The sequence below is a fragment of the Tursiops truncatus genome, chromosome 3, assembly GCF_011762595.2.
Source record: "Tursiops truncatus isolate mTurTru1 chromosome 3, mTurTru1.mat.Y, whole genome shotgun sequence".
Classification (NCBI taxonomy): domain Eukaryota; kingdom Metazoa; phylum Chordata; class Mammalia; order Artiodactyla; family Delphinidae; genus Tursiops; species Tursiops truncatus.
Window position 1 is genome coordinate 25533686 of NC_047036.1, and position 288358 is coordinate 25822043.

Genomic DNA, 288358 nt, shown 5'->3' on the forward strand with positions numbered 1-288358 from the left:
TACACTAACTCTTTGTCTCCTTCAATACTATTGTGTTTATCTCATCATTGTTAATTCTCTCGGATTTCTTCCCTATGGACTATCAACTTTTTGGATGCTGTTTGGGATTGAATCATATTTTTATATTCATTTAGCAAAGACAGACATCTTTAATTTAATTCTTCCCATCCAGGGAAAATTCTTCTAGACTTCATTTTATATAGGACAAAAATGGTAAAAACTATTCTAATGGGTCCCAAAGGACAAGCATTGATGAGAGTACATTTTAAGTCAACTCTCTAACACAGTAGGATACAACTACAAAGAAACTATGAAGTTAATTCCATGAATCTTTTAAGTCTGGACTTTGCTCTAAATGAGCAGAACATCTGTCATTTTAAAGACTATTTTTCTTTTCTAACACTGTTTTTGCTTTTGTTTTTGCTTTTGTTTTGTTGAACTAAATTTAGTATGTATAAGGATTTTGTCACAGAGATAGTCGAGAATTGAAGACATGTCGTTTAACGGAGGCTCAGTTTAACTCAGGTTGTGACAATGAATGGTTTCCTCCTCTCTGCCTGGCCAATGGGATGCCTGGGTGCAGTGAGCTCGGTAAATGAGCGATGGTGTGAAAAGACAGAGCATTTTGTCACCCTTCCTTATGACCTCTTTAGCCCTGTTTCTGAAACCATCAACCAGGGAGACAATTAGTACCGGTTACATTCTAGTCTTGTGACATGGACAGCTATTCACTAAGAAAGAGACCAATTCATTTCATCCAGGTCGCTAAGCAATTGCTGGATCATAAAGCCTTTTAGTCACTGCCAAAGTGAACTACATTTGAACCACCAGACCCAGTTATGTGAGCCCATCTATCATTGCCATGCCAACTGGTCACCCATAAAGACATTGCATTAAATGCAATGGCCTCCAAGATGATTTATAAGTTCTCCTTTAAATACAAGTCTATGTCTTAGATATGGAAAAAATCACACAGAAGGGATGCATAGATACTTTTTATGTCTGTTGCCTTCCCACTCTAATCTGTTTTATTGAATACAACATGATTTAATATATGCAGTTATAAAACTCAAATCACAGATAATCCTTACTTTTCTGTCTCAGTTTCTCCTGGACCTTACACTGCTTAATTCACATAAATAGGACACAGCGAAAAAAAAAAAAAAAAGGATCCAGAGTTAAAAATCTTACCATGACTGTCTTACAAAAGACAGAAGGCTGTAATACCCAAAGCTCCAAGTTACAAAAGCTTTTATAACTGGCCTTTTTTCTCTTCTTCAGACCTAGATGAAAGTTCAGTTAATTGTCCATCCAGAGTGGACAGTAAAAGATGGTGGTTGTATAAAATAATAGAAGCCTTGAAGAATCTCAGACATTGTGTGGCACTGGCAGAATACATATTTTAGGGCTTCCCTGGGGGTGCAGTGGTTGAGAGTCCACTTGCCGATGCAAGGGTTCGTGCCCCGGTCCGGGAGGATCCCGCATGCCGCGGAGCGGCTGGGCCCGTGAGCCATGGCCGCTGAGCCTGCACGTCCGGAGCCTGCGCTCCACAACGGGAGAGGCCACGACAGTGAGAGGCCCGCATACCGCAAAAAAAAAAAAAAAAAAAAAAAAAAAGAATACATATTTTAGATATTGGCTGTGCTTCTAAATAACATATGAAGTCGGAATGGAATAAATTTTCTGAACCATTCCTGAGGAATATCTACCAGTGTTTGATCTCTCTGGGCATTGGGTTCTACTGCCAACCAACACAAATGAAGATAAGCCAGTCTTCTAGATAAAAGAAAAGAACAAAATCTTCTGGGGCTTTTTGGATTTTTTTTTTTTTTGGTAGCCAGATTTAATCTTTAATCTTGAACTTTAATCTTGAATGGAGAGCAAGTTCTGAAGTAGAGAGGACATATTTACCATCTATCTTCTTCAGTACTTCTTCAGATTATTTATATTTTTAAACTCTGAATTAATTTCATTTGCTGGTGAAATTAAAAGAGATTGTTCCATTTGGTACAAGTTCTAAATGAAATCATAAGTAGTAGTTTTCTTGTATCCCCAGTAGATGTTATAATAGAAATGGCCAAAGCACCTGTGTATCAGTTGTCACCATACCATCCAAAGCAGGCAGGTGGATACACTGAGAGAATCAGAACTAGTTAAGTCCAGGATGCAGAGAGAAGTGGCCCTCAACCTCCACCAGCCAGGAGCACCCTGATGAAATTCAATGTGCAGTCAGGCCTTAGCACCAGAAACTTCCAGGGAGTAGATGGCATTTTCTCCATTATGGTCATAGTCTTATAACAAATTTTAAAATGTAGAACCATGTTCATTATTTCCTTAGTTCATCTCAAAAGAGCCCTCTGAGATGACTGATACGACGCAGTTAACCTTTCAAGAGAAAAAGAACAATCTGGGACTTCCCTGGTGGCGCAGCAGTTAAGAATCAACCTGCGAATGCAGGGGACATGGGTTTGAGCCCTGGTCCGGGAAGATTCCACATGCCACGGAGCAACTAACCACGTGTGCCACAACTACTGAGCCTGCACTCTAGAGCCTGCTTGCCACAACTACTGAGCCCACGTGCCACAGCTACTGAAGCCTGCGGGCCTAGAGCCCGTGCTCCGCAACAAGAGAAGCCAACGCAATGAGAAGCCCGTGCACCACAACGAAGAGTAGCCCCCGCTCGCCGCAACTAGAGAAAGCCTGCGTGCAGAAACGAAGACCCAACGCAGCCAAAAATGAAATAAAAAGAAAGAAAAATATTTTAAAAATCTGCCAGCGACAAGAAAGCCCAAATTTGAGAAATTATGAAAATCCAACTCAGCTGTGCCATATTTTTATAAAATTAAGTTCAAATAAACAAAAGTTACTTTGTGCAAGAAGAATATGCTTAGAGACTATACAAATAAACAATACCATGTATAAACCTGAGGTTTTCAAGGTCCTAAAATACTGCTCCATGTTGCTGTCGTGAAAGGAGTGAGGAAGTTAACTGAAAGAAAGCTTCTGGTTGTATATCAGGAGCACGTTACATGGGGCCGTGAAAAATAGTCTTTAGTAACCATTGCTCAGTATTTACTGAAAAGCACATAGAATTTATACTATAAATAAAATACAAAGTTATGAAAATAGGGAAATAATTTTACCTGCTTAATGGGAAGTATATTTGGGACATTTATTGTTTTTACTCCTGCTCCACAGAATATACTACTCATGCCTGTGTTCCTGTCCCACAAGAGAGAGAGCCCTCATCCTAGTGCTTTACATTTTCGTTTCCATCTTCCACAAAATAAGAACAAATGCATAAAATGGAAATGAACTTGAATATGCTACATGATGGAAAAGAATGATTTAGAACTGCAAGGCAGAAGAACAAAAAATGTATTAATAAGTTGAATTAACTTTCATTGATCACTCCTTAGGCCCTAGACACTGTAACAGGCACCTTACAGAGATGACCTCAATTTAAATTTTAAAAAAAAGGTTTAAAAAATTAACAACTGAATCAAGGTAATGCATATAGTGCTTAAGCAAGAATTTCAGGTACAGAAGGGTATGTAAGGACAGGACAAATCACAAAAGCACAGAAAACAAAGTCTTTTCTTTTTTCAGGCAAGAATAAACTGGGGAATGATTAATTTACAATGTTTATTAGAAACCTACAGCACTGCAAAGGGAGCCAAAGCATCTAAACGTTAGGTGTTGTGTTACCACAATGGTGAATTAAGTAAGAAAGGAAGGGCTACGCTACCAGAACACATGAAGAATAGCTCGAGACATTTTTTTACAAACTATAATGGCAATGACACCCAGCAGCTTAGTATCGAGAGCACACTAATGTTTTATTTCTCAACTAGATCAGACATTCTTTGAAAGCGGGGATCATGTCTTCTAAGACTAGTACTCCTAACACAGTCACAGATACACGCAACAAAGGCCAGTTTATTAAGCACTGATATCAGAGACTCGGAGACTCTTGTACACTTGGATAATCGATGCTCAAGATGTTTTACATTTAAGAAAATAACCAAATGGGATTTTTAGACACCCCAGTTATAGGGCATGATTTATCCTTGACTGTAAAGGGGTAAAACACTCTTCCTGGAGCTAAACGCCATCTCTAAGGACACAGTTACAGTGTGGCAAAGAGAATAAGGGGAGGGGAGGTACATGCTTTTTTTCTAGCACTTACCATCAAAGGGAGAGCACTGTTTTAGGGCCAATTGATAATCCCTAAGGGATACCTAGACTTTAGGTCATAATTGTCCCAGTATATGTGGTAATCGTCCAACACTCTTGTCTTCTTTGGCCCAGAGGGGAATTGTGAATTCAAGCCAATCAGCTGAGAGTCCACACCGTGCTGCCAACAAATAACCCCGGTGTTCACATGGCTCTGTCGCTGCCGGTCCTGTTAGCTAAGTCCTTCCTGGCTCAGCAGTGTTCGGTTACACTATACACAGCTGCAGGGAGAGGGCCGTGCCGTAGACCAATAGCCTGGGCGTTCTTAGACAGCTAACACTTACCGAGCTCTCATAACATGCCCACGACTTTCCTAAGCTCTTTACACGGATTGATTCATGCAACCCTCAGGTCAGCCCTGTTAGACGGATACTGCAGGATCCATCCCCAGTTTAAGATGAAGGAACTGAAGCAGAGAGACATTGAGAAACTTGCTAAAAGTCACACAGCTATTAGAGAGAGATGCTGGAATTTAGATACAGGGTTGTATACTATATCATTCCTCAGTGCTCCTGGCCACCACGTCACTTCTGCTGAGGGTTCATGCTCCCCTCTTGCTTATCGAATATCTGGAATACCAGCTAACCCACTGTCCTCTTCATGCCTACCTCACAGTACTGTGGATCCTAAGGACTGCATCCCTTCACTCCACTGTCTTATCACAAGTTCTTCCTTTTCACTTCCCCCCATGTTTCATGTCCTCCCTGCACCTGTCCTACTTCTCCTAGCTACCTGTATGAAGCCCTGTGTAATCCTACTGTTTGATCCTCAAACTCTTCCTCAACAGTGGCTCCATGGCAAAGACAAAAAAAAGAAAGCATAGATAAAGAAGATATTGGACAGACGCCAAAACACAAAAAGACCTGGTTTGATTAGGTGACTACAATACTCAGAAACTTCTTAATTGCCGGACACCAACATATTCCAAGAGCCAGTGATAAAAGAATACTATTATTACATAAGAGAGTGAAAATAAAGTTAGTAAGTAAAGATTTTTAACACCAGAAAAACCCTAAAAGCAACTCTGTGTGACTGTTGAGAGATGTGCTGTTCTTGTTTATAAGGATATGTCCCTGATATAGAATACTGGCCGCAAAAGTCACTTTGAAAAATTCTGAAACTGCTTTCCAGATCCATTCATAAAGAGTGTAAAAACTTTACTGTCCACTGCAGTCAGTGTTAATGATGACCAAAGGATAATAAATTCATTCTAATAACCACCCTGGCTAGCAATGTGGGGTGGACTGCCCAGGGAGGAACAGTACTCAGGCCAGATACAGCAGGCTGAAAGTCTGGGAATATTTTTCTCTGGACATAACCTTAGGACTTCACTTCTCCCACTCCAGTTCCCAGCTGATACACTATTGGATATAAACTCAGAAGTGCAGCACTGTTTATTTCTCATCCGAAATGTTCATCTTTGCCTAGTTATTATCAACTTCACAGTGAATATAGGTGGCTCCATAAAACATAAAGGTGGTAGGAAGAGAAAGCTGAAGTTGCTGTAGGGTTTAGTGTCATTTCTTTACTAGGTAGGAAACTAGACTTATGACTGTCAGGTTTGTTTTTATTATTTCGCTTGTAAGGAAATAGGAGATTGTAAGAGAGGTTTTAAAATAGGCTCTGTATTTTCTCCTCTGTTTCACTCAAAATTAAGTATAGTGATCATGCAATTATTTAATGTCAAAGCTAGAACACTTTTGATAGTAAAATAATGCAATATCAATAATTAAACCAGTATAGAGAAGACCTTCAAGATGGCAGAGGAGGAAGATGTGGAGATCACCTTCCTCCCCACAAATGCATCAGAAATACGTCTACACGTGAAACAACTCCTACAGAACACCTACTGAACGCTGACAGAAGGCCTCAGACTTCCCAAAAGGCAAGAAACTCCCCATGTACCTGGGTAGGGCAAAATAAAAATGTAAAAAGAGAGGCAAAAGAATAGCGATGAGACCTGCACCTCTAGGAGGGAGCTGTGAAGGAGGAAAAGTTTCCACACACTAGGAAGTCCCTTCACTGGCAGAGACGGGGGATGGGCAGGGGGGGAAGCTTTGGAGCCACGGAGGAGAGCACAGCAATAGGGGTGCAGAGGGCAAAGCGGAAGATTCCCGCACAGAGAATCGGTGCCAACCAGCACTCACCAGCCTGAGAGGCTAGTCTGCTCACCCGCCAGGGCGGGTGGGGGCTGGGAGCTGAGGCTCAGGCTTCGGAGGTCAGATCCCAGGAAGAGGACTGGGGTTGGCGGCGTGAACACAGCCTGAAGGGGCTAGTGCGCCACAGCTAGCCAGGAGGGAGTCCGGGAAAAAGTCTGGAACTGCCTAAGAGGCAAGAGACCATTGTTTTGGGGTGCGTGAGGAGAAGGGAATCATAGCACCACCTAAACGAGCTCCAGAGACGGGCACAAGCTGCGTCTAACAGTGCAGACACCAGGGAGGGGCATGAAACACTAAGGCTGCTGCTGCCGCCACCAAGAAGCCTGTGTGCAAGCACAGGTCACTATCCACACCTCCCCTCCCGGAAGCCTGTGCAGCCTGCCACTGCCAGGGTCCCATGATCCAGGGACAACTTCACCGGAAGAACACACGGCATGCCCCAGGCTATTGCAACATCACTCTGGCCTTTGCTGCTGCAGGCTCGCCCCGCATTCCGTACCCCTCACTCCCCATGGACTGAGTAAGCCAGAGCCCCCTAATCAGCTGCTCCTTTAACCCCATCCTGTCTGAGCAAAGAACAGACGCCCTCAGGTGACCTACACACAAGAAGTGGGGCCAAATCCGAAGCTGAACCCCAGGAGCTGTGCGAACAAAGAAGAGAAAGGGAAATCTCTCCCAGCAGCCTCAGGAGCAGAGGATTAAATCTCCACAATCAACTTGATGTACCTGCATCTCTGGAATACATGAATAGACAACGAATATCCCAAAATTAAGGCAGTGGACTTTGGGAGCAACTGTAGACTTGGGGTTTGCTTTCTGCATCTGATTTGTTTCTGGTTTTACGTTTATCTTAGTTTACTATTTAGAGTTTATTATCATTGGTAGATTTGTTTACTGATTTCATTGCTCTCTTCCTATTATTTTTTTATATATAGATATATTTTTTTCCTTTTTCTCTTTTTGTGAGTGTGTATGTGTATGCTTCTTTGTGGGATTTTGTCTGTATAGCTTTGCTCTTACCATTTGTCCTAGGGTTCTGTCTGTCCTTTTTTTTGTTTTCTGTTTTTTGGTTTTTTAGTATAACTTTAGCACTTGTTATCATTGGTGGATCTGTTTATTGGTTTGATAGCTCTCTTCTTTCTTTCTCCTTTTTTATGACTTTTTAATTTTTTTATTTTTAACAATTTTTTTTTATTTTAATAACTTTATTTTATTATTTTCTCCTTCTTTCTTTTCTTTCCCCTCCCTTTTCTTCTGAGCCATGTGGCTGACAGGGTCTTGGTGCTCCGGCCGGGCGTCAGGGCTGTGCCTCTGAGGTGGGAGAGTCGACTTCAGGACACTGGTCCACCAAAGACCTCCCGACTCCACGTACTATCAAACGGTGAAAGCTCTCCCAGAAATCTCCATCTCAACGCTAATACCCAGCTCCACTCAACGACCAGCAAGCTACAGTGCTGGGCACTCCAGGCCAAACAACTAGCAAGACAGGAACAGAACCCCACCCATTAGCAGAGAGGCTGGCTAAAATCATAATAAGGTCACAGACACCCCAAAACACACCACTGGACGTGGTCCTGCCCACCAGAAAGACAAGATCCACTCTCACCCACCAGGACACAGGCACCAGTCCCCTCCACCAAGAAGCCTACACAAACCACTGAACCAACATTACCCAGTGGGGGCAGACACCAAAAACAGTGGGAACTAAGAACCTGCAGCCTGCGAAAAGGAGACCCCAAACACGGTAAGTTAAGCAAAATGAGAAGACACAGAAAACACAGCAGATGAAGGAGAAAGGTAAAAACCCACCAGACCAAGCAAATGAAGAGGAAATAGGCAGTCTACCTGAAAAAGAATTCAGAGTAATGATAGTAAAGATGATCCAAAATCTTGGAAATACAAAGGAGAAAATACAAGAAGCTTTTAACACGGACTTAGAAGAACTAAAGAGCAAACAAACAATGATGAACAACACAATAAATGAAATTAAAAATTCTCTAGAAAGAATCAATAGCAGAATAACTGAGGCAGAAGAACAGATAAAGTGACCTGGAAGATAAAATAGTGGAAATAACTACCTCAGAGCAGAATAAAGAAAAAAGAATGAAAAGAATTGAGGACAGTCTCAGAGACAACTGGGAAAACATTAAATGTAGCAATATTCAAAATACAGGGGTCCCAGAAGAATAACAGAAAAAGAAAGGCACTGAGAAAATATTTGAAGAGATTATACTTGAAAACTTCCCTAAAATGGGAAAGGAAACAGTCAATCAAGTCCGGGAAGCGCAGAGTCCCATACAGGATAAATCCAAGGAGAAACACAACAAGACACATGTTAATCAAACTATCAAAAATTAAATACAAAGAAAAAATATTAAAAGCAGCAAGGGAAAAGGAACAAATAACATACAAGGGAATCCCCATAAGGTTAGCAGCTGATCTTTCAGTAGAAACTCTGCAAGCCAGAAGGGAGCGGCAGGACATATTTAAAGTGATGAAAGGGAAAAACCTACAACCATTACTCTACCCAGCAAGGACCTCATTCAGATTCAACGGAGAAATTAAAACCTTTACAGACAAGCAAAAGCTGAGAGAATTCAGTACCACCAAACCAGCTGTACAACAAATGCTAAAGGAACTTCTCTAGGCAGGAAACACAAGAGAAGGAAAAGACCTACAATAACAAACCCAAAACAATTAAGAAAATAGTAATAGGAACATACATATCGATAATTACCTTAAATGTAAATGGATTAAATGCTCCAACCAAAAGACACAGACTGGCTGAATGTATACAAAAACAAGACCTGTATATACGCTGTCTACAAGAGACTCACTTCAGACCTAGGGACATATACAGACTGAAAGCAACGGGATGGAAAAAGACATTCCATGCAAATGGAAATGAAGGAAAGCTGGAGTAGCAATTCTCATATCAGACAAAATAGACTTTAAAATAAGACTATTAGAAGAGACAAAGGACCACTACATAATGACCAGGGGATCAGTTCAAGAAGAAGATACAACAATTGTAAATATTTATGCACCCAACATAGCAGCACCTCAATACATAAGGCAAATGCTAACAGCCATGAAAGGGGAAATCGACAGTAACACAATCATAGTAGGGGACTTTAACACTCCACTTTCACCAATGGACAGATCATCCAAACTGAAGATAAATAAGGAAACACAAGCTTTAAATGATACATTACACAAGATGGAATTAATTGATATTTATAGGACATTCCATCCACAAACAACAGAATACACTTTCTACACAAGTGGTCACGAACATTCTCCAGGATAGATCATATCTTGGGTCACAAATCAAGCCTTGGTAAGTTTAAGAAAATTGAAATTGTATCAAGTATCTTTTCCGACCTATGAGACTAGATATCAATTAGAGGAAAATAATCTGTAAAAAATACAAACACATGGAGGCTAAACAATACACTACTAAATAACCAAGAGATCACTAAGGAAGTCAAAGAGGAAATCAAAATATACCTAGAAACAAATGACAATGAAAACACAATGACCCAAAACCTATGGGATGCAGCAAGAGCAGTTCTAAGCAGGAAGTTTATAAGAATATAATCCTACCTCAAGAAACAAGAAACATCTCAAATAAACAACCTAACCTTACACCTAAAGCAATTAGAGAAAGAAGAACAAAAAACCCCCAAAGTCAGCAGAAAGAAAGAAATCATAAAGATCAGATCAGAAATAAATGAAAAAGAAATGAAGGAAATGATAGCAAAGATCAATAAAACTAAAAGCTGTTTCTTTGAGAAGACAAACAAAATTGATAAACCCTTAGCCAGACTCATCAAGAAAAAAAGGGAGAAGACTCAAATCAATCAAATTAGAAATGAAAAAGGAGAAGCAAAAACTGACACTGCAGAAATACAAAGGATCATGAGAGATTACTACAAGCAACTCTATGCCAATAAAATGGACAACCTGGAAGAAATGGACAAATTTTTAGAAAAGCACAAGCTTCTGAGACTGAACCAGGAAGAAATAGAAAATATAAACAGACCAATCACAAGCACTCAAATTGAGACTGTGATTAAAAATCTTCCAACAAACAAAAGCCCAGGACCAGATGGCTTCACAGGAGAATTCTATCAAACATTTAGAGAAGAGCTAGCACCTATCTTTCTCAAACTCTTCCAAAATATAGCAGAGGGAGGAACACTCCCAAACTCATTCTACGAGGCCACCATCACCCTGATACCAAAACCAGACAAAGATGTCACAAAGAAAGAAAACTATAGGCCAATATCACTGATGAACATAGATGTAAAATTCCTCAACAAAATACTAGCAAACAGAATCCAACATAACATTAAAAGGATCATACACCATGATCAAGTGGGGTTTATCCCAGGAATACAAGGATTCTTCAATATATGCAAATCAATCAATGTGATAAACCATATTAACAAATTGAAGGAGAAAAACCATATGATCATCTCAATAGATGCAGAAAAAGCTTTCGACAAAATTCAACACCCATTTACAATAAAAATCCTCCAGAAAGCAGGCATAGGGGACTTATTACCTCAACATAATAAAGGTCATATATGACAAAACTATAGGCAACATTGTTCTCAATGGTGAAAAACTGAAACCATTTCCTCTAAGATCAGGAACAAGACAAGGTTATTCACTCTCACCACTATTATTCAACATAATTTTGGAAGTTTTAGCCACAGCAGTCAAAGAAGAAAATAAAAGGAATCCAAATCGGAAAAGAAGAAGTAAAGCTGTCACTGTTTGCAGATGGCATAATACTATACATAGAGAATCCTAAAGATGCCACCAGAAAACTACTAGAGCTAATCAATGAATTTGATAAAGTAGCAGGATACAAAATTAACGCACAGAAATCTCTTGCATTCCTATACTAATGATGAAAAATCTGAAAGAGAAATTAAGGAAACACTCCCATTTGCCATTGCAACAAAAAGAATAAAATACCTAGGAATAAGCCTACCTAAGGAGACAAAAGACCTGTATGCGAAAACTATAAGACACTGTTGAATGAAATTAAAGGTGATACAAACAGATGGAGAGATATACCATGTTCTTGGACTGGAAGAAGCAACATTGTGAAAATGACTATACTACCCAAAGGAATCTACAGATTCAATGCAGTCCCTATCAAACTATGAATGGCATTTTTCATAGAACTAGAATAAAAAATTTCACAATTTGTATGGAAACACAAAAGACCCCGAATAGCCAAAGCAATCTTGAGAAAGAAAAACGGAGCCGGAGGAATCAGGCTCCCGGACTGCAGACTATACTACAAAGCTACAGTAATCAAGACAGTACGGTACTGGCACAAAAAGAGAAATGTAGATCAGTGGAACAGGATACAAAGCCCAGAGATAAACCCACGCATAGATGGTCACCTAATTTATGACAAAGGAGGCAAGAACGTACAATGGAGAAAAGACAGCCTCTTCAATAAGTGGTGTTGGGAAAACTGGACAGCTACATGTAAAAGAATGAAATTAGAACACTCCCTAACACCATACATAAAAATAAACTTAAAATGGATTAAAGACCTAAGTGTAAGGCCAGACACTATCAAATTCTTAGAAGAAAATATAGGCAGAACACTCTATGACATAAATCACAGCAAGACCCTTTTTGACCCACCTCCTAGAGAAATGGAAATAAAACCAAAAATAAACAACTGGGACCTAATGAAACTTAAAAGCTTTTGCACAGCAAAGAAAAACATAAACAAGATGAAAAGACAACCCTCAGAATGGGAGAAAAGTATTTGCAAATGAAGCAACTGACAAAGGATTAATCTCCAAAATTTCAAGCAGTTCATGCAGCTCAATATCAAAAAAACATACAACCCAATCCAAAAGTGGCCAGAAGACCTAAATACACATTTCTCCACAGAAGATATACAGATTGCCAACAAACACATGAAAGGATGCTCAACATCCCTATCATTAGAGAAATGCAAATCAAAACTACAATGAGGTATCACCTCACACCAGTCAGAATGGCCATCATCAAAAAAATATACAAATAATAAATGCTGGAGAGGGTGTGGAGGAGAAAAAGGAACCCTCTTGCCCTATTGGTTGGAATGTAAACTGATACAGCCACTATGGAGAACAGTAAGGAGGTTCCCTAGAAAACTAAAAATAGAACTACCATACAACCCAGCAATCCCACTACTGGGCATATACCCTGAGAAAACCATAATTCAAAAAGAGTCATGTACCACAATGTTCATTGCAGCTCTATTAGCCAGGACATGGAAGCAACCTAAGTGTCCATCGACAGATGAATGGATAAAGAAGCTGTGGCACATATATGCAATGGAATATTACTCAGTCTTAAAAAGAAACCAAATTGAGTTCTTTGTAGTGAGGAGGATGGACCTAGAGGCTGTCATACGGAGTGAAGTAAGTCAGAAAGAGAAAAACAAATACCGTATGCTAACACATATATATGGAATCTAAAAAAAAAAAAAAAAAAAAAAATGGTTCTCAAGAACCTAGAGGCAGGACAGGAATAAAGATGCAGATGTAGAGAATGGACTTGAGGACATGGGGAGGGGGAAGGGTAAGCTGGGAAAAAGTGAGAGAGTGGCATGGATATATATACACTACCAAATGTAAAATAGATAGCTAATGCTAGTGGGAAGCAGCCGCATAGCACAGGGAGATCAGCTCAGTGCTTTGTGACCAAGTAGAGGGGTGGGATAAGGAGGGTGGGAGGGAGATGCAAGTGGGAGAAGATATGGGGATATATGTATATATACAGATGACTCACTTTGTTAGAAAGCAGAAACTAGCACACCTTTGTAAAGCAATTATACTCCAATAAAGATGTTAAAAAAATAATAATAATTCAACCAGTACAACAGGTACACACTGGACGTGTCGCAGGCAATCCAGGATGGATGATTACTCTAAAAGTAAGCAATCCTCCTACAAACTGTTTTTCAACTTGGAACTGAGATTGGTAGAGCTCACCACTGGTGCTCTCCCCAAACAAGGTGGGCCACCTGGCCAACAGTTTGCTTTATTTCCACATTTGTTCCAGTCACAGCTTCTCCTTCACCCCTTCTGCAGTCTCCATCTCTTCTCTCTTGTTACTAATAACCAGAAGTATGGTTGCCCATATAATTATGTACTCATTGGAATTGCATACATTTATTATTTCCCTTACTAACTTATATAACATTGCCAATCATCTTTGAGTTATCCTTGCATATAACTAAATGCCATTTAATTGCACAGTTTATTTTGCAATTGTAGTATCATTTACCCAGCAAGCTTGTCATATAGTCAAAAAGAGTGAACAAACAATTTATCAGCTACAGCTAGCACCATGGATGGAATTTTCCAGTGCCTCAAGCTTAGAAGATTCCTATTTCCTGGGAAGGTGAAAATGAAAGCTGGGTAACTGTTTTACAGAACTGAAATATGCTGTTTGCTTTCCAAGTCTTTTCCTCAGTATCCAGAGTATGGAGATAGTTTGAGCTCAAGAAATGAATAAGTGCTTATCCTACATAAAATTCTCACAGTATCTAATAATGTAACATCCATAGATTACCAGAGTACAGTTTATGACCTATAGGTATTTTAAGTTTAACAGGAGGTTTGTGAAAATAAAATGCCTTCCAGGCCTAAAGGAATGAATCTCCAAGTGAGTAATACCAGATATTTGACCCACACCAGTATTTCTTGAATCATACTACCCAGGGATCTGTTTGATTTGACATGACCCAACTCAAATGCAAAGACACCTAATGAACTGCATCACTGGGAATCCACTATTCCACATAAATGATTTTTCCAAATTATGGATGCACACCTACTCATTTGCCTTACTGCACTGTCATTCATCATCTTCTTAAAGAAATCATTACTAACTTTCTAAGGGAAAGTGGCTACAATTTAACTTTTCTTGAACTGTAGAGTCATCTTTGTGAGGATTCATCACTGTATTTCCATTGTATTGCCGTCAATGTCTGCTCTGTGGTGGTGGTTGTTCTCTTGCCGCTCAAGGTTAGCTGTCAGGTCTACTGTCATTAAACTTCCATCTAATCATGTCACCTCCTATCCTAATTTATTGCTGCAAAACTGCTAAGTGGTCAAAAACTACATGTCGAATATAATTAAGGATAGTTTGTTAAGAAACAGTCACTTGGATACTGAGTAAGCCTTTTCTTTTCTTGTTTTGGATTTGGAACTAAACTACCAAGAGTTCAAAACAGACCTTGTACGTGGAATATGAGTATCATTCCTTACTAGTCTTCTTTCCAACCCTTTCCATGAAAAGATGTGATTTTCTTCTTTTATTCATTAGCCATTGCCTATCGTTTTATGATTTTATGTCCTCTCTTATTAGTTTACTAGATCCAAAAAGCAGTTAGTTCTTTTCCCTTTCTTTTTTATATTATGTTTTAAAGACTTCACAAAAATAAGAAAGTCAAAGCACCAAGCAGGTCAAAAACCATGTCCAAACATCTGCTCTATTCAAAACAACTGCACACAATGAATCGTGTTTGCCTATGCTAGGCTTCAAGATGGTTTGAGAGATGAACAGAAAACTTGCATACCACTGCCAAGTACTCCATTTCACTCTCGTGTTCCAAATTTTAAAATTCTTGTGCTTGAGGCAAAGCCATGCTAAATTCCCTCATGTCCTAATATTAGGCATTCCTGAGTTACTTTTGTTAGTAAGTTATCCTGAAAATAGCATTATAGAAGGTCCAGAACACTAATCAAAATAAAATAATGATTGGCACCCCATGGCTAAATTACACAGATCACAGGACAGCCATTCCATCACATGAGCTTAATTGTCACCACCATCTCTCCCAATACACTCAAACCAGAATGTCATCAGCAACACAAAGCAGAGTGCATAAGTGATTACCTGACTAATTCAAACAGAAGTAAATTTCTTTTGTTTCAGCTATGTTATTGGGAATCCAGGCAGAAGTGTCTCTGCTACCTGGATTATCTAAGCAATTACCTCAAACCTCTATTCATTCCGAATCCTGTCAAAGAACATCCACTCTTCACATTTATAAACAATGGTATCTCTAAGCAAATTACAGAGGTAACATTTAAATCCAGCTGTTGATCCCTCCAAGGTAAAATGCAGAGCATTTTATTCTACAGCTAGCTATGCAGAGAAAGGAAATGGCTGAGAGAAATGCTAAAATCCCAAGCACAAATTTGCTATAGAATTAATATCACAATTTGTCACTGATAATGAAAGCATATAAAACAGGTCCTGACAGCATGTTATTTCTGTTGCAGATCATTCTTTATAAAATCCAAACGAGGTTTTCCTTTGCAACTGTGAAATGAGCTTTTCCCTAAATGTACAAAGCAAAATAATATTAATATTGTGGTTAGTAGCCATCTGCTTCATGAGAATTCTGTGCAATCATTAGTCTAAACTGATGGCATCATGGCAAACTGCCATGTCCCAAGAGGCCAGCCTCTAAAACCCATCAACATCTCTGCATCACTCTCAACTCTGAGAGGGTGAACCACAAACCAGGAAATTTGCTCTATGGGAAGATCCAGATCACTAAGCTCTGTTTAGATCTTGCACCCCAAAATATTTTCCCATCCCAGTGTATATTCAGAGGCATGCATCAGAAGGGCGATCAAATGGAGCCACTAGTCAGTAAGGAATAAACATGAGGCATTTGGGTCAAATGCCAGATCCAACAGAGCAACTAGCAACCTGTGCTCCACTCAACAACAGTGGTTTTCAATACAAAGTCAGGGAAGGATCAACCTGTGAGGAGTTCAGTTTACCACATAATCTCACTGAAGTCACTGTAACTTTTTAGTAAAATGCTGCAGAGGCAGCAACATGCAGAAGGATTCAAAGGAGGTGTGAACTAAGTAATATTTCTCGCATGGTTTCCACCATAAAAACTTGCACCAGAAAAATCTGAATTTAAATGTTTCATCCACTAAGCTATGTACTCTCTTGCCATTTTTAATAGCCTGGGCTAATGATTTCATTTAGAAATGCAAAAGGATGCTGTATTTTTAATGTTTCATCAATCTTCAAGAACTCTGTATGTTTGTAATCACGGGCCATTTGAATGTTAACAGAATAAGATATGTGCCCCAAAATGATTTAGTAAGACACACCATAACTACTTTTCTCTGGCATCATAATCACATAATCATTTTCTTTTTGGAGAGCCTAGATGCTCCAAGCAGAGGGTGGAAAAAGGGAGGAAGAGGTAGTATGAAATGAAGGAGTCAAACTAGAATGTTAAATGCTATCTTGCGATACTTATGCAGGTAATTCAAGTTCCCCTTGTATATTGCCTCATTTTATGGGAAGTCCTTAGTGCAGGAGCAGAGAAGTGACATATGATGGGGTTGAAGTCTGACTACACATATGCATGAAACAAGTCACCCTTCAAGAATCTACCAGTTTTCAGTGCAAAAATGTTGTTTCAAGAAAGTCTCAATGAAAACTTAGATGAAGGCTTGCAAACATTTGCAAATAAATGCACAAATAAAAATAACAAATGAAATTACTATCTTTAAGCACACAATATAACTTGTATGCACTTATCCAAAACCCTCATGGATGAACTGTCACAGATGAAAAATGTCAACAAGAAAAAAAAAATACAAGAGCATATAACATTGTACTATTTCTTGGTCTAATTGTATGTGTGTCATCACTTATTTAAAATGAAACCCTCTGAGGAAAGATAATCAATTTAATCTTGAACAGCTATATAATTTTATAAGATCTGCCCCCTTTTCTAGCAGCATCTCCAAGGGGCTGAGGGGACTAAGGATAGGCAGGCTTTGTGCTTCCTTCTCCTTCCACTTCAAACAAGCATCATATTCAAATGAGCAAAATGTGAAATGAATCTTGAAAAATAAAGGACTGAGCTGTGAGGATCAGGCAAAAGACAGGAAGATTCCACCAGCAAGTACTGGGGGTAGTAGAAACATTAAGAGACAAACTGGATATTATCATATCAGTAGAAAGAGCTTGCGTTCCAACTCCTCTGATTCACTGCTCAGAGCTAGTCACTCCAGGACAGGGGCTCCAAATATGTCTTAAGACACGATGGCTCTGCCTTATGCTTCACCAAAAAAATGATCCGATTTTGCAAAATAAAGAAGACCAGCAGAAACCTTACCCTCCTCTTCTATTGCATGTACTTATTCTCATCCACATAAAGCCACAGTCTTGCTGCCTCACCAACTGCAACTTGGGGCACATTTATACCCAAGAATAGAAAGTGTCACCACAACTATTTCACACAAATGTGATACATTGAACCTCATTAAGTATATTGAGTTCAAGTCACACGCAGGATCTGGGTTCAGATCCAACCGTTTGTTGGCTGTGTTACCTAGAATAAGTTATTTAATCTGTCTAGGTTTCTGTTCCCCATCTGTAAAATGAGGTGAATACTGACCTTAGAAGGTTGTCATAAGGAATCAAAAAAGGCAACTCATAAAGCACTGACTGTAATTCCTGGCACCTAATAGGCACTTGATAAATGGAGTGACTACTGATGTTCAAAAATGGGAAATTTCAAGCTTCTGAGAATTTTAGGGTCTCGTTTTTGAGTTAGAGACAACTAGATTATAAGCATACACTTTTCAAAACCAAAAGCTCAGAAAGTAGACAATTTCATCCCATCCCCATATTCTGGTTCTAATAGCTGAAGATAAAATACTCTTGTTTCTAATGCATTCTCTCAAAGTCAAACTGTAGATTCCTGTTCAGGACTCTGAACCTTTCTGAGTCTTCCTGCCCTGCCTGAAAACACAAAGGCTAATAATATCCGCACCGTCTACTGAAGAGAACTGTAGTAAACACACAGAGCAGCAATGAATGTGAAGCACTTTATAATCCGGAAGAGCAATACAGCACAGGCTGTTACCAATATAGCTGTGGATGAGTATCTGCCACTCCGATGTTTGAGTGCCTGGATTCAAAGCTCCACTCTGCTACAGGCCAGCAGTGTGGCAGGCATGTTAATGAATCTCTCTAAATGTTCATTTACTCATGGACCTGACAAAGTAACTACTTCACAGAGTTGTTGAGAGAATCAAAAGAATACGAACAAAAGCTTTTAACACATTGCCTGGCATATAGTAAGTGTTCAGTAAATCTTAGCTACTAAAATTGCTTTTAAAGATTACTGTGTATACATGGACCTTTTTCAGTTACAAAACATTCAGCTCCCTTTCAAATTTGCAATTAGAAACTCCTTATTTGTGTTGCTTTAGTTTCTGAAAATATTAACTAATTATTATCAACTTTGATAACGACTAAAAAGTTTCAAAATATCCTTTAAATGCCTTTATCTGCATTCTTAAAATATTTTGGCTTGTGATACTTCTCAAAAAGGCTCACGGCCTTTTTGAACACGGTAATGTTCACGGAGATACGTGATTATAATGATAAAGACTTTAGTGGTCATAGAAATAGTAATAATCATTTTCCTCAAATTCTCAAATATTACAAAGAAGTACTAGTTCGTATCACAGTTTAATACCAATTAATAAAAAGGCATTTTAAAATATTCACTGTCTCATTAAGAAAAATCGGCTTTCCCTGTGGTTGTTCTTCACATTATTCCAAATTAGTGATGGGAAGCAAGTTTCAATAGAAAGGTCTTTCCTTTGTCCCCCTAGTGGCCATACACAGAATAGCAACATGTAAAGAAAAGACAGAATAATGACTGGAGTAAAAAACTACTTCAACACCTTCATTTTACAGATAAATAAACCAAGGCCAAGAGACAAGGGATTGGTCAAGACTACACAATTTTTCAGTAAACTACCTGCATATGAAAATATTTTTTGATATTTTTAACATTATGATGTCTGGAAAAGTACCCCCCAAATCGGACTTAACTAAGGTTCTTTTAAAATTTTTCTTATCAATTGACACCCAGCAGCTTTTTTTTCCAGTTTTCTTTTTCCTTCTAAGAGAGATAATAAGTATAGTTTCCAAGGAGGAAAGAGAGGACCTCAGCTGTGAACAAGAATTCTGCCTGCATCCGCTGTGAAGGATTCCTTTCTTAGGAATAAAGACTGCCCCCTGAGGGTTCAGAAGTGCACAAAGATAGCTCTCCTCAGGAAAAAAAAACAGTAAGAATCAATGCATCTTTACGGATGGCCAAGGGCCCACAATGAATAAAAAACAAAGGTCAGGAAATAAGTTAAATACTGATTTTTCTCAACTTGGGGGTACCTCTAGGTAGGAAAAGAGTAGGAGTAGGATGGGTTAGGTACATACACAGCAGAGGATAAAACTGAATTTTCTTGATTTGAGAAGTAAATTTACTTTATCAGTTTATCGATAAGCTTTCTGCTGGCCCTAAAATTTAACAAAAGCACTTAAGGTTTTGTTTGAACATAAATGCAGTGGAGAGCTGAAACCATTATCCAGATATCTTGAGGCAAATAATTTAAAAAAGTAATGGAACACCCAAAAGCATGTTTATCTTAAAATCAGAAATTTCATACTATGGCAGATTTTGATTTTCACACCACTCCATATAGATTCTGCAGTAAATTCTGTGCCCCTATTTAGTGATTTAGAGTACAGGACTCACTTCAAAGTTTGTGTTTGAATCTTAGCTCTGACTCATACTAACTGTGTGACTTTGAACAAATTACTTTACCTCCCATTCTTTAGCTTCCCCATCTGCAAACAAGAATGATAATACCTAGCCCATGAGCCATCACATGGATTAAATGTGATAACACATGTAAAGAACAAGTAAATGACATATCGTATATAGGCGGAAAATGTTAGTTATTGCTCTTATCAAAATATTGTATGTACCCATTTTCTATACTGCAAGCTTGAAGAGAAAACAAGGATAAGCAGTAAATGAAAGTAGCTTCATATTGGAGTATAGTTGATTAGCAATGTTGTGTTAGTTTCGGGTGTACAAAATGGGAAGCATGGACAGACCAGTCTTGGTCTCAAATGAGATGTGTGACTTTGGACAAAGCACTTAACCTGTATTATCCTTGTTTTCTCATCTACAAAAGTAAGAGGCTGAGAATTCAAGAATCTCAAGTTTGACAAAGATGTGAAAGATCATTCAATCAGAAAGTTGGTAAGTTCATTTATAACAAGTGTTTGTCCAGTCTGTGATTGAATGCCTTCAGGAATGGGACCCATTGCTATGCTGAAGCTGCCAGTACCTTTCATCTCGAAAAGCACTAAGAGTTTGAAAATTCTTCCATATGTTGAGCTGAAATCTACCATCTGCATGTCATCAGATCAAAGATGCCAATGGTAGTAAGTCACACAATTATTTTATGTCATTAAGAAAGAAGAGACACTGTCAATTATACCATGACATGATCCTTTATTATCACATCAATTTTAAGAGGCATCATAATTTCAGAGATGTTAAAATGGGAAAATACAGGTATCTTAGAATTAACAAAATGCAGTACCTTCCAGTGGCTTCTCCAATAGATACTAACTGAAGCTTCTGTCACATTAAAAGCCAGTCTAATTTTCTTCCATATGACAGTTCATCAAGTATTTGAAAGTGCCCATGGCCAACTTGAACCTTCTCTCTTCCAGCCTTGTCACCTTTAGCTCATAAACATGATCTTAAGTCTATGAATCGTCTCCACATTCTGTCTACTATATCAATTCTAGTTTATCTAGATCTCTACTTACTTATACATGCAAGCACCAAGCATTTTTTTCAAGCACCAGGAGCTAAAATGATAACCAAAACAGGCAAACGCTCTACCTTCAGTAATCCAGTGGATATACAGTCTGGCAGACGAACAAGAATACGTAAACAATGAGGTCTAGCTAAAGTACTACACGTATTTTAGAAAGTACAGTGAAAATACAGAGAAGGGGCAAAAAAGAAAAAGGTATTTAAGTGTGGTACCTAAAGAGGAACAGTAGGTTCTAAGGTGAGGTCTGGTCTATTCTAAAGAGAACACTTATGCCTACACAAAGGATAATCTTCTTGTCTTTGTCTTCTTTTGACAAAATCTGTGAAATTTTAATACTCTATGTATATATTCCCAAAATATTTCTGAACATGTGTTATTATACTGTCTTTCCCACACCAGCCTGCCATTATTCCCATCAAGTGCTTCTATAATTGGGAGAGGGATTAGTGGGAGAAAGGAATTATTTTTCCCTCTGGATCCAAGTGTAGGATTTTCTGTTTATTCTCATCTATACCAGTTATTTAAGAGAGTATGCTGACACCTTGCATATCCTCCTAATGGGCTGTTTCTTCTAAACCACGGCATGCTCCTTCACTAACACAGTACAGTCTACCAAACTTGAATTGTAGGTATCTGATCAGACAAGTTTAGATTCTACCACTAAGCAGTGAATAAAATATGAAAGAATTTGGCAAAAATTGAAGTCCACTCTACCAACCTGGAAATGCCCAGAGTACTAAAATGTCCTGTGTATGTCAATAGCATTTTGCTGCTGCGCATTTATCTCATCTGGAAATCTCCTGGCTATTGTAATCTACCTATAGTGATGAGTCAAATATAATGATCAAGAGGGAAATGTCTTAATGCATCCTGGGATCCAACCCATTTTAAATACAGTATTGGAAACTCTCCCAGGATTAGAAAACCTGGATAAGCACACAAAGTTTGTGTGAATTTATTTTAGCTTGTATTGAGATGTCTATTCCTCTATGGCTCTCACAAAAGAGGAATTCCATCGAGGTTTCCTGTCTCCTTTGTTTCAGTTCAATAATACCCAGAGTGGTTAAATCTTTTTCCCCCTTAAACACTGGTGTGTGTGTGCATACGTGTGTGTATGCATGTGCACACACGTGCATACACACATAGGGCAGAGGTGGGAAATAAACACTCATTCCTCAGTGAAATCTGTTCACATGTGCACATCGTGATGATTAAGTAATAAGCATTGTAACGTGTGTAATTTTTCTGGTAGCAACACATTTAAGGTAAATTTTAGACGGAAGATTTGGATGAAGCAAAACTATCCATGCCAAGATTCTTAATTAGGCACATGGTTTTAAAAGTGAACTCTTTTCTTCTAATCAGGAATAATTGTTGATGATCATGAAAATGTTTTTATCAGATAATCATTGCATAGAGATGCATATTATTGAAAAGTCAGAGAATTTGTAATTATTTATTTATATGTATCCCCATTATAAGGATAATATGGCCTCTTAATCATCTGAAGAGAGATTTAGAAGTTGAAAAATCCCTCATCAAAATTAATATCCCTAGTAATGGTCTATGGAGGAGTATTTTTTAAAAACTGAAACTTTGCAAGTTGTAAAAGGCAAGAAGTACAAGTAATTTTGACTGAAGCATATAAAATAATGAAGTAGTCTAAAAACTGATGAGATACTTCAGCTGCACCAAATTACTAAACAAAACAAGAGAATGTATGGAATGGGACACTTTTTGGAATGTATTCCCAGTTCACAAGGGCATTCCCTAGCTGCTGCCCCTCTTTGGGGTCCTGGGGCACGGGGGGCTGGGGGGCGGGTAGTCGACTGGTCCAGGAGAACACCCAACCAATCAGAGCTGCTTTGCAAGAAATTAGAAATGGAGCAGAAGGAGAAACTACTCTCTCCAACAAGTAAGCTCTGGAACTATCAGTGGTACTGCTCTGAAGGTCTGATTGAATGACAGAGGAAGCAAGTGTGAAGGGAGACAAAACAGAAGCAGAAGCACAGTGAGGACAGGAAAGTAGTACCACAGGTGGAGTATTGGTGGCTTCTCAGTGTCTGCTTCCAAGTCTTTCCAGAAGCCCTGCAGAATTTCCACTCTTGAGTTTCGTGAGAAGACCCTACATGATGATGGCAAAGACCCTCTCATCTGTTTACCTCTAATCAACTTCTGTTACTTGGCAGCATGTTTTGGTGTGCCAGAGGATGAACTGGAAACAGTACTCATATGACACTGGATAATCATTTAACCTTAGTAACTCTTGTTTTTTTAATCTCTGAAATGAGAATGAAATAATTCTGGATATTTATATCACTTCTGTAATTGAAAAGTAATAATGATTGTAGTAAATATTGCTAGAAATCCTCAAAAATCACCCAAAAATCTTTTTTAGTATTAAAAAGTGCTATCCTTTATGTAATTTAATGTTGCCACTTGAATTGTTCCAAAGCAAATTGATTGTTTATCCATTCTTAATAAAAAGTAGTTGTTTTAACCACCTTTGATATGTAGCTTAGAGGGGTTGGAAGAATAGTATATTGCAAACAATTAGAGATTTCCTTTGTGAGATACAAACTTGTTCAACAGGGGGAACATCAACTTCACTATTATCCCACTTTTACCACAAAAATCAGTTATTCTGCATATCTTTCTGCAAAAGGCAGTCTTAAAATGTGGCTTATTTTTATAGGCATATATATATATATATATATATATATATATATATATATATACACACACATATACACACATATACACACACATATAGCCACAGTTTTACCAGTAATATTTCTGACTCTTCTGCTTACCAGTTTTTATTGCCTTGGACATGTTAACCTATGCAATCTCATCACCAATCTGCTTCTTTTGTCCTAATGGGGAAAAATCGGACCACTTGTTGAAAGAAGATTTCAATAAAATAGTCTGTGAAAGTACTCTGTAACCAGTAAATGACTATACAAACATAAGGAGCTAGTATTTCCAATTAAATGTATAAGAATTCATAATCTGAGGAATGGAAGCAGCTTTCTTCTCGCCTATCCTTCCTCCACAAGAGTCTGAATAGCTGTATGAAGACAAAATGTTCAGCCTCTTTTTGTAAGTTGGTGGCAATTCTTCATTAAAGGAAGATCTTTTCAAGAAAGAAATTCAGTCTTTCCATCTTCCATGTGTGGAACATCTGTGCTAAAACCATTCCATGCACACATCTTTGAAGCAGTGACTGCCTAGAGGAAATACTTTGATTTTGGCTTTATTTAAATGCCTGAACTTCTACTGGAGAAACAAAAGATTTTCTAGTAAGAGCTCAGTTGGGAAGGAGACCAACCTCCAACCTGTTTAACCACTCAGAAGCCAAAGCAGCCTGGATTTTTTTTTAGTGCACCATGCAATGAAATCTCCCCACAACTTACAGCATACACTAACAGCTGGTTTGGGATGCTACTGACCCGGGGTGCAATCACTGTGGTAATTAGATTTAATTTTCCTAATCTAATAGTGCCTGGCTCCATCATGTCTGTATCTTCTATATAAAAAACCATTACTCTCACTTAATACTTGGACATGCTTAAGATTTTGCAGCTTAGTTCCCTAATATTAGAAATTATTTTTTGGTCACTGTAAATATAGCTATGCAAACTGCTATGTGTACCAAACAGTTTAATTTGGAGATTATCCTACTTCAGGAACTTTCATCTTAAACTGTTAAGCAGACCTGAATATCATTATACACCTTCTGCAAGTCTTTTGCGTTCTTGTATTAACTCATTCAGAAAGATGGAATCAGCCATAAGTCAGTGGTGAGCCTGAAGGGTTTGGGATTTGAATGTTTCTGCAAGCCCAGGGAAGCATGGCTTCATTTTCCAACATCCTGGGGTTACTCACTCCGAAAGAGTAACAGAGATCATAGGACTATGCGAAAAACCTGTCTCCCTGGAAGGAGAGAAGGAAAGACGCGTCTGATTCTATGCCTACTCGCGTCTGGAAAACGCCTGTTTATGTTGTAAAGAAAAGCCGTCAGTATTGTTATCTCCGGAGACCGGGTTTGTTTTATGTGTGTGCATGTTATGCGTGCTATAACACGAAGCTGACCAACTGATAGCGCGACGAGGTACTGGTGTCCCTGGGAATTGTAATTGTTCGGTCAGTTAAAAAAAAAAAAAAAAAAGAATATCCAACCGTTGCTGATAATAGCACAAGGTGCATTTTGATAGTATAAAGGAGGGAACAGACGAAGTCATGCAAGTTCTGAGTATGTCTTAACCCTCCAAAAAATAAGAAAGGAAAAGAAAGGAAAGCCTGGGGCAGAGGGAGTGTTACAAGGAGCGAATTGCTCAGGACTTCAAACACAGGGAGTCATTCTGTCAAGGGGAGGGGGCGGGCGGGGGCAGGCACTGGGCCTCTCTAACAAAGTCCTCCTCTCTTTGCTCCCTCCCACTTCATTCACTTGCAAATCAGTGTGTGCCCACAAGAGCCAGCTCTCCGGAGCCCGTAACCTTCCCGTCCCGAGAGCTGCAGTTTCAGCCACGACAGCAAGAACCGCTGAGTGGGCGACCGCAGCGCCGGCGGAGGCAGGAGCAGCCTGGGCGGGTCGCAGTGTCTCCCCGGGCGCAGGAAGGCGAGCAGAGGTGGGTTCGGTCTCAGTTAGCGATGGTGCATGCCTTTTCTTTTTTTAATTCTGTAGCGTTGATGGAAGCCAATCAGAAAGAGAGCCATCTCCGCCCGTTGGGTGCCGCACGCTGGAGTTGGGAGGGATGTTCAGCCTGCGAGCCCGGGTCGGGGCAGGCGCTCGGGTCCGGCTGCACGGGCGGCGCTGCTGCCGCTGCCCAGAACGGACGCCGGTTCCCAGGGAGCTTCGGCGCCACTCCTCCGCCTTCTGGTAAGACCGCGGCGGGGCTTGGTGGGGGCATATGTGACGGGGCCGCCGGGAAGCACCCACTGTCTTTCTCTCCGCCGGCAGAGGCTGCCAAGGGAGCTCCGGCATTTGCAAAGTTGGCTGGTCAATTACCAAGGGCGCTGGTGCGTGCAGGACCCGCGGAGCCGTTTGGGGCTTGATTTATTCCCACCTGCCCACATTACAAGGGTCTGTGCAGGGACTGCTTTGGCCGAGTTACATTTCTTGGTTTGTGGGCTAAAGCAGAAAATTAGGTAGCTTGAGAACTCCCGAATGCTCCCAATAAGGAAAACTTAGGCTAACGAGATGATTTGTCTCGGAGAAGAAGCTTTAAAAAAAACTATTAGCTTGCACGTTGGGGGCAACGCCTGCCGGCTCACATAGGGCAGAAATGCTTAGGTTGCAAGGAAAGTCAAACGTTGGACTCTGAAAATGGAGCACACCGTCCAGGGAAAAGTCATACGGAAGACGGAGCTCGCTCGTGCTTTCCAAGGCTGGCCAGGCACAAATCTGGGGGATAACGCCTCCCCCGGACTGGCTGGAGAACAAACCAAGTGCGCCTGGTTTTAGGTGTCCGATGCAGGAGAAGTGGAGCCCCCAATGCGTTAATTACGGAATTTAATAAGAGGGAACGTTGCTATGGTGTGTATTGCAGAGCTGGGATTACTTCTGTAGTTATTCTTATGCCCAGAGTTATCGGGGATCTCGAGATGGGAGATGCTGGAAAGGTCAGCGTCGTACTGAGAAGTGTTGTCACTGCTGCAATAAAATCTGTATTTTATGGGAAGTTATATGCAGGTCCTTGTTAGTGCAAGGGGCTGTTCACCTGAGTGAACTACAGAGAACATCCAAGTACCAAGAAGTTTAATCATCTGGAATAGCCACACATTTCTCTCTCGCTCTCATTTTTTTTTTTTGTAAAGACATTTTAATTATGATATTCACACTATGGAGGTGTATCATTCCGTGTGTCTCAGCCAATATTCATTTTCACTTACTGAAGCACATAATGTAGGAAAGAAGAGGTTTTTTCCTGCAAAAAATGTTGCTGGAGTGGCTAATGTGTACATGTCTGACTGCTTTGGAGGGGTGCACATGCAAAATATGGGCTTTCGAAGTGGTTATAATCCAGGGGGTGCAAAATCCTCCCTGTGTGGGAAAAGGAACACAGGGATATACCTTGCTAATGCACAACTCTTCTAAGAATGAAGAACAAATAAGCTTATACAAACGGTGACCAAGGATTGCTTATTACCTTTCTTTTCTTGCTGATGCCTGTCCCTGAAAAGGAAAACCTTTGGTATTTTACTTTAGGAGAAAAAAATCTCTTCCAGTTTGGCTTGAGCATCATCCTTTGTGTATCAGCACTTGCATGGCTCTGTGCTGGCTGTTTTTTTAGAGAGCCAGAAAACAAGTTGTGTGAAGAAAGGGGATATGATCAAGCAGGAGGAGGGCAAAGTTTATGCCAGAGACCAAATATTCAATGCAGAGCTCAGAAACTTAAAAGAAATCTAACAATTTACTAGAAAATGCAATCACACAGGATTGTATCTCACCCCCTTTTGCTCTTTGCTGTGCTCAAATTAAAAAGGTATTGGGGGAAATAAAAGGCGGATCTTTTTCTACCTGTTTTGATGGTTCATGGCGTACTTTAGAAGCAGAGGAAGTAACCCATGTCTTCAGAAAAACATAAGAAGCAGCAATACATTTCTGAAGGATAATAGCAATGGTTAGTTCTTCTGTACTTGTCGACAATTATCTTTTGCTACCATTATAAGTGACAGACTGGTGTCTCTATAGGGACTTTTAGTCCCTTTACTATCTGGCTTTTACATCAATTTATTGCAATTACATTTCTTAATGCTAACTCTGCAAAGATAATATATAGAAACATAATCATTTTCTACCAAGTTGCCCGCTATCAGAAAATGTGTATAATACCTCCTCCACCCACCACTTCCATCAGCTTTGCAAGTAAAAACTTAATCTGAGGCACTCTTCCTTTTTAAGCAAAAATCTATCTTGCAAAATATTGCTCTAAGATACTTCAAACGGCTAATATCTCTAGAAAGCACAACTACAGTACCAGGACATCAAATGACACTTCCTTTTTACAAATGTATCAGTAACTTGGAACAACAGGTTCTGAATATCTAACTAGAGCTAATTGAGTGATTGTGCCACATAAGGATAAAAAAAGAGATAAAATATGACAGATAATCTGAATGAAACCATGTTTCTCCCTAAGGAAGTAAAATGTGCAGTCCCCCCTTCTGGCCCTTACTCGCTTTTCAGTCGTGAATGCCAATTTACAGAGGCTAAATCTTTTGAACTAAGTAAACTTTTTTAGTTGGAAGGGACCTCTAGTGGGTCACACCATGCATTTCTCCCTGCAGTTCAGCTGCATCATGGATTTTGTTCTCCCTGCAGTTCAGTTGCATCATGGATTTTGTTATTTAAAATAATACGCACATAACAGCTTCCCCTTCACTATCAATATAAGATATTCCTTATTTTTAACCTTGCCAAGACTGTACTTCTTTCACTCAAATTTACCCTATAATAATAATGGCTCCAAAAGCTCCACATGAAGAACCTCCACCAGGGGGGTTCATGCAAATATATGAAGCAATATTTGCAGAAAAAAATTAATTAACCCTTCAGAGATCCATGAACATCCACAAGTTATACTGAACTAGAGGCTTCTATTTTAAAGAAGTCCACATTCAAATAAGCATATATTAAAAGTCCAAAAGATGCATAGATGCATGTGTCACTCTTATTCCAGGAAGTGTTTTTTATTTCTCTCTTTGATGTATCACAACACATTTTAGGTAACCTAGTCCTTAAAAAAACTCTGCCTGGAACTCATAGTAAGATAAGTTCTACAGTGGTGAATCAGCCTTTTCTGCTGACAGTCTGCAGGTTTCAACTTCCAATTTAAAAATCTGTTCTAAAGTTTGAAATGTGTTCCAAATGAGATAACATCCGGCAGAAGCCAGTTGCTTCTGCTGCTAGCTTAGTCACAGCAGCCCATTCTTTGGGGTCGATGAGAATTAGGGTCTCGCTTATAAAAATAACGAGCAGTAACTCAGTCTGAATTGCATTTTTTAATAGTGTTTCAGCCTAGCTAGCGTCTACTGAGCTTACCTTATTTGCTTCACAAAAAGGTGAAAACGTAGATAATCAAACCTTCTCTGGTTTAAATTTTTTTCTGAATAATGATTCTAAATACAAAGACTCAAGAACATCATGCTAACAGTGAAATTGCTGAAAGAAGAAAATTAAAATTCACCTACACACAGAGCACCCAGTTGTGACACTGTTTAGAGAAGAAATAAAGAAATGTAGGGTTTGGGTTGGTTTTTGTTTTCTCTTCATTCTTTTCTTTTTTTCTCTCCATTAGGACTTTTTGTTTTATTTTGAACACAGTTGAGAGTTTGAGAGAGTTTCCTAGATCTAAACAATATTTTTGTTTGAGCTTTCCTCTTATGAAGATTAAACCGGCCTACATTTTTAAAAGTTCCTATTCCTAAGGAATGCCCCCCTTTTCAAAGCAATCAGATGAGAAACCTCAAGTTCTCCCTAATTAAGGTATACAGCCAAAAGTAGATAGCCTTTATAACCCCATCACTCACAAAGTAGAGAGAGAAGGTAAGAGGGGAAAAGTGTAAATAATTCTTCAAAAAGGTGGTGCACTTTCATTTACTACAGATGTAAATGGAGTAAAGCTCTTTAAGCCAAAATGATTGGGTCAGAGGGGACCAGATACAGTCTATATTCTAGCTGTTCAAGACTGAACTATCCAGGAAATTTTTAACTCTTCCAACAAAGAAAACTAACTGAAGAATGAATGCTGTGAGCCCACATGCAGTGGACGCATATGCAGAGGGTTCTGTGTCCCCCATCCTCACAGATTATTAGATTATTTTACCTTGTTTCATCTGTTTAATATCGTTACACTAAAACTGTTGGGTGCTCATTTCCTCTATTAATCAGATCACCTTGCTGAAATTTATAAGAGAAAGAGTTTAATTAAAGCCAGAATGTTACTATTAAATTTGATGTGCAGTATAAATGGGCAACATGGGTCCCAAGCTTTTCCTACCATATTCAGTGCTATCCTGTGGAAGAGAACAACTCAGGTAGAAGATGAGGAACATAAAGCTAGCCACACCACAGGGTATAATTTATCTTCATATTTCATCACTTGAAAAAGCACTGTGTTTTTCTCCTTCTATAATCCCCTAATTTGGTAGATCTGCCCAAAAGATGTTCAGGAGACCTAATAAATGATAGGAATGGAAAACAGCAAGAAAAAAAATTAAATTGAGGGGGTGTTCCAGTTGAGTAAAATGAAAGGAGATGAGGAGGTAAATTTTTACATAAGAGGAAAACATACGAATATAGAAATAGAATTAAAATTGCCATTTTTATACAGGGTGCATTTTCCACTTTACAGATATTGCTACTATTAAATACAACTTTATAAACATGATTACATCATTAACATGTTTATAAATACTATGCTTCTCTACCATGGAATGCAAATTTGAAAGTTATCCTTTAAAAAATCACCATCTAGGGCTTCCCTGGTGGCGAAGTGGTTGAGAGTCCGCCTGCCGATGCAGGGGACACGGGTTCGTGCCCCGGTCCGGGAAGATCCCACATGCCGCGGAGCGGCTAGGCCCGTGAGCCATGGCCGCTGAACCTGCGCGTCCAGACCCTGTGCTCCGCAACGGGAGAGGCCACGACAGTGAGGGGCCCGCGTACCGCAAAAAAAAAAAAAAAAAAAAAAAAATCACCATCTAAAGGAAATGATCCTGCATGGATCATAAAATAAGCAGAGGAGTACATTTTTAAAAAGTGGTCTGAAATCCCAGCAGAATCAAAGAAAGGTTTTCTTAGTGCTTTGAAGAATATCGACTCCTTTCCTTCTATTATCTTTATTGTCCTGTGAGCTAAATAGATATACTGTGTGTCCTTCTGACACCTGCAACCCAAAGTATACAAAAGTGATAAAGACCAAATTTAAGTCATTCATTTGGATTCTATATGTAGTACAGTGTGAAGAAAAGACTGAACTAGCAGGGCAGCACACCCCTACCCCATACATGACTGATAACAAATATGGCAAATATATTTTAAAATGTGTATGTGAATATATATTTTTTTTTCAGCCAAGATTAAAAAAATACCAGTAAGCTCAGAATTTTTATACATCCAAATAATGCCAATGATAATTATAAAGTAAATGATAATAAACCTTTACTGAGCTTTTCTACATGTCACACACTGTTCTAAGTATTTTACATGCATTCTGTATGCTAATAATTATACAGTAAGTCAAAAGGAAAATGTTATACTTGTATCCTTTTAAGCCCTTTTTTGGTTTGAATTTCTAGGAAATTTGTTTGAGCCAAGCACTTAATGAATGTCCTGTTAACAAACACTTGTGGTATCTTAGAAGTAAAAGTGTGACTCTCTGAGAAATACAAAGCAGCAGAGAGCCTGGGAATGATTTGATTATTCTGAGCAGAGCAAAGCAGATTTTTAAGGCTGAGGAAAATGTCTGTAGGTTATTCATTTTTTAAAAACCACTTGGAAGCATGGATTAGAGTTTATAATTGTAGTAAAAAGGATTGTGTGGGCCATTTTTATGAGCATAATAATGGTACTTTTTATAAGAGAATAAATTATCTTCTCTTGCCTTCAGAGAGGGCCTCAAGTTGGAGGGGATACTTCAGGAAGGTAGCTAAACATGACAACTATTTATTTCATTGACAGGGGGCTTTGCAACCTCACTGCACCCCCTGAGGGCCTCAGTCCTTTCTTAGTGCATTGACAAACTCACTATATGCATAGCTCTGGGGACTGTAGGTAGAGTTGAATAAGACTGTATTTATTTCCTTCCTTTTTTGGTGGGTAAAAATAGTTATTTTCTTCTTTTATGACCACAGTTTTGTTATTTCATTCCCACCACAGTTCAGTGTTTGTTCTGAATCATGTCTTTACCAAGTAAAATTTTACAAGAAAAGGGAGGGGGCGGGGGGGAGCAGGAAGGAGAAAGGAAGAAAGACATCCTCTTAACAATACAATAATATTATATATGGTTGACAGTGATAAGCCATTTTCATTAAACTCTGTTCTTTCTATTACCACCATTCAAAAAGTCATATAGTTAATCCAGCCTTCATGGACAGTTTGACAATTAGAAATATAATCAGAGAATGTGAGACACAGAAAGGAGCTTAGAGATGACTTTACCCAATGCCCCTCATTTACATTTGAGATACCTGATGACCAGAGAGATGAAGTGGATAAACTAAATTCATTTTGTTCTTTATCTCTTCTGTAACTTGACTTCTAGTTTGGAGTACTATGACTTTTTATCATCTCCACTCAATTCTGGCATTAAAAATTGAAAGAGGAAATTTAAATCTATAATATTGTTATTTACAAATATGCTATGAAGGAGCAGGCATGGAAACTTATGGAGAAAAGAAGGATTTAGACATCCTTAGGAATTTTATGTGTTCGTACCCTTTTGTAAAGCTCCTATTGCAAAGAAGAACTAAAATTTGCCTTCAAAATTTTGACCAATACTTGGGGCACATGATAAAAATGTAGTTTTTTGTTTTATTTGTAATGGCTTGATGATAATTTTGAGTGAACTTTATCTAAATCAGTAATTCCTCAGGCTATCCAAAGTCAAGTGTGCATCTTTGCCCAAAAAAGAAAAAGTTTATTCGTCAGTCATCAGATATGAAACATGATGACAACCTATTTATTATGTTTTTCATAACTCTCAATTTATTCAATTTAAAGACTCAGTGACCTTCCCACTTCTTTGGAGTTACAATGGCAGTTTTTTCATGAAAGTGTATGGATAAATTATATTGTTTTTTTCCCTTGACAAAATTAAAATCTGCAAGCAACCCAATGTCAACCCTCCCCCCCTTAAAAAAATAACTGTTAATGTTCCGTGAAATCCAAAAGTCTGAGGACCACTGGGTTAGATAATGAATAACATAATGTTGTAAAATGACTGACTTAGTCTTTTACTTGTTTGGATGAATAAAAACTAAAGGGGAATTACAATGATAAGCCAAATAGATGGCCCAAAATATAAAGTCGTTCAAACAAAAGTTATCTTTTGATCCCTTAATTAAGCTTTATAGAGATTAATAATAACATTTGGAATACTAATACAACCTTTGACTATATTAATAGGTCCTCCAAAATTGTGCTTTGCCAAGATCATGGCCAGAATGTGTCATCAGCAATGAATTCGCCTACTTGATTACATAGTGGATTATTCAGTAGAAAACAAGAACTTTTAAATTTATATCTAATTTTTTTAAAAACCCAGCTCAATTTAACTGTACACATTATTAAAGGGGTATCTTTTTTTCCTAAAAGTGAACTACATATAACTGTGAACAAACACAGATTTTCTAAGGTGTCAATTTGTATTTTAAGGTATGCGTTGTTACATCAAAAAGCAATTGCCTTCTAGCTTATAGTACAGATTTCAGTCATGAAAATGAGCTTATCATATTTTGAGCTGCAAAGCTTAAACCGCCTTCGCAGGATTAAAAAAAAGAGTTTTATTAATCTACTATCATCCATTTTATAAAATGTTTGGCACTGCTCAATTTCACATTCAACTAAAATATTCTAATCTCTTCTTAGCAACAGGTTCCGATTTAACACTGATCAAAACCATGTGGTCAGACTAAGTAATCACCAATGTAAAATGATAAAATTCACCAAGACTGGTATATTACTGCTGATCCTAATTTGAATCAAGTAGAGCTACTATATCTTCCAGCAATTATTCGCTAGTAAATTACTTGCACAAAAGTATCTAGTTGGGGTTTTGTCAGTGTTTCATAAAGAATTAAATTCTATGAGGAAGGCCTTGTGATAAAGATCAGTGCCACAGTTTTACTCTTTCTGACTCATATCCCTTTTTATCAAAAGAGAGATGTTTGGGGCAGGTCCTAATTAAGACAGCGGAATGAAGGGGTCATTTACTGGTAACTGTCGTCAAGAAGGGGTGGTCCCAAACCTCCAGATCCGGAAGGTACCAGCTCTGCAATAATTTTTGCATGCAAGGAACATGTATTTACCTGCAGGTAAACTGCCTTTGAAATAAGTGCAGGCATGCCAAATACAGGTCCCATATTTTAAAATTTTGTGTCGCGATACTTCCTTTTCTTCCTCAATGTGCTTTTAATTCTCAGATGCCACATTCCAAAATAGCTTTACAAATAGCACCATGGTTTATGTTTTAACTTCCCCCCTTGAATTTAAACGTGTGTGTACTTTGTGTTCTAAAAAAACAATGCAATTAAGTTTAAGAGATGACCCAATAGAGGGAAAGATAGTGCTAGATATCTAGTAATCGTGTGAATGACCACTTTTTCACCAAATAGAATGCTAAATAGGACAGTTACTTTACTTAAAATATGAAGTTGAAAGCTACATAAGAGTAAAATGCTCTCAAGCGACTGAGTTTAATGTGATGTAATGAAAGATTTTTATATAGTGGAGAGAGAGGGGAGAAATTATTGAAACCCTATGCTGGGTTAATTGTGCACCAAAGAACAAGAAGTTTGCTTTACACCCTGGATGTGTTGAACATTAATAGAGCATATGTCTGCCTCCCAATTTGTCACTAAATTAAAATAGATTTTTAAATTGCTTATTTTTTCTTCTTTCTCCTTATGATAATCATGGCTGTTTAGAGAAACCAATCACGAAAACAAGAGCCAAACCTGCCCTGCTTTGTAATTAAGAAATAGGCAATAATATCCATGATGTTATCAAGAAAGACTTTAAAGCAAGTGAAATTTGGGCTCAACAATCCAAAGAAGCAGCCACAAGGTTCTGACTCCTCAGAAGATACTACACTTGTCAAATACTTTCCAATTTAGTTTTCACCTGATTGACAAGTGCTCCTAAAAACAATGCCAAGACTTCAGGAAATTTTCTTGATTCCCTGTACAGCGAGAGCCCACATGATACAAATATAAGATGCCTTGCGGAATGAATAAATACAGGCTGGGAAGAAAGGAGAAAATGGTTTTAAAATATCACTTCTTCATCTCAAGATCACAGTTTTACGATGAAGGCATTACTAGCAAATGTAAGCATATAGTGAAGGCTCAATAAATGCTTACTGTGAAATTCTTCTCATACAAGCTGCAAAAGAGTCTCTTAAATAAATATTTCTCCAATTTATTTCCTTTTCAAGTTTATTCACACCAGTGAAAAAATATAAATTTTCTATCCTGTGCTATAGTTTTTAATAGTTCTGACTCCTTTAAAAGGAGTCAGGTTGAAGGGAAACCCTATCAATGGTGTCCTGAGAGCTAGAGGGACTAGGCATGTAAACAGAGCTACTCAGCTTTCAGAATTGGCCACCAGACCTCTTCTTCCTCCAGACAGATTTTTATTAAACTTGGTATAAACAATGTTGCCTTGAGCCTGATTAACAATTTATGCCTTCCTAAAGAGATTAGCAGAAGTCTGCCATCTTGATTTTTTAATTCTTAATTTGTGTTTGGTAACAGGATGTTACCTCTGAGTTTATACTTTCAATTTATGTATTTTATTTTTCAGAATTCAAATCTAAACTAAACATTGTTCTTTCTGAATTTTTTTTCTTTTACAGTTTTAGTATCCACGTGTGCTACTGTATATTTTCTATGATAAAGCAGTTGCATTTTTTGCTAAGTGACTTTTTTTTTTAACCTCTCATTCAAATAATCCTAAATGTTCTTTTTAAAATATGTTGAATCTGTTACTTGAGAAAAAATAAGAAAGATTATTGGGAAAAATGAGTAGAATAATAATAAAAGGTAACACTTGGCACTTACAATACTGCAGGCTGTATTCTAAATGGTTACATGAATTTAACAACAATGTTCTGAAGTAAATACTGTCAATCTTCCAATTTTAAAGACAAAACTGGGAGACAGAGCACTTAGGCAACTTGCCCAGTGTCATACAGGTAGTACTTGTCAGAGCTAAAATTAAATCCTGGCAGGCTTGATAGCCCATACTCTTAAATATTAAATTCTAGTGCCTCTTATGCTTAATATATATGTATGTATATATACCCAAATAGATGGTAGATAGACGGATAGATTCAAATGTTTGTATCTCAAATCCAAAAGTAATGTCAAAGGTGTAGAGATTTATATATATATATACACACACACCCACACATATATATATATATCCACATACATATATATGCAATATATATAACGTGTACATTTTTCTCAGGACTCAAAAAATATAATTAACATCTTTCTCTTTCATGCCTCAATGAATTCATCAGTATACTCCCACAACAAGTTAGATCAATTAATTATAGCCCAAAGCAGCAGATATCAGCCTCACAAAAGCCTTTTAGCTTTAGGCCAGGCTTTTCACTTTAATTTGAGTCAGTCTTACAATCACTTACTGTTGATCCCAAGGGAAACCTGGCAAGAGTTTTTGGAAGGTTCAGACTCAGCATTCATTAATTTATTCATTCTCTAATATTTATTGAGACCCTCCTGTGCCCAGTGCTGGAGAGACACTGGGTGATAAGACAACATACACTAGCACTTTGAGGGAAATAGTTAGATTCTTTCCTCATATTCTATACAAGATAAATCCCATAAGAACTAAAGATTAAGAGTGCAAAACAGAACTGTAACTTTACTGACAATTAGGTGAATATATATTTATAATCTTGGGATAGTAATGGACTTCCTAAGCATGAAGCCAGAACTTGAAAACAAAGTGAAGGAAGACAGCAAAGGGAAGGAATGCTTGCTCTAGTAATAAGAGGCCAATCAATAGTGCCAGCTTTGTATAAAATGAATAGGATATTCAGAGTTGATTATATTTGTCTTCTCCCCATACCTGCATCTTACATGAACATGGAAATTAGCCTTTAGTTTCAGTATATTATGATTTATAGGGTCTCTATTCATTTTAGGATTTGGTTTTTGACCTCCTGCCCCAGTTTAGAAAGAACCACCACATCCCTCTTCGCTACCAAAAGCTTAGTACGGTTTTATTTTTAATAGCATGCCTCAGAATACTTTCATGTTGTTTCTTTCACTAATCCCTACAATTCCCCCAATGAGTTTGTGGAATATAAAGAGAAATACTTTTCAGCAAGAAATCATTTTACACAAGAAATTTAAGATTTAGGGGATGGCATTTCAATTTAATTCAATAGCCATTTAATTAACACTTAAGTATAAGACATTGCGTGGGGTGCCATAGATAACACCATGACATCCAGTTGGTTACAATATGTATTTAATACAGGCATACCTTGCATATTGTAGGTTTGGTTCCAGACAACTGCAATAAAGCAAGCCACATGAATTTTCTGGTTTCCCAGTTCACGTAAAAAGTATGCTTTCACTATACTGTATTCTATTAAGTGTGAGATAGTATTATGTCTTTTAAAATGTACATATCTTAATTTAAAAATACTTTATTGGGCTTCCCTGGTGGCGCAGTGGTTGAGAGTCCGCCTGCCGATGCAGGGGACGTGGGTTCATGCCCCGGTCCGGGAAGATCCCACATGCCGCGGAGCGGCTGGGCCCGTGAGTCATGGCCGCTGAGCCTGCGCGTCCGGAGCCTGTGTTCCACAACGGGAGAGGCCACAACAGGGAGAGGCCCGCGTACCACAAAAAAAAAAAAAAAAAAAAAAAAAACTTTATCGCTAAAAAATGCTAACCATCACCCGAGCCTTCAATAAGTCGTAATCTTTTTGCTGGTGAAGGGTTTGAAATATTGCGAGAATTACCAAAACGTGACAAAGAGACACAAAGTGAGCAAATGCTGTTGGAAAAATGCACCAACAGACTTGCCCAATGCACGGTTGCCCCAAACCTTCAATTTGCCAAAAACAGTAACTGGGAAGTATAATAAAGCGAGGTGCAATAAAAGGAAGTATGCCTGTATTAAATAATACTGCTAGAAACTGCCATTTTAGAAACTTATTCAATGAATAGGTAGATACTCTGTCGGGATTGAGTCTTTCAGTCATGAAATAGATTAAGGTCTACCATTGCTAAATCGAGACTTTAATGTGCTGACACCCAAGCTCAGTACCAATATTAATATTCAGCTGGTATACACTGGAACAGCTGTCCAGGCTGCTTACCTCCAGTGTCCCCACTCATCTTCACTGACCAAATGGCACTGGATCTTCAAGGAAAAGGGCAAGAATCTGTTTGTCTAGGAAGCTTTCCCGGACTTCCACTCACCTGTCCTGGACTCAGCTTAGATTTTTCACTGCATGATCTTATAATAGCCTTTACTTAGCCTCAGTGCAACTGTAAACATGTTGTTTCAAAAGTATCTACAAGATTGTTCGGGTCTCACCTATCACACTGTAAGCACCTAGAGAACAAGGCCTCTGGGTCTTACATTTATCACTAAGGCCTAGCACTGTTTTTGACAAATGATGTTTGTTGCAAGAAGAAATGGAGAGTATTCATTATAAAATTCTGGACTACCTTTATATGCTTTTACATTATTCATGTTGAATGCTAGTTTTTGTTTCTTGTAACCTGATTTTCTTTGAACATATTGCAGGAATACACTTAGCAAGCAAGAAAGGTCAGTGCCAGCCTCCTAGACAGCCCAGAACAGAGGGGTATACCCAACAGAAGGGTGATGTCCCCAGGATGACCTCGGTGCCTGTGGCCAAATGTCTGAAATAGGGTTACAGACCACATCACTGATGGGTCTCCTAATACAATACTTCAGTTTTTTATTTGGGATGTTTTCTTATCTAAAAGTTGCAATTTCTTTGGTCACTCCACCCCAAGGCATAGAATTGTTTAGAGCTTTTATTAATGTGTTCAGGTTGAAAACTAGAGCTGTGTATATTTTCTCTCTTTGGTGCGAAGGCAAGCAAGATAAACCTTGGTTATCTTTTGGTTTATTATCCACCCATAATAGTACATCAAATGGAATCTACAAAACAATCTTATGTACATGTTTTATGAGCAAAATCATTTTTCCCCTAAATTCCTACCCTGGACATGTTTCTTGAGGTTCTATAGGAAGTCTAATACCAGATTCTACATACCTTGTTATAACCTTGAACACGACTGCACAAAATAGATTGAATTAAATTCAACTGATTATGTAGTCCTGTTTCATTCCTTAAGTGGCAGTCAGTGCATGGAATGGGATCTTCGTGAATATTATTTGGCAATGAAATATGCAGTTCAGCCCAGCTCCCTGACATGCAAAATGTTTTGTAAGGTTTGAGATGAAGTGGGAGAGGTTTGGATGTTCTTTATACTTCCTCTATTTAGTGTGATATCCATCAGCCTGAAGTCAAAGGTACATGGAGAATTTTAAACTTAGCAATCAATAGAAGTTAGTTTGTTTTACGGAAGTGGATTTCCTAGAGCAGAATAGGTACCATGGTACATTCTTGACAGTTTGTCTCTTATATCTCACCACTATGGGAAATTGTAACTTCCAAGGAAAGGGAGTAGAACTATGGGTTCAGAAAAGTTAGGAAAGTGAGTCCCAACATTGCTTCTCTGCCTCTACACCATTCCTTTGGTTAACACTTTCAATCAGTAACATCTTGCGTTAACACAAGTAACCTAAACATTGTAGATGCAGCCTCTCCCACACTTCACATCCCCAACTTTAGAATGATAAGTAGAGAATTAAGGATTTTCCGGAGTGATTAAGCTATTGGGGGTAAAGGGGAAGCCAATAAGTACGCCCACTAACAGAGGAAAGGCAATCAAAAGTAAGCTATAGTAATTCATGTTCAGCATCCTGAATATCTGAGTACTTCTTGCTCTTTCTCACCAAGTATTTTCAGCTTGTGTATTAGGATGCTTTGGGCTATGGGTGAGAAAAAAATCCCATTTCAAACTGGAAAGAAATAAATACAATTATATTTTACAAAAGAGACATCCCATAGAAACACAAGTTCCAAGTGATCCACAGATGACTGGAATGATCAAAAACTCTAGATTTTTCTGTTTATCCCTCCTGCCATCTTCAGCATCAATGACATTCAATCAATGATTTCCCTCAAACATTAAGATGATTGCCAGTGGCTACTGGGACTACATCCTTCCTTATTTTTGTCTAGCAGAAGAGAGAGAAAAACCTCTCTCACAATCAAGGATTAAGTCAGACTGAGCCAGTTCAGGACATATGACCACTCCATATATTATTAACTGCTGGGAAATCCCATGTGCTAATTGGCTTTTTTAGACTAAAGATCTATTCTGGGGATCAGCTTCCCTTGATTTATTTGTGTGTATGTGTGAGGGTGTGTGTGTATGTGTTTGGGGGAGGAAAGATACCTAGACAAAACTGGGATTCTATCAGGAAGAAAGAAGATGAGAAATGGACGTTGGGTAGTTAACAAACCCTGTCTACTACAATTTAGCCCGAGAATCAGTATTACTCTAAGTGAAAATCTAAGTGTTACATAGGTGCGGGATTCAATGGAATTCAGTTTCATAAACCATAGCTTTAGAGGTAACAGATATTAAGACCAAAACCCCCCTATTCCATCAAGCGAGGGGTACCTGCAAAATGGCAACTAGAGTGATACTAAACCATTTTAATGACCTCTGTTCCTATCTTTTATTTTACTCTGTGCCTGAAGTGGGTTTTTGGTGTATTTGTTTGGGGAATTTACTGACTAGAAATACATCACTGTCCAAAAAGAAAACATTTTTTTTCATCTAGGGAATTGAGGATTAACTAGCTGGAAGGGAAATATAATTTCATTTTGTTCTCATAGTCTCATTTAGAAAATAACCTTAAGAGATTCAAAGGACATCATGCCATGTGAGCACTCTCCTTACTCTCAAGGGACTTGGTCTGGGCTTTAACTTTTCTAGCATTTTCTGAAGTGTTTTCTTAAGCAACATTTTTGCCTTTAGCACTGTCCTAACCACTGGAGCTTTAAGAAATCTTTAAAAAGTGTTGTTTAAAAATAGCATCACAAAACAATTTTCTTTTCTCTGCCTTACTAAAAATATCCCAAATCTTTCTTTAAGAATGTTTTTTTTTTCCTTTTAGGTTTCATTTGAAAGGCAACTAAGCTGAAATGCACATGTTTATCTAAATCCAAGTCAAAACGGTACGAGAAATAATTACAAAATGTAAAAATGAAAGCTCAACAGAGTGCTGCCCCTGCTATTTGGATAATTTAAGGCAAAAGTGAGGTTCTGGGGTTGCTTTTTTACAAATGCGTTTATGTGGATGTGCTGTATGCCACACAACAGGATGTTCTGAAACATCCTGTAATAAAGTCTAAAATCTTACATTTTTTTCCTCATCTTATTTGTGTTCCCTTAGAACTGACCTTGCCACAGTGAGTTCACTCACCTCTGCAATTGTTTAACTATGATAAAAATGTCTTTTTTTTTTGCCAAGGAATTTAGGGGCAGAATTAAGGAGCCATGACCATAAAAGCTTCAAATTTAAGCAGGAGATGAGTTACATGTGAAATTTTGAGGAAAGGGGGCATTGAGCTCTTAAACTGTCCTACTTTGCATGACAAAGGGAGTCCCAGGTTGACTGTGTAGGTACAAATACTTCCCAGCTGGGCAGATGACCCTGTTGGATGTTTCTCTTAGGGCATTTTTCTCCTATAAATGCGGATAATGGTAGTTCCAACTTCAGAAGGGTGTTGTGAGGAGTAACTAAGATAATGCTAAGCATGTAGGAAGCACCCCCCAAAATATTAGGTGTTTCTGTTGCTGCTGTTATTTTTGTGACTTATTCCAAATAATCAATTTGAGGGTCCTGAGTATTTTTAACATGCTACAAATTTTGTTTTTTTGTGTTTTTTTTTAATTTCACTAATTGAAATGATGCACATTTTTTATGTCACCAACGTAATGTGCCACTGAGGGCAACATGCCCATAATTCTATTCACTGAAACGGGTTTTGGCTGACACAGTGAATGTGCCAAATGTGGCTTGAATTCAGAATTTCCTCAAAGCCTCTTCAGCACCGTTCCCCAGAAAATCTGCAACCCGAGCTGGGCTCCTCATTTGAGTTTGCAAAGGTGTGAGCTAACTGCAGCCAAAATGAAGTAAAAATTGTAGATATGAATTCTGTTCAGCACATCGTTGTCTTGGGGATCTTATTCTAACCTGACGGCCAGCTGCCCTTGCCCATGTGGCAACGAGTGGAGGAAAAAAGCAAGAGACCACAACTCTGGCCTCAGAAACACATGGCGCTGGCATAAGAAGGCACACATGCACGTACACAACAGACACACAACACCAGCTCCACCACCAAAAACACCTCAATCAGGGCAATGAGAAGGTTCTCATTCAAAATGGCGACGTCAGACGGTCCCGACCGCACTCCTCCCACGAACACAGGGAACCTACCACCACAGACGGAACTACTTCCTCTGAGAAAAATCCAAAACCTGGCTGAGCAGCTCCTACCAGAGAAGACCCGCATGCAAACAGGAAGGAGACGTCAGGGCATCATCCCGCCCTACACCGCAGCCCCCCTGGCGCGGCAAATCGGGAGGGAACTCACAACTGCAGCTTCTCCCTGAGGAGCGAAGGGTTTGAACCCCACCGCCCGCACCTGACGGATCAGAGAATCGGCTCTTACGGGGCTCGCAGGGGCAGGACTCACCTGCCGCAGGCCCAGCGCGGCTGGAGACGAGGGGCGCCGGCATCCGTGTGGGAGTCCTTCACTTGCTTGACTTGCGGCTTAGCTTCTGCCTGAAGGGCAGGCCTCTGACTTGACACATACGTTGAGGGCAGCTGTGGAGCTCCTGAGAGGGAGGCTGGCAGGCTCCACCTCTAAGCTCTCTCAGCCCGCGCCCCAGCCGTGGCGCCATCTTCGCACCTTCGCGCTCGCGCCCCCCTCCCCCCCGTTCCTCGCACCTCCTCCCCGGTTCCTCGTGCCCCCTCCCCTTTCCTCGCTCTCCCCTCCCCCCCTCCTCACGCCTGTCTCCAGGTGGGAGGTTTCACGCACGCCTGGTGCCCGGGCTTTCAAAGCTACCGCCCAAGGACACCTCTTAATTGCCCGCCTCTGGTGACAGGGGCTTACGTTCCTGGATCTCGGGGACAGTTCTTGGGAGGCTGCCACCCTGGGCACTGTGGGGACAGCACAGGGAAACCCCCTACCCGTTCGTTTGTCTTGGAACTTGGGCTGAGGGGCAGGCTTCGGATTTGGCCCAGAACTGGGGGCCCAGGGCCCTGCTCTCAGGGAACAAAGGCCAGTGCCTGCCATCATCTCTGCACTTGATCTTCGCCTCTTTACAGTCGGCAGTATCTCCCAGACAGGGCCTTATACCCTCACCTGGAGCCCAGATTTCTGGCTGCCACCCAGGGGACACCTCTGGATGGCCTGGCACTGAGGCCAGCAGGGTTTATGCTTGCAGTCCCATAGGGCTAGATCTATGAGAATTAGCCTTTATCATATAAAGTTTACTTTTATGTTTATAAATATAATTATATAACTATAAAAATTTGCAGTGTAAGTTGCTTTGTGTCATAATAGTAAAGTCTAGTCAGAATAAAATTAGTATTACTTAGAGACTTGCAGAAAAAAATGTTATTTCAAATTTCAATTCATGTATATAATTTTTGCAAAGTGTATGTGATCAATATAAGACATTCAAGCATAAAAATTACATTAGATTAAAATATGTGGGGGAATTTGAATGGAAAGGAGCTCATAACAGAAGGAATGGTATAAAATTTCAGACTGTTAAAATGATCTCATGCACATATTTTTAGATGAGGCATTGTAGCTGTTGAACTGCTATTAAGATTCCACTGGAAAATTTTTAGAGTGATTTGATAGTTTGTTTTACTGTTAATATTTACAATTGGCCAGAAATTACATTATTTTCAACAACTTAAACTTACAGTGAAATATTTTTAACTGTTAACAAAGTGGAAGAAATACGTAGATTTTTTTCAGTATTATTTTGATTAACATGAAAGCAAAAAGTTTGAGGTCCCCTGTGGTAGGCTGTGGAAAACTAATGTGTACATATACCACTCATATTGGTAGAACTTTAACTGACATGCTTTTGCTCTGAGGCTCTGGTTCATCCCTAAATTCCTCAGTTGGGGCACTTTTGTAGCTGGCATTAGATTTCCCAGAAATCTAGTCCAGGTAGCTCTGCACCAAGCCCAGGCTGATTCCTTTGCACAGTCCTTCCCCTAACATGAGCGGAGAAAACGTCAGACCAGCAGGTCTCTCCTGGCAGGTTTCCAGTTTTAAAGTCTCCTAAAAACAATATATTCATCAAAAATAAGACATACAGACGCAGACCCAGCTGCGTCTAATTCTCTATTTCTCTAACTCTATAATATGGTTTTACTAACGATACACTTGATACATTATTAAACATAATACTTATTCTAATAGTTTTCAAATTATTAATTTAGATTTAAGGCGTTTTACCTTTTTTTTCTAAAAACAGTGAGTGGCTGCGTGTGTTATATTAGTACTTGGGGTCTGCATCGGATACCGCACATGCACCATTTCAGATCTCCTAACTTCGCCTGTGTCTCATTCCAGCCACTGCCATGACAACCAGTTGTACGCATATTCTGACCCACTTTTTGCAAGTGCACACCTTGCTTTCTGCCCTGGGGCTTCTCTGTTGATACCACAGAGTGAGACACTACAGGAACCTGTTCCATGCTAACCCCTGTACAACCCAGAAGTGCAGGTGATTTGTTTCAGGAGGTGAATCTTTGACAAATCAAGGCTTGGAGCCTATGGATAAGTGTTTCTCCCTTTCTTCCCCAGGAGAGATGGTCCTGAGACGCATTTCATAGGATATCTAGGATGATCCCATGAAGTGGTGGCCGACTTGATAACACTTTCTTGTAATCAGTTCTCCTTTCTCTCTTTCCTGCCCCAAAATTCTGTTCTCAGGAAAAACAGCGCCCCCCCAAGAAAAAATTTGCATATAAAAAATGGGGCAAATGAGTTACAGTTCTAAAAATCAAGGCTACCAGCTTATCTTTCTAGCCCAACTACGTGCCCCTGAACACCTCCCTTTGCTATTCCCATCTCCTGTTCTTCTGATAGCCATCATTCATTCATATTCACTCATTCATTTATTCATTCTTATTTTCAGCAAGTATTGAAGGCTTGCCTACTGTATGCTAATGACAGCAGATACAATGATAAATATAACCCCTGTTTCCTTCACTGAGGACTCTACATCTCCAGGCAAACTCTCAAAAAGGACTTGTAGGGGACTCTCGGAATGCATTTTTCTCAAATCTGAAAGCACAGATGCAAGCTACTTCACTGGCTGGATGATGATGGGAAAGAACATTAGAACCCAAACAATGAAGGCACAGAAGGAAGGCTACAATATACCCGCTGGAAAGCCTCTCAAGCAATACAAGTCTCAGATGTTCAGAGGTGAAGCAGTGTATAGTTTACAGCAAGGATGAAAGGGCTAAAATGAAAACTACATCTCCAGACCACACACTAGATGTTGGCGTCTCCATCCTGTATGGAGCTCAGCCAGAAAACAGAGGTGCTGCTGAGCACCTCTGTTGGGTGAAGGGCTCTGGAGAGTGGGTGGTGCGGTGGTCATATTGGAAAACAGCAGACTGTTAAGTGGAAGAAGCCCAGCCTGAGCAGTAAACTGCTGCTGAAACAGGTTTATGGAGGATGTGATTGTATGTCTTTTTAACAGCCTCTAAAAGTATTTTTTTAAAGGCTTTTCGGAAGTAGTCTCTTTTCCTGTTGTACTGTCAGTTGGCAGATGCCTCTAGGAAAGGGGGATCTGCTTTCTAAAAGCCTCTTAAATAATGTTGGTTAAAAATTACTTTTAAAGCTGGATAGCACCTTGCCCTCTTCCTCTCACCCGCCCCAGTGCCTTTCTTTTTCTCCAGCCCTATCTGATTTGCCAATTACTTTCTTCAGAATCCTCTCTCGTTCCCTTGACACCTGTGCTGACAGAACATCCCGTCCTGGCAGGCAACTGCCAATTCTCATCGGAAAATGATTGCTAAACATTTCAGCACCAGCTCACAAGAAGAGTTCCCCCCTCTGCCCACTGGCACCATAGAAACCACCATTATTCTTCATAATTGTGAGTCCCAGCCCTTCTCTTTGTAACTCTCTACCCATGTGGCCTTCCTCCGTTCTGCAACAGCATGACAGGGGAGGGCCTGTCTTCAAAAGACGATGGTTTACCAGAGGGTGCCATGAGGGCCAGAAAGGTGCACAGAAGGAATCTGTGCCTCAACAAAAAAAGCAGAACAACAACAATAACTGGACAGCACAGCAGGCTGGGAAAAAGCCAAACACACTGGGCAGTGCTGGTGATTTCAGGAAGAGGTCACGGGGCATATCAAACAACTAAACCATTCTTGTTTTGAACGTTTTTCAGGATTAAATCCTGCAGGCCATTTTCATACATCTTACGGGAATAAAATATCATCCATGTATTTTTTAAAGTTATTAATTAAGTTTAGCTCTGACACCCAAGAGTAATGGTCCCTGACCTGAGCCCTGACCTCCAACTAGGGATTTCGGGTGAGGCTAATGGTTGTTGCACAATCAGCTCTGTGTCACATATTGAAAAGAGGTCAAAGCGTGACTGCTCCCTGCAAAAAAATAAAATAAAATAACCTTTCTTAAGACACCATTTCATATTAGCATAGGCCCATATGCTCAGGATCAGAAAGAAATTGTGTTCTATCTAAAAGAAATCACTTTGGGAGAAAATCACATTTGAAGCTAAGGCATTTGGCAATGGAACTACATTTCTGTAAACGTTTATTTACTGATTGCAGATAAATCTTGACCTGAAATTAATGAAAAATGTGAGCATGTCCTAGTAAAGTTTTTGAAACTCATATGCACTGACAACTTTGAATGATTTTGTACTATGATTTTCCTCTTGCTACTTTCAAAATGTATAGCATCAAAAAGCTTAAAACTGGGGCTTCCCTGGTGGCGCAGTGGTTGAGAGTCCGCCTGCCGATGCAGGGGACCACGGGTTCGTGCCCTGGTCCAGGAAGATCCCACATGCCGCGGAGTGGCTAGGCCCCGTGAGCCATGGCCGCTGAGCCTGCGCGTCTGGAGCCTGTGCTCCGCAACGGGAGAGGCCACAACAGTGAGAGGCCCGCGTACCGCAAAAATAAAAAAAAGCTTAAAACTTTGATGTAAAAAGCGTTACAGTTCATATTAGCTCATTTGTGAAATCCAGTGGAAATGGATCAAGTCACACGTGGGAATGATTAGATTTAATTGTTTTTATCTGTTGTGACAATTGAAATTATAGTCCTGCTGCTGAGGAGATATTTTACCCAATTTGGGATAAATTAGCAAAACTTAGAGCTATAAACTCCTTTCTACTATAATTCTTTCTGAATATTCTCTAGAATAATGTCTGTCTTTACTATATTTTAACTATAATTACTAGAATAGTTCTTTGTTAAGCAGCAATCAACTAGTTAGTGATGGTTTACATGATACTTTACTTTTTTATTGAAAATATTTAATGAATTTTTAAATCCTTTAAATACAGTATCACATAGAATTAGATATTACATTTATTGAGCCATAATAAACTGCTGCAGGTATGAATATTGTTCAACCCATTCTTCAATATAGTTTCTACACTGGATCCCTAAAATAATTTGAAACATTTAACTTTATTAGTAAAAACATGCCGTTAAGAATGCAGTGAAAGTGATAGGTTTGGGGGAACCATCAATAGTTAGGCAATAGAAAATGTAAAACCAAATAGCTTGGGGCCAATTCAGTTCCTCCATGTAAAATAACGCTGATTAGAGCAAATCAATGTTTTGAAGATGTAGCCTAATCAAATATAATGCTAATAAAGTTAGGTAAATTGAGAATTCCACGTATGGTGTGCAGAAGACTGATTACTCATTCCAAAACAAGGATTTTAATGTTTCCAGGTCTAAAATAAAGAGTGTTGCCACATATAAGCAGATTCAGGGAATGATTAAGGTTAGGAGTCAGTCATGTGGATTCCCACTATCCATGTGACCTTGAGTAAATCATTCAACCACTATCCTTTTCCCTCAATGTCCTACTTTAAATTATTGTGAGGATTAAATGAGATGTATTATAAGGCAGTCACACAGTTCTTGGCTCACAGTAGTTACTCAGTAAATCTTGACCATTTTGATTTGTAATATTATTTGATAATGATAATGATGATGATATTTGACTATTACTTTATACAAGTAAAAACATGACCCCTGAATCCTCCCAGTCACACACACACACACACACACACACACACACACACACACACACACACACACAGAGAGAAACCAGCCAGCTCTCTTCGTAAAATCAAACCTGTATCTTCAAATTTGACAGTCAAGGAAGAAGCTCCACATGGGAACCAGGAGACAAATGACCTAAAACCTGTTTTTCCTGATAATGACTGTAATGTAAAACACAGTTACTATTGTAAAGTGAGAGATAGGCTTTTTGATTTTTTTCAAAATCTGTTCCCTCCTACACCAGAAGTATAAAGAGGTTTTACATGTTTGCAAATTCTACCAGATAGCCTACCATATTATTTAAATAATTCATTTATGCAAACTCTCAGTACATTTTAAAACTTATATCTGACTTTATTTTTTGAAAACTTGAGGTTTAAAAAAAAATGAGACAGTTTCTGGGCTTAAGAACTTTGTTTGCAATCTAATGTTTATTTTGTTGATTTGGCTGCACAAAACCATTACAGTAAATCTCTTGGGGAAAAAATATTTTGTTGCTTTTAATATAGGAGTCAGCAGTCTAAGGCTCTCAGGCAAAACCCACTGCCTAGTTTTGTACAGCCTGCAAGCTAAAAATGGTTTTCACATCTTTAAATGGTTTTAAAAAATCAAAAGAATAGTATTTCATGATAATTATATAAAATTCAAATTTCAGTACCCATAAATAAAATTTCACTGCAACAAATCATTTGCATATTATCTATGGCTGCTTTCACACTACAATAACAGAGTTGAGTAGCTGCAACAGAGACTGTATATAGGCCACAAAGCCTAAAATCTTTACTGTCTGGCTCCTTAGAGAAAAAGTCTGCCAACTGCTGCTCTAATATAGCAAGCCCTGCTACCAAAAAAAAATTTTTTTTGCATAAGCATCCTCCAACCTAGGAACAGGTTTTATACTAAAAATTCATTTGGAAGTCAGTTGGCCATGAGAACCAAATAATAAATGACAGTTTGATTCCTAGGCTAACCCACAAATGCTGATTAACGTATAATTTGTTTTAACTGTTGTACTAAGAGCCTGAGTTATGAAGTTTGGAAATAGGTGGCCATAAATTGCAGGAAAGAGGAGGAAAAAATTTCCATAACCTTTTCCTGATTGCAAGGCTATAGCTGGATACATAGAGTTCTTGCTGGGTGCTCCCATGCTCTTTGAGCAGAGGAACTTTATATTATTTTTGTATTTTTGTATTCCTCATAGTACTTAAACAAGAGCATTTGTAAGTGGACAATATATACTTGTTAAATGAAATGGGATCTATTTATTTCTACGTTATGTGTGCTGAATAGTCGACACAGCCTCAACTTCTCCCATTTTCTCTGTCTCTTATTATTAGGCATAATTTTCATAAATTTGGATCCTTTTGAAAAAAAATAGCCTTTTTGACTTCAAAACCTAGACCAACTTTTCAACTTTTTCTACTGCAAAACCATATACAGTGAGAAATATATTTTACATCACAACCAAATGCACACATTCACATATATTTATAACCTTAAAGTTTCATCAAAAAAAGAGAAACTTTTTACATGCAAAGCTCTCTTTTCTATTATATTCTATTCCCTTAATTATTTGTAAATTCTCATCAGACTTACTAAATTGGTTTCATGACCAAATAATGGGTCACCATCCACGGTATGAAAACCTGAGTCCATGATATTCAGAATAAAAAGTTGAATACTCACAAACGAATTGAGTTCTTTCAGGACTATTAATTGAACACCTTGATAAATCCTTGGTCCAGACACCATGCCAGACACGGAGATGTTGGGATCAGTAAGTCATTCTCCCTCACCTCAAAGGACTGGATGTTTAGGTGGGAAGGTAGCAAGAGTGAAAGATGTGGAAGCCGAACAAAGCTCAGCTCAGCCAGGGGTACACACAGGTTACAGTACCAATTTCCCAGCAGCAATTAAAGAATTCCCAGTGGAGGCACAGCTTTGCCTCTATTAAGTTAATATTTTAATTAACTTTGGACTTAGGACATGGCTTCCTGTTCTGCTATTTAGATAGATCTAATCACTCCCCAAAAATTTAAATCAGTTTTTTTAAGTAGAAAAAACTCTAAGATATATTTAGCTTAAATACAGACACAAATTGAGTATAAGTATAGATGATATGGAATTAGGCATTTAGAAGTTTCTTTGCTTAAGTAGAGAAGGCATTTGTTTTTTCCATTGTCATTAAAGTCCTTTAAGCTCATTTGAATTCATTTTTATAACCAAATTACTGAATATCATTATTATAATACATTTGAAATTGCAGAGCATTTATAATTGTGGAAATGCTAACTTAAAATATACTTGCAATATCTTTTTGTAACCATTACTATTTTAAGCTTAATTATATTATCCAGTGATGCAATTAGACATTTTAGAAGCAGAGAAATTCACAAAAACAAAAAAATGTACACAATACCCAATTGTTGTATTTAAAATTATAGCTAAAAGAACACTGTACCTGAAAGAGGTTTATCTCACATGTCTCAAAGATTTATAGTTAATTAAAGTAAAACATGGGTAGGTAATTCCAAATGTACTGCAATTTCATCCATTTAACAAAGAACCTATTTTACTGGTATAAATTACAGATAGGAGAAAACACACGGTGTTCTGGGTTTTCAAGATATTATACCCACTCCCATTTATTTTGAGAGAAAATTCCGAAATGTGTGCCTCCCCCTCTTTCCCATCTTACTGGGCCCCCTTTGAGTTAGCCACACATTCAGTCCATCAGTATCCAGTCACCTCTGCTTCCCAGATATGCCCAGAATCCTTCTCCTTTCCTCTCTCTCCACTTGCAGCGCCTAAGTCCAAACCACCATTTCCTTTTGCCTAAACTACCACAGAAGCCACCAAACTTGTCTCCCTAATTTCTCTCTCTTGCTCCTGTGAAATCCAGGCTCTACACAAAGAAAGAGTCATCTGTAAAATTTCAACCAGAACGTGTTACTCACACGGCTTCAAAAGCTTCAGTGCTCATTGACATATACACACTAATATGTATAAAATAGATAACTAATAAGAACCTGCTGTTAAAAAAATAAAACAAAATTTAAAACAAAATAAGCTTCAGTGCTTCCCACTGCACTTGGCTGCCCTCATGTCCAGCACCCCTTTCCTTGTACACTGTGCTTCAGTTACATTTAACTTCTTTTTCTTTCCCAGCTGTAATGGTTAATTTTATGTGTCAACTTGGCTGGGCCACCATGCCCAGAGTGTTAGTCAAACATTACTCTGGATGTTTCTGTGAAGGTGATTTTTGGATGAGACTAACTTTTTTTTAAATTTATTTACTTTATTTATTTTTGGCTGCATTGGGTCTTCATTGCTGCGTGCGGGCTTTCTCTAGTTGCAGCGAGCGGGGGCTACTCTTCGTTGCGGTGTGTGGGCTTCTCATTGTGGTGGCTTCTCTTGTTGCGGAGCACAGGCTCTAGGTGTGCAGGCTCAGTAGTTGTGGCACGCGGGCTCAGTAGTTGTGGCTTGTGGGCTCTAGAGCGCAGGCTCTGTAGTTGTGGCGCACGGGCTTAGTTGCTCTGCGGCATGTGGGATCTTCCTGGACCTGGGATCGAACCCATTTCCCCTGCATTGAGAGGTAGATTCTTAACTACTGTGCCACCAGGGAAGCCCCAGGATGAGACTAACTTTTAAATTGGTGGACTTTGAGTAAAGCTGATTACTCTTTGTAATGTGGGTGGGCCTAATCTAATAATTGAAGGCCTTAAGAGAACAAAGATTAATACCTCCTACCTTCCCCCCGCTCAACGCCCCAGCAAAAAGGAATTCTGCCAGCACATGGCCTTTGGACTTGAACTGCTATTCTTCCCTGAGTCTCCTGCCTGCTAGCCTACTCATCAGACTTTAGGCTTACCAAGCCTTCACAATTGCATGAGCCAATTCCTTAAAATAAATCCAGATAGAGAGGTAGGCAAGTATCCTGTTTGGTCTGTTCCTTTTGAGAACCCTGACTAATACACCAAACCTTTTCTCACTATAACACTTTCGACACCTATAGCACTAGAACACCTTTGCTCTTTCTGTTCTCTGTCTCTGGAACTCCTTCCCCAGGCTCACCGTATAACTGCCTCCTTCATGTCATTCATGTCTCAGCTTGGAATAGCTCACTCAGATACTCCATCACATCACCTCATTTCATTCCCTTTATGGAACTTCTCGTCCTAAAATGATCTTTACTCATTTGTTTGCTTGTCTATTTTCTGTTTCCCTCTGACTGATTCTATGAGTGAAAATACCTGTTTCTAAGAGGGAAAATACCTATCTTGTTCCCTGTTGAGTCTCTAGCAGTTAGAACAATGCCTGGGACACAGTAAGCATTCAGTAAGTATTTACTGAGTAAATGAATGAACAAATTAATAAAGAAAGCATTTTTGTTGAAGTTCAAATTACTTCCTAAGCACCGTCTGTCAAGCCTCAATCTGTTTAGTCTAGGAGGTCATTCTCCACCTAGAATCCATGAATGAAATAGAAAGCTGGTTAAATATCTCATGAAAAAGTAGCAGTTCCCCTGTTAGTTTCCACACATAATCATGGTATTTAAGCCTTAAATAGGAAACCTCAGATATATGCTAAAATTGCCTAGATCTATCTTTCTTTTTTTTATAGTGTAGTCTAATAAATCTAATTAAATCAGAGTGAGAACATTATTATTCCTTTGTAAACTTCCATGATTAAAAGGAGTTCTTTATATTTCCTATGACAAGCATCCCTATTGGAAAGCACCAGAGGGTCTTGTCAGGGTGTAGACCTAGTATCAAAGGTTCTACCTACTAACTAGTTTCTTTATTCTTTTTTGAATTAATGAGACAAAATTGTCCATATTGCCAAAATTAAATACTGATTTTTTTAATGTGAGAACTCAGGAAGCAGGACCAACTCCAACAGGTATGCTAAATCCATTTAAAAGTGTTTAGAATATTTTAACCTCATAAACACATTCCAGCACAATCCTTGGGTCTCATATTATCACAAAGAGTTAATGTAGTTGATTAAAGTGAGGGTGGCCAAATTCTCTCTTTATTTATCTTCTCATCTGTTCGTTCATTTCATTGTGAAGCATTGCTAAGCACCAGGTACTGAGCTAGGTAAGTATACCCTGGTGAATAAAAGACATAGTCCCTGTCCTTGAGAACCTTACAGTGTAGAGGAAGCAAAAATGGGTAAGCAAATATATAATTCAATATATAGACATGTTATTTAAAAACTATAATGTGTGGTATGAAGGAAACAGACCTGAGTGGAATGCCAGAGAATAACCAAGGGAACATACACTCTGATAGGGAAGTCATGAAAGACCTCTTGAACTAGTGATATTTTATTCCCCAACCTGAAGGATGAAAAGGAGGAAGCCCAGAGAAAACAGGGTGGGGAGATGGAGATGGACAGAGGGTACCAGGAAGATGGCAGTATGTGTAAGGACTGAAGGGAGGAACGTGCTTGATCCAGTTTAAGAACTGAAGGGATCTTTTTCCAGGAAACATCATCCTTAAAATCTGGATTTTTTTCTTTGCTTTAGCCTCTGGCTAAGATATACTGCCTTGCCTGAATTTTCACCCTATCCTGGATAGGCAGTGGGCAGAGGGAAAACATTTAAATTGAAGCCATGTAGTTTGTCATGCAAATTGCATCTCTTGAGCAGAATTTGATTTAATAGTTGTCCTGGTTGTTCATTATGCAAGCACAGCTTGGCTGCACTTTGATGAAGTCCTTTGTCCTTTGCAACTCAGTTTGTCCCCAGTCACTCCTCCCTCACTAGTCAAGCTCTCCAGCTCACTGCCAGAACCCTTTAGAAAGTAAACACTTCTGATTGGATGAATTGAATCAATAGTCTTTTCCTTACATACCAACAGTATTGAATATGTAGGCCAAAGTCAGAAACCCATTGTTGGTCTTGCACTCAGCCCACATACATTTAGGTCATCTGAAATCAACTTTAATTCTGTTGCAGGAAGGGGGACCCCTTCCAGGGCCCAAGAGTGGGCTCTTGTGTAACACTCAGAAATGAATTGTCCGAGGAGACACACGTGCTGACAAAGCAAGAGACTTTATTGGGAAGGGGTGCCGGGTGGAGAGCAGCAGGGTAAGGGAACCCAGGAGAACTGCTCTGCCACATGGCTCGCAGTCTCGGGTTTTATGGTAATGGGGTTAGTTTCTGGGTTGTTTCTGGCCAATCAGTTTAACTCAGGGTCCTTCCTGGTGGTGTACGCATCACTCAGCCAAGATGGATTCCAGCGAGAAGGATTCTAGGAGGTTGGTAGGACATGTGGAGTGGAATCTCCTCTTTCCCTTTGACCTTTCCCAAATTCTTCCAGTTGGTGGTAGCTTGTTAGTTCTGCGCTCCTTACGAAGACCTTCTGTTGGAAGATAACTCATGCAAGTGGTTACTATGGTGCCTGGACAGTGCGGGAGGTCTCAGGCAGAGGTTCCCCTAACAATTCTATTCCAAAAGAATGAATCCAGAATATCTCCAGGGCATAGAATCTTGTAATTAAGTGGGAATAGTCCTCTAGATCTTTAGAAAATTCAACTTATTGATGAAGACTTTACCTTTTTGAATATACTTTTATTGACCTTTATTAATGATTTTATTAAACACACTTGAGAGAAGGCAGTCATCAAAGACTGATGACTTGTGGAAGGAAGTGGGAGGAATCAGAAGGCTAGAATGGGTCACGATAGGATTTGATGACTATGTGGCGTCTTGCACTTGGTTTTATTCATCATTTGTTCATCTGTAAAATAGAATAAATGCCATCTCTCTGATGAACAGCATGAGTTAACAGATTCAGGAACGTTAGTCAATCAATATGAATATTTGTTGTCTGAGGTGTTGGGTGAAGGGCTGTTAAGGAAAGGCAGCATGATGTGGTAGGAAAAGCTTGAGTTGTAGAGTATTATACAACTGTTAAGCTTCCAACTTGGCCAGTACTAGTTGAGTCTTTGAGACAGGTGGTTCCTCAAGTTCTTTAAACTTAGTTTTTTCATCCATAAAAATAGAGATCACAACTGCTAGATTTTTTTGTGCAGATTACATGTAAAACCGTATACAAAACCATCAAGGATGCTTTCTCTCAGATAGTAAGCTTTCAGTATATGTAATTGCCTTTCTTTTACAGATTAGCATTTTCAAAAAAACTATGAAATACCTTTTCCTGTTGTATTTTTAGGAATAGAAAAGACTTTCCAAACCAGATTTTTAAAATAAAACTCCTTACAAGAGAAATAAATCTTAAAATGACCCAAATAACTTTTTTTTTGGATAGGAATATTCACTACTTCTAGGGATGTTTTAATATTTGAAATATATAGCTTTTAATATATACAGTGACCAAACTCTGACATCAAGCGAACATTCTTTAAAACCAATTTTTCCTTACTCTAAGAATGTAATCCTGCCATCTTGTAAAAGTGATTGATATAAACATAAAAGTTAGCCCTGCACATAAATCAGAGAGTGCAAATTAGATATAAGTCCCTTATTTTTCCATTGTTATTCACGTCAAACCTTATGCAGTCTTACTTTGCCTGGGATAATGCTACAGAAAGTTTCTAATTAAAAAAAATTCCAAAAGAGTACTTTAAATTGGGCTTAACATGAAAGTGTTTTCTTTTGATGACTCAGATAATGGTATAATAAGAATCACCTCCTGGGTGCCAGGTTCAATGCTAAGACTTTGGTACACTTTATCTCACTTAATCCTCTCAATATTTATAAGATATAAATATATAAATATTTAGATTCATTTATACAATTATATAAAATTGATATACAAAGAAGTTAAGAAACTTACTTAAGGTAGGACAATTAGTTGATGATGGTTTTATAACCTAACTCAAAGTCTGTCTAATTCCACATGGCCTCTATTCATTCACTGCACGTAGCAAAAATTAAAATTAAGTCAATCTAATATAAATTTTAGGTCATTTTCTGTTTTTCTTATTTTGTTCATTATCCTGATTAATGCCATGATCATTAGATATTCAAGAGACTATATTCTCTTGCAAAGTCCTGATTTTTTGAGATGGTGAAGTCCTTTGTTCTGCAACACCTTCCTCTCCCTCTCTCTCTCTTTCATGCGTGCGCGCACGCGCACACACACACACACACACACACACACACACACACACACACACAGCTTTCTTTCTAGAATCTCTTCATTCCATTAACTGTACAGTATCTTTCAGCACCTGAAAAAAAAATCCCTCCCATTTCCTTTCCAGTTGACTTTCTGCAAGCTCATTGAGACCATCTTTATCTTTTGAGTAGTAGAGATTTGTTTAGAAGCCCTTTTGAAAATGAACCAGATTTTAAGGACATAGTTCATAGTGGGGGATAAAAATGGCTCTTAAGGCTTCCTTGATGTATTTTCATCTCCTTTTCTTTAACTGCTTTGCTCACATGAATCTGGCTTAGTATTTATTTCTCCTTGAAGAATTTGTTGTCACAAAAATTAATTACTTTGCTGCTAATAAAATTAGGATTTCGGAAAAACAGAAGCTTTGTAACATTATCATTCCTTCTGGGAAACATACTTGTGCTCTCTAATGTGGAACTTAGGAGTTTTATAAATCCAGTACTTTGTTTAAATAATTTAATGAGATTCTTATTTTATTCTTTTTTGTAATTATTTGTAGAATATGCAGCTCTCGGTGATTTAATTCTTAAAATTAGTGTGCTATGGAATGATTTGTCTTTCGTTAATTTCCATTAACATTACATTTTGGCTTTGGTGGTGTATGTTACATTGGGTTCCCTGTGGGCATCTCTGGATGAAATGCATATTTAACTGTGTCCAATATAATGATTACTAATGAATGAATGAGTCCAAAGGAAAAAAAGGTTGGATATTTTGATGAGGCTTTCACTTAGAAGACTGAAGTTTGAAATCCTATAAAGAAATTAAAATGTATTTTCTCAAATAATTCTTTTTTTAAAGCTATACTCAATTGTTGAGAAATACTGCAGTGCTGCATAGAAAAAGATCAACGATGATGGGAATGATTGTGGTGGCAGTAGCGGTGATAAATAATAATGAAAGAACAATTACCAACATTTACTAAGTGCTTTCGTGGGCCTAACATCTTGACATTATCTCATTTAATCCTCACAATAACCTGTTATACATGTATGATTATTATCCCCATTTCACAAGTGAAAGAACTTGAACTTTGAGAGGTTAAATAAATTATCTAAAGTCACGTGGAGAGCTAGAGGTAGAGTGAAATTCCAAGTTTCCAGAGATAAGCTTTTAACTATTCTCACTAGCATGTTTAGTCTTTATGAAAGTAACAAGTAATCTCACAGCATGTATATTTTAGTCTAGTTCTCTATATTGTTTAGCTCATCATTTTAAGGCAGTAAAGGTTATCAACCTGCAGTGATTCCCTCTCCCCACCCAAGGGAACACTTGGCAGTGTCTGGAGGCATTTTTAGCTGTCACAACTGGGATGCGAGTGGTACTGGTCTAGTTGGGGAGAAGCCAGGGAAGCTGCTAAACGTCCTACTGTTCACAGGACGGCCCCACAGCAGAGATTATCTGGCCCAAACTCAGTAGTGCTGAGGCTGTGAAACCCTGTTTTAAGGAGCTGTCCAGTGAAGGACTTTCTGGTAATCATGTCTTTATATGGCTTGATTTCTGTCCTAACTGCTCTATCTTGATGAATAAATGACTCTGGGCCTTGTGTTTATAGGAGAGACCGCATAAAACAAATGCAAAAGGCTTACATCATCTCTTAGCCTCTCTGAGGGTACTAAGTAATGTACACTTTGGGCTTGATGATATTATTACTGCTATAGACACAACATGAGAGCCCATTCTAGACATACAATACACCGACTCTGTTACATATTCAGATGCTCACAATGATGATGCGTAGTAGGCGTGACTTTCTCCATGTTGTGCATAAGAATCTGAAGAGTACGGAGATTCAATAACTTTCCTAAAGTGGAGGAGCTCATAAGTAGAAGGACCAACATTCATATCCCAAATATGGACTGTGTTCGTATACCCCAGATATAATTAATTAGTAAGAGAAATGTACAGTCCTGAGTTCTGTGCTAACCCTTTACTGTACACAAGTAGGGTTTTTCCTCAAATAAAATCTAAAACTTTTCAGCTTAGATATAATTGAGTTTGAAAAGAAATATTCTCATTTCACAGAAAAATATACTCTGGTATCTCATAAACAGGGTATAAAAATAGATTATTTCTTTTTTTATTCTATTTGCTTTATTTTATTTTTTAATACATCTTTATTACAGTATAATTGCTTCACCATGCTGTGCTAGTTTATGTTGTACAACAAAGTGAATCAGCCATATGCATACATGTATCCCCATACCCCCTCCCTCTTGAGCCTCCCTGCCACCCTCCCTATCCCACCCCTCTAAGTCGTGGCAAAGCACCGAGCTGATCTCCCTGTGCTTTGCTGCTGCTTCCCACTAGCTATCTATTTTACATTTGGTAGTGTATATATGTCAATGCTACTCTCACTTCGCCCCAGCTTCCCCTTCCCCCAGCCCCCGTGTCCTCCAGTCCATTCTCTATGTCTGCGTCTTTATTCCTGCCCCGACACTAGGCTCATCAGTACCATTTTTTTTTAGATTCCATATGTATGCATTAGCATACGGTATTTGTTTTTCTCTCTCTGCCTTACTTAAGAATGGGATGTGAATGATCATCTCTTCTAATGAGGTGTTTCCCTTCTTAAAAAAAGGAAGCAGGGAAGAGATATGGGGACATATGTGTATGTGTAACTGATTCACTTTGTTATAAAGCAGAAACTAACACACCATTGTAAAGCAATTGTACCCCAATAAAGATGTTAAAAAAAAAAAAAGGAAGCAAGGCACAGAGAGCTTGTGTGACTTAACTGTGTTTACATAGCAAGTAGGGAGCGGGGGGTGTCTGTGACCAGGGCCCCGTTCTCTTCGAGTCCCCTTTTGCTTCTCCCCACAATGCACCCACCTCCTTGACCTGCTTCTCTCTTCAGGGGGCTGATGGTAGGAAAGCTGTAGGTTCATCCTCCTCCTGAACTAGTGAAATGCTTTTATAAACTAGGGACACAAACTCATTATCCTTGTCACTTTCAGAAATTGTTTAGGACCGCAAATATGTTGTGGGAAATTAGTCCTTTGAAGAAGAAAGATGAGAATGGTAAAATCCCACAATTCTCATTATTATGCAGTCAAATCACTCTGTAAAACTAATTAATGATTTTGCAGTATTTTATGCTCCTCAGTATCAAATGTGAATAAATATGATCTCATGACTTTCATAAGAAAATGGTAAGTCTGTTCATAATCTCGAAACCTGAAAATCGCTCCTCCCTGGAAACTGTGCCCCTTCCCCCAGCACAGTATGCTATGTGCAGACACGCTTCCCTTAAGCACAGTTTCTCAACCATCCAAGGTCACAATCTCTCTACCTAGGTCATGTGCTAATTCAGAGGAGTGCAGGTTTCATCTCACCCTTTCCCACTTTACCCCCTTTCTTAAACTAAATTGGGTAAGAGACAAGGAAAGGAAATATGAAGGGAGGCACTCTCTGCCCATCAAATCATGTCTTCCCACACCTCTTCCATGCTCTACACCACTCCATGGTGACTGTGGAAGATAATCTATTAGAGTTTGGGAAGAAATGTTTGAACTTCTAAATTAATTTTTTGTCACATATACTTTCAATTTTTTTTTTTTTTGCTCAATACCATATACTGTATGTTAGTACAGAAGTACATGGATATAACTAATAAATAAATATACATATTTGGGGGTTACAACCTTTGGAATTTGGGGAGGTCACTGTTCCTTATGTTCTGGAACAGAAACATTTCTGACTCTTTCCTAGAATTCTAGAGTATATTCCTCCTCTCCTCCCTGGCAGTGTATCAGAGGTGAACACCCTAATTCCTTCACCTCCTTCTGAGCCTCACAGGCCAAGGCTTCCTCCAGAATTTACACCTCTATGGCCTCCAACCCCAACAATAAATATTTCTCTTAGAAAGCAAGTATAGATCCCATCCCAGCCACAAGATGTGGTTGTGCTTCTCAGACACTTCCTGCCTATCAACTGCCCAGCTTCCAAGATCCATCCACCTCCTTCCTCTGCCTGAACCACCTCCATCCAGACAAGCAAAGCTTGAGAGCCCTGGAAAAGGCAAGGCTCCTGTATTAGTTGCCTATTGCTGCTATAACAAATTACAACAATTTAGTAGCTTAACACAATACAAATTTATTATCTTACAGTTTCATAGGTCAAAAGTTGCTCTGGGCTAAAGTCATCTTGTCAGTTAGGCGTGTGTCCTTTGGGGACCCTAGGGGAGGATCCGTTTCCTTGCCTTTTTCAACTTTTGATCACCAGCATTCCTTAGCTCAGATGGAGGCCTTCCTCCATCTGAGGCCCCTTCCTCCATCTTCAAAGGCAGCAGTGTAGCATCCTCAAACCTCTTTCTCTCTGACTTGTGCCCCACAATCACATCCCTTTTTTTTAATCCTCCTGCCTCCCTCTTATAACCCCCTGTGATTACATTGGACCCACCCAGATAATCCAGGATAATCTCCCTATCTCAAGATTTTTAACTTAATCACATCTGCAAAGTGCCTTTGCCATGTGAGGTAACATATTCCCTGCTTCTGGGGATTGGAACATGGACATCTTTAGGGGGCCATTATTCTGCCAGCCACACATCTCCTGTGCCAGAACTCAGGAGCTGAATCAGCTGAAGGAGGAAACTGCATTCACCTTGATTCCAAACTTGGAGAAATGGAAAAAAGTGTGTTTCCAGGGCTAGACATACCTAGATTCCCATCCCAACTTTGCCAGTAACAAAGCTGTACGATCTTAGGCATGTTAACCTCTTCGTGAGTGTTTCCTTACCTGAAACATGGAGAAAATCATGCCTCACATAGGGCATAAAAATGCAAAAGTACCTAGCATAATGACAGACCCTTAGTAGGTGTTCAATTAAGGTTAATTCTTTGATGCTATAGCTCCAATCTCATGTAATACTAAATAACAATTTTGTATGGCATTTCCAAGGTTACCAACCCTCCCAACCATGTTATCTTTCTTAATCTACATGGCCACCTGTGAGCGCCATCCAATCTCCAAAAATTGAGTCTAATGAAGAAGGTTAAAGGACTTAGTGATAAAGAAAGAAGGGGCAAAGCAAGGACTGCAAACAAAGTATTTTGACTCCAAGTCCTCTGTTTTTCTATTCTATGTTACAGACCTCTTGTTCTCTACTTCTGGTCACCATACTGGTTAGAAATTAAATGTCTGGCCAAAATAGATGGGTGCATAGGAAATGAGGCATATTGTCCGTTATCTGTGTGAAGTTTGCAGAACAGCAAAACAGATGAGGAACTGTAGGCTCAGGAAAATATTTTCTCTCTGGAGCTGTTAGGCATTTGTAACAAGTTGTTGAGGCAGCTTGGCTCTTATGACTACGGATGGTGCCAATTTGAAAACGTTTATAGGTCTCTAGTTCCCCTGATATTATTGGCTAAACCAATAAATATGGTTAATTTTTTGTGTAAAAGGAATTGTAACTCTGAAAATGCTTGTGAGAATTAAAGAAACTCCAGAGTTACACCTAAGGGTTTCTTAGTGAAAGTATTAACTACAGGAAAGGAAATCTAATCGCCTACAATCATAGTAACTGAATAAATATTTCCCAGTACTTAATGTTACAGAACATAAAAGGAAGTTTCTATTTGTTTCTGCTCTTGTTGTTCCTAATTGAGATTATGACGTTTCAATGTAATTGTGGTCTGATGCTTTTTGTCTTTGGTGACATGAGGTGCTTTGCTATCCATTCTCCTGGCTGGTGATTAACGGCCCCTCGACTTGGATCCTGGTATGACAATTAGGATTGAGCAGTGTCATCTGTTTCATAATTAAATCTGTCTTCCCTACCCTTTGAATGCTGTATTGCAGTTTAATTGTCTGATGCTATCTCTGCTGCCACTGTGGCTTGTCTCCACAACAAAGTCAAGATAACAATGGTCCCACTCATCGCAGTATACCCCAGCTAAAGAGAATTCGCTTTCTCTTTTGCACAGAAAGTCCTAAAGTCCCAGTTTAGAAGCAGTAGTTAAGAAACCGAGGGCCTGTGTGTTCCTCCAAGTACTTATTCATGGTAATCTTTAGGGTCTACCATGGCAAATCAAAAGATGAACTCAATATACAGAAGAGGAAAGTCCTCTCTGTCCAATTGATAACTTCTCCTAAAAGATACAGAGAATGCACTAAGGGATGATGGATATTGTATAAACAGACTGTGCACAGGCTTGTCTGTGTAGCCGTCACAAGCAGAGAAAATCTCCAAAGAGCCTGGCTCATTTCCACCTGCTAGAGAAACAGCCTCTCTGAATATGTATTAAACTGTTTATGTTAAACACCATTAAAATATGCTTCCAATTTATTATTTTATTTATTTATTTATTTATTTTTTTTTTGTGGTACGTGGGCCTCTCACTGTTGTGACCTCTCCCGTTGCGGAGCACAGGCTCCGGACACGCAGGCTCAGCGGCCATGGTTCACGGGCCCAGCCGCTCCACGGCATGTGGGATCTTCCCAGACCGGGGCACGAACCCGTGTCCCCTGCATCGGCAGGCGGACTCTCAACCACTGCGCCACCGGGGAAGCCCCCAATTTATTTTTTAAGAGAGAATACAGAAGCATTAGCCTTCCTCATCAGGCATATCATCTTGGTTAAGAAAGCAGCAGAAGGTGTTTAAGACCATGAGGTAATGTAGTAATGAAAAATGAGAAAAGAAACCTACAGCCAAAGCAAAAAGAAACAAATGCTCTATGAAAAATGGAAATGACCAAAACAAAACAAAACACAACAAAAATGATTTTAAAAAACCATCTGCAGGATAATCCTGATTCTGTTCTCAGGTAGCACAACAAATCCGTTCAATTTAGTCAAAATCAAGATAACGCTGAGGGGAAATTTGAGATGCATACAAAAGTAGCTTAACAATACAGTAGACCACCCAGGTAAAAATACTGTGTGTTAATTAATAAAGAAACAATTGTAAGAGATTTCACAAAGTGTGAATGAAAAGATTGACATGAATCTTTGTGCAAAATGCTTAAAGCTGTGTTAACATAAACTCTTTAAAATTTAAGATCTAAGCATATGAAGAATATGCTGGAAGCCTTATGTGCTCTTTTTAATTTCTAATCACATGATTATATTTTAATTATAGTTTTCATTTGTTGGAAGTATATTCTAATACAATATTTTCCTTTTCTACTGGGCGGCAATCTCTATTGCCTTATTTTCATCTCAGCCTGTAGTGATTTAGGGGCCAAACGTTCAAATTCTTTTTAACAGTTCGCTCATGATGCAATTAAAATTAAAATATGTGCATAAAATTGATATATTAAGCAAATCATCGTGTCTCTGAATAGTGGTTTAGAAATAAGGAGAATGAGAGTGGCCTGGAGGCCCCAGGATTGTGTCTTCACTGGGCTTTGGAAATTTCTTTCTTTTTTGATATCCTTAATGCATGGCTGTTCTCTGGGCCAGAATTCCCATGAATAGTATTTAAAGTGATCCCAGTTCATTTTGGATGTTGTGTGTATACTTCCTTTGTAGCTGAACGACTAACAGAGAGAGACAAAGGGGCATTATCATGTCCAGTTTTAGAACTCTGACCTAAGAGGAAAAATATTCATTTAGGAAGGAATGGTAGTAAGCCTATCATAATTATATTTCTTTTTAAATCACCCTGATTTGTTCCTCTTGTTCCATGGGAATTCTTTTGTATCTTCCCATTCTTGACCATTATGTCAAATGACTTTTTCACACTTCACAACATAGACATTCCCATTTAGCTCCTACTTCTGGTCTCATACTACTTTTTTCCAACTCTTTAATTAGAAATGGTTAATTTGACTTCTTGTCTTAAGGCAAGGAGAAAATGAGTCTTAAACAGTGTTAAGCTCCCATAAATATTTCACTTTATGCTAATTCCCATGCTTCCAGCTGAGCTGTTTGAAGTTCTCCAAAAAGTGTTTCTGTTCCCCTCAATTAAATACATAACTGGAAAACAGTAAAATAATTATCAGTTTTACTACCCAGTACTTTTTTCCTAAACTTTAATTCTGGACATTTAAATTTTGCCTTCCACAATGTTTGTAACCCAAGCCCAGTGTCGTAGCACCCAGTCCCAGGGCTGAGAAGACCAGGGTTTTGGAGAAATCTTGGAGCTCCCTCAAGTGGACACATATTTAATGCACCCTTAACCTCTAGAAATCATTTTTGGAGGCACATTCTTTCCAGGACAGAAGCACTTACTCTTCCCAATTTAGAAACAGAAGTGTCCTCATTAAGCTTGAAATATTCCAAAAACAAATGAGAGTTCAAACTAGTTTTCCAAGTAAATGAATATGAGTAGCCAATGAAAAAATATCAAGTCAACTTTTTGATTATTGGTTTTGCTTGTAGGAGTGTAAATTGAAAGTAAAAATTGTAACATAGTCTAATCATTTGGATAGAGTGCTACTTGTTGAGAAAATTATAAAAGTAACAGTTACATAGCACTTATACTATTTGCCACATATACTATATGCCAGCCACTGTTCTAAGAGCTTTATATATATTAATTCATTTAATCCTCACAACATCCCTCCAAAGTAGGTACTGTACTAATCCCCATTGTACAGATGGGGAAACTGAGGCACACAGGGGTTTAATAACCTTTCAAAGGTCAGAGCTGGAACATGGAAGAGCCAGTATTCATACCTAAGCAATCCGAAGTCCACCATGTCATACTTTTAACATGCAATGAACAGTTGAATAGACACATACATACACATGCATGCACATATATACACAAATACATATATGCATGTTACACATCCATACATATCCACACATACAAACACAGACATGCAGAGAGAAGGATATAAGGAGGATATTTTATACCAAAAAAGTAATATTTTAAAGTATAAAAGCTAAGAGAGGAGAACTATGTTACAAACATTTAAATTACCAAACTTCGCTTATTGTATTTCCTAATTCTCACTGATTTCAGTCTCCAGTCATCTCACCTCCTACTTCAGTTACTCTGGCCTTTGCTCTATTAAGACGGTTGAAAGTTTGCTTCCTCCGTGGCCATGGCACTTGCTGTTTCCTTTACTAGAAATTCTACCAGTTCTTCCCATGACTGGCTCGTCGTGATGCCAGTTTTTTCACAGAGGGGTCTTCCTTGACCTTCCTTCCTTCCTTGACATATAAAATAGCTGCCCCGGGCTTCCGTGGTGGCGCAGTGGTTGGGAGTTTGCCTGCCGATGCGGGGGACGCGGGTTCGTGCCCCGGTCCGGGAGGATCCCATGTGCCGTGGAGCGGCTGGGCCCGTGAGCCATGGCCACTGAGCCTGCACGTCCGGAGCCTGTGCTCCGCAACGGGAGAGGCCACAGCAGTGAGAGGCCCGCGTACCGCAAAAAAAAAAAAAAGGGAAAAAAAAAAATATATATATATATTACTTACCTATCCATGCACTTATTCCTATAGTCCATCTCTTCCACTAGAATGCAATCTCCACAAGGCAGGACTTTGTGTCTGGGGCATATTAGAATCTCAAAAATAATTCTCAATGAATTACTGAATTATTAATTTTCAATTCTGATGGCTTTTAAGTGAATAGAAAGTTATGATAGTCAATATCTCAAAATTTCTTTTATCATAATGCCATTCTGTTTAATGTGTGTTCTTAATAAATATTTTGATAAAATATCATATATTAAGGTCTGGAAATTTATAAACATCCAGCCTAATAATAATGGTATTTAGGGTATATTTTTATTCTTTATTAATATGTTACTCTTGTCCAATGTTGTAACAAAAACTGATGAAACATTAGGTTTTTAAATACATGAAAAGTTTATGCTAAAATAATACCAGTAAAGAAAATATGTAAATTTTTAAATTTCATACACTGGTATAAAATTTTTTAAAAACTGTTTCTGTATTTTATAATGGATTGTGGATTGTGTTGTGACTTCAGAGTCTTGTCACATGTATTGAGTGTATGTGTGTCTGCTAATTAAGTTATATCTTTAAATTTAGCAAAACTATCACGGAATGAGAATGGGAAAGTATCCACAGAGTAATGACACCAAGAGAAAGTTACTAATAGCTAAGATGCTATTTTCCTAATGTCTGCCATTCAGAATCCGATACAGCTAGAAGGGAAGGGAAGTTGGATGGGGACTCACATATCCAGTCCACACTGGGTTCCCTGTCAGCTCGGGGATCTCACTGTAAATCACTGAATATCAGCATTCGTTCCTTCCCACTGTTTGTTTCACTTATTTTGTGACACCTTCCCTTGCCCCCATCCATCTGTTTAGTCAGAGTTTATAAAACATGTCCTCTTTTCTAAGCTCCAGGCCTTTTTACTTAGGCTTCTATTATTATAATGATGATTAACCCAAGTTACATATACATTTAAGCCAAATTACATTTGTAAACAAGTCTGTATATATATACATACATACACACAAATATACATACATGTATATACATACATGTGTATATCGATTTGCACACATAGAAGTATATACTCTTTATGTAAATTTATAACCATACATATAGTTATATATATTCCTTATGGTTTTGCAGCTACATAAGGATCATTTTCTTGTTCTATTAGTCTAAGTAACCCAAAGCATCCTGTACCCAAGCACTCCATTATCCACAGGTGTGCAATACCAAGGCACTCAGTATCACTGGGGGGTGAGGGGGCTTGCCACACTGAAGTCAATGACCCATTGGTTGACTGCTTGCTCGCTTCAATCTATTTAGACTTCAGACACTGAGTGAGCTGACGTATCAAAACCAGTTGAGGGAACCAAACAGTGGAAGAAAATGTTCCAACCACCTAGTCAATCCAAGGTGTTACTCCTTGGTAATCTCTTTCATAAGGTTTAAAGATATTTTTATATTACTCTATGCCCTCATTTTTTTTTACTTTGTGTGTGCCATTGTTTTCAAGCCCAAAGTTAAAAATTTTCCACTTTTTCAGTCAATACATTATATCAGAGCCAACAACAACAGCGAAAGGATAGGTCTGTGATTTCAGTGGCTCCTCTGTGCCCATATATTTGTAAGGAAATATTGTCCTGTGATTTCATTTCAAAGTGGACAGTTTTATTGCTGTCCACCATCCTGGTACATACAGAGTTTTCCTCTATTTGATTTCTACGATTCTCCCTTATTCTTCTGACTCCAGTTTGCAGTAATGACAGTGAAAACTAACGACTCATACAATTTCTCTGCGAGCAGCTACTGGACAAAGTGGAGGAAAATAACAAATTTTATGCATGACTGATGGAGTAACCCTTCATTTTAGAGAAACAAGCCTCAAATGAGTAATTATTTATAGCAATGAAAACCAAATAAATAATTTCTTATATTCAAGGAGCAAATGAAAGACAATCTCATTTCCAAACGTATTTTCTTTTTTTAACCCAAAATGAAAGGCCAAGAACTAAATATACTGTAACACATGTAAGAAGCTATACGTTAGTCACAATTGAGGATATTAATTAAGAAAATTATTTAATTTATACTTATTATAAAATACCTGTTTTACAGTTTTTGGTATTATTTGATCAGAAGAAGGGAATTGTGGACATTAATTCACCTTATTTGTGTTACTTTGTGCCTGTTGTTTGCACTAGCAGAATTGATATTTGCATGTTTCTTGCTTTTAATTGCTAAAAACTTATTCTTTTTGCCGTTCATGTTTTGAACTATAGAAAACATTTTTCAGGTGTTTTAGTAAGAAGCAGATGTCTAAAAATATGTAACAATTTATTATGAAGTATAAAGTTTATTAATGCTTTAAGTATAAATAGCAATTTTATACTTTGACAAACCTCTTTTCTATATTCAACTGGCTAAATGTAAGTAATTTTCTTTAATCACAGGAAAATTAGTGGGAAAATTTGAAGACACCACTAAATAATGATAGCACTCTTACCAATTATCCTCATCATACTTTATAGTTTACTAATAACCACCTCAATCAAGGTGTCTTTCGCCAAAAAATCACTCAACTTTATTTCAGTTATAGTTTGTAATGACCCACTGAGGTATCCTAATATACTCCCCTAATTAAGAAGTTATGTAAACACAATATGAATGAAGGTGATGGGAAGCAGGGGGGAAAAAGCCGCAAATCTCCATCTGATCTACTTGGTTCTCAGGGATACACAACCCTTCCTGGGCGCAGCCATGTGGTGGACTCTGGCAGGGTTCACATTGCCATGTGCTCTATCCCACCACAAACACCATTAAATCCCCTCCAACTTCTCTGGCTAGCTTTGTTGCTTTTAGTCTACTGGAGCACTTTGGGGGATAAAGAGGAAGGCCTTGCTTGGAAGGGAGTCCCCTCCCCTCTCCCCCGTCTCCTAGTTTCATTTTGTCCTCTATCTGAACTTGAGTGCACTGGCTGTGAACCTGTCTCAATCAGCAGAACTTGCCAGTCTGGCCCCTCATGCTGAGATTTCATGTCAATATTTGTGTCCAACCTCTGAATGGAGAAGAGGGTCCCGATGCACCGTTTTCTCCCCTGTCTTTCATCACAGTTAGTGCCTTATTCAATGTGATTTCTGATGCTTGGGGAGTACTGTGGAATCATGCTGATAAGATGGTAAAGAGCAAAATTTATCTCATTTTGGGAGGAAATCCACATAGATTTGTATATTTAAGACTACATGGCCATTTAGCCATCTTATATTTTTAAACATGCAGAAAAATAGCTGTTTGACAAAATAGCATGTTTAAGAATGAATGAACCCAGTTTGTTTATTTAAATCTTGTCTGTTACAGAGCAGATTTAAGGCAGCTGAACAAGGTAGGTAAGCAGAAGGAATAACGTTTAATAAATGGTTAGCAATCGCAGACATGTCATTTGGAAAAGAATGAATCAGACACAGGATTTAGAGTCTCTGTTATCGCAAGGCAAAAAGGAGCCCTTTGTAGGCTTCTAAGAATGTTACATGACCTGAGCAAATTTGTGCCCCCAAAAGGATAGAGGTGTCAGCAGATGGTGGTAGCCCCATGATCTCCCCCACACGACCAGCATCCCAGAATTTATGGCATACACTACGGGCCATGCTATCCACTAGCTCTTCATTTATTGTCCCAAAGGATCAGACTTCACACTGTTCGTCTCAAGGTCAAGGGCAGGCTGGAGGCAGAGATTCCAGTCTCTTGTTTCTGTATGGACGTTTATTCCTCCCAAATAGTAATAAACTGAGCCTCTCTCCATATTTAATCTCCAACCCTGAACTCAGCATTTTTGATAGGTTAGCCCCCGGTCAACCTTACACGTATAATTAAAAATTGACTTTTCAGTCCTGAGACAGAGGTAAAAGAATGGATTTGACCTTTTTTTTTCCCCGGTATTTCTTTGGGTGTGAAATATGTTTCACACCCGCAATTCTCTTACAGGCGATGTTCTTCCTCTCATATTTTCTCTGGGAAACAAAGCAAGAGAAGCAGCAAGTTTAAATGGGCTTTTAAGTCACAAGATACCGAATCCATTTCTGACCTCGTATTGCTCACCATGCAAATGTGAACAGCTGATGCAACTTCTTGGAAACCTCTGAATATGTTTCCACATCAGTCAGTGGAGACGATCATGTCCACCCCCACAGGGTTGTTGCAAGAGTTAAAATTCCATAGATATTAATTCCTTTCTTTCTTTTTTTTTTTTTTTTTGGCTCTTCCCCTCATGAAAACCTGAAACCAAAGTATACTCTGAAATTAGGACCACGTAAATCTTTATTCAGATAAATAAATTTATTCCTGTATTTGATTTTTTTTAAATAGGTAACAGATTGATTTTTTTAATGGAGGCTTTAGAACATAGGCATGATTGATTCAAATGTTGGTCACTGGAGATGTTTTAAATTACCTTCAACTTAACATTTAAGGATTTTTTCAGTCTGGGATACAGCTGTCAGGTGGTGGCAGCTGGCTTTAAGGTAGTCAGGTTCTGTTGTACATTTTAGGTATCCTAAAAGACAATCAAATGAGGAAATTTTATTTCTACCGTAGAACGCTGTGCTCTCAGGCTGCGGACAGAAATGTACCCACTGAGAAGTACTATTTCAAAGAAAGGAAGACCATGCATAGAAATGGCCTTCACTCCCTCTCTGTCCCCACACCCTCCCACCCAAAAGCTGTCCCCTAACCCCAAAGCAAGCTCTCTTGGTTCACTTGCCTCCTTGAAAGTAGAAGGAAGAAGTTTTTCTCAATTCTTCCTCTCGTTCCCTTTTGTTTTCACTGTTGTAGCTCAAAACAATTACTGTAATCCTGGCAATAAGGAAGAAGGTAGTGAAAGAATCACATATGCCTTAAACAGAATGAAAACCCTAAGTCTGAAGTGTTATTAAACATAAAAAATTTAAATCTTTGAAAATGTGTTGAAGTCCTCTGAAGGGCCATGTTGAAGGTTTCCAACTCCTTATATTTCTTCTTTGGTTGAGCAGAATTAACTCAAGTATAAATAATTAGAACAAACAAACAAGAAGATTTATTCTTTTATTTTATTTTGTGAAATTACTATTCTTTCAATAGTACTGTATTCTACTATTTTCATTGCTTATACACAATATTTAAGCTTTAAAGGTTAAATAAGCTTTAGAGCTGACCTGGGAAAGTAACCAGCCTTTCATTATATTGTTTTGATGTTAAAAAAAATTGAGAGAGAAGTGACACAAAAATTTAGAACCGAGCCTTCTTAAAAGTTTAGAGCTACTTATCTTGATTAATCTTCCTATGGGAATAAAATAGAATTCAGTGTTGCCATCTAAAGTGTTCATTATCATGACAGAATCCCTTAGAACAGTGCTGTCCACTAGAAAGATAATGAGTCACATATGTAATTTTAGATTTTCTAATAGCCATACTTTAAAAAGTAAGAAGGAACAAGATCAATTTTAATAATACATTTTATGTAACCTAATATACCCAAAATATTATCATTTCAAAAAGTAATCAATATATTAAAAATACCCAATGATATATTTTACTCTTTTTTTTTGCACCGTCTTCAAAATCTGTTATGTATTTTACCCACATCTCAGTTCAGACTAGCACCATCTCAAGTGCTCAATAGACACGCAGAGCTGGTGGCTCTGTATTGGATAGCACAGCTGCAGAAATTTTTGCCTCTTCTCTGTGCTATGAGCATATCAACTTTTTCTGAATTTTGTACTTGATCGTGTTGTAGGATATTCAGAAGTTAAAAGTTAATCTGAATTTGGGGTCATACATTTATTTCTCTATACACATTTAGGGAAAAAAGACACACTTAAGTAGCCAAATGCCCAAACACAATTTTGACTGACGGCTAGAAGAATGATGATGGTTCATTCATCTTCTATAAAATAATGGGGATGATATTCCAGTCAGGTCATCTATTTCAGTGTATCATGGACGTGTGGCTCTAGAAATCATAACTGTTCCTCTGCAGGGCATCACAATGACAGATACATATTAAAATGTGCTAAATGTGGAAATTTAGGAAAAATAACAGTATGAGAATCATTGAATTTTATAGCTTCAAAGGTCCCTAGAGGATATCATCTCCAGCCCTTTCATTTTACAGTTGAAGAAACTGAGGCCTAAAAGAAGTAAAGAAACTTGCCAACAGCCACAGAACTTATTAGAAACACAGAAGAAACAGAAACTAGGTTTCCTGCCTCCAAGTTCATACTTTTTTATTTTATGAGTAATGAGAATTGATTTAGTTATTGCTCGCATACTTTAGATGACTACCAAATCCATATTTCTAATCCACACTATTTCAGTGGAAGATTATTTCTCCATTTGTGTAATGAATTTTTTAAAAATAAAATTTAGCTCATTAGAAATCAATGATATAAAGATGTGAAATGGTAAAAAGGAGAATTCCTGGAAGTATATAGAAACAAATGTTTATAAATGAATGGTTAATAAACCCAACTTTAGAAGCAAGATGAGTTTAGGGTCTGCCTTGATTAGACCAAAATGTGTGGCTTGCAAGTACTGCTTCTCTTATCCACATGGGCCGTTTAAAAGTGATGCATGTGATGAAAAGTGGAAAATCTGACAAGGCAAAAGCATAGTATTCATTTTAAAACTCACACGAAAATTATGTATTAGAAGAGGAATTCATCACTCTCTGGCGCTGGGATTAAACATGCATTCCTGTTTCACTGGCCTTCACTTCATCAAGGGATAGTCTGCCCTCTCTCTAGTCCAGGAAAAAAGCACGTAATCTTAACACAGACAATTCTTCAAATGGTCTTTTAGATAAATGAATAGGATTTCACTAACTTTCTCTTTTTATTCACATCCATTCATTACTTGTGAATTTTTGTGCACAAGGGGAAATGAATTGGACCAGCAGGTCTCAAAGTATGGGCTGATGAACACTCAGTCCTCCAAAACAATCTGGAGTTAAAAGAGGGTCCATGGACTTAGAAGTCTGTGAAATTCTACTCTCTGCGTCTCTGCCATGAGCTCCACCACAAACGTTAGCGTAATCAAGGCTGTGAGAACTTCTGTGGTAAAGAAAAAAACTCTTCCCCTTTGTTTAATCCAGCTTTACCCAAGTTATTTGATCAAAGAGATTTTTTTTCCTCTTTAGCATCTATAAATATCCCATGGAACTAGATTCCTGTGGAACACACTTTAGGAAATGCTAATTTTGTGTATTTCTTTCTTCAATTTGGGTGAAAGAGGTAGAAGCAACTGCAGTGTGCCAGACCAGAAGCAGTGGTTCACAGAGAGCAGTGAGGGAATATCTCCACTACCATCAACACCTGAGGTATTCTGACCTTCACTTAGAGACAAGGCGTGGTCGGACACAGCCAGATCACTTAGGTCATCCTTGGAGCAGAAAATATGATGCTGAATAAATCACTTCATCACCTTAATCCCATGGGCAGCAGTCCCATCAGGAACTCCTCCATTCCTCCCTTATGAAAACCTCCATCTTCCCAGATAGCCCACCAACTGCCAAGAAGAAATATAGCAATTTTTATTTATTAATATGAATTGGTTTCTCCCACAATTAGGAAGCATAATGGTAGGATTCATTCTGACTGTTCTCCGTGCTCATCTAGCAACACAGAGTGAAAAGTAGAGGGTGTATGATGACTATAGTGTCACTCTAAGTTGTGTTTAACAGTCAAATGGCATGAAATGGTTTTCCTTTTCTTCAATTGCCACATTCTTTCATGCTCTCTTGAATCTCTCTTTCCCTCCCTATTTATCTTGGGCAGATTCCATAACTTTCTGGTTACCTTGTTATTTTTAGAGTCCACTCTGGTCCTGTCCAATTACAAGTTCCAATGTCAGATCTGACCTAATCCTGTTTCACTTCCTCAACCTCAGTGAGGCTACAGCAGCAGAAACTTGTTTTGGAGACAGGTTGTTTCCCTCCTGCTCTTTCCCACCAGCCTTCAAGTTATTGATCCTCACCACTGGGTGCATATAAGAGAAAGCTAGACAAAGCAAGTGTCTCTTGTCTTACTGGTCATGGTGTCCCTTGGACATCAACACTGTATGGCAGGCATTCAAAATAAAGTTCTCATGTATGAACCAAGTATGAGTTTTTCAGGCATCTAACAAGGGCACCTCAACTGCATGGTTTCCTAAGGTGAGAGAACTACTTCAGACCAACCTCTTCCAACTTGTGTGCTTGAATCTCCTTGTGGTCTCTTGCTGTTTGGTTCCCCTCATCCAGAAAGCAACCCTCTTGGATAGAATACAGACATAAAGCCCTGTGGGCAGGCTCTCTTCTGAAGTGTGCCATTGACTCAAGGGAAAATTGTGCTTTTAAGGGGTTTGTAATTAATTAGTTAGGGTAATGCCAGTTGCTAGAACAGATAAACCTGAAATTTTCAGTGGTCTAACCCAGGAGATGTTTATTCCTCTTTCAAGTAAAGCCCCAAGAGGGTATCTTTGGTCAGATGATGGTGGCCTTCTAATACCCTAGCTCCTTTTATCTTATATGCTAGGCCTGCAAGTAGCATAGAATGCTCCCCTCACAGTCCATTGACAGACCACAGTCACATGCTCACATCTAGCTGCAAGGCAGGCTGGGAATTACAGTCTAGCCATTGTGCCTACACGGAAAAGGGAAATGTATTTTGGTGACTATATCACAGTCTCTGCCATAGAGTTGTTCCACTCTTCCCTTTTACCACCTTACATGGCAGTACTAGGTGTCATTCAAGAGGGTCCCTGGGCTCCTCTTAATTCCTATTATAAAGCACCAACTTTATTTCCCCCTTGATAAACAGGATAAATCCTAAAATACAGTGACATCCTTTTTCCCTGTTGGCCCAGTGGCATGCGGAGCCCAGTAACCAGGTGGCAATCTCAACATTCAACTAAATGGACCCATCGTTACGTCCCCTAGTGGAGGCAGTTTTCTGTTGCATCATGAGAACTTTAAACCAGCAAAGCCCTAATCCGTGGAATTGAGAAATAAAATATTTACAAGTGAAATTTAGATGTAATAATGAGAGCTGCCATTCTACCCCAGGAATTCTGTTTATGAAGAAACTGCACCATATGTTATTAACTAGATCAGAGCATCGTGGGGGACAGTAACCCAGTCTCACAATGTTGTCTTCCAACTGTTGCTGTAACTGAGTTTTCAACAGGCCAATCCACTCTTTTTTTTTTTTTTTTTTTTTTTTTTGCGGTGTGCGGGCCTCTCACTGTTGTGGCCTCTCCCGTTGCGGAGCACAGGCTCCAGACGCGCAGGCTCAGCGGCCATGGCTCACGGGCGCAGCCGCTCCGCGGCATGTGGGATCTTCCCGGAGCGGGGCACGAACCCGTGTCCCCTGCATCGGCAGGCGGACTCTCAACCACTGCGCCACCAGGGAAGCCCTCCACTCTTCTTTAAGGTCAGCTGCTTCAGGGTAATAAGGTACATGGTAAAAAAAAAAAAAAAAAAAAAAATCGGATAATCCCATAGGCATTCACCCACTGCTTTGCTTTTTTTTTTTTTTTTCTGGAAAAGTTTCTTGTTCAGAGCAATGTTGGTTGGCTTGTTACGACAGTGAATATGGCAAAGTAAGTCTATGGAAGGGAGTAGTGGCAGAATCATGGCATTCAGGGAAATCAAATCTATATCAAGGATAAGTGTCTATTCCAAGAGAGAAGAAACCTGATAGAACTGACCTGCAACCAAGTTGCTGCCTGGTCCTCCGTAAAGAATAGTAAGAATATCTTTGGATTTTTTAGACAACATATACCATATTTGAACATGATGCTACAGTTACCTGCTTAAGCTGTAAAGCTCTGAAGAAGTCCCAGGCAAGCCAAGTCCCCCTAATCCTAGGCAGTTTGCAGGGCAACTCAATTTAACCACCCCCACTGAGAAAATAACCACACTGTGTTCCCACTGGGCCCACCGAGAGGCGGGCTTGACCCCAAATTCCATTTTCCCCTTCATTTCCGAAAATTCCCATTGTGACCAGTGTACCACAGTGGTGTCTGGACCCCAGGATTATTCTCAGCTCAGAGCCACTGTCCATGTGCCCACTCCAACTCAGGTACTGAGTAAGTAGTTGGAATAGATAAACCCGGGAACTGAATTTCTACATTAGCTCCCTGATTCCTGAAACGTGAGCATTGTAATAGAAAGAGTCAAGGGGAAGTTAATGAAGATGCTTCTGTCTAATAAAGTAAACCAGAAGCAAGACCATACCGGTAGAGTTTCAGAGATATTCCACCATCAAAACTGTGAAGAATTTGGTGTCTCTCTTTCCTTGTACATAGTAACTCTGATAAATAGCTACAAGTCCCTTGGGGAAGGCTGGGGTCTCTAAAGATCTGCTCTCAAAGATTCCATACTTCTTCTTCATTTACAGTTGCTAGGTCTAGGAATTGCCTCAAGTCTTAGAATTTGATTAGTGGCTTGGTCTCTATATGGGGCGGCTCTGCTTGCCAAATCTGGAGTTCTGCAGCTCTACAGATCAAAGAGGACCTTAGTAGACTATCTATTTCAGTCCTAAGATCTCCATGATCCATTAGCCACCACCAAAGGTTTCTGCAGATCATCCCTCTTTGATCACCATTCTGGCTGGGGTGTCTGTTATAACACAGCGCCCATCTTGCCTCTTAAGGTCCCAGGCTGCACATTGCCTCTGCCACCCTGGCAGCATGTAGTCACTATGGCAACTGAGGAGCCCATTTCAATGGTAGCATCACCATATTCATCACCAGCCTACAGAAAACAACTCTTTGGCACTTTGCAAGGATGCTGGTGTATTTTCTCAATATGTTAATGAAGGGAGTGTTCTCTGGAGGCACCTGGATGTGGTCAGGAGACTATCTAGTTAAGGTGCATGAACAGCAACAAAAGATAAATCCACTTCAACTTCCTGTCTCCCTCAGCCTTTAGATTCCTTCTACTGTGCTATACCAATGAATCTCTGGCCTCTCAACTTCATTCAACATGGGCCACTGCTGAGGCAAGTTTTGAGTCAACCAACCAAATAAACAGAACCAAGAATATCTGATAAATACATACATGCTCAGTCTAAAATTGTATTCCTCCCTACCTGGTATAACACCCTTAGAATCCATTTGAATATGTATTCCTCAAAATCTTGCAGTTCTTTTCATGTTAGAGCCTTCTTCTCCTGGGCCTGATTTTGTAATTGGCCCCGTGGAGCCTGCTGAGGTATGCTGCTGGATACAAGTCTAGCGGAAGTGAAGGGGTGGGTAATGTGGAGACATGAGTAGAATTGGCATCCCCTTGCAAGGTAACTATCCCAATTTGGCATTACTAGGCTGTCTTCAAGCAAGACCCTATCAGTCTCAACAGACAAAGCAGGAGCTGCTTCTTTCAGCCAGGAAGGCTAAGGGAGCAGTTGGGGTTGGGGGATATTTAGGTCATCTGAATCTTCAGCATCCCAGAAGACTTTAGTGAAAATAGCTCTTTCGGTTTCTACTTGCAGCCCTCTCCTCCCTAGGACTCAGACCAGAGTCCCTAAAAGGACATATCCAAATGGCAGCATCATACTATGCTCAGAACTGTCCTTCCCATGTGATGGCTGAGGCTTCATTACAGGTTTAAGTTTGTCTGCTTGACACTTCCCTCCCTGAGGACAATTTCTCTCCTGGGAGGCATCATGGTATCTCATGCTCACAGACTCTGGGCAGGCTGACCCCAAGAGTCTGCCAGGCACATCGAGACCCGCTAGAATCCTAGAGGTAGACACAGCTCATGCCCAAACCTGGAAACTTGCTTCATAGCTTTAAAACAAACCAGTATCTTATCCACTCTCTGGTCAACATATTCAAAGGCATCGCATGAAAATGTGCAAAGGCAATGTTCGCTTCAGATTTTACTTACAAGGTTGGCACCAAGCCTATAAATATCACTTTTAAAGGAAAAGTTCTTGATGTGAATTTGATACAGTTTTAAAGTTTGCTTCTTTTTATGACCATTTCAGACTGATTTTGTGTAGACTTGTTCTTATAGTCAAATCAGACTCTAAGTGCTGGATTACCTGCCAGAGAAGTTAAATGCATTTCAGTGACTTAATTTTGGCACCATGTTCATATAAATAATTTTAATTTTAGTTATCATGAGAGTTTGCTTGTTCTTCCCAAGTGAATTAAGCCAGATTTGTATGTAACAAGGATGAAGACTCTTCCTAACTCTGTGGAAACTGCGTTGCCAAAATAATGTGGGCAACAAGGATGTGGATTCACCTCCTACCATGTGCAGAATTTGTAAATGGTATGAAGGACAACCTCACCAGATGGAGAAGGTGCAAGGGATTTGCAGATGACATTACTGAAGGGCTCTGTCATTGTCCAGTCCCCACCCTCTTTTTTTTTTTTTTTATGGTACGCGGGCCTCTCACTGCTGTGGCCTCTCCCGTTGCGGAGCACAGGCTCTGGACGCGCAGGCTCAGCGTCCATGGCTCATGGGCCCAGCCGCTCCGCGGCATGAGGGATCTTCCCAGACTGGGCCACGAACCCGTGTCCCCTGCATCGGCAGGCGGACTCTCAACCACTGTGCCACCAGGGAAGCGCCCCCTCCACCCTCTTTTATAAGAAGGGCTGCTACCTTCCAATCCTAAAACTAATCAAGGGAGATTTCGGTATTAAGGGAGACATCAATGGGGCCACCCAAACAGCTGAGAGATGTTTTTCCCTGTGGTTGGGAGACACAGAGGGGGACTATTTCCTGACTCACACTGGAGGGAGGGAAAGCAGGCTGTGAACTGGGGTGTGACAGAGGGGCTGATCACTCTTTAGGCAATAGAACCAGGGGCAGTCTGCCTCACTAGGATGGGCTGTAGTTTGTCACAACATGGATGTATGAGTGTTTCTTGAGAACACAAGCGGGCCAAATGGGAAAGAACTGGCAGGGGATCATCTTGGGCTCTGTCCAATAGGGAGGGCCTGGAGGAGCATGGTAACTTCAGCAGAGAGTCTAAAATTGTCCAGGTGCTGCAGAACGTGTCCTCTTAGGCCATCTTGAGTAGAATCATATATGCCTGGAGCAAGGGAATTGTAGAAGAGGTGCCAGAAGTAGGGAAGCTTTGAAGAGTCCATCAAAGTGCCCCCAGAGGGGAAAGTTCATTTTAATCATATAACTGAGCTATCCAGAAACATCAGCTTGAACAATCTGACTGGCACAGAAAGCAGAAAGAACTGTCCCGTCACTTGTCCCTTCCTCCCTACTGACAGCTTCAGCATTGACAGCGGGCAGGGACTGAAGGTAATGAATGACCTGGGGGCTAGGGGCTGAGAGAGGGGGAGCAGAAGAAGCGTATCCCTTTCCAGCAGGAAGCAAGCCCGAGCTAAGTAGGGAAGATGCACACTCAGTCAAGTTTGGTTTGATCATTGTATGTGTATGACAGTCTCATCACCAAAATGAGATAACAGCCCATCTATGAAGTAAGAAAGGGCCCCAGGAACAAGTAAATATTACTTCCAGTGAATGAAATGTAAACAGACAGTGGGAGATAAATTTACATTTTTGCCCTTATTATTCCTGTCTTTCCCCCTCTCTTTTCCTCCCTCTCTGCCATCTACCTTATTGGCCTTTGTCCAGGATGAAATGGTAACAAGTGCCGTCCTACCCCTACAATGTTCACCTGTGTGTCCCAGCTCATGGGGTTAGAGGGCTGCTGGTGAACAGGAGATATTATGAGGTTTTATTTTTAAGTTGAATAGTTGGGTAACCTATCGGAGTGACAGAAGGTTGAGGACAGATAGAAACAATGATTTTATTATTTATACCATGTTTTATTTATTTATTTATTTAGCAATGATTTACTATCTCATGGATTTTTACTTACAAGAAATGTTATTGAGCCTAAAGCAAAGAACCCAGTTGTCTGCATAGCAGGCCACCCAAAGCATGTTTGTAATCTTCCTTCCCACTTAACCTGCAAAGTTACCTACAAGTTTCCCATGATTCATAGGATGAGATTCAATCTCTACTGAGCATATGCCATTATTTCTAAAACAACCGACTATAAGTCTCTCTTAGCATTTTCTTAATGGACTCCAAAATAGGGACGTGTGAGGGGCAACGTAGAATGGCATTTGTTTTACCATTTATTATCTTACTTAATTTTTTTCACTAAAGGATAAAATTTGTTCTCTTCACCCTCTATCTCCACCCCATTGCACCCTGTTTCTCAGCCAAATCAGCTAAAAATTTAAATTAAAAATGGTGAGGGGATGATCCATACAGGAGAACCTACACTGCCTATGTTTCATTTTGGAATGAGAGGGGTGGTCAGAGAGAGGGAGCCCCCCAACCCCTCATCACCTGTACGAAGTCACTAAAAAGCAAAGTTTAGGGAAGTCTGTTTCCCAGTCTTTCTCCAATGTGCACCAGACTGGCCGTTCTTGTTCCCAGCATGGTGCCAGAGGTCAGGCAATGCCACAGTATGAAGGTAACACCAGAGCATCAGATTTATAAGAAGATGTAAGAGGCAAAAATGATTTTGCTAATAAAACAATTTAGATCTATTATTGAGTAGAACACAAAATATGCATAAGTGTTTAGGATAAAACTGAAGAGTTCAATAAATTTCACACATTGGGTCCTGCCTTTAGACCTCCCAGGGATCTTTACTCAGGACATCTCTGCAGTAAAGATTCAGGGTCGGCTAGCTACCATATCTGAAAAGCCATTATGACAAAGAAGAACATCTCAAAAGTCATCAATTCATCAGACCTTCACCCCCAAAATGACCTAATAACAGCTACTAAGTATCTGCTCTTTCTGTACACCCTGTCATTCAATCTCCACATTAATAACCTGGGACCTGAATATAATCATCCTCAGTTTAAGGTGAAAAGGCTAAAACTTTGAAAGGTTATATAACATGTCCAAAGTCACACAAGTAAATAAATCTTTCACCCTATAATCTGACTGATTCCAAAGCCCATTCTCTTAGCCAGAATGCTCCAGCTACTTCTGTCTGGTGGCATACTGGTTTCCTATCCCCACTCTGACTGGGAAGGATTGCCTTGGACAAAAGGAAAAAAAACCAAAACAAAACAGCCAGGGATGCTGTGGCAGGTGGCTTGATGTCTCATAGGCAATTGCAGTAACAATTTCTCTTCAAATAGATAAAGTGCCAAAGTCATTTCTCTTTAGTTATAAGCAGTGAGAAATGCCGTGCATGTAGACAGCAATCTGTTGAGCTCTGAAAAGTAGTGATGCATTCAATTTTTTTTAACTTTTCATGAAAACAAATATTTTTCAGTTGTTTGGAGCATTTCAAGATGTGGAAAATACCAAAGCAATTACCTTATGGAATTTATGACCAAAGTTTCATGATGATTCCTATCTTGTTCTTAGGAGTTTTCCGGATTGATACTTACTCTAATTGTATGAACAAGATTAAGGACCCTGTAAAACAGACCTGCAACCTAAACAGATATAATCAGAGAAAGATCTGTGAGAGGTTATTTGCTAAAATCTTATTCTAGAGATTTTTCCATATGGTTCAATGTAGTTTAGTTTTTTGAAAACTAAAAGTCTATCTTATATAAACAAAAATGCCTAGCCAACATAAGGAAATTGTTTTAAAGGTTTTTATTAAATATGCATGCCATATATTTCTTCTTTTAAGCAATTACAATATTCACTCTGTCCTGGGAGGCTTTCTTCCTAATGACATTAACACAAGAAAAAAGATTCATTGGCATGAATACGATATTTAACTGTTCAAATTAAAAGCAGACCTCAAAGCAGCCTTTCAAAGAGAGTATTTGAAATAACTTTTCTGTGAACTGAAGCTGGTAATGACTTGGGGGGGAAAAAACACCTCTCTGTCCTTTCTCCACTCATATCCATCTACTCTGAGCCAAGGTATTCCCTGCTAATCATACATATTTTATTTTCATCCAACTTTCTAGGCACCTTAATTTAAAAAAGAATCCCATAGTAAAGTACTTAGTCAACACGATGAAAGTTCCCTTGCTTGTGCAATTTCTGTTTCATGACAGCCCTCCCTTTATATAGTTCTTTTCATCTCTTTACTTTAAGGACTTGTTTTAGACTATAATTATTCTTGAGACCTGCATTAACACAACCATTAAATCTTGTATAGGTGGATGATAAATTGGGAAGCTAACAAGTTGCACGATCTTTTTCTCAGAATTCTTCTTGTTTGAACTCAACCACCATAAAGCAATATGAAGAAATATCTACATTTCAGAAAGCAAAACGTACACACACAAACACACACACAAAAGTTTACTGCCAGAAAATCTAGATATTATGAAAGATTATGGATAGTACCTTGACAATAATTCATTTCTATTAGCCTCTTGGCAAGTGATTTGGGGAAAACTTCTAAAAAAGGTATGTCATAGTTTACAAATTTTACTTTCGGTAGCTTTAACCATTTTAAAAGATATTAGTATTCCCCCTCCATCTCTCCAATGGGAAACCATTGAATTGGCGTTTCCCTTAAAATAGAGGTAACGTGGAATTCAAAGGGTTTTTTTATTCTATAAATAAAAACCCTGAAGTGAAAATAATCTTATTTTCATTTTCAAAAATGACACTTCAGAACTTTATCAAAAATCCCAGAGCAAGCAAAATAAAGATTGTACCCAATACCCTCTTTTCCCACATAACTGGAGCTGCATTTTATAGATATTTCAGCCCATACCTATCAAAAAGAAAAAGAAATTCTGGGACAAAAATCTGTATTTGGGGCCTCTAATGCTGATCCTTTGCATCTTAATTAATGGTTGCCCATGACCTGGAGCACCAAGTATTGCACTTCTGGCATTATTTGTAGTTGGCTAAGATTCAATTAATTGAAATTTTTTGCTGTTGCTGAAGAAAGTGTGAAATGGAGTATTTATAATCATGGATACCTGATTTTTATTTACAGTCATCTGAAAGAAATTTTACATTGGTGACTGAGCTGCAACATCTAAAGTTCAGGATGTCAGAAACACTTGACTCTCAGATGCTTTTAAAATGTTTTTAAAAACATATATATAATATGTACTTTTTTTCTTCCTCTGGAGAAAAATGCTCATTTTACAAAAACTTTCTACTGTGGAAACTTCCTACTGTGTCTTGGAAAAAAATAAAGTTACATTAAAGTCCACTCATCAATTGCTAATTAAATAATTCCTGATTCTCCAAGTGGACCTATAGCTGAGTTTGACAGTATTTTATAGGACTAAGTTATATTTTGGCTTAGTTTTAATATCCAAGGAAACTCATTTCATAATTGGTAGGTGTGTAAATATGCTGGAATTTCAGGTTCTTCATTTTGTTAGGAAAAATATAGGAGGAACTTCTCTTTCCCCTGCCAACTGAAATTACAGAGCAAGTCAGCATGCTTAGGTACCAAACACACCTTTTTCTAGGGATAAAGAAAAATAATATATAGAAGGAAAGGTTTTTTGTTTTGTTTTTGAAGCAGGTTGCATTTTATGATATTTCAACTTCATGTTTTTTACTAATATTAAGTGGCTCAATGATTGCAGAATGTTTTATGTACTGTTGTTGCACTGCATAAGATCAGCTCTTGGTAAGCAATGGTATCAAAAGCAATACTGGCTACTATTTATTCTCTGCTTAGGTGGCAATGCAGTAAGTGTTTTACATACTGTATCATATTTAATTTTTATAACAAATCAGTGAGGCTTAACTCAGCTGTCTGAACTGGCCTGGCCAGGCCCATCAGTGGAAGTTCAAAAAGGACATTTAAGGGGGGCCTGCTCCTAAGTCAATGTCATTTCCCAGGTTTGCACAGGTTGTGGCTTTTTAGAGGATCTGAGAAATTACCAAATTATCAGCTTCAGCAATACAGGAACAAACTGTAATAGGACTGATGTGGGACATGCTGATTAAGAGAATAATTTCCTTAATAATGGTAGTTACCGTTAATGGGATATGTACATTTTCTTTCTCCAAAAGATTTCAAAATTATTTTGAATACTTTTTCTTCTGAAGCTACTTTTGAATACTTTTTCATAAAGCTACTGAGATAACAGGGCATATCCCAGAAAGACTGATTTCATTTTGTTTTTCTAGTAGATTATCAGCTGTTTTCCAATATCTATCTTTACTAGCACAAGCAGTATGGTTTACATTAATAGATGAGGAAAATGGGGATTTTGAAAAGATAAAGCTGAAAAGTTGGTGGCATATTAAAATTAGAACTAAAAACTCTATCATCAAAGTTTTCTTTTTCTACATATTACGCTCTTTCTATTAAAAAGTATTTTTCTGTAGCTTTAAATAAGTAAAAGGCCATATTACTGACCTATTAAAAAAGTAACGTGAACATTCTGATTTTCTACCATGGAATAATTAATAGGTGAATGAAATTGAAAAGTGCTTGATTTGATGACTGCCGAACATCAAATAACAATGCACAGTTAATTTGAACAACTTCCAGTGAGAATTAGCTTTCTGCTGGCCTTCATTGTGTTCTGGTGCCCCATTGTTTATAATTACACATGTACACTGCGATAGTGCAGTCGTTAAATTAGAAATTGAACTTCTTTGACAACTGCAGTGAAACTTGACAAAAGATGAATGTGATTTTTTTTTGTTTGTTTCCCTTCTTCTTTCACTTATTTAAACATGTATTAATTAACTTGTTCTGGCAAGTGTTTAGTAAACACTGAGCAAGGGCATTTCTTTAGTGGTATAATTAAAATTCCCTTTTAAAATGTTTTGCATGATATTTTATGCACAATTTGACTCCAGTAAACAGAGGTTCTAATTAAAGTTTGTAAGTGAAGGCCATCAGAATTGATAAAACATCCAGCAACCCATTCAAGCACATTGTCTTCCTGTCTAGTTCAAGTCTAGTGTGATGGTCAGTTAACATTAGCCTGAATGAGTTAAGATGTCCCCAACTTCACAGGCCCCCTTCTACTTTAGTTAATCTCAGGGAATAAACCTTTAAATGTTGCAGTACCTCTTGAAGTTGTTATACAATATTTATTCAATTAAATTTCTTCAAAGATACTACACCAGGATATTATGAGAAGGATCTAATTTAGGTTATGGATACTCTGAAAATAAAGTGTTGCATAAAACACACTGAATGAATGAAGCCATCCAAATAGCAAGTAGGGCTTCAATTATTTTTTCCCATTAACAACTTGGTGTAAAAGGTTACACCTCTGTAAACAGTACTGTCCTTCTGGGTGAGAATAGCCACTGTAGCTTTTCAATGTTAACAGGTAAATGTCCAAAGCACATCCTCCCTTTTTTGCCATATTTCTCTGTGTGTGTCCGGGGAGTGGGGTTGGTGAGGAAGGTGAAGAGAAATGGAAAAGAATTCATTTTGCCTGTAACGCAATAATTGACCTGAAGTGAGAGATATTTTAAGAGAAGCTTTAAACTCCCAGTCTTTAAATTATTCATACTCTTTTTTCCTTTTAGTGATGCTGTAAACAACTCCAGAAAGCAAAGCTTTAAGTGCAAGAATTGTTGGTAATTAATAAGTGATTTACTGGCTCTCAGGATCACTCATGTCTCTAATGATCTGTTTTTAATTCATGGGGGTTAAAACAGATTCTGCCCGATCACTTCCTTCAGACCTCCGGGTACTGTACCTGAGCCAGCTAGGGGTGAGAGCAGAAAGTTATTCCCTCTGGCTCTGAACTGCAGAATTGGAGCTTGCTCTCCAGAGGTAACAACCACTTCTGCTTTTGTAAAAGAAAAGCAAAATAGAATGTAACCCTGACTCCAGCGAGGAATGCTGGGTTTACTTAGCAAGCCCACTAAGCTTTCAAACTAAGCTACCTTTTGAGCCTGGCTTTTTTTTTTTTTTTTTTTTTTTTGGTGATAAAAGTGAGATTTTGGTGTCTAACACTCCTTCGTTATTGTTGTTGTTTTCTTAATTTCTTTGAAGTTTGAAAGAGAAAGAGAAATGCTATTTATCAGGTGCTGCCCCTTAAGACCCTAAAACTGTACTATTCCCAATTTGAAGATGAGGAAATTGAAGCACAGAATATCAAGCCACTTGCCCACTTCTCAAGACTAATAAGTATTGATGCTGGGATACATGTGGGTGAACTGGCTCAGAGTGTGCTTCTAACCACAGAGCTGTTCTATCCGTGGATATCAGCACACCAGCCCCAATGTCACACATGAGAAACAAAAGCTCAGAGAGGTGGAAGAGCTTGCCTGAGATAAGTAACACGGGGAGTAAGAGAGAGAAGGACAGTGAGGACTAACACCCAGCAGCGCTTCTAAATACCACTGTTGTGGGAATTCCCTGGCGGTCCAGTGGTTAGAACTCTGCATTCTCACTGCCAAGGGCCTGGGTTCAATCCCTGGTCGGGGAACTAAGATCCTGCATGCTGCACAGCACGGCCAAACAGATATCACTGTGGTAACTTTTGACAGTCGTATTGCTTGTGTTTATCCTACATATCCATGCCTTCTCAAACCAAACATTCAAGATGACTTGGAACTCTTCTTAATGATTCAGAATCATTATCATGACTATTCATGTGCTGGATTTCCTCAAGTGCTGTGAGGTTTTTGTATGTCCACGCTTACAGTCATTAGTCCTATCATCAATTCAGGCGTTGAGTCATTCTTACATTCAGTCGCTCATGCATTCATCCACGCATCCACTTATTTTACAAATGTTTATCTGGTGTCACTATGTGCAGACTGTTCTCAGCATAGGAGCACAGAGTGTCGCCTATCCACCAGGGCCAGCTCCTTACCTGTCCACTCTGTCTTTAGTTTTCTGTCTGTCTTTTGAAGCCTTTCTCTGGGCTTTTCAGCCACCCTCTCCTACTAATGGGACTCCAGCCTCCAGCACTCCTTACACTGTCTCTTTAATTTGCTGGGGATTTAGAAACCTGATGATAAATTTGTTCAAATTTTGTCTGAAATGAGAGTAAATAAAACCTAGATGCTGTTTCCATGAGCGAAATACAAATGAGATAGTGAATGTTATGGTTAAGAAGGAGGCTCTAGATTAGCTGGGTTTGGTCCAAGTTCTGCCAACCACTAGCTGTGCACCCTTGCGCAAAGCGTCCGGTCCCTCCAAGCCTGTGTTTCTTCTGTCTGGAGTAAAGGATAAGGGTGGTGGTCTCCATTTCAAATAATTGTTGTTTAAGACTACATGTTTACAGAGCATTTATCCCATTGTATGGCACAAAGCAAACTTTGTTTGCTGTTCTTATTTAGCTTATACATTTTGTGACAACTATTTTTACCTCTCAGAGACCTGTGTTGTGGTTATACGTTTAGGGGAGTTGTGAAGATTCAGTTGTAAGGTTGCAGCTATAATGAGCTCTTATCATGGACAGCAGCCTGCCCTGTGACTCCTCAGAGTGAGTTCAGAGCAAGGACTCCAGAGTCTGATGCCAGGGCTGGAGTCTGGCTTCATCATGTACCCATTACCTGACCGTAGACAAGTTACTCGATCTCTGTAAGTTTCAGTTTCTCATCTGCAGAAATTGTAAGAATATTATCCACCACACAGATTGTCATCAGAATTAAATGAAGACGTATTTGTGATGTGCTCAGCACAGTGCCTAGCGCATAGTAAGTTCAGGAATAGAGCACAGCAAATTTAACTATTATTATGAGCTAGACTTCATATAATGGACAAAGGCTTAGATATTATATCAGCAAGAACAAATACAACATCTCCACTCCTCATAGCACTTTCATGAGTATGAGCCTTTAAAAAGCATCTGTGACGTGCCAGTCATTTCACAATGACTTAATGGTAAACCCAACCATGTGACTCCTTTTGCAGTTTAATAAAGTTAAATCTGTTTCGAACTCCTCACCCCCGCTACGGTACCCTTGTAGCTCCCAGCCAATACACTCGGGCTGCCTTTTCATTGAGCTATTGGAAGAAGACCATACTCACTGAAATCATTCACACTAATGTGCAAGTGGGTTTTGACATCTTGCAGTCTTATTCAGGCGTCGTTGTCTTAAATGGCTATGCATCCGAAAGAAGTAAAGCTGCCAGAGAGCCTAATGTACAAGCAGGGAGTAATATGAAACCAAGTCTTTCATAGATTTCTGCAACCTAAACATATAGTTTGCTACAGAGATGTTTAAAACTCATGCCATGAATAGCTAGTTAAAGGCATAAAATGCTTTCTCTTCTCCTTTGTTCACACAAGTCAAAGAGAGCATCCACAAGCCCAATGGCCCTGTGGAGCCAAGCAGTAAGGGAATGAAGCAAGCAGGTTTCATAACTGATAAAGGAATGAAGCAAGCAGGTTTAAGAGAACTGCAGAGAATGTGAGATGGCAAAAGACAACTGAATGGCAATTGAACACACAGTGGGCAGGCATCCATAAGGATCATGGGGGAGCGCTAGCACCGATTCAGGAGGCAGCTCCCTCCACTCCAGAAATGAAGATGTCACCAGAGCTTCTGTGGCTTCAAGTTAATCCAGAAATAGGCATGCATTGATCTTTAAAGATGACTGACTGACTGAAGTTTCTCAATTGTGAAAGGCAAAATAAGAAATGTGCAGGAGGCAAAGTGTATCCTCTGCTAAGATATTCTTTGACAACTTAGGTAGTTGTGACCATCTTACTAGCTAAGACCTCACATAGATTCTCATTCATTTTATCCTCACAACCATCCTACAAGGTAGGCACTATTAATATCATTCCACTTTATAGATAAAAAAAATTGAGACACACATTGGTCCCCTATTTGCCCAGCCAGTGTTGGGTGGGGCTGAGCTTCTACCCTAGACATGTGACGTGCCAGAGTCTGTTCTTAACCATACTCTGATACTTCTTCTCACAATAAAATAGTTTGAACTCCCCCCAAAAAAAAATGTGGAAAAAGAACTGTGTCTTTTTGATTCAAGTTTTGGGGTTTTTTGTTCCCAAGTGAGTATTTCAAGCCAACAAATATTCCTTGAGCCTCAACTATGTATAAAACGCCCTTTTATGTGCTGTAACACATTTGATTTTATCTTCATTAATGCAATGTCTGGAATATGATTTTAGAACAAGGGTAATACTGTTGAAATAGGTTCATCTGGAAACACATCAGTTTGCAAACAGACTGGCATATTATCCACAAATATAAACATTTAGAAAAAATTCGGGCATCATTCGATGACTGTTGCCATAATGATTCATTGGCACAAGAGGAATGCTACGTGATGAAAGATGCCAAGGCTGTTTGACACATTTCAGTGGAGTTCATTACACACACGAAACGGAACCAATTTTACTCAACAGTGACTTTGACATTTACAGAAAAATGAAATGGAGGCTTCGAAATGAAGACTTCATGTGAAATCTCTACCAGAAATTTTAAATTGGTTCTATCCTTATGTCACCACTTCTAGAAGATCAGCCATGTACTATAGACTTACTTTTATTCACAGCAGGCGGCAACCTATTCAAAACAAAGTTCCTTGGGTGATCAGAAAATCAATCGTGAACAAACTTAATTGGCTGTAAAACTCTTCTCTTAGAATAAAGAACGTATATATATTTTTAAAGATTTACTTGTAGGAAGACCTGTCCGTTTGGCTTCACTCTGTTTAATTCATCCTGATATCACAGTCCTGCTTCTTTGATTTGCCGGTTTTAATGGAGTAAATACCATCCTTGTCCCCACTGCACCCAAAGATAGTGTGAGAATGGAGAGGTTTCAGGCTCTCAAGAGTTGGAATACAATAGGGTCAGGAGAAATGTTAAATAGTTGTAAATAACCAGCTCTCTTCTACTTCACTGACCATAGAATGTGAGAAGATGTACCAAAAATTTGGAATGGACTTATGTTACATATGCTAAAAGCATTACTAATGGGTTATGCCAATGGGTTAGGATGACTTATGGGTAGATGAGATTCTGTGAGCAGCATTATGCAAAGTGCTATGCTCCAGTATTTCTGTGCAACACCATTTATTTGAAGAAATAATTTCATAACAGATTTTAAAACATTCTCTTACTAGGGTAAATGGTTCAAGTATATTAATAATGTTGCTTTATTGAATGCTTACTTGCTTTCAATGCCAAAGTTAAGGCTCTGCATGCCAAAGAGTGAATGTACTTGGTTTAATTTGTAAGCCTAGATGGCATTATAGTAATATTGCACTGATTAGAATTAATCAAGAACACCAGAACAAATGTATGCTAAGTCTGAATTCTAAAACTTTAAAGTAATTATATTGCTTTTAAATCTGTCTAATATTTACTTGCTTGTCTGTAAATAGTATAATAAAATCAGTATCTCAAAACCAGATAATATAGTTGAGTCATTCAGACTGTTATCAAACATAAGTCACTGAAGAAGCAATTCAATCAATAGAGAAGTTTTCTAATTAGCATATTAATTATTTGCAAATAAAAGGTGATTCCAAAGTACTCCAAGGAACTTGAAGACATTGTAGTTTGTCTTCTCATTCTATATCTCCTATGAAATATTTTTACATTATTAATTTCCAGTGATCTAGTGGAAAAGATTTTGCTAATCAAAGGAAAACTTCAGCACAGCTTCTGCCATTAATTATCACATATTCTAAATTGGTAGACCCTGAATTAATGAGGCCCAGGCTTCTTCTAACTGGCATGCATTAAAATAAAAGCTGGACTTGATTATGTACTCTTGTGAAGATTGAAGTATATATGCATATTGGCTGCCAGACAAATAAATTTTCAAAGTATGTAATTATCAATGTTATGTGGGCTTTGCCCCACTAACCGTAAACATCTTAATTACCTTCTACACATGACTAAGAAAAGGCTTCTGCAAAGATTCAAACTATTGCCTATAAGAAATAGAAATCCACCCCCCCCCAAAAAAAAAAACAGATTCTAGCAAAAAGAAAATAAAAAGTAGAGACTTGGTCTATTAAGTAATCTTTTAACTTCATTGCTAAACTGTCATTGGGCTGTAATTAGGCAGGTCAAGTTTTATTTTTATAGAGTTTTTGATATCTCTAACTCATTTGCTGTTAATGCCATGAGGGGATGGGGGCAAAAAGATACAATATCCACACTGTTTTGTATTCTTTCCATTCCCACTGTCTAATCTTCTGGTTCTTTCCTTCTTGAATAACCATACCTGCTATTTTAAAATTCATTGTCTATGTAGGCCATCACTTTCTTGTCATTTTAGTTTACTTTCCGAGACCTACAGAACGAGCCAGCACATCCGGTTACTACTTGCCATGTGGTTTTCTTGTATTTTTTTGTTTTTTTTCGGTATGCGGGCCTCTCACTGTTGTGGCCTCTCCCGTTGCAGAGCAGAGGCTCCGGATGCGCAGGCTCAGCGTCCATGGCTCACGGGCCCAGCCGCTCCACGGCATGTGGGATCTTCCCGGACCGGGGCACGAACCCGTGTCCCCTGTATCGGCAGGCGGACTCTCAACCACTGTGCCACCAGGGAAGCGGTTTTCTTGTATTTTGACTGCTCAGAAGTCAGCGACTTTCCCACATTTCTCAAAGTTGTGCTATACCAGGCCCTTTCCTTCCTTTCCTTGAACTTACAGCCATTTATCACCTTAAGAATCCAGTTTTTTGCATCTAAGGTCATGTTTGGAATATGGGGGGTTTTTTGCATTTCATATTTTTAGATTAAAATCTAAAATCTGTATATCATTAATTTCAGCTATATCAAATTCTTACCCGATATAATATCAGCATGTTAAATTACAAGAAGACATGTATGTCCAGTCCCATTTTTGCAAGGACACTATTGCTACATTGAAGCTAGGTCTGATTTTTTTTTCACCTGAATAAAGTAAAGATGATTTTCAAAACTTTAACAAAATGGAAAGGGGAAAAAAACACATAGATTGTATGAATGAGTCTGTCCTCCAGTGAACTTTCCTTTTTGCCCGTATTCTTCTTGAGGCAGGCAGTGGGCATAAAGCTTCTGCCTTCTCTGTTTCTATACTGTTACTGTGAAATACAGAATCGAAGTCTACACAAAGGCAAACAATTGGCAAACGGACTAATTCTGATTTTTAAAGTGCTTCTATTCTTTAATTTTAAGAGAATTTGACTTGCTTGGAGATGCCTCTTGAAACATAAAAAAGTATTTAAAGCCTAAGAGGTAACCAAGCTATCTTTTGCAGACTTTTGCAAGCTGCTGTAGATGGATTCTACACTTGCAATGCAAATAATAGTAACAGTAGTAGTAATAATAATAATAACAGCTAATACTTATTAATACCTTACTGAGTGCTAGGCACTGTTTTAAGTGCATGCAATGACTCATTTAATCCATATATAACACCCTATGAGGTAGTTACTGTAATTACCCCCATTTACAGAAGAAGAAACTAAGGTACAGTGAAATCAAGCATTTTCCCCAATTCTTAGCAATTTAAACTCAGGCAATCTGTCTCCAACACTGATAATCTTAAGCACTATGCAATCCTGACTATTAAGAAGTATTATATGAGAATTGCTAAGTTATATATTCAACAGTGTAGAGTTTGTTGGAGTTTTTTTAACTATAGAATTTCACAGAGAAATCTATCCCTTTAACACCAAATATGAGTGGATCATGGTAATTTTAGTAATTTTGCATATTGAGTTTTAACAAGGATACACCCTACCAAGTTGGTACAAAAAGAGCTGGGTTACAGCAAAACTACATGTTCTACCATACTTGGAAACTCTGCTTAAATTTGTACCACTTTAAAAGCTTATTACCAGCCAAGCAGAAAAAAATATGAAATACTTGACATTTTGGTATCTGCGATATTAAAAAGAACTAGTATTTAATAGTCAAGTGGCAACAGCTTGTAGAGTTTGCATACAACATCCACAGGGATCGATTTTTCTTTAAAATGGCCTTTAGGAGTCTGCCTTTTAAACAGCTGACACCTCCATTCTCTGCATCCCTCTTTCCTGCCAGCACTGTGGGCCACACACTGAGTGCAGCAGCAGATGTGTAATTCTTCACTGCAGGATTTGTCTACACAAATAATGGAGAGTGTGGGAAATTAAGAAAAATGTAATTTCCACTGAATCAACTTCAGTGTAATATCTACTAGATATTCATTTCTAGAAATGAATAGATGTCTTTAGAGGGCTTTTCTCCATATGGTCTCTCAGTCCCCTTTATGTACCATCCACAAGAAGAGAGAAGAACCGTCGTTACCTAATTGATCATCAGTCATTCCACACCTGTACCAAGGCCACATAATGACAAATATAGCTACCTGGCATTTTTCCAGCATGACTAATTGTCACAGTACTAATTCACTCACCTGTGGAAGTTTCAACTTCCCCAGCCTGCTGTCAAGAAGATGCATAATAATGGAATAAAGGTTTAAAAATGCTGAACACTGTGAAATATTACACTTATATTCCAACAGAAAACTTCCACTTAAACATGTGTCAGGTGGCTATAATTATTAATTGCTGAGGTTAAAAAAAAAAAAACTGGTCATATATACATTTACCCAGTAGAAAAATAGGACAAAAGGGAACAAATCTTTTCTGACATAGAGGGAAAAAAAAATACTGATCAGATTACCTACAACCTGTTTCTTTATCTGCACTTATTTATTAACTGTACCAGCTTAATTACTACTCTGTTCTACATTACAAAGCCCTTCACTTTTTTATTAATATTATTTAAGAAAATAGGTTTTCTATATCAAATAGTAAGATGAAGGAGTAATCTATTGGATTTTTTTTCAAGAAACATGGGAAAGTTTAGGAAGGAGATATAGGCATGTATTACTTAATTTACATAAGATATTAAACCAAATTGTGACATCTTTGCCAAGCACTCTGGCCCAAGGATTTGTTTCAAATGCTAGGTTGTGTTTTTGAAAATTAGTATTTGTCATGGAAAATTATTACCGTGATTATAATAGCTGACTTTTCTGAAGATCTTGCTGTCGATTGCCCTCACTGTGGTATTGAGGTATATCTGATGTACCTGTGAAAATTACATAGAAACTGTTGGACCAATTTTAATATATATACTTAGTTGCCTCTGATACAAGTAAAATTTAGAGAGAAAAGCCCACCAGGATTTCCTAAAGAAATTTGAATAGAATTGTCCATTTTATTCTTTATTCTGTTAAATACAAATTCCATAGGTTGTTCATTAACCCATCCTGTAGTGTTAATTGGGTTGTATGAGGAAAAAAGTTTCCTGGTCAAGTTTGGGAAATACTGGACTAAATGCAGGCTTATCATCATTGCTACAAAATTTCACTTCAGAAACATCAATATGTATAAAAAAAATTTTTTAAGACAAAAATCTTCAAAAAAAACAACAGAAAAAGAAACCTCGATATGCTAATGAGCATCCTGAAGGGAAGGCATCAGGTCTTTTCCAAGCTTATCTGACCCAGGCTGTTCCATCACAACACATCTCGGAAGCCAAGAGTCTGCAGAACAGGCTTCTGCATCCACATCACAGGTGCTCGATACACTGTAGCGAAATTTCAACATTATCCACTTTCAATTGAATCAAAACTGTCTGTGATATTCTTTCATGAGGATAAATATGCAAATAGAATCAGAAACACAAACTCATTTCTTCTAACCAGATCTCAACCCACATACTCAGAGGTAAAAGAGTAGTGAAATAATCCACTCTGGCATGTTGACCTACAGCAATGCTATTACTTAAAATAGGGTTTTTAAGTGATAGAAAAGGAGAGAGAAAAACAGCAGCTTCCTACTCGGAACACACCTTCCATTTAGCATATCTGAAAGACTGTTTTCCTCATTTCAAAACTGATAGACAATTTATTTTTTGTTGTTTTGCTATTCAAATTTATGTCCTCTTTTTTTCCCAGAGCTTATTTGCTCTAACGCTGAATTTTAAGCACCTCTAAAAATGCTTAATATGTTATTATTCTTTCCAGATATCCTCTGAGAGCCAAGCCAAGAACATTAAGGAAGAGAGGAGGAATGAGGCTGGATACAGTGCAGTGAAAAAAGACACTTCAAGGAGAAGGGTACCCACTACTCAGAGACTGGACTGTGTCATCAAAATGAGAACTTACCGATACTTCTTGCTTCTCTTTTGGGTTGGCCAGCCCTACCCAACTTTCTCAACTCCATTATCTAAGAGGACTAGTGGTTTCCCCGCAAAGAAAAGGACCCTGGAGCTCTCTGGAAACAGCAAAAATGAGCTGAACCGTTCGAAAAGGAGCTGGATGTGGAATCAGTTCTTTCTGCTGGAGGAATACACAGGATCTGATTATCAGTATGTGGGCAAGGTAGGATTCCACTGGGCTTTTTGACATTCTGGTTTTAAAAGCTTGAAGAAGTTACTTCTCATAAATAGATGGGGAAGATGTGAAATATTCCCCCAGTACAGTAAGAATTGTTGCTTATCTGGTAAGACTTTTTTTTTTCACTTGAGTAGTTTCAGGAAGACTGTAGCGAGAAGCTGAGAAATGTTAGCACTGCAACAAAGAAAGAGAAATGCTTCCGTTGAAAACGAAACACCTACAACCAGCCGCATAGGATTATCATAAATCCTTGAATTTTTACTTTAGCTTGAAAAATGCGGTCCAGCTATTCTATAAAGTAGTATGTATTAAAAATAGGAATAGAGTGATTAAGCTGTAAGGAAAAGAAGTTTCCTTTTTCTCATTGTGAAAGGAAACATTCTGAGCTTTAGTCCTTTGGCCACGTTCAAATTAACTATTTTTTAACTCTGCTACCTACAGTGCCATCCATTCTCTGACCAAATGGAGCCCTTTGTCCTCAAAACCCACCACTGCCTTAGATTTAGCTGTTACTGCTGTTGCTGTTTTGTCTTATCTCCCATAATTGGCAAGAGCCAGGCATTTCAAAACTTATGATTTAATCGTGGCAAGGTTCACAAAAGAGAAAAAATGATTATGTAAAGGTGCTATTTCCAAATATCATCTGACCATTTTATTGACTCCAGAAAGTAAAATGAGGATGTATCGCTTATTACAGCCCTCCCAGATTACTGGAGCTGAGTCAGGAAAACAGCTTAGTTATACTGTCATCATGAGTTTTCACTGAAATTTTATCATCAGCTACATTCCCGTTGCAGAATATCTGCATCCCGCAAATAAGTGAAAAAAGACAGGGACACAGGTTTGTACTTCGTAGGTTCTCTGTTTCAGAACATGGTATTGATAAGAAAAATAATTGTCATACATCCTTTACGTAAACACACTGGGAACAAACATAATAGAGATGATAAAATGTCTTTATGATTACAGCTACAATTTTAGAACATCTATATTTGGATATCACTCAAAAAGCATAAATTTTACAGATTCCAGGGGCTGCATGTTCACACTTCAATCTGTTATCAAATATCCCTGAATAACCCCGTGCCAATATTCTCTTTAAGCATTTACCACAATAAATGAAGGAAAGCCATCCATGGCTTGGGCTGAGGTAACCAGGCATCGTTCCAGTGAAGTGAATTATTAATGTGGAATAAAGGAGGAGAGGAAGTATTCAGTGAAGGGGTGAACATCAACACGGATCCCCAAGGGTCTAACCTTGTATTTGCTATGAAATTCACATACTGTGTGACTGCTGAAGACAGTCCGCTTACTTGTACTTCACTCCATTTCCTCTGTGAAATTTGAATAGCACTACACTGGCAAGGCTAAAAAATTATTGTAAAAAATAACAATAATCTTATAATCTTTAAAGCACTTTCTACAATACAAATAACATTATTGTTATAGAAGATTAAGTTTTTTAAAGTGCTGTATTTAAATAATTGATCCCCCCTTTCTTTTCTTTTTCTTCTCAAATTGTGATGCCATTTTACATAAAAATACATGTATTTTTAAAGAAAGGCCAGGTAGGGCTTCCCTGGTGGCGCAGTGGTTGAGAGTCCACCTGACGATGCAGGGGACATGGGTTCGTGCCCCAGTCTGGGAAGATCCCACGTGCCGCGGAGCGGCTGGGCCTGTGAGCCATGGCCACTGAGCCCGTGCGTCCGGAGCCTGTGCTCCACAACAGGAGAAGCCCGCGTACCGCAAAAAAAAAAAAAAAAAAAGGCCAGATATTTCAAAATACTAGAAGCAACAATGGATAAAACCTCAGAAGAATCAGTTTTATGATTATAATTGTGAGAGGTAATATTGCCACGGGGAAAAATTGCAAGCTGTGGAGTCAAGCAGATCTGAGGCTGCATCGCTGTGCTGCCAATTGCCAGTCGTCTGGCCCACAGCAGGCTATTAACCTTTCCAGACTTTACTTTCTTCATCTAGAAAATGCATGGAGCAATGCCTACCTACGGCATGGAGCTGCAGTGTAAAGTGAGACAAGAACTAGTGGCTGGCACGTAGTAGGTGCAGAAAGAAGTTATTGATGAAAACTCCATTGTATACACTCTATTAAATCTGTCTGTAATGCATGGAAGTGGGTTACTGACTTTTATATCATTGAAAAAGTAAAATGATATAATTAACGGATCTCTCAGTGGCTGGCAAATGTAGAGGACTGTGGGAAAACCCCTTCACAATCACAGCTTCAGTTTGATTCGTTGGATTTGGATATTTTATCGGCAGCAAGATAAGTTTCCCTTCCTCATCATTATCTGCCCCTGCCCCACCTCCTTGAAGTTATAACCCATAAAAAATATACACTAGAAAAAAAAAAGTCAAGGGCAATAATTGAAGTTATCGTAGGTGCCAGCATTGCTACATCAGATGTATGTAAGAGGTGTCCCTGAACTATTGATAAGGCATTTTCCTGAATCTGTCTTTGGACTATATGTTTTATCAACAGACAAAGGGATTAGACTACAATTTGTTTTTTACCACAGTTAAACGTAGACAAAAAATAAATATTTAAAAAGAAAAAAAAAGGTTCGTTTCTCATGTGGCAACAGGTTGGTCCACTTTTAAAAGATTTGGAGTAAACAGGTACCTGATGAGATTATCCGAATCCACAAGGTCAAGAAATTTGGGGGGAAAAAAAAAATTAGACTATAGCAGAGGTTCCAAAACTTTCTTGGTTTGCAATGCCTGTAACATCTCGATAATTTTTTCACAATGCCCTTAGGCCAAAAGAAATAATTAGGCCCAAACAACTTAATACGTATTTATGTTGTAACAAATAAGTAACTAAAATAGCAATTAATAGAAAAAATAATATTTTTATTTCACTCTTAAATAACGTTACTTCCTAATGGAATGTGGGCAGGTATTGGACACTGCACAACTTCTCAGATTGGACACCGACCCCTGGTTTCCTTTTCCACATTGATTTTCACACGGTACTTGCTTTTTAACACGGGCACTGTGGGAAACCCATCTTAATAAGTATATGACATCATCGAAAGGAATGTAGCACCACCTGCTGTTGAAACTGTGATCTACTCTGAGCTAGTAATTCGCAAGATGTCTGATAGCTCATGTTGCTGTATTTCCCTCAAATTTTTAAAATATTTCCTGGTGCTGCAGCGAGTTCCCTGCTGCACACCAGGGTGCCTTGGTGCACACTCTGGGAACCATAGGAATGTGGTTAGATTGGTATATAAAGGTGTACAATGGCTAATAGAACCTTAAATTTTGTCATTAGCCCTACTAAATAATAGCTACTTAGAGCCTATTCTTGAGACCTAAAACTGAAAAGGTTGATCTGTACATGTAACAGATAGAAGCATTAACTAAGGAAAAGTAATATGGTTGAGCAAATACACTTAAAGTAGAAGAAAGAAGTTTTTACATTATAAGCAGCTGTTTATATGTGTGTTCCTTGGTTCCAGTTATTTGGAGGTAAGTCAGTAGGGATGACAGTGACTTCACAATGGGGGAAAATGTGAGAATGGGTGTGGGAGCAAGAGGCTACCTGGTGTAGAAGGAGAAAAAGAAAGTCACATAAGCATCCGAGAAGCAGCAGAAGATGGAGTCTGGAGGCTGGAGTGACAATGAAGTGAATATACAAGATCATGCTTTAAAATTAAAGCACAGGGACTTCCCTGGTGGCACAGTGGTTAAGAATCCGCCTGCCTATGCAGGGGACATGGGCTCGAGCCCTGGTCCAGGAAGATCCCACATGCCGTGGAGAAGCTAAGCCCGCAAGCCACAACTACTGAGCCCAAGTGCCACAACTACTGAAGCCCGTGTGCCTAGAGCCCGTGCTCCGCAACAAAAGAAGCCACCGCAATGAGAAGCCCAAGCACTGCAACGAAGAGTAGCCCCCGCTCGCTGCAACTAGAGAAAGCCTGCGCGCAGCAACGAAGACCAAAAATAGGTTAATAGCCAAAAATAATTAATAATAATTTAAAAATTGAAGCACAAGCAAAGGTAGCAAGACCTTCCTTCTCATACTGTCTTAATGCTCCTCAGCATTCTGTGTCCAGTAAGATTAACACAGAAACATGGACACGGCACAGCTGGGGAGGGATGCACTTGTAAATACAAGTGAGGAAGGCCAGTTACAGCTGAAATATTGACACCCAAACTCTGATTTATGAGACAATTCTCAACACCTCTACATACCTGAAAAGGTGGTGGCAGGCAGAGGTATCAGAATAGAAAGAAGTGGTCTTATATTGGGTAAAAGTTTGTGAGCGTTAAGATATAGACGTGGATACGGATACAGATAAGGAAGATGCTATTTTCTGAAACAGGGGTCCCAACCCCTGGGCCACACGGCCTATTAGGAACCGGGTCACACAGCAGGAGGTGAGAGGCAGGCGGGGCGGTTGGGGGGGCGGGCGCGCGGGGAGCGAAGCTTCACCTGCCGCTCCCCATAGCTCGCCTTTCCGCCTGAACCATCTACCGCCCCCTCCCGCCGCCCACCGCCGTGGAAAAATTGTCTTCCGAGAGACCGGTCCCTGGTGCCAAAAAGGTTGGGGACCCATGTTCTAAAATACATAACCATTTGGGGGAACTTTTATGCTGATTTAGCATAAGCGGCATCTGTGTCTGGGAGCTTGTTAGAACTTTAGACTCTTAGGCCCCACCTGAGATCTATTGAATCAGAATCTGCTTTTCAACAAAAGCAGAATTTTAGGTGAATTTTATGCATATTAAAATTTGAGAAGTGCTGCTTTTAACAATATGTACGTTGGCCTGGGTCTCACTTCCCCAGAGATTCTGATTTAGTTGGTTTTTAATTAAGTATTTATGATCCGAATATGTGGCGAAACTTGAGAACCATTGCCCTAGGAGAATATTATTGGCAATAATTATAATTAGATGTGGCAAGCTCAGTGATAAAATGGGCATCCCCAAAGTATTGTTGAAATATAAAGGAGAGGGGCCACCTGGGCTCAGGGGTTCAACAGAGCTTCCTAGAGACAATGATGGTGTTGGGACCACATCTTAAGGGAAGAACAGGTGTTAGCCCATCTGGCAGAGGGAGAATTACCAGTACTTCCCAATTAACTGGTTGCAGAAGCCAAAGGAGAGAATGCAGGAGGTTCAAAAAGTCAGAGATTTCAAGATAGAACAATCAGGATAGTGAAAGTGTCACTGATGCTGGCACAGAAAACAGAAAGAGGTACATGTTTTCTTGTCAAGGGCTAAAGGAAAGAGTATTTGATTTTATGCAGAATCACTTAGATTATCTTTGGCTTTATGTAAGCTGAATAGAAAAATAAGAGGGAAGCATTGTAATTCCACATTTTCAGAAAACCCCATGCCCCTTCTTCCAGCTTTACATAATATAGCAATTCCTTGACAATAGCTGGTATATAGTCTAAGATTAAATTCAATAAGAAAAAAACATAGGTAGATATAGATTAGATTTTGAAGACATGGTTATTCATTAATATAAGAATGAATATATTTAAAATCTCAAAACAATGCACAATTTTAGGCAAAAGATTCACATATTATCATTAAACAGCCCACAGCAACACTTAATTTCCTTGTCTCCTCCATTTTATCCCTCACAATGTTCTTAATCCTCTCCTTCCACACAATGTATAGGTAAAACTAGTCTCCATTAGAGGCCATTGAAATGCTTCTATTTTTAGCAGCATATCAAGAGATCTGTTTTTGTGGAATTTGATAAACCATGTATTTCATAGATATTTTCTGATGTTAGCTTTTTGGAAGTTGGTGATGGTTTCTTTTTTTTTTTCAATCTGCAATTTTTTTTTAATTCCTAATATGATTTATCTATGCCTGCCCTCTTGGTTTATTTATTAGTCTTGCTCAAATCTTCCTATTTTGTCTTTTCTTTTTTTTTTGAAATTTTGAATTTTATTTTGTTTATTTTTTTATACAGGAGGTTCTTATTAGTCATCCATTTTATACATGTTAGTGTATACATGTCAATCCCAATCTCCCAATTCATCCCACCACCACCCCCACCCCCTGCTGCTTAACCCCCTTGGTGTCCATACGTTTGTTCTCTACATCTGTATCTCAACTTCTGCCCTGCAAACCGGTTCATCACTACCATTTTTCTAGGTTCCACATATATCTGTTAATATACAATATTTGTTTTTCTCTTTCTGACTTACTTCACTCCGTAAGTAGATCCATCCACATCTCTACAAATGACCCAATTTCATTCCTTTTTATAGCTGAGTAATATTCCACTGTATATACGTTCCACATTTTCTTTATCCATTCATCTGTCGCTGGACATTTAGGTTGCTTCCATGACCTGGCTATTGTAAATAGTGCTGCAATGAACATTGGAGTGCATGAGTGTTTTTGAATTATGGTTTTCTCCGGGTATATGCCCAGTAGGGGGATTGTTGGGTCATATGGTAGTTCTATTTTTACTTTTTTAAGGAAACTCCGTACTGTTCTCCATAGTGGCTGTATCAAGTTACGTTTCCACCAACAGTACAAGAGGGTTCCCTTTTCTCTGCACCCTCTCCAGCATTTGTTGTTTGTAGATTTTCTGATGATGCCCATTCTAACTGGTGTGAGGTGATATGGCATTGTAGTTTTGATTTGCATTTCTCTAATAATTAGTGATGTTGAGCAGCTTTTCATGTGCTTCTTGGCCATCTGTATGTCTTCTTTGGAGAAATGTCTATTTAGGTCTTCTGCCCATTTTTGGATTGGGTTGTTTGTTTTTTTAATATTGAGCTGCATGAGCTGTTTATATATTTTGGAGATTAATCCTTTGTCTGTTGATTCGTTTGCAAATATGTTCTCCCATTCTGAGAGTTGTCTTTTCATCTTGTTTATAGTTTCCTTTGCTTTGCAAAAGCTTTTAAGTTTCATTAGGTCCCATTTGTTTATTTTTGTTTTTATTCCCATTACTCTAGGAAGTGGATCAAAAAAGATCTTGCTGTCATTTATGTCAAAGAGTGTTCTTCCCACGTTTTCCTCTAAGAGTTTTATAGTGTCCGGTTTTACATTTAGGTCTGTAGTCCATTTTGAGTTTATTTTTGTGTATGGTGTTAGGGAGTGTTCTAATTTCATTCTTTTACATGTAGCTGTCTGGTTTTCCCAGCACCACTTATTGAAGAGACTGTCTTTTCTCCATTGTATATCCTTGCCTCCTTTGTCACAGATTAGTTGACCATATGTGCGTGGGTTTATCTCTGGGCTTTCTGTCTTGTTCCATTGATATATATTTCTGTTTTTGTGCCAGTACCATATTGTTTTGATTACCGTAGCTTTGTAGTATAGTCTGAAGTCAAGGAGTCTGATTCCTCCAGCTCCATTTTTTTCCCTCAAGACTGCTTTGGCTATTCGGGGTCTTTTGTGTCTCCATACAAATTTTAAGATTTTTTGTTCTAGTTCTGTAAAAAATGCCATTGGTAGTTTGATAGGGATTGCATTGAATTTGTAGATTGCTTTGAGTAGTATAGTCATTTTCACAATATTGATTCTTCCACTCCAAGAACATAGTATATCTCTCCATCTGTTGGTATCATCTTTAATTTCTTTCATCAGTGTCTTGTAGTTTTCTGCATACAGGTATTTTGTCTCCCTAGATAGGTTTATTCCTAGGTATTTTATTCTTTTTGTTGCAATGGTAAATAGGAGAGTTTCCTTAATTTCTCTTCCAGATTTTTCATCATTAGTGTATAGGAATGCAAGAGATTTCTATGCATTGATTTTGTATCCTGCAACTTTACCAAATTCATTGATTAGCTCTAGTAGTTTTCTGGTGGCATCTTTAGGATTCTCTATGTATAGTATCATGTCATCTGCAAACATTGACAGTTTTACTTCTTCTTTTCCAATTTGGATTCCTTTTATTTCTTTTTCTTCTCTGACTGCCGTGGCTAGGACTTCCAAAACTATGTTGAATAATAGTGGTGAGAGTGGACATCTTTGTCTTGTTCCTGATCTTAGAGGAGATGGTTTCAGTTTTTCACCATTGAGGACGATGTTGGCTGTGGGTTTGTCATATATGGCCTTTATTATATTGAGGTAGGTTCCCTCTGTGCCCACTTTCTGGAGAGTTTTTATCATAAATGGGTGTTGAATTTTGTCAAAAGCTTTTTCTGCATCTATTGAGATGATCATATGGTTTTTATTCTCCAATTTGTTAATATGGTGTATCACATTGATTGATTTGCGTATGTTGAAGAATCCTTGCATTCCTGGGATATATCCCACTTGATCATAGTGTATGATCATTTTAATGTGTTGTTGGTTTTTGTTTGCTAGTATTTTATTGAGGATTTTTGCATCTATATTCATCAGTGATATTGGGCTGTAATTTTATTTTTTTGTAGTATCTTTGTCTGGTTTTGGATCAGGGTGATGGTGGCCTCATAGAATGAGTTCGGGAGTGTTCCCTCCTCTGCAGTTTTTTGGAAGAGTTTGAGAAGGATGGGTGTTAGCTCTTCTCTAAATATTTGATTGAATTCACCTGTGAAGCCATCTGATCCTGGACTTTTGTTTGTTGGGAAATTTTTAATCACAGTTTCAATTTCATTGTTCTGTTCATATTTTCTATTTCTTCCTGATTCAGTCTTGGAAGGTTATACCTTTATAAGAATTTGTCCATTTCTTGCAGGTTGTCCATTTTATTGGCATAGAGTGGCTTGTAGTAGTCTCCTAGTATGCTTTGTATTTCTGTGGTGTCTGTTGTAACTTCTTTTTCATTTCTAATTTTATTGATTTGAGTCCTCTCCCTCTTTTTCTTGATGAGTCTGCCTAATTGTTTATCAATTTTGTTTATCTTCTCAAAGAACCAGCTTTCAGTTTTATTGATCTTTGCTATCGTTTTCTTTGTTTCTGTTTCATTTATTTCTGCTCTGATCTTTATGATTTCTTTCCTTCTGCTAACTTTGAATTTTGTTTGTTCTTCTTTCTCTAGTTCCTTTAGGTGTAACGTTAGATTGTTTATTTGAGTTTTTCTTGTTTCTTGAGGTAGGCTTGTATAGGTATAAACTTCCCTCTTAGAACTGCTTTTGCTGCATCCTATAGGTTTTGGATTGTCGTGTTTTCATTGTCATTTGTCTCTAGGTATTTTTTGATTTCCTCTTTGATTTCTTCAGTGATCTCTTGGTTATTTATTAACGCATTGTTTAGCCACCATGTGTTTTTGTTTTTTAAGTTTTTTTCCTTATAATTGATTTCTAATCTCATAGCGTTGTGGTCAGAAAAGATGCTTGATATTATTTCAATTTTCTTAAACTTACTGAGGCTTGATTTTTGACCCACGATGTGATCTATCCTAGAGAATGTTCTGTGCACACTTGAGAAGAAAGTGTAATCTGCTGTTTTTGGATGGAATGTCCTATAAATATCAATTAAATCTATCAGGTCTATTGTGTCATTTAAAGCTTGTGTTTCCTTATTAATTTTCTGTTTGGATGATGTGTCCATTGGTGTAAGTGAGGTGTTAAAGTCCCCCACTATTATTTTGTTACTGTTGATTTCCTCTTTTATAGCTGTTAGCAGTTGTCTTATGTATTGAGGTGCTCCTATGTTGGGTGCATATATATTTATAATTGTTATATCTTCTTCTTGGATTGATCCCTTGATCATTATGTAGTGTCCTTCCTTGTCTCTTGGAACATTCTTTATTTTAAAGTCTGTTTTATCTGATATGAGTATTGCTACTCCAGCTTTCTTTGGATTTCCATTTGCATGGAATATCTTTTTCCATCCCCTCACTTTCAGTCCGTATGTGTCTCTAGGTCTTAAGTGGGTCTCTTGTAGACAGCATAAATATGGGTCTTGTTTTTGTATCCATTCAGCAAGCCTGTGTCTTTTGGTTGGAGCATTTAATCCATTCACGTTTAAGGTAATTATCAATATGTATGTTCCTATGACCGTTTTCTTAATTGTTTTGGGTTTGTTTTTGTAGGTCCTTTTCTTCTCTTGTGTTTCCCACTTAGAGAAGTTCCTTTACCATTTGTTGTAGAGCTGGTTTGGTGGTGCTGAATTCTCTTAGCTTTTGCTTGTCTGTAAAGCTTTTGATTTCTCCATCGAATCTGAATGAGATCCTTGTTGGGTAGAGTAATCTTGGTTTTAGTTTCTTCCCTTTCATCACTTTAAATATATCATGCCACTCCCTTCTGGCTTTTAGAGTTTCTGCTGAGAAATCAGCTGTTAACTTTATGGGAGGTCCCTTGTATGTTGTCATTTTTTCCTTGCTGCTTTCAATAATTTTTCTTTGTCTTTAATTTTTGCCAATTTGATTACTATGTGTCTTGGCGTGTTTCTCCTTGGGTTTATCCTATATGGGACTCTCTGCACTTCCTGGACTTGGGTGGCTATTTCCTTTCCCATGTTAGGGAAGTTTTTGACTGTAATCTCTTCAAATATTTTCTCTGGTCCTTTCTCTCTCCCTTCTCCTTCTGGGACACCCTATAATGCGAATGTTGTGTTTAATGTTGTCCCAGAGGTCTCTTAGGCTGTCTTCATTTCTTTTCATTCTTTTCTCTTTATTCTGTTCCACAGCAGTGAATTCCACCATTCTGTCTTCAAGGTCACTCATCCGTTCTTCTGCCTCAGTTATTCTTCTATTGATTCCTTCTAGTGTAGTTTTCATTTCAGTTATTGTATTGTTCATCTGTTTGTTTGTTCTTTAATTCTTCTAGGTCTTTGTTAAACATTTCTTGCATCTTCTCGAGCTTTGCCTCCATTCTTTTCCCGAGGTCCTGGATCATCTTCACTATCATTATTCTGAATTCTTTTTCTGGAAGGTTGCCTGTCTCCACTTCATTTAGTTGTTTTTCTGGGGTTTTATCTTGTTCCTTCATCTGGTACATAGCCCTCTGCCTTTTCATCTGATCTATCTTTCTGTGAATGTGGTTTTTGTTCCACAGGTTGCAGGATTATAGTTCTTCTTGCTTCTCCTGTCTTCTTGCTTTTGTAGTTCTTCTTGCTTCTGTTCTTCTTACCGCTACTCTCTTCCCTCTGGTGGATGAGGCTATCTAAGAGGCTTGTGCAAGTTTCCTGATGGGAGGGACTGGTGGTGTGTAGAGCTGGCTGTTGCTCTGGTGGGCAGAGCTCAATAAAACTTTAATCCGCTTGTCTGCTGATGGTTGGGGCTGGGTTCCCTTCCTGTTGGTTGTTTGGCCTGAGGCAACCCAGCACTGGAGGCTACAGGATATTTGGTGGGGCTAATGGTGGACTCTGGGAGGGCTCATGCCAAGGAGTACTTCCTAGAACCTCTGCTGCCAGTGTCCTTGTCCCCACAGTGAGCCACAGCCACCCCCCACCTCTGCAGGACATCCACCAAAACTAGCAGGTAGGTCTGGTTCAGTCTCTTATGGGGTCACTGCTCCTTCCCCCTGGTTCCTGATGTGCACATTACTTTGTGTGTGCCCTCCAAGAGTGGAGTTTCTGTTTCCCCCAGTCCTGTTGAAGTCCTGCAATCAAATCCCACTAGCCTTCAAAGTCTGATTCTCTAGGAATTCCTCCTCCCGTTGCCAGACCGCCAGGTTGGGAAGCCTGATGTGGGGCTCAGAACCTTCACTCCAGTGAGTGGACTTCTGTGGTATAAGTGTTCTCCAGTTTGTGAGCCACCCACCCAGCAGTTATGGGATTTGATTTTTTTTGTGATTGCGCCCCTCCTACCATCTCATTGTGGCTTCTCCTTTGTCTTTGGATGTGGGGTATCTTTTCTGGTGAGTTCCAGTGTCTTCCTGTCGATGACTGTTCAGCAGTTAGTTGTGATTCCGGTGTTCTCACAAGAGGGAATGAGAGCACGTCCTTCTACTCCGCCATCTTGGTGATGGTTTTCTTGGGGGAGTTTTTCCAAAAATTGATATGCTGTGCTTTTTTAAATATCATGAAAATTTGGGTTCCCTTTGATGCTCTAATGTACAGGTCCTCCTAATATGCCTTTCTCTTGAGTCATTAATGTCTACCCGATTCAATGAGCCACTAGTCATAGGATAATTAGACAGTAATGTTTTAACAGCCCATAAAAATAAAAGTTGTCAGCCATATACACCTTTAAAATTAGGAATGAACAATTATTTGTTCCTAATTACGTAATCCAAATTCAGTCAACATGAAGCCATATTTTATTCATCTGAAAAACCATTTAAAAGATGCTGTCATTAAAAGATTGCTTTCTTATATTTCTTTTTTTTTTTTTTTAAAGAACATAGACTTAGGAGTAGAGACCTCCTAAGGTGATTCAGAGACTAATTAACCACTGCTGCTTAAACAGGAACATCAGATTAAAACATCTTCATAGCTAACACTTACTGAGTATTGTTTTGTTCCAAACACTCTGCTAAGTGCTTCAGATGTACTATTGCAATGTATCCTCACCAGTGAGTTTCCACTGTAATCCGTGTTTTACAGAGGAGTAAACTAAGGCTCAGATTGGGCCAGTACTTTAGCCCAAGATCTCTGACTGCTATAACCTGGCAGTCGACCTCTGTCTGACCTCACAAGTACTCAGTTATATCCCCTACCCTGTGCATCCACTACTTCACAGAGACATTTTGAGGCACAAATGAAGAAACAGTCCTAGAATATGCTTTGGCATTCAATGATTGCATTCAACTCAATACCACAAATACCTACTGAGGACCTGCTGTGTGAAACCCAAGCGTAGAGAGAAACAGAAAAAAATTTTAGAGACTACGTTTAAAGAGCTACACAGATGTGTTGCATTATTATTCCACGCATTCTTTTTAATTTTTCTTGTTTTAATTTCAAGAACACATCAGTGTTATTCAAAATAGTTATAGGTCGGCATTTTAAAATTAGATATGCAATTAGTGGTGTTTCTGGTCATCATGATGAAAAAGTCACTTTTCTTTTTATTTCCCTTGATAACCTTCTCTAAACTTCTATTCTGATTCAGTCACCTGCAGTAATCTTTTCTCCCTGTGTCAGGGCAAATGCCTTGGGCACATCTCTCTTCTTCATCATTTAAATTTAATGCTCAGACATTTAACATTTTCATATTTCAACCGGTTAGTGTATTTAAGAGAACGTGCCTTCACTTGCTCCTTGAACGTACTTTTTAAAAATGTTTCCAGAAGTAACTTCCCAACTGTCAATAACTGGCAGTAATGCTGATTTTGTTTCCACTATCGGCCAACTGATTCCACTTTCTTTACAACAAAAGCTTCAATTTGCTATTTTATGCGTAAGAAAATGTCCTGTGTAACAGCCGTTCTCTGAGTCTTAAACCTCCCTCTCTGCAGTCACTCACATGGAGAGCAGAAGTGTTAGAATGTCTGACCTTGGTCATAAACCCAAATGCACTGTTTGGCTACCTGGGTCACACAAGCAGAGTAAAGTATAGAAAGCCAAACAAGGACCCAATCCCAAATCCTCCAACTTCCATGTTATTATGCCTGTGGACTCCTATATCCTCTGCTTATAACTCAATTTGCTGAAAAAAATGGAGGGATCAAGTTGAACAGAAGAGAGTTAAAGGTTCAAATCCTTTCCGTTCCCACTGAGTTATTTTGCCTCCGTGCTCCACAAGCCAAACAGAGCTAGAGGCTGTCAGAAGGTTATAGAGGCTCTGCATGCTCGTTATAACAAACCCGCCAGAATCTAGCCTATGGACGTTGTTAAGTATTTCTTTACTCATCACCTTAATCTGTTTATGAAACTATGTAAATATTTGATTTGCACCAGAGTTCTTCATTTTTTGTCATGTATGGGTCCACCCTAGCAGAATGGGAATATAAATATACAGAATGCCAACATCCCAGTTTACATGTCTTTTAAAATCAAAATCCCTAATTATCATTTTGATTGACTCATTTCAAAAATCAGTTAAAAATCCCTGACATATTGGCAGTCAAAGGTCAAAATATTCTTAAACCACTGATTTTCTTCATTTCCATTGATGTGAATTCGTACATTATTTTAAATATGAGAAACTAAGAATATACTGTAACAAGAATTATAAATTTAACTTTTAGAGTGCCCTACCTCTAGTCAAAATTAAAAGCTGTCTTTCTAATATTCTACCCTTTTCTACCAAAAATAAATGGGTTTTGGAAGGGGTCCTGCCTTTAACAACCTTCATCAAATTTAGAGATTATATTTAGATGTTAATGTATCATTGGAAACTCAAGGATTCAACTCTTTTTGTATAGATGTAGGCTGCTGTTAGCAAGCTCCACCTTCCTACAAGTTTTTACATTGCCAGTTATTAAGATGATAATGTAATATACATTGTCATCATATATTGATACATACATGACATATATCATATCATGAGTGTGCTAAATATATCAATATTCTTTGAATACCTATCTTTCCATCTAGAATTGAAGAAGATATTGAAAGAAAGTACAGAATTCTCCATAAGAGAATTAGAGGTTTTTTTCTTATTGCCATTATTGATAAATAAGTACAAATAACAACAGCTATTCTCAAAGGTCAGTGTGAGGAATCAAATTTGAAATTATGCAGCCTGGAATAAGAAGAAAAGCAGCATGCCAAAATGTTTCACAGGAAAAATATTTATAGTTTCTTCCAGTTTTCTATTCACAGAGAACACATATGCACAAGAAAAGGGAGGCACTTTAAAAGATTAAAATGTATACACGTGTAAGATATATGGATAAATACTTTAGGTGAATTGGTGTGCTTCAGAAGACCTGAGGGCAGTAATGAAAGCATAACAAAAAGCCTGACGTATCCGTCTGGATGTGGGATTTAATGCTGACTAGAGGGAACAGAGATTGGAGTTAAGAAGGCAGCTGAAGAATTTATCTCAGCTCTTGCATTTTCAAATAGATTTGGAGAGAAAATGGCTTTCATTCATTCAACAATTATTCACCAGAGACTATAAAGTTAATAGCGTGGGCAGCCTGCCTATGTTTGAGCCTCAGCTACACTGTGACTACCTGGGTAATCTTGGGCAAGTTATTTAACCTCTCTCTGCTCTCCATTTCTTCAGCTGTTAAATGAGGGGAGCAATAAAGTTGTTGAGGTGAGGATTAATTAAGTTAATACGAGAAAGAGCTTAGAATGGGGTCAGCATATGGTACTCACTAGGAAGGTACTAAGGGAACACCAGAATAAGGAGGGAAGGCATCCTACTATCAAGTGCATCTTCAGAAAACAGGAAAGGTGAAGAGAAGGATGAACCAAAAGTGCCCAGTTGATGATTCCACTAATGTTCAGTCTCATTCTCTGAAGTCAAGTATTATGGGCCAGAAGATGGTGCCAGAGCAGCTAAGGCAGCTGCAAACACAACTCATCACCAGCAATTCAGAGGGCCAAGTATATATAACAACACAAAGTTTTCTTTATTATCCCAACCAAACTAAAACTAAAATGAGCACTACACTTTATGTAATTTGATGATCCTGGTAACTTTTGTAGATCCTCCTATTAAGGCTATATATCATTTCATTTTAAAACATCATTACTTAACACCACAATTTGGAGTTTATGTTTTTGAATATTTAAACTACTGTGAAATGTTAAGAGTCTGGTTAGGTCTTGTTATTTTTTCAATAAAACTTCAATGCATCTAACAATCAAAAATGACTATCGCACTTAGGGTATAATGTTTTAAACTGGAATTATCATAGTTAAGTTGTTAAGTGGGATTTAATATCATGAGATCCTTATATTATTGCACCAAAGTTTATTATTGTGGGAAAATTACTTTTGATTTAATTGTTTAATTACATTTTTTAAGAGCTAAATAATTAATTCCTTGTTTAAGGTTAAACTTTGACCTTTAATATATTGAGTACTCTTTTATATTGGGTCCTAGGTCTGGTCTTTCAAATTAGTACTTTAGATATTGAATTTAAACCTTTGAATACTTGTATCTTTATAAACTCCACAGGACCCTAGACTATACCTCACTCATATTTTTATCCTTAAAGATATCTAGCACAGATTTTGCACATTGGAAACAGTCAAATATTACTTCAATTAAGCTGCAGGGACCACAAAAGATAAAAAACTGCTGTGGTGTCTAAAAGCTGCCTCCCAATTTATTGATGTGGATGATTTGATATGGATATCATCGATAGCGTTTTGTGTTGTTGACAACTGAAAATCTAGTCTTTAAAGTTCAAGGATATATTAGATAGTAAACATATAAACCAAATCATCATGAAAGTCTTTCCACAGAAACTACCTCTGGAAATTTCACATCAAAATGACATAGGTATTTTATGATATAATAGCAGAAAACTCAAGCTTCCTTAGTGCAAACCAGAGAAATTAAAGATAACACAGTTAGTTGTATGTGCATAAACTAACAGGAAAGATAAAAGTGAAAATATATAGCAAATAATATAAAAGTTGGTTCCTTTAAGACTTTTAGAAATGAAAAATCAGACATTATTTAGGATCTCAGTAGAAGAAAGTTTGAAACAAAATGAGAAAAAGCCGGAGTTCATTAATAAAAACAAATTTTTTTCTTAAAATTCCTAAGCTACACTGTGCAGATAATTCAAGTGCTCAGTAAAAGAGAAATCATTTAAGACCTGAGAATGTTGATTGCAATGATTCACAAAAAAAATCAACTATACAGAAAAATGGGATAACAGAGAGAGAAAAATTCTATATAACGACTAATTCTTTTTGTACCAACTATATATTCTTCTAATCAACATATTTTGAGTTCTCACAAGAAATATAATCATTTCTGGAAAATAATCACATCTTAACTCTTTCTACTGTTTATATTATGAGTACAGTTCAGAAGCGAACATGAAAGAGGAGATGCAAAGAAAGTTCTGCTTTAAAACAGTTATGCAAAACTTTAGCATGCTTTATTGTTTTCTTTTCATAAATCGTGAAGCATAAGAATCTGGCTCATTTACTTAATCTACATCCTAGGTTTTCTTTTTTGTTTTTCCAATGAAGATAAATACCCTCCAGGAAGCAAACTTTCCCTTTAGAAATCAAGTAAAGCATTTTTTATATTTGCATCTTCTCTAAGTTTGAGATTACTGCCAAATAAAAGTGTTTAAAAATTTCTGAAAAGAAATCAATAAGGTAGAGTGGAGTATAAGAAATTACTTTATTATCCATTTGTATCTTGAGTGTTCTATCTACCCTCCGAACTGTGTGTATTCCGTAAAAAGAACAAAAGAGGGGAATCATTTACCTTGTATGAAAGCTATGATCTTGGTGATTACCAATCTACCTGCCTCTTAAAGGGAAATATTGTTTTAAAATCAAACCAAGAAAATGAAGTGACTTGGGCAGACTTCAGTGGCAGTACTTTATTCAGTTTTATCTCCTTTTCAACAGTCTAGACATCACTTACTTGAGTTTTAAAATGATAATGAGACAGTCAGAATCTTTACTGCAATTCAAACCATCAAATAACTTCAAAGAAGGGGAGGGTGCTGCATGGGAGGGACAGAACAGAAAACACAACACAAGGGAAATCATCCCCTGGTAGGTGAAGAAGCTTCTTAGATTGTTTTTTAGCAGAGTTTTATTGCAGAAAATTTGTAATGAGATAGGAGCAGTGATAATATTTTTCCACATTTTATCAAGTACTACAGTTTATAAAGTGTTTTCATGTGTACAAGCATTCCTCATGATCTGCCTAAGCACTCTCTCAGTTGAGCAGAATTTAATCCTTCTGGGTGTAAGGAAACAGAGTCCCCGAGGGGTTAAGAGACCACAGTGCCATTGCCAGCAGAGTGCCAAAGGTGAAGCTGGAGTCCACGCTTTTTGACATGGTTTAGTCTACTACTCTTCCCTTATACCACATTATTACCATGTTCAAGTAGTAGAGAGTATTTCAGGCATGGTGGGCAATGGAAGAGTAGCACAGGGCTTAGGAGTTGGAGCACTTGAATTTAGGGCACTAACATCATCATGAGCACACTTTCCCTAGCATGGCCATCCAGACAGCACACATTTCTCTTCACTGATTGTTTCCCAGTTATTCTCTTAAAGAAAAAACAAAAACAAAAAACAAAGCTGTTCAAATTATTTAAAAATTTATAAGCTACTGCCATGCAATAAAACTAAAAACTAGTTAATGAACTCATAATCATTTCTCCTAGAATTGCTCACCATTATTTCCTTGAGTATATGAGTGGGTTACAGAATTCAGTTTAATCATCATTTATTGGACATGTACAGGATGCTTGAGAGTTATGAATTTGAATGAGAAATAGTTTCTCCCTAAAGCAAACTACTTGTTTTATAAAGTTATGGCTTTAACTTTTTAGATTCTAAGTAAGAATCTACATAAGAATATTATATCCAATATTTTTCTTTTTTTTTTTCCAATATGTTTTTTACCTTTGAAGAAAAACACGTTTGGGGAAAAGTCCATTAACTAGTGAGGAGCATAATTTTTTTAAAATTTCTGCTGCTTGAATCATCGTGTCTCAGATGTCTGCATTTATCTATTAATATTTTCTTCCAAAGTGTATTTTTACAGAGAGAAAGAGAGAGGAGGCAAGGGGAGTGTGTGTGTGTGTGTGTGTGTGTGTGTGTGTGTGTGTGTCCTTAGATTTGGTAAGTGCTGAAGAGATTACATTATAAGGCAAAAAGTAGGATTGTAATTGGTGAGGTACAATGCCTTACTAAATCAATTTTTGACTGGATATCTGGCTCTCAGCTTGATTTACCACTGGCTTTTTTTAAATGAAAATGTTAGACTAAGCAGGAGGTCAGACTAATGTCTCAGTCTGCCAAAGACCTTGGTCTTCCAGAGCCAAGCAAAAGGCAGTAAACAACTCCTTTTTGGGGAAATAACTTCATGCAGTGAATAAACCAAAATGCATTTGTTTAATTGATAAATCCCAAATGAACAATAACATCTATTATAATTTGTACCATTTGTGCCAATAGAATTTACAAATACTTTAGCCTGGGGGCTAATATAATAATATAATGAATCCAGAAACGTTTATAATCATGGTAGGGAGTGCTTTTTGGTAGTATTCTCTGATGTGAGTCAGAGAGTGACTCTGATGGAGTCAGGCAGATCTTGGTAACCTCCCTGGCTCTGCTCTTAACTTTGGATAAGTTACTTAACCTCCCTAACCTCAGTTTCTCTGAAAAAAGTGGAGAAAATAAAGCTTACTTCCTGGAGCCATTCTGAGTATTATTGATTAACAAACAAAGCATTCCTGCAGTACCTAACACATAGTAAATGTTCACCAAGTGTTAGTTTTCTTCTTTCTTCACTGAAATTCTTGAAGGACCACATGCAGTTCCAGCTCACCTTGAATTCCAAAGGTAAAGAACTACCTTAGTGGGACTTCCCTGGCGGTCCAGTGGTTAGGACTAGGCACTATCACTGCCATGGCCCCGGGTTTGATCCCTGGTCAGGGAACTAAGATCCTCCCCCCTCAAAAAAGAACAACAAAAAAACTACCTTAGTTTCCTATTGCTGCTGTAATGAATTACCACAAACTTAGTGGCTTAAAATAGTACAAGTTTATTATCTTATAGCTTTGGAGGTCAAAAGTCTGAAATGGGTTTCGCTAGGTTAAAATCAAGGTGCCGCAAGATGTCTTTCTGGAGGCTGTAGGGGAGGAGCCGTTTCCTTGTCTTTTTGAGCTTCTAGAGGCTGACTACATTCCCTGGTTCATGGTCCCTTCCACAAAAGACAACAGCATAGCATCTTCAAATCTCTCTCTATCTCAGTCTCTCTCTCTGACCTCTGCTCCATCATCACATTTCCTTCTTTGACTCCAGCTCTCCCCTACTTCTTTCCCTTATTAGGACCCTGGTGATTACATTGGGCTCATGTGGTTAATCCAGTCTCACTACTTCAAAATCTTTATTTAATCATACTTGTAAAGTCTTTTTTGCCATGTAAGGTAACATAGTCATTGGTTCTGGGAATTAGGACATGAACATCTTTGGGAGAGCCATTATTCTGCTTACCACAACTATTATAGCACTAAAGTTTTGTTCATTTAATAGTTACTCTGGTACTTTTGACATTAAATTCAAGGTATTGAGTGTAAAGGATAAATGTCAAGGGAATTAATACATTTCTCTGAGTTTAGATTTAAAATTCTTTTGCTTTTAGCAGTTTTGTCAAAAATTCTCCTTCATATAACACAAGGTCTGTTTCAGTGCTTATTAAATCTAACAAAGGTAAAAGATTGAATTGAGTGGGGTCATGTGGAATCTCTGCAGATGCAGAGCACTTTACGGTATTATATGAACGTATTTTTAAAGTTACAAGGTACGCATTGAGGAAAAAAGGATTGAAGGATAGATTAGATAGATAATAGATAGATGACAGATGATATTGATAGATAGATGATAGATAGATAGATGATATTAATAGATAGATAGATAGATATAGGATTCAATCAGTGGTTCTCAAAGGAGGCTATTTTGCCCCCCAGGGGACATTTGGCAACGTCTGGAGACATTTTTGGTGGTCACAACTTGAAAGGTGCTACAGGTATCTAGTGGGTAGGGGCCAGGGATGCTGCTAAACATCTTATAATACACAGAATAGAGTTACCCAGCCCAAAATGTTCATAGAGCAGAGGTCAAAAAATCCTGAATTAGATAGATCTGTGTAACTCAGCACTTAAAATATTGTTTGGTACAGGATAAACCTTTAATGAATGTCATAGAACTGAATGTGAATATCCAGAGAAAATATTTATGTTGCAGTTAACAGACTAGACTGTGGTGTCAGACTGCCTGGACTCCAATCCTTCTCCCATTGGTTGTATGATGCTGAGAAGTTACTAAACTCTTACCTTGCCTCAGTTTCCTCATCAGTTGAGGTGATAGGAAGAGGGTCATAATGAGTAACAAATTATATAATCTGTGTAACAGCAGCACATTTCCTGGCCCATAGGATGGGCTTCATAAATGTCTGCTATTATTATTTTCCCAAATTCCAGACAGACCCATTGCCAAATGATTGATCATGTAAGAGAAAGCTTTAAAGAGAAAATATTTACACTGTTCTAAAAATCAATCAAATTATTTATATTATATAGAAGGATATAATGTTTTCTAGTCATGATAAGCGGCAACACAGTATAATCAAAAAAGAAAATGGGAGATGGAGGCAGCCTGAACCTAGGTTTTGTCAGAGGAAAAGAGATTGTCCTGATTCTTCTAGAGCCCATTTAACATATCAAGAGATGAGCCTGGCCAATTCGGATAAAACTTACGAATCCCATTTATAAATGTAGTTACCAAAAGTTATTGGTGCCGGGCTCTGGGCTATTGGTCATTCTTACCCCCCAGTTATCTTCTCAGTTTTTATGGTGGGAATTGTCTCTTCCTCCCACCAAAACTTAAGTGGTGGGGTATTCCTGAAACTGAGGGAGGCATTTCACATTCCTGGCTATTAAACACAAAAACACACAGCCCTGTGTGTATCTAAAGTCATTTCTACTTCTCTGAGACATCGTATCTGAAGTCTGGAAAAGGGGGCAGTGGGAAGCTGTGGCAAGTTTGTGGATAAAGGTGAAAACAAAGTGGGTTTTTGCCCGTTTCCCTTTGAGGCAATCATGTGGTGGAGGAGAAGCTCCTTTAAGCTCCTGGGCTTCTCCAGGGCAAGAAAAGGGTGGATGATCTCTTTGCTGGTACCTACCAAGGACAAAGCAACCCTGTGGCTAAGTCCACATTTGCCAAGGGCAATGGAGGAGTGATACTCAGACATCAGGGGGTATGTGATACCAAGGAGGCAGGCAGGGTGGGACTAGTCACCTTGGACCCTGGAGAGCTGAGATCGTGATTCCACTTGCCAAAACCATAGATGCCCCTGAGGAAAGTAATGGATGAGAGCTATTGTCTAGAGACCAGTGGACCAGAGGCAGTACAGGACTGCCCTTAGCTCCAAAAGCCCCGAATTTTCCTCTGATTTGTGCCATGTGGGTCTCTCCTCTTCATACACCCAGATGTCATCTTGGAATGAATCAGGGGCAAAGAGAGAAAGCAAAACCCAGAAAGACTGGGATTTATTTAAAATAGTTATCTAAAGAGACTGTATTATTGAATCAGGCAGATTTTATTGGACTGCACTAAATTACTGAATATTGACTGAATATTCAACCTAATATCGAGTTCCTAGTACTCAATGGGATTAGAGCTTGAGGGATAAAAAAAAGAAAGAAATAATAAGGAAGCTGCATCTTCCCGTGCACATCTGAATGCAGTGTGAGAAAATATGTGACCCTGCACCTCAAGGGAAGGACGCTTCTATTTTAGCTGACTTTATTGCTTTTATTATTCCAGGTACATACTCAAGGCCTTCTCTGATTTTCTCCCACACAGAGCCTTGAAACCATGCCACGTGCTCATACTGGTTGCCAAGCCATTTTTCTCCCCTCGGTGATCCAACCTTCTCCAAGAAGTCTTCCTAAACCATCAAAGAGCTAACATGTCCCCTGACTCCACCTTGTCCAACTCACAGGTTCCCTCTGTATTGTTCTCTAGCGTTTCCTTTACCTTGTTATTCCTAACTAATACTTAATAAGAATACCGAAGTGTCTAATTTCTGCTTTTATTTGCTTTCTTTTATGTACGGGTAAGTATTTCCAAGGCTAATTTGCAAAGGTATAGAAGGCAGGTATTAGATTTTTTTATTCTAATTTATATAGAATTTATTCTAACATTTAATAGATTTTTATCTAATATTTATTTTTTATCTAATATTTATATAGATTTTTATTTATTTTATTATTTTTTATTATAGTTTTTTATTCATTGCCTTATGCAGCTCTTCAGGCCAATAAGTGTTTTTAAATGGCCTTGGTTGACAGTTAAACTATATTTTAATAGAACAATGTTTCTGTGAAATGGAGAATTTTCCATTCATTTTCCATCAGCTTCATTCTTGAAACTTCTTCACCCTTAACAGATGACTTCTGTCCCAGCACTTATAATGGGTCAAGGTACTTATAACATCTGCTCTTTTGAACAAATCCAATACAGGTTGGCTTTATTATTGAGGTTTAATTGGTTATTAAAGAAAATTTTTTATATCTGAGGTGATAACTTGAATTGCTCTCTGACTGCTCAGACTAGACAATGTGCTTAGTTTCTGGTAGTAATTGCTAAATTATCTGGCAGCTTCAGGAACATATATTCTTGATACATAGAATTATCCTAAAATCAAGTGAGAAAGGGGGTGGAGGACACTAAGATTTATTGATTACCTTCTAGGTTCCAGAAACCTTCATTGATTATTGATATTTTATCCAATTTTATCTTTATAACATTCATTCTTTCTTTCTTTGCAATCATTAATTATTGAAGATCTATAATGTGCTGATATGTTGGGTGCTGAGAATACGGAAGTGAACCAGACAGGCTTGATGCTTTTTTTAATCATGAAATTTGCCATCTAGCTGTTTGCTGACTGAAACATGAAAACAGCTGTGAAATTCTCAAAAAAAAAAAAAAAATTGAGAATGTACTGATGGCTAACTGGGGAAGAAATTGGGAGTGTAGAACAGGAGGCTATAACTTAGACTAGCAGCTCAGGGAGAACTTCCCTGAGGAAATCAAGATTACAAAGACCTGATGTATGAATTGGATTAACCAGGTGAAGGTGTTTAAAAGGACTTTACACCAAGGGGACCACATGCAAGGAGGCCTAGATATGAAAGAGTCTGATGTATCTTCAACCAACTGCAATACGTACAGTACACTAGAACAAAGAGTGTCAAGGAGAGAATGATGGCTGAGGAAGCTAAGGAGAGGGGCAGAGACTGTGGAGACTTTGGAGGCCATGCTGAGTGGGGCTAGGGGCCTTATCCCAAGAGTAAAGAGAAAACACTGAAGGATTCAGCTAGAAAAGAGTGGTATCTTGAAAGTTGTTGATGGTGTTGTTTAAGTTCATCTAGTCACAGAAAGGAAAATAGATGGAAAGGAAGCAAGACTGAGTGTGTGTTCAGAGAGCCTCATTGCAATAGGTCAAAGAGAAATGGTGGTGAATTGGACCAGGGTGGCACCAGTGGGAATGGAGACAAGTAGGAGGTGAGTCAAGATATAGCTAAGAGGTAGAATTGGCAGGAGTTAGGGGCCTAATGAATTTGGAGATGGAGGCAGAAGGAAGGTTCTAGGGTGACTCTCTGGTGGTCCTTACAGAGATGGGACATACAAGAGGAAGAATGGTTTGGGAGAGAAGGTAATGACGTCAACTGGGAAGTACTGAGTGTGAGTTGTCCAAGAGACTTGCCTGGGAATCACTGTATCCTTGACTCTGTATCTCACGAAAATGTCTGTCCTGAGGTTTTATAGAGATTTGGACATTAATGGCACAGAGATAATAGTTTAATCCATGAAAATAGATAATCTCATTTGGAGAGAGTATGTGAAATGAGGAAAGACAAGGACCTAAGACATAGGCCTAAGGAATATCTACATTTAATGGACAAGTAGAAGAGGAATATCTGGCAAAATTAGTTATTTTGAGTTTTGTCTTAAAGATGACCTATGAAAACTATGATAACTTAATTAATTTAGTTGATTAATAGGAAAGTCAGAATTCAGACCCAAATGTTTCCACCTTCAAAGTCCACCTTCTGAATACTTCCTGTCTGTGATGTAAGAATCATTTATTGATGCATATCTCTGAGCTAGGCCTTCTGTTAAGCATTTTACATACATTGTTTTATTAATTTTCAGACCAACCTACCTGTAAACTAAGTATGGTATTATTCTTATGTAGATGAGGGAGATAAGACTTGGAGAAATTAACTAAGTTCCCCAAGGTTACCCGACTACTACATACCCATTTCTTTCCCTTGCCCAAGACCATGCATGCATTATGATTGTACTAGTTAAGGCAGTGATTCTCAAACTTGAGCTCTCATCACAGTCACCCGGAGGGCTTCTTAAAACACAGATTGTTGGGCCACACCCTTTGAGTTTCTGATTCTGGAGGTAGATGGGGCCTGAGAATTTGCATGTCTAGTTCCAACAACCTGCCACAAAAATATGCTGCCCTCAGCATTTTAACTTGTAAAAAACATAAATTAAATATAAATTAGATATAAATTAATTCATAATAATCATTAACATCCAAATACAGCATATTAAAATATGTAATATAAAATTTTATTAAAAGATATTTTTAGGGCTTCCCTGGTGGCGCAGTGGTTGAGAGTCCACCTGCCGATGCAGAGGACGCGGATTCGTGCCCGGGTCTGGGAAGATCCTGCATGCCGCGGAGCGGCTGGGCCCGTGGGCCATGGCCGCTGAGCCTGTGCGTCCGGACCCTGTGCTCTGCAACGGGAGAGGCCACAACAGTGAGAGGCCCACATACCGCAAAAGAAAAAGAAAAAAAAAAAGATATTTTTATTTACCTACCCCTGTGATCTCTGAAACAGAATCTACTCCTAATCCCTGCCATGTACTTCAAGAAATTTCTTCCTGACATAAACTCTACCTAACAAGCTCTTCACAATTTTTACGTTAAGCATATTTATTAGCATTATGTATACATGCATTATGTAGAGAGATGTATGTATAGACACACTCATATATACATATACATATTGAATTCAGTTAAGCTTCAATTTGTCCTAAGTTGACTGTAAATCTATTTTCCCAATTTAAAATAATATTCAATCTATTTAGCACAAAGGTGTTCTCTCTGCTGTAACTCCAGTTTCTACACTTCAATCCCAATCAGACAACATCTTTTCACCACAGCTGTTCTCTGATTCTTATAACATTTCAGATTAGCAATCATTACATTTCTTAAAGGGCCACATTACACTCTATGAGCGTATTAGTCATAACCCATTTTTTTATTTCAGCAAAAAAAATCACATAATTCCTTCCCTAAGCCCCTTTCAGGCTGTTGTAGGTACTTCCAGATGTGCCATGTAGGTAAACTTCTGTTTAAACGCTGCTTTCTTGTCTCAACGATGTATATGCTTAGAAGATTCAGTTTGGTTACTGACTTAAGACAAGTGACTCAGTGACACATAGGGAATGGGGGGAATGGGGCAGCATTAACTAGCTCCATAAACCACTAAAAATCTGTACAGTTAGTGTTATACCTTTGAATTAGAGACAAAATCAAGTCGGGAGGTGGCATACGTAGCAGATAAAAAGATACTGGCACCGCTTTAGCGATGCCTGCGATGGGGCCGTATCTACAACCCCAGATCCTTGTATTTATTTGTCAAGATGCTACACTTAAAAAAATGATGATAAGTCAACAGAAAAACAAGCAAAGACCAAGAGCTTCTTCTGCAACAAAATGCTCCAGGTACAGTAGTAAAAAGTCCTGCGAGCCCCAGGTGAAATGTGACTTTCCGAGGGAAGTGGATAATTTTTACTTGATGGTGAATCGTTAGAAGTGAGCCAGATGATTAAACTTAATGGAACAGCCACATTAAACTGAAATTAGTAAAAACATGCCTCGGGCAGCATACAACCTTTTATTTGTTGTTGTTTAACTTCTGCCTTTTACAGTGGCCATGATGAATGACATCACAAAAGAAAAAAATCCAATTAAACTCTAAGAGCTCAATAAACCCCTAATGTCTGCTTGTCACCACCGCTTTCACTTGCACTGATGTCTTCTTACGTTTCCTCTTTTCCCCAAGAAGAGAAAAAAGAACTGGCCTCAGGGGGGTTCAGTGGAAGGGAAGTAGAGGGGGAAAGAGCACACAAAGGCTTCTGGAGGTTTCTATTCTGTGCGCTCCATCAGATGCAAACACTGCACTGGGAGGGGGATGAGGTTAAATTGTTTTATTATTATACAATGCCTGAGTGAAGAGATGCACTTTCCCACTAGTTTTCAAATATTGATAAATCAGAATTGGGATCTGCAGAGCAATCCCTGTTCACGCTCTTAGTTGGCATCTCCACTGCCCTTTTACATTGTCTTGGTGTTTGTTCTATAAGTCATCGAAATGGTCTCCCCTGACAGCTAAAAATAAGTTTCTGATTACTTTTACCTGAATAAATCTTGTCATCCAATGTGGTATTCACCTACTAATTGTGCAACAACTACATATTGAAAGTGATGAAAGAACCGGCTGAGGGGAGTCTATAATCTAGTGGAATGCAGGATATAATAAATCATGTGGAAAGATAGCAATGGCCACCTGATAGAAGAATGCTGGCTTTTGATAACAGATTTTACCTTAGAGATACCATGTGTTTGTAAAATTGGGTTTTCAAAGGCCTCAGAACAAAGTTCTCAAAGTCAAAAGCAAAAACCTGTTTATTGTGAACTAAGAGCTAATAATAGTAACAATATCTTACATTTGGAAGACACTTTATAATTTATAAAACACATGCTTTTATCGCATGTTTATGTAGGAACTAACATAGTATTTGTATATAGTCTCTTAGTGCTTCACTACAGCCTTGTCCTGTAGCTCAATTATCTTCATTTTCTGATAAGGATCCCAGGGCTTGGAAGTTAATTGACTGTCCTATTGAGAGAGAGAGAATGAGCAAGGCCCACACTTGGGACTCCTGGTGTGGTGCCCCCTGCACTGTGCCAGGCTGCTGACCATGGCTGTCCTAGAGCCAGATCCAAAGGGCAGTGACATTGGTTTCATTACTCATGAGTTAATGAAATAGCTTTTTAAGAGCTCTCTTCAGTCATAAGAATTTGACGATGGAGAGTTAAAACTTTCCCCAGTGACTCTTTCTGTGTAGTCAGGGTTTCAGCGTTTTCTTAGCACATCACATTACACAAATCATGGAGTGCTCTTGTTTTACATTTCTTATTGCGTTTGTCTCACTTCTAAGCAATTTCCTCCCCGTTCGCACTTATCTTGCATGATTTCTGTCAAATTGCTTTCAAGGCCACTAATTGTATAAATAATATTCTCTTCCTCAAACTCTGCTATTAACTAGTGGTAGCTGTGTGGCATTAGACACAGTTTATCTCTCAAAATGAGAAGGTTGCACGGAATAATCGATAAGCCTCTTCTTGCACTCAAGTTCTAATCTGACTCTCACATGAGCTGCGTGATTTGGGAAACACTACATATAGGAGCCTCAGTTTTCTTGACTCTCGCAGTGATGGATTCAATTATCTCATGTTTCCCAAAATGAGTTTCTTGGAAAACTGTTTTGGGGAATATCAATACGGATCACACCCAAAAAGGATTCATTACATAAGAAAGTTCAGGAAAGCTAGATTAAATGATGTTTAGTTGTGGACTATAGGTACTCACAGCCTTTCCTAAGTTAATGGGCACTGGGTGACTCTAAGAAAGAGGCAGAATACGAAGTATTTCCCAAAATTATTGGGCCACAGAACGCTTTTTCCTCAGCATTTTGTGTAAATGATATTCCATGGGACATACTTTTAGAAAGTCTGGGTTACATATTTTTTAAGTCCCTTTTTCCCCTGAGACTCTATTTTCAAATGTGTTTGTAGACATTACTCTGAACATTCCATGCAGTATCAATCAAGAGAACACAGAGATGGTTTACCTGCTGCTGTTGTTGCCATTACTGTTGTAACATAGCCTATATTCCACTTAGACAGAGTTGAAATAAGGTAGAGATTGTTGCCAAACAGAACTTGGGTCTGCTCACCTGCTGCACAGCAAAGCCAATCTACTGACACCAGGTTGTAATGAAGGAAAGTACAGTGTTTATTGGAGGCACCAAGCAAGGAGAATGGGCAGCTCATGCTCAAAAGGCCCAAACTCCCCAATGGCTTTCAGGAAAGGGTTTTTAAAGGCAACATTTGGCATGAGGATTGCAGCTCATGGACCTTCTTCTGACTGGTTGGTGGTGAGGTAACAGGGTGATGTTTCAAGGAATCATAATCATCAACCTTCTGAATCTGGCATCTGCATGCTTGTGGTAACATGTAATCACCATCCTCTACCTTGTGCGGGGGAGCTTAGTTTCTGCAGAACTCAAAAATATATGTCAGATTGTTACGTATATCTCTTCAGGAGGAACTAGGACTCTGTTTTATCACTGAACTATTTGCTTTTCCTTTGTTTCTGCATTCCCTCACTTACCTAATTAGTAACTGCTTGAGTCTGCTCTTTGGAACTCAGGAAAGACCTAGGAGACTAAAGCCTTTCTCTACAAACAAGAAACAGGAAGCACAGAGGGGCTTTTGTACCCAGGAGGGCCCCACAGGGTCCTACTAGCCATTAAAGCTGACTTGTCTGTATGTAGCTGACACTTACAACTAAGATCTGAAAACAGTTCTCCTTGGTAAAAAGCACTTTTTGAAAAAACTTGTGAATAGGGTTAGGTTATTGGAAGACCTATGAGATACTGCCTAAACTTTTGCTGAGGTGGGGAAAAGGGAACTAAAGAAACAACAGGGAAGTCAATAGAGTGGATATAAAGTTCAGGGTAAGTAACCCATGGGCTACTTTTCCAAGTTAGGATCGCCCTCTTCACTTCAGTGGTATCTTCATGTTCATTACCGCAACCCTTTACCTGGACCCATTTCACTGGCTGTTAATCTTATCAGAGCCTCTGCTTGATGACCTTCAGGAACAGAGAACCCACTGCTTCATAAGGCAGACTATTCAATCTAATCTTTTAGAAGGTCCTTTCCCATATTAAACTAAAATATGTGTTAAATATTCTTTTCCAATTTATCTTGTAAATTTATCTTATTCCAATTTATCTTGTAAATTCTTATTCCAATTTATCTTGTAAATTACCTAGTCAGGGTGGTCTCAAGGCATTGTCCCTGACAGCACTTAAGATGTTTCTCAAACACTTTGAGTTGAATTTCATAAATAAATTTCACATCTTCCTAGAAAATTGACTATAATCTCCATCATATTAGAATCAAGAAGATTGACTAGCTTTCCTAAATTCACCAAGATAGCAATGTGTAGTGGCAAAATGTACACTCTGATTCAAAAACCAAAATCCTTTTCTCAGTAGTATATTGCTTGTCTAGTGTATCTGTGTACATAAAAGTGAGGGGGAGAGTGTATTAATAGATCTGAAAGCTGTAGTGAAAATAGTTTTGTTCCCGCCAGGCCTCTATGTCCTTGGGCATCTTACTATTGCTCTGGCCTTCAGTTTTCCATTCTTCAAAATCAGGATTACTAAATTTTATCCCAGCTCTGTTCCACTTCTGGAAATCTCTGTGATTATAAGGAAACATGTTCATTAACGAATGGCATTTACTACTGAGGATTTAAGTAAATAGTAAAAGAGAACAATCTGCAACCCTTAGAAAGACTTGAATGAAAGTTAACATAGCATTGCATCATAAAGACAAACAGTTCAGGATCACATGCTTGACTTTTACTTTCTTTAATTTTTTTTTCTACACTAGTTACATTCAGACCAGGATAGAGGAGATGGATCACTTAAATATATCCTTTCAGGAGATGGAGCAGGAGATCTCTTCATTATCAATGAAAACACAGGGGATATACAGGCCACCAAGAGGCTGGACAGGGAAGAAAAACCTGTTTACATCCTTCGAGCTCAGGCCATAAACAGAAAAACAGGGAGACCTGTGGAGCCCGAGTCTGAATTCATCATCAAGATCCATGACATCAATGACAATGAACCAATATTCACCAAGGAGGTTTACACAGCCACTGTTCCTGAAATGTCTGATGTCGGTGAGTGAGATGTGATTCAACCATTTCCTCTAGTACATCAACTGAATAACAAGTCCTATGAGTGAAATTTGCTGAATTGAATGAACTTAGCTGCTAAATTCTAGAAGCATTGTGTTTCAAACAGTCCATTTATGTCCTTTTTGTAAGTGCACCGGTGTCTCCTAATATGACTCTAGTTTTATTATTTTTAAGAAAACAGCATTTCCTCTAGTGATTAGGGTATGAAAAGTGGCAGGGTGAGAGGGGGAGGGAGGAGAGACCATTTCATTTAATTCCTCCCCCACTCAAAATGCCCACTTTATTTCTTGGACTGAAAGGCAGCAGCCCTCTCTATTTCTCTTAGCCCATAGTGGTATTAGGCTTCAGGTAAGGATCTCCCCAATGGAAAACAAAAGCCCTGAATTTACAGTCCAGACTAAAGAGTAATTATATTTGAGAAAGAGACTCAAAGAAAACTTTTTAAAAAATCCATAAACAATATGCAGACGATGTCTAGAGGATATGTTCTTTACTAAGTGGTAGAAATTAAGAGACTTTCATGACATTAATATGGTAAATTAATATTTTGTGCACAATTCTACTACCAGTTTTAAAGTTAATACGTGTGCATTTAATTTGCTTAGATTGGGAAAAGGTAAATAGAATTTAAATTAAGAAAAAAAATCCTACTGACATCACTGTCAGCCACATTAAAACACTTCAGGGGAGACAATGACAAATGTTCAACTATTGTGTAAAGGGTTATTTTAAGTTATATTCAGTGTCAAGTTCAAAAGGGCTAAATTACATAATAAAAAACATTTCCATAATTTTGCGAGTCGGATATCAGAGACATTTCAGTTCACAATTCTAAGACTTGGAAAATACATAATCTACAGAAATGATTATAAAACATCTCAATTTTTCCCATGAAGAAGTTACTCATCTCATTACTTGAAGTCACTTTTTGTTAGAAAAATCACAAATGATCACCAAAGTTAAGAGGAGGATTAGAATTCTTTTAAGAGGAAGATTTGTTAGGAAAAATATTTTTCCTCTACGTGGTAAAGGGCAGGAAGAATTAATGAAGGACAGCCTGGTCATCAGCACCACACTGGGCAACTCTAACAAGATGTGCAAAGTGTAACTGCACAATATAAGGGGCAGCGTACTCTTGAAGTCATTATAGAATTAAATGTTTTATGAATATTTGAGGGTAGCTGGCCGTAACACGTCTTGAGGAAGAGAAGCCTTTTTCCAATCTGCACACAGGCACAGTTATGTTGACATTCATCATTATCATAAATTAACATGTCATTATTGTGATAGTAAAGGCATCCCAAAAGAATTACATGAAGGTAGTGGGACAATAACAAGGTAGTAAAAATGGACTTCGGGGCTTCCCTGGTGGCGCAGTGGTTGAGAGTCCGCCTGCCGATGCAGGGGACACGGGTTCGTGCCCCGGTCCGGGAAGATCCCACATGCCGCGGAGCGGCTGGACCCGTGAGCCATGGCCGCTGAGCCTGTGCGTCCGGAGCCTGTGCTCCGCAGCGGGAGAGGCCACGGCAGTGAGAGGCCCGCGTACCGCAAAAAAAAAAAAAAAAAAAAAAAGGACTTTGACGACAAACAGACCTAAGTTTGAAACTATCCCTACTAATAAGCAGCAATGTGGCCTTAGGTAAATAAATGACTTGATGTCTCTGATCCTCCAGTTCCATATGTATAAAAAAGAAATAATAAACATCAACTCCTAATCCTTATCGTAAGAATGAAAGGAGAAAACAAGTGCAGAGCCCCCAGTACCACATCTGGCAACTAATAGGCACTCAAAGTGTCCAGATAACCATATTCTAAAAGCAATCAAATTTTGTACTGATGTCAAATAAGAACGTAGGTGTCTGTTGACTTCTACTACTCCTCGCTTTAAAATCATATGCTCTCATTTTCCCTACATACCTTGTCAAATTACAAGGACGGGTGCTCTATCTCATGCATCAACATGCTACCTCCAGAGCATCCAACCCTAACACAGTACAGTATATTTGTTCAATAAATGGAACAATTTATTACATTACAAAAGCAATGTAAAAATTACTATTTACATTACAAAATGTAATTTGTAATTATAATGTAATTTGTAATTTGTAAATAATGTAATTATTTACATTACAAAAGCAATGTAAAAATTCTAATATTCCCTAAATGTGACTTCCCTGCCCTGTTCGTGGACAGGAGAATTCTAGCAGTATGCTTACTCTTTGTCTAATATGAATACCAAAAGTCAGCCATAAAATGATCTTAATCAGAGGGTCTTACCCTTTTTGGAAGTCACAGACCCCTTTGAGAATCAGATAAAGTCCATGGAACTTCTTCTCATTGTAATATACATGTAAAAATTTGCATGGAATTTCTTGGGGGTTAGGGATACTTTGAAGGTTATTATTAACTGTGGTCTCTAAGATAAGAATGCCAATCTAAAACAACATAGCCTTCTTTGTGGATTTAATTATAATCATCTTTTGGGATTATAAATTCTGGATGTGTATCCTCTGCTATTCCAATTAATTCTTTACTTAATCCAAAACTACTTCTCATAAGGTTCAAGGTCTTTCAACCTCTTAGAATTATCAGATTTATCACTTAGGATGCTTTTATTTGTAAGTAACAGAAAACACAATTCAAATTACTTTAAACAATGCAAGCATTTATTGGTCACATTACTTAAGTCCAAAAGTAAAGTGGACTTTGAACATAGTTTGATTTGTGTTCTAGATATTTCTGTGTAATTTTCTGTCCTATTCAGCTTTGTCCTCAGGCTGGCATTGCTAAGATCACAAAATAGCTACTGCATTTGCAGGCTCCACACCGGCACGTTCTAGTCCAGGAGTAAAAGCACCTATGACACAGCAAATTTCCAGCAAAATCACGAATGGCCTCCTGATTAAACAATACCTACACTAATCCTCGTAGAAAAAATAGTGCAAGATGCCAATAGATTTAGGCCTAGATAACTTGAAAGAATTGCCGTAGCAAGAATCCAATCAAATCTCACCCTTGGAGATGGGTTGGAATCAGTTACACCCAAAGTCATGATCATTCCCATGCTTCCCTTTAATTTAATCCTTACAATATTTATTAATGTTGATCACATTCCTTCAGAGTGAGAAATCCAAGGCTTTTTAGCCCAGCATCCCACTGTAGTTCTTCACTCCCTTGCCATGATAGTTTTCTGTAGAAGTAAGATTGTGCTTTTTCCTTATGTGTGGGTATCAAGGACCCGTCATTAACCCTTAATTTATTTTCAATTCATGTTTCTGTCATTACAGGCACATTTGTTGTGCAAGTCACTGCAACTGACGCTGATGATCCAACGTACGGAAACAGTGCTAAAATTGTCTATAGCATCCTACAGGGGCAGCCCTATTTTTCAGTTGAATCAGAAACAGGTTAGAATTCCTTTTGTATCTTCTTTTTACCATCTGTAATTTTAATCGACATGCTCAACTGAGCTAGCATATTTTTTAATAAAAACAATCAGTGTGATTGAATTTTCTTAGATTCATCTCCCCAACACCAGCGATACACTTGTAAATATGACATCCAGGTCATTTTAAGCAAGAAATCTGACAATGGATCTTTCATCCACCATGTTTATTCAGATGAGATTCAGAAAAATTACACATTGTTTTATTCTCTTTTCCAGTTTGAGATGAAGCTAAAAGGCCAACTCCTTCTGATAGCCAGTAGGGCTGTTTATACATAATCTGATTTTTCTTTTTCTAGTTATTTAGTAGGATCGCATCTCTCTACCCTGCTGGGAAGCTAGATGTAGCCATGTGATTTATTGGGGCCAATAAAATGTAGCAGTGATACGAGTCATTTCCAAGCGAAACTTTTAGACCTGGTGCACAACCCACCATGTTCCCTTCCTCTTGCCACAGTGATCATGGATGGAAACCAGTATCGAGTGGGTCTCCAGCCTGAATGTCTAAGGGTTTTCATGAGCAGAGCTTCTTACTGGCCTGCACAGGGCACTACAGTTCAGTTAAACCACTAAAATTTTACTTTTGTTGTCACGTTGTCTAGCTTTTCCTAACTGCTACTGCCCTAAAAAACAAAACGGATTGCCTTAATGGAATCCTTCTTCAACATCTCATTTTTCTTTACTATCTCCACAGAGTAGCATACTATCTTATGATGAACTGTTTTTTAATAAATATCACTTGTATTGTATAGTAAATTCTACACATATTTTTGCTGTCATAATAGGAGTAGAGTTCCTTTTATACGATTTTTAAGCATCCATTATTGTTAGTAGAAATCAAAACCTTTCTAGGTCACTACATCCAGTTGGAAATCGATGTAAGACGTGCCATGAACTTAGAAAGAATCCCAAGGAAAAAGGAAATGTTGAGTTTAAAAACAATGAGGACGAAAAATTAGAATTATTCAATTTAAAGGACAGAAGGCTAAGGTGACCTCCCGTGTTTAAATAGAGAAGTACTATTATCTGGAGAACAGAAAGCAGCTTCACTTTCACTGAAGCCAGCACTGCAGGAATGAAATTGAGGTGTTCATTCCTAACTGTTGTCTGAGGTATTCTTGTTAAAAATAAAAAAAGATATTTTCAGCTTCACTAGTCATTAAGCACTGGAATGTGCCACCTGAGAAGGTTATAAAGCCTTCTCCAGTGATTTTTGAAAGAATGCTGCTAATTGAAGCATAAGCCTTACATAGAAATTAGACAAACTTTTAGAGTTCTTTAAACTAATTATTTTATAACCATCTAACAACAGAGATAAATTTTACCTAACTGAAGAACGTTGGTCACTGCTGGGACCTGTTGAACTAAAGTTCACGTCAGCTTTAGGGAAAAAATTCTCTAGGATCATACAAGATGATCATTATGAGACAACTGATGCTGTGTTTTTATAAGACCACAGTTTTGTGGTTTAGAAGATCCTCAGAGCATTCATGATGGTGGGTATATTTGCTGAGGAATTAGTTAATTCGGTAATGTGAAACTCAGGAGTCAGTTCAAGTATATATGACTTTATTAATTTCCTCATAATGCACCTAGTGTCCTTTATCAAGCAGCTACAGTAGTCTAGCACTGTGCCACACGCCAAGTTATATTTTGCTGTGTCATCTTATAACACTTAATATTTATAGCACTTACAGTCTGCACTATTGCAGGATGTGACTTGTACTTGTTTTCATTCTCCTTGCATTATAGGTGTATTTTTTTTAATGTATCTATGTATCTACCTCCCCTATGTGGGTTTAATTTCCTTCAGTATGAAGGAAATTGATTACTATTGATTGATTACTATAATCAATCATCTTAATGGTCAACCATGACATCTGCACAGTGTGATGCATATTGTGGGTGACAATCTATGTTTGTTTGCATAAATAAATGATTTTGTAAAGTATTTTTAATATATCCCTTTCCATTTCTGAACTTCATATCCATAGGTATCATCAAGACAGCCTTGCTCAACATGGATCGTGAAAACAGGGAGCAGTACCAAGTGGTGATTCAAGCCAAGGATATGGGTGGACAGATGGGGGGATTGTCTGGGACCACCACAGTGAACATCACGCTGACGGATGTCAATGACAACCCTCCCCGGTTTCCCCAGAGTAGGAACATTTGATTGAATGAGTGTCTTCAGTGCACTTTTGTAAAACTGTAACTTTAAGAATGATATTTATTTCCCGTTATTATTATTAATTGCCAAAGTCAGTGAATTTAGTAAGAACTGGCACATTTATTAAAATGAGTGGACAACACTGATGCTCAGTAGATGTGAACATTTATTGGTAATTAGCTGAGCGATAGTCTGATATGGTTATTATAAAAGCAACATCATTATTTTATTTTTCCTTATTAATAAGACCACCACAGGCATAAATATGCTTGTGCAGAACATATGTATACAAGCCTGCTGCTGTTAGGAAAAATTTGACTTTATATTTTGTGAATTTAATCAGGCATGTAATCTCCCTTAAGTCCTCACGAGGCTTTGCAAGGGGAGGATTTATCATTTTACTGTTTCTAAAAATACAACTGTGGAAATAACTATTTACTTAATCCATTTGTAATCATAAATAGTTTTCTACATTATGGTTAATTGAGATACCAAAAGTCATCTCTAAAATCTTTAACGCTCATGATTAGGTAAGAAGGACGATAAAGGAGAAACCAGCATTCATAAATGCCCACTCTGTCTCAAGCAGTACACTTGACCCTTTCACTTAGAGACCTCACATAGGTACTGGTTTTAATGACATTTTTCTTCCAGGATCAAAATTCCTTTCTGACTATGATTTCCTAAGAAAACGACCTGAATCCTGTCTTCCAGGAGAAAACAGCTGCCATCATTAAGTAGAAAACCCACTTACTCAAGCGTGGCCCTTTTGTAAAGCTGGTCAGCTAATAAGGGCTTCTTTTATAATGGAGATACACACAGATCAACAGGAAATAGTTTTATCTTGTTTACTTTTTTCAAGTATTTTAATCACAGTTAAATGCAAAAACAGAATAGCTAACTAATTTCTGATTTAACGGGGAGAAGAAAGGTTTTTATGAACGCTAAAACATCCCCCACAGAGGCCTGAAATGAAAATATCAGAATCACCAGCACATTTCCCAGAAACCTCCTTTTCCATATGGGGACGTCCTGGGGAAGGATAACAGAAGGATTACCCATACCACAGGACCTTCCCCCTCTGTGCTCTCTCCTTGAATAAATAGACTGTGATCATTACTGCGTAATGTCCCGAGGCAAGGGACCAGAGAATATAGAAAGGGGCTGGAGGCACCCGAAAGGGAAGTGGAATACACTAGAGAAAAACTTGGCATGTTTTATCATTTTACCAAGGATGAGCTCAATCAATACTTAGTGGATTAAATATTGTTGAAGGACTATATTTTAGTAGTGTCATAGTCTATAAATTTTTTTTCCAAAGCAATTTGTGTAAATAGTTGGCAAAATGTAATGGGTGAGAATAGAATAAGTTTTGTTTTTACTATTTGTCTGTTCCTAAGCACATGCTGGCCTGACAGATCTAATTGAAACTCACATGTACTCTCCTTCAACGTCTTTTCCAACATGAGAAAAGTATATGTCTAGCTTTTAAATTAGTAATATAAATACAAGAATGGGAGAAATCTATGCATAGAAAAAACACTAGTAAAATTTAAAGGAAGAAATTAGTCAAAATTAGAAAAAATTAAGAGATTTTTTCTCAATGTATTTATCTATATCCCTAACTGCAACTAGACCAGCTTCATGTAGGAGTGAAGGAATCTCTACTTGGATACATTCTGGAAGTGCTGTAATTTGTTTTCACCTTCAGTTATTATTAGCAATGACAGAAAGAGCTCTTTTAAAGAACACCTAGTAATTGGCTTAAAGTCACAGTTCAGGTTAAATTCTTTTTTATTCTTTCTGCTAGATTACATTAACAGGGGTCTTTGCAACCTTCTGCACCCTCCTTTCACAGTTCAAACTTTCTCACAATCACACCAAAAACTTGGAAGCCTACTTACAGGACAAGAAAAGTGTTTTCCCTTTGCCACGAGACAGGTCATGAAATAGAAGAAATATTCTTAATAATCATGAAAGTAAAAACGTTAAGGAGACTAGGGCACCATTAATTATTTTAAGGAAAGCACGAATCTGCCTGCATCCATGGTAATGTGTGAACGAACTCCTAGAAAATGGGTTTTGTTTTTAGTATGATGGAGTGTAATTAGTCTATGTTTGACTTATTTCTGTCTGGTGATTAATAGGTACATACCAGTTTAAAACCCCTGAATCATCTCCGCCGGGTACACCAATTGGCAGGATCAAAGCCAGTGATGCCGACCTGGGAGAAAATGCTGAAATTGAGTACAGCATTACAGAGGGAGAGGGGCTGGACATGTTCGATGTCATCACCGATCAGGAAACCCAGGAAGGGATTATAACTGTCAAAAAGGTAATGCATTTTTTAAAATACCACACAAATGAAGGCATTTACTTTTCTCTGGTCCCTAAGTAACTGGGGGCAATTACATCTCACATGAACGTTCCTCTCAAGTCTTGTTTTATTAATTTTCTTTTTAAGACCTAGTCTAATTACATTGAGAGTTCTTTGGTTGGCTTTCAGGGGTCCTCAATAATCTTATACATTCATTAATTCCGTACTTTCAATAAATTTTTATTAAAAACTTCCTAAGTAAATAAACAATATAAACAAATGATATACAAAAAATACATGAAATAAATAATGTAAGTGAAGAATAAATTTAAAAACAGTTCCAGACACTGTTCTAGATGCTGGAGGTGCAATAGTACATTCAACAGGATGGTCTCTCCTCTCAGGGAACTGCTCCCATGGACAAGGAAGCAAATAAACAAAGAAACATGTATAACTACAAACTCCATTACGTGCTTTGAAGGAAGAGAATAATACAAGCAGTGATAAAGATGGTTTGAATTAGAGAGGATATATAAAGACCACAAAAATAAAGTAGCAATATTTCCTGCAAGCTCTTTAGCTACTTTTTGGAACACAATAATAAAGATTTTATATTCTTAATTCCTATTTTCCCCTATGTACTTATTCACTATTTAACCCGCAGAATTGTTTGGTACCACGGAGCAGTATACTAAAATATGGCAAAAATTAAAAACCAATAAACCGTGTGCTTCAAAGCTGAAAATAATATTAGTTTTGGTTACTTTTTTTTTAAAGATTTCACTTTTATCATGTATGGTGTAATATCTTCTCTCTCCTGTCGCATATTGTTGTATTTGCTGGTAAATATAAGCGTAAGTAGATGTAAATAAGAAGAAAAATTTTCATCTTAAGCTTTGGATTACATGCCTTAATATCTGGAAACACAATAAAACATGTTTAAGTGGCATTCAGATCAATGTTTTATACTATAATATAATTAGGAGGCCCATTAGTGTGCATTAACCTTTTTAATATTCTTAGTGCCTTATCAGATTCAAACTGAAATTTTGCCTAGCCGACTAAATCACATTCACTAACATCTTGATTAATTGTGTTTCTCGTGAGCCTTGTCATATTATCATCTAAAACTAAAAGTCAGCAACAAGCATTTGGGTTCACTATGTCTCCAGAAGCAGAGATACTTCTCCTAAAGACCTCTGACAACAATGATCATTACTTTCTTTGGCAAGTAATTAGCCGGACGCCCTTATCAGGATATCACTTGGAATATTTTATCAACTCACGCTAAAAAAAAACCCATTTATAATCTATTTTATCTGAATGAAGAACAGGGAATCATGCTGCAGACCAGTGGTTCTCCATCCTGGCTGCACAGTAGAATCACTAGGGGAGGTGTTTAAAAGTATAGATTGCCATCCCCACCCCAGATATTCTGGTTTAATGGTCCAGGGTGGGGCTCAGATATTGGCAATTTTTTTAAATTAAAAAAAAATTTTTTTGGCCGTACCACGCAGCATGTGGGATCTTAGTTCCCTGACCAGGGATTGAACCCACACCCACTGCAGTGGAAGCACAGAGTCTTAACCACTGGACTGCCGGGGAAGTCCCTTGGCAAATTTTAAGCACTCATTAGCTGTTCAATTACAGCCAAATGTGACAACATCTGACACAGAAGGATCTACTACATATTTGCCAACCTGCCCCTGGCGAGGCTCCCTGTAGTCAAATATAAGGATTTTTTTTAAAGGGGGCCTGTTCTAGGTTCCCTCCTGCTTCTAGGTTCCCTCTCTTGCCCATCATAACTTGCACCCGTGGTGCGTGATTTCAGCCCACACTTCCATCAGGATTGTGTGGTATCTGAATTCCAATGTCTTTATCCAGTATCACGCTGTGTAGTGATGTCTCAAAGCAATATGATCACTTTCATTTATCAGTGATTTGCACTAAAAATGGCTCATGCCTTGGCTTTCTGTGTCTTGGCTGCTTTAAATATGTCACTTCTTCCTCCCCGCACCCCCCGCAAGCTCTTGGACTTTGAAAAGAAGAAAGTGTACAGCCTCAAAGTGGAAGCCTCCAACCCTCACATTGAACCCCGCTTTCTCTACCTGGGTCCATTCAAAGATTCAGCCACAGTTAAAATTATGGTGGAAGATGTAGACGAGCCCCCTGTCTTCAGCAAACTGGCCTACATCCTACAAATAAGAGAAGATGCTCAGATAAATACGACAATAGGCTCAGTCACAGCCCAAGATCCAGATGCTGCCCGAAATCCTGTCAAGTAAGCACACTTCTGTGACATGTCTCTTCCATAAGTTTGTTGACTTATATTCAAATATTCACTTGTAAGTTGGAAAAGAGGAATCCTGTTTTTCCAATTAGTTTTCTCTTCCTGAAAAACTACTTTAAAGTACCTTTACTAACTCTGCTCTCCTTGCTCATCATAAAATATTATTTTAGCAACGATGTAAACCTAAAAAACTCAAAATTGGGGGTGAAAAAACATAAAATGACCTATAAGGAGGTTACTGCTTACATGGAAGTGGTACAAGGTAATGCAACTGAATGGTCTGGATTTTTTTTTTTTTTTTTTTAGGTCTTAGATTTGTCAGAGATTGGTATGGAATGGAGAAAGCATTTTTAACAAACAAGGCGCTGTGCTTGAAAGTCAGTTTTTCAAGCGTGGAAGAACCCACCATGTAACACTTACAGGCAGAATTATGCTCCATTTGGATGCGTAATTTTTTTCTGTTGCAGACACGGATAAAAACAAGCACTGTTTCATGATATACGTCTGTGAAATCCTGGGGAAATTAAATTAATAGAGCTGAATCCAAATATATACTACGTAAGCAAGCTCTATTTTCCCTGTACTTTCCTTACACCTTCGTTGTAAATCATGTTGTAAGAAAGCCTCATTGCCCTTTGAGACCACCACTGCTTAAGCATTCTAGAATCTCATCATGAAAGCACTGGAGTCAACAACTTTGAGCCTTTACCAGTAGCTTAGTTGACTAGATGAGAAAAGTGCTAAACCAGAATAGTATTGTGTAAATTATTCCTCCCGAAGAAAGTAAGCAGACTGAGAAGCTGTACCCATGAGTCTACAGATCTATTCTGATCAGGGCACTTGCCGTGTGCCAGGCATGTTCTAGGCACTAGAGATATGACAGAGAACAGTACCAAGTCCTGAACTCATGGAGCTTACATTCTAATTGGGGAAGAAAGAAATAAGCAAATGATAAATATATGCTATGTCAGGTGAAACTAAAGTGTAAGCAGTAAAATAAGACAGAGTATAGAAAACAAAGGGTATCTGGGGTACTATTTTAGATAGTGTGGTCAGGCTTGGCCTTGTTGGAAATCATCTGAGTAAAGATTTGAATGAAATGAAGGGATGAACCACACTGCTCTTTGGGGGAGGAACATGCCAACAAGAGGGGAAAGCAAGGGTAAGGTCTGATATCAGAGCTTGCTTGGCAGGTAGGAGGAGAGGCCTCCGCAGCTGAGAGAGGGATGCAGGCTGGGAGTGGCACGGTATGAGGCGACAGGGAGGTTTGGTAGGTGGTGAGTGAAGCAGGGCCTACTGGGGTTTGTAGGCGCTGGTAACCACTGGATTTTTTTGTGATTGAGGTAAGAAGCCACTGGAGAGCTTTGGGTAGAAAAGTCAACTAATCCAAAACTACTCTCTAAGAGGACCACATTGGCTGCTGCATGAAGAATACTATTGCACATGAAAGAGTTTGAGGCTCTAAGGCAGTCGTTTTCCAACTTTTTAGCCATTGAGCCCTTGAGTTCAACTTTTTAGCCATTGAGTTCAAATGAAACCTCATGGCAAGTCCCACATCTAAGACTCAAAAATGCCTGGCTTATTTTCAGGGAATAATTTTAAATCTTTGGGAAAACAGACTCTGTTGTCTTATCATTCTACTGGAATACGTGTAGGCTCCTTAAATTGGATGATGGGCAACCCAAAGCAGCCACATGAGAGCCCCATGGGTCAAGTGTTCCTCCGTATACATTTAACATTATTAATAAGGAAAATGAAGGACGGCCTCTGCTCCTACAACACAAATAACCTTAAGTACTTTCCCAACGTGCTGAGTTCGTTCTACTGCATAAGACAAAAATCTTAGCAGGTCCACATCAAGACCAATTTAAAGGTGCTAATGCTGGAAGTTTATAAATATGAGCTTCGGTTACCTCTTTGATCAGTCAACATGCTTTTAACTGAAAGAGATAATGTCTTCTGGGAATGTAGGCTTCATTTTTATGTCTGTTTTACTTTTTATACCAAATACCACTTTTACCCATTGCAATTATATTATGTTTTATTACAGGAAGTAGTTAGCTTGTCAGATTAGGCTGGCTGTCAGCTAATTTTAAAGTTTTTTCTGCCAGCCTTCCCTTGGTACATATGGATTTCATATATAGATATAGCTTTAAGGATAAAAATACACATAGATATATTGGTATATAGATGCATATTCCAGTGGGGTTTTTTATAGGATAAACTGATTCTTATATTCGGAAATTACAACCACACATAGTTTTTGGTTATGCAAGACATAAATATTGCACAAGTAAGTGCTAGACACAATGTTAGGTGCACAATTAATACTGGAGAATTCTTCCCCCAAACAATGATTTATCATTATGTAAGCACAAATCTTTAATTCTTTAATTACATAAAATACTTTTCTTCCAACAACTTCATATCACAAATGTCCTTTGATTTCCATGGAAGTCTTATAAAATGTCACTCTGAATACTTCTTATGAAAAATTTACATGCAAACACATTTTCTTTTCCTGACCCACAAATATCCCTTCAGGATACATGAGAAGACAAATTATTGAATCACAGAATACAGTAAAGTTCTAGGGAATAAAACGAGGTACCTAGCAGAATGATCTGCTATAATCATGATGAGATTGGTTACCTTTTTCCTTATCAGTTATTAATGTGACTGGACAGTAAATTTCTGGATATAAATAGAAATTACTTTGGAAAGAAAAACAACAAACAAATGAGGCCTTGTGTGCCTCAAATGAGATATCTTTCCTAAACAATGTAGACATTTTAGGTTTTCTATTAATTTTTAAAGCCCCAATTAAGGAAAGAAAATAATACACAATTATGGTATTTCCTAAACAGTCCTCTCTCTTTAAAATCAAAAGCCACCTTCAAGTAAAAATTCCTCACCCCTTACCCTTTATTTCAAGGCTTGATTGGAAAATACGATTACTCGTAAAACTTAAAACTATAGCAGGAAGAAAAGAGGCAAAGAGCAAGAAAAGATTACTGCTGTGTATAATTGTTAACAGCTTATAAAGGCAATAAGCATCATGTCTTAAACTTGACATTTTTCATGAAAGAAAAAAATATATTTGTAGAAAATTATTAAATTCCTTACAAAGGCTATGAATACTGAGATTTCCTTTTTGGTAATTATGTCCTATAAATATTTATCATTCTCAAAAATGAAGAAAGGTGATCAAGCAAGTTCAATGCAATTGGCTTTTTTTTTTTTTTTTTTTTTTTTTTTTTGCGGTACGCGAGCCTCTCACTGTCATGGCCTCTCCCGCTGCGGAGCACAGGCTCCGGACGCGCAGGCTCAGCGGCCATGGCTCACGGGCCCAGCCGCTCCGCGGCATGTGGGATCTTCCCAGACCGGGGTACGGACCCGTGTCCCCTGCATCGGCAGGCAGACTCTCAACCACTGCACCACCAGGGAAGCCCCTAAATTCTTAAATGGCAAAACAGTAGCTATTTCATCTGTTTGAAACCTTTTGATAATAAAACACTAGATTTATGTAAACTGAAACTAAAATTCCATCTTGACATATATGTATCCATTGTGAACTTCATTAATTCTCTTTAAAATCAAGTTTAAATAGCCTACAATAATGGAATATATATTTTTTAGACACCTGCTAGATGACAAAAATAGATTTTATTAAGATAACATTGTTTATTATAATTCACTAGTAGTACTTTAAAACAAAATAATTAATTGAAATAGAATCTTGGAACATGATACACTATTTGCAAGTTAGTAACAAGAGTTTTTTTAAAAAGCATTCGTAATACTTCCACATGTGTATGACTAGGTAGGACATTTACTTAAAATATATTTCTACTGAGTTGACATTTTAAAATTTCCTATCATGATGTACATTTTGAGAATTCAGCTGAAATAGGCAATTTTTTGTTCATAATGGCCTTCGCATATCAACTTTCTTCTGAGTTTTCTCTTTAATGCTCCCCCCATAAAACGGCGTATACATATTTTCCCCTTACATATGACTATCCAGACACTAGTAATAAATTTATAAAGAAGATAACGTTTCTCAAAATCTACTAGTCTTTCATCAATTCCAGCGTTGAAGACTTTGTCCTGTTTTGGTTTCTAAAGCACCTCTTGGTTTTCTTTGAATTCTCCAAACTCTCCTTTTTAAAGATTTATCAAATTCCTACTCTACTCTGGGCACTGTTCTAGTCCCTGTGGGTCTCCATTCTCCCGTTCATCCTTTAAGCAAGTCCATTCTTTGCATTTTTCCCATTCTCTTCCTAGAGTGTTGAATAGGAAATCTAGGTTGTCAGTCTGGATGTTTATCTTGAGCTTCCTGAACGTTCCTCAGGCACCTCAGCCTCAACATATCAAAACTGGAACTTATGATCTTCCCCAAATCCTGTTCTTCACTCCTATCATTTGTGACAGCACCGTCCAACCGTTCTCCACAATTCAGCCAGTGATCTTTGTTAAGCATGAGTCAGATGGTGACACCCCTCTGCTTAAAATCCATTGGAAGATCCACATCCAGTTCAAATAAACTCCAGCTCCTCCCCACAGCCAGCCCATCCTTCTGCAGTCCCGACTGTGGATCTCTCCGCAAGCTCATCTGCTATTTCCCTCTCCAGATTCACTAACCTCAGCCACATTAACCATCTTTTGCTTTTTCAACATAACGATTTTTTAAATAAAATGGATAATAGAAAAGTAGCCAATAACCCTACTTATGCACACACACACACACACACACACACACACACACATTAAAGTCCTAACCAAATGTCTAAAAACTTAAGTTAAAATGTAACAATTACTATATAAACTTGATCTAAATTACATTTTTTTAAATGAAACTTTAGTAATGATACTCAGAATCATGCAACTTGTCTAGTGGGTGTACTATTAAGACCTCAATTGTAAAGAAATAATTTATCAGAATATTTTGCTTAATATTAAGTTACCGATATTCAAATACGTGCTACAGGTAGAAAAAAATTCACGTAACAGATTTTCTGGGAATAGTTTTAGGATGCGAGAATAGCAAATCAAAGAAAACCTTTCTAAATTCTGCTCTGCATTATCAGGTATTCTGTTGATCGACACACAGATATGGACAGAATATTCAACATCGATTCTGGAAATGGTTCAATTTTTACATCGAAACTTCTTGACCGAGAAACATTGCTGTGGCACAACATTACAGTGATAGCAACAGAGATCAGTAAGTCCACCCTTTTACCACTGCTGTCCCTGATTGACAGAGACAGCATCTCCACAAGGGCTAGTGAAATGCGGCTGAAACTCGTCACCATGTATTGATGATCCCACTCGATACTTATTGAGGGAAAGAGCTCTGCAATGATTTGCACTAATGTTTCTTCTAGACACATGTTGGTTCGTTCCTAAAGGCAGAAGCAACTGTGGAAGTTCTGCAGTTTGGGAACAATAAAACAGGAATGCATCTGTCAACCTAGGTTGAATTGGTACATGTTGGATTTGATTCCAAAAAGCTTATAAATCAGAACATTACAGAAGCAGCTAAAAGAAATGGGCTCACAGACGTTGTGTGTGTGTGGCCGGGAGGAGGGGGTGGAGATCAAGTATATTCTAAAATGTAGTCACTGTTTAGAAATCTTCTGGATAGTCATCCTTTAGCTTTCTGTAGAATGTCTATTTCAAAACTGTTACAGAATTAAGAGATATAAATTGTAACTTTTTCATGGTACACCAAAGTGACTACTACTAATCACCAATACTAATCAACACAATGTTTAGAATGAATTTTATGGCAGTCCCCGTGAAATTTAAGGCAGAGAAAAATAGGGCCAAAGGAATACTTCAAATAAAACGGTTATATACAGTGAAAACTGTATAATGTAAACACAATGTATAGACCTAAGTAGATGAAAGAAAAAGGATCTTTAAAATAACATTGAAATGTTTGAAAATAGGCTTCTAAATTATAGCTCATTTTTTAGTTTTTGTTTTTGATTTTTAAAGTTCAAACATTTTTAGCTCAGTGGGGTATCTAGTGTGAAATACTCCATATAAAATGGTATAATACAGTAATATTCTTTGTCAACATAACTCATGAGATTTGAAGTGACTGAAAGATATTGACTAGAATAACAACCAACGTGGACAAAATGAAGCATTGCTTTCTGATAGTGATAAGAACTCCTCATTATAAATTTGTTAGGTAGGAATCTGATTTTCAGAATTTATGTGGACTAATGTGGATACCAATGACTGAGAATACTTCAAGCTTTAAAATTACAAAATTATTTCCCACTGAAAAGATCATTTTTTATAACATCATGAAATTTTATTTTTTACTGAAGTAGTCATCTCGTGTGTATTTTAAACTTTGTACCTAAAAATTTCTGTTTTTAAGATTTAATGTTTCTATGATATCTCTGAAAGTACTAGTGATAAAGATCTTTTAAAACTTCATCTTCTGCAGTTCTAACTTGGGAAGAATAATGTGAGCAAAATTTTAGATGCAAAGGAACCTAAGAATCTTATTGTCTAAACTTCTTAACTACCTTTGATGCCAAGAGCCAAGAGCTTGTATTAAACCAACACTCTCCCACTCCAGGGCCATTGCACCTGCCATTTCCTCTACCTCGAGAGCCGGAAATATTCACATGGCTTAATCCTTCTCTTCATTCATAACTCTATGCAAATGGCATCTCATCAGAGAAGTCAATCCTGGTCATCTCATACAAAGCAGCACCTCCATCTCTCTCCAGTCCCTTTTGCCTGTTTAATTTCTCCATAGCATTTGCCGTCTGGCACATTATATATTTATGTGTTTACAGTTCGCCTACCCCCATAAGAACAATGCTCCAGGAAGCAGGATCTTTGTTATGTACCCCAAACAGTGGCTGGCACTACTTAGATATTAGATGCTCATTAAATATTTATGAAGTGAACAAACAAATAGACATGAGTGAAGTGAGTGAAGAGACCTGAGGTAAGAGACTCCAGCTCCTGATTCTTAGAACAGGAATCTGCCTTCCATACTACCCAGGAGATTATCAGAGATGACAGCCAAAATACTTCATTTATCTCAGGTCTTCAAACACTGATTCTGCTCTATCATAATCCTAGATGAGCAGCCTAGGCTTTGGAGTCAGACAGACCCAAGTTTGAGTCTAGGCTCCAGTCCTTACTATCTCTGTGAATATGGACAAGTTACCTAACTTCTCTGTGTCTCATCTATAATATGATGTGTTTCCTCATCTATAGTATGGGGGCAATAATTATATTTATCTCAGAAGTTTATAAGGATTAAATAAAATATAACAAAGTGCTCAGCACAATGTCTAGCTCTCAAACTAAAAAACTAAGACCATTAACAATCATTATTATCCCATCCTTTTTCCTTCTGCCCACATTTTTCCCATCTGCCTACTTCCTTGGCCTCCTTTAAAATATGCTTCTAAAATTCCTTTCCTGGAGAGCTTTTCTTTATTTTGTGTTACTCTGGGGTTTGTTATACAGTTGCACTGTACCAATAGAAGTAGCTTTGTCTCCTAGATATTTCCGTCAGGTGTATCCAACTCCAGAAGTACCAAACAATCTAATTCTACTTTTTTGTGACTATGATGATACATAATTCACTGTGGTACTCACAGGAGCCTTGGGGAATCTATGTATGAATGAGAAAGGAGTGAGTAACCATCATCTAAAGGGGCTGGCCATCAACATATAAATGCCTATTCCTTTCTTTTTGGCATTTTGCAGATAATCCAAAGCAAAGCAGCCGAGTACCGCTGTATATTAAAGTTCTAGATGTCAATGACAACCCTCCAGAATTTGCTGAATTCTATGAAACCTTTGTCTGTGAAAAAGCAAAAGCAGATCAGGTGAGTTTCAAAAGAAAGTAAATTAATTAGCTCAGATTAATTTAGATCTTCTAATAATTCAGATGATACACAGAGCTGAGGGCAAGTTTTGAATTATCTATGAGATAAATGCCAACAAAATTATTACTATAAATAAGAACCACGATGAATGTTTAACTTGCATAAGAGAACAAACAGTTTTTAAGAACAGGAAGTTCATCAGTCTCAAAGACTGATGCTGATCCCAAATCAGTCTTAAGTTTTGACATAAAATAGATTAGTCACAGCTTTATTGGAAAAATCTTTACTGGTGAGCAGATACTTTTAATTACCATATATACTGGAAAGTAAAAGCTAGAACATATTTTACAATTGCCTATAATTCATAGTTTCACTTACTTACATTGCCCATCTGTACAAGCAGTACAAATTCATGAATGTTTTACTGTTTTACACATTTGTCCCCACCTGAAATCGGTCTTTTCTGACAGTGATATAAAAACTATGTTACAGTTTGTCAAAATAGAAGTGCACTGTTAAAATGTATGTTAAAATGAAAAGCTGAAGTTGTGTGTTTTATATTCAAATTAGCTTTTTTTTGCAGCTTGACGGCTTATGTATATGCCAAGATTGAATTTCTAAGCAGGCTGTCCAAAGAGTGCCTCCATTTACTTAAGCTGCAATATTGTCATAGATCATTGTGATATTTTATAGCTTGCTATCACTCTAGGGCCATGTTTCTCAACCCAGGTGATACTGCCCCCCAGGGGACATTTGGCAATGTCTGGGGACATTTCCGATTGTGACAAGGAAGAGGGTACTGCTGGATTGAAGGGAGGAGACCAGGCTTGCTGCTAAAAATGCTACAGTGCGCAGGACAGCTCCACAACAAAGTACTGTCCCTGGCTCTACTTCCAGCCTATTAGTTCTTTGCATACAGTGGATTCATTGTAAATTTTCTAGAGGCTATCATTTTAAAAGTAAAATTAGAAATCATTTGATCAAGCCATTTACTGCAAAACTGTAAGAAACACTGTTGAGTCAGCAAGACTTGATGGCAGCTTTATGGTTTCAATTTTAGTTGATTCAGACCCTACGAGCCGTTGACAAGGATGACCCTTACAGCGGGCACCAATTCTCGTTCTCTTTGGCCCCAGAAGCAGCCAGTGGCTCAAACTTTACCATTCAAGACAACAAAGGTAAATGAGCCCAAGTTGCCTTGTCTGTCTATATATCTATATCTGCATCTATTATCTGTCTACTCCCATCACAATTGATCCAATATATAACATGGTTTCCACTTCCATTCACCACTTTGCTTTCCGGTTCCAGACAACACAGCGGGAATCTTAACTCGGAAAAATGGCTACAATAGACACGAGATGAGCACCTATCTCCTGCCTGTGGTCATATCAGACAATGACTACCCAGTCCAAAGCAGCACTGGGACAGTGACTGTCCGGGTCTGTGCGTGTGACCACCAAGGGAACATGCAGTCCTGCCACGCGGAGGCCCTCGTCCACCCCACGGGACTGAGCACGGGGGCTCTGGTTGCCATCCTGCTGTGCATCGTGACCCTACTAGGTAAACTGCTTCTCCCTGCATCCTATCTCCCCGTGCTGAGGGGCACACACTGTTACTGTGGCTCTCTAGATTTATCCGCCTCCCCCATTAAGGCATACAGCCCGATCTAGGTGAGGAGAGTTATGTGCTGAGAATCTTATGTGGTTCACCCGTGAACTAGTTTTTGCTTGAAAATGGCTTTGGAGAATGAACAGCTGTGAAACTTGCCCATGTCTTTCCCTACCCAGGGAGTCATTCCACCAAAAGAATCTCTTTTCTATCAGACTGGGAATGAACCACAGGGGGATTTGAGGGCAATATAAATATGCCCTTTCCATTTCATTTGTTGTTTAATATTTAACCTGGCAAACGTTAAATTTTCAAAGAACAAAAGTCATTGGACATGGGGTATGTAATGAAGGCCATTTCTACAAAGGTAAAGTTTAAAGATCAATGGGAAAGTGGAAAGAGAAATGTGATGACTTTTTTTTTTCCCATACAGGAGAATAAATCGTGGTGAAATTTTCTTTATCTCAGAAAACTTATTTGGATCCACCCACTTAAATAACTACCTTCTTAGCATTGCTCTCTGATTGCCACATACACAATGTCTATTATTTCTCAGACTCTCAATAATAAATAACGTTTGTGACTCAGGAAATAAATCTTTGACCTAAAAGAAATGAATGAATAGTGAAAATCAAGATCTAATGGTGAATCAAAGGAAATTTTTACCCCCAACCAACTAATTAAGTGCACAAGTTGAGCTCAAAATGCTCCAAAGTCCCTTGACTGTTGTGAACTAAGAAATCAAATGCTAGTTAATGCAGCCCTTCAAAAAAAAAGTTAAGATTTGAGAAGCTTGCCTACACCATGGGGGGAAAAAATAAGCCAGAGTTAACCTGGATTTCACAGAAGGAGAAAAACTCCTTTTTAAAAAATGACAATATAGTGACTTCGAAAAGCGGAAAGGAAAACCTCCATTTCTCCAAGAAGAGAAAGCCTAGGGATCCCTGTTCAAGAGTTTCACGTTCCAGATCAACTCTGCTAATTATAACAGAGTCTTGAAACTCAGCTAAAGAACTGTGATTCTCTTTGTCAGCTAAGATTTGGGGGAAGTATTTTAAGATATGAGGGTAAATAAAAACTGACAGTATGCAAAGACAAATCAGTGTTCTAATGGTGTGAGTCTGTAAAAACTGTTTTCCAAGAGAAAGATATGAATATTCTTTTTGATTAAAAAAAGAGGTTATATGGGCTTCCCTGGTGGCGCAGTGGTTGAGAGTCCGCCTGCCGATGCAGGGGACACGGGTTCGTGCCCCGGTCCGGGAAGATCCCACATGCCGCGGAGTGGCTAGGCCCGTGAGCCACGGCCGCTGAGCCTGTGCGTCCGGAGCCTGTGCTCCCCGGCGGGAGAGGCCACAACAGTGACAGGCCCGCGTACCGCAAAAAAAAAAAAAAAAGAGGTTATTTTTAGAAGGGCTAGACTGGCATGCCATACTCAGGTAGAATTCCATGGACTCATGGTCTATGGAGGAAGAGCCAGCCTTCATCTCATAGAGGTCATGCTTCCCTTCCCTCATCATCTACCCACTTTGTCCTCCCCCTTAGTTTCCTTCTAACCAGCTCCCTATGTCCTCTCTTTTCATCTTTTCCCTCCAGTGACTTCACTGTCTCCTCATTACTTCTAATTTGCCTCAGTGTTTCCCACATCTTGTCTAGTCTCTTTGGAATTCTGTACCTAATTAAAAAGGAGAAAAATGGGAGCTAATCTTTACTAGGCTCACAGCATGGGCTAGACACTGGGCAAGATGCTTTACAAATGTCTTTCTCACTTAATCCTCAGAACCATCTAGTCTATATTTATCTGCATCTTACATATGAAAACAGAGGCCCCAGGGTGTGAAGCCAAGTTACACAGCTAACAGGTGGTAGAGCTAAGTTCCAAACGCAGGTCTTTACCCTGCCGACCCCTGGTGCTTCCACACCGTACTCTATTTTCTCCATGAACTTATAGAATGCAGTGTAACTTTCAGGCTGAAAGAGAGCTCGAACTAAAAATGAGACCATTGAAGAAAGTGGCCGCAAACCTGAGAGTTGGTAAGAGAAGGAAAGCCACATTGATATAGGAGGAAATCTGCCGTCAAGAAAGTGGATCATGTGGCATCTGTTGTTTTTGTCAATAAAGCAACAGTAAAAACAACTACTACATCTCGTGCTTCTTTGGTGCTTTAGAGTTGGCATAATAACTTTCACACTGGGCACTGTGTTATCGCTTCTCTTTTACAGAGAAGGAAACTGACTTAGAAAGGTCGGATCGTTTAAGTGAACCTAGATCTGCTGATCTCAGATGCCTTGCTACCTTCCAGTTTTATGATGGGATTTGAACACCAATTTGTCCAAGCACGCTGGCCCCAAATATCTCACTGCTGTCCTCTGGACTCAAGGGGGTAGAGAAAAGGGAAGGGCTCAGTTACAGAGAAGGCAGCATTTTACTTTCTCAGAGTGTTTTTGTTCCATGTGCTTAGAACTCACATTTTCGGTTTATAAAAATTAGCTTTGAAAAAGATCTTCCTTTTAGACAGTTACACCCTCAAGAAATTCTGTTCAGATGTGCATTGGGCCAATAAGAAAAGATATAGGCAGTTGTAACAGTAGGAGAATTAGGCAGTGCACAAATGCCTTTAAATTACTGAATGTGCCCTCTGTCTTCTAGACAATTGCACTTTCAGGTGTGCACAGGAGTAAAAGACAAGATATAGGCACCTTAAGCTGCGGAAAAATCAGGAAGTGATAAATGCCTGCTATCTTGCCTTAAACGTTGGAATGAACCTGTGTCCATCAGAATTTATTTCTTTGAGCGACAGTTAGCTTGATTCTATTCTCTATCCCAAAGGCTGTCCTTATTTACAACCCTCTGTTTTGCAAATCCGCATCACACTGGAAACCAGCATAAAAGGTAGATTAAGAGCATCCCTCCACCCAAAGCTGTGCAATTTTCCACCCACCTGGACCCCCGGGTAAAGTGAAGGCGTACAAAGAACACACAGCCCCACTTGACATGGCCCTTCCTACTCCGCTCGTCTCCCCGGCACCTCACACGCTGCAGGCACACCCCCACCCCGTGGCCTTCCTCCTAGCTCTGTCCTTTTCTCCAGATAGTTCCTTACATAACTCCTCATCTCTTTGCTCAGATGTTACTTCCTCAATGATGCAGTCTCCCCCCCAGAAAATATATACAGCCCCTCAAACGTCCACGGAAGTCCTTCCCGTCCTCCTTACTCTGCCCTACTTTTTCTTGTTTCCATTGCAGTTATCACCTTATAATAATTTCCTTATTTATTACATACATTGTTTTTTTCTGTCTCTATCCGCCACCCCACCACCACCACTCCTGCCTCCCTTTTTCAGACAGGCTCTTGATCTTTTTTTTTTTTTTTATTGATAATGCTTAGAACTATACCTGGCACAGAGTTGGCACTAAATAAATATTTATTGAATGAACAAGTAAATAAATACCCTGAATGAAAGGGATAAATGAGGCATCAGGATACTCTCTGGCAGCAAAAGAGAATGTGTACCGTTACACAACCGCATGCTTGAAAACAGCAAAATTGCATATCCTTTAGAAATAGTCTACAATCCAAACATGCTTCAAAGCAGGGTAATTAAGAGTACAGGCTTTTTAGTCTGACTGACCTAGATTTCAATTGTTTGTACACGTGACATCTCTAAACCTCAATTTCCTCTTATGTAAAATAGAGTTATAATGATGGTACCTACTTTGTAAGACTATTATGATAATTAAATTCGATTCAGTATGTAAAGCACTTAGCACAGTGCTTGGCACATAGAACTATCTCGATAGATCACCAATTATTAATACTATTAACATCTGAAATGTTAAATATATAGACACCTGGGTGTGCCTATATCCATTAATATAGAGATAGATATACACATCCACCAAAAGCCATTATTCTGCAATTTTTATTGTGATAATTCAATTTGCACGGCTCATAAAAACTGGACCATGTTATGGATGAGAGAGTAAAGAGGTGTTACTGGTACTAATCTCCCATGGACAACCCCAGGTTAACAATGCATTTTCTGCCCTGGATGGCTGTTTTCTCTCCAAGCTGTCAGTATGTTGTCACTTTCCCATCTATGTGTTCATTCATGGATGTGTCTCTTTACAGGTAGCCAGCTGTTTTCTACCCAACCAGCTATGAAGAAACGTCAGGAGCTATTTGTTTTTGTTTTTGTTTTTTTTGCGGTACACGGGCCTCTCACTGTTGTGGCCTCTCCCGTTGCGGAGCACAGGCTCCAGACGCGCAGGCTCAGCGGCCATGGCTCACGGGCCCAGCCGCTCCGCGGCATGTGGGATCTTCCCGCACCGGGGCACGAACCCGTGTCCCCTGCATCGGCAGGTGGACTCTAAACCACTGCGCCACCAGGGAAGCCCACGTCAGGAGCTATTTAAACACAGCTCTTGCTTTGCCTCTAATCCGAATTAGGAAAAATCAAAAGAACAAACATTCCGGTCAACAGACTTACAGAACATGAAACTCTGAGAGATTTTTGAAGTTCCCACTCAAATGTGTTTGTTTTGTTTAGCCTAAACACAGATAATCTGGCATGTGCACTATTACCTGCCCCCTTCAAACTGGCTGATCTTGAAGTCCAAAACGGCTTTCTGAATTGTATCTGGGTCTCTGCAGGTATTACCTGTCCTTATATGTAAGAAAGGTATCCAAACATCCACGTCTCTACTTTGGGTTTTAAACTAACTTTATACTTTTCTCGGGAAAAACAAAGAAGGCATCAGTGCAAAAGTTATTTTAGAAGTGGAGTTATGCAAACCCTTCGACACATCCCCGAAGGTGCCAGCCTTGTACTTATAAACAGTTTCAGAGCATTTCAGGTGTTCAGCATAATTTTCACTCTTACTGCAGTGCTCTCACTGTGTTTGAGCTCTTTTTTATTATTATTTTTTTTTCCCTTACCTTGAAACTAGTCTGCCATTTCAAAGCAAGAAGGAACTACTGACAAAACATGAAGGTGTTCTATCCTCTACTTAAATCCTAACTTTCTTTCAAATAGTTACTCGATTTGGGGGTGGGAGAGGGTCATGGTTTGATCATGCGTGGAGGCACGTGCAACCTTAAGGAAGCAAAAGTTGAGTCTCGAGTAGTTTCCTCGAAAACTTTGAAAACTTCACTTTGGAGCAGTGTTTCTTCCTGATGTTAATTGGTCGGCAAATTAACTTTCCCTTCCCTCGCTGTTTTGTTTCTGCTTCCAGTGACAGTGGTGTTGTTTGCGGCTCTCAGGCGACAGCGGAAAAAAGAACCTTTGATCATTTCCAAAGAGGACATCAGAGACAACATTGTCAGTTACAACGACGAAGGTGGGGGAGAGGAGGACACCCAGGCCTTTGATATCGGCACCCTGAGGAATCCCGAAGCCATAGAGGACAGCAAATTACGCAGGGACATTGTGCCCGAAGCCCTTTTTCTACCCCGACGGACTCCAGCAGCTTGTGATAACACCGACGTCCGAGATTTCATTAACCAAAGGTTAAAGGAAAATGACACGGACCCCACTGCCCCGCCCTACGACTCCTTGGCCACCTTCGCCTACGAGGGTACCGGTTCGGTGGCCGATTCCCTGAGCTCGCTGGAGTCGGTGACCACGGATGGAGACCAGGACTACGAATACCTTAGTGACTGGGGGCCTCGGTTCAAAAAGCTCGCAGATATGTACGGAGGGGTGGACAGTGACAAGGACTCCTAATATGTTGCCTTTTTCATTTTCCAGTACGACACTGAAACATGTGAAGTGGCTCTTTCTTTCTATTTATCCACCGCTCCGTGAAGGGTTCTCTGTTCTACCCGTTCCAAAAGTTAATGGCTGCAGTCCGTGCGGATCCAATGTTAGAGACTTTTTTTCTAGTACACTTTTATGAGCTTCTGAGAGGCAAATGTTTATTTTTTAGCGCATCCAGTTAACCATGTCAGCCCAACAGGCACCGTGCTGGAGGAGAGGATGGGGAGTAATCCTTTCCCCTGTTCTCTTAGTGCAGGTTTGGAACATGCTCGATTTCACTGGCCTGGTCTCATAGTACATTGCATTGACTCAAGGTCAGCTGACTGCTCTGTACATTTCACATGCTAATGGGATAAGGGATTATACTTTATAAGAATATAGTTTTAGTTAAAGAAATGAAGGAGGAACCACTGCTCCTGGTATATCAGCTCACAAGGAGATGATGAACTATATATGGGTGTGTATTTCTGTTACAAAGAATTTCAAATGATATTTGCCAGTCCTGTTTATCCTTCATGATCTTTTTCTGGCACCAGTGACTATTCAAAACATCAGATCCACCAACGTTTTGAGATTCGCCTTCTTCTTTAGGAAATGATGCCAATTAAATGGTAACATTCAAAGATAACCAAAAAAAAAAAAACCTTAATAAGACCTCATTCCTTGCCACTGACTCATAATTTGTTATATATTAGACATACAAAAGTTTGCCCTTGCACCATATAAAGGGAAAAGAAAAAGAAAAATAGATAATCAATGTTAACAAAGGAAATATTTAGCATATTTTAAAGTTTGGGCCACCAAATGTATCATGGATCACTTGAAATTATTTCAGCCATCAGTAGGCTAATTACAAATACGTCTAAATTGTTTAGAAAGTTCTTGAAGGAACTTTTCTGAGACAAAGTTTAACTCCTTGTCTGTAATTGTCAGTATTATTCTAATATACTTGAAAGTAGCAGTGTGAATACAATAATTCATATTCTTCAGATACGTTTTATACAATTAAGTTGCATTAGTGAAGGTAGATTAAATAAAACTCAGATCCCTCTCTCAGAGTCTAATGGGGAGGTAAGAGCCAGTCACACTTGAACTTGACACCCTGCCCTTCACATTTGGAAATATCCGTATATTTATATAACATGATACATATAGAAGAACACTGAAATCACGGTGAAAACCTACATATTACATGTTTGGAAAACACTTAAAAAGGGAATACTTGGATTCCCTTCAACAAGGGTGTTTAAGATTGTAATTAAAATGATAGCTGACTTTCAAAAGCATTAACATTTTTTCATTGTTTTTAACTTTGTTCCCACGGCAATCCCTGCCCTCATCTTTGAACGAATGATAAAGTAATGGTCTCAAACTGCAACAGAAAAGTAATGTACAATCCATCAAACCCATTATTTCTCTAATTATGCAATTAGCATCATAGTTATCGTCCAGAGGACCCAAGTGAACTGAACTAATCCTTTTGGCAGGTTCAGATCATTTATTTCATATGCTGTTCTAATGATTTTTGTCATTAGACTCTTACATTGTGCAGTCATCAGAAATTTCCAAAGTACTGTAACGAAACATCCTTGTTTTGAAAACTTGGAAAAAAACAGGCTCTGTATGTATATAATATGTACTTAAGAATACGCTGACTTCAATTATTAGTCTTAGGGATTTATTTTCAATTAATGGTAATTTTCTACAGATAATCTTAGTGCCATTTCCATTTGGGGATAATGTCCTATCAGCACATACTTTCTATTTGGAAACACACTGTTGTTTAGTAGTTAAGTTCTAAATAGGTTTATTACCCAGGAAGTAAAGACAGCACCTTTAAAATAAGAGAAATATAGTCTTTGGGGTTACCCAATGAGAGTGAAAATTTTTTACAACCATATTATTCCTTGTGTTTCCTGAATGGATGGACTTCCCTGTATACTAGCAAGTATTTCATGGTTGGGCTGTTTCCTGCTTACAAGGTTTTCTTTTCTAGTTCTTCACACACGCACAGACATACACACACACAGGAACGCAGACAAAATACTACAGGAGGGCTTCACTGTAATGAGTCGATATATATGATAGTCACAGGTAAGTGTTGAAAAAAAGATAGCTTAGGAAAGTTAATTATAAGAACTAGTTATTTATAGCAATAGAACAGCACCTTAATCACACAAATTACTGTAAAATTTAAGAGCTCTCTATCCTTATATTTCATGTCATGTAATAAAGTATACCAAGAAAGATAGTCCTGTAAAAGAAAAGTATCATCAGAAGTCTTCCTTCTAAAATTTTGGCATTAATTGGAATGTGTGTGGGTTGATGCCAGCAACTTCCATGTTTAAGGGTAAGGTTTACGCTTTCCTCCTAAAGTGAAAGTAAGAAGTTCTGTAGTGGAACTTCTGAGGTGTGATTGGAAGTTATCTTATTCCACCCTGAAGATGGGACAGTTATACCAAGAGCAGGTTAATATGACTAAGTACATAACTGTTAAATCTCTTACCACAAAAGCTGATGATGAAGTGAATCTCTAAGAAGCTGGATAGATTGGAGCTGAATATTTTGCACAAGGGTCCTATAAATGTCAAGACTGAGTAACATTTTCCTAAAATTAAAGCTGCCTGATGTCGTGGAAACAATAAGAGCCATAGTTCCATCATTCTGTTCTGGTCTCACTTCCTTCCACCAAGACATCCGGTCAAGAACCTGGGTTGACATGAATGACTGGAGAAAACATTAGCTTTCAGCTCAGTTTTCACACTGTCTCTGTCCTGATATTAGATGTTTGTGATGAGAAAGAAGGAAATTGAGAAGAGGTAAAGTTGTTTTAATATTTGCTTTAATCACTGTGAAACTAAAATGCATTAAGTATAGGGAGATTGCCTTCGTGGGTTGTTTCAAGAACTTTGAGGCCCTTCTCACTTTTTTTTTTTTTTTTTTTGCCCTCTATTCAAAGGAGAAAGTTTCTTCATCACTGAGATGTTCCCTAGAATAAGCTGAAATTTTGAAAACATTAAGCTATTGTGCATAAGTTTAAAGCCCCTTCACTTCATGGCACTTTCTTCTGAAAGGCCTGGAAAACATTCATTCCCAAATAAAAGACTAAATCAAATGAGGGAGAATCAAAACTGGTTTCATAGAGCCATAAGAGAGGGGACCTGGGCCCAGAAAATATATGTTTTTGTAAGAGCTTTCCTAGCTTTACAGTTTAGGTGCCTATAGGGAGGTCTGGATACAAATCGACTCCATTTTCAGATGGAATAACACCTGGTGTTATATTCTAACTCAGTACAAAAATTTTGGTTTAGTGTTCATTTTCAGCTCCCAAAAAGTTATACAAAAAGTTCTTATAAGTTGAATCTCTATCTTAGAAGCATCCAAATTTTATGGATCCAAACTAACTTCAGAATGTTTTCATTCATTTCACTTTTAGGTAATTTTTAAATTTAAACATTTAAGTGATACGTACATTTGAGGTGTTCTGATTTGCTGAGCAATACCTTATACCAAATGCTTTGTCTTGAAATGGGTATTTCACTGGAGATAATCATGTATAAACTACGAATTGGGCATTCCTCAATTCTATATACTTGAGGACCATTAAAAAAGTATGCAGTTGAAAGGAAAGAAGAAACTTGATTCCTGGGCACAAACTAAATATTTAAAGCAGGTACAGCTAAATTCATTTTCCCCAGAGACTGAACGAACCACCAAATAAATTATTTTTTCATAGTCACTAGTGTTGAAGTGGTGTAATTACTTTGGAAGAACACTAAAAAGTCATGATCTCCACTATTTTGAAAGGTATCCTCTGAAAAGGATCATTTTAGTGTAATTTTATTCTTTTTTTTTTTTTTTTTTTTTTGGTCTAGAGGAAATCTTTTTTGAATTGTGACAGGAGATTAAAAATCCAAGCAGTCTACTATTACCACTACAACCCAGCCTCCTTTAACAGATAATAAGAGTGGAAAGATTAAGACTTCGTGTGTGCATCTTCAGGAAAATGAACTATTTCCTGAGGTCTGACAGCGGCTTTCTTTTCTAGAGAATACAAAATTACAGTATCATCTCCTTAAAAGTTCAGTGATTCTTACGGTTGCAGCATTTTTAATCTCCCTTTGGCATCTTTATGGAATAATTTTCTAAAGGGATAATTCTCTACTAAAAAATATCGGACCCCGACCATATTTTCTGTGCAGAGCAATACATTGACTCACACACTTGTTAAAAGTTAATAAAGAAATAGTTCATTTTTAAAACCAGAAGTTTATGGTCTCTGCATTGTCAATTTAATTTAAGCATTGCTGAGACAATCTTTAATCTACTCCCCATTTGGTAATACCTTATTTATGATGCAGTTTCATTTTTTAATTTGGGGGGAACGTTTGCCCGACAGAGCCAGCAGATGAAAGTGCTGAAAGGAGGTGAAATGGAAACAAAGCCTATTACCCACTGCATTTCAGACAGGACCAGGCACTTAGCCGAAGAGCCATTGGGTTATTAGATTAATTTCAAAAGAGCTTTTACAAGTTGCTTAATTCCCTTTTTTTAAAAACGCATGGACCACAAACTCAAATTTCTCCTCAAATGGGGTTAATCCGACAAATGAGGCATGGACCCAGCGTTGTGGAAAAAGCATTCCACTATAATGAGATCTTGGTCTTTCTTGCAAGACTGTGCTATTTATGTAAATACGTCTAGAGGCACCTGCTATAAGCTTTTAGTTTTCTATGATCTATTAGTTTAGTGTTTATTAAGGAATCATATGTATAGAATTACTAGGCATTCAGGAGGAATTCTGTGTAGCAAACGAAAACTGATCTGCTCGGGAGAAACATAGGAGCGATTCAAAACCACTGTACTATTTTGTTTGTGATTATTTTCATTGCTTTGAAAGTAAACTGCATAAGAATAGGACTTAAAATAATTGCTATGGGCATCTTCAGTAGTACCAAGCTAAGGCAACATGGCATTCTCCTACAGTGATTTGTGATTTTAAACCCCCAAAATAAAAGCTTTTTGGTATTGATTGTTTTTAATTAAAAATACTCCCAAGTATAAATTGAAGCTGATACCACCCTGGAAGATTTACTGACTGGAGTGCTCAGTTCATGTGGTTTTTCTCGGTATCGCTCATGTCTTTGGCAACAACACCTGATGGAAACAATCACTGCTCAGCTTTCATCCACATTTCTAGCTAGGGAGATTTTCATAACTTCACAGTTTACACGAGAAAGTTTTCTGTATTAGAAGAATGGGGTTGAGACAATTACCTTATAGCTCAGTGTGGTCGGGCCTTTTGTTGTAGTCAAATGGCAAATACACGCTCCTTGTAATGGCTTCTTTTATTTTCCTTTGTTTTCTTAGACGTAAAAATTTGAAAAGAATGCAATTTAAAAAGTGATTTCTCACAAAGAGTAAATATGCCTTTTGCAAATCAATTTTTGTAACAAGTTATTTATATGATATTACTTAATAAACTGGTTTTTTCTAACTTGTTTTTTTTTTTCAGTTCTCTCAAACTGTTTGTAATCAGAGATCTTTAAAATGTACATACTGATACACACTTTATCTTTCCAAATCTGCTGTTTTAACCTCTCAGAGAGCTAGCTAAAGCCAACTTGTTATACAATAATTAGCTTGTAAACAACAGTTTCTCCCAGCCAGCAATATATATCATTGGCAGGGCCCTGCAGACTTCTTACCACTGGGACATCAAGAATTCTACTGTTATTTATGGAATCGCTGTATTAAGAAAGCTGATTATCCTCATGGTAATTGCTTTAGATAAAAAAGGACAGTTCTATATTTTTGCCCATCCCAAATCTCCATCCTTCATTTCCCTCCCATACAAGCAATTATCTATGGATCTCTGATTTAAAAAAGAAAAAGGGGGTCTTCCCTGGTGACGCAGTGGTTGAGAGTCTGCCTGCCGATGCAGGGGGACACGGGTTCATGCCCCGGTCCGGGAAGATCCCACATGCCGCGGAGCGGCTGGGCCCGTGAGCCATGGCCGCTGAGCCTGCGCTCCGGACGCGGGAGAGGCCACAACAGTGAGAGGCCCGTGTACCGCAAATAAATAAATAAATAAAAATTAAAAAAGAAAAAGGGTTAGTCCAAAGGGGAATAAGAATAAAATCCTTCCAGCATTCTTATACTATGAGTAAATAAAATGTTTTCAGCATATTCAGAGCTATAATATTTTACCCGCTTGCTCTTTTTTAAGCTGCCTCCTATTCTAGAGGAAGTTTCCCAATTTTTTAATTGGGAGAATTGAATTCATTGCTTTGCTACGGCGATTTTTATTTATTCATTCATTTGTTCAGTATACAGCAGGCACTCCACTGTGTGCTGTGGAATATTCAACAATAAGCCAGATATATTTTTCCCTTCTCTCCAGATGCCTGTCCATGAGGAAGGGCTGTCATAAACTCATAACTAGAGTACCTACCAGAAGGTGGCATGGGATGTTTTCAGAGAGGTATATATGAAAATGTTCATAGGATTTCATAGGATGGAGAAACTCTTTCTGCCCAGATACAGGAGGGTGTGGGAGGTTTAGGAATTAGTGAGATTGAGACAAAGGGAGGTAAGAATTGAAAAGAATAGCAGGAAAAGGAGAGAAAAGAGAGGGATGTTTAAGTAGTGCCATTGATCTCAGCTGAGGTTCCGTGAAGGGGACTAGGTTTGGAAAAGTCACATGTCATCAGAACACAGAGGAGCACCAATGCCATAGCAGCTGCTTTTTCTTGTTGCTTTGTGTTTTCATTTTTTGCCATTTGGCTTAAAGTTAACTTGGTGGGAAACAGAAAACGATGGAAATAAATGATGCTACCAGAAATATTCTTTTTGAAGGATAGGTACATTGTACAGTAGTATGCACGGTGCACTAGAGCCAAGCCCTTCCTACCCCGCTACCCCATCCCCAGCTCTGGGCCACCCCAAGGCAAGCATAGTCTGCAGGATCTAGGAAACTTCCCTGACCTAATAGTAACATAAGCAGGAAGTGCAATGTGCTTTCTCAAGGACCCAGTTCAGGAAGCAGATTCCTGCAAACATTCAGATGGGCTAAGCCCTTTCCCATCACCTTAACAAACCACTTTCCATAATGATATTTATTAGTAATTCACGCTAGCTGCTGCAGTAGACAAAATCCAAAATCTCTATAAAATTTATGTCTCACCCTTGTGAACGTCAGGGTTGTCGTGGGCCTTTCTCCCTCTTGTAGCTATGCCATCCGCAGCTCGCTGCCTCCAAGGGCTAACATGCCAGGGGAGCAGAGTGAGCTGGACGATCATATGAGCTCTTCCTAAAGTCAGGGCCTCCACATGGCTTATGCAACTTCTGCTCATATCTCATTGGCCAGAACTCAATCATATGGCCCCAAAGGCACTGGACAGAGGCTGGGAGATGTAGAAAGACGAGCAACATGTGAATCTGTTCAGCACACATATATGTATCTGCCACATATAAGTTCAGTCTCTGTCAATCTTGCAATATCTTTCCCAATCCCCGCTTCAATTTCAGTCACCATAATAAGCCATATCTCATAATAATCTTGAGTGTGTTATCAGAAGAGCAGGTACAAAGTCATTTATAGGGAATTCCTTGGCGGTCTAGTGGTTAGGACTCAGCGCTTTCACTGCTGTGGCCTGGGTTCAATCCCTGGTCGGGGAACTAATATCCTGCAAGCCATGAGGGGCAGCCAAAAAAAAGTCATTTATAAATTCAACCTCCAAGTTGAAAACCCTTGTAAGAGATGTTTGTCTACCATCCCTGGACTCTAACACCCATGGTGGGCATTGTTGATGAACTGACTCACGGATTTCTAGCCTTAGCATCTCTAGCAGGAATGCTCCAGCAGCTGTCAACAACAGAACAATGTTGACCTATTTGCCATCCCAAACCTTAGAGATTAAGTCCTCTTGTAAAAGACATGCTTTTTTTTTTCATTCTAAATTTTGTTGACTACTCGCCACTGACATTTGGGAAGAGCATTCTGGTCTTGAGGTTATCAAAAATTTGGAACAGTTAAGGAAGCTAAAAGGCTCAGCCTGCCATTATAATTAGCTCACATCTTTATTTCATAAATCTGAACCAACAAGCCTGTATCTCTTTCAACAATTCAGATGTGAATTTCAGCCTTGTTGTTGCATCTCTCCATAGTGATACTCATGAACCTTTATATTCATTCTGCAAAAACCATTTGAGAATTTACTATAGGCTGGGCACTGATCAAGGTGATAGGGATACAGGGGTAAAAAGACAGACACACACCCTGCTCTGTGCATTCCCTTCCCTCAGGACTGCCCTGATTTAATCTCCTATTATTAATCTTAGTTTACCTGACTAAACATTTTGTACAGAATGACACCCTGACTCTTTAGATCACTTTTCTGGGTCTTATATTCCTGAATTCAATACTTTTCTAAATATGCTATGAATAGATATGGTTCTTTAGAAGGAGTAGATTGTCTCCTACTTGTCTATAATATACTTATTCCTTTTTTTAAATGTCTCCCTTGACATATTAGATCATCTTTATTGCTTCCTGAGCCATTTAGTCTCAAAAACTTAACTTTTAATGGTGAATATGTCTTGTTTGCACATTGATAAGAAAATGTGTCCTTATAGTCAGTAAAGGATAGGTTTTATTAAAGCTTTTAACTTTGCTTAGCTGCCTGATAATAATGCCTTACTTTTATGCAGCACTTTAGAAATAACTATCTTATACATGACTTAATATAACTCTCACAAATGCCCTGTACACTAGGCTGTATCACTCCCATTTCACAAACAAAGTGGGGCTATTTGTCCCTATGTCCCATCACAGGAATTAGGATTAAACTCAATTCTTTTAACTCAGGCTCTGCAATCCTGCCACTGAATCCCCCATTTTCCCCTTTGTACACATAGTCCAATCCCATCCATCTGAGATAAATATTTATTGGCAGAAAGAAAGATTCTTTTTTCCTTTACATAAATTCAGATGAGGTTGGACTCCACTGATGGCTGCAACCTTAAAGACATTCCTCTCGGGCTTCCCTGGTGGTGCAGTGGTTGAGAGTCCGCCTGCCGATGCAGGGGACACGGGTTTGTGCCCTGGTCCGGGAAGATCCCACATGCCACGGAGCGGCTGGGCCCGTGAGCCATGGCCGCTGAGCCTGCGCGTCCGGAGCCTGTGCTCCGCAACGGGAGAGGCCACAACAGTGAGAGGCCCGCCTACCGCAAAAAAAAAAAAAAAAGATTCCTCTCCATAACATCAGTCCAAATGCTCTGTGAAGGAAAAAAGAGACTGAAAAGCAAAATTCTGCCTATTAACACCAATCATCCAACTGATTCCTATTATAAAATACCACTGAAACAGCTTTCTCAAGGAAAAATATTCCCGAGAAACATAAAATTCCACCCCAGACTGCAAAAACTCTCGTTGTTTATATAATAATCATCTTGACAGTATTGATATTTCACACCATCAAATCGTGGTAAGCCCTCTATAGGGTAACCATGCCCTTCAAGAGATGGGAGAGAAGGAAAAGAATTAGGACTTCCTGTCGCAATTCAGATTTCATGAGTTTGGAGGAACAAAGGAGACTTGCTCTAGCCAGGAGCATCCATTGAATCCAAGCACCCACACCAACAGCCCAGTGTCTGTTATATCCTTGGAAAACCCAACTGCCCAGTGAGGTGGTATCCATGTGCCAGAGCAGTAGCTACAGATCTTTGTTTACAAACTAAAAGTAATGTACTTTCCATATTTTTCTACAATTGAACTTCATTTCTGTTTTGAACCTTCATTCCTGTGAGCAACAGAAGCTCAACTTTAGTCATTTAGGGTTTCTTTCCACACCCTTTCACTGATATTATAGCTAAATTCTAAGGGGCCAAAGTAACGTCAAGAGTGGGGGTCAGGAGAAAGATGAGGCATAGTCAAAGCTTAAAGCCAACCTGCTAGGAAGAGTAGATGGATTCCAGAAAAAATATGATAATTCTCTTAACCCTCCCTGTCTGTCCTCCCACCTATTGCAAAATGGGGAAGCTGAAGTTTATTGATCAGAAATGCTTTTTATGTTATTGTCATTTCTCATTCTCAGAAGGTCAGGATCAAAAGCTTAAGAAAGACACCTGTTTCTTTCCTGACTTATGGTTTTGGCAGAGATTCAGAAAGAGCTCAAAGTTGCCTTAGAATGTCACTGCTTCAAACTGAATGCTAATTTATAACTGTTTTCTTATTCTTTACTATCTCAAGCATTATAAAAAGTATTCATGATAGTATTAAAATATAATAAAAAATATATTAAAATTGAGCCAATCTTCAAAGATTTCTGAACATCTCTTATGTGATGAAAACTTTACTACCTACTTTTTGTATAAAACATATTTTTCCCTTATCATAATCAAGAAGATCATGACAAAGTATTTTCTGATTTGTGAAAACATTTATACAAAAGAATCTTGCAGAGTTACAAAAATTAAATCACAAGTGAATATATATTTAACAAATAATTTGTACTGAAAATAATAAATATGCAATCCAGACTGTTTGGTTCCCTTTGGATCCAAAGAACTACATCTATCTTAAAAGAATTTGGCAAAATGACACCAAGATTCAAATGATAGCTCTCAAGCGAGAAAAGGTTGAGGGGCAGATTGATTTTGGCATTAAGACCTGAACTGGGTCTCAGGAGGAGTGCTAGAACCTACGGCAGTGTCACTGGAATGCTTCTCTAAAATGCAAGCTCCCTGGTCCCATTCCGCAAATAGCCAGGGCTATTTTATGTACTCCAGAGGCTGTAGGCATTCCAAAGTTTGGAGGCTCCACCTTCACTATATTCAACATATTAAGTTATACCCACACTTTACCTTGAAGATGTGAATCAAGCTGCAGTTCACTAGTTTACACAATGTTGTTATATATTCATATATATATATATATATATATATATATATACCACTAGACTTGTATTGATTTTATATTTGCAATTTTCCTTCTGTATTTTAAAGGCTTTTTTTAAAAAAATTAGGCTTTTTTTGGGCTGCAGCTCATCTGAGAGCATAAATAAGTACTGTGTGTACTGTGCCTAATATATTAAAAGATGTCATGGAGAAAGGGAAGACAGGATTGGAAATCTGCATGTATAGCAAGTTCCCCAGTGATTTTTATGCACATCAGAGCTTTAGAAACAATTCTGTTGCGGTAACAAAGGCAAGGCATGCTCAAGGAACTCTGGGTAGACGGATTTAACTAGAAAAGAAGGTTCTTGAAGGGAGGAGGAGGGATAGAAGTTGTAATAGTTGCACATGGCTTCCAACTTTCCTTTACTTATTGAACACAATGCACGTACTTGTCTAGCAAATGATAAAGGAATTAAAACAGGTGCCCTCCCTAGAAAAGTTTGCAAGTTTCCAATGAAAATACCAGGAGTAGTTCATACACGTTCGTTTAAATCCTCAGGTGAAGCTCTTCACTCTCCCATCTTTTTTTCAGAACTTTTCTGGCTATGTTCCCTGCATATGTCAGTCAATAAGTAAATAATTGAAATCCCTATAGAGTCAATTCTCCAGTCTTCCTAAGCATTTGCTTTTGTTTCTCTTTTTAAAGTCAGCTGTTATTCTATGAGCCTCAGCTGGGGAACTCCTCCTCTCCCAGGGCCCAATCAGAGTTCCACTTCAGTTAGCTTAATTGGAAGAAGACACAACCAAATTTCCAATTAAAGTTCTAAATGAGCTATTAGAACAGACTATTTTTGTCTTTTCAGAGAAAGCTCTTCTAATAGTCACTTTTTAAAAGGTAAAACTTCTTAAAGGAGGAAAGGTGAGCACAATCTGATCAATTACCACCGTTAATCATTCCTCCTAGGAAAATGGGTCTTTTCACTTAGGTACTTTGGAAGTAATCCACTTATTCATCCTTTTATTAATTTTAATTTTTATTAAATTAATATATGTATATCGTCTAAAATGCCAAATTGCTCTATAAAGCTTATAAGCCAGAACTTCCCACTCTACCCTTGCTCCCTTTACCCAGAAGTCACCCCTTCACCTCTTCCAGAGAGTTTACTTCCATATTTCTAAATAATGCTTATGTTAGGTTGAATCATAAGAAATTGCAATTTTTGTAGGTGAAAAGTGGTTAACATCAACGGTTTCAGATGGTTCAGCTTAATACTACTATCGCTGGGGTTTACAGTTCTGAACATTGTCTACTGACTTCCCACTATGGAGAGAAAGGGTTTAGATTTCCTACAACAACCCCCCAAACACACGCACACACATGCACGCACACGCGTTCACTTCTCCCCCCATCCTTCCCATATAGTTATAGCACAACTGGTGATTAAGAGTTTATTTACATTATTAGCCTGTGTAAATATGATGACTCACAGTTGAGCCTTACACTATACTGTGATTTCACGTCTTTTCTTGCTCAACTTTATTTTTCCCTGAAATTAGTAATTGCCTCATTTGAAACTTTGCTTGTTTTTTTATATACCTGTCATAATCCAGCCACAAACATCCTGACGTGATTCTTAAATTTCTCTCAATCACATAAGGTAATCTGTCAATTCTCTTCTGCTTGCATATCCGTCTAGAAACTCTCCATCTCTCTGATATCAGGAATGAATTTTTTAAAACATTTTCTTCTACTCCTGTTTGCTTATCTCTATTTTTTCTAAATTTCTTTTCTGTTTGCTTTGGTCTTTGTCTTCCACATTAGAAGTCTTCCTCAAATGTCTAGCAACCCTTAGCTGTCTGTTCCTAATTAATAGCGAGGTACTAAAAAGCTAATTAGAAGGTCTAGCTGTCGGCTGGCGGGCCTCCCCATGGTGTGACTGAAGTAAGAACCAATGGTTTCACTGGGGCACTCAAATGTTGGCATTTATGAATGTCTTGTCTTGGGTCAATTTCCAGTGAGAGGATTCTTCCAGTCTCCTCCCCAGGGATCCAATCCTGGTTGCCAGTATTTAGAAACCTTTACACAGGGAAGGAACTGGAGGAATCCCAGTGTTCAGAATAGAGATTTTTCATGTAATTCACCTTTAAGGTACAGCTCTTCCCCCCTGCCCTCAGCCATACCTGTTGTTCCTGAGCACAGGATTTCACTGATTCAGTGTTTCTAGAGTAAACCTCCTACCTTCTGCTGAGATGGGGAGAGAGCAGTGAAAAAAATCAGCTGGATGTGCAGGGTAGGAAAGAGGATCTGGAGACTAACTGCTTCTGATACAGATTTACAGTCAATCCGCTTCCAGCCACACCCCACCCCCTGGCAATCAGAGGTACCTGGCACCACTAGGCCTTGACCTTGCCTGAGTGTTGCATTATAAATTAGCTTGCTTCTTATTACATTCCCACCCCACGCTAGAAATTAGGCTTCAGTTTCTCCATTCTGCTGAGTGCGTTGCTACTCATTTATCCTCCTTTCACCTTCTAAATCCATCAGTCAGTGAATATGAATAAATATTTAAGGTGATAGATGTTTGAGACTACAGCTTTGAATATGACAGACACTCGGGGTTTATAGTCTAGCAGAAAAAACACCAAAAAATTAAATCAGCAGTCATAATAATGTGCTATGATAGAAGTATGGGGGGGAATGTAGATACAAATCAGAGCTTCTGAGAGGAATGCATGATTTTGCTAAGCAGTGAAAAATCGGCATGAGATGAGCGAAAGAACATCCCAACAAAATGAACAGCCTACGAGAAAACCTAGAATTGGCAAAAACCATGGTATATTCAGATAACTTTAGAAGTCTGGTGTGATTAGAGTGTAATGGGCGTGGGGACGGGAAAGGATGGTGAGATCTAAAAGAGAAGGAGCGTGGAGACGAGGTGGTGAAGAGTAATATAAGACATTTTCAAGAGCTGGGACCTTAAAATGGGAGCCATTGTAACATCTGAAGAACAGGAGTGACATGTAAGATTTTCTTTTGAAAGATACCTCTGGCTCTAGTGTGGAGAAAGGCTTGGAACAAGATGGATTTACACACAAGGGAACACAATAGGAGGCTACCGTGGTCATTCAGACAGGAGGTGAAAATAGCCAGTACCAGCACAGTGGTCACAGTGATTTTATTTTTATGTGCTTGGATTCATGAAAGATTTAGAATGGTTTTGCCCATTGACTGGGTTGTGGACCATCCCTACATGTTTCTGGACTGAGCATTTATGTGGCTTGTGGTGCTATCCTAGAGAGGGCTCAGGAAAAGGAAACAATTTGAAAGAAAGATAATCCGTTCAATTCGAACATGCTACGTGTGAGGTATTCGTGTGACATTCAAGAGAAGTCAGGCAGCAGTTGAAAATATGGATCTGAAGTTTAAGGTGAGCAATTCAGGATGTAGATGTAGCTTTGAGAGCCAGCAACATATAGATAACAGCTTCAGGCATAGGAATGGAAGAGACTGTGCAGAGAGAGTCTATAGAGTGTGAAGAGCAGAGGGACAAGGCACAACCTATTTGAACACCAGTATTTAAGGAATAAACAAAAATAAAAGAACCTGCTAAGCAGACTGAGAAAGATTTTCTCAAGAACTAGGAGAAAAGCAGGGTTTTTTTTCCAATTTAGGCTAAGAGTTATTATAAGGATGGAAGGGTCAACAGTACCAAATGTCACCCAGGGGTCAACTAAGATAAGGACTGAAAAGTTTCCATTGGACATAAAGTAGAGAAGGTAGTAGATGACCTTGGCTACAGCAATTTCAGTAGAGATGGGACACTAGCCAGGGTGTAACGGGTAAGGAGGTGAAGTCAGTGAACTTTGCCAATTCTCTGTGGAAGTTAAGAAGTGGTGAGAGAGTGTAATGGCAAGGAAGGGAGGCACTCATGAGATAATAGATTTGGGGTCAGGAGGTTCTTTCGTTTCTGTGGAGAAGCAGGCATAGCTACCTGTGTAGAGAGTAGGAGAGAGAGATGACTGAAAAGAGAAGGCTTTCCAGGTAGCACTAAGATCCAAATTAGCATTCAAGACCATGAATTCACAGTAGCTCTAATCTGTAGCCTGATGTGATTAAAGTTTGAATCAGCTCCTTCTTCCCCAAAGCCAAAAAAGATGTAATGTGATATAAAGCCATTCACCTCTCCGTCAAACTTTGTAAGATGCATAGAAAATTTAGGGAAATAGTAATACTGTATTTTGTAGAACAATTCAATGACATATTTAGCAGTGTTAAAATTTCAGTCTCGGGCTTCCCTGGTGGCGCAGTGGTTGAGAGTCCGCCTGCTGATGCAGGGGACATGGGTTCGTGCCCCGGTCCGGGAAGATCCCACATGCCGCGGAGCGGCTGGGCCCGTGAGCCATGGCCACTGAGCCTGCGCGTCCAGAGCCTGTGCTCCGCAACGGGAGAGGCCACAGCAGTGAGAGGCCCGCGTACCACAAAAAAAAAAAAAAAAATTTCAGTCTCTTGACAATCTAGTTCACCATTTGGAAGCTCATGTTTCTTCATAGAAGAAGCCTTTAAATGACTCTCTTAAACAACCTATTTGATTATTCTTGCTCCCTTACTTTCAAAGGCTGTTCATTAGATCCTTAGAGAATGAGCAGTTTCCTATACATTAAAAAAAAAAAAAAATCCTTCTTATCATGGTATTCCAATATTGCATTGCATTGACACTTTTTGTTTTAAATCTGTATGATTATCTCAGAGAACAGATGATGTCTAATCAAGTCAGGCTTATCTCATTTCACTTGGAAAATTTTCAAAGCATTGGTTCATAGTGTCTGTAACCAAATTTGGTCTAGGACCACTTCCTCCATAGAGGAGTCATTTTAAATTCTCCCTGGTTACTGGTAATATATAATGGATCTTTGGGGGGACAAGGTTGTTAAAGGTATACCTGGTCATGTTACTACTGTACATAAAGAATAACTTTCAACACCATTTACAGTAATCAGTCCTCCTCATTTCTGCTTTGTCAGCAAAGCCCTCTAGGAAATGATATATACACGGTCAATATCATATGTTATACACCTTTGTTATCCATCAGTGTACCTGCCATGTTATGTACACAACAGGCTCCCAATGAATATTTATTGACTACCTGAATGAGTGAGTTTTTATATCTTTGAAGAAGAGTTACTCTTTAATATCTGTTCTTTGGGAATGTCAGGTTGTGTCTATAAGTAATCAAGTGTGACAACTGTAATATTTTCCTAAGCTTTTGTACATTAATTTACAAGCTTTCACATTCAGTTTCAGATAGCAAGTGCAAAAAGCATCTTTTTCATGTTTGCAATGATTCCACATAGTCAAGATTCTCAGTGGAGCTATCACACATTGACCTTGAAATCTCAACGGTACAACATTGGATGGTGACTCAGGAAAAGACGTGTGTGCATGTGTGTGTGTGTGTGTGTGTGTGTTGTTTTGTTTTGTTGTAGGGTTGACTATTGCAGCTGGGCTTCTTAATAAGGAGACAAGAGGTTGAATACCTGGGGGACAAGTGTTATACACACACTGAAAGGCAACGTTCATCTCTTCTGAATACATGATAATGGAGAGGAGAATGGTGCTGAGCAAGCAGTATGTTCAGGATATTAGTGTGGACCATGAAAAGCTGCTGCACAGTCAAAACTGATGGGAAAAGTCTCATTGAGCAGTTTTGAAAATATTTTTTTTCCAAAAGTTAGATTTTTCTAAAGATTTGGGATTAAGATTGCTTTCTGAATTTTTGGCTCTTTGTAAAAAGAAAACATTGTTTTCTGAATTTGGCTACTTATGTCTATTGGTCTATAATAGGGGTGAGGGTGTGACAAAGAGACTGTTGAGGCACAGCACTAGAAAGTTCAAGCCAGGAAAAAACTTTTTTTTTTTTTTTTTTTTTTCTTTACTTGGGCCTCTCACTGTTGTGGCCTCTCCCGTTGCGGAGCACAAGCTCCGGACGCGCAGGCTCAGCGGCCATGGCTCACGGGCCCAGCCGCTCCGTGGCATGTGGGATCTTCCCGGACCAGGGCACGAACCCATGTCCCCTGCATCGGCAGGCGGACTCTCAACCACTGCACCACCAGGGAAGCCCCCAGGAAAAAACTTTTTAAATCACTGCTTTAGATAAAAATAATAATTTTCCAAATGAGAGTTCATGAAATGGATAACCTTTTACATGTAAAAACTCTTTTGTTCTAAGTTTACTCTCAACATCCCGAACATCGAAGACATTCAGTGTGGGTTTTGCTTTCAGCACACTCTTGTACTCACTTCTCTTTGTTTCTGCATCCATTTTTTTCAGTTGTTTCTAAAAGCATGTGTCACGCACCTGCTCTGTGCAAAGTTCTTTGCAAAGTCATGTCAGAGAGAAAAAGAGAGTAGGATTCTTATTTATCCTAGAAGAGCTGTTAAATATTTTCATGCTGGGAATGGTATATACTGAGAGTATATACTCTCAGCAGTTAGAAGAAGAAATTACTTGATTCTCTAGCTCTTTTACCCATAATGGATGCTCTTCTAACTAGTCTGTTTTGTGGTTTGAGTTAATAAATTCCAAAGGAGAAATTAATAGCCTACATTTCCATTTGCAGAATTGGATACATTGAATCATGCTTCTAAGTGTTTCAAAGTCTTTTACTTTGCATTATCTTGCAAAGAGTGAGGAAAGAAAAAAGCTTTACAAGAAGTATTTTTTTACTTGTAGTAAAATTTTAAATTTAAAATAGTCCAAATTACTAGTGTCCTTCATTGTATAAATTATTAATTCCTGTCATGAAATTAGTGGATAATTTTATAAAAATTAAATGTTTAAGCATTTTTATTGATGTAAAATAGTATTTGATGTAGCTAAATGTGTATAATCATTTGATATGTATTTCTTATTATTTTCTTGTGTCTATTTTCTATGGAGGAAAGATTTGTATTTTTTTAGATAATTTTCAAATTTGGAGGAAAACAGTATACCTTAAATGTGTTGATAAAGCAGTGTTTTTATTACAACTTTCACAGTATTCCATCTGATGAGGCAAAATTATGTTCCCAATGAATCTGCATCAAATATTTTTCCCAAGTACCAAAATAACTCGTAATTAAGGAGCATACTTAATTATCAGAGTTCATCATCCTTTGAGAATTCATGTTATATCTGTAAAAACCAAGTATGATAATAATTCATACGAACCAAAATGCAGGATATAAAACCCTGCATGTAATAATAATGCTAAACCAATACTAAAATTGGTTTAACATTATTGAATTGCCTATTGGAAGTGCCTATGTCTATTTTCACCAGAAATAGAAAAAAAGATGGACTTTCAAATATTTATAAGCTGGTTGAGAAACAAACGGGTAAACCAATGAATATTGTGGTAGACACCTGTGGAGGCATGTGACCAGCCTTGACTATCTGAGGACGGACAATCCCACCCCAGTGTGATTGGGGTCTCCTGGCCATAGCTGATTAGGCAAATGCTTTAGGTAGCTCAAGTTTTGTTTCTATTGCTTCTAGAGTCACTTATATAGTTTGCTTGCATTATTTTGCAGAGAGTGAAGAAAGAAAGAATGTTACTTTTGTTTCTGTTACTCACCCAAACAAAATGTTACTAAGAAAATTATAAAAGTGGTAGTTTGGGGTGCAAACAATAGGCAAAGGTCAAATCCCAGAGGACTCTGCTCAAACACCAAATGCTGGTAGCAGAAGGAAGTCCTTCTATCATCCCAGCTCCCACATGGCGAAGAAGCTCTGACTGAGGAATGGAAGCTGTCTATGACTGAGTGTGGCTAAGCACCGTAAGTGGAAAAAAGACCCTATGCCACTAGCTACCAAAGCAATAATAACTCCATGAGGTTGTTCCCTCAGTGTGAAGGAAACCAGCCAAGGCCTTCACATCGAATCTCCTTCCATTCCCTCCCTCAGCACTTCAGGGGCAGGTGGAACAAATTCTGGTGTCTGTCACCTCACAGCCTGTACACGGCAGATATTTGGGCAGCAGTGGAAAATAACTGCTTTAGGATGAAGAACCATTCCTGAAGTAAAAATGCAAGGACTGGCTGCTGCAGCTGTCCTGTCTCATGCTAAGTGCCCAGCTCCATGGTGCTTGTGAGAATGTCCTTCAAGGGAAGATGGTCCATTCCATCCATCACAGCGGGCCATGCCTTGCTGAGCCTGAGTTATCAGCCCCTTCTGTTCTCATGTAACCACTTCCTAGGGCAAAAACAGGTCCCATGTGAACCCATTCAGGGCCATGTCAGCAGCACCTAAAGTCCAGCCTTTCACATCTCTCTCTGGACTCAAATTAGCATTATGTGAAAAGCCTTGCTGTCCTTCCCTATCATTAGACATTCACCAGATCAAGCCTGTAAGCCCTAAGGTCTCCACGAACTCAAATGTCTCTTCTCTTTCAGTGCGAAGAGACAGAGGAGTGATTAGACCATCTTTCCCAGACACCTCTGAGTTTCCTATGCAAAATGACTCATCTCTGCTCCAAAGGTGGTCATACCCTAAGACAAGGATAAAGATCGAATTACACTTCTGGACCTGAACTAGACCTTGTCTGGTGCGATGCACGTCTGCATGACCCTGGTCTAAATCCAAGGTCTCTCTACATTTTGGGAGAATGGTTGTCAGGATCTGTCAGTGATGAAGGGAAGAAAGCCCCCTATTAAGGTACCCAACTATCTAATGAAGAGGACCCTGTGAGAGAAGTGTCTCATAAGACACTTCCTGGAAAGGGATGATGAGTTTTAAGGATGAACAGCAATTTTCCAGACAGAATTGGCAGTAATCTTCCAAGCACAGAGTAGTGCAAATATGTGCTTCCCTGTAGCAAAGGCAAGTAATTTAGTATAACTAAAGCCAGTGTGGGAGAAATTCAAGCTGGAAATCCTATGCCAAGGAGTTTGGATTTTCTCCTGAAGGCTACAGGATGTCCTCAAAGGAGTTGAAGTACAAGAGTGACATAATCAAATTAGGGATTCAGAAACTTCAAAACAAGAGCAGTGTAGAGAATTGAGTAAAGCTCTGAACTATGAGGTTATTATACAATTATAATCAAGAAGTAATGAAGGCTAAGAGTAGACCTTAAAAGTTCTCATTGTAGGAAAAAAATGTGTGACTATGTGTGGTGATGGATGTTAACTAGACTTATTGTGATGATCATTTTGCAAAATACATAAATAGCAAATCACTATGTTGTACACTTAAACTAATATAATGTTATATGTGTATTATATCTCAGTAGAAAAATAAAAATTAAAAAAGTAATTAAGTTTTTGAAATAAGACCACTCAGTGAGAATAAAAATTAGGGGAGATATTTGGGAAGGACAAGTGACAGAACTTGTTGACTAACTGAGAGTGAGGAAGAGGGGGAAGTGGAGGCTAGGATGACTACCAGCTCTTTCTGGTCTAGTCAATGGGTAGGTGTGGAAGAAAAGAGTTAACATTATATTTTTGTTTAGCCTCTCTTTGCAAAAGCATTGCAATATTCCCTTACTTCTTCCCATCCAGAATTTATCACCCAATTTTTCTCTGAAACATATGAAGCAAGTGAGTGATGTTTATATATTAGTTTTCCATTGCTGTGGAAAAATTGTTACAGACTTAGTGACTTAAAACATCCAATTATTACCTCAAAGTTCTGTCGGTCAGAAATCTGGCATGGCATGCCTACATTCTTTGCTCAGGGTCTCACAAGGCTTGTAATCAGGTGTCAGCTGGGCTGGGCTCTTATATGGAAGCTCTGGGGAAGAACCTGCTTCCAAGTTCATTCAGGTTGTTGGCAGAATCCAGTTCCTTTCAGCTGTAGGACTGAAGTCCCCAATTATTTACGACTGTCAGCCAGGGGCTATTGTCAGCTTCTAAAGGTCAGCCACATTCCTTGGCGTATGGTCCCTTCCATCTTCAAAGCTAGCAACGCTGTGTTGAATCCTCATTCTTTGAATCTCTGTGACTTCCTCTTCTGCCACCAGCCAGAGAAAACTCTGCTCTCAAAGGGTTCGTGTGATTAGATCAGGCACACTCAGATACTCTCCCTTGTGCCATATAACATAACATCATGGGAGTGATACAAGGGGACAACGGTCATGGGTGCCATCTTAAAATCCTGCCTACCACACCCTACAAGGGTGGAGCTAAAATAAGTGATTCTCCTCCAAGACCGGGTAGTGTGAAGAGGGATATTAAGATCAGAGTAGAGAGTTGAATAAAAACCCAGACTCAGAGAGCCAAAAGGAGAAGTCAACAGATCTCCAAAGAGAATGTCCAAAAGCAGAAACTGAAACAAGGATATGGACATAGAGGAATAAAAGCCAGGAATACAGGAGTCCAATGAGTCAAGACAAAATGGAAAAAAAGGAACTGTATGTAAAATGGTGACTTGAGCAAAGATGTCTAACTGTCTTCCCAGGCCCTTGTTACAGTGACACAATGATTTTGAAAACAGTGAACAAGCTGTCTCAACACTTGAATGAGGAAAAGTTCCTCCACATTCTATGACTTCAGAGAGATACAACAGAGATGGAACAAGGTTAAAATAAGTAGAGGAGGTCTTGGGGAAATTCCAGCAACATCTTCCAAGTTTGAAGGCTGAAGAAAAGAATGGATCATGGGAAAAGCAGGAAGTGTGTCACAAGGGAACCACAATCATCTAGAAGCAACTGTTCTGTGAGCCCATAAGCATGGGCCAATCTACCTAACAGACAGTTGGATGGCAGCTGGGCTGGATGACAAAATGGGTAGAAGAAACAGGAAAGGCACAACTCCATGGCTTGTGCTTGGAGTAGAGGTTGAACCACATCAAACATAAAATATAGATATTTGGCCCCTGGAAGACAGTTAGCAGAGATTCAACGTACAGATAAATGGAATTTCTGAAAGAGACCAGAACAAATGGAACAGAAGCAGGGCTCAAATAAATGAGAGAATAGCTAGCATTCGTTGAGAACTTATGATGTTCTAGGTGCTTTGCTAAGCACAGAACATACATCACCTCTAGTGGTACTCCTTCCATTGTTTTTGGGAATAATCGCAACCGTGTGGATGACTCATCCAACACTCTGCCTTCTCAGTTTTTAACTAGTTCACTTCTCTGAGCTGTTGTTATGATTTATCTTGGATGATATTCTAATAACATTGCAACCCCTGCTTCCTTTTTGTTTGCATTGGCCTTGATTAATTGTGGGTTTTTTGTTTTGGGGTTTTTTTTGGCAGGGGAGGGGGAATGGGGGGTTTCCACACACCTTTAATTTTCAACTTTGCTAAGTTACTTTGTTTAAGATGTGTCTCTTTTACAATTCATCTTGTGGTATTACATTTTTTAAGCAATGTGAGGTAGGAGGAGGTTTTTTTTCTTTCTCTCAACAGATTGTTTACTCCATTTACATTTATTAATTTGACCCTATCTTATTCTTAGTTCTATATTTTATGTATTTAATACTTCCTTTGTTTTCTCTATTTTCCTATGTGATCTGGGTTTCTCTATTTTATTTTTGTGTGATTTTGTGTTTATAATAAATTTTTAGTTTTTAGATTTTATACTTTCGAATAATACATTTAAACAACTTTTAAAATTTATTCATCAACCTTAAACAGCATCTACCGATTTCCCCTAAGGAGGATGAGGAAATTATCATACATATCTATCCTACTAAATTTACACACCCTCCACATACTGATTCGGTTGGTTATATTGCTATTTTAATTTATTCCGGTGTTATCTATATGCATTAAAATAACACACTTAAACCTTCATAATTTGAATTATCAGCATTTGTTAGAATTTCTTATGCTCCATAATGAAATAAGAGGAAACAAACACTTCCTCTCATCTCTATTTTCTTCTGACCTCCTGATTATTGTACTGAGATCATTATTTCTATGTTGTTACAATATATAACCTTTGCATTCTCTTCTAATGCCATAATTTCCAGGTGTTTAGTCCTGGTACTATAACTAAATGGTATCAGTATTCTCATCATTCTATTCCTGAAATCTTTATTTATCTCTTATCTCTTGATTGGCTGGATTTCATAATCAAATAGTTTTTTTTTTCCCAAAAAAAACTAAAGAGCGCCATGTTGCCTGTGTTCTTTGGTGTATCAAAATAATGTTTGTGTTCTATATACTTGAATGACATTTAACTGAGTATAAAAATCTCAGAACACATTTTATTTCCCTGAAGACTTTGTAGTAATTGCCGTAGCATTTTCTAGCATTGTTGCTAGGAAGTTTAAAACTGGCTTGGTTTTCCCTTGAATTAGGTGAATTTTGTCATTTTCTGGCTTAGTTTCACTAATTAATTCAGTGAGTATTAGTTGAAAGTCTACTGTAATAGGTACTTTTCTAACTGCAAGATCCACATCAGGTTCTTCGTTCTTCACGTCCAGCAAATTTACCATTATCAGTTGTCCTATGGCAGTGATTTTTTTGTTTTTACCTTTAAAATGTTATGGGGTTCCCGTGAATTCTGTTCTCTTTTTGTTGAAAAGTGTTTGAAATTTTATTCACTGCTTGATTTAATTCATTTTCTGACGTGTATTATCCATTTGCCTTTTTTGTTTTGTTTGTTTGTTTGTTTGTTTGCGGTATGCAGGCCGCTCACTGTTGTGGCCTCTCCCGTTGCGGAGCACAGGCTCTGGACACGCAGGCTTAGCGGCCATGGCTCACGGGCCCAGCCGCTCAGCGGCATGTGGGATCTTCCCAGACCGGGGCACGAACCCATGTCCCCTGCATTAGCAGGCGGACTCTCAACTATTGCGCCACCAGGAAAGCCCTCCACTTGCCTTTTTAAATGTTCTTTCCTCCACTCACGCCACTGGCTTTTTTTTTTTTTTATGTTTTTCTTGTTTTTCCTATCTTTCAAATATCTATACATTAGTCTATGCTAGTTTCTAATTATGAGTCATTTTTAAATGACAGTGGCTCCATCTTGTTCAGCTTTTTGCACAGGAGTCATATCAGGAAGGAATGTGGGGGAGAGGCAGAATCACAGGAGCCTCATTGAAGCAGTGTCTTCTTAGAAGACTGTCTCTCATCAGCTCTGCTGTGCCTTTGCTCCAAGCACGTCTCCTCCCCATGACCCGCATTCCTTCTGGGAGGGGGCAGAAGATTTTGAGACTCATGGGGAAGCCCCATAAGGTTCAAGTTCTCTTGTGGTGACTTGACATTTATTTTCATTCTCCTTCAACTGACCTTGACCCACTGATCAAATTGATTCCATGTGCAGAAGGCGCGGAGGTGAAGAGGACAGGCTCTGTAAATGACCAGTAAAATTGGGATCGTGATAGTACCCTCACCATAAGGTTACTGTGAGGATTACCTGAGTTGGTCCATGTAAACCATTTAAAGCTGTGCCTAGCACATAGTAAACACTTGATAACCATCGGCCATTGTTATTGTTGATACTATTATTAGTGGTACTGATATTCCCATTGTATGCCTTCAGGATGTTTCCTGCAAAGTTAATGGATTTTTCTCCTTCCAATCCCATTGGGTCTGCAGTTCCTCAGTGTGGGATGTGGAATTAATGGTTTCCAGTGAGGGGTAACTGGTGAAGCAGTTCCGAGCAGTGCTACCTACTACTGGAAAACTCTGCAGTGTGTGTGTAGACTGTCAAGTGTGAATCTACTTTTGGCATCCTTTTGGAATTGAGGCCAAATGTCCCTATATTTAGAAGCAGTTCTTCATAGTTTGGGATTGTATCTGTCTCCTGGTTTCATTAAAGATAGACTCTTTTTTTAGAATTGTGTTGCTTTCAGTTGCTATTAGAGAGTGGTGCTTAATCCAATTATCTTTATGCTGCCATCTTTAAGCAGAAGCTCTTCATGTCTTTAAATCCAGGAATATTTTTAAATAAGTGAGAGAATGATGAGCTCCTCCTTTTTTTCCACTGAAGCTTAAATATGAAGACATTATAAGAAGAATTTAAGAGTTAATGCAGTTTAAAAGGACAATTTAAACCTTAAAATCACTTCCTAAGGGAGATTATTAAATCTTATTCCAATTTTATACTTGTGACTAAATATTTTTTATTTAGAAAATGGCTTTGCATTTGAAATGGAAGTATAGTTATAAAATCTTGGTAAATACATTTCAAGTTGTTATTTAAAGCCTCTATGAAATTTCAACTGAGTATAAATAGATTTATATTTCTATGTAAATATCTATGTATGTGTCTGTGCATATATATGTGCATATGTATATGTATATATGAACACAGATATTCAAAAGATATATTTTGAATTACATTAACCTGGTTTCAATCCATTTTACCCAGGACAGAGTTTGAATTTTATGGATTTTACTTTCCCTTTGAGTCTATGTCTTACTTATTATACTGAGAGAAGCAAAATAATTAAAGCAGTTGATGGTTATTTGTTATTTTCACGATGATGATGATCTCACAGTATGTTTGTAACTTATTTCATTTCTTTTTCAAACAGTCACATGAGAAAAAGCAATTATTATGCCTACTTCACTGATAAGGAAAATAAGGCTTAGGGGGTAAGTCACATGCTCAGAATCATCCAACCAGCAAGTAGCAGATTTATCAAGTCACGCTGGCTTAAAACCCACACTCCTAAATAAATAATGTGCTAAACTACCTCCCCTCCTTCTCCAGTACTGCCTACTTGTGTCACAATACTCATTTTACAAGGGGAAAAAAGTAAACTTCAATTCAGTAATTGTCCAAAGTCACCCAATTCAAAAGAGAAAGAGATAAAAGATGTTCTTTTCACTACAGCTCTTAAAAATTAGAAAATTGAGGTTATGAGTCCCAGAATAAAGAACAAGTAAGAAACTTTTAATCAATATTTTAAAATTCATTTATAATTTCTGAGACCTATTTTCCTGTACTAAGGCAGCAGGGGGAAAAAACACTCTCAAGAACATTCTTTTCCAACGATGGCCAAATCTTCCAAAGTATGAATGTATCTCCAAAACAAATGACCTCTTGGCTATTAAACATAGGGAAAAAGAAATTGCTCTGAACAATGGTGCATATAAACTGAATTTTTGAGGTATAATAAATATGATTTTCCTTGAAGGTGATTTTTAAAAATTCAGGCTGCCAAAGTAAGTCAAAAGAGAAAAATATAGCTCTTTGCTTCTATATGCCGAGGTTAATCATAAAATGCATCTTTGTTTTAAAATCCTATGAATGTCAGAATAGGAAACCATCCAGTGTCAGTTCATAAATGGACCATTCTGTTTGAAACTTTGACAAATGACTCCCTGGCTTTGCTTTTCTTTGCTGAGGAGGAAAGCAGTGGCCTTCTGGGGCAACTCCTTAAAGATATTTCTATGAGATTTATGTGACACAAAGCACTCTCAAAGACAAATCAATATATCCAAGTTGAGCATTCTGATATAATCACACTGATCAAGAAAAGTGCTTCATTGCCACAGATCTGTCATTTCTTCCTTTCATTGTGTGGTGATGCCTAAAGATTGTATATCCCTGAAACAAAGGTCTGAATGACTGTCTTCAGTCGTGTAGGGTATTAACAGAATTCCATAAAATCAGCTGTCACTCTGGATACAGAACTTATTTCCCTTGGGAAAACCATTCAAGCTCAAACTTGGTGGGAGAAACACATATCAGAGAGCAAAACTTAATGAAGAAAGATAGGCCCGGATTATGGCCTTATAATTAGTTGTGAACCTAAATATACACACAACGTTAACCTCAGATATTTTGGCAAATCATAAATTCCGTAGGGTTGTAGAAATGATGATCTCATTGCCCCACACTGTTTCTGAGGGAAGACGTACAGTCGTCTTGATTACCAGGGGCTCAGGTTCTCACCAGGCACTGTCCTGAACTCTCTCCAGTTCCCAGAGATACACAGCCCAGCAACCCTCCCCCTACTGGGATCCAGCCTCTGAGCGTCACTGACCTGCTTTTTCTTTAATGAAACTAAACAGTCCCCTGATTAAAATTTTCCTAGGTCTTGGCATTGAAGCAAATAGAGTGAAGGGGAAAAAAATCGGTCTCAAAATTGTGTGTGAGAATGTATTTAGAAAGGGAACAGGATAGGGGCTGTTGATGAAGTTTTAGAGGATGAATAAATACCATTCTCTCTCTGTTGTGGGCTGAATAGCGACCCCTCCTCCCAATCATATGTTGAAGACTTAACCCCAGTACCTCAGAATGTGACTGTATTTGGAGAGAGGGCCTTTAAAGAGGGGATTAAGTGAAAATTGGGTCATTAGAGTGAGTCCTAATCTAATATGACTGGTATCCTTACAGGAAGAGGAAATTTGGACACAGGCTGCTACAGAGGGAACTGGGGGTGGGGGGAACAACCATCTATAAGCCAAGGAGAGACGCCTCAGAGGAAACTAACCCTGCTGACAACCTGATCTTGGATTATTAGCCTCGAGACATGTAAGAAAAAAGCTTTTATTGCTTAAGCCACCTGATCTGTGATACTTTGTTATAGCAGCACTAGCCAGCTAATACGCTCTCCTCCAGAGCTCTGAACCAACTGATAAATAAGAGGTGAGGAACAGAGAGATGGGAGCAAAGGGTCAGCTGTATTTTCGATAACACTGATTTGGGAATGTGGCTTTGGATCCACAGTAAGGTGTGCACTGAAATGAAAACATCAGCCCTTCCCTGGAAGCATACCGTATGGAAGAGCCCAGGAGGCACTCTGGGTGGGCAGAAGGTCTGAAAGAAAGAGGACCAGAGCCAGTCAGGAAGAAAGAGGATCCCCTGTGAAGGAGTGACTGAGGGGGTGGAGAGAGGTTGGGAGTGTTCTTCCCCGACATTTCTTCTCTGAGTGGGGCCGTGTAATTTTGTCCCTCAATGGAAATGTGAAGAGCGAGAGATTAGCACCTCCAAGCTCCCACCCCCAGCTGATCTCAAGCTTTGCAGAGAGCTGAGGGCGTCTCTGCTCATCTTCACTTGGAAACACCACATGCAACGAAAATGCCCCAAATGAAATCTCACGTTGCCCCCTTCAACATGCTCATCTTTCTACAGTTCTTTTCTTGAGGAATGACTTTATTGTCCGGCCAAGGGCCTCAGGCAGTCTCTGGGGGTTATCTAGTTTTCTCTTTCTTTCTGCCCACCTGTCGTCTCATGGATTCTTCCTCTTCAATGGCTTAGAAATCTGTCTGCCCCACTCCAGCCCCAACGTCAATGCTTTAGTACATCCCCCTCCCCCTTCTCCCTGGATTCCCCCAATCTTCCTAAATGGCCTCTCTGCCACGTGCCATTTTCCACACTGTCATCAGAGCAAATCTTCTAAAACCCCAATCCGACCACAGCACATCGTCGATTCAAATCTTTCACACTCCTTATGTAAGCGTTAGGAAATCTGTCTGATCTGGATGCCTCTCCCTCTCTGTCCAATCAGAGCCAGGCGGAGCCGGAGTTGAGAGGCCACCATGAATCAGGGACCTCGGCTACTGAAAATGAAGAAAGGGAAGACAGTTTTGCAGGAGGTCACGGGAAGGCCCCCACTGTCAGTAAGGGACCAGACCCCAGGCCTATCTGTGGCCCTCTCACCCCTTCCTCCCCAGGGAAGAGGAAGGACTTACTGGTGAATGAAAGAAATGGGCCAGTATGTCCCTCTTCTCTCAGGGGCCTGCCTGCCCACAGAGACAGTGCCATTCTCTTGGGACACGGTGTAGGTTTTCATTCAGAGGCTCCGTCCCTGCAGGAAATCCTGCATCCCGAGCACTGACTGTAAACCAGTGAATCTAAATGCTCAGAAGCAATCTAAGGAAGTCCATCTGAGCCTCACACTAAGCCTCGTTCTCCCACGGTTTTACTAAAGACACTATGTAGATCACCATCTACCTGACTTTAGAGTTTCATTTCCAAACCTGCTTAAGGATCCCTATTGCAGGCTTATGATCCTGCCCCTGGGTTATGGCTCTGTGATGCTAAGAGCCAGTGAAATGACACAGTCAAAAAAAAAAGGTCATAGTTAACAACTTTTGCTCATAAAAGAGGTGAATTATAACAGAGGGGCCCCTTTGCTTTTCAAGAACTAAGAATCAGCTGCCACGGGGGCAGGCAGTCTTTACTGCCCCTCTTGTGGAGCCTGTTGCTCTGCAAAATACCTGTGCCTTTGAGGGCTCCATTTTCGTGAATGATGGATACCACTTTCTTGCTCATCACAGTGACATCAGAGCTTCCAGCAGTACCAATCCGCCTTTAATCCTTTAGAACTAATGTATTAGAAGGCCGTGAAGATTCTCCCATCTTAAGTCTCTCATGCCCATCATCTCTTTCCACTTCTTAGCTGCCAGCCAACTTCATTGCTCTTCTTCTGAAAACGACAATAGCTTCCTTACCCGTCTCCCTGAGTTGTGTCTCTCTCTGCTGCAATTCATCCACTTCATTGCTGGCAGATTAATATTTCCAGCAGGCATATTTGGTTATATCTTTCCCCTATTCAAAACCTGTCAATGGCTCCCCACTGGTTTCTAAATTAAATAAGACTCCTCCTGCTGGAATTCAAGGAAAGCCCATCACAGTAAGGCTCCAACTTTCCTTTTCAGCTGCGTCTCCCAGCATTTTGTATTGTAGTCATGCTACATTCATTAGTGTCACCGTAATACAACTTGACAGTTTTCTGCTTTCTTGTTTTTGCTGCCACGTCTAAGGATGTCTTTTTGCGTCTCTAACATAGATCTTTAATGATATGTAGGAACCAATACACAACTATTTAATGAAATCTTTTCTTATGTCCCGGACGTTGACAAAAGGTTGACCCTTTCTCTTTTTGACACCATAGCATAAGTACTTTGTGCTTATCTTACCGCATTTATTTTATTCTACTATGGTACTGACTCACCTCTTCCCTCCAGCAATACACAAATCTTTCTTTGGATGGACAATCGCTCCTTTCCTATTCTCAGCCACGTAATTTGGGTGGAATTTACTCCTCCTTTGTTTTCATAGGAGGAACATGAACCAATCCACTAGTTCTATCTCCCCCCTCCCATCCCTGAGTCTTGATATTTTGTTTAGGGAAGAAGATATGATCCCATTAAGGTCATGAGGCTTAAGAAATATTTACTGGAGCTTTGACAATAGAAGCCTCCCTTGTCTTCCAAAGACAGTATAGTCAAGAAGACATTCTCTCTTTCTCAGGTGGTGGTGAGGGTATGAGGGCTAGAATTGCAGCAGCCATTTTGCTAACATGAGGGAAGCCGGCCTGAAGATAAATCTGGCACAAAGAGGAGGGGAAAACTAAAACAATCATGGAGAAAACATGATATTTTGAACTTCTGTGTGAGACAGTACTTGGAGCCAGGCCTAGTTTTAGACTTTTCAGTTAAGACAAAAAATTCCTTTAGGTAATAATGGCGTATTGTATATTTGAAAGCTGCTAAGAGAGTAGATCTTAAAAGTTCTCATCACAAGAAAAAAAAAATGTTTGATGGATGTTAACTAAACTTATTGTGGTGATCATTTTGCAATATATACATATACCAAATCATTATGTCACCTAAAACTAATACAATGTTACATGTCAGTTATATCTCAATTAAAAATAAAACATTCAGGGCTTCCCTGGTGGCGCAGTGGTTGAGAGTCCGCCTGCCGATGCAGAGGACACGGGTTCGTGCCCCGGTCCGGGAAGATTCCACATGCCGCTGAGCGGCTGGGCCCATGAGCCATGGCCGCTGAGCCTGTGCGTCCGGAGCCTGTGCTCCGCAACGGGAGAGGCCACAACAGTGAGAGGCCCGTGTATCGCAAAAAATAAAAAAATAAATAAATAAAACATTCAGTGAATAACAAAACCAAATGATGAATGTTGATGTCAGCCAATGATGAAGAAAATGTATATAAACATAAAAAAAATTAATCTTGACATGCTATTATGTGCCTATACCACCTGTATGAGAATACAAATATTCCTCAATTTGTTTAAGCCAGTCTAAGTTTGGTGTTCTGACCCTAGCAACAATCTTTTCTTTTTCATACTAGACATATGGTACCTTCTCCTTTAAAGTTATTGGAGAACTTGTAGTAACTTACATTGCAGCCTTATAATAGACACCTTTTAACGAGATTGATTTTTGCAATGGGGAAAAAAAGTTCCCATGAATTCACTGAAACAAAATTTTTAAAAAGAAAGAAAATAGAATAAATAGTCACTAAATGTTTGCTGAATTGAATGGGATACGCTGATACTGACTAAAGGCACATTTTATCAAGCAGATTGATTATGGAAAATAATGTTCAAAACGATTTTTTAAAATTCTGGTTGTTTAGGAAAGTAATCAGCAGGCTCTTTTTCTCAAACTAGATTTAAAAATGTGTGTGTGTGTGTGTGTGTGTGTGTGTGTGTGTGTGTGTATACATATGTATATATATGTGTGTATGTGTGTGTGTATATATATATGTATATATATATTTCTCAGGCCCAGTATATGAGGGTAACCAATTCTTAACATTTGACCATTTTAAGGCCATTTGTATATTTAACTTAAATGGCCTAGCCCATGGATACAAATAGAGCTGCACTGGTATGTTAACAACAAACTTATAAGGGCTCTGAGGCCATATGCTTAGCTTCAGAAAGGTCAGTCTTTCATAAAGATTAAAGTCCCCAAGAGTAATTTCTAAGGGTTCCAAAATTTATCCTATTCATAGCTCATCTCAGAGGGTGGGCAGTGCTCTCATGCATGTTTGGCTCCAAGTAAGAGTTTCACTGTTTAACTGAGTCTCAATCTGATGAAAGCTGGAATCCATGTGCCCAGAATTGGAGGAACTGCAACAGCAGCACAGACTGCTGTATTAGTTACCTATTGCTGTATAACAAATTACCATAAATGTAGCGGCTTAAAACAACACCCCTTTATTAGCCCACAGTTCTATTGTATGAGGTTGGGCATGGCATGGTTATGTTCTGTGCTCTGGTTACCAAAGGCTGACATCAAAGTAAGTGTTTCTGGGTTGAGTTCTTATCTGGAGGCTCTAGGGAAAAATCTGCTCCCAAATCATACATGTTGTTGGCAGAATTCCATTCCTTGTGGTTGTACAACTAGGTCCCTGTTTCCTTGTTGGCTGTGAGCCAGGGACCACTCTCAGCAGCTCAAGGCCACCCATATTCCTTGGCATGTGGTCTCCTCCACCCTCAAGCCAACAATTGTGCATCAAATCCTTCTTGTGCTTAGAATCACTGACTTCCTCTGTCTCTGACCTCTAGACCCAGATTTGAAGGGCTAGTGTGATTAGATCAAGCCCACCCAGATAATCACCCTATCTCATGCCAACTGTTTTGAGACCTTATTACATCTGCAAAAATCCCTCCACAGTAGCATCTAGATTAGTGTTTCACTGAATAACTGGAAGAAGGTGTGTGTGCACCAGGGACCAGGAACCTTGGGGCCACCTTGAACTCTGCCTGCCACACCTGTAAAGATCATGAAATGCCAGGCCCTCCCACCAGGACCCGTCGGGATCTCAGGCATTAACAACTCCTCTGAATCTTGGGTGTTTCTGCTTACTCTTGGCTGGCTTGATCTCTTGTAAAACCGGGGTGATATGAAAATCAAGCCTTACACCCCTACTCTTATTTTCTTTCAATATCTTAGTCTGCTCAGGTTGCCATAACAAAACACCATAGACTGGGTGGCTTAAACAACAGAAATTAATTTTCTCACAGTTCTAGAGGCTGGAAGTCCAAGACTAGGGTGCCAGCATGGTCAAGTTCTGGTGAAACTCTTATAAGGACACTAATCCCATCATGGGGACCCCAACCCCCATCATAACCTCATCTAAACCTAATTACTCTCCAAAGGCCCCATCTCCAAATGCCACTGCATTGGGGGTTAGGGCTTCAACATATGAATTTGGAGAGGATCACAGTTCAGTTCATAGTAGTATCAAAATAAATGACAACAGCAAAAATTCCACCCATCGCTCAGGGATGATCGGCATTTTGGCAGAACAAAAAAAATTTCTTCCCACCACTATCTCTACCTCACTCCCCCACTGCACACTATTGCCTACAAACAGCAACAGTAAATTTCCTGGAGACACATTTCTATCTAAGCTGAATGCAGAAAGGTATGCTCCTAAAATAGGCATTTAGCTCCTGGGTCTCAAACATCCATACCCAGCACTGGCTTCAGCCCAGTCCTGTAGAACAAAGGGTGGGCGGAGACTTACATCTCACAAAGGCTGTCAAATCAACAGGTTTTCCACAATGGCTCCTGAAAATTGCACTACTTTTCAATTACTCTTTTTAAAATTAATGACTTTTGTTAGTTTCCTACTGCTTCCTACTGTTAGTTTTTGTTGTTACCACACACTTAGTGGCTTAAAACAACACAAATTCATTATCTTACAATTTCTGAAAGTCTAAAATTGAACAACAGAACTGTGCTCCTTCTAGAAACTCTAGGGGAAAATCCATTTCCCCATTCTCCTGCCTTTTCCAGCTTCTAGAGGCCATTTGTCTGCACACTTGTCTAGTGGTCCCTTCCGTGCATCATTCTGACCTCTGCTTCCAACATCATATGCTTCTCTTTGACCTCCTGGCTCCTTCTTATAAAGACCCTTGTGATTACCTTGGGCCCATCCAGATAATCCAGAATAATCCTCCCATCTCAAGATCCAATCACATCTTCAAAATCTCTTTTGCCATGTAAGGTAACATATTGACATGTTTGGAGGATTAGGACATGGACATCTTTGGCAGGGGAGGACCATTATTCTGCTGACCACACTCCTTTTTTTAGTATAATGACTTTTGTATCCCAAAGCAGACTAAATTAATGAGCTATAAGAAGTGATATTCTGCAATTATACTTTCAGGCAAAGACACACCAATTTTCAGGTCAACTGCTTCTAGTTAGAGAGTATCGTCTGAAATAAATTTGAATTGTGTACATGTTTGGATGTTTTGCTTTGTGGACATATACTGAGCAAGAGAAATGAAGAGGTGGTACCTTTTACTAATCTTCAGTCTGTTGTACCTATACTATTTCCATGTCTTTCAAAGTGCTCTCATGTTTAGCCTTTATTTTTCCCTAAAGATATTTAACTGTGCTTAAATTTATTTTTAAATGCAGTTTGAGTACAAGATAATCACGAGCCCTAAAACGGTTGAAAACTGGTGAAGAAAATGGTGCAGGGAAAAAAGTGTAATAAGCCTCCATTACATTACATTTTATGTCTAAATTCTATCTATGTATTTTATAATTGTTGTTTATTAACTAATTAATCTGGTTTCCATTATCCAATTGATACATTTCTCTGGGAGAAAATTGCTTGAGAACCTTGACTGAGAACAGAATTCCTTACAACTAACAGAAATATTTTTCATGTAACAGCTTTTCACCTAATGGCCAGGATTTCAGGAAAGAATTCACAGTGATAGAAGAGGGTTAGGTGTGTTTCCGTGTAGTTGACTAAGCAGCCTAGGGTTGAACTGCAGTGAAGGCACCCTGTTGTAGGTATAAAACATGTGTACGGAGCCTGATTTTCGATTTAACCTCTTTCTGTGTTGTCAGCAGTGAATAAGACCTCTCCTAGGTGGCGAGACCAATGGCTAGAAAGCCAAGGCCAGTTTTCAGGTATTGCACTCTAGGGAAAGCAATCTGCCCCCAGTGCTTCCAGGATGCTGTTACTGAGAAAGCAAAATTGCACTGTTAGAGGTCAGAAGCTTCCATTCACCTCTCTGTGGCCACACAAATAGAACTGTTATTTGATGGAACCATAATATAGTTGTGGAATAGCATGATTATACCCTTGGTGCCATGGGCTGAAATCAATTTTTTAAAAGAAATCTAGTTCATTCTCTGAATTTCAAGAGTTGGTTTAAATAATTTCAGAAAATTTTTTCAGGCTGAAAAGTTTCACTAATCCCACTAATAGTTGTTACCAGTCATAAACCAACTTGAATTGATTTGGGATCTAGAATATATATAACCCTCACCTGCCTTTTCAGACTCCATGAGAGTGAACTTGGTAGCATGTTGAAAATGCTACTTTGCACGCATTGCCTGAAGAATACCTACACTATTTCTATGTCTTTCAAGGTGCTGTCATGTTTAGCCTTTATTTTTCTCTAAAGACATTTGTTTGTGCTTAAATTCATTTTTAAATGCTATTTGAGTGCAAGATAACCATGTTGAAAAAACAGCTGAAAAAATGGTGAAGAAAACAGTGCAGGTGACTTCCCTGGTTGTGCAGCAGTTAAGACTCCGCACTCCCAGTGCAGGGGGCCCAGGTTCAATCCCTGGCCGGGGAACTAGATTCCACATGCATGCAGCAACTAAGAAGCCCCGTGCTGCAACTAAAGAGCCCTCAAGATGCAACTATAGGAGCCCCCCTGCCGCAACTAAGACCCAGCGCAACCAAATAAATAAATATTTAAAAAAAGAAAGAAAGAAAACAGTGCAGGTGGGAACTCCCTGGCGTTCCAGAGGTTAGGATTCTGTGCTTCCACTGCAGGGGGCACAAGTTCGATCCCTGACCAGGAAACTAAGATCCCACATGCCGTGTGGCAAAACAAACAAACAAGCAAAAACCCACTATAGGAGAAAAAAGTGTAATAAGCCTCCATTACATTATCTTTTGTTGGTGCAAATTCTATCTATGTATTTTACAACTGTTAACTATTTAATCTAGTTTCCATTTTTCAATTGGTATATTTCTCTCTCTGAGAAAATTGTTTGAGAATGTATCTCTACTCTTAGGGTTCCATCAGCTCAAGAGATAATGAAGGCTGTTGGCTAGAGTTGTTGATATAAAAGTCATCCAAACTTAAAAACAAAAAGTGGTTTTTATGCTGTTGCACAGGGGTGATGTGTTTGACAACACTACAAGGATTTGCTGTACTGTTTCCTAGACCCCTGCAAAGTCACAGTCCTTTGCTCCAGGGACCTTCTCTTTTGGCATGGGTCAAACAATGGCTGATTTCAGGCATAACCCCCTGTCCTCTGTTTGTCAGCCCTCTGCCTCTGAGAGGACAGGGCAAGGCTGGGGGATCAGCAAGTGTCACAGACTGTTGCTTCTGGGGCCTTTAATTGGGCTCTCAAGACTCAAGGGCTAAGTGAGAAGAAGACAATGATTAGTGGGCTAGAGCACAAGCTAAATGCACTCTGTGTGTGTGTGTGTGTGTGTGTGTGTGTGTGTGTGTGTAAGCCTTAAAAACCAGGTCCAGTACATTTCACAAAAGACAACCCACTGCCACATGTATCATCCCACAGCTCCAACTGCTATGATACCATAAAATCTCTTAAAAATGTCTGTTTTGAAAAGTCTCCCTGTCCAAGCTTTGTGTGTTATTTGTCCTTCTCTTCTGTCTTTTTGCCCCATAATCATCCTATTGGTCTGGTGGTTGCCATACTTGCCCATAGAGTCTAGGAATTCCTGCAGAGGTCTGCAAAGCCACTCTGCAGTACATGGTAGCCCATATTCTCAGAACACTTAGGAGTACTTTTATCTTTACTACAAGTATTCTGTTAGCACATACCGCTGCAACATAAAACTCAAAGGCACACAGGCTCATAATTAATTCTTTTCTAGTTTATATCAAAGTAACACAAGTATGTTGCAAGAAAAAAAATCAAATAGTAAAGAACAGTTTATGATGAACAGAAACAGTCTCCTACCTTCCCCCAGTCCCTCTCCCAAGCAAAACCTCTTAACTATTTTTTAATTCTTATATTTATTACTTTCAAGATACTAAATAACATGAATATGAGATTTGTAGATGTATCAAATTTATATTTAGCCTATTGTCTTCCAGAAATGAAAGATGAGGATTAATTAACTTTTATAACTATCCTCTTCTTTCCCGCCTCTTCCTCTTTATAATATGTGATGTATTATCATTTTTATTTCTTGCCTGTTTATCTTTAATTACCTTAAATAATATACTTACGCCTCAATTTCTTATGTAACAGGCTCAATTTTCTCAAGCCATGTTCCTGGGCGTAAAAAGGATTAACTTGATTTTCTCTAACTAAAAGACCCTATTGTACCAGCTGGCAGAAACGTTAATCATCATTAATTCCATGCAAACTACGTTGTTTTACATTTAAAATCTATAAAGTCAGATTTAATTCCTCCTTTCCCTGTTCACGGGAGGGCAGGTCATTTCCAGAGGGTTGCTGTGGTGCCGAAGCAGTGGGGGTAGGTCGGCTTCTATTGGTGATTAACCTCTGACCTCTTTGGCAAGTCCCGATCTTTGGTCATTGACATCTGTGTTGGCATCCACCGTACTGAACAAGGCACCACTGTGATCTCTGGTTACTAGTCCGAATGGTTTGTATCATCCATGTTCTGATAAGAGTTCCCATCAGATCCACTAGCCAACTTAACCCTGCTGTGACCATTTTTCACTCATGAACAGTTTTCTGATTCTCTTCTATGACTATGGGGCAAAAGGGAGCTCAGCAGTGCTGTCTCAGGCCCCTCTGCCTTGGCCTGCCCCACTATAACTCCCATTTTATGGCTATGACACCACTCTGTTAAGCATTGAGGGGACCTCTGCAAGCCTTGCTGTGTAGCTTGCTGCCTTCCAGGAGTTGAATGCAGAGAGGTGTGCACTGCTCTCCTCTATTCTTACTTACTCTTACTCAAATCTGTCTCCTCTCACCCCAGAACTGGAGTGGTGGGCAGAGTACAAGCAACTTCCCAAGTACTTGCTTACTCTCTAAACCTCTAGTTTCCTTCCTCACATCAGGCAAACCTAATTTTAGGCCCTGATACCTTCAGAGATTTTTTTCTTTGGATATGCAAAGCCAAGCTTTTGGAACTCAATACATATTCTTCTCAAAAATCCTGGCTCTCGAAAGCTGAAAAATCTTTGGATTTCTAGACAGTGAATTTCAAATGCACACTCAGAATCTCAAAAGCCAATAACTTGACTGATGCATGGGGCTAGGTCAGCCCTCCTCCAGTAATAAGCCTAGAGTGTCTCAGCCTAACATACGAAGTTTAATAGAGAGAAGTTCTTGGAATTAAAAACCAAAAAATGGTGAGGGTCGGTGGGTAATTACCAAATATTACCATAGACTATGTTCCAAAGACAAAAGTCAGTATCTCAATTCCACTGCACATAAGGTTATTAGCATCCGTATCCTTCACTTCAGCCTTTCTCCTTCACTCTACCTTCTTTTATGTTACTAATTAGTTGCTGTTCAGTTTCAAGTGATAAAATACCTGATTTATAATGACTCAAATATACCTGACTTATAAACTACTCAAATATCGATAATTTCAGAGACAGACAATCCAGAACTGATAAAATGGATAATGATGGTATGGAAGACCTTGTTGTTTCATGGTTGCAAGATGACTAGTTCCAGGAGTCACATTCGTGAACCAGGCAGGAGGAAGTGGAGACAGGAAGAAAGGGCCGGGGCCAGTTGCATCTGTTTCCTTTATCAATAACGCAAATGCTTCCCTAGAGTAGTTCTCTCCCTAAACTTCTTTTTATGTCTTATTGGTCAGAGCTGTGTCATATGGCTACCACAGGCTGTATGGATGACTGGGTAAGTATGCACACTTACAACCTCTATGGTAAAGACAGGGAAGAGTGAAGGAGGTTGGACATAGATGTTTTATCCAATCTGTAGTGTCGGTCAAAGTCCTCCCTTTGGCGCGTCAGTATCCATATACCCTAGCAGAACACACTCATCCCTTCAGCAAGAAAGACACCCACAGAATATCATTCAGTTGCTGCATCAACCTTGAAGTCCACAATTTCTGAATGATGGTTTGTCCTCTGCCAATTGTAGATGATTCTCCTTGGGGTCAGATGGTCTATGCTAAGAAACAATATGTCTGATATACGATGGAGGAGGAGAAATAGAATAACTGAAAAACAAAAACAAAACCAGCAAACCAAAAAGACAAAACAAAATAGGTCAAATACCCATCCGTTTGGGAAATGGTAGAATAGGAAGTGTAGAGATATCACTGTTCTACTACATACATCAAATCTCACAATCTCACAAGGTCAACCTTGGCCCTGCTCTCTGTATGCAGCTCCTGTGGTCCTTCTGCCCTTGGTTCTGCTCTCCAGAAGAGTCACTGTTGACCGTCATCTTCAACGGCCTACTTGAGACTGGTCAAGAGGATACCCCTCCAGAATGGAATATGACTTAGCAGGGGTGCTGCTAAACAGCCTACCATGCACAGGACAAACCCCCCCTCAACAAAGAATTATCTGGTCCAAAACGTCAATACTGTGAAGCTTGAGAAACCCTGGCCTAGGCCATTCACAAGAGTCTCATTCCCATTTCTAATGATTTTATAGGCATAGGCATGAGACCCAATTCCTGAGATCCAACGTGACCATAAGGAAAAGCTCCTAGGACAGTTATGGGAAAGGTATTCTCACTAACAATAAATGGCACATGGTAAAAAAAAAAAAAAAAATTGGGCTTCCCTGGTGGCGCAGTGGTTGAGAGTCCACCTGCCGATGCAGAGGACGCGGGTTTGTGCCCCGGTCTGGGAAGATGCCACATGCCGCAGAGCGGCTGGGCCCGTGAGCCATGGCTGCTGAGCCTGCGCGTCCAGAGCCTGTGCTCCGCAACGGGAAAGGCCACAACAGTGAGAGGCCGCATACCGCAAAAAAAAAAAAAAAAAAAAAAAATTAAGCAATCTTATTCATGTAATATCTGCTGCCATCTGTAACCACGAGAAAAGAAATCACTAACGTGCCAAGGATAGTGGAACAGAAAGATGAAAATCTCAAGTCCTTGATGACATTGCTGAGCTACTCCATTTAAGAACTCTCCATCTCCAGACTTTTTTTAGATGAGAAAATACATGTCCTCCTTGTTCAAGTCCACTTTAGTTGGATTTTCTGTTACTTGCAGTTGGATGCATCTTAGCTGATACAGGCTACCTTGGTCCTTCTTTTTCCACGTGGTTGGTTTTTCTCCCACGACTGATGAAGTTCATTCGTATTCAAGAGCAGAAACCAGAGAAGCCAGTGTGGCTTTCCTCTGCTGTCGTGCATGTAGATCTATATCCCAAAAGGCCCTCTCACTTTTTGAGGGAATTCTGATTGAGAAGCTTGCTCACATGGATGAGGCATGGCAGCTGACTGTTTTGCTTTAGAAAGAGTGAAAAGTCAGCCTCTGTTAGGCTGCACGTCTACAACAGGCAGAAAAAAGAGGGGTGTGCTTCAGGCACCAATACACAGCTGGGACCTTGACTTTTTCTGAATTCATATTTGTTTTAGAAAACATCTCTCTGTTTTTGCTGATTGGTTGATGATTGGTTGGTGGGTTGTTTGGTGGGTTGGCTGGTTTGGCTTATGGATAAGTCCTAGCCTTCTTGCTGTTCTGCATACAGAGCTGTGGGACCCACCTGTGCAGTTCTGCCACCAGATTCTCTCTGAGCAGTGCCCTTTACTCCTGTTTTATACCACAGTTTGATGTAGAACCTAGAGTCTCTTCAAGGTTCTTGGCTCCCACTGGCACTGCTGGCTCCCACAGGATATTCTAGGCTTCCTCCCTTCAACACACTTCCATTCTTTTTCTGTCTCCCAGAAATCCATTGAACTTTTTTATCCATTGGTGACCCACCTTTCCTGGCCCTTAACTTAGTCTGCTCACTATGGGTTAACTACTTCTATATATTTTTCCCCAATGGTTTTGGAGAAATGTCAAAAGGCAAATGTGTGCTCAACCTGCCTTCTTAAAACAGAAGCACGGGGCTTCCGGGAAGATGGCGGAAGAGTAAGACGAGGAGATCACCTTCCTCCCCACAGATACACCAGAAATACATCTACACGTGGGACAACTCCTACAGAACACCTACTGAACGCTGGCAGAAGACCTCAGACCTCCCAAAAGGCAAGAAACCCCCCACGTACCTGGGTAGGGCAAAAGAAAAAAGAATAAACAGAGACAAAAGAATACGGACGGGTCCTGCACCAGTGGGAGGGAGCCGTGAAGGAGGAAAGGATTCCACACACTAGAAGCCCCTTCACAGGCGGAGACTGCGGGTGGCGGAGGGGGAAAGCTTCGGAGCCGCGGAGGAGAGCACAGCAATAGGCGTGCGGAGGGCAAAGCGCAGAGATTCCCGCACAGAGGATCAGGGCCGACCAGCACTCACCAGCCTGAGAGGCTTGTCTGCTCACCCGCCGGGGCGGGCGGGGGCTGGGAGCTGAGGCTCGGGTTTCGGTCGGAGCGCACGGAGAGGACTAGGGTTGGCGGCGTGAACACAGCCTGAAGGAGGTTAGTGCGCCACGGCTAGCCGGAAGGGAGTTCGGGGAAAAGTCTGGACTTGCCGAAGAGGCAAGAGACTTTTTCTTACCTCTTTGTTTCCTGGTGCGCGAGGAGAGGAGATTAAGAGCGCTGCTTAAAGGAGCTCCAGAGACGGGCGCAAGCCGTGGCTAAGCGCGGACCCCAGAGACGGGCGGGAGACGCTAAGGCTGCTGCTGCCGCCACCAAGAAGCCTGTGTGCAAGCACAGGTCACTATCCACACCCCTCTTCCGGGGAGCCTGTGCAGCCCGCCACTGCCAGAGTCCCGGGATCCAGGGAACTTCCCCAGGAGAACGCACGGCGCGCCTCAGGCTGGTGCAACGTCACGCTGGCGTCTACCGCCGCAGGCCCGACCCACACGCTGTGCCCCTCCCTCCCCCCAGCCTGAGTGAGCCAGAGCCCCCGAATCAGCGGCTCCTTTAACCCCGTCCTGTCTGAGCAAAACACAGACGCCCTCCAGCAACCTACACGCAGAGGCAGGGCCAAATCCAAAGCTGAGCCCCTGGGAGCTGTGAGAACAAAGAAGAGAAAAGGAAATCTCTCACAGCAGCCTCAGAAGCAGCGGATTAAAGCTCCACAATCAACTTGATGTACCTGCATCTGTGGAATATATGAATAGACAACCAGTCATCCCAAATTGAGAAGGTGGACTTTGAGAGCAAGATTTATTATTTTTCCCCTTTTCCTCTTTTTGTGAGTGTGTATGTGTATGCTTCTGTGTGAGATTTTGTCTGTAGAGCTTTGCTTCCACCATTTGTCCTAGGGTTTTATACGTCCGTTTTATTTTTGTTGCTGTTTTTAATAATTATTTTTTATTTTAATAACTTTATTTTATTTTACTTTATCTTCTTTCTTTATTTCTTTCCTTCCTTACCTCCTTTAGACAACAAATCATCCCAAATTATGGAGGTGGACTTTGAGAGCAAGATTTATGATTTTTTTCCCCTTTTCCTCTTTTTGTCAGTGTGTATGTGTATGCTTCTGTGTGAGATTTTGTCTGTATAGCTTTGCTTCCACCATTTGTCCTAGGGTTCTATCCATCCGTTTTTTTTGCTTTTTGTTTTTTAATTTTTTTCTTAATAATTATTTTTTTATTTTAATAACTTTATTATATTTTATCTTACTTTATTTTACTTTACTTTATCTTCTTTCTTTTTTTCTTCCTTCCCTCCTTCCTCCCTCCCTCCCTCCTTTCTTTCTTCCTTTCTTTCTTTCTTTCTTTCTTTCTTTCTTTTTCTTTCTTTCTTTCTTCTAATTCTTTCTTTCTACTTTTTCTCCCTTTTATTCTGAGCCGTGTGGATGAAAGGCTCTTGGTGCTGCAGCCAGGAGTCAGTGCTGTGCCTCTGAGGTGGGAGAGCCAACTTCAGGACACTGGTTCACAAGATACCTCCCAGCTCCACGTAATATCAAATGGTGAAAATATCCCAGAGATCTCCATCTCAACACCAGCAGCCAGCTTCACTCAACGACCAGCAAGCTACAGTGCTGGACATCCTATGCCAAACAACTAGCAAGACAGGAACACAACCCCACCCATTAGCAGAGAGGTTGCCTAAAATCATAATAAGTCCACAGACACCCCAAAACACACCATCAGACGTGGACCTGCCCACCAGAAAGACAAGATCCAGCCTCATCCAGGAGAAATTAAAACCTTTACAGACAAGAAAAAGCTGAGAGAGTTCAGCACCACCAAACCAGCTTTACAACAACTGCTAAAGAAACTTCTCTAGGCAAGAAACACAAGAGAAGGAAAAGACCTACAATAATGAACCCAAAACAATTAAGAAAATGGGAATAGGAACATACATATCGATAATTACCTTAAATGTAAATGGACTAAATGCTCCCACCAAAAGACACAGATTGGCTGAATGGATACAAAAACAAGACCCATATATTTGCTGTCTACAAGAGACCCACTTCAGACCTAGAGACACATACAGACTGAAAGTAAGGGAATGGAAAAAGATATTTCATGCAAATGGAAACCAAAAGAAAGCTGGAGTAGCAATTCTCATATCACACAAAATAGACTTTAAAATAAAGACTATTAGAAGAAACAAAGAAGGACACTACATAATGATCAAGGGATCGATCCAAGAAGAAGATATAACAATTGTAAATATTTATGCACCCAACATAGGAGCACCTCAATACAGAAGGCAAATACTAACAGCCATAAAAGGGGAAATCGACAGGAACACATTCATTGTAGGGGACTTTAACACCCCGCTTTCACCAATGGACAGATCATCCAAAACGAAAATAAATAAGGAAACACAAGCTTTCAATGATACATTAAACAAGACGGACTTAATTGATATTTATAGGACGTTCCATCCAAAAACAAGAGAATACACATTTTTCTCAAGTGCTCATGGAACATTCTCCAGGATAGATCATATCTTGGGTCACAAATCAAGCCTTGGTAATTTAAGAAAATTGAAATTGTATCAAGTATCTTTTCCAACCACAACACTGTGAGACTATATATCAATTACAGGACAAGATCAGTAAGAAATAAAACACATGGAGGCTAAACAATACACTACTTAATAACGAAGTGATCACTGAAGAAATCAAAGAGGAAATAAAAAAATACCTAGAAACAAATAACAATGGAGACACGACAACCCAAAATCTATGGGATGCAGCAAAAGCAGTTCTAAGAGGGAAGTTTATAACAATACAATCCTACCTTAAGAAAAAGGAAACATCTCGAATAAACAACCTAACATTGCACCTAAAGCAATTAGAGAAAGAACAAAAAAAAAACCCAAAGTTAGCAGAAGGAAAGAATTCATAAAAATAGATCAGAAATAAATGAAAAAGAAATGAAGGAAATCATAGCAAAGATCTATAAAACTAAAAGCTGGTTCTTCGAGAAGATAAACAAAATTGATAAACCATTAGCCAGATTCATCAAGAAAAAAAGGGAGAAGACTCAAATCAATAGAAATACAAATGAAAAAGGAGAAGTAACAACTGACACTGCAGAAATACAAAAGATCATGGGAGATTACTACAAGCAACTCTATGCCAATAAAATGGACACCCTGGAAGAAATGGACAAATTCTTAGAAATGCACAACCTACCAAGACTGAATCAGGAAGAAATAGAAAATATGAATAGAGCAATCACAAGCACTGAAATTGAAACTGTGATTCAACATCTTCCAACAAACAAAAGACCAGGACCAGATGGCTTCACAGGCGAATTCTATCAAACATTTAGAGAAGAGCTAACACCTATCCTTCTCAAACTCTTCCAAAATATAGCAGAGGGAGGAACACTCCCAAACTCATTCTATGACGCCACCATCACCCTGATACCAATACCAGACAAGGATGTCACAAAGAAAGAAAACTACAGGCTAATATCACTGATGAACATAGATGCAAAAATCTCAACAAAATACTAGCAAACAGAATCCAACAGCACATTAAACAGATCATACACCATGGTCAAGTGGGGTTTATTCCAGGAATGCAAGGATTCTTCAATATACTCAAATCAATCAACGTGATACACCATATTAACAAACTGAAGGAGAAAAACCATATGATCATCTCAATAGATGCAGAGAAAGCTTTCGACAAAATTCAACACCCATTTATGATAAAAACTCTGCAGAAAGTAGGCATAGAGCGAACTGTCCTCAACATAATAAAGACCATATATGACAAACCCACAGCCAACATCGTCCTCAATGGTGAAAAACTGAAAGCATTTCCACTAAGATCAGGAACAAGACAAGGTTGCCCACTCTCACCACTCTTATTCAACATAGTTTTGGAAGTTTCAGCCACAGCAATCAGAGAAGAAAAGGAAATAAAAGGAATCCAAATCAGAAAAGAAGAAGTAAAACTGTCACTGTTTGCAGATGACATGGTACTATACATAGAGAATGCTAAAGATGCTACCAGAAAACTACTAGAGCTAATCAATGAATTTGGTAAAGTTGCAGGATACAAAATTAATGCACAGAAATCTCTGGCATTCCTATACACTAATGATGAAAAATCTGAAAGTGAAATCAAGAAAACACTCCCATTTACCAATGCAACAAAAAGAATAAAATTTCTAGGAATAAACCTACCTAAGGAGACAAAAGACCTGTATGCAGAAAATGATAAGACACTGATGAAAGAAATTAAAGATGATACAAATAGATGGAGAGATATACCATGTTCTTGGATTGGAAGAATCAACATTGTGAAAGTGACTCTACTACCCAAAGCAATGTACAGATTCAATGCAATCCCTATCAAACTACCACTGACATTTTTCACAGAACTAGAACAAAAAATTTCACATTTTATATGGAAACACAAAAGACCCCGAATAGCCAAAGCAATCTTAAGAACGAAAACGGAGCTGGAGGAATCAGGCTGCCTGACTTCAGACTATACTACAAAGCTACAGTAATCAAGATGTTATGGTACTGGCACAAAAACAGAAAGATAGATCAATGGAACAGGATAGAAAGCCCAGAGATAAACCCATGCACATATGGTCACCTTATCTTTGATAAAGGAGGCAGGAATGTACAGTGGAGAAAGGACAGCCTCTTCAATAAGTGGTGCTGGGAAAACTGGACAGGTACATGTAAAAGTATGAGATCACTCCCTAACACCATACACAAAAATAAGCTCAAAATGGATTAAAGACATAAATTTAAGGCCAGAAACTATCAAACTCTTAGAGGAAAACATAGGCAGAACACTCTATGACATAAATCACAGCAAGATCCTTTTTGACCCACCTCCCAGAGAAATGGAAATAAAAACAAAAATAAACAAATGGGACCTAATGAAACTTCAAAGCTTTTGCACAGCAAAGAAAACCATAAACAAGACCAAAAGACAACCCTCAGAATGGGAGAAAATGTTTGCAAATGAAGCAACTGACAAAGGATTAATCTCCAAAATTTATAAGCAGCTCATGCAGCTCAATAACAAAAAAACAAACAACCCAATCCAAAATTGGGCAGAAGACCTAAACAGACATCTCTCCAAAGAAGATATGCAGACTGCCAACAAACACATGAAAGAATGCTCAACATCATTAATCATTAGAGAAATGCAAATCAAAACTACAATGAGATATCATCTCACACCAGTCAGAATGGCCATCATCAAAAAATCTAGAAACAATAAATGCTGGAGAGGGTGTGAAGAAAAGGGAACCCTCTTGCACTGTGGTGGGAATGTAAATTGATACAGCCACTGTGGAGAACAGTATGGAGGTTCCTTAGAAAACTACAAATAGAACTACCATATGACCCAGCAATCCCACTACTGGGCATATACCCTGAGAAAACCATAATTCAGAAATAGTCACGTACGAAAATGTTCATTGCAGCTCTATTTACAATAGCCCGGAGATGGAAACAACCTAAGTGTCCATCATCGGATGAATGGATAAAGAAGATGTGGCACATACATACAATGGAATATTACTCAGCCATAAAAAGAAATGACATTGAGCTATTTGTAATGAGGTGGATAGACCTAGAGTCTGTCATACAGAGTGAAGTAAGTCAGAAAGAGAAAGACAAATACCATATGCTAACACATATATATGGAATTTAAGAGAAAAAAATTGTGATGAACCTAGGGGTAAGACAGGAATAAAGACACAGACCTACTAGAGAATGGACTTGAGGATATGGGGAGGGGGAAGGGTAAGCTGTGACAAAGCGAGAGAGAGGCATGGACATATATACACTACCAAACTTAAGGTAGATAGCTAGTGGGAAGCAGCCGCATAGCACAGGGAGATCAGCTCGGTGCTTTGTGACCGCCTGGAGGGGTGAGATAGGGAGGGTGGGAGGGAGGGAGACGCAAGAGAGAAGAGATATGGGAACATATGTATATGTATAACTGATTCACTTTGTTATAAAGCAGAAACTAACACAGCATTATAAAGCAATTATACTCCAATAAATATGTAAAAAAAAAAAAAAAAAGCACGACCCAATCCACAAACAATAAATGCAAAAACAAAAAACAAAAAAAAAAACTGAAGCACGTACTTGACAGAGTATATCCTGATACAACAGGCATATCATCTCTGAAAGATTGCATCACACACTAACTAGTAACATCAAACTGAGGATGGGGTCAAAGTTGAAATCACAGATTGAGATTCAAATTACTAAGTCCTAGAAACTTGAATATATCTTTTTTTTTTTCTTCTGGGTATCTGATGGTATCTATCTTTATGTCATGGCTATGGGCAGAATTTGGGAAAAGTTTTGCCTCTAAAGCTTGTATGAACTCAAGAAAGAAAGCCTGTCTATATACACTGATAAGCATGGTCTTTTTAATTTGTCTCAAATAGCCAGCCTACCAGTCCCAGTATTTCATTAATTTTCAGTCCAGCTACATAGTTTGATGCCTGCCTATAAAATAATATATGTATCTGCAAAGGAGGAATAAGTTGAAGTAGTCTATGGTTCTTATAAATCCAGCCCTTGTGACTGGAACAGAGTTTGACAAATGGGTCTCATGGAAACTCTCTTTCATTAGCAATGTTACTACGGCAACATGAACACTGGGCCTGACCTTAGGAGAAACTAATCTCTAAATTTGAACTCCCATGATACTCAGATGGATAGAAGCAATGTAAGAAATTTTCTGAATAACTATTTTTAAGTTTCCGGAACGGTACTCTTGTTCCAACTTCCAAACTTCATTTCACAGTTTTAACGAAGAACGAGTCTGAGGGTTGGATGCTGACCATGGAGCATAGAGGTCAGAGAATGCCACAGACCACGTGGCAAAACTCTATGGGAGATCTGAGCAGAGAAACAAAGGGTGGGATCTGGAATCGATGGTGAATTGTTTTACCTGCTGCTCTAATGAAGTACCAAGCAAGAACACGGGACATGGAAGGCCCAGCTGGCAACCTTCCTTATTCCTCATACTAAATACTGCACAATGGGCCACAGGTTCATTCCTCCTACCCTAAGGGACAAGGTCCCCATTGGGAACTTAGAGCTCCTTCTTCCCGCCATGAAAGCCCAGGAAGTGACTGTTGCCCCTGGTGACAGCAGCAGGCAGCTGTTCAAGTCATAGCACCTGTGCCTTCAACTACTCTCCCCCCAAAGCTCTGAGCTGAGCCATTGGCTTCCCTGCAGAACTGTAGCATTTCTAGTCACTTTTGTGCTTTATACACTGTATGAAACATGCACAATGGGAAAACCACTTCATGTTCACTTTCTTGCTTCTATAAACACCCACATGTATTCGTGGTAAAAAGGGTTTTAACAAAACTCCTGTGAGTACTGTAGAGATGCAAGACTAAGTGAAGATCTTTTTTTAACCAGTCCTTTAAAATGTTTCCAGTGTGGACATATTTTAAAGCTCTCCAGGGGAGAAAGCAACTACTTATTTACAAGGGTGTGCTGGGTACTTATTCCCCTATAGTCACTGGATGGCCCCTATTATCTCATTACTCTTTAATGGATAATAAGATGTATCTAAAAGAGAAGAGACCTCATAGGAGGGAATTCTGCATGAGATTGTCACAAAGCAACCTAGGTGGAAAATAACAGACTATTAGTGAAATGCTAAACTGGAAAATAAGTACCTGAACACCACATTTGCAACGAAACATAGATAGAGAAAACTACTGAACTGTTTAAGCTCTAATCAATCTAAAAAGAACGCTGAAAATATCTAAAACAAGGCTGGAGACCCGTTACAGTTTGAAAAGTGTTTACTTTCAGTTAGTTGGAGTATTTTCCACTCAGGCTTAGATGTCTTTCTTTTTTTCACATTCTCACTGTAAGGCAACAAGAATTTTTTTTTCAAGCAACCAATAATTATTCTTTTCTTCTTGTAATTATATAAGTTTCAGGTGTATAGCATTATAATTTGACATCTTTATACACTACAAAGTGATCACCACCACAAGTCTAGTTACCATCCATCACCATACAGTCAACCCCCTTCCCCCAACTTACTCACCCCCCAAGCCCCATAATTTCTGGTAACCAATAATCTGATCTCTGTATCTATGAGCTTGTTTTTGTTTCTTTTTGTTTAGTTTTGTTTTTAGATTCCACATATAAGTGAAGTCAGATGGCATTTGTCTTTCTCCAACTGACTTATTTCACTTAGCATAATATCTTCAAGGTCCATCCATGTTGTTGCAAAAGGAAGGATCTCTTTCTTCTTTATGGCTGAGTAGTATTCCATTGTACATATATACCACATCTTCTTTATCCATTCATCCATTGATGGGCACTTAGGTTGCTTTCATATCTTGGCTATTGTAAAAAATGCAACAATGAACATAGGGGTACATTTATCTTTTAGAATCAGTATTTTCATGATCTTCAGACATATTCCCAGAAGTGGAATTGCTGGATCACATGGTAGTTCTATTCTTAATTTTTTGAGGAATCTCCATACGCTTTTCCATAGTGGCTGCACCAATTTACAGTTCCACCAACAGTGCACAGAAATTCCCCCTTTTCCACATCCTCGCCAACGTTTGTTATTTCTTATCTTTTCTATAATAGCCATTCTAACATGTCAGGTGATATCTCATTGTGTTTTTGATTTGCATTCCCTAATAATTAGTGATGTTGAACATCTTTTCTTGTGCTTGTTGGCCATCTGTATGTCTTCTCTGGAAAAATGTGTGCTAAGAGCCTCTGCCCATTTTTAAATCAGATTGTTTTTGGTTATTGAACCAATATTACTCTTAAATAAATTGTGTGTGTGTGTGTGTGTGTGTGTGTGTGTGTGTGTGTTTTATGCAAAGTAAAGAGCTTGTTGTAGTTCATGACCCCACTTACACATGGTCAGAATGGCAACAGCACCTTCTTGGAAGGTCTCTGCTAACTATGGCTTCAGTTGCCTTTTCACACCTGTGATTCAAACTGTTCAGTCAGCTAAAATGGATAGCGACCTGGTGCAAATTACAGGAATTTGCAGGACAAGCTCCAGAAAGCACTTGGCCAAGTGCCTGTGCAGTTCTATTAGACAACCCATAATTTCTTCTGGGAATGGTCCAGAGGCCTCTTTGACAAGGAGCAGTTCTTATTCAGGGCGTCTTTCAGCCCATCTTGAAGTAAAGGGGGAGCATTCCTTGAGAAGTGAGTCACTTCCAGGGCTGAGGAGTGGCTGTGTTTTTAATTTATCTGTTGAACTTCAGTCATGATGAGTAATAATCCAATAGAAAATATCTGTTCTTCACAGGAATGTCAATATCTGAAGCAGAGTGAGTGGTTGTGGGCTTCCTCATAGGACTCAGGAACACCAGATTTTAAATAGCCAATGAAAAAATGCCTTTTACAGTCGTGATAATACAAGAGAACAGTGAGGTTTTATGCCTGGTTTTTGTTTCTTATTTTTGTTTTCTCCAGTAAACACACTAAAATATAACTCATAAATATGTTCTTGATTTATAAAAGCTAGGAAAATTGAGTGTTCCTTAATTGCCTTTCTTCTCCCATAATTGAATTTCTGTTTGTGTTCATGCTTACAGGAAAGGGAGGGAGGGATCTGAAGTCCCCTGAACACTTAACTTTGTCAGATCATACGTCCAGAGCTTCACATATTTTATCTCATTTACCTCATACGCCACCCAAGGAGATATGAGGCCTTACTGCTTCAGTCTTACAAAGAATATGAGATTCGGAGAAGCTATTTAGCTTTCCAAGGTCACAACATCAGTAAGTTTTATATAATCTGCCTGTCTTTAAAGACTGCACTCCTCCCATGACCTTGTTTCCTTGAACCAGCTCAAAGTATTAACTAAAAATGGTGAAACGGTGATCTTTCTTCTTGACCTACCATAAAGATGAAACCAACATTGGTTGTATTCTTGTAGATTACACTATTATGTTAAGCCATGAAAAAAATCAAAGAAACTCATTGTCTTGTTCTTTCATTCATTTATTCTTTTGTAGGTGCAGTTTCCTTCTTTGTTTTGTAGATTGAATTCAAGATTCATTCTCAGTCTACTTTCGAGATAACCCGAAGTAATTTACAAGCTGAAGCACAATGTAAAATATGACATCTACATCAGAAATAGAAATGAGTTGGTCAAAAGGAACTAATCCAGTCATTCAGCAAGTATATATTAACCAAGTACTTCTCTAGAAGTCATCTTACCAGAATCAAGATTAGCCTATTATTATAATTAAGTATAGAATAATGTTCTGTAACAAGGGGGAAAGGGAAGTGTGTTTTACTACAAAGTTTGCATTTTCTAATAAGTTAAAACTATAAACTTCACACTAGAGATAAAATATTCCCAGAACAAAAATCAAGTAGATGAGTCTTATGGATCTTTATAGAAAGGGCATGAGTAACCTAGGGGAGAAAATCAAAACTACCATTTTGCAAAGGACAAGACATGCCGTTCAAATGGGCAACTCTTGAATCAATCTTCCATACGCTTACGCTTTATAGGACTTACAGGCTTAGTCATCAAACAACATGGATCAATAACTGGCACTGAGAAGCCTCTCTGAAGCATCAGACAATAGTACAAATTTCCAGTCCTCGTGCTACACAGGGAAAAATATCTTCACCCTAGAAAATTTGTTTTTCAACAGTGAATTCAATAAAAAGATGATACCAATCATCTATACATGCTATGGTAAGCTTTCAAAATAAATATACATTAGGCCGAAAATATTTACCATAACATGTATTAGGTGTTGTTTAGTTTTTGTGTTGTGCAGTTTGGGTGACAACTTCTCAAATTACATAAAGACGGAAAAAATGTCTCAGACATATTTGAAGAAACACCATTTGTTTCTTTGTGATAGACGCTGATTCTTCCAGCCTCCTTTCTACACCACCCACTTATTCCTGATTTGTAGTTGAGAAAAAATTGAAAAAAAATAGTTATTCGCGAAAATGCAGGGAGATTGCAAACACAGAGGTAATACTGTGATTAAGATGAGGTCTCTGTTTCATGATTCTTTTCTTCTTAAAATATGGCTATCTTTCTTGGACCTCTCCCTACTTGATATTCTGCAAGCATTTGGCACTTTTGACAACCCCACTGTTTTTTAGATCCTGTCCTCATTGCTTTTAGGATACAAGCGCTTTAGTGATTATCTCCTTCCCTTTTGGATCACTCCTCACCCTTACCCTCTCTTCTTTCAGCAACACACCTGGACTGTCATGACCCAGTGCCCCCTCTAAAATAGACAATTGACCCTCTGCTCTGTTCAATCTACCTCTTCCTGAGGGAAACTCACTCCTGTCTATTGTTTCCATTGACACCTCAATTTCTCCATGAAAACTGTCTTTCACAGAGTTGCAGCTCAAACTGTGCCATCTGAGGTTCTGGTTTGCTCGGTAGGTATTTAATGGGCTCTCTCACCAGCATCTCAAATACAACATGGCAGAAACAAAGCACATTTTCTTGCACTAGGTCTTGTCCTACACACCGCATGTTAGGCAATGGCACCATCATTCTCCTAGATACGCAGAAAATTATTTGCATACCTTGTTAACTTTACCTCAACAATTTCTAGGAAGGTGATGTTTTAACCCCATTTTGGTCACGAACCACTTTGGGAATCCAATAAAGGTCATGTGCCCCTGTGGTGGTTATGAGAATGAGCCTCTCAGATCTCCAGCTTCAGGGAGCACCATTCACCGGGGGCCCTGGCTGCTGTGCTCAAAGTAGAGCTGCTGCCTTTGCATCTCAACTATGCTTCTGACAGGCTGTTCCCAGATGGTTACTAAACACAGCAGGAATACTAAGGCACAGCTGTTCCTGGGAGACTAGGGACTCCCCTGATTAGTAATTTGGCTGGAGGATTCCACTGTGGCCTTTTTGAAGCGTCCTTAGATGGAACGGCATTCTGAAAGGATTCCACCAGAACTTCCTTCCTTCCTTTCCTCTCTGAAGACTCTCCCAGCCTCTTCCAGCTCCCTCCTCATTTTCTCCCACAGGCATTTTAGCGAAGAAATTTCTTAAATGTTTAATATGATCTTGGCATCTGCTTGTTGGGGGATGCGGGCTAACAGAACATTCTCCCCAGTTAAATTCATACTTACACTTCCACAAAATTTGACACACAACGTTTGAGGTTTGTGCATCCCCGTAGTTCACTCATGGGACTTATAGGAAGCCCTCGGCCACCATGTTAAGAGCTCTCCTTAGAACCTGTCCTTTTCATTCCACCCCCACTACCTTCCCTTAACATCCTACTCACCTTTCACCTGATACCTAAGACAGTCTTATAATTTATATTTCTCCTTCCAAATATCTTTTTTAAAATCTATTATTCATGATCTTTTAACATTTTTCTAAAGAGAAAATCTACTTGCATCACTCACCCGTTCACAAACCACCATTCCTTGGAGGATAGCCCATTGATCAAGGTCATGTCTGCTCTACCCAAACTTCCATCATCCCTCTTCAGGCACAATGTGGTTTTTGTCATCCCTTATGTTGCTCCCATATCCTAAAATGACCTTTCTCCTAGTTTTGCAGGTTAAAAATGATCCTTCTCTTTCTAGGCCCAGTTTGAATGCCACTTCCCTCCTGAAGTCTATTTCATACATTTATCTCAATGTCCATCACAAATGGTTTTGTGAGGAGCTGCCTTTCCCACTACATTGTAGATTCCACACAGACTATTTATGAACGCTTTCCTCCCCACACAGCAATGCCTTTCCCACAGCAAGTGCTCAGTATTTGTTGACCTGAACTACACCCAAAATCCTACAGAATAAACTCGATACTCATCACACTGGCATTTAAGACATTCCATAATCATGCCCCATACAGTGCTTTCTCCACCGTGGCAAGGTTGTCCTCAAGAAACCTTACACAAGGGTGATTTTTGTCCCAGCAAACTGACCACCATCTAGTGTCTGGTAGTCACCCTCAGAAACCAAAAGTGCATCTTTCCCATGAGCCAAAGTCATGATGTAGAACACCAGAATGTCAGTTTATTATTTTACAGCAAGAAATTCTTGTTGTGGAGACTAGAATGCATGAAACATCTATGATCAGTAATTATCTCTCTGCAGGCAAATCTAAAAGGAATGCTAAGTTACAATCAAAAGAATGTGTGGTGAGTCAGAAAGAGAAGAAGAATCACATTAATTGAATATTTAATAAGATCCTTTATTCATTTATTTACTCATCTAATTGAATATCTACTCAAGCCCTCTGAGGCTGGCATCTCCCCATACTATGTTCTTACCTATGAGACCAGAAGACTATAAATCATTTGGGTAAAACTCTCTTCTTGACAGAGTTTGATGGGGATGGCCAAATTTCATTTGCTAGGCTTTTAAGACTGACTCATCCTACTTATTTATTTATTTATTTATTTATTTTTTGCGGTACGTGGGCCTCTCACTGTTGTGGCCTCTCCCGTTGCGGAGCACAGGCTCCAGACGCGCAGGCTCAGCAGCCATGGCTCACGAGCCCAGCTGCTCCGCGGCATGTGGGATCCTCCCAGACCGGGGCACGAACCCGTGTCCCCTGCATCAGCAGGCGGACTCTCAACCACTGCGCCACCAGGGAAGCCCTAACACTACTTTTTATGATTGTTTTCTTCATATGTGTTGATTTTATATATTGTGTCATGTTACAGTGCAATCTTCTATCAGTAATACAGCTTGGTATTTAAGCTGACCTGGAATAGCTAAGCTCTGGCCCATTATGTATTGAATGGCCTCTTTCCTCTGTGTCCTTGAGAGAGTACATCACTGTGGCCTCCTTGCTATCCTCCAAGCATCTTCCACTTGTCCCCTTTACAGAGGGGCCAGCCCTGGCCAGCCTGCATATTTTTGCTGATAACACACCTCACTTAACTCTGCCATAGGACATTCTTCCTACCTGACCCACCTGTCCCCCCACCTCTACCTTTCCAAAGCCTGCTCCCTCCTTTAAGATTCAGATCAGATTCCAGTTTCTCCATGTTGTCCCCTCCAATCACTGCATCTCATTTGTGAAGTCTCCCTTATTAGAACTCTCATTCATTCTGAATACCACTTATTGGTCACTTCACCTGTGCTACTTGGGTTTTTATTTAACCCTCTATTGAGTGAATATGATGTATCATCAGCTAAGTTGTAAACTCCTTGGAAACAAGGATTTTGCCTTATAAAATAACAGTTCAGATAACTATAATGCACTTAGAGAGAGAGGGAAGACTTTCCTCTGGGACTTTCCTGGCGGTCCAGTGGTTAAAGTTCTGTGCTCCCAATGTGGGGCCCATGGGTTCAATCCCTGGCTGGGAAAGTAAGATCCCACATGCTGCGCAGTGCAGCCAAAAAACATAAAATTAAGTAGTTAGGAAAAAAAAAAAGTTGTTTAGAATGTTATCTCTTTCAGTGGAACTAGACTGGAAAATACAAAAGTGTGTTGTGTAGTCTTGACTTTCCTCAATACCCCCTCTCTGGGACCTTCTGCCATCATGATATTACACCCTCTAGAATGCTCCTCCTGGCTGATTCTTCCCTCTGGCTCTGGTGTTCCTCTCACTTACTATGGGCCTTTCTGCTATGGTCCAGGCTTAAACCTTACTGGCTCCGACCCCTGCTTTCTGTCCCCCATCTCTGCCTTCCTCTCATCCCCTATGCTTTCTTGCTGCCTTGGTAGAGCCTACGGACTTCTGAGCCATCTCTCTCCTTCCTCAAACTAGCTCCATGGAGCACCCTGGCCTCCAGACTAGGAACCTGAACCCCAAGCTTCTCTCCCTCCACCCCATCTGTTCCTCTACTCAAAATAAAACTGCATGCTCTTGCTGAGTGTGCTGCCCTTAGAGCACCTATCCCCCACCCTCCCTCCCCAACCCCAGCTGAGAGGGGGTCACCACAGGAGATGTGGAAGCATGGTGATGATTGCCCCTCCTAAGTAGCAGGTTACTGAGTCATCCAATCAGGACAAGGTGTTCAGCTCCATTCTCTTGCAGGAAGACTTTTGGGTTCTGGCTCCCATATGATCAGCACCTTGGCCAGCACCAAAGGAGCCAGTGGCTTCATGCTGTGACAGCATGGATTTTCCAAGGCCATGTAGTTCAGACCAAGGATGACCAGGTCAAGAGATGTGGGTTCCAGGACTGAACAGAGTCATGGCGACCACCAGGCACTCTTCACCATGCAAGGAAAAGAGAGGATCTGGGCAGCCCTGATTCTCACATGTGCATTCGCTGGTAGGAGCTGGAGACTGAGCGTGACTAGGTCTGAAAGGCTGCCTCTTGCTCCTGTTGACTCCGGCAGAGCATTCAAGATTATGTGCAAGCAGAGGCCAGATGAACTCAAAGACGGGAAAGTGGAGGCTCTCTAGATCCATCGTTGAAGAAGAGACACAAAGTAGGAGGCTGTCCACTTCAGCCTTACTTACCCCAGGAAACACTCTCAGTCAAGTCTACTCTCTAAATAGCTCTACTCTGAGAACCCAGATGTAGCTGAATCAGTAAGAAATCAATAAGAAATGGCCCTCATTTCTCATGCAGCCCTGGGCCAATCCCTCTGAGTATAACTATTGTACTTCCTGGTCTTTTCAGGGAAACTGAGGCTGAGAAAGGGTAAGACTCTGAGATAGCAGCCAGGAAAAAAAAATGTCCTTTGAAGGGGTTGTCCTCCCATAGGCGAAGAGCTACTTTGGCAGCCTCTGTCAATGCCAGCAGGCCAGGTGGGGTCCCTGCTGTACTCTTATGTGGGAGCTTACCCTCTACCCCTTCTCCCCACAAGTCAGATAGACATCAGAGAGGACCTGACACCCACCAACCATGAGACTCCAGAAGCAGGGGCATTGGCAGACGATGGGGTCCGCAGTGCTGCCCCTAAGATGGGACACTGATATTCTCAACCACAATGGTATTCATGGTTTTGAAATGGCCTGTTTTTCCATTAAAAATAAAAAAAGATAAAGTATTAACAACCTGCCTGGAGTCACACAGCTAGTAAGAGGTAAAGCCAGGACCTGAACTTGTTTTGTCAGATACATAACCACTACACAGAAGTTAACTAAGTAAAGGTCAAAAATATTTTTTCTATTATTTTAAATATAGTTTAATGAAAATCTTTCAGAAATGGAGCATACATTTCCATAGATTCAAAAATAGAGAAAATGAAACTCGTTTCTGCTCCCTAGTTACTGAACAAAAGCAAGAGGTTGTCATGGTATGATCCCAATTTAACATCTTCAAACAAACTCCCCTAGACCTTGCTGATGGGTGAACGTGGGGAGGAGACAGGGGAACCCAGTCAAGCTGCACTGCTTTCTTTACATGACTTCGTCCCAATCTCCCCCGCTCCCAACCAAATGTGAGCAAATGCACATATTTGGGCTTGTCTATTGGTACAACTTGTCTCCGCCCACATACCCTGGGAGCAGCCTGCACCACCTCCAGGCAGGGCCATCGCGCTGCTGGCTTCTGTGCACAAGTTTCCTTGTGCAGGCACCTCCCTGCGTGAACACGCCTTTCTAAGAGTGATGTGTGTCCTGAGCTTCCAGGCTTGTTGCCTGGCGGCTCCTCCTTGATGGAAACCCTAATGCCGGTGATTTCTTCTAAGTCTTGTGTAAAAACCACATTGAGCTCCTGTGATCCAGATTTTGTGAGAAGCCAGAGGTTTACTTTCTGTTACACCCTATGGAAAGCGGTTGCTGTCAAATCAACGTTTTCCTTTCTTTTATTTTTTTTCATTATCCTCTTACTTTGGGTCTGCCTTTGGCGCAAACCTGTTTTTCTTCGTATGGTAAAATCTACTTCCTGCTAGAATATTATTTGATTTTGAGCCTACCAATTATTTTATGGTCAATTTTAACACATTATTTAATGCCCTGGAAAATAGCATTTTAGCCAGTTCTTGATTCAGTTATTATCATGAATATACAGTATTTGATTCTTATATAAAATATGGTTCCATGTATAGAATTGTTCTTTTATCATTGTTATGACTCTAGACTTAACATTTCCCTGGCTCTGACAATGTCTCTAGCTCCCACTGAGACATTCTCTTTCTCTTCCTGGCTTTCTACACCACTTCTCATCTGAAGAGAAGGAGAAACCAGAGTCAGGTACTTGTTAAGAAGCCTGGTCCAGGAGAACCAATAAATCTGAGAGAAGAACCAGGGAAGTGAATACATGGCTTTATTCAGGGCAGAGTTTCATAAGTGAGGCTTTTTAATACTTCCTTCTGAGTCAGGGCTATACTTTGGAGAGCTGAAGATGTAAGGCAGGTAAGTGGGGTATCTCAGTCCTTTGGTAACCCCACAGCATCCCAAAGGACAAAGGTGACCTTTTGTTGATTGACAATAGACTGGATTCAGTCATTTACCTGAGGTCTTTCCTTGAAAAGACTCACACATTTCTAGTTATGCTGGTGGTATCTTGGTTGAGCAAAAATGTGTGAAGCAAAAGGACAGAAATATAATATGTGGCCATTACGACTTTTCTCCCCAAACCAGATTCTGGCTAGCAGAGTGGGTAATGACTTGTTTGTGAGGCTCTGATATTTCTGGACTTACTAACGTGGGTTGGGCCTGGGAAATGTCCCCTCACATTTCTTTTTGTCTTGGTCACGTCTTAACTCTTGTCTTTCTTCACTGGTCCTGTGAACTAGAGGCTAGGGCCCTCTCCTAAACACTGTAACGCCCGCTCTAAACACCAGGACTGAAGTGGAATAGTCCTCACAGTCAGGGATTTATGGCCCAAATTCCTCCAAATTACATTCAATAATGAGCAAACCCTTCTGATTCAGAGGACCTCCAGTTAATTAATCACAGGACCCAGCTAAAATCATTTTTGGCAGATGGTGTCCAAAACCTAATTGGTTCATAACCAATTATCTCATAAAACAGGTACATTTATTTAGAAACTAAAACAAATACATCTTTCAATTAATGCATCCTGGCAGTTTCATCAGAACACTGCTTTGATCAAAACTATATTATCTGTGGGCATGTTATCCAGGTTTTATACAGTCATTGAGGGGAACAAGTAACAACTGCTCCAACACTTTAGAGGCCCAAAGCTTCTTTTCATGCTCTACAGTGTAAAATTTTCAGGACTTAATTAATCATTTTTTCAAGTACCAGAAAAGCCCCCAAACTATTTTCTGAGCACAAGTCTAGTTTTCTGCACCTGGCCTCCATGCAGCGGTCGGATGGCTATCAATCCAAGTAGATAGCATATTTTGCCTACTTGCATTTCATAAAATAGTATCAAGTTGCCACCTGTTTATCTTTTATCTCCAAAGGACACTGTTCTATCCTTGACTGACATACTGCCTTTCTTTAATATAAGACGGTGTCCAAAAATATAACGCCAAACTGTCAGGTGTCCGATTCTCATCAAAACCTCAGGCTGAGATTGTTGGACAGTCATTTAAAATATATGACATACATATGACCCAACTCCACATAAAGTCTATCCTTTGATCAAAGTTGATATTGGAAGGCCCAGAATTGAAACAAGTGGTCTTGGCCTCTGCAGAATTGCCTTTCCTGAGCTGTATTGTAGGTGTCATGCCCTTGGCTTTGATCTAGACACTAGAGAAAAAAACCTTATGAGTCTAGATGCCACATGTGCTGTAGGAATATGGCTTGAAGACATTGTACTCTCAGTCACCCAGTGCACCTTTTATGAACCTACTGTGAAATGCATTTTGGAATCCCTGCTAATATTATCTATAGCCACCCGAAGAGACATGAACTTTGTTAAAGGCAGGGGTGTCACTTACTCTGGGCTGCAATAATGGATAGGTTCCTCCCATCTGGATATCAATATGACAGTGCCTAGAGGAGCCTCTTAACTCAGGACTTTATGGATCCATTAAAAAGACCAGTGGGGACCATATACTTTACACTATACTGTAAACCTGAACCTTGCTTAGTTACAATGACGGGGGATTCTGGACAATGGGGTTGTGGTATCAGTTTCCAGACCAGAATAAAAGGCCTGGCTGGATGGGACTTTGAGAATCCTTTTGTTTTACTACTCCTCTTGCCTTTGTTCCATTCCTGCTGGCGAATGTGCTCTACCCTGTTCTTACCTCACCCAGGGCTGAGCTGGAATCTTCCTTCTTGTTTCAGAGTACTTCCCGTGAGAGTCTGTTGTGCCCTTGCTCACACTGACATCACATGAGCCTTCAGCAACTGCGGGCTGAGGAGGACACCTCTGCAAGTGCCCTGCGCTAAGTTCATTTCCAAGCCCAAGGACAGCAAACTGCCTCTTTCCTTCTTCCGTGTCCCCAGTCTATGCCCTCCAGGAAGGCTGGTTCAGCTTGCCCGGCACTGCGGCAATGAGAGGGTTTATTTCCGTTTCTTTGGCCTTGAAACAGTAATTTTCTGCTGAATCACACTTTGGCCAGACAGTTGGGGCACCAAGACAGTCTCTGTCTGATTCTAAGAAAGAGTCTCCCCGGCTGCTGCAGCTCAGGAAGACGCCTGCTGAACAATTTCACTGGTAGTGATGGGAGGAACAGGGCTGTGGTGCTTTTGAACTTGAATTTGAAGCCTGGCTTTGCCTCCTACTAGCTGTGTGATCTCAGGCAAGCTAGGCAACCTCTCTGAGGCTTGGTTTCTTCATTTCTAAATAGTACTTACCTTGGCAAGGTTGAAGTAAGGGTTGCAAACTACTGCTTCTCTTGAAGAATGGAGGTGGGGAGGGGAGAGGAGAGGGTGAGATAGATCTGTACGTATTTTTTTCAATGAGAATGAAAAACCACATCTCCCTTTTTTCCCTTGGACTCTCAGAAAACTTAAGAGATAAACTGGATATTCAGTTTGAGCAGTACAGTAGATAAAATCTTCCGCCCCACAATTTTGAATGTTTATTTCTCCTGGATCTTTTTGTTCCTACTTTTACCTATTTCTGGGTCCTCCTTTTTAAATCATATTTATGGTTCATTATTTCACGTGGATTCTCTTTATTCACGTGGGTTTTGAGCTCTGCTTGAGGTTTGAAGAATGTCTCAAATCTTTTATGGAACGAGATGTGGTGCACACACAAATATGTTTATATTGCTTGTTCAGAGACGTTGCTGTGAACATTTTTGTGGCACTATATAATAATATACTGGAGAAAGCTATCTCACACCCTGTCTTTCTTAGTCCTCCCAGCGACCTTATGAAATAGACGTTATTAATTCCATTTCCTAGAGGAGGCAGCTTGGGCTTCGGGGTTGGCTTTCTTCAGATCACTTAACCTCTCCCAAGGGTCAGAATTTCATGTGCGACCCAAGCCTTTTGAATCCCAGCCTAATGCTCTTTCTTCTGCCACAGAGCTGCCTCTCCAGAGAGTTATTAGCTATTTCAGATTAGCTATTGGGCCTAATGAATAACACCCATAGCAAGAGGCCAGGCTATGTGCCGGGCATTTTACATGCATTATCTCTTTTAGTGCTTCCCACAGGCCAACCGTGTAGCCACTGTGTTAGCCTCTCTCATAAACCATGAACTACATGAAGGCAGGCTCTCCAAGGTCCAGGTCAGTAAGAGGAGGGTTGGGATTTGAACCCAGGTTAGCGTGACTCTACAGCTCTCGCTCTTATCCACTGCCCTCCAAGAGCATCTGCTCTGTCACTGAGTGACACTTCCTGGGAGCCATGTTCAAAGGACTCTGGGCTTGTGTGATGTCGCTGTGTGGCTGTGAGAGAAGCAGACGGCAGCAGCAGGCTGTTTCTGCTCCCCTGACCTCTCCCCACAAGGAAGTCGGCTCTAGGCAGGCAGCCGGATGGCCGGGCCACTAACCTGTCACGGCCCATTAAAGTCTCAGGACACTGTGATCTCATTGGGGTCTGTGAGGAACGGCCACCATCACCGCCTTTGAGTCCCAATTCACGCTGTCCTTGAGGGTCAGCTTATGCACTGTGATTTTCTTAGCATTCTCTTTGCTGTCTGCTTTAAGAGCTTCACATCTATGGTAATAACAAAATACACATTCCAGGTACTGGCCCTTAGAAGCATCCTGGGACTGTTTTTGGAAGTATAATTATTACCTTGAAGTTATTCTTTTTATCTTTGGGATTTATTCAGCTTTTGGAGGCTTTTACCTTAAGATATGCTTTTGGGTTACAATAAACAAGGCAAAATGTTTCTGGATGTATTCAAAGAGGGTGTGCTTTTTCATCTTTTAATGTTAGTAGGATTATTTTATTTTCTCTGTGGGCTGTTGCCCCTCTTGACCGGAGCTCCAGGCTTGTCTTTGTTGCTCTATCCCCAGCTCCTAGCAACACCTGAGGTCCAACCTCCATCCACCACCGCATAACTGATCACAGGCAGCTCCACAACTTCTTGAGGTTTTGGTTTTATTTAGGTTCTTTCAGTCATTAAATGGGGATAATAATCACCCTTTCTACCTCTCGGGTTGTTAAGCAGCTCTAATGAGATACTGTATGTTAAAGCGCTTTTAAAACCATGTGTTGCCATGAAAATGTAAGATCACCACTGTGGTCCGGGTGCAGACTTCTGATAAAGGGCATGCATGGACTTACGGGATATGCCAGCATTAATTACCAAGGCATTTGGGCCTGCAGCCTAATTACCTGGAAGAAGAGTGGAGAATTCTATAACTCTGTCATTTTGCCTACCTGTCATGAATCACAGGCATTGATTGTGGAACTGAGGTTTGGATGACCAGCATTTTTATCCAGATCGTCACAATCAAGCCTGCAGAGATATGGGAAGAACAGGGTGTTGTGAGTGCACCTTCCTTTACAGCAACATGATTCATTCTTCTTGAAACAGGGGTTGGCAAATTACAACCAGTGGGCCAAATCCAGCCCACCACCTGTTGTTTATACACCCCACAAGCTAAGAATGGCTTTTATAATTTTAAATAATTGTAAAAAGATCAAAAGAAGAAGAATATTTTGTGGCACATGAAAATTATATGGAATTCAAATTTCAGTGTTTTCTATAAAGTTTTGAATTTCATGTATAAAATTTGTGAAAATTTGTTTTCTCTCCTGTTCTATAAATACCTACATAATACTCTCAGTTTTGCCTGGCAAAGTCTAAAATATGTACCATCTGGCCCTTTGCACAAAAAGTTTGCTGACCCCTGTCTTGAAGCATTCATTCTGCACTCGAATCCAAGGCACTAAGAGGTTCTCATCAATTTGAATGCTGCCATGCCACTCAGGGACTTAATTTGTGCTGAGACTCTAAGGGAAAGATGTTCTATATACAGAAAAGGCTGAGACTTGGGCACTGAACGGGCAGAAGGGTCCGTTTGGGACTCAGCCAGGATGGGAATGGGCCAAACAAGAAAACGTGATAGGGAGGAAAAGAGAGATGTATAAAGCTAGCAGCGGAAGAAACCAGTTCCCCAGTCCCCTTGGTGATGCAACGTGACCCAGATCTGATGAGGCCCTGTGTGTGGTCCCAGCTCTCTCCCCACTGGACTCAACACTGTTTATTCCATTGCCGTCTTCCATTACTGAGCAATAGGTGTGTTCCTAATGCTCTCCTGGGAGACACAGAAGAAGGGAGTTTGCCATGTTGAATGCACAGCACTTTGGGCCCCCTAACCTCCCCTGGGCTTTTCTCCACACCCCCTCCCCACTCCGCACCCATCCCTCCTCTGCTCAGAAGCCCCTCTTCCTCTCCCCCTGCCCTAGTTGCTCCCAGCCTCTGAGAACCGGCAGGCCCCATCTGTCTCCTCCTCTCTCGCCTTTCCTCTGGGCCTCTGGCTTCCCCCCAAGTCTGGGCCAACCCTGCATGCCCACACCCACTGCTTAACTCTGCCTTGACGTTTGCCAGCAAGTTCCCTCCGTGTTGGGGGAGGAGGCAATAAACGACTTACGAGTTTTCCCAACCCACGGAGCCGAGGCGCCCTGAGCACCTCCGTCGGCGGTTTGGAAGTCTCGGCCAGTGATGCCGTCTCTGCGGCTTTCTCACACACGGGAGGACAGAGACATGGCTGAGGAAAACGGAGCCAGGCCCGGGCCAGAGATGGAGATCGGAGCCAGAGGAATACTTTCCCTGGCACCTGACAAGACCCAGTGCGTGGGGTTGAGTTCTGGAGAAACGCGAAAGGCAACCTCAGAAGTAAGAGGGACTGTACCAGGCTGGACAAAAACGTAATTGCTGTGGCTCCGCGGGATGTCTGCACACCACGGTTGTCCATTCCCTGTCAGGCCTCATCAAGTCTGCAGTTCACATTCGCTAGGTACGTTGTGCAATGTTGTGACATCAATTAAGCTACTTTGCCTAGCTTTGCTAAGAGGGACAGACCCAGGAGAACTGAAAAAGTGGAGGGCAGTGTACAAATCACCAAAGCTCCGTGCAGTTCATGACCTGGGTAGATTCACCGAACAACCCTTTGATTAAGGGGGAACGCATTCCCGGGGGACCTGGGAGGACAGCCGAGCCACCTGTGGAACCAAGGACAGAATGTCGCGGAAGCCTTTCCGACAAGTGCCCTTTCCTGGCAATACTCCATTGTAAGAAAATGAAAGCTTACATTTTTGCCACCAACTCCTTTAAGCAGAAATGAAGTCTCAGTGAGTAAAATAACCCTGATTAGCACAGCACTACAGAGAAGCCTCCAGGGTCTGATTTCACAGCCCCTCTGGACTTTCTCTTCAGGCAGTTAAGCGTTCACAAGAAAATCCCTTCTTTTTATGTGGCTTCTCCAGCTGCATCATTTTGTGAAACAATTTTTGAAAGACAAAACACAATAAAGCCCCACACTTGTACTTCTCTTATCTTCGATGCCTCTTGAAATTTCCAACTAATCTCCAATATGCTTAATTTCTCCCCACCCCCAAGCCTCAACCATTAAATTAAATAAAAAGAAAAGGGGGGCAGGGGGAGAGATGTCCCTTGTGTTACTCAGCAAGTGTGTGATTTGTAAGATTCTAAAAATCCTTCCAGCCCTGCTTATTTTGACAAAACTACTTAACACTTCAAGCAACGAACCACGGGGCATAAAAGTATAATCTGCAGAGAAAACCTTAATCCTCTATAGTAACCTATTTGAATCTCCTCAAAACCATTTTGGTGTGTAGGCCTGGAGAATTAAGTCAATTGTTTGATCTGAGAAGAAAGGCAATTAGGGCTCTCTCTTGATCTTTCTGGTTGAATTCTACTCAGGGGCAGCCACTGTTCTCAACAGCTCCATTGGAGACCCCTATTATTATAATAATAGAGGTGAGCATTAGAATTGCTACATTTAAGGGTCTTGCTGCATTTTCATTATGAGTTGTTTTATCTGAGAGTTTCCAACTGTGATGGGCTAATATTCAGCCTACAAATATTAGCAAGCTGGGTTTTTTGGTTTTTGTCTTTAAACTTCATTTAAAACTTTTTCTTTAGTCGGACAAATATTTCAGCAGAAATGAAACTTTCAGAAGCAGCTACTTGGGTGATGGGATGGATGTGTTCATTCACGGCTGGGTTATTGACAGAGATCTGATGGGGGAGGCTCTCTTCAAAGGGATGTCTCTGAGGACATTGACAGTGTAAGACAGAGATGGAGAATCTAGTCGGGGTTGTTGTGAGGGAAAACTGGGGGTTCTGCCCTTATTTGCTTATAGCACCTCCCAAATTTCGACATAGGAGCAACAATCTAGTTGGAGGTGCTGACTGGCGCTGTGTCTAGATATACAGTTATACGGAACTGAATAAAGATCATTTGTATTTGTCCAGAGCAAGGAATATTGGAGAGGGAGCTGCTGCCGGAGATTATGGGGTCGGGTGACTAAAGCTTGTCCCACCCATTGGTGGCATCACTGGTGACCAAGCCATTCCTCAGGTTTCTGTGGCTCTATCTCATCACCTAGAAGTAGCTCCCGGAGCTGTTCTTTGTCTGCTTGCCTGTTTATGTGAACTCGCGGCCTCAGAGAGGTGTGAGAGCAACAGCTTCAGGAAGACAAGAGAAACCAAGCTCCCCTGCTTCCTGCCGGATCCCACTGAGCTCGTGCTCTCCTGCTCTAGCACCGAGCTCCCAGCCAAGTCCAAAGGCAGGAGGTCCAGAGAGGGTACAGATGCTGCAGCCTCCAACGGTCATTCTCTTCACCTTAGCCCCAGAGTTCCTGCAGGAGGGTTGCTTGGAGGATGCTGGAGTTCTGCTCTAGGGTAGTTGAGGCTTGTGGAAGCGTGGCAAGGAGGAGTCTGGTTATTTTTATTCAGCCAACAGTGATGGCAAGCCCACAAAGATCCCGTGGTTCAAAGGTAGATTAGTGATGGTCCAGCCCACCAGGAGCTTGTGGTCTAGCAGGCAAAGATGGGTGAGTCAAGAGACAGTAAAATACAGTGTGACAAATGTGATTCAGGAAAGAACCCAAGGGTGTACGCTTAACCTACGTTTAAGGGCCAAGGAAATGCTTGTGAGAGACAGTTCCTGAGCTGAGGCCCAAAAGATGAGTAAGAGATAAGGAGCAAGGAGGTGGCCTATTTAGGGCCGTGCACAGCCCTGGAGGGGAGAGAAAGGAGAAGGTGTTTATGTATCTACAACTGGTTCTATGAGGCTGGAGTGCAGCGTGAGGGGTCCAGGGCCAGCAGAAGAGGCTGGTGTCTGGGCAGGGGGGAGCTGAATGCGGAGATGAGGAATTTGGGCTTTATCCTACAGGCAAGGGGGAACTCATGAAATATTTTAAACAGGACAGTAACATGAAATGATTAGCCGTTTAGAAACAGAAGGGGAAGGTATTCACTTTCTAATGCTGCATAACAAATGACCACAAACTCAGTTGCCTAAAACAACATCCCTCATCTAGCCCCCACTGACACATAAAATTAATCATCCCAATCATCTAGTCCCCAAAAGAATTAGAGAACTGGCACTGTTGAAATTATTATTTCAGGGGTGGAGGGTGGGGAACCTGAAATACACATATGCCACAAAATTTGAAACTAAAGCTAAAATCAAGCCTTCAGTTCTCATACAGAGCATAAAGGAAACATGTAAATGACGCCACAGGAAAGCAGTGCATCACATCCAGAATGTGGGAAACTCTATGGAACAACTGACCAGGTTTCTTCAACTAGAAAAAAAGGGGGAGTGGAAGAATGTTCCAGATTAAAAGTGATGTAGAAGACGTAAAAATGAAGGCAACGTATGGATCCTGTTGGAATCAATAGTTGGACAAACCAGCTGTACATGTGAATATGGGGCTGGTTATTCGAAGTTATTAAGGAGTTTTTGATAATTCTGTTAGGGGTCATAATGACATTGTGGCTAAAACACAAAATATTATGTTTGATCTGAAAAAAGGTTTTTTGTCATGGGGAGTATGGTAAGGTGGAGTCAACAGCTGGGTGGATTGACATCATCTCTCAAAATCAAACTAAAGGTGGGCCTCCCCGGACCCCACCATTCCTCCAGAAGGAATGAGTCACTCTCTGTCTCTGATCCTCTGTGTTGCGCCTTATGTGCATGGGTGTATGTGCTTCCTTTCCTAAAGAGTGAGCATCCGGGACTTCCTAGGAGGCCCAGTGGCTAAGACTCCACCCTTCCATTGCAGGGGGCATGTGTTCGATCCCTGGGTCAGGGAACTAAGATCCCCCATGCTGCAAGGTGCAGCCAAAAAGTAAATAAATAAATAAATATAAATAAATGGTGAGCTTCCTGAGAACAATGATGCTGCTTTTCCCAGGATTATAGTAGGTGCTACAAATACTAATAAATCTCAGAATGAATGTTCTCCAAGCCACTAATTCATATGCAAAAATGTATTTCATTTCACGGCTGTTATAATTTATCATTTCTTTTAACATAAAGGGGCATTTCTGAACCACACATAACCATGTCAGAATGAAATCAGGAACATGACAGCATTGGTTCAATACAGCATTAGTAACAGGTGGATGAACTTTTAAAAAACCCTTGTTGGGCTGGCAAATATTCAATTAGGGTTGTTCACTGCCTGCCTCAGAAACACTTACGTTAGTGATGGTAACACTAGTGGCTATAACGGATAAATCCCCAAGTAGTGGTTTAACACATAGATGTTTGTTTCTCATTTGAGTAAAGTCCAAGCAGTATTCTCCTATCCTTGGAGGGGAGGTGGGCGGTGGGAATGGGGGTGGAGGCTCTGCTCCACACAGCCACTCATGTTCTCACTGATGGTAGCTTTCAAGGTCACCCTCCCTGGATGTCAGCAACCAGCCAGCAAACTGGAGTAAGGGGATGGAGGAATGGCAAACATGCTCCTGGCACCACAGCCTGGAAGCTCTTCACATTCAACGGGTGGGAACTAGCCACTTGGATTCACTTCAACACAGAGGCTGGAATGTGGTCCCCTGTTGGGCAGGCAATTCCTGATAACAATTCTATAAGAATAAAAATCTTTTGTGGCCAATTATCTCTTCCACATGCTGTTCGCTTAAAAGTTCTGATATTTACACAAAAGAAATATTATAATACCTAATTATGCTTTACTTTATCCTTCATAAAACAGAATAAATAATGAAGGTCTAGGGAAGATTCGAGGGCTAGTAGCTTTAGGGAACGGGTCTGCAAGACTTCAGTGTGTTGTTACTCCCGGTTTAGAACCATCTCATGGAACCCAGGTAATTCACAAAGAGTCTTCTTCACTTTGTACAAGGTAACCATAGGGAAATGTCACAAACAAGGATGATGATAGAAATAATTCTGAAACAGCTGGCTGGTCTAAGAAAGCTCAGCTAGAGTTGAAATAGTTCAGATGGAAGCTGAGTTCCCTCTCTGGTGTAAATTTATCTCCCGTATGAAGCCTACAGTTTCGAAGCAGTACATCCCTGGAATGGTTTCCTATCTCCAACCTGGGAATAACAGTGTTCTCCTTTGTAGATGTACAAATACCACTGAGGTTTTTGAGTCCATTTCTAATCTGCACTTGAGCTCAGATAACTTTGTTGGGCTATAAAACCACGTATGCAACTGCTTATTCAACATCTCCACAGACATCCTATAGGCCCTAAAGTCTAATACAGCCAACTCAACTCAACACCTAATTCTGCTTTTCTCAAAATAGTTTGTATCTTGATTGTACAAAAATTAGCCTTGGTGTTCTTTCACTTCATTTCTCCTGCCTCGGTGGTTCTCAACCAGAGGTGACTATTTTGTCGCCAGGGGACATTTGGCAACATCTGAAGACATTTTTAGATGTCATAACCGGGGGAAGAGAAGCTACTGACATCTAGTGGGCAGAGGCTAGGAATACGGTTAAACACCCTACAAGGCATGGGACAGTCCCTCCTGGCCCCAAAAAAGAATTATCTGGCCCAAAATGTCACTAGCACTGAGGCTGAGATACCTCGCCCTACTCCATGGCCTGTAGGTTCTACCTCCTATGTATCTTGCAAATCTGTTCTTTCCTGGCAGCTCCATTCTCAATGCCTTGTTTCTGGCCTTCATCACATCTCTCATGGAATACAATAGGATCCTAAGTCGTTTTCTTGCCACCCAGTCCTGCTGCTTCCTTGGAAGGAAATGTCCGAATGGCACAAGCTCTCTCATCTTCAAGGTTCAGTTAACTCCTCAAGTATTAACTCCTGTGTGAAGGAGACAGTTAACGTCCCTGTCCGGCCTGGTCTCCCCCTTCCCCTCCCAATCTCAGAGGCCCTTTGTCGGTAGATGCACCATCACTTCATTGTCTCCCTGACTAGAACCTAAGCGCTGGTGAGAAGGAACCTTAATATTCAGCTTCTATGAATAACACAGCACAGTTGAACTGATGCAGGATATACACCCTCACTGGTGCTTCTCATGATCAGAAGTGGAAGGTGAGAAGACTGGGTTAGGCTGGGTCAGAGGCAAAGTGGGAACTGTAGTCACAGGGCCTGCTGAGTCGGTCTGTGGGGCTAGTTACAGAGTTTGGCCACTGGCCTCATTACTGCTCAGCAGAGCCCCCGAAGCTAACCTGCCCTGATATGTGTTTGATGTGTTTCACTGCAAGGGGTTTTCTACTGTGTTATGGACTTAACTTCTTCAGGTTTCAAGAGCCATCAATATGGAGAGAGAACCTGAAAAAGGCCAGAATACTACAGAGAGGAAAAGTGCAGGTACAATAAAGTCCTGAACCCATGCTGGCTTTGGCATTACTTTGATGCACAGGCAAGACTAGTAAAAGTGCTTGTTTAAAAAAAGTTCAAATATTTTCCCTTGCTTTTTGGCTTTTGCTCTAACATTTTCAAGGCTACTGATGAATTCAGGGTTCTTTCCCTGTTAGTCCTCCTCTGGGGGAGAGAACCAAGACAACCTTTTCTTACAGCCACCATCTTACATTTCTATAATTAACAAGTTAACAGAGTCTAGAGAGGTCTTCTCTCTCACTCCTCTCTATCGTGTGTGTGCGTGCACGCACGTGCATTTGTGTGTGTGTATGAATGTGACAGCATTGTCTATGACAGCAACAAATTACTTACAACTACACATCTTTCATTAGGTTAGTCAATAAATTATGGTATAACCTGGCATACAAAATACGCATTAATATGCAGCTATCAATGTATATGTGGATTCAACACTGAGAGATGATTTATTAGTTAATAAAAAAGAAAGGATGGGCTTCCCTGGTGGCACAGTGGTTGAGGGTCCACCTGCCGATGCAGGGGACACGGGTTCGTGCCCCGTTCCGGGAAGATCCCACATGCCGCGGAGCGGCTGGGCCCGTGAGCCATGGCCGCTGAGCCTGCGCGCCCGGAGCCTGTGCTCCGCAATGGGAGAGGCCACAACAGTGAGAGGCCCGCATACTGCAAAAAAAAAAAAGAAAAAAAAAGAAAGTCTCCAGATAACCTGAACGGCTCCCTCTCCTCCTTCCCTTCTTAACTCAAATGATACCACCTTTTTGGGGAGCTTCCCCAACCACCTGACTGAAAACTGCACCCATCTCAGCTCCTACTTTACTTTGGCCATCATCTACATCACCCTGTGACCTCTGTCTTATGTCCTGTCATCGTGCGTATTCCTTCACTAGCACACGAGCTCCCCCAAGGGCAGGGAATTTTATTGTGTTCACTGCTATAGCCTCAGAGGCTAGAACAATGCCTGACGCACAGCGGGCACTCACTCGATAGCTGTTAAAGTAATGAATAAAAACACATTTGTTTTAAAAAAGAAGTTTTGTCTTTATTAATAATAAACCAGTGAGGTTCAGTTTAAAACAACATTAAAAAGATGTTACGTCTTTTAATGCAATGTTAGCCCTTTATTACCGGGACCACTGTGAGCTGATGGAAGCTATGAGCCCCCCTCTCCCTGCTCCCCGCCACTTCCCCAAATCCAGTACAATTTCAAGATATTCTGAGACTTTCCTGAAGTCTGTTTATAAAGTTCTAAAGGGTCCACTGACCCCAGGGTAACAGCACCTGGCTTAAAGCGTCCTCTGGCTTGGAATCACAATTTCTCCCCTATTCTAGTGACTCAAGGAATACGTATGACTCAAGTATCAGTCTTCCCCCACCGCACCCCACCATTAGCCAGTTAAGTGTTACAGAGATACCTTCTACACAGGATTCACCAGTTAGCGACGGTAAGCACAATGTCTGCAGCTGAGACCATGACAAACACCCAGATGAAAGCTGAAAGATCGAGTGAATAATCCAGAGATTTCAAACAGTACTGATGTTTACAGAGCACAGCCCAAAAATCTGGTAAAGTGAATTTTTTGCCTGTCAGCTAAAAGTCTGGAGTCACAATCTCAGAAAGATAGAAAAATCAGGATCTATTCCACATAGAATATATGTTTCAAATTTTACTATTTAAAGAGCAAAATCATAGGGAATATGCACATTTACCCAAGTGAAGTTTTCCATTCAATAGGAGAGAAATCAAATACATTGTAATAAAGACTCTCCAGCTAAAAACTGAATATGAGATCAGTAAAACAACAAGAGTGATTTGACTGTGTTTTATTTCAGTGGGCACACTTTATTCATAACTGTCTCCAGGAGAACTAGGCTAGGTCTCAACCGGCAACAGTCACAGTTATTAAGCAAGTAAATACACCACCACTTTCGTGCTCTCCTTTATTTCTTTATGTCTTCAGTCTCATCTGGCTCTTTCTCTTGATGCTCTCTTTCCCACCTCATTTCTTTTAACTCTTGTCTGTATTTCCGTTCAATGAACCGCTTCTGATGGGCCATCTGGGGAAAGTTATCTGACACGAGGAGATATATTTTACACTTAATAAAGGAGAGCCAGCAGTGCACAGAATGATGCAAACTAAACATACACACATACGAACGAACATGTATTCATAGGAAATCTATATAGTTGTATTTTGTAAGGCAAGAGAAAAAAAAATTGCTTGCTTTCTTCTCTTATTCTTTTATCATTCGGGAACACAGTGGAAGTCTGGATCAGCAGTCGATTCTGGATTTCAGTATCTGATGTGAACTCGAGCATAAAAGGCACCGAAATACACAGGTATGTTAAAACATAGACATGTGGCTTCAGAATGTTTCCAGCTAAGGTGTTTTAACACAGTTCTCCTAGCAACAAGTGATTTTCAGGGAGAGATTAAAGGCTATAGCAAAAGGGAGTTGTATATTTTTACAAAGCTTAAACCAAAAACCTCAAACGATATTATCACACCATTATTTACCAACAATTAAAGTTTCTGAAAAAAGTAAAAAGATCAGATGGACAAAAGGAGGCCACATCCTAAGTCACTATTTCTGATAATTCAATTTGTGAAGTTTATCATGAGAAGCTAAAAGCTACATGGGCAACAGCAACTCAAGTAGAGCACTTTCATTTGGTGAAAGGAAACATGTCACTCAATAGTACAGTTTACCCTACATTTAGTTTGATATTTGACCCTGCTCAAGAGTGTTGACACAGTGGAAATCTTGAATAAGATGTAAACGTTTTACAATTCATTTGTTATTTGTGGTATATAATGAGTGTAGCAATGGAGTGAGAAATCAAATATGGAACAAGAAAAAGTCATTTTACACACTTAGTCAACAAACACTTACACACTTCAGCAACAAATATCACAAAGGGATGCATGCACGAATGAGAGCAACACAAGTTATCTGGTAACAGAGGAGAAGGACACCATTCTCCCTAACCTGGTACGGGTCTGCTAAACACAAGAGGTACTACTTCATATTTGAAAATAGGAAGAATCAGCATGGCATGTTTGGGGGAAAGTTTGATTTTGTTGAGGTTGAAGCACAATAAACGTGGACATAAATATATAGTATATTCCTAACCCCCCTTCCTTTCAGCACAGTGTCCCATTTTTCACCCCAGGTGGGAGGAGGGACAGGGAGGGTGGTAGGAAAAGGATCTGAAAGGCAGGTGGTGAATCACCTAAGACCTAAGAGTCAGTGATTGACTTTAAACAAAAGAGGAGCCATAATGGCATATTTTAGAAATAAAACAGCAATAAAATCCTATTCTCTAAACGATATTAATTTGATTCCTTATGTACTGTATAAAACACAGGTTTCAAGTATTAAGAGTACTTAATTCCACCACTCAGATCTAGCCATAGATAAGCTTTTAGAATATATCCTTATAATAAGCACTTTTCCTATGAAGTAAAGTTATACTCCACACACACACGCAATGTAAGTGTGCACATATATTACACAGACACATGAACACTTAAAATCATTCCCCCAGCCATCCTTACATTGGGAGAGTATAGTTATAGGCACATTTTGATGGGTACACTTGGGTTGGTAAACTACTGCCCACAGGCCAAATACAGCCCTCTACCTGTTTTGGTAAATAAGATTTTATTGGAACACAGACACCAGCCATCTGCATACTACCCGAGCCTACGGGCTACAGTGGCAGAGGTGCATAATTGTGACAGAGTACTTACTATCTGGTCCTTTATAGAAAATGTTTGTCAATCTCTGGGATAATTTATTTAAACATTTCCCTACCTTCAAACGTGCAGTTTGACTGGTTGATTTTTTGGCTATTACAAACCAAGCTGTCACGTTTATCGTGGTAGGTGAACTTTAGCTCATAGCTCCAATTATTTTCTTAGGTTTGACTCCTAGAAATGAAATCTCTAGATCAAAGGGTATGAACCTCTTTAAGGACCTGATACAGACAGCCAAACTGTTTTCCAGCAGTTTAAACAATTCCCTTCCACCAGTATGCATGTGGAGGCCAGTCTCAGAATCAGCCATCTCTCCAGTATGTTTTATGGTTGAAAGCAAACAAACCAAAAACTCAAAAGATCATCTCTAGCAACCCTACAGCTGGAAAATGGAGTCTCATTTTTAGTTCAATATGTGATTATACACATATAAAAAAGCTCCACAACAGAGTCAACAAAACTCTCAGTGAAGATTCCATGGACATGGGACCCTGGTAACACCAGCTTCTGCCCCCGGGACTCCTCCCCCTGCCCCCACCCACAAGCTATCATCCGCCAATTACCACTTGGCTCCCGGCCCTCCTGCCTTTCCTGGAATCTCTCCCAGGCTGAGCATCCAGGGCCTCTTTACCTTTAGCTTCCCGCACTTTGCTCTCGCCCACACTGAGCTGGCGTTTGAAGCATGAGGGAACTGCACTGTCAGGTTTTACCCACAGGTTCTGCTGAGCGGCACAATATACCTCAGAAGAAAACTTCCTTGCACTTAAGCCTTCAATTTACAAAAGACTTTGTAGTTCCCTATAGGGTCAATTATATAATTGAAGTTTCTTCAACCCAGCCATCCCACTCTTGGGAATCCAACCCTTAGAACTAAAAGCAGCAATACAGCGTCTTTTATTATCAACAATGATAAAAAGACAGAAACAGTGTCCACCAAAAATTTTAAAAGCTGAATAAAATACGGCATGAAATATTATGCAGCCCTTAAGAAAGAATGAATTGGAGCCACTATGACCTGCAGGGCTGCCCGTGATGTATTATTTAGCAAGAAAAGAAAGATGCAGAGAAGTACGTAAATATCCTGTCTTAATAAAACAATGGCTAAAAACTAAAAAGGAAAAAACCATCACAGGTTTAAGATTTTAGAAGTATAGAGAAATATGTAGAATGAAATATACTAAGTCACTCACATGGGTTACCTGTGCTGAGAGTGGGACTCTACACAAAACAGGAAAATGAAAATCAAAAAGCATTTGGGAATACTTTTTTTTAAATTATAAGCCAATTTTATACATATCTTACATTCTACTACACTCTGTCTGGAGAATAATTATGAAGAAAAGATCACATTTTATCAGTACTTACCATTTTTCTACTTCCCCATTTTCTTTCCATAAAATACTCATTACATTATGAACATATAATTATAGAAAAAGAGATAGGCTTACATTTTTCAAGTGCATCCATTGCTGCTCCCATTTCTGCTTGCTGAATACTATTAAATAAAATAAAGACAAGGTACATTTTAAGATTTTTTTTTTCAAAAACACAAAGCATGGCTCCAAATTATTCAGCCTGATTTTCTTTCATATTTCGTTCATAAAATTTTATCTGATTACTTCTACTGTCACATACTGAATTGCACAGATAGGAATACACACAAGGGCATGCAGAAATGTCATTTATTTGCACAAAGCCTGTTAAGTTATTCATTCCACACCTTTAACACTGCAATAAAATGCCTTCCATCTATATTAGGTCTGAAGTATTTCTTACTTAAATTTGAACATCTTCAGTGTAAAGTTTAAGAGGCAAAGAGTAAAAAAATACACGTGTAGACAGACTTCAAATCATTTCTCAGTTTAAGATATAAATTGGAAGGTTCAAAGAAAGGTGATAACATACGAAATTCTTTTTACCTGAAGATGTGAGCTCAAGTGAGTAGTAATAAGAGATCAAGTGTCTAATGGCTGTGTCATGCATGACATGTTCTATGAAATGCTTGCAGCAGTGTTGGGTAACTTAAACTGGACAGACCTCACCTGTGCACCAGGTAATGTTCTTTCCTCAAGGTAGCCAAAACCCTTTAGGCAATGGCATTCCCACTGCTCAAGGCCGATTCTCAAGTTTGGGGCTGAGCTTGGTGGGGACATTAAGCCTTGGGATTCACTTTGCTATTACCCTCGAATACTCTATACTCTGAGTTTAAAAAGACAGGCTGCAGAGTTTGGAAATACCAAGCAGGCACCTGCCAGACACACAGGATGTTCATGTGAAGAAATTTAAAGTATCTTCTTCTCATACCTTGGGCCTTTCCCACAGCCGATTCTTTCTCCCTTGAAGTAGACAGCCACGGTATAGGTCCTAGCATGGGATGGCCCCACTGTCTGCAGAGTCCTGGAAGGAAAAGGAAAAACATTAATTACGTAAAGTGTTACTTAATTGTTATTGCTAATATATAACTCCAAGAAAAACCATGTGACTTATTGCTTAGGGAGAGGAAGGTAAAATTAACAGGGAAACTAAAGGAGTAAGGTTTTGATTTGCTAACGTGACAAATATAGAGAGCTTTGAAGTAGGAAATTTTAAAAATTCTACAGTGGATTTTTATATACACATATTTTTCCCAAAGCATTATAAACAGTATCTGAAGGCGAACAACGAAGGGTAAAATATTTTTTAACAATTTCAAAGTGTTATTCCTAGTATCATAAAATTAACAAACTTTTGTCAGTGAAAAGTTGGCCATTTCAGTCTGTTCATTGTTTTTCAGTGCTAATCACCGCGAAAAATCATAAATATTTGGGTAATGCACCTCAAGCCAGAGCTGAATGGCTTCACACCCTTTACGGATTCTTTCTAATGTCTGGTATCTTATCTAAAAGATCAGAAAATACATTTAATTTCTGAAACATCAGAGATCAATTCAAAGGTATGCTATGATGTGGAGTACACAACACAATTGCCAAAAAACAAAACTCCAGGCACTCTGGATTTTAATGACAAGGTGCAGATTTCAAATGTGGTAAAACTGATAACTTCATGGAAAAGGGAAATTAAACGCAGCCAACAAAGATAATGGAATGAACACAGTAATCTTGAAAAAACTATGTAAAACAACCCCATCATCTTGATAAAAAAGAACAAGCTCATCACGTACTTTCATTTGGGGGATATATGAGAAGGGAGCAGTCATTTCCTTTGTGTGTATATACTCACTAGGATGAAAGTACACGGATGGCTTCTTAAAGGTAGTGCTTATTATAGTAATCATGCTGGCGCTATGAGAAGTTTATCATCCTCATTTTATTTATTGAACTTTAATTATCACTTTGATGAGGAAATACTTTGAGCCTTTCATGTCATACAGTTTGGATGTTCATTATGCTTATTAGACACATGTTAAAGTGCTGTTTCTAAACATTTGGTTTTTTTCCCAATAAGTAAAGGAATCATTGTTTAGCAGTGACAGCTTCTTGGGACAATTTATAGCAGCCTGCTGTGGGGTGACTCAACCTTCTCTTGGCCTCAGTTTTTCTTTTAGTGAAAAAGCCTATAACGTGTTGTGACTATTAAATAAAAACATAAAAAAGGATTTAAATTCCCGGCTGCCACTCTGGTGTTTTCCCTTGAGTACTGTGAAGTCTGAGAAAGTCCGCAGGAAGGGGCTTTTATTCCATATGAAACACTCACACAAATGTGTGTACTTGCACCCATGTGTGTACAGAGACGGGGGTAACCCAGTCCTAAAACTAGATACTTAAACATCCTTAGAAACACATATCCAGACCATACCTTGGGAGGCAACCCAGTTATTTTGATAATCCCTCCCTTTTGTAATTCCTCTTTGAAACCACCTTCTAAGACCACCTTCTGAGACCACCCTCTGAAACCACCTTCTGAATGTCTCATGATAATTACTCTACTTCAGAGTCAAACCTCCTGTTTTCATCAAAACTGGTGTTACGTGTTTAGTGACCTGCGTTTCCTTTGAATGACTTTTGGCTACTACTCAAAGGATAAAGATGTGTCACTAAAGATATTCAAATGTACATGGCAGCTTTTAGTACACATTCTGAAAAGAAAAGTTCCAAATATTTGAATAATATAGCAGCGGTGAAGAACTGCCCCGCTTTTTACAGTGATTGCCTATCAGGCAATCGGGACAGAGGCCAGCAGGGCCTCAAAGAGAGTGGAGAGAGACACACAAGTACTGTTACAAACAAACAAGCACACACCATCTAATCTAGATGCGTAGGCAGCAGGGGTTATAAGAAATAAGAAGACAACTATAAGAATGTACATAAAACAATTTAACCTAAATTTTTCTGATCTTGATCAGAAAAATTATCAGAGCATGTCTTTCTCCCAGGGAGCAGTTCCCAAAGCATTTTAGAGATGGGAGAAAGCACAGATAATCGCATGTGACCCACTTACTTAGAGCTCAAAGACTGAGAGGCCCAAAGAGTTTGAGCATTGGGCCCAGAGTCAAGACGTCTCCATGCAGGACTCATGTGGCCGTTACCCCACAGTGATTAGTTTTTCCTCCAGGCACATGGAGCATTACTCTAAGCTTCCCGGATCCAGCAGCCTGTGGGCAGCAGGTACTCACTTGTACAGAGGAATGTCTGGCTCTTTTCCTTCTGTCCTAAGTGTCAAGCAACACTGCTGAAGCTGGGATTTGGGGTCATTCCAATCCTGATTCAAAATGAACTCCTGCAACAAGTCCCCAAAAAGTTTTTAGTAAAGGGTTCTAGAATCACCAAGCATAGAGCATACAACCAATTTAAATTTTATAGGAGCTTACTTTTAATCGTGGAAAGAAACAAACATTCATGAAAGTATGAACATATTCCAAATCCTTATCAATGTACAGAGCTGCAATAAATGCTGAAAAAGAGAATACGTAAAAATAAGCCACGATGCATTGCCATTTACTAGAAAGAGTACAAGCCCTAGACTTTTTTTTTTTTTTTTTCTTGTAGAAGCTTTTATTTCAGTGATTAAAAGAACGCAGTAAATGGAAACTATGCTGATTTACATTAGGCATGCACCTCTACCTGAAACTGCTGTTAGTTTTTGACTGGCCTAAATCTTTATAACTTATTTTTTCATTTAGGCACATCTTTAAATTTTTTTGGACTCTGACATACAGGGTAAGTTAACTTGTTCCTTGTGGCAGTTTAGTATGAGAATTATGTTCGCTGGCTAGATTCCTTTAACTAAAGGCCTCTAGACTCTCAGGCTACCTGTACTAGCTCAAGACTGTACTTTACATACAGATATTTAAGTGAATCACAGTATAAGGGAGGGAGATAACCTAGAAAGGTGAAATGTACTGTATGAATAATCCATACATTTTTTTTCCAGCACTGATAATCAAACATTAGATAAGGAGGCCTACAGGAAAGTACCAAATTACTCTTTCCCCCACTGCTGCCCTTTCTGAGAGACACAAAGATGTATATCGATCTCTCCAGAAATCTGAAAGGAATCCAACAAATAACAGATTATTACCTATGTGGTCCCACTATCAAACTATAGAGCAGTTCCACTATTAAAATTGTAGGAAGCAGTTAATGGGACTATGAGGAAAGCATCGTCCCACATACAGTAATATACATCTAGTAGAGTTTTCCATTCATCTGTCAATTGTTTTCCCAAGATTAGCATTAAAAAACACAACCCCAAACACATTTGACCCTCAAACCACCCCCACACACAAAAATTGGTCTCTGTTCATTCTCAGATGACAGGATGTCCCAAGAGTGACAAAGGTGGGAGCCGATCCCCCCACAGCCTTTTCTTCAACCATCCCATCAACTGCTCTTCATTTCTTGAACTACCTTCCTTTTCCAAAGAGGTAATACTCAGGTCAGTCAGAAAGGCTTTCTGAGAAGACTGGCTTGGATTTCTGGGTCTGTTCCAGTCGATTCAAGATGAATTGGCTTGTATCAATGAAGCGCTCAACGCAGTTCACAAAACAGGCCTCAGCCCGACTGTCCAACTTTGGCCCAGGCTTGTCCATGCACTTTTCCCAACAAAGTTCCGTCATCTGGTGCACCAGCTGCTGGAAGCGCTGCTTCTGAGTCTCTACCTCGATGAAATGCTGCAGCTGCGGGTCGACCGAGCCCAAACCCGCTGCGGAGGAAGACGAGGAGGACTCCATCCCAGCGCGGCCACGCGTGCCGAGACAAACTCCGCACCAACTCACCGACCTTCCCAAGTCCTAGACTTTTAAGAAACGTTAACTTCCAAGCCCTCTTTATTTTTTAGCATTACCGTTTCATCTTTCTTCAAACAAGAACTACTCTTTATCACTAATATTAAAAGCAGCAATAGAGATGTATAATTAAGATGCAAAACCACAAAGACCAAATGACGTTTGACTAAGGGATAAATGAATAATTAGTTAAAATGATACACAAAGTGCTGCTGTATAGCAGGGAAAGAATGACACCTGGGAACACAACCATGTTAACATCAAATAAATCAAAATAAAACTTGAAGATCAGATGTGATGCCAGAATGAGCACATCCCTGGGGCCTGCTATTCTTAACACTGATCTTGAGGAGATCACCCATTTACAAGGGTTTGTGTTACCTTTCATCAACAGATATGGGACAACTTATAGATTCAATCTGCCGAAACAGAGAAAAAATTAATACTGCGCTTAATGACAATTAAACAATATAACCAAATTTGCATTAAAAAATGGGGACCCCAAAGACAGCTTCATTAAAAGGTACCTTCACCACACAAACAAACGGCGAGTTTTTAAAAGGAGGAATAAAAATAGCTTTTGTTGAGCTAAAAAAAGCCAGTGAGACTGATGATCACTCAACTTACTTTTTTTCTAATTCTAATCTTAAGTTACTTTTCTTTAATTGAAAAAGAAGTTCTTTTAAGCTCCTTAGTCAGATTGCCTTTGCACTTTGTAAATCAGCTGATCTTGCATGGTAGACTTTAATATCTGTATATAATTCCAATTGCCAAAAATACCAAAACATTAAAAAAAAAAAAGGTTCCAAGACCCAGTGAATGGCCCACTTATTTTACAGTAGTATCAGAAACAATAAAATTGTGTGTATAATCCTTTAGTTAGCTATAATAGGATTACTTATAATGCTACGAGACCATATCAGATGGTCTGATAACTGCAAAAGATGACAACATTGTCCATAGAGCTTTGAGTTCATTCACAACAATAGATAACTGTTTTAGTATTTAGGGAATAAATTACCTTCTTTCTTCTAGGCCTCTATCTAAAGGCTGCTGGGTGGCAAAAACAGCTATGATTCACTATTTCCAATCTTCACATTCTGTTACTGTTTCACACAAAGAGATGTGATGGCTGAGCATTAGGATGGAGGGGCGTAGGGTGAGGAGGGGGGAGCATTAGTGAACACAGACTGAACATTAATTCATTATCCACAAGTCTTTTTTTTTTTAATTTTTATTGGAGTATGGCTGCTTTACAATGTTGTGTTAGCCTCCACTGCTCATTATTCACAAGTCTTAATTCCAAATTATTCTCCTTCAAACAAGCTTTGGAGAGAAGCATAAATAAAAATTAAAATAGAGAAGAGGTTTCTTTAATCAGAAGATAATAATAATGAGAAGCAGCATAAATTTGGTCCATTGATTTAAACTTGAACCTGCAGGTTAAGAGAAAAGCTTTATTCCCTAGGACTCACATTCCAAAAGGTCGGCCAAGGTCTTGGTCCTAAGGGCCACAGGCCTCTTGGTCTTGTCGTTGGTGATGGCGTATTCCTGCATGCCCAATTCCTCTGCTACCTTGGCTTGAGTTCTGTTATTCACCAAAGAGCTTCGCAACAGCTGGCCAAAAGGAATTGAGGTACATTTAGAAACCATTTCACTTTTGGTCTCTCTCTTGCTCCTGTGTTGGGCCCACCCAGCCTAGACCACAGGGACACCTAGGCAAGCAATGGCTTAAGTTCTCAACCACCACCCCCAGGCAACAGTGACAAATTCCATATGCTTCTAGTTTCTCCTTAATAACTTACTCTGCTCTTGGATTTTACCTAACTGACATTTAAATAGTTCATTTAGTTGTTTAGTAGCAGTGAGCAGTGTTGGGGGAGATGCTATACTATACTAAAGGTCAAAGATTCCATTAAGTTTAATGTTACTAAACCAAGGAGCATTAAAACTTTAAAAAAATCAACTTATTGAAGTATAATTTGCATACAATAAAATGCACCCATTTTAAGTATAGGTAAATGAGTTTTGACAAGCTTCTACATTTCTGTTACCCCAAACAAGTTCCCTGGCCCCTTGGCGACCAATCAATCCAATCCATCTATCACCAGGCAAGCTTGACCTACTTTCTGTCACTGTACGTTAGTTTTAAAGGAGCATTTTTTAAAAAGTCAAAAATAAGCTTCACATTTTATGGCACTGATGCTAATTTTGATATCACAGGATTTGGGGAAGTGACGCTTTAGTATTATTTAAAATATTGAAATTATTTATTTACATTTTACTTTCATTCTTTAAAGATTTATATTGTATATATATATATATATATATATCAGATTTATATGTATATATATATATATAAAGATTATATATACTATATATCCTGACTCATAGTTTTTCAAGCTGAGACCCTTTATTTTTAATCAAATTAAAATGCAATTTCCGTATTTCAACTTCAGGAATTCCAAACAAAAATTTCTACTGGGAATTTCAGTCAGCTAGCAGTCCTCTAAAAGGACCATCCAAGTAGTAACATTAAACAGTGCATGGAAATTGTACAACCAGTCTATTGTGGACGTGCCCATAAAACAAGCATGGCTTAGGAACTTAAGTCACTGATCACTCACTAAAGGAAGGTGGGGAGGGAGGCTGGAGAAAGTGGGTAGATACAAAGATGAGAACTCACCAAACAAAAGCTGAAAGTAATTATCCCCAATCTCTAAGATTTGGGGGAATAAAGTACCTAAAACTAGAACTTTTTCTTACAAGAGATAAAACAAACTCTTGGTCTAGTACAATTCCTTCCTGCTAAGGAATAACCCTGACACCAGGGCCAAGGAACAGGAAGCACTGCAAGTTATGCTGGTATTATATCCCCTGCCGTTCCACATCGAACTCTGTTTATTAGATGCAAGTTTTATGCTCTGTGGCTCCACAGTGTCAACTGAGCTTATGAAAATCAAGATTTATCCTCAATGCCTGAGACTGCAACCTTGACAATAGATAAATAAGAAACAATATGTTCTTAATTTGTCTGACAATGATTCATGAAGCAGAAATACAACTTGATCTTCACATGCCATGCTTGCTGTTGAGTTAGACTGTTATTCTTTGCTTGTCTCTGCTCCTTTCCTCTTCCGATTGCCCCTAAACTCAATCTTTTCTTCAATACAGTGTTTTCATTAAAATTAATATCCACAGAGAAGCTCAAAATTAAAAAGGCCTAGCATATAACGTTAAAAAGAAGACACAACCAGGGAATTCCCTGGTGGTCCAGTGGTTAAGACTCAGCACTTTCACAGCTGTGGCCCAGGTTCAATCCCTGGTCGGGGAACTAAGATGCTGCAAGCCATGCGGCGCAGCCAAAAATAACAAAACAAAACAAAACAAAAACGCAACCATTAGGGAGCCCACCAGTCTAATATCTTGTAATTACAGAATAACTGAGCTGGAAGCTGGAAGGGAGACATCTTTTTCAGTCTGGATTTATAATGGGGGAGGGGGAGGTTCACAAAGTATAGGCCATGGGGGAACAGAAGGGCTATTTTGAGAATATGGCTATGCTGCGTGAACTAGCTTCTCTCTCAGTACATGCTTTTGGTGAGAGGAGAAAACTCTAACTTGGGCTGCATGTATGGAGATTTCATGCCTTAGAATCATGGCATGCCTGATGTACATATGAGCTCACACAAACCAAAATATGTCACTGGTTATTGGGCCCCAGCTGCCGCCTTCCAGCCTCAGGGCTCCTCATTCGGTGCTGAGCAGTAATGCTGTCTGACAGGGAAGGAGGAAAGCAGTGAGGATGTAAACAGAAACACTACCAATTTTATTTAAGATATGCCCCGATGGGTCTCAAAGCACCGGCAGGGTGGCCAGCAGAAGGTGAGATCTTTCAGTTCTTGCCAAAACTTGGAGCCTGAACCAAAAGTCAGTGGGGGAGAAGGAAGATATAAATCATCCATATTTTTAGAGTCAGTTTAAATTTAGAAGATGGGTTGAAAAGAGGTAAGACGTTGCTCTTAAACAACAAAGTCTGAATGGCAGTTCTTTAAATGACAGCCTCCATCCTTGGCCTTTGCTGAACCCTGTTTCAGAATAAATCATGCTGTTTGCCAACGAGTGAGATCAAGAGGGGATCACAAGGCAAAAAACCACCTAAAGTTATGGCAGTTCAGTGCAACAGCTGTGGAGGCTGATGCTATAGCAGACCCTGGGCTGCTGGCTGAAGATCTGATCAACATCCCGTGGCTGCCCTCTGAGAGCCGCTAATCTCTGAAGGAAGCCATACACAAAGTGGCCAATGCAATGCACTGTGACAGTTGCAGTGACAGCAGAGGCCACAGCACACGCAGGTACTCTTCTCCAACCCAGCTTTTCAAAAAGGCCTCCTGGAGGACCTGACCCCTGAGTAAAAACGTTTCAGAGGCTTGTTGACCTAGCTGGCTGTTATAACAGAATCATTAGTTAGTTCTGTCATACTGGTACTCAGGCCTCTTCCAAGAACCAAGGGATTAGAATTTCTGGACAAGTACGTTTTTAAAAATTTTATGTAGGTGGATTCTGATGAATGTAGAGTCAGAACTGAAAAGAATGCATCTGCCAGTGGGAGAAGAATGGGTGCAATGGTCTGAGTGTTTGTGTCACTGCAAAATTCATATGTTGAAATCCTAACCCCTAAAGGTGATGGCATTAGGAGGTGGGGGCCCCTGGAAGGTGATTAGGTCATGAGAGTGGAGCCCTCATGAATGGGAGCAATGCCCTTATAAAAGAGGCCCCTATCAGCACAGACACCAGAGACAAGCAGGAAACACTAAGGCTGCTGCTGCAGCCACCAAGAAGCCTGTCTGCAAGCACAGGTCACTATCCACACCTCCCCTCCTGGGAGCCTGTGCAGCCCGCCACTGCCAGGGTCCCGTGATCCAGGGACAACTTCCCCAGGAGAACACACGGCGTGCCTCAGGCTGGTGCAACGTCATGCCAGCCTCTGCCGCCGCAGGCTCCCCCCGCACTCCATACCCCTCCCTCCGCCTGGCCTGAGTGAGCCAAAGCCCCCGAATCAGCAGCTCCTTTAACCCGATCCTGTCTGAGCGAAGAACAGATGACCTCAGGAGACCTACATGCAGAGGCAGGGCCAAATCCAAAGCTGAATGCCAGGAGCTGTGCGAACAAAGAAGAGAAAGGGAAATCTCTCCCTGCAGCCTCAGGAGCAGGGGATTAAATCTCCACAATCAACTTGATGTACCAGCATCTATGGAATACCTGAATAGACAACGAATCCTCCCAAAATTGAGGCAGTGGACTTTGGGAGCAACTGTAGGCTTGGGGTTGGCTTTCTGCATCTAATTGGTTTCTGGTTTCATGTTTATTTTAGTTTAGTATTTAGAGCTTACTATCATTGGTAGATTTGTTTATTGATTTGGTTGCTTTCTTCCTTTTTTTTTTTAATATATATACATTTTTTCCTTTTCCTCTTTCTGTGAGTGTGTAGGTGTATGCTTCTTTGTGTTATTTTGTCTGTATAGCTTTGCTTTTACTATTTGTCCTAGGGTTCTCTCTGTCCATTTTTGGCTTTTTTTGTTTCTTTGTTTTTTAGTATAGTTTTTAGTGCTTGTTATCAATGGTGGATTTGTTTTTTGGTTTGGTTGCTCTCTTCTTCCTTTCTTTTTAAAATTAATTATTCACTTTTTTATTTTTAATAATTTATTCTTAGTAACTTTATTTTATTTATTTATTTATTTTTCTTTCTTTCTTCCTTTATCTTTCTCTCTTTTTTTCTGAGCTGAGTGGCTGACAGGGTGTTGGTGCTCCAACTGGGTGTCAGGCCTGAGCCTCTGAGGTGGGAGAGTCGAGTTCAGGACGTTGGTCCACGAGAGACCTCTGGGCCCCACATAATATCAAACAGCGAAAGCTCTCCCAGAGATTTCCATCTCAACTCTAAGACCCAGCTCCACTCAACAACCAGCAAGCTACAGTGCTGGACACCTTATGCCAAACAACTAGCAAGACAGGAACACAACCGCACTCATTAGCAGAGAGGCTGCCTAAAATCATAATAAGTTCACAGATATCCCAAAACACACCACCGGACATGGTCCTGCCCACCAGAAAGACAAGATCCAGGCTCATCCACCAGAACACAGGAACCCGTCCCTGCCACCAGGAAGCCTACACAACCCACCGAACCAACCTTACCCACTGGGGGCAGACACCAAAAACAACAAGAACTATGAACCTGCAGCCTGTGAAAAGGAGACCCCAAACACGGTAAGTTAAGCAAAATGAGAAGACAGAAAAACACACAGCAGATGAAGGAGCAAGGCATAAACCCACTAGACCAAACAATTGAAGAGGAATAGGCAGGTGACCTGAAAAAGAATTCAGAGTAATGATATAAAGATGATCCAAAATCTTGGAAATAGAATGGAGAAAATACAAGAAACATTTAACAAGGACCTAGAAGAACTAACAGCAAACAAACGATGATGAACAACAAAATAAATGAAATTAAAAATTCTCTAGAAGGAATAAATAGCAGAATTACTGAGGCAGAAGAATGGATAAGTGATGTGGAAGATAAAAGAGTGGAAATAACTACCACAGAGCAGGAAAAAAAAAAAGAATGAAAAGAATTGAGGACAGTCTCAGAAACCTCTGGGACATTAAACGCACCAACATTTGAATTACAGGGGTCCCAGAAGAAGAAGAGAAAAAAAAAGGGATTGAGAAAATATTTGAAGAGACTACAGTTGAAAACTTCCTTAATATGGGAAAGGAAATAATCAAGTCCAAGAAACACAGAGAGTCCCATACAGAATGAATCCAAGGAGGAACATGACAAGACACATATTAATCAAACTATCAAAAATTAAATACAAAGAAAAAAATATTAAGAGCAGCAAGAGAAAAGCAACAAATGACAAACTAGGGAATACCCATAAGGTTAACAGTTATCTTTCGGCAGAAACTCTGCAAGCCAGAAGGGAGTGGCAGGACATATTTAAAGTCATGAAAGGGAAAAACCTACAACCAAGATTACTCTACCCAGCAAGGACCTCTTTCAGATTCGACTGAGAAATTAAAACCTTTACAAAAGAGCAAAAGCTAAGAGAATTCAGCACCACCAAACCAGCTTTACAACAAATGCTAAAGGAACTTCTCTAGGCAGGAAACATAAGAGAAGGAAAGGACCTACAATAACAAACCTAAAACAATTAAGAAAATGGTAATAGGAACATACATATCAATAACTACCTTAAATGTAAGTGGATTAAATGCTCCAACCAAAAGACATAGACTGGCTGAATGGATACAAAAACAAGACCCGTATATATGCTGTCTACAAGAGACCCACTTCAGACCTAGGGACACATACAGACTGAAAGTGAGGTGATGGAAAAAGATATTCCATGCAAATGGAAATCAAAAGAAAGCTGGAGTAGAAATTCTCATATCACACAAAATAAACTTTAAAATAAAGACTATTACAAAAGCCAAAGAAGGACACTACATAATGATCAAGGGATTGATCCAAGAAGAAGATATAACAATTGTAAATATTTATGCACCCAAAATAGGAGCACCTCAATACATAAGGCAAATACTAACAGCCATAAAAGGGGAAATCGACAGTAACATATTCATAGTAGGGGACTTTAATACCTCACTTTCACCAATGGACAGATCATCCAAAATGAAAAAAAAATAAGGAAACACAAGTTTTAAATGATACATTAAACAAGATGGACTTAATTGATATTTATAGGACATTCCATCCAAAAACAACAGAATACACGTTCTTCTCAAGTGCTCATGGTGTTAACATCCTCCAGGATAGATCATATCTTGGGTCACAAATCAAGCCTTGGTAAATCTAAAAAAACTGAAATCGAATCAAGTATCTTTTCCGACCACAACACTATGAGACTAGATATCAATTACAGGGAAAAATCTGTAAAAAATACAAGCACATGGAGGCTAAACAATACACTACTAAATAACCAAGAGATAACTGAAGAAATCAAAGGAAATCAAAAAATACCTAGAAACAAATGACAACGAAAACACGACAACCCAAAACCTATGGGATGCAGCAAGAGCAGTTCTAAGAGGGAGGTTTATAGCTATACAATCCTACCTCAAGAAACAAGAAACACCTCAAATAAACAACCTAACCTTACACCTAGAGCAATCAGAGAAAGAACAAAAAAACCCCAACGTTAGTGGAAGGAAACAAATGACAAAGGTCAGATCAGAAATAAATGAAGAAGAAATGAAGGAAACAAAAGCAAAGATCAATAAAACTAAAAGCTGGTTCTTTGAGAAGATAAACTAAATCGATAAACCATTAGCCAGACTCATCAAAAAAAAAAGCGAGAAGACTCAAATCAGTAGAATTAGAAATGGAAAAGGAGAAGTAACAACTGACACTGCAGAAATACAAAGGATCATGAGAGATTACTACAAGCAACTTTATGCCAATAAAATGGTCAAATTCTTAGAAAAGCACAACCTCCCGAGACTGAATCAGGGAGAAATAGAAATTATAAACAGACCCATCACAAGCACTGAAATTGAAACTGTTATTAAAAATCTTCCAACAAACAAAAGTCCAGGACCAGATGGCTTCACAGGCAAATTCTATCAAATATTTAGAGAACTAACACCTATCCTTCTCAAACTCTTCCAAAATACAGCAGAGGGAGGAACACTCCCAAGCTCATTCTATGAGGCCACCATCACCCTGATACCAAAACCAGACAAATACGTCACAAAGAAAGAAAACTACAGGCCAATATCACTGATGAACATGGATGCAAAAATCATCAACAAAATACTAGCAAACAGAATCCAACAGCACAGTAAGGGATCATGTACCATGATTAAGTGGGGTTTAACCCAGGAATGCAAGGATTCTTCAACATATGCAAATCAATCAACGTGATACACCATATTAACAAACTGAAGGATAAAAACCATACGATCATCTCAATAGATGCAGAGAAAGCTTTCGACAAAATTCAACACCCATTTATGATAAAAACCTCCAGAAAGTAGGCATAGAGGGAACTTACCTCAACATAATAAAGGCCATATATGACAAACCCACAGCCAACATCATTCTCAATGGTGAAAAACTGAAACCATTTCCTCTAAGATAAGGAACAAGACAAGGTTGTCCATTCTCACCACTATTATTCAACAGTTTTGAAAGTTTTAGCCACAGCAATGAGAGAAGAAAAAGAAAAAAAAAAATCCAAATCGGAAAAGAAGAAGTAAAACTGTCACTGTTTGAAGATGACATGATACTATACTTAGAGAATCCGAAAGATGCTACCAGAAAACTACTAGAGCTAATCAATGAATTCGGTAAAGTAGCAGGATACAAAATTAATGCACAGAAATCTCTTGCATTCCTATACACTAATGATGAAAAGTCTGAAAGAGAAATTAAGGAAACACTCCCATTTACCACTACAACAAAAAGAATAAAATACCTAGGAATAAACCTACCTAAGGAGACAAAAGACCTGTATGCAGAAAACTATAAGACAATGATGAAAGAAATTAAAGATGTTACAAACAGATGGAGAGATATACTATGTTCTTGGATTGGAAGAATCAACACTGTGAAAATGACTATATGGCCCAAAGCAATCTACAGATTCAGTGCAATCCCTATCAAACTACCAATAGCATTTTTCACAGAACTAGAACAAAAAATGTCACAATTTGTATGGAAACACAAAAGACCCCGAATAGCCTAAGCAATCTTGAGAAAGAAAAATGGAGTTGGAGGAATCAGGCTCCCTGACTTCAGACTATATTACAAAGCTACAGGAATCAAGACAGTATGGTACTGGCTCAAAAACAGAAATACAGATCAATGGAACAGGATAGAAAGCCCAGAGATAAACCCACGCACAGATGGTCACCTTATCTTTGATAAAGGAGGCAAGAATATACAATGGAGAAAAGACAGCCTCTTCAATAAGTGGTGCTGGGAAAACTGGACAGCTACATGTAAGAGAATGAAATTAGAACACTCCCTAACACCACACACAAAATAAACTCAAACTGGATGAAAGATCTAAATGTAAGGCCAGATATTAAAAAACTCTTAGAGGGAAACATAGGCAGAACACTCTATGACATAAATCACAGCAAGATCCTTTTTGACCCACCTCCTAGAAAAATGGAAGTAAAAACAAAAATAAACAACTGGGACCTAATGAAACTTCAAAGCTTTTGCACAGCAAAGGAAAACATAAACAAGACGAAAAGACAACCCTCAGAATGGGAGAAAATATTTGCAAATGAAGCAACTGACAAAGGATTAATCTCCAAAATGTACAAGCAGCTCATGCAGCTCAGTATCAAAAAAACAAACAACCAATCCAAAATTGGGCAGAAGACCTAAACAGATATCTCTCCAAAGATGATATACAGATTGCCAATGAACACATGAAAGGATGCTCAACATCACTAATCATTAGAGAAATGCAAATCAAAACTACAGTGAGGGCTTCCCTGGTGGCGCAGTGGTTGAGAGTCCGCCTGCGGATGCAGGGGACACGGGTTCGTGCCCCGGTCCGGGAAGATCCCACATGCCGTGGAGCGGCTGGGCCCGTGAGCCATGGCCGCTGAGCCTGTGCGTCCGGAGCCTGTGGTCCGCAACGGGAGAGGCCACAACAGTGAGAGGCCCGCATACCGCAAAAAAAAAAAAAAAAAAAAAAAAACTACAGTGAGATATCACCTCACACCAGTCAGAATGGCCATCATCAAAAAATATACAAACAATAAGTGCTGGAGAGGGTGTGGAGAAAAGGGAACCCTCCTGCACTGTTGGTGGGAATGTAAATTGATACGGCCACTATGGAGAACAGTATGGAGGTTCCTTAAAAAACTAAAAATAGAACTATTATATGACCCAGCAATCCCAGTACTGGGCGTATACCCTGAGAAAACCATAATTCAAGAAAAGTCATGTACCACAATGTTCATTGCAGCACTATTTACAATAGCTAGGACATGGAAGCAACCTAAGTGTCCACAAACAGATGAATGGATAAAGAAGATGTGGCACATACGTACAATGGAATATTACTCAGCCATAAAAAGAAACGAAATTGAGTTATTTGCAGTGAGGTGGATGGACCTAGAGACTGTCATACAGAGTGAAGTAAGTCAGAAAGAAAAACAAATACCGTATGCTAACACATATATATGGAATCTAAAAAGAAAAGGTTCTGAAGAACCTAGGGGCTGGACAGGAGTAAAGACGCAGATGTAGAGAATGGACTTGAGGACATGGGGACGGGGAAGGGTAAGCTGGGACAACGTGAGAGAGTGGCATGGACATATATACACTACCAAATGTAAAATAGATAGCTAGTGGGAAGCAGCCGCAAGGCACAGGGAGATCAGCTCGGTGCTCTGTGACCACCTAGAGGGGTGGGATAGGGAGGGTGGGAGGGAGATACTTGAGGGAAGAGATATGGGGATATATGTATATGTTATTCACTTTATTATATAGCAGAAACTAACACACCATTGTAAAGCAATTATGCTCCAATAAAGATGTTAAAAACAACAACAACTAAATCAGAAGCTATCATGAGAAAGAGGAACTTTATTAAATAAGTAAATTTATTACATGCTAAAAAAAAAAGAAGCCTCATACTGATCTCTTGCCCCTTCCACCCTGTGAAGGTACAATGAGAAGTCTGTGAGCCAGAAGAGAGCCCTCAGCTGACCATGCTGGCACTCTGATCTCAGACTCTCCATCTCCAGAACTGTGAGCAATAAATTTCTGCTGTTCATAAGCCATCCTGTTTGTGCTATTTTGCTATAACAGCCTGAATAGACTAAGACAGTAGGAAGGGGTTTTCCAGGATGATGAAACAGCTCTATTAAAGCAAGGGGCCAGGACTTCCCTGGTGGTGCAGTGGTTAAGAATCCACCTGCCAATGCAAGCGACACGGGTTCGAGTCCTGGTCCAGCAGGATGTCACATGCCGCGGAGCAACTGAGCCCGCGCACCACAAGTACTGAGCCTGTGCTCTGCAGCCTACAACTACTGGGCCCACGTGCCACAACTACTGAAGCCCACCCACCTAGAGCCCATGCTCTGCAACGAGAGGCCACTGAGGTGAGAAGACGGTGCACCACAAGGAAGAGTAGCCCCCGCTCGCCGCAACTAGAGAAAGCCCGTGCGCAGCAATGAAGACCCAATGCAGCCAAAAAAAAAAAAAAAAAAAAGTCAAGGGGCCATGACACAGTGAGGTGATTCCTGGGTGGAACTGGAGGAGAAATCTGAGCCTGGTGGGGAAGAGCTGATACAGGTGAGGCTGCCCAGCCTCTGGGCAGAGAGAGTCTTGCAGGTGATGTAAAAGAAGTCTGTACTTTCCTATAAGGGAAGAGGAGTCCCAAAAGGTGTCAAATGGGAGCAGTGGCAAGGTAACTTTCTTATTATATAGAAAGATCATTTTGGTGGATGGATTTGAATGGGGTAAGACATGAGGTTGGAAAGCCTGCAGATGTCAATGCTATAAATTAGTATTTTAAAGAAGAAACATTTCTTAGTAGAAACCTTGAAAATGAACATTAAGCACCCAACTGAGCATGAGACGGTTATTAGACTGTTTTGCAAACAATGCCTTGAGTTAGATGTACTGGTAAAAAGCAGAAGATTTGGCGCCAAGCTGCCTGGGTTCAAACTACGGCTCTACCACTTCCTGGCTAGGTGACCCTGTATAAGTTACTAAATCTCTCTGAGGCTCAGTTTCCACATCCATTACATGGAGGAAGTAGTACCTACTTCACAGGGATGTAATGAGAATTAAAGTGAATGAGTATACAATCTAAGTACAATGACTGGCACATAATAAACACACAGAGACGTTAGCCGCTGTTATTACTGACATCATCATTATAAGATATGCTTGCTCTTCGGTTATAGGAAAACGGTTATAGGAGGTTCTAGGAATTCCTCTGGATTTGTCTTCAATCAAAATATTCTGGATACCTGTCCACTAATAGTCTTCAAAGCTCTCCATTTTACTGAGTGCTAACCTGTCCTTAACAACTTTTTTTAACACCCCGCAAAAAAGATACAATTTAACTTGAAATTAGCAGAAAAAGTGAGGAAAGCTGTAGTTAGGGCTCTCCGTGAAGCTGAGAAAAAGACTGCTGAGTTCCTGAAGCAGTGGCAAGGACTGACAAAAATATCACAAATTGCCAAGTGCGATTTTGAGAATCCAGTATGTTTTCTATTATCTCAACATAGCAGTCTTTCCTAATTAGTGTAAACTTAAATTTTAATAAGAGAAAGGTTTATTGGTTTAAAATAAGCAAAGAAACACATTGGCACTCTTCCTTAAACTTCTATTCACTCTTGATTCTAAAGAGAAAACCACAGCTGTGGGACGTGAGCTACCAAAGAGGGCCATCTAGTGTAAAACAGTAGACTCTGATTTATTATTTTGAGGACTTTACTACAAGAGCATGGGGTGAAAGTAGAACATATTATTAAAAATGACAGTGATGTGCCACACAGGTCTCTCATACCAACAGTGGTAGCCAGATGGCCTCCATTTCCCGTGATAACTAAAGAACTAGTTTATTTCTGGTAAATGCTCATATGTTCTTAAGAATTTAATATTAATTGAAGAGGAATTTCTTGTCCATCCAAAAGCAGTTAATTTTAAGTGGTAATCAAACTGCTAATTTTAAACTAAATGTAAAATAATAGTATTCCCGATTTCCCATATAATGGTACATGGGGCATAGCAGGAACATAATATTCAGTGAATAATATTCACCGAGTGAAAGAATTAAAGGACCATATTTTGTTGGGCTTAGAAATTCTGCTGAAAAATTACATCTAAACATAGTCAAATAACCATATTCTCCCTAAATCCAATATTTGTGTGTCACATAAACTATTTCCAGGGTTCACAGTTGCAGAGATAAGATCCAATTCTATTGAAAGCGAAACATGTATAGAAATTGTAGAGATGCAAATGCTACCCGCTGGAGTGCAGGTCAGATACAAACAGCCAAATTATGACAGTGATGGAGAAATTCTCAAACAGGAGGCTGTGGAATCTACCCTCTCAAAGAGATCTGTTAGATAGCTTGTTTGATTTATGCTTAGTGCTGTCTGAAGGCAGCAGGGAAGGATTAGATCACTGGTTCTCAAATTTTATCTGTAATCTTTGCTTTCTCATTACCCCAAATCATTCCTCTACAAACAAAAATTTCTGCAAGTTCATCTTGCTGGTGGACGCCTCCACTAGGCACAGTGCCTTGCACATTGTAGGCATGGGACTGACAACTATCTTTAGCTCGGAAACTTATAGGAAAGGCTAAGAGAAAAGAATGAAATAGAGGTGAAAAAGATGCAAATGTTAAAAGTTGAAAGTGTGATAAAAGAGGCATTCTTGTCTAAATAAATGCTCTTTGAGACACTCTCCTATTTACCCTGACTCTACTGAGTAGGTTCTACCCTCAAAAACCAAAATTTCAGTCTATGAAATAGAACCTCTTCCCTATACATCCCAATTCAAACTCCATCATGCTAGCACAATTATATAAGTCTGACATTCATTCCCAAACAGGACTTCTTGAACACCCAACTTATAGAACACTATAGATTTCCCCCATCAGCATTCAAAACTTGAAAACCATGATTTCATTTGCTCAACCGTCCTTATTCTCTATGAAGCGAGTGTGCAAGGCAACAGCTCTGAGCCAACTAATGCCTCGCCGTAGTTGTGTGTTCTTTAATCACAATAATGAATAATTAGCCATCCTCTCCCTGCCTTCTACCCAGCCAAATGCAACTGCAGTAAGTAATCCTCTGCAAATTTTAAATTACTTTTAATCCTTAGATATTCATAAATAGTTTTCAGCTTCTTTCCTTACACATTAAAAAAAACATGTTGTTTCCTTCCAATGCCACTTCCACTTCCCTCTCTATATGACTTAGCTGCCCACAAAACTCTCATTCTTCTACTTATCAAATATGTATTGAGAGCCTACATATACCATATACATATATGCTGCACATATAGTGATAAATAAACACATGCTCTCACAGAACTTCCAGGCTAGTGGGACAGGAAAACTCAAATAAGTGCCAGGAAGGAAAAGAACACAGAAATTTGACTGGAAAGTTTCCCTTGCAGGCAGCAGTCATGAGGGAACTGACATCTAATGCAGAGTAGGAGATACCAGGCAGCTGAGAGTAAGGGCAGGAAGCAGAATGGTCTCCAGGTAGAACATGTACAAACCCAATGGCAGGAGAGAGCTTGGAGGAACACAAAGCAGGCCAGGTAAGAGGTGCAGAGTGATAAGACAAATATGTGACACAAGGCCGGGCAGGTGGGCAGACTTGTTCATTTCACTCTCCAAAGAAAAAATGAAGAGGATTAGACTGGAATATGATGATTATTCACTCAGCATATTTGCTGAGCACTGATATGCCAGGACTGTCCAAGGACCCAGGGAATCAGGAGTGAAGAAGATAGACAAAGTTTACACTCTGATGAGAGAATAGTATGTGCTAAGTAGAAAAAGGAAGGAGAAAATGGAGGTAAGCTTCCAGACTGGGGGAGGGGAGCTGGGGATGAGGAAAAAAGGTTACTATCAAGCAGAGTGAATTAAAGAAAGCCTCACTGGTGATGACATCTGAACACAGGTGTGGGATTTGGCCGCAAGCATGTAAAAGGCCCTGAGGCAAAGGCTTGCTTAGTGTCCTGCAGGAATCTCACAGAGGCTAATGTGAAGTGTCTAGGAGAAAAAGTCTAAGACGGCAGCAGGAAAGCAGGTCATACAGGGTCTTGTAGGTAACAACATTGTCTTTTACCCTTGAGATGAGAAATCTTTACGTTTTGCACAAAGGAAGTTGTAATCCGACTTCTCTTTAAAAATAGTCCCTCTAGATGATGTGCTGAACATAGGCTGAAGGGTGGGGAGGGATGGACCAGTTGGGAGGCTATGGCTGTAATTTAAGGTAAAGATAACTGTGGTCCAGACCAGGGTGATAACAGTGGAGCTGGTGAAAAGTAGTTATGTTTGGGACGAACTTTTAAGGTAAAATCAACAGGCTATGCTAATGGCTAGGAGGTGTAGGATGAGAGAAAGAGAAGAGTTAAGGATAACTCCAAGGTTTTTAGCCTGAGCTAAGAACAGAACAATCCTTACTGATATGGAGAACACCAAGGTTTGGGGGTAAAAATCAGTTTTGTTTTGGCCATGTTAGGTTTGAGGTGCCCGAAAGAAATCCAACCAGAGATCCAGTATATCTAGATATCCAAGTATATCTCTAAATATGGAGATATTTGAGTATGGAGTTAGGGGCAAGTAAGAACTGAAGACATAAAATAGAAGGTAACGTACAGATGTATTCAGACTCATGGAGAGGAAGTCAACAGAAAAGACAAGAGGTCTGAGAAGGTTGGGGAGGTGAAGAGGAACAACCGAAGCGGACTGACGATGAATGGTTAGTGTGGTCACAAAATATGTGTGGTGAAGACTCCACTGGCCGCAGAAGGTAAGAAGACTTCTGCAGAAGGCAGAAGACTCCTGGCCTGCATGGGAGCAAGAGCTGATTCAGGAAGGCTGGTGTAGGAAGCCGTAACGCTGTCCAACAGGCCCGAAACCTGAGACAATGTCCCCCATTGGAGAGTACAAAAATGCCCACAAGAATGGCAAAGACCAGCTTTTCCAATAGTAACACACATCTCATGGGAAATCTGAGCCTGCTGCATTGCCTATTGCTTTGTATAAGCACAACCTTAAGATTCCTATCCTTTGCAATTTAGTAAATGCCACCTCTTCTAACCGAGTCTCTCTGTCAATCATATTCCTGTAACACTGTGACAGCTATGCAGAAACCACTGCAGTGGTCCAGGCGACAGGGGTCGGTAGAGAGGATCTGGGTGATGAAGACATAACACTGTCCCGCAGTAATACTGTCAAAACTTGCGAATGGACTAGAATATAGGGAAGGGAAGCAGAGGGAGGAATCAAAGATGACTCCTACGTTTCTGACTTGCAACATTGGATGGGTGATGTTGCCATTCAATTACTCAAGGAATACTGGTAGAGGACCCAGGTGGGAGAAGACTTCAAGTTCAGTCTTCAACATGTGGAGATGATGAGAAGGCAGCTGGCACTGGAGCTCAGAAAAGAAACGGGATTGAAGAAGTCCATTTAAAAGTCTGCCTACAGAGTGAAACTAATGCTATATTTGGAAAAGACTGCCTATAAGAGACTCTACTAAGAAGAAGAAATGCCTAGGAGTAAACCTTGTACATCCTGGAATATTCATCAGCTCTATAGAATAGGATGAGCCTGCAAAGGAGGCTAAGAGAGTAGCTCAAGAGGTTAGAGGAAAACCAGGAACGTGCAGCATCATAGAAGCCAACGGGAGACAGCGGCTCAAGGAGGGAGGGGGCTTCCCTGGTGGTGCAGTGGTTGAGAGTCCGCCTGCCGATGCAGGGGACACGGGTTCGTGCCCCGGTCTGGGAAGATTCCACGTGCTGCGGAGCAGCTGGGCCCATGAGCCATGGCCGCTGAGCCTGGGCGTCCGGAGCCTGTGCTCCGCAACGGGAGAGGCCACAACAGTGAGAGGCCCGTGTACCGCAAAAAAAAAAAGAAGGAGGGAGGGAGCAACCACATCAAAGAGACATTAATGAGAGTCAGTATCTTTTAAATATGTATTTCACTGATGACAGAACATCTTTGTTTTGTCAGCAGATCTCTTGGTCCTACTGATTTCTACAGAAGCTTTCTGTGAATACAGTTCATAAAACCATCATATCAGAATTTTGTTCTTTGTTAACATTTTTCTAAGAAGCTATCCAAAAATTCTTTATTTTTAAGACAGCAAGGCTGATAAACACATTTTGGATAAAATTAGTTACAGCACTGAAGTCATTTTGGAAAGAACACAAAACTGGAGTCTCTAGCATAGTCCTGCTTTTACCTTTATCCAGATCTTGGGCAGGGCCCATGCCTTTCTGAGTTCTGGTTTCATTATCTGTTCAGTGTTGGGGGTCAGGGGCGGGATGTGCCGTGGCCAAGAAGAGCAGCAGTAAACTTGCTGATCCATACGTCCCTGCTCCACAAAATCCTGGAGTTCACAATTAATTTGAGGGAATATAGGGGTAAATGTGTGTATTTAAGTCACACATTTTCAACAGTGGTCTCTTTATGGCCATAAGATGAATTACCACTTAAGCCATTTGGTTTAGTTTCGCCATTTCTCAGACCAACCAGATACTCTGACAGCTATGAAGTGTATTCCCTAATGGAAGATACTGAACGAGCATTTATTGATTCCTGAATGTAGAGCAAGATACTAGATACTAGTTTATTTCCAGTAAATGCTCGTATGTTCTTAAGAACTTAATATTAATTCAAGAGGAATTTCTTGTCCATCCAAAAGCAGTTAACGTTAAGTGGTAATCAAACTGCTAATTTTAAACTAAATGTAAAATAATAGTATTCCCGATTTCCCATATAATGGTACATGGGGCATAGCAGGAACATAATATTCAGTGAATAATAGTCACTGAGTGAAAGAATTAAAGGACCATATTTTGTTGGGCTTAGAAATTCTGCTGAAAAATTACATCTAAACATAGTCAAATAACCATATTCTCCCTAAATCCAATATTTGTGTGTCACATAAACTATTTCCAGGGTTCACAGTTGCAGAGATAAGATCCAATTCTATTCAAAGCAAAACATGTATAGAAATTGTAGAGATGCAAAGTATGAAAGACTTATTTGCCTCAAGCTAATGAAGAATGTCTGCACTCACAAAATGTCTTATAGTGAGTACTCTTTTTCTTTGCTCAATAAAATATTTGCTTTTCCAATGCCCAATTCTAGAGGGACTTCTCAAAGGTTATTCCTTGGGCTGGGAGAGATCATCACGACTGGCTTCCAGATATGTTTTGTTCTCCACTCTGGTTTTATTACTGATTGGTTTCACAGGGTAAAAACCACACCCAGCAAATAAAAAAGCTCAATAAAATTTTATAAAATGAAACAAAGGTGAGAGGAATGGGAACTATTTCACTTTGGTCATAAATCAAGCCTTGTCTCTCTAAGTCCCTTTCAACTCCACATGATCCAGCCAAAGTAGGCTTTTTTTTTTTTTTTTTGTGGTACGCGGGCCTCTCACCACTGTGGCCTCTCCCATTGCGGAGCACAGGCTCCAGACGCGCAGGCTCAGCGGCCATGGCTCGCGGGCCCAGCCGCTCCGTGGCATGTGGGATATTCCCAGACCGGGGCACGAACCCGTGTCCCCTGCATCAGCAGGCGGACTCTCAACCACTGCGCCACCAGAGAAGCCCCTCAAACTAGGCTTTTGATCTTCCATGCTGTGCCCTTGTTTCAGCAGTCCCAATGTGTGCAATGTCTTTGCATAGAAATTTCTTCCCATTAATTCCCAGTGGCCAAATCCTACTCATCCTTTTAAAGACTCAAACGTCATCATAGCCATGAAGCCTTCTAGAAATTCCACAGCTGAAAGAAATCTTACTTTTCCTAAACAGCACAGTTTCCCTATGTCTCTTCATAATATTTAACGTGGTACTCTCTGTATTTAGTTACAATTACTCACTTATACTTTTTATAGTGTACATGTATATGTATATACACACACCCCACACTATATCTATATACATATGTATATAGATATAGAAAGAGAGAGAGAATTTGTAGTTATTTACTTATATTTTTAATTTCTCCTCATAGTTTTTAAACTTCTTATGGATAGACTAGGTGTCAACTAATATTTGCTCCCCCCATGAAGCCTAACTCCATGTCTTGCACTGAGTAGGCAGTCACTAAATGGAAATGAGCTCTTATCATATATTGTTTTGCACACAATTTACATAATGAAACAAAACCATATGATATGCTAAAGTCACCAAGGACTAAGTCAATTACATAAATATATATTCGGTTCTTCTAATCTTTGCTCTCTGTTATACAGCAATCTTATTGGAGGAAATGATTTAATACAAACTCACAGTTAAGTGTCCTTCATGATGATCTGGGAAATGAATGAATAAGTACTCCGTGGCTACCAGCTGCATTATGGAGTCACCGAGGAATTCCATCCTCTGATTGTGGCCTCTGGGAAAAAACATCAATGTAAAGAGATCAATAAGCATTTGTGGATTAAAAAAAAAAACACAGAGAATTTTTTTCAAAAGGCATGATGTTAAAAAGCAATGTGTTCATCTTGCTTAAAGCACAAAACTAAAAATAATTCCCTAAGGCCCCTCAACTGAGAAGAGATCTGAGTCAATACAGGTTCAGTTTCAAAGGAGAGTGAAGTAAGTACTATAAGGATTAAACAACTGCTAAAATAAAGACTAGTAAATAGTGCCTGGCCAAAAGCTGGGGAGTATCAATTGAAAAATAAAGCACAGTTGAATGCTTGAACAGTGAGGGGGTTAGGGGCAGCGACCCCCCCCATTCAGTCAAAAATCCAGTTTAACTTTACAGTCGGCCTTCTGTACCACGGTTCCGCATCTGCAGATCCAGCCAATCAACCAACCGACCCTGTGTAGCACTGTCGCACATACTTATTGAAAAACATCCACTTGTAAGTGGACCCATGCAGTTGTAACCCATGTGATTCAAGGGTCAACTGTACAGCGGAGACAACAATGTTGCACAGACAATCTTCATACAGACAAAACAAAGCAAAAAGGCCCAAGAATTTTCTTTGCTAAATCTTTATTTATTTATTTATTTATTGTGGTACACAGGCCTCTCACTGTTGTGGCCTCTCCCATTGCGGAGCACAGGCTCCGGACGCGCAGGCTCAGCGGCCATGGCTCACGGGCCCAGCCGCTCTGCAGCATGTGGGATCTTCCCGGACCGGGGCACGAACCCGCGTCCCCTGCATCGGCAGGCGGACTCTCAACCACTGCACCACCAGGGAAGCCCTAAATCTTTATCTTTTTATTGAAAACTACACTCCATTATTCAAATCTGAACTCTAGGTTAAGGACTAAAAAATCTATGACAAGAATCCTTAATCTTTACAGTGTAAAGAGAACTGTGAGTATCTGATTTGGGGGAAGGAAGCCAAAACTGAATAAAAAACACCATGCAAAGAAACAACGTTTTGGTTATTTTATTAATTATTTCATTAGCTCATGTTCAAATCACTCATCCAGAGCAGGGATTGGAGGACCACATTCAGCCTATAGCCTGTTTTAGTAAAAAGGGACACAGCCATGTTCATTCATTTACATTTTTCCTGTGGCTGCTTTTGTTACTATGGCAGAGTTGAATCATCATGACAGATACCACATGGCCTATAAAGCCTATAATATTTGTCCCTTCATAGAACAAGTTTTTACTTCCTTCACACTTCTCTTATACTTTACAGAGAAATAAGATGCATGACAATGAGACCAAAAATACTGGATGAGAGCATATCCTCTGGTCCACACTGGTGTCTGGTTGCTCATCCATCGAACGACGTGACTTCCCCGGAAATATGTTCGAGACCCCAACCTGGGAAGGGCATGCAGCAAACGTTTGGGACTGCTTGTCTAAATGCCCATGTTAGAACTACATGAGTACTTCTAACTTACAGGGTCAGATGGTTAAATCCCACAGTTCTCAATGTGAATGCTCTTGCCAAAAGTCGAACATGGGTAAAAATTACTCCAATTGCGTCTTCAAATTCAGTAAGTTTCTGCAGAACTGGAGAAGTCTCAATAAGTTGTCGATCAGTATTTGGCTCTTGAAGCTACAAGAAGAAAGAAAGAAATAAAAATCACATGCAGTTTTTAGTTACAAAAGTAATTATCCATTCTAAAATAGTGTTTTGTAAACTTCCTTCTCCCACGGGCAGAAATTTCTGAAATGCCAATAAAAACACGAAAGCTTCTTTCTCATCCCTTAGAATGGCAAACAAACCTAATATTTAAAGAAGGCTCAAATAATATTTTCCAATCTTCTATCAGATTTCAAGGCCAAATACTGTACACAGATAGTTCAAAATCCCAAGTATTATACTAGCTCTCCAAGGAAGAGGCAAGCTGAAGAACCACTGGTAGAGAATACATATATATCTATCTGGTAACTCAGTGGTTCTCAAACTTTAGTGTTCATCAAACCATTGTAGGACTTGTTAAAAGCAGATAGCCAGGCCCTGCCCCCAGAGCGTCTGATTCAGTATGACTGGAATAAGGACCAAGGATTTGCCTTTCTGATAAGTTCCCAGGTAATGCAGATGCTGCTGGTCTAGGGACCAGCTTTTGAGAATCTCTGCATTGAGTAACTTGACCTCTGCATGTCTTCTAGGGACCAACCTATTTTGGCAAATGAACATCATTAAAACTGGATTCAGTTTTATCACACTGGAGATTATTATACCACTAGTCAGGTGCTCCACATAACAATGAGACTTTAACCACTAGCAGAGAGCAAATATGAAGAGTTTAAATAAAATGAATATTTTCAGGAACTCTGGGCAAGCTCATACTCATAAAATATTTCTAAAGTACTCTGAATTAATGTCACTTATTACTGTAAAGCCTCTCATGAGAGAGTTCAGCCACTAGTGATGACTTTTATATACACATAATATACATATACAAAAATATGTATATATGAGTATACATTTACATGTGTATGTATATGATGTATATCTCCAAGGTAAAATGGTAATAAAAGCAAAGAATAGTAAGAATTTTTAAACCAACTGGGGAAAAAAGTGTCACCATAAGTAGATCTTTTAAATTCCAAAATCTTGAATAAAAAGCCATTATACTGTACTAAAATTTTAATTTACAATATGTTTTATGCATCAAAGCCAAAGTCCTCAACTTCTAAGATCCAAATTAGGTTACGATTTAGCAATGTTAATTTAGTATTTGTTCTACTTTGTAATAAGCCCAGACTTGCTTCCATATTATTTTCCCTATAATAGCAGGCATGTAGATATACTGGAGACAACATATTATGCTTTGACTATCACTGTTTTGGGGAAGAGAGGGGACCAAACCACAGCCACGCAAGTAGTTCTCCCTGCCTCCTGAGGGAAGGCGACTCCCAGTGCTTCCCCCACCTCACCCCAGACCACAAAGAGGGCAACACATGGCATCGTTTTAATATTCGTTCCAAAGTTCTCCGGCCTGACACCCCAGCTTAAAGTCATAAAGCCACAGAAGGGAATCAAAGGATAAAAGCAGGAAGGGACAAAAGGCAGACTGAAGCATCATGAATGCCCAGAGTTATAAAGCTTACTGCAGACAGGAAGGTCACACTTACCTGGAGTGGGTGGAGAGGATAATTGAGCCAGACTTCGCGCAAGTCCTGGAAAATGGAGTGATGCCTTTAATGCTTGAGGGAGCCATTTAACACACTCTAGAGTGCTAAATAAAATGCCATTATGTGAAATACTGAACTATTTTAGATGCTGACTCCACTTACTGCAAATTTAATAGTGCTGGCAAACTATTTTTTTTGAAGTGTATTCACCACTCAAATTGCCTGCAGTGACTCTAATTAGCCTATTAAGCTGGGGAGGAAAAGAGCCCTCCACACCCCCAAGAGTCAAAGATACCTTTTAAAACTAAGTTACCCATTTGCTTAACCTAATACACTGGATTAAGCTGCTGTTTTAATCACATTTTTTAGTTTACCATTCCCCAGAAATGTACATCAGCTGTGCCTTTTGTAATGAAAGCTCATCTCAAATGGTCCTTTATTTAGGCACTAATTCATTATCGTTGCGTTGTTTTAAGATGGAGTGGAAAACACCCCATATCTAGTTCCTAAACACTTAGATTTGTAAGACCACACTTTTACTGTGGATCATTACAAATGTATACTTGAAATAAGAGAATAAATAAAAGAATAAATTCTGTGGAAAATCCTAATCCATTGAGTTAAATCCAGAGGCAGTTATAATTAGACCTTCCTCGGGATTAAAGTGTTTTTCCTTCAGTTTTAGACTCTAGGGAGCCTCCAGCTTAATCTCCTTTCTGGCCTCGATGATAGGTTTTTGAGATAAATGACAAAACTTTTAAAAGACAAGTTTTTTTTTTTAAATTTTTGGAGGGGGGAAGTATAGGAAAATATATTATCACTTGTGATCAGATGATGACAAAGTGAAATAAAATACCTGATATTTTTGTACAACTTGCATCTTAATAAAATACACTGAGGTTTTGTTTTTGGTGTTTTATTTTGCCAATATAAAAAACAAGCTTAAATATCAAACTGTTCTTTTAAAGCTATTTAAAGGACTTCTCTTAACCAATTCAATAACCTTTCCCTTGAATTCTCTGTAGCATAAATTATACTGAATGTCACTCCCTTCCTGCAACTTTCTCATGTTCTCTCAATGCTTTTTCTCTTCCTGCTGTACCTGAAACGGACATTTACCAAACTTCAGCCCCCTGCCTGACCTATTCATTACCTGCTTCTCTGGAGAGCCCTGTCATTCCCATTGCTTTAACTGCTACCTCTGTTTAAATCACTTGTTCATCTCTGCTGCAGTTCTGACCTCTCACCCAAGCTACAAGTCCATAACTCTAGGTGCCTTTATGGGCATCTTTTACCTCAAACCTAAATGACCAAATCATACCTTCTTACCTTTCACCTCAAACTAGGGAGTATGGTGTTAGAAAAAGCTGCAGGATGAGGAGACAGGTTGGCAAGTTACCTAACCTCCCTGAGCCAACCTTTCCTCAAGTGTAAGGCAAAGATAATCACAGTACCTACTTCAGACTGTTCTCTGATGCCTCAGTGAGCAATGTACTCAAAGCATTGAACCCAGTGCTGGCACACAGAAAATGCCACTATTAATAATGATGACATCAACAATGACGACAAACAACTATCTCTCCTGACCAACTTCAATCTCCAAAGCTCAAAACTGTCAGGGACTTCTAGATTCATCTTCCTCCTTTCTCCTATGTATTCTTTGCTCAAAAACACTGATTTCTTCTTTGATGTTTGCTGTCACCCATCTTGGTGTAATAGCTTAAAAACCTCACAACTAGCCTGTTTCAATGGCATCCATTTCCTTTATTCTACCCTGCACACTGAGATAAGGTTCTGTTGCCCCCTTGGGGTCAGAGAAAATACCCTGGAAAAGATCTCGACTGGAATCCCAGCTCTGCCTTCTATTAGCCCAAGGACCTTAGGTAAAGCCTCTACCTTCAGTTTGCTCTTCTGGAAAATGTTCATTGACTGTTGGGACATTAGATCATGCAGCATATTTTTATTGAATACCTGTTACATATTAGCTTACTAAGACGAATAAGACACTATCTCTGTCCTCAAAGGAGCCTAGTGGGGAAGAATGAAGGTAAATAAGTATAATTTAATAAACTATGACAAATTCTATAATAGTGATGTATATATACCAAGTGCCAGGAAAACACTGCCTGGGATGTCAGGAAGTGACTTTTCAGCTGTATTCTTTTTTTTTTTTTTTTTTTTTTTTTTTTTTTTTTTGCGGTACGCGGGCCTCTCACTGTTGTGGCCTCTCCCGTTGCGGAGCACAGGCTCCCGACGCGCAGGCTCAGTGGCCATGGCTCACCGCCCAGCCGCTCCGCGGCATGTGGGATCTTCCCAGACCGGAGCACGAACCCGTGTCCCCTGCATCGGCAGGCGAACTCTCAACCACTGCGCCACCTGGGAAGCCCTTCAGCTGTATTCTTAAGAACACAGAACACTGAGGAATTCAGTACATCAGCAGAGGGAGGGAATCAAAAGCAGGATACCATATATACACAAATAATAGGTCTCAAAGTACACACACACAAAAGGGTAACTCTTAATAGGCAGAGCACAGAGGATTTGAAGGCAGTGAAAACGTATGACACTGTAATGGTGGCTGTATGTCATTACATATTTGTCTGAACCCACGGAATGTACACCAAGAGTGAACACTCATGTAAACTATGGACTTTGGGTGATTATGATATGTCAGTGCAGGTTCACTGATTATACCAAATTTACCTCTCTGGTCAGGGATGCTGATAGTGGAGGAGGCTGTGCATGTGTGGGGCAGGGAATATATGGGAAATTTCAGTACCTTCCTCTCAATTTTGCTGTAAACCTAAAAAAAATTTTTCACAACACTGTAAAGCAAAAAATAAAATAAAATAAACACTTATTTGTTAATAAATTATAACAGACTCAAAAAAAATTAAAATTAAAAAAAGGTAATTCCTAGAATGGCACAAAGAGGGAGTAAAAAGAAAGGAGACCGAAAAAATAGGTGGGAGTCAGATTATGAGAACTATTAAATGCTATGTTGTGTAATACAGACTTTGGCAGGCAATAAAGAAACCAAAGATTTTAAGCCACAAAGACCATAATCAAATCTGTGCATTAAAAAGAAGACAACACTAAACACAGCATGAATGATGGACTAGAGCAGCAGGGAAGGACAACGGGTTAATTATGGCAGGTGAGAGACGAGGAGGACAAACGTTAAAGCAGCAGTACGGGGCTTCCCTGGTGGCGCAGTGGTTGAGAGTCCGCCTGCCGATGCAGGGGATGAAGGTTCATGCCCCAGTCCAGGAAGATTCCACATGCTGCGGAGCGGCTAGGCCCGTGAGCCATGGCCGCTGAGCCTGTGCGTCCGGAGCCTGTGCTCCGCAACGGGAGAGGCCACAACAGTGAGAGGCCCACATACCGCAAAAAAAAACAAAAACAAAAAAAAAAGCAGCAGTACGGCCAAGAATAAACCCACTCAGGAGATACCAGGCACCGAACTGACAGGGGTTTGCAACTGAATGGAGATGAGGAGAAAAAAGCTTAAGGACAAAAGAATACCCTAAGGTTTCTGGTTTAGATCATAAAATTAAAGAAGGAGATATATGTTTGGGGGCTAAGGCATTGAATTCAAATACTAAACCTGTTGAAATTAGGTGTCTGTGGAACACCCAGGTGAAGCTGCCCAGAGGCAATTTGAAAAGACACTTTTTCCAATTTCTGGAGCTCCAGAGAAAGGCCTGGGTCAGAGAAATTGGGACAGATATGCACAGACAAAAAGAGGTGTGTATGGCGGGGGAGTGGGAGACTAGGAAAGATTACATAGTAATTGCTCCCTATGTTTCTAAGAGGGTCATTGGATGGTCAAATGGAAACAGTGGCTCTGAATGTACTGGGTAAGCCGGGAAGGGTCACACAGACCTGAAAACACAGAATTGGCAAAATCATCCTGGGGCTGAAAGAGTAAAAAGTAGTTCAGGCTGAGAAAGAAAAATAGCCCTTCTGTTAACAGGGCTGATAGGACGACGCACATAAAGCCAGCTTCCAAGTTAACAGGAAACAGCATTTCCCTCAAGGTCTTACAGCATCTATAAAACCTGAACGACCCCCTGGTTTGAGAAACAACTGCTCTCCCACCAGTGTTGCCCTCTGACCTGCTCTGCTATGTCTTAGCCCCGAAATAAAGATTGCCAGGGACACTCAATAGCTAAACTGCCCCTTGGCTCCTGACAGCACCCAATCCCAAATTAATCCCCTGCTGCTGCTGCTTTTTTTTTTTTTTTTTTTTTTGCGGTACGCAGGCCTCTCACTGTTGTGGCCTCTCCCGTTGCGGAGCACAGGCTCCGGACGCGCAGGCCCAGCGGCCATGGCGCACGGCCCCAGCCGCTCTGCAGCATGTGGGATCCTCCCGGACCGGGGCACGAACCCGCGTCCCCTGCATCGGCAGGCGGACTCTCAACCACTGCGCCACCAGGGAAGCCCCCACTGCTTCTTCTAACCCGGCCTCAGACACGGCAACCAAACAAGAACTGATTCCTGCTTTCCTGGCCCCTCGGAACCGGTCAGCACCAGCCCAGGTCTCAGAAAGGAGGGTCCCCTCCCTGTTATGAGCATGCCCCCTGCCCCCTCCCCCAGCCCCATGCGTGGAGTCAGTAAACCTACAGCTTGTCTCTGGCTGTCTTTGGCTGACTGGACTTTCACAGAACCATTACTCAAGAAAAAGTACGATGGTTCGCCAAAATCTCTCACATACTACAACTAAGAGATGTAAAACAGTATGGAGATGTCAGATGAGTTAGACTGTCCAAGTGTGCGCACTTGAAAACGCTGAAGTGGGAAGACCATATATTACTAAGCACTGTTCAATTTCACAAAAGACACACTAAAATGACTAAAACAAATTCTGAATGTCAGCCGTCCCATTGGTAAGATGATGTTCAGACTCTGCTTTTTCATTTAGTCATTTATCCATTTCATTCCTTTAACAAATATTTATTAAACTCTGCACATGCCAGCATTGTACCTGGTACTGGAAATAAAAGATAAGCCTGCTAAGTAGACAAGTGGGAGAGAAGCAGTTTAAAGAGAGAAAAGAATCCAAACAAAACTGATGCAATTAAGACTACCAGGTATAAAGCTGCATATAATTCAGGAAAACGGAAACACAGAGTGGATGGGGGATGCAGGTAAGATGGGAGGACAGGGGCAGGAGTAGGTGGAGGATAGGTTCAAGGGGTGAGGGGGCACACAGAGGCAAGGCTGGAGGAGCAAACAAAGTAAAGAGGTTGCTGAAACTGCCAACAAAAGATAAAGGCCAGAACAAAGTTATTTTAAGTTTTGAGAAAAAGACTTAAAATACATCTGCTACAGATACAAATCGAGATGCACACTTGTTTATAGGTTGTAGGACAAAATGGGGGACATGGAACACCTGTAGATAATGCTCCCACCGGGAGGAAATTCACACGTATAAAATCACCACCTATCTCTATAAAAACAGGTAAAAGAAGATCAAATCCTCAGATATGAGCATCATCCAGGCCCCATTTTTCAAAGCTATTGATTCTTTTTTTTTTTAAACTATCCTAAGGAATACAGTAATAACATCTGACAGCCACTTACATTGAAGGTTTCACAAAGGCTTAAAACCCTGGCTTCCTATGTTCTTTACTGCTCCATGAGGGCTATTTCATTCAATTATAATGACATTTCAATAGGGAATACAGAGTTGCCTCTCCCTTTAAATGTTAAATTGACTTGTTTGGGTACAAAAAGCAGCCAGTATGCTCTATTACATGCAGGATTAAAAAGGTAGCCCTGGCAATATTAATGGCTTAATACTTTAGTAACAACAGGAATTATTTTAGAATCTATCATTTCTTCTTGAGCTATAACTTGCTTTAAAAAAAAAAAAAGTACTTCCATATTCTTTATTCATAGCCCTATCAGAAACTCCCTATGAACTGACTTTCTAAAATAAATATACATTTATCTAGTCTACATAACTTACATAAAAACAAATCATAAACAGAAAAGCCAAAAGGCTATAGCTTCAACTAAGCCTGCATGGGGTAGGTACCCAATGATTATAAAATATAAAATCATAATTAATTTCAAGATACTTCAAAATAAAGCAAAGTCCTACCTTATTTGTATTCATATTTAACTTAAAAGTGACCTGAGGAAAGATGGGGTTTCGGGTAGAAGCCAAACTAGTGTAAATGTCCACAGAACTTTCCCATCTGTGACAGAGTTGAATAAGCTTTTTTTTTTTTTGCGGTATGCGGGCCTCTTACTGTTGTGGCCTCTCCCATTGCGGAACACAGGCTCCGGACACGCAGGCCCAGCGGCCATGGCTCACAGGGCCAGCCGCTCTGCGGCATGTGGGATCTTCCCAGACCGGGGCACGAACCCGTGTCCCCTGCATCAGCAGGCGGACTCTCAACCACTGCACCACCAGGGAAACCCTAAGCTATTTTTGAAGTGCTTGAAATCTACCATCTATGGTAGATTTGGGGTTTTTGTTTCTCTTATACACTCTTTAAAATACAAAGACTAATTGATATAAAATCTTCTGTAATGATATATAACTGAGAAAAATCAAATGAATCGAGATAAATACCGGATCATTAAAGAGTAAGCGTCCAAATAACTGTTTGGCTTCCTCCAGGCTTCCCTCCAAGTAAACAGCTCCTAGATAAAAGGAAGAGAATGCCAAAAGGAAGGCTGCATTAATATTCAGAGAAAATGACATATCTCCATAAAAAAGCAAAAAGGCAAGCCAAAACCCACTCACAGAAAAATTTGACAAGATCAGAAGCAATTGTTTTTTTTGTTTTGTTTTGTTTTTGCGGTACGCGGGCCTCTCACTGTTGCGGCCTCTCCCACTGCGGAGCACAGGCTCCGGACGCGCAGGCTCAGCGGCCATGGCTCTCAGGCCCAGCCACTCCGCAGCATGTGGGATCTTCCCGGACCGGGGCATGAACCCGTGTCCCTTGCATCGGCAGGCGAACTCCAAACCACTGCGCCACCAGGGAAGCCCAGAAGCAATTGTTTTAAAGGTAGCATTTTCCCTCTTTTAGCTATGCTTTGTGTTATAAGTTAGACTGAAATACGAAATTCAATTTACTAAAACATAAACCTTATTTTGTAAGAAAAAGAGGCCAACTATGAACTATCGTGAAGGATATGGGTATGAACCATTAGTGACTAAGGGAACTATGCACAAATACTTAACTTTATGAAAATGTTATGTTTCATTTTCTATATTTATAGTTTATATTTCAGACCATAGATAAAATTTGAGCTCAGATCAATTAAGGCTTCTGCAAATAAAAATCAGGATAACCTTTACCTTTAATTAGAAATAATTATTAAAAATTTTTTGAAATAACTAAGCACTGTACACATGTTTACCATTCATCATAACCAGTAAGTACTATAGTAACATCTTAACTGGGTATCAAATAACTGGAGTAGGCTAGTTCTTAAAATCATATTTTTTACATCTGTCTTCAGAAAGGCTATTTTCCACATAAAATATTCAGGGCTTTTGATGACTAAATACACTTATTATTTATCAATAGTTGTAGTAATAATGATAATAATAACAATAATAATGATGATGATGATGACAGTAGTAGTAGTAGTAGGGGTTTGTGGGGGTCACTCATGCCCTAGGCCCTGTACAAAGCATTTTCACATTCTTATCTTCACCTTCAAGGGCACCTTAGTAAGAGGGTATTAGAAAACATTTACAGGACTGGGGCCCATAGTAGGTGATTTGGGGGAGGGTTAAAGGAAATGGAACTTTGCTCTGGATTTGATGCAACCAGGATCAGATACTAAGATCGTTACAACTCTGTGAGGTAAGTGATACTATCTCCATGTCATAGATGGGGAAACTGAGCCTCAAAGAGATTCAATAACTTGGCAAAGATACAGAGCCAATAAATGATACAAAAGGGAACTGAATCATGTGTGCCAGGCTATGGGGTCAACTGTAACATTAACTGTCAAAAGTATTATGTCTACAGAGCACAGTCACTCCACGTGACAAACCCTCTGAAAATAGACATATTTGTGCAAAACAGACATACCTGTGAAAAGACTGTGGATAATTATTAAACATTCTCTTGCTACCATCATCAGCACGGAACTACAATGGGAAGCTTTTATATTCATTTTCAAAGAAAGAGGGCAAAATTGATAAGGAAGTACAAAGCCCTTTGAAAAATGCACTCAAATCGTTTACGTTAAAAAATCAAGGAATTGTCAATCTACTGAAACGTTTCATTGTAAAGCATACTTGCAATCACCAGCTAATTAACTCTTCATAACTTTCCTGTACAAACAGCTAATTATATTCTAGTTACAGTAAAAAAGAAACTGAGGAAGTAAAGAGCCTGAGTGAGGAAGTAAAGTGTCTGCATCAGTCTTGCTTCAAGTGAATAAACAATAGTTATAGAGACTCAAGCCCTGGGATTTTAAATATGTGGTGTCTTCAAGATGTTTAAATCAGAAAATCCTGTGAATAGTTTAAAATGTGATCAAAAACACTATTAGGGCCTCACCAGCAACTTATTTATGTATGTGACCCTGAATCAAATCTGGCAAGTAATCCATCCCCGTATTAATTCATTGCACTTCAGTTCAGTATATACTAAGCATGTACATGACATGGTACAAGGATTTCAAGAAAAGAAAGCATGACTGCTGCTCTGGAGGAACTACAATAACTATAGTATAAGGAGGTGGGTATTATACTGGGGACCTCACATGCTTTGGGAACAAGTAATTTTGTCCCAAGTCTCCACACTGAATTTTATGTGCCCTCCAGACATTGTAGACATGCAGGAAATTAGACTATAAGTGAGAAATTACCTATTAATGCTTCAAAACAATTAGCCATGGCATGTCGAAGGTCTGATTCTCTACAAAGGTCAGGTCCATGAGCATAAAGCATAAATCGATCCAGTTCAAGTTTCTACAGAATTCAAAATGACAGAAAGTAAGAAAAAAATCGACAAAATCGTATTGTAACTGTAATAACTCAGCATCTCCTAGGGGTATGGTTACAATTTAATTGGCCTTATGTGAAAATTTAGTCACCATTCCCTACGAGTCCTTACATATGGCTTAGCACTGACAAACCTCGACTTTTCCCCAAACAAGCTTCTATGAACTCTGATGGTTCAATTTGGTTCAGAACTGATCAGATCTGAGCTGTCCAATTCCAGGTTCAGAAAAAGGACTCGCTTAAGCTGGAATAAGACTCTGTTACAAGACGATACCCTTGGGTTCACCCAATACGTCTAGGGAGATACAAACCCAACCCAAAGTTAACCTCTAGGATTCCAGAGTTATGTGGTACTGATGGTGTTTGTACCATATGTAAGAGATTTTTATGTGGTAGAGTAAATGGGGACCCTCAGAAGACTTCAAAATGTCTTATATCTCTAAATCTTTTTTTTTTATTTGACAAGGATTTGGGGAGCCATATAGCTTTGCACTTATGTCTGCTTTTTGAGGTTTCCACACTTATCCTTCTAAAGTCTCAGTGAGATCTAAGCAATGGGTTGGAACTATCTTAAGGGCTCTGGGAATACGGTTTATAATGAATTATATTTTCTTTTTTTATTTGGCCTCAGACAAGTTTAGAGACAAATTTACGGCCCAGTTCTAGAAATTGTTTAGGACTTAATGAATATATCTGTGCACACTAACTTTACTTCCGCCTTCATTTACTGTCTTACCCATATTTTCTCTTTATTTTGAGTTCAGTACCTACTTATTTCTTATCCTATTGTATTACAATGTACAAATCAAGTCCTTTTAGAACTAGACACAGTATGGTTTTTTATAAAACTCCTGAGATTGAATAAATGGAAATCATAATTCATGCCATAAAAGGAGAAAGATACAGACATTGCATAAGCATGCAATAAATCTGTTTCTATTACCATGTAATTCAGTTCAATAAATACTTACTAAGCAATAACATGCCACATAATATGGAACAAGTCGCAAGTCAATGAACAACCTAGGACAATACGAATCCCATCAGCTCTCAGATAAAAGAGACTCAGATTTTGTATGTCTTGATATGTATCTTAAAAATACCCATATCTGTTTACATTGGAAAAAGGGACCATAAAAATGGGACATATATGCTATCAGTATTTTGTATTCCTAGGAATTCATGAGTGTATTGTAAACTCAAATGAGAGTTTTGACTACCACAAATGCAACAGCAGAAACCACCTCTTTTTAAAAAATTGATCTCCAAGTGCAAGAGTTTATAGTAGAATCTGTAAATTTCACTTGTTTCACAACTTCACTGGGAAAATCCAATTGTTTGCTATCTCTGGAGCCGTGCTTGAGAGTAGAGTGCAAGCCATATTTTATATTATAAGCAACTATTCTGGAATGCTATGAATTTTCCAACTTCTCGTAATACCTCCTCTATATCCTTATTTTTTTCATGAAGGCATTAGTGGAAATTTTAAAAAGGAGAGTGGTGCTCCACTGTGCATGTGTTAAAATGTTCCTGTCTGGAGCGCTGACCCAGAGCTTTCATTACCTTCTCAGAGTCAACAATACTCCTCCACCAAGTCCCTCCTCCCAAATGGTTAAGAACCACTGGTCTAGACAGAAGAAGGGTAAGACCACCACTGCCTACTGCTGGAGGAGATGGGTGTTGAGTGCTATGGGAATGTCAGGGTTTGGGGTAGAGGAAGATCACACAGAAACCCCTGAAGGGAGAAACTGGCCACCCCCATCATAACTCATGGCTTTGTACAGCACCCACTGTGTTACGTAACAGCATCCATGTTCATACTATGGTAATTTCCCACACTTTGTAAATATCCTCCCTACAATTGTTTGAAAAACAATTATGCAATTCTATTATATCTGAAACTGAAAAGAAAACAATGGCGAGGTGGGGGGAGTGTGCTGACAATCTACTTATTAAAGGTATTTCCAATGGACACTTACATGAACTATCAGGAAGCATCTTGACAATTAAATCAACTAAACATTGAAGCAGTTTTATATAGATTGTGGAATTTCATTCACTGTAAGGCTAAAACCAAGTTAGCATACCTGTTGCCTATAGTTTTTCCTGAAGGCATCACTGTCTATATTCTCAAATGCCACTGAAGCTAGGTCAAAGCCTACCAACATAGCTATGATGAGGATGTTATATATGATAAAGCAATGCACTCTTGCTAACACGAAAACTGTGGGATAAAAGTAACCACATTTTAGATGTAATTAATACCTTGGCAAGATCAAATTAAGAAGTCAGGGACTTCCCTGGTGGTCCAGTGGTAAAGAATCTGCCTTCCAATGCAGGGGACACGGGTTCAATCCCTGGTCGGGGAACTAAGATCCCACGTGCCTCAGGGCAACTAAGCCTGTGTGCCATAACTACTGAGCTAGCACGCCTCAACGAAAGAGCCTGCGTGCTGCAAACTACAGAGCCCAACGTGCCCTGGAGCCCACGCGCCACAACTAGGGAGAGAAAATCCGTGCACCACAACAAAGAGCTCGCACGCTGCAACGAAGACCCCGAGTGCCACAACTAAGACCTGATGCAGCCGGAATAAAATAAATAAATAAAATAAATAAATATGTTTTAAAAAAAATCAGTCATAAAACTAGAATGGGTTTTATCTAGTCTTTTTTACCAGATTTCAACATTTATATCAAAATGAAGAAAAATAAAACTACTTAAGGCAAAAATCAAGGAAAATTCACAAAAGCTTTTCTAATGGATCACTACTGTTTGGGAATTTAACAGCCACCGTTCCCCTTACTACTGAATAAACCCACAGGCCTATAAAATATATTGATTTATAAATGTAATTTATAAGCGGCAGCAGCAATAAAAACAACTAACTCCTACTAGTTTATTCATATGTTTATGTGATTACTATGAACAGGCATTGCACCAAGCACTTTACAAGTGGAATCATTAAAACTCAAATGATAATCTCATTTAATTCTCACAACCACCCTGTGGAGTAGATGCTAATGCCATCTCCATTCTATAGATGAGAAAGCAGAGGCTTGGCAAAGAGAATAACAATTTGTCCATGGTCCCCCTGTGGGTATTCTGACGGCCCAGGCAAGTGCCCATGTCCAATCCGTTATGATTTATGATAAGACAGTGCAAGAAACTAACACAACATTGTAAAGCAACTATACACCAATAAAAATTAATTTAAAAAAAAGACACTGTACAGAGACAGGAAGATCAAATGAGATAATGTAAGAAACATGCCTACCATGAATCTATATCAAGAAAAGTTTCTGCTAGTCGCTCAGCTAAGTCAACGTGGCTAGCTGAACAGCCTAAAACCTAAATCTTAATTAATAGGATTTGTGATTTGGGGGGAATTCTCAAAGATCTGTAAAGCATCCCCTGTGGATACAAATGGCCTGGAGTATTCTATTCAAAGCTATAATTCTGCTTGTTAAAGTAAATTAAAAACAATTATAATACAGAAATATTACACAAAGGGAAAATACGAAATGTTTCATTTCTTTTACTCTGTTCTCATGTTCCTTTCCCCAAATGTTTAACTCTGTACACGCACACCTGTCAAATTTTTCCTCTTCTCTTATCAAGTTACCTCACTGTGGAGTTCACTGGCTGCTGGTGAAACTCACTAAGGTAACAGAACTAATAAGGCTGAATCCTTAAAACCCAAACAAAAAAGTCCTTCCTCGTCTATAAAATATTAAACCCTTAATGCACCCTAAAGGGTTACTTATTCAAATGCAAAATTATGCATGGACTGCTTCAGATACCTGACGTACCTTTGCTAGCATGGCAAGGTGCTGGTTCTGAACGATGGCAGTCCGATAGGTTGCTAATCCTCCCTCTTCTAGACTAGGAAACAAATAGTACAAATGGACACTGCCAAAAAAAAAAAAGCATATAAGTAAACATGTATCACAATATTCTGTCTGTGGTTCTGAGTCCAAAAAACAGGCCTGACACATAACATCTGGGCAATACATACCAGCTGAAGTGAACTAAACTGTAGGGTCTTTGAAAGTTAAACAGTATGCACGGTATATCTGAATGCGCTAAAACCCAAACACCACCATTCACTCATACGTTCACATTGACTTCTGTAAAAAGATTTCTCTGAAATATGATAACAACAAAGACCTGAACAAACATTCATACACTGCTGAGAGCAAACCTATCTAATACATGAAAATTGAGCCTGGAAACAGAGGGCTTTGCTTGGGTTGGGTTATGAGGGCCCCTGAAGAGGAGCCTGGGAGCTCTGAGCAGGGCAGCTGTGTGGCACGTTCTTCACAAGTACAGACAGGGACAGGAACAGGAACACGAGTGGCACACAGAACCGGCGCTGTTGATCAGGAAAGTAAGGGAATTAGGAAGAAGGCTGATGGAAGACCCGTTCAGACCATGACACTAACTGCGCTCCCCTAACTCTCACACTGGTGTCTCAGACCCACTGTTGATCGGGGCAGCTGAGCTTGTCTAGTCCTACTGTGTCCAGTGAGAACAAGCTTAGAAAACAGCACCTTTGCCTCATTATGTCCTTCCGGGAAAAGAAATGACCTAAAGAGAATAAAAATAGCTCAAGACAGTTCCAAGAGAAACATGTGTTATCTCCCTTTAAAAGGGAAATTTTATGAGTAATGAAAAAACAAAATGTACTTTCCTACCCCTACCTCCAAATTAAGGACCCTAAAATATTTCTGCAGAGAAAACATACAGAAACACGGACACACACACACACACACACACACACACACACACACACACACCCCCCAAGATCTAGTTATTAAAATTCTTGTAAACTTTACTTCCCTTGAGTTCAGGAAGAGTGAGAAAGGGATCAAAGACAAATCCTAGAAAATGAAGTGACATTTTAAAATATCATCCCTTTCGCTACAAATTGAATAGAAGCTCTGAAGCATCTAGACCAAGACAAGCTGATCTCTTCTGGCTGTAGCAACTTGAACATAAACTTGACAGGACAGAGACAGTAGCCTTTCATCCTGTAATCTTGCTCATTAGAGCATCAGTGAGTGCAAGAGCCACAGACATGTAGCTTTTAAGCTCTACAGAGGAGACCAAAAACATGGTGTTTCAAGGCCTTATTTGGCTAATTACAAAGAAGGTATGTATTAAGTATGTTACCTATAAAATGCAATTGTTGGGGAATGGCAGAAAAGCCTACTTACCTGGTCAGAAATTCAACAACAGCATCACCCAGGAACTCCAACCGTTCGTTGTGATTAATCCTACAGAGTTAAAAAGATCACTTAAAATAGCACACATTTATATTTCCTCCCTCTCTTCTCAAAGAAAAGGATACGGAGGGTTAGCTCCTTTAGTAATCAAAGCACCCTACCTTATTCCTCATAATCAAGAACACTGATGGCCATCTTAGCTGGAGGTACAGGGGCTGCCTGGTGGGAAGGGGAGGGAGTGTCCCCTCATACTACGTGTCGCAGGCTTCCCACCCTGGTGCTTCCTTCCCCCTGGGAGTCAGATTTAAAGCTAGGAGACATCACCCTAACAATTGGGACTCTTTCCACACCACTATCACGTGGACGAGAGAAAGGAGAATGCATTCTTAGAGAGAGTTAGGACACTGAAAAATCAGCTTTGGTACAATGTTCTAGCTTCCCATGGTCCAAACTCCGAATTCTAAATTTAACCTTGCATCTAAAGTCCTTCAAAATAGGCCTAGCCTACCTTTTCAGTCTCACTGTCCACTGCTATCCTCTCCCACCTATGCACAGGGTCCTGTTCCGAAACTGCCTGGTCCTCTCTGAAAAGGGCATCCCCTAAAATACTCAGTGCCTCTGCTCAGGCCAAGCTCCTTGCCGCCCTGGAGGCTTCTGCTCTCCCCTGTGCACTGAGACACATTGAAAACCTACCCATCTCTCAAGGTCTAGCAAAATGTGAGCTCCAGATGAATCCCTGCCTGAGTCCCTCATCAAAATTAATACTCTCCCCCTCAGTGCAGAGATTGCATTTTATTTATATCTTAATTACATGATGAATGTGCTTCTCACAGGCTGTTTCTCATGTTGGAGTACAAGGCTGAAACGAATGCCTAATCCTTCAGAGACCTTCTCTGTGGTAACATTTCATTGTAATGTGCATGAGTTAAATGTAACTATACAACTGAGATTTACGTGGTTAAATAGTGACACTTTAAAAAATTATGGGCTGCATATTCACTTGAGATGATGCCATCCTAAAAGTTATTTTGTAGTTTTTGATAGGCAGACAGATTTTTATTTATTAATTTTAAGTCTTCATGTCTTTTTGTAAACGCTAGCTGATCCCAAATCAGATTACGAGAGTAACCAGCCATTTAAACTTTTGATGGCTCTGACCGTGACCTTTCCTAATGCCCCCATTTCCCTATTTCTAGTCAACGAGTAAATAACCCAGAATAAAAGTAATGTCATGAATGGCATTCTTTCCTTTAAGACTTATTTACTGAGCCCCTGCTTTGTGAAAGGCATTAGTTGGAAAAGGAAAAGAATTTGAAGAAAGAAAAAAGAGTAGGACAAAAGACCTTCAAAATGCTCACAGTTTAAAAAAAAAAAAAATCAGACTATGACACAATTATAATACCTGGGAGAACCAGAACATGCACAATAAAACAAATGCCAGCAGGATCTGGGCAGGATGTCACAGGGTACACAGGGCATTCCACAGGCACAATTACTGCTGGCATTCAGGGAAGGGAGAGGGTACGTCTGGCAGCACATCAAGTCCCTCAGTCTTACTGGTGTGCAGACAGCCACAGGGAAGAGAGTGACGTGCCTGGATCACTGGGTGCTGAGACTGCCAGGTGAGGAAGTTCAGACTTATTCAGTAGGTGACGAGACGTCACAGAAAGCTTTCAAGCAGGTTACAGCTAAGATCTAGGGAGGAGGCTCCAGAAATAGCAAGATGAAGCCTGGAGAGGCAGCCTGAAGGGAGACCTGGCAGAAGGTGGCACTAATTGCACTGCAGGATGGGCAGGGGTGAGGAGTGGTACCCAGAGGGGCTGGGGGAAGAATTCCACCAAGCTCCCCTACCTGCCTTGTTCCTCCACCTTCAGTGCCAGACGCAGATTCCCCAAACAACCTACTAGCTCGTTGGCTCTCTCTTTCCTTTCTCTAGTCTGAAATTCTGAGCAAGCTTGCTTGGGAGGAGATATAACCACTGACATTTGAAATTGGATAGTGTTCATTTCAAAGATATACTTATACTTCCAAGGAGCAGAGACTACTGCATCCCACTTTGTAACAGCAAACTAAGAAACAAACAGGACCAAACGTAAGGTAGATAGCTAGTGGGAAGCAGCCGCATAGCACAGGGAGATCAGCTCGGTGCTTTGTGACCGCCTGGAGGGGTGGGATAGGGAGGGTGGGAGGGAGGGAGATGCAAGAGGGAAGAGATATGGGAACATATGTATATGTATAACTGATTCGCTTTGTTATAAAGCAGAAACTAACACACCATTGTAAAGCAATTATACTCCAATAAAGATGTAAAAAAAAAAGAAACAAACAGGGAAGAGGGCAAGTCGTTTCAAGTGATTGCAATTATTCTGGTGCACAGTGCATAACTGACCTATAATCCGTGAACAACCACCAGAGCTCTCCTTAGCCCCCAGTCTGCTGTGTATGTTCTGTTTCTGACCTTCACTGAAGCACTTAGCAGGGTCTTCCTTATATGAAGTTACTTATGTTTACGGCACTTTTACCCCACCCCAGGCAGTCACACCTCCTGGCGAGTGGGGGCTTTGTCTTACTTGCCTCTGGATCCCTGTAAAATATCCACGAACTGCCTCAAGCTCCAAAGGCACTGGATAAATGTCTGTTGGACTACATTCGCCTGAGTTTCTTCAGTATGGCTCCCAGGGCTGTACTGACACAGCTGGGGCTACCGGACAGCCGCAGCCAAGCAGCAGCCGGCCCGGCCACCGAGGCTGCGAGGATCTTTCTGAACAGAAACTTGGGGTCGACTCTGCATCAGCCGAAAGATCAGACCTACTGCAAGAGGCTCTCAGCGCAAGCAGCAGAGGCCAGGGCAGAAGTCAAAGGACAAGAGAGAGCGTCTGCTTATTCTCTATCAATGGTTATCATTTTCAAAATGGTAAATTCAGAAAGAACACAGTTTCTCAGCTATAGTTCCCTTGGCCACAGTAAGAAAACATAAACCATGAGGTTTAAACTATGCTACCAAAAGACATAATTTACATACCAATAACTGTGGTTGGGTAGATGAGACAAAGGTCACTTAAATCTGTGCTTTCATTGTTGAAAAGGACGTGTCTATTGTGTGTGCGGCCTTGCTAAAGGGGCTGCAGGGGACCAAGGGTTTCACTTATTAAAATACAGAACCGGTCATCGGGAGAATCCACAGTATAGCAAGGTAAAATGAAACCATGGCCACGCTATCCCTCAGGGTGTGATTAAGGGCTCCTCTAATTAGACAGTCCTTTTCTGATCTTACACCCTCACAGAACACAGTAGTGAGGCATGTGATCATCTTCAAACTGGAATTTTAAAGTTCTGTCCTGCCTTTCTTTTTACCTCTTGATTGAAGAGGAAAGACAGTTTGGTTTATGATAACCTCAAAAGACAGCAACGTCAAGGCAAGTCTATTTGAAAAGAAAAGTGATATATGAAGAAAAAGGTAGAAAAGGAAGCTACACTAGCTCAGCTGGGCACCTACCTCACTGTGGAGGCCAGTTACCAGCTGCAGCAGTGTCTCAACTCTGTCACTTCCAACCCTGCTCTACCTACCTTTCATCCATCTAAGTCTGGATCCCAAGAGGGACAAACCTGGCTATTCAACTCTTCAATGCCCCGTTTTAAAAAGTAAGCCGCCCTCAAGCAACCTCCTCTACTGGCTTTCAAAATAGAACCTGCTGTGCTTCACACACAGAGATAAGCCTCCTGAGAGTAACATCAGAGCCCCATCAGCATTTGGCATTTACTTCCATTCAGTTTTCCAGGGTGTTAATGAGTTTATATAGACTCAGCCTACTTCCTTCCCAGGTTCCTCAGGGGTTCCAGGCCACAAAATGAGAATATTCATATATTACGGTATCATTTAAAATCAAGAAATAAAATACGGAAAGCTAACATATAAAACTTTCCAACCCATTACATGAGGCCAGTATTATCCTAATAGTGAAACCAGACTAAAACGTCACAGGAAAGGAAAACTACAGACCAAAAATCCTCAACAGCATACTAGCAAACTAAATTCTAACTAAACATAGCATATAAAAAGGATTATATACCACGATCAAGTGTGATGTATCCCAGGAAGGCAAGGTTGGTTTGACACCCCAAAATCAATTAATGTAATACACCATGTGGATAAAATAAATGAACAAAACACATGATCATCTTAATAGATGCAGAAAAAGCATTTGACAAAGTTCAACACACTCTCATGACAAAAATATTCAGCAAATTAGGAATAAAAGGGAACTTCCTCAATCTGATAAAAGGCACCTATGAGATAACATCATACACAATGGTAAAAAAATGTTTTCCATTTAAGATTAGGAAGAAGGTAAGGATCCTCTCTCACCACTTCTATTTGATATTGTACTGGAGACTCCAGCTAGGGCAACTAGGTTAAGAAAATGAAATGAAAGGCATCCAGACTGGAAAGGAAATAGTAAAAATATCTCTATTTATAAGTGAAATGATCCTCTATATAGAAAATCTTAAGGAATTCACTAAAAAACTACTGGAGCTAACAAATGAGCTCATCAAGGTTGCAAGATACAAGATCAATAATCAAAAATCAATTGTATTTCTATATGCTTGCAATGAACAATCCAAAAATAAAGATTAAGAAAATAATTTCATTTATAATAGCATCGAAAAGAATACTTATGAATAAATTTAACAAAAGATATACAAAATGTATACTCTGAAAACTAAAAAGCATTACTAAGAAATTAAAGACAACAAAGAAAAAATAAGACATCTAATGTTCAGGGAACAGAAGACAATATTAAGTAGAAGACTTAATATTAAGATGGTAAGCATTCACAAATTGATCCACAGACTCAACACGATCCCTATCAAAACCCCAGCTGGCTTCTTTGCAAAAGTTCTTAAGGTAACTAAAAAATTCATGTGGAAATGTAACAGGTCTAGAATAGCCGAAATAGTCTTGAAAAAAAGAAAGTTAGAGAAGAGATCTTGCATTTCTAGATTTCAAAACTTATTACAAAGCTACAGTAATCAAGACAGTGTGGTACTGGCTTAAGGACAGACATAAAAATCAATAGAATGAACTAAGAATCCAAAAATAAACCCTCAAATATACTGTCAAGGGTGATTTCAACCCATATGATTTAGTGGGGAAAGATCAGCCTTTTCAAGAAATGGTGCTGGGACAACTGCATATCCACAAGCAAAAGAATGCAGCTGGACCTCTATGTCATACCATATATAAGAATTAACTCAGAACAGAACAGATCTAAATGTCAGAGGAAAAAACCCATAAAGCTCTTAGAAGAAACAGATGTAAGTCTTCATGACTTTAGATTAGGCAATGGTTTCTTAGACATGACACCAAAAGCAGAAGCAAGAAAAGCAACAAAATTTATCTATTATGTGGAATTCATCAAAACCTTTGTGCTTCACTAAGAGAGTGAAAAGATGATCCATAGAACGAGAAAAGATTTTTACAAATCACATACCTGATAAGGGACTTGTATCTAGAATACATTAAAAAATGATTGTAACTCAACAACAAAAAGTAACCTGATTAAAAATGGGAAAAGGATCTGGATATTTTTCCAGAGAAGATACACAAATGGCCCATAAGCACATGAAAAGATGCTCAACATCAGTAGCCATCAGGGAAATATGACAAAACCACAATGAGATACTATTTCATATCCACTAGGAAGCCCAGGTTCAAAAAGACAGATAATATCAAGTGTTGGGAAAGATGTGAAGAAATCAGAACCTTCATATGTATTGCTGCTGGGAAAATAAAATGGTGCAGCCACTTTGGAAACAGTCTGGCAGTTCCTTAAAGGAAAGGTGAAACAGAGTTACCATATCATCCAGAAATTCCACTCCTAGGTATATACCCAAGAAAAATCAAAACATATGTCCATACAAAAACCTGTATACAAATATTCATAGCAACAGCATTCATAATAACCAAAAAGTAAAAACAACAAATGACCATCAGTTGGTGACTAGATAAATAAAACATGGTATACCTATACCATGGAATATTATTTGGCAATAAAAAGAAACACTGACATATACTGTAACATGGATAAATCTTTTAAACATAATGTAAAGTAAAAAAACCAGTCACAAAGGACCACATATTATATGACACCATTTATACAAAATGTTCAGAATAGGTAAATCCAGAAATATTGAACATGGATTAAAAGAAGACTGGTGGATGTCCAGGGCTGGGCAGGCTGAGGGAAATGGGGAGTATGGGGTTTCTTTTGGGGATGATGAAAATGCTCTAAAATTAGACAGTGATCATGGTTGCACCATTTTGTGAATAAACCAAAAACCACTGAATTGTACACTTTAAATGGGGGAATTGTATGGTATGTGAATTATATCTCAACAAAGTTTATTATTAAAAAATCTACTTTACCTTGAGGGAGTTGGGTCATCTTGGCCAAGGCGTGACATAATATTTATTAAGGTGTTAATTCCTATTAAAAAAAAAAAAATCACAACTAAATACTGTTAGAAGAATTCTGGGACCATCATATGACATGTAGAAAGAAAATTATCTATCTCACCCCAATTTGACTAGCAAGTCTGATCAACTTAGTTACTTAAAACACTTGATAGGAGAAAGGAAATTTTCTCACAAATTCATTTACTCTTATCATAATGCTCTGCTCAAAGTGAATGTTATTACATATGGGTCAGGAAACACTAAAGAAAGAGAGAATGAATCAGTCACCAGGGAACCATTCCTGGTGGGGATTTAATTTACAACAGGAGACACAGAACAAAACAGGAGAGTGGAATCCAAACATACCTTTTTTCCGCATGTGCATGTGATGAACTTTTCTATCTCCATATTTGGGTTGCCGAATTCCACAGTTAGACAAAGAATTCCTGGCATGATCAGGATTCATTCCAAAATTTAAGTGATGACTTGGGTGGGTCATTGCCAGCTAAAATTTCGGTGAAATAAGTTCAGTCTTAAAAACTCAGCATAAAAACAAAAACAAATTCAGCATAGAAGCACCATCTTTATATCACCTCAAATGAAACAGGAAAGAGATCTGTTTATCTAGTCAAATTTTAATCCCCGATCTTTCCATCCTATTTCCTCCAATGTCACATTTCCAAAGCTTTGGTGCAAGCTCTTCTAAACAAACCTAAAAAACCACATCTTTCAGAGACGAATTAGAATATACAGCACCTGGAAAGAAGAGCCATAAAGGAGGAGAAGCTGAAAGAAGTGGTCAGGTTTGACGGGCAAATTTTAGCTTTAGTCTCTCTCTTTTTTTTTTTTTTTTTTGCGGTACGTGGGCCTCTCACTGTTGTGGCCTCTCCCATTGCGGAGCACAGGCTCCGGACGCGCAGGCTCAGCGGCCATGGCTCACGGGCCCAGCCGCTCCGCGGCATGTGGGATCCTCCCAGACCGGGGCACGAACCCGTGTCCCCTGCACTGGCAGGCGGACTCTCAACCACTGCGCTACCAGGGAAGCCCTAATCTATTTCTTTAGGGACAGCATCAAAAAGAAAAAAAAAAAAAGTGAGAAAAAGGGTTTGAAAGTGGCAATAAGAGTAGAGTAATGGAGAGAGCTTTGTTTCTAAACATCCTCATCATCTCCCAGAAGAGACTCTCAGTGCTCCATTTGTAACCTGCAAGATGAATTACTCCTATCTTGTTATTATATAAATGTACAGGAGAGTAATTCTTACCTGTAACAGACAACGATCTTGGAAAGTATATCCTATCAACTTGTCCAGATGCATTAGGCACTGGTGGTATCGAATATGATGGGTCAAAACAGGCAGCATCATTGCATGCTAGGAAAAAGCATATTTCAATATGTTTAACTCTATAAAAACTTATTAAAAACACTTCATTTATTTTACAACAAACAAGAACCATTTTTACATTCTAAATTCCATCTCACAAAGTCTTGAAACAGTTTACTGGCTACATGGCATCCTGGCATATCCTCTGTGAGGGGTGGTGGACTACAGCTGTTAAAGATACGGTCTCTAGAACCAGAATGCCTGGGTCCAAATCCTGCTCTGTCACTCATTCATCATGGGACTCAGGGCAAATTATCTAACCTCTCTGTTTCTGTTTCCTCACCTGTACAATGAAGACAATCAGTGTAGCTACTTTCAAGTACAGTTAAAAGGATTAAATGAGCAAATACAAGAAATTGCTTAGAACAAGGCCTATTGGCCCTCACTGAAGTAGGAATAGCCATGGTTCATCAGTACCCAGCAGGGTAACCTTAAGGAAGTCATAAGAATTTCTGTGCCTCCTTGTCTATCTTTAATTCTAAGGGAATGGATTAGGACTCACAAATTCTGAAACTTTGTCAGTGTCCAGACACTTCTGAGAATCTAAGGAAAATGAATCTTTCCCCAGAAAAGTGCCTATGTGCACAAACATGCAAAAATTGTATGGAATTTTAATGAGTTCACAGATCTCTAAAGCCCATCACTATCCTCTGGGTAAGAATTTCTCAGGCAGATGATCTCGAAAGGCCATTCTAGGTTTAACACTCAATCTAACACTATAAGGACAACTTTTATAAAACCACCGATACCGTTAAATCACCTGAGGATATAGAACTTTTATTTTTATTTCACTTTTCATTTGGCTATAGATTCCTTATTGGGAGATTTCATGGAAAGCATATCTTTTTCTTTCTTTCTTTCTTTTTTTTTTTTTTAATAATGTTTCCCTAGAACTCAAGAGAATGAAGGAGTCATTCTTATTCATCAGAACCTGGAGGATGGGCACAGCCCATCACAGAATGACTGACATGTGCTTTATATCATTTTAGTCTTTGAAGTATTTTAAGCTGGCATTATTTAAAAATACATGATAATGGATTTGCTTGAAACTACAGAAATCAGTTTCCTGTATTAACTTATAAAGAAAGATTAGTTCTCCAAAAAAGGATCTCTAATCAACAGAAAGTCTTTCTTTCCAGTTCAATTCAATAAATACATATTAAGCACCTCCACGGGTAAGGCTTATATTAGTTGTGGAAGAGAAAAAAGATGAAGACACTCTTTTTGCTCCCAAGGTATAATATAGCTTTCCAGGCCTTTCAATTGCAGGGGACTCAAGGGTATTGATGCTAAGCACACAAGGAGGATGGGTCATGAAGACTATGCAGTGTAACTATCTTTCTGAAGTATGAATTCAAACTGGTGTTTTAATACCTCCGGGAAGAGATAAATCATTACCTGTTAAGAAAACAACACTACCTTTAGAGTACTCTGATTATTAGAAAATTAGCATTAGTCCAAATCTGTCTCTTTGGAGGTTTACCCCTTTCAACTTAGGTCTACCCCTGGAAAAGAACAAAACCTTTACTTATGTGAAACAGCTGTGAGTCCCTTCGCCACTTCCTCTAAACTTGCTCCAAACAGAGCCAGTTTCTCTACCCAGGTATGTTTCTTGTGACCACCATGGAAAGGTATATATGACCCATGTCCATCTTGTATCCCTGACAAACAAGTCTCAAGGTTATCTACGAGGTTCTAGCTCAGTTTTTTAAATTATCAATTTTTGAAATGTTAAAATACACACAATCACTAAGCATCTCCTCCCCACTCCATTCATGCCTAGGAACTGCTTTCATTTTTAAAAGCTCCTTTGGAAGACTGTAAGAAAATGGCAGTGCACAGTTTTTAAATCTATTCAAATTCTCCACTAAAAATGAGCAACCAGTATAGCAAAATAGAACTGTGAACAATAAATACATAAAAACTAGATGACAAGGTATCCCCACGAGTGCCAAAATAAGTGTGGGTGAGGACAAAGACCTGTGTGTGGTCTCAGCATCTGAGAGAGAAAAAACACAGGGAGAACAGCAGGGCTTCTGATGACCCCAAGAATGGAAGAGCCCCCAAATTAACATATATTCACTGGAATTGTGGCCCAAACTGGAGAGGGCTCTACAGAATCCAATTCACTGGATGAGTATGAGGACAGTCTAACACTGTGGGAGAAGCCTGGGCCCTAAAAATGCTCAAAATTAAAAACTCAAGTTCCCTTCCAGGGTAAAGCCCCATGGTGTAAAGAAAGTGCTAGGAGTAAAAGCCACATTTAGCAGGAGAGAAACAATAAAAGGCAAAAGGAAGAGAATGTCCAGATAAAAGTAGAGGAACAAAACAGACGCAGCAGATCTCAGATATGATGAGCACCCACCCCCCATTTTTTAAATCACTTTGCAAAAACAACAGAAGGAGAGGCTCTAGAGCCATGAGAACTATTCTGGCTTACATTTCCTCCTAAAAGTACAGGAAAATAGGGACTTCCCTGGTGGTCCAGTGGTAAAGAATCCACCTTCCAATGCAGGGGATGCAGGTTTGATTCCTGGTCAGGGAACTAAGATTCCACATGTCATGGGGCAACTAAGCCCGCACGCCACAACTACTGAGGCCGCGTGCCTCAACTAGAGAGCCAGCGTGCCACAAACTTCAGAGCCCACGCCACAACTAGAGAGAAAACCTGCACACTGCAAATAGAGAGAAGCCCGCGCACCACAAAGAGTGAGAAGCCCATGTGCCGCAACAAAGAGCCCGCACGCTGCAACGAAGATCCCTCATGCCACAATGAAGACCCAACGCAGCCAAAAAAAATTGTAAATAAAAATAAATAGATATTTTTTTAAAAGAGCACAGGAAAATATTTCACTTATTTAACAAGATTTAACCTAAAGAGCAATGGAAAAGAATCATGATTAAATCACACTCAAGGATTTTATAAGAAAATAGATGAAAGGAATAGAACAAGATACCTCTGATAATAAAATGCCAGAAAAACATGCCAATAAAACCAATGAAAGCTGTAACCTATTATTTCAAAACAAACTAAATTAAGAAAACAATAACATTTATAAGGAAAACTATTAATAAATACTATATTAATTCAGAAATGAGATGACTGGAGGAAAGGAAGATCTGAAAAGAAGTGACAAAACTCAGAAAAAAGACATAGAAGGAAATAATGATTTCAAGAATATAGACTAAACAGAAGGAACACAACAGCATATTAACCAATGACTACTGCCTTTGAGAAATAAAAGATGGAAAAAAGAAAAACTTTTAGAAAAAATAAAAAATCAGAAAAAATGAAGGATTTAAGAGAAAATGATAGATATGGAAAATAAGCAAAGAAGATACAAGATGCATATAATAGCAGTCCTTATAAAAAAAAAAAGAGATACATGTAAAAGTATGAGATTAGATCACTCCCTAACACCATACACAAAAATAAGCTCAAAATGGATTAAAGACCTAAATGTAAGGCCAGAAACTATCAAACTCTTAGAGGAAAACATAGGCAGAACACTCTATGACATAAATCACAGCAAGATCCTTTCTGACCCACCTCCTAGAGTAATGGAAATAAAAACAAAAATAAACAAATGGGACCTAATGAAACTTCAAAGCTTTTGCACAGCAAAGGAAACCATAAACAAGACCAAAAGACAACCCTCAGAATGGGAGAAAATATTTGCAAATGAAGCAACTGACAAAGGATTAATCTCCAAAATTTACAAGCAGCTCATGCAGCTCAATAACAAAAAAACAAACAACCCAATCAAATAATGGGCAGAAGACCTAAATAGACATTTCTCCAAAGAAGATATACAGACTGCCAACAAACACATGAAAGAATGCTCAACATCATTAATCATTAGAGAAATGCAAATCAAAACTACAATGAGATATCATCTCACACCAGTCAGAATGGCCATCATCAAAAAATCTAGAAACAATAAATGCTGGAGAGGGTGTGGAGAAAAGGGAACAACACTCTTGCACTGCTGGTGGGAATGTGAATTGGTTCAGCCACTATGGAGAACAGTATGGAGGTTCCTTAAAAAACTACAAATAGAACTATCATATGACCCGGCAATCCCACTACCGGGCATATACCCTGAGAAAACCAAAATTCAAAAAGAGTCATGTACCAAAATGTTCATTGCAGCTCTATTTACAATAGCCCGGAGATGGAAACAACCTAAGTGCCCATCATCGGATGAATGGATAAAGAAGATGTGGCACATATATACAATGGAATATTACTCAGCCATAAAAAGAAACGAAATTGAGCTATTTGTAATGAGGTGGATAGACCTAGAGTCTGTCATACAGAGTGAAGTAAGTCAGAAAGAAAAAGACAAATACCGTATGCTAACACACATATATGGAATTTAAGAAAAAAAAAATGTCATGGAGAACCTAGGGGTAAGACAGGAATAAAGACACAGACCTACTGGAGAACGGACTTGAGGATATGGGGAGGGGGAAGGGTGAGCTGTGACAGGGCGAGAGAGAGTCATGGACATATACACACTAACAAACGTAAGGTAGATAGCTAGTGGGAAGCAGCTGCATGGCACAGGGATATCGGCTCGGTGCTTGGTGACCGCCTGGAGGGGTGGGATAGGGAGGGTGAGAGGGAGGGAGACGCAAGAGGGAAGAGATATGGGAACATGTATATGTATAACTGATTCACTTTATTATAAAGCAGAAACTAACACACCATTGTAAAGCAATTATACCCCAATAAAGATGTTAAAAAAAAAAAAAGAAATCAAAACAATAGAATAATGAAATCAGTAATTCAAGAAAACTTTCCTGAGATGAAAGACAATGTGAAAGTATATATTGAAAGGGCACACAGCATATCTGAAAAAAATTAACCAAAAGAGCTGAGACATATTCTAGTAAAACTACTGTTAGTTTTTAAAGAAAAAAAAAAAATCTTTGGACACTGAGACAAAAGGACCTAAGCTGTTCAAACCCATGTTGTTCAAGGGCCAGCTGTAGCAGATAGTAGTTATTTTCATTAACAGACAGCGGGATACACACACATAGAAAGAGAGGGAGAGGAGGGAGAAATTTAATTATACAATAACGGTAAACATTAGAACAAAAATATAATCTTTCCTAAATACAAAAAGAGATATGGAAAGAAAAAAAAAGGCAAATAAAATAGACCTCGTAAGTGACCACAAAACTTCAAAACAGTTTGACAGAGCGGAGGTCACATATATCAAGAGAGTGTGTGTGTGTGTGTGTCTATTTGCTTATATTAAAATGGGAAAAATTAAATCATTTCTAAAAGATGGTTACCTTTGGGGTGGGGGGGAAAGTGGCAAGAACAAGGTGGAAGCAACAGAGATAGAAATTAGATTTTTGAAAAACATAATTGCATTTGTAAATCTGAGTTTGGAATCATGGTAAATATACTACATAATTATAAGACAATATGTAATTTTTAAAAGGAACCTTTAAAATCAAAAGTAAAATAAAATAAATGAATCTGTGTATCCAGTTTGTGGTATAAGCAGAAATGACCTTAAAACATGGTAATCTGAGTGTGCATGCCTGGTGGGATACAGCTATCATCACAGACAAAAAGACCCCAAACAAACAAACACCTACTTCCCATAATCATATTGTTGGTGGTGCCATTAATACTGTTATTCTAAGACTACTGTTTGTGTATGTATTATGGAATAAATCGAATGAGCAATTTTTTTGGTTTTGTCCTATATGGGATCTGTACTTCAGCGTAATCAAATAGCTGGTGAGGGGAATATCCTTTATAAAAGTATTCTGATAAATGCAGAAGGAAAGATAGAATATCACTTTGGCAACGCCTAATGAATTACTGGGCCTAGGTAATGATCCATCAATAACTAATAACGTCACACACGAAAAAGAGAGACCAGGGACTTCTCTAGTGGTCCAGTGGTTAAGACTCCATACTCCCAATGAAGGGAGCCTGGGTTTGATCCCTGGTCAGGGAACTAGATCCCACATGCCGCAACTAAGAGCCCACGTGCCGCAACTAAAGATCCCGCGTGTCGCAACAAAGATCCCACATGCCACAACTAAGACCCAGTGCAGCCTAATAAATAAATATATTTTTAAAATTTATTAAAAGAAAAAAAGAGAGACCACACTACTCCCTATGAAAAAGTCCTTCAAAAAAAAGAACTTTAAACTCATCACAGCTGTCCAACAGAAGTTTCTATGATGATGGAAATATTCTGTATCTGTGCTGTTACAACAGACACTAGGCCAGAGGTATCCATTAAGTGCTTGAAATGTGGTGAGGGCAACTAAGAACTGAATTTTTCATTTAATTTCATTTTAATTAATTTAAATTCAAATAGCCATGTGTGGCCAGTGGTACTGTATTAGATGGCACAGTATTAGATCTAACTACCAATCTGTAGGAAATACAAGGGACAGAAACACGTGTTAAATGACCCCATAAAGCTGCAATCAAGGAAACCCTGATCAGAGCTTAGGAACTCTACAGAATACCTGATCCAGTTTCTTCCACAATAAAAAACTGCAAGGAAAGCAAAGGGAGAAATGGAATGAGAACCCACAGTTTAAAGAGACTTAAAAAAACATCAACTAACCGCAAAGTATGGATCTTGTTTGTACTCCATTTCAAACAGGCAAATAAATTTAATAGGCAATTGGGAAAATGTGAACATTGACTAGCATTTGATATTATAGAAATGTTGATACTGTTGAAACTGACTGATGAGTCCATGGAGTTCATTATACTTTCCTCTCTAATCTTGTATATTGATATTATACTACTGTAATATTGATATTTTTAAAAATAAAAGTATAATAATAGTTCTCTATCAGGCCAGTTAGCTTTTAAGCAAAATCTTCTTCCCTTTCTTCACAAGAAGCATTACTTCTCCAGTAAAAAAAAAAAAAGAAAAAAAAAAATCAAGTCTCTCACATGGTCCAAAGATTTTGTTAACAATAACTGTGAAGCCATATGCCTCTCAGAGGTTCTTCCTTTTTTCCCCCAAGTTTTAACTTAGAAAATACTTCCTTCAATGTGTTGTCCAAAATCTCTTAATCCCTAGAGATGTTTCTTTTCACTGTTCAGTCATCACCTGCTAAATCACTGAGCAAGAACATCAGTTAGTTTGATAACACATGGCAGGCTTCCATCCCATTCTAGAGTGTCACTATAGGAAGACAGCCAGCTATTAATCAGTCCAAATACAACTCTGTCCACTCAATACAAACACCAGCCATGACGTGTAGTTCGTCAGGCACCATGCCTCCTCATAAAAATAAGGAGCTGTAGCGTCCTCCAGTTTTGCACGAGCCTCATACTGGTTATATGACTGTCCTGATGCAGATTCTTTGCTCCTTTTTTTGACAGCTCTGTGTGTCACATTTATTCATCCTTCATTCTTGTGATTCAGTTTATTGATTTCCATGGACAACTTCCTTAGCATAGCACAGGGCACAGGTACCTACTCCTCTAAGACACCAATTCAACTTTGGTGTGCAAAACCCCATTCTTTTTTTTTTTTTTTTTTGCGGTACGCGGGCCTCTCACTGTTGTGGCCCCTCCCGTTGTGGAGCACAGGCAGGCTCAGCAGCCATGCCTCACGGGCCCAGCCGCTCCACGGCATGTGGGATCTTCCCGGACCGGGGCACGAACCCATGTCCCCTGCATCGGCAAGTGGAGTCTCAACCACTGCGCCACCAAGGAAGCCCCAAAAACCCCATTCTTAAAGCACAGATACTGTAGCCACATGATACCCTTTTTCCTCTTCTGAGTCATAATGCTGAATTTCTCAGCCTCAGTTTGGTTTTGATTTCTGCTTTTTCTTCCATATTACCCGGAATTCACTCTAACAAGCAGTAACACTGAGAAAATCTTTCAATAGTTTCTCTCTAAACATGGTTCAAGTCTGCATTTAGTTCACGTGTAATTACAGGTTACTGGACCACCCGTAGGTTTCCATTCCTCCTAACACTGATTGGGGCATCAGGTAGAATTTTCTTATCTCCTAACAACCCTTGCTGTCTTCTCTGGTTGGGAAATTCCACTTCTAGAGTGAGATGCTGGTCCTTAGGTTGCTCTGCCTTAGACTCATCATAATAGTTTTATCGCCAGTGGCAGTTTGACAGCATCACAAGGCTTTCGCTAGCAACCCACTAGCAATTATTACTAACAAAAAGTAGGTTCTACACCGATGAACTACCAAATAGAGGAAAACTCTCCCTGCCCCCACCCAACAATTTTAGAGCTGCGCTCAGCCTCTTTCTCTTAAAATTAAGTATGAGTCCATTTTTTCACAGGCTTCAGGGTTATTCAGAGTATTCAGTGTATAATTTCATTTAACTGCTATTTCTCAATCAGATTCTTATTCTTCATTACGAAAAATACTAAATGCATTTATTTTGAATGTTTTAAACTACATTATTACATGCTACCTGCCATCTTATTTAAGGAACACACACAAAAAAGAAAACATTTATTCTGGGATAAGAAATTAAATATAGTTAAGAGCCAATGTTACTTGGAAAAAAACAGGAGAGGAGAATGGAAGCATGGCTTTGAAACAGATGCCAGTTTTCTGTGGAACAGCAGGAATCCTCCAGATGGAGGAACCATTATTAGATCAAGAAATATTTCGCGTACCGCAAAAAAAAAAAAAAAAAAGAAGTATTCACCTTTGCCAAAGTTTTAATCAGGTCCAGTTAGTCAAAAGAACTGATGGAGTGTGTTTGCCTAACAACCTCAAAACAGAATGTAAAATATAATATACACAGAGAGAGAGAAGATAACCTAGTCCTCAAGCTGCTTCCAATCCAGCTGAGGAGCTATTTGTGTCACAGCTGAAGGCCATAAAATGGCAGGGGAACATATCATTCAGCACCCCTATTTGTTTTACCAAAACAAAGGGTACAAAGAGCTCAATGCTTTCAAAAAAACTGTGTTCAGCGGAACAAAACTGCCTTAAGGACTGCTCCACAGGGTGGGACAGAGATCTCGTACAATGGGATGGATACTCCCTTCATACCCACCACTCATCAATCAGTTGTTTTTTTATCTTTTTACAAACTAGGGCGCCACAGGGTTTTGTTTAAAACAAACAAACAAACAAAAACTTCAAAGTCAACCAAAAACACAAGTTTAAAAGCCACTGAACTAGAAGAACTCTCAGGTCCTTTCCAGTTCTTCATGCTGCTCAATGTTATGATCTCAAACAATCAACTTTGACTTATCACCACGATTACCAGATTTTGAGCAGACTGTTGAAGATTCCACTCATTGTTCTTACGATGTCTTAAGACATTATGTTGGCATTATGGTGTTGTGTTGGTTTTGGAGAAACACTAGCAAACAGAAAAACTGGGTGATACGGCTCCAAGTGGCGCTAAGAAAGGATCAACGGAAGTAAGAGAGTCGCTTCTGAAAATACTTACAGTACAAAAAAAAACTGGTCAATTGGCAAGATAACTGAGGACTTGGTGGATGTACTGGCTACCACTGTAGATGATTATTTTCAAACTATTTAGCAATACTGCATCAATAGCAGTTCATCCTAGCACAAAAACACTTAGCTTCACATGGTAAATGAATGACATAGCAATTCCTTCAGTGATACGATTAAATTCCACTGTTCAATACAATAATTAAATGCCAACATTGATTTTTTTAAAAGAAAACTCATTATGATGAAATGAATACCTAAGAGTATCTGAACTTATTACAATACATGCTACCATTACAACAGATAGGCGGCAGCCTGGAAGTATTATTCCAAAAGTTCGAACATAGCAAACTGCATTACCTGACTCCCGCCTGGGTAATCATTTCCTTTACTGTAATTCCCATGGAGTGCAACCAATATCAATCGTTAACCAAAGAATCACGTGAAGAGTCAAAGAACATGCTCGGTTTGGGGGACCTCTAGTCTGGTAAAAATTCCACCCATAAGGAAAACAAAAATACTTATTAGTGAGCCAGTTATATATATAGCTGAAATGTTCCTCTATTAAGTTTACCCAAAGAAAAAATATTATCATTTGGCTCAAACATGAAATGTATACTGTTTCTGTTCATAAATGCCTTCCGTTCTCTGCAATATAAGTCTGAGTCATCAGTCTGGAAAGTTTGTACACACGACCTTCAGGAATCTGCCTGTAGAGCTGCTGGAGGATCTCTTTTGACAGGCACCTACGCACGAGCTCAAACAGGCAGACGCATTTGAAGAACAGACCTGCCTTCATTCAGTGTACAGAGACAGAATTGAGCATTACTAAGTCAGTGCATCCCATGCCCCCACTGTGCACATGCACAAGCACACACACACACACACACAATGAAACAAGACAACATGAAAACTGACAAAAAAACAAAACCCAAATGATAGAAAACAATTCATGGTTGGTGTTCCATTTAGCTACAGGTAATATGTTCTGCAGAAACTTCTCAGAATTAGGAAGACTTCAGTGCCAGACGCCTTTTAAAGGAAGAGATGTTTGGGTATAATTGTGTTCTTAGAAGTGTCATCACCTGACAGACATCAGAACGGATGCCAGTTTTCCAGAATCCTTGGCTACTCAGCTCCACTGTTACTTCTCGCCTCATGGTATTCTTCTGTCGTATTTTTTGGAGTGCTTCCTAGAAAAGACCCCATTATGATGAGTAACCTTTAAGTTCTAAAGCAATACTAAGCCAAACAACAAGCATTAGTAAATTAGCTGGATTCATTCACCCTTACATTCAGGTAGTCAAACCTCTTCTTGCCAAATTAGATTAAAAAAAAATAATAAAGGCCTTGGGGATAAGCCAGCTTTTCCTGGTAAATGGATAAGAAAAAAAGTAAACCAAATCAACTACTCTGGCAAGTTCAAACAAAAAATGCCCTTTTACTGAAAAAGAAACAAAATGTGGTGTTTGGAATTTGAAATCAGCATGTAAAAATTATATTTAAATCAAGCCTTATGCTAAGCATTTACATATAAGAAAGACAATCAGTAAATTAACCAGAAACCCATGTAATTGTCAAAGCTGCCTTCCAATTTGCATACACTTGCAGCAAGGGTACATTTTATTAAAAAAAGACAGTGATCCAAAACTTCTGCAGGACATAAACAGGAACTGACTCTTCCCTTTTATGCCGCCCTTCAAATAATTAATGATAAAAAATAATTTTATACTTGTACGCTTATTCAATAAAAATCTCATAGGAATTCATAATTACAACAGGTACCACCACCACCAGCTCCGCCATTGATTAAGTTCCTACTACAGGCCAATACCACTGGAGGAAAGTTAAATGGAGTATTTCCAAGTCCATACAACCACCTTTTTCCCTGGGTGCACCAACAGAGGGACATTTCAGTCAGCCTCTCTTGGCCTTGGTTCCGTCCTATTATAATGAAGCTGACTGACTCAAGTCACAGAAAGTGATGAGGTCAGAATTCAAACACTTTTGCCAGCTTTAAAACCTTGCTCTTGGGACTTCCCTGGTGGTTCCAGTGGCTAAGACTCTGTGCTCCCAATGCAGGGGGCCTGGGTTCGATCCCCGGTTGGCGAACTAGATCCCGCATACATGCCTCAACTAAGAGTCTGCATGCCTCAGCTAAGAAGTCTGCATGCAACAACTAAGAGTCTGCATGCTGCAACTAAAGATCCTGCATGCCACAGTGAGGATCCCGTGTGCTGCAACCAAGACCTGGCACAGCCAAAATAAATAAATAAATATTTTTTAAAAACCCTCACCTTGCTCTTACAC

At 39.4% G+C, this 288358-nt stretch overlaps 3 protein-coding genes across 5 annotated transcripts in view; 1 reads left to right on the top strand and 2 right to left on the bottom strand.

Moving 5' to 3' along the window:
• Window positions 1-25582: 25582 nt before the first annotated feature.
• CDH6 (cadherin 6) lies at window positions 25583-156711 on the top strand. 3 transcript variants are annotated; one of them, XM_019930212.3, is made up of 12 exons: window positions 25583-26009; window positions 94715-95071; window positions 125361-125655; window positions 128961-129080; window positions 131113-131280; window positions 133436-133623; window positions 135633-135886; window positions 140986-141122; window positions 143651-143772; window positions 144833-144950; window positions 145084-145335; window positions 150617-156710. In XM_019930212.3, exons 2-12 carry the CDS (start codon window positions 94844-94846, stop codon window positions 151105-151107), a joined length of 2373 nt encoding a protein of 790 aa, XP_019785771.1. In that variant the 5' UTR covers window positions 25583-26009; window positions 94715-94843; the 3' UTR covers window positions 151108-156710. The 3 variants fall into 3 exon arrangements, with proteins under 3 accessions (XP_019785771.1, XP_073658135.1, XP_073658136.1); XM_073802034.1 differs by having other exon boundaries at window positions 25583-25758; XM_073802035.1 differs by lacking the exons at window positions 25583-26009; window positions 94715-95071; window positions 125361-125655; ... (1 more) ...; window positions 131113-131280; window positions 135633-135886 and having other exon boundaries at window positions 131306-133623; window positions 150617-156711.
• A 65552-nt stretch (window positions 156712-222263) lies between these two features.
• DROSHA (drosha ribonuclease III) overlaps window positions 222264-288358 on the bottom strand; it is a 128845-nt gene continuing 62750 nt past the window's right edge. The window contains exons 16-32 of the mRNA XM_073801844.1: window positions 287134-287241; window positions 276480-276587; window positions 275584-275722; window positions 275188-275248; window positions 268752-268811; window positions 267345-267444; window positions 263400-263502; window positions 261139-261209; window positions 254553-254597; window positions 252869-253026; window positions 251285-251390; window positions 232707-232848; window positions 229816-229898; window positions 229621-229724; window positions 227313-227405; window positions 226457-226503; window positions 222264-223319 (exon numbers count right to left, since the gene is read on the bottom strand). Of these exons, the coding sequence (XP_073657945.1) occupies window positions 223189-223319; window positions 226457-226503; window positions 227313-227405; window positions 229621-229724; window positions 229816-229898; window positions 232707-232848; window positions 251285-251390; window positions 252869-253026; window positions 254553-254597; window positions 261139-261209; window positions 263400-263502; window positions 267345-267444; window positions 268752-268811; window positions 275188-275248; window positions 275584-275722; window positions 276480-276587; window positions 287134-287241 (1659 nt within the window). The 3' untranslated portion in view covers window positions 222264-223188. The remainder of the gene's footprint in view (window positions 223320-226456; window positions 226504-227312; window positions 227406-229620; window positions 229725-229815; window positions 229899-232706; window positions 232849-251284; window positions 251391-252868; window positions 253027-254552; window positions 254598-261138; window positions 261210-263399; window positions 263503-267344; window positions 267445-268751; window positions 268812-275187; window positions 275249-275583; window positions 275723-276479; window positions 276588-287133; window positions 287242-288358) is intronic.
• On the bottom strand, window positions 229908-232700 carry LOC117311566 (mitochondrial import inner membrane translocase subunit Tim8 A). Its single transcript, XM_033852769.2, has one exon. It carries the CDS (start codon window positions 231175-231177, stop codon window positions 230884-230886), a length of 294 nt encoding a protein of 97 aa, XP_033708660.1. The 5' UTR covers window positions 231178-232700; the 3' UTR covers window positions 229908-230883.

Excerpts from the sequence above, each read along its gene's own strand:
- CDH6 (XM_019930212.3), top strand. The coding sequence starts at position 94,844 with ATGAGAACTTACCGATACTTCTTGCTTCTCTTTTGGGTTGGCCAGCCC. Across the intron at positions 125,656-128,960 it reads TCCTGAAATGTCTGATGTCG|GCACATTTGTTGTGCAAGTC; the intron begins GTGAGTGAGATG and ends CTGTCATTACAG. Across the intron at positions 141,123-143,650 it reads AGTGATAGCAACAGAGATCA|ATAATCCAAAGCAAAGCAGC; the intron begins GTAAGTCCACCC and ends GGCATTTTGCAG.
- LOC117311566 (XM_033852769.2), bottom strand. The coding sequence starts at position 231,177 with ATGGAGTCCTCCTCGTCTTCCTCCGCAGCGGGTTTGGGCTCGGTCGAC.